Consider the following 269,416-nt stretch of genomic DNA (forward strand, 5'->3'; position numbering starts at 1 on the left):
AACAGAACACAAAGGATAGCAGAGAGAACATTTACAAATGGATCAAGAACAAACATAAATATGGAAGTAGAAATCACTTCAAGGTGGTATCTACCTTCACACTGTGACCCCACCACTGGCTACACACTATTCCTGTCCCCAGACCAATTTGCTTAGGCTCTTTTTCCTATCATAATGTTCTACACATGATTTTAACGCACAGACTTTCTCACCATGGTGTCCTTAGAAGAAACATCACTGAGCATGGTCAAGAGACCTAGACTGTAATCATGGTCATCACAGTCACACCTATGTCACATCACATCATGGTCAATTTATAAGAATCAGTTTCTCCACAATGAAAGGGTATTGTGCTGTGGATAGAATGAGGTGGGTGAAAATACCAGCTAGCGTGACGAGGGGCACACAAGAAGAGCTCATTGAAAGAGGAACCTGAGTTCTTTCTCGAGTTCTCACCTGTCCAAAAACAGAGAACAGAGGTGAAGGCTCCCAGCTCTGGGTGCTGCAGATTCTATCGTGGGGCAGATATGCATGTGGGTGGAGGTAGCCACCCCACGTGGCTACAGGAGAGAGAAGAGAGGGGGGAAGTTGGGACTGGACTTCTCTAACCATTGGGGTTTACACTTGCTCACTGGAGCAATATCAAAGAATTACTGTTCTAACCCCTTACAAGTCAGATGGTCTATTGGGCAGAATTATTGTGGGAATAGCAAGCAAATACAGGTGCCTTGAACCCAGCTAGTAAGGTGAAGCTTGGATTCAATTTCTGGCCTCTCTTACCCATGATGCCACGCATTTGCACACACATGGATATGCCTGATAGTGTCCCTGGTTTATAAGAGACACTCAGTGAATTCCAATATCTGAGTCTGAATCTGACCTGCTTTGCAAGTATCTTCCACTGAATCCACACAGAACTGAAACTGGGGACTACGGACAATCTCAGTCACAAAGCCACCATGTTCCTCTGCACCCACTGAGCTGAGTGTTGCCCTGGGTAGGGGTGGTAGCTGGGTCCTGGGAAATAAATCCGCTTAGGTGGGAGACCTAGAGCACCAGCTCTTCTCTCTACCTTCCCCAGCTGTCTGACCCATAAGGCACAGGGGACAGTGCAGGATGGTGTTTCCGTCTGCTTGAGCTGTCAGAACACTACACACAGTGGCTTAAACAACAAACTTACTTTCTCACAGTTCTGGAGACTGGAAGTCCAAGATCAAGGTGCCATCAGGGTTGGTTTCTGGTGAGGCTTCTCTTCCTGGCTTAGACAGGGCCACTTTCTCACTGGGTCCTCACGCGGCTTTTGTTCTGCATGTGCACAAAGACAAGAGAGAGTGAGCTCTGGGGTTTCATCCTCTTCTTAGGAAGCTACGCTCCTATCGGATTAAGGCCCCACCTTTATGATCTCATTTAACCTTTATTGCCTCCTATAAGCCCTATCTCCAAATACAGTCATATTGCGGGGAGAGTTTTAACAAACGAATTTTGGGAGGGGGCAAAATTCAATCCATAAAGAGATGGGAAAGTCAGAGCCATGAAATGAAGAGAAGAGGGTCCGAGGGGGCCAGAAAGCAACAGAAAGACCACAGTGAACCATGGGCTCTGTGAACGTGGCTGCCTGACATGGGCCCAGCTCTCCTGGTGCTGGGCCAGTCAGTTCAGAAACCCTACGTATTTGGTTTGTTCCAAGATGCCGGCTATTTATGCTTACTGGAGATCAAACCAGGACTCTCTGTGGACAAGAGGGTGCCCATAAGCCTGTGTTTTCATAGGCAAGGAAAAAAAACTACAGGGAGCTCAGATCATCGTAAGGATCCCCCAAAATACACAAATAGGGGTAATGACCAAGTTCCATAGGGTCTTGACAATAAACTCTGCAGGGCTGAGGACACATCTGAAAGCTCTGGAGGATGTGCACGGGCACAGGACAAATCTCATCTAGCTTCTGAAAATCCAGAATTAAAAATGGAAGGATAACTAAGGGGGTGATTCTCTCTCTCCAGTCAGACTCTCCATAGGGTTCCCTCAGGCAGTGCGTTCCCCTACTGCCACTAAAATATTATTTGATTTACAAACTGTAATTATAGCTAACTTTTTCCAGGACACATCTCTGGTGAACCTAGCTACCCCGGTTTGACATAGATTCCTTTCCTCACGTTCATTCGAGCATTTCTCGTCAGGCCCTGTGCGAGGCACTGTGCTAGGCTCAAGGAAATGGTGGTGAGTAAGACTCAGTGCCTGACCTCCCAGAGATTGGCATTTATTGGAGGAAGAGCTGTGTGTGCCACCAGCCAGCATGCTATGATAAAAATGTCCACGGAGTGCTCTGAGGGCATAGAGAATGGAGCGGTGGCGTCTGTGGTGGCCACAGTGAGGACACATATCCCAGGAGCCTCAGCAGAGGAGGCCACAGGTGAACCTTAATTCCACTCAACCATTCAGGTCACAAATATTTGGTGAACACCTACTATGTGTCAGACCCTGTGTTCAGGTCAGCAGTACCACAGGGATGACAGGCAAGGTTCCCGCTTTCAGGGAGCTTCCAGCCTAGCCACAGAGATAGCGAACAAGATAATTATAGATTGTGAAATGTGCAATAGAAGAAGTAAAGAGGGGAGTGTGATTGTCCTTACCTGAGGGAGGCCTATTTTAAATCCTGTGGGTGGGGAAATGTTCCAGAAGGGGGCATTTGGGCTGACACTTAAAGGATGATAGTTAAGTCTCTTACAGAAAGAGCTGGTGGAAACTCCAGATGGAGGAGTCAGCAAGTGCAAAGGTCCTGGGGCAGGGAAGAGATCAGGTGTGCTGGGCAGGGCAGAGGCAGAGGTGCATGGTAAAGAGCTGTCTTGCTGCATCTGGGAGCAGGGTGGAGGGTTTAAATGGGAGAAGGAAACTCAACTGGGTTTAATGGTTAGAAAGACAGCGTGTGTCCTGTGGACCACCCTCAGCACTTCCTGTCTAGTTTGGGGCAATTCTCACTACCTGACTGATCCTGTCTTTATTTAAAATTTTCACCTTTTCCTCATCATGAATGTTTGCATTTATTTTGATATTTCTCTAATATTGATTAAAATATGATTTATCTTGATTACTGAATTCTTGGCACTGCCTTTTGCGCCTGAGGTCCATACCTCACTCTTTCCATGCTAGTTGTATCACTGGCCCCTGGGCCCCTTACCTTCTTCCTTCAATTTTTGAGATGTGGCTCAAAGGGTAGGGAGTTGGAGATGGCTCAGCTTTTCTTTTCCTGCCAAGAATTTCAACCTCCCTCCCCAGGCCTGGGCACTTTTCTCCGCGCGTTACCACGTGTGCACAGATACAGGGCTCTTCTCCACCATCTGATCTCTCTTGCATGCACAGGAACCAGATGACCACAGTCATCCCCAGAAACCGGCAAGCAAGGACAGCTACAAGACAGAGCAGGAAGCCAGACCCTCGGACACCTGACGGCAGAGGGTCCCTCTGTGGCCCCACGGATCCGGCTGAGACGCCCCTTGTCCCACAGAGGGCACGGCCGTCTTAGGGGGAGGTTTTGCTTTCTACCAGGAAGAGAGAAGGGAACTGACAAAGTCTGGGGAAGGGCAGAGAAGAAGAAGAACTTTAAATAAGGGGCCTTTGGTAAACTCTACTCCCAGCAAGGTAGCATGCTAGACAGACATGGATTTTGATGTCTATACCTGGCTTCCTCTGAAACTGTGGCACATTTCCTGATAAGTAAGATGCCCATGTGAAATACAAACCTCTGTTGGAGAGCCTGGGTGAGGCAGCAGCATCCTGAGAGGGAGCCTGGCTAGGTCAGGGGACTGGGGCTCAGCTCTGTCTAACCTTCTCAGCCACACCATCTCACACCTTCGTGTGTCTGTGATAAAATCCCCGCACAGGCTTCCAAATTCCCTACTGAACACTGGCTCCTTAATGGCTAGGATTTGTCTTAACCTTTTTTTTTTTCTTTTTAATCTTCAGCATGGGATATGTGCATGGCACCTAGCGCACCCTTAATACATTTTGGTTAAATGAAATGTTGAACGATGTGTAGGAAAAAACAAAAATTGGCAATGGGGCTGTGAAGTCCTATACTAAGGCTGAAGGGGCTGAAGGTACCCGGGGGCCCCTTTGAATTGTCCTTAACTCATCAATCCTTGTCTTCGACACTCTACCTCCTCAGCTGGATTTATTCGTACTAATAAACTCTTCATCCCCTCTGAGGCTAAATTGGAAAATTCTTCATTGTTCCTGAAGAACCTTGAATAACGTCTCAGGTGTATTTAATATACTGGAGGGAAGGTTGGATTTAGAAAGAGTATGGATTTCATACACAGCAGACCTGGGCTTGGAAATTGCTTTTACTTTTTTCTAATGGTTTTTTTAAGTATTATGTAACTTTTGAGTGCCAGGGAGATGCATTCACACAAATTCCTCTCCCTCTTGCCACGGCCGATGGTGACCTCTTTGTGGGAAATCCAGCGCACAAATTTTGTGTGAAATCTTGCGCGGACCTCATTTTATGAGTCTTCTCTGCAGGATGTGGCATCATTATACTCTTTGTCCAGAATTCTCTCCTCTCCTGGCTGCCACAGCTGATTAGAGCTCTTGACTCTCTTTCTTCCACTTGAAGTGCTCCTTTGATTTTCTCTCTCAGCCTGCTGTCTCTGTTCCCTCCTCCCGCTCTGTGAACACTGGAATGCCCTGGGACCCTCTCCCTGGCTGACCAGCCTCCCTGTCCTCGCGCACTGGGCTGTCACTGATCTGCCTACCCCTTCCACGCCTTTCCTTCCTGCTCTCCCTTCATCCCGAGGCTCCAGGTTCATATTCATATTCCCAACCTCCTCGGACATCTCCATCTGGGTTCTTATTGTGCCTGAAATTAAATGTGATGGAGAAAAAAAAAATTGCTTTTCCTCTCCACCCCCTAACCTTCTCCCCGACCTGGATTTTTTGTCTCAAGTGATGATTTCACCACCAATTTAGGCATGCTGGAGCAATCTTTGATGCTTCCTGCCTGTTCATCTCTCCCAGATGGGCTATGGCTTGTTTTTGAGAGTATTTCCAATCTGTCTTCCTCCTCTCCATAGACATTAGCTCTGCTCTATTCAAACCCTCACATTTTTTTTCTCTTGCAAAAACTTTGCGAACCCCCCAAAATGGGTCTTCCTCCCCTCAGCTTCCTACTTTTCCAATCTGTCCTCCAAGCCGGACCCATTTCATTGCTGTTTTACCATTTGAAACCTGTTGCTAGGATCGTCGTTCTTGCCTGGCCAAATGAATGGACCCATGGAGCCACGGGACCAGCAGGTGGCTGCGACCATGCTGTCCCCACGCCCCTGCACACCTCACGGTGTGGCCCCCTTACCCTGTCTGGGAAGGTGGGAGGAGGGCAGAGCCCCCGTCCACACTGGTATCGGCATGGCAGGAGCCGACAGGAAAACTTCCTTTCTTATTCTCCTTCCCACTGTAAGCTCCCACTCGAGTGGAAGCAAAAGGCCAGCTCTTAGAACCAGCTTCAGAGCTTGGACTGAAAATTTCAAACACATCTGGAAGTAAAAAAGTATCATAAACCCCAATGAGCCATTACACAGCTTCAACAATTCTTCACTTGTGGCTCATCTTGTTGTTTCTCTACTCCATGCGATCCCCCTCCCCCCACCCTGGGTTGTTTTAAAGCAAACTCAAAATGAAGACATTGGGTTTTAATAGAGTGAAAGCACCAGGGATGAAAGCCCTTTGGTGACTGACAGCCCTGGTGCCCATGTTTGTCCTCAGCACTTCTCTGGGTGGTAGCTCTTGGGGGCAGGGCTCTGCAAGGGACTGTGGGACTTGGCCGTGTCTAATCGTGGCTCACGAACCTCTGCTCTACTCTCATCCTTGGGTGATATCACTCCCTCTTCACTGGAGCTGAGGGCTGGCTGGGGCCACATGCCTGGTGTCTCTGCCTGGGGTTCCCCACCCAAGCCCTACACCTGCGCTCTGCTGGAGGGATCTGGGGCAGCCAGCAAAGCACTACCCACCACTTCCCCAAGTGAGTGTCTCACCAACTGGGGGCTCCTCAGATTTTCCAGCCAAAGTTAGAATCCATCCTTGAGCTTAATGGGAGGCTGAGGGAGAAGGAGTAGCAGCATAACAAAGGGAAGGAACCCGGACTCTGAAGAGTTAAAGTGAAAATACGGTCTCCGGGTTTCTAAGAACTCCTTGGAGGGACCCGACAGTGCCGTCTGGGGCAGGAGCAAGGGTGACCACGCCACAGGTGGCAGAGTGAGGGGATATTGTGCTCAGGCAGCTGGAATACAGGGGTGTCAGGCCAGAAACTGCAGTGGTTCATTTCCCGAGGGCCTCAGCGCGGCCTTTTTTGTAATCAAAAACATTTGCCGGGCTCTGGGCTCAAGATACAAATTTGCATGTTGCTTTACATAAGTCAGCATATGGAGTTCGCTCACCCCTCACACCAAGAAAGGGAAATTAAATTCAATTAGATTAATTAGTACAACTGATTGCAAATTGTTTTCAGACCTAATATTAAGGGTGCTGCAGGCAGGAAATACAGAATAGATGTTTTAATTGGAAGTGGGGGGGAGGCTAGGAGGGAGGCAGCCTGGGGAGCCCAGCCAGGTTCGCCAGGGAAGAGAGAGAAACACGAGCTGGGAGGAGGCTGCCTGTACTTCTCTGGGACATCCTAGCCCCCCACCCCAAACCCCACTCCACCCCACCTTGTCTCTACAATTGCTCCAGACTGGGCAGAGGCTGACTTCCCGAGGGAGGATTAAGCTTAGGCTCAGGCCACCCACTGGCATGATCGCTGGCAAGGCTCAAAACCCAATGCTGCATTTGTCATGTTTTAAGAGTCCACCAAATTGAATACACGTTTTAGGTCCTGAGAACCTGCCCCTGTTACTCTTCTACCATTCCCCCCCTCCTCTTGGCCGGTTTGATTCTCTCCCTTCCTGCTTTGTTTCTTGGAATTCAGGGTGGGAGAAGAGGGCTCAAGGGAAGAAAGGTCACGGGGGTGGGTGCTGGGGGCAATCGCACCTTCGCCAGCCCCCCAGATCTGCAGTAAGCCTGGCTCCATCAGAGCTCAACCAGTCCTCACTCCCAGCCGGGCACACAGCATCAGCCACTAGCTGATCCCCCGGGGTCAGGAGTTAACCCGCCCACTCTTACCGGGCATCTGCCTGCGCTCAGAGCAGATCCTTTGCCTGGGACTGGTCTGCTGGGGCCTGCCCCTCCCCAGTCTGCTGCAGTTGCTCAGTTTATGAGAAGGAGGAGCAGCTGTGCTGAGAGAACCCCCATCAAGAGTCCCGGCTCGACCTGGCTGGGGGCCCCCCCCCGACATCCCGCAAACCATTTCCTTGCCTCCTGCACTACCAGCTCCACCTGGCTTTCTCCTGCCCCCTGGGGCAGACGACAGACACAGACCCTGAGGCTTTCTCCTGCCCGCCCCCCCCCCGGGGCAGACCACAGGAACCGTGAGGCTGCTATGCCTGGCCTCATCCCCACCTGCTCCTGGCTCTCTCCCCTCCCCCAGTGGCTTATGTAACTGAAGTCCCCGCATGCCTAGGACTAAGTCGGTCTGTTTTAAAAAAAAGGGACTCACGGTGATTAACATAACATAATAAAATAAAATTTAAAAAAATAAAAATAAATAAAAAGGGACTCACCCACTTCCTTTATTTTTGCTTTCCATTCCAGGCCCCTTTGATGGGATAGCAGAAGGCCAGGGTATTCCCCACAGAGCTAGAGGGCCTGGCCCCCCAAACCTCTGCCCTCCTTCCTCCCCACATACTTCCTCCGTAAAACACTGAGGATGGGCTTTCTGCACCATGAGACACAGTGGGTGGCCCAGGGATTCCTGGGTGGGTCATCAGTGTCTTGGAGAATCTTGCACTTGATCAGGTGGGAAGGATTCCTTCATTTCTGTATTCCTTCATTCAATCACATATCATCTCTTGTGTGCTAGGCCTTGGGAGATGATTCAGAGGTGGACCCATACAGCCTACCGAAGAGCCTAAGACAAGTCCAGAAATAACCAGGTGACACAGAACAGGAGAAGCCTACAGAGAGACACAAGCAGGTTCTAGGTTATTTAGAGGTAGGGAGAGCACATCTGAGTTGGCAATCAAGAAAGACTTCCAAACGGGGACCATGCCAGCTGGCCTTCCGGGCGGGGTAGGATGGCAGCAAGTGGGGACCGAGAGAAGGGCCCGCTGGGGAGGGACCAGCGGCAGGCCCGGGAAGAAGTGGCGGGAGTCTCACCAGGCCCTCCACCCTGGAACAGCAACATTCAGCTTGGCTTTAGAGTCAGGGTAAAGAAGAAGCTGACCCATTTGGAGAGCTTTGCGGGCCAAAGACAGCCTGAGGGTACGTGAGAAGAAGGAGAGGCACAGGAAGGAGTGGGGGAAGGGCAGGAGCAGGGGTGCGGGGAGGGGGGTGCGTGGGAGGTGTTCAAGGCCTATTGTTCCTTTTCGGAAATTCCCAGCCTTTCCTGCTCCTCCCAGCTCACGGCCAAGAGAGAACTTAGTGGGCTCCCACTCACTGCCCTCAAAGCCAGGCTCCACTCAGATGCGGAAGCTTCCCCGCATGGCTCAGGCTTGATCCCCCTTCCCCCCCCCCCCCCCCGAGTCCCTGCTGGCAGCCAGAGTCCCTCATTCGGGCCTCACACTTTGTGAAAACGCCACCTTGGGCATCGGGGCATGACAAGCACGCTCCTGACATTGCTAAATGGCCGTCTACTTCCCATAAACCCCATGCTGGTGGGTGCAGCGAGGTACTAATGGCTCTTCCCAGCTCCCTCAAACCCCAGTCAGGATTACAAAGGCGCATGAATCAGAGATGGCAGCCTGTAACAAAAGCTTTACCTCCAGCTGTTTTGTTCATTTTCTAAACAACAACAGAACATTCCCTCCTTCACTCCTCCCGCTTGTTTCTTTGTGTTTGGGATCCTTTATCAGCCAAATGCATTCATCTAAACCTCCAGGCTAATGCAACTTGAGGGAGGGAGGCCAGAAATGCCCCACATCACAGGAAGCTCCGTGTCCCCCGTGGTTACGCACTTCTGCTCTCCTTGCTGGGGGTAACCGCCCACCTGGAAGGGGATCCCAGGTTCTTCCCTGCCCAGCTGGGCATAGTCCATCTCCCCTGCTGGCTATGCCCCCGACCCGACCCTCTTCCAGGGCTACACCTGGTCAGGAGCCCTGGCCCTATACCCTGGGCTTCTGCCTGGTGTCAAAGACTTGGCCCCCATCGTTTATACCTCTGTTCAAGTACCTGGCAACCTGTCTTGGTCCCTGCCTGGTGCCATGGTTATTCTAGGGGCCTAAACTACTCTTTTTTTTTTTTTTTTTATTGAGGTGAAATTCACATCATATAAAATTCATCATTTTCAAGTGAGCAATTCAGCAGTATTTAGTACATCCATAATGTTGTATAACCACTACTATCTTGTTCCAAAACATTTTCATCACTCCAAAAGGAAACTCCATACCCATTAAGCAGTTACTTTTCATTTTCTTCTCCCCCCATTGCCTGGCAACCACCAATCTGCTGCCTCTATGGATTTACCTATTCTGGATATTTCATATAAATGGAATCACACAATATAAGAACTTTTGCGTCTGGCTTTTTTTCACTTAGCATCATGTTTTCGAGCTTCATCCTCATTGTAGCAGGTACTGGTGCTATATTTCTTCTTATGTGGAATAACATCTTATTGTACACAAGTAATGCAATTTGTGTGTCCATTCATCCACTGCCGAACATTCCTATCATTCCCATTCTGGGCTGTGGTGAATAGGGCTGCCATGAATACGCGTGTGCGTGTATTTGTTTGAGTAGCTCTTTGCATCTCTTTGGGGTATATATCCAGGAGCAGAATGCCTGGGTCCTGTGATAAACTCTATGCTTAAATTTTGAGGAACCACCAAACTGTTTTCTGCAGCAGCTGAGTGTTTACATTCTCACCAGCAAGGTACAAGGGTTCCAGTTTCTCCACATCCTTGTCCAAACTTGTTTTCTGTTTTTTTGATGATAGCCATCCCAGTGGGTGTGAAGGGCTATCTCCTCGTGCTTTTGATTTGTAGTTTCCAATGACTAGTGATGTGGAACATCTTTTCATGTGCTCGTTAGCCATCTGTAGACCTTCTTTGGAGAAATGTTGATGTAATTCCTTCCTCTATTTTAAAATTGGATTGTTTGCCCCTTTGTTGTTGAGTTATAAGAGTTCTTTCTTTTAATTTTATTTTTATTTATTTATTTATTTATTTTAAAGATTTTTTATTTGAGAGAGAGAGAATGAGAGAGAGAGAGCACGAGACGGAAGAGGATCAGAGGGAGAAGCAGACTCCCTGCTGAGCAGGGAGCCCGATGTGGGACTCGATCCCGGGACTCCAGGATCATGACCTGAGCCGAAGGCAGTCGCTTAACCAACTAAGCCACCCAGGCGCCCGAGTTGTAAGAGTTCTTTATATATTCTGGATACCAGGCTCTTACTAGATATGTGATTTGCAAATATTTTCTCCCATTCTCTAGGGTGTCTTTTCACCTTCTTTTTTTTCTTTTTTTAAAGATTTCATTTATTCATGAGAGACAGAGAGAGACAGAGAGAGAGAGAGAGAGAGAGAGGCAGAGGGAGAAGCAGGCTCCCAAGGAGCAGGGAGCCCGATGCAGGACTCGACCCCAGGACCCTGGGATCATGACCTGAGCCAAAGGCAGACGCCTAACCGACTGAGCCACCCAGGGGCCCTCCTTTCACCTTCTTGACGGTACCCTTTGATGCACAAAAGCTTTGAATTTTGATGTAGTCCAATTTATCTATGTTCTTGTGTTACCTGTGCTTTTGGTGTCCTATCCAAGAAATCATTACCAAAACTGAGGCCATGAATATTTACCCTGTTTTCTTCTAGGAGTTTCATGGTTTCAGCCCTTATATTTATGTCATTGGTTCATGTTGAGTTCATTTTCGTATATGAGGTGAGGCAGAGATTCCGAACTCACTCTTCGCTCCTGCGCTCAAGCCCACCTCAGCTTGGGGTCCGACCTGGGTCCCGTGGTCTGCTCGCAGTGGTCCCTGACGGCTGCACAGCCTGGTGGCACTTGCCCTAGATTATCTGTCTGTCTGGGACACCCTTCCTTCTATTCAGCCTCCGTGATGTGGGTTGCTTGTTTGCGCTGCTCCCTCTTGCCCTGGATTGGATGCCATTAGACAGGATTTCCTCTCGGCCGACCAGGGAGGTCTGTTCCTCGAGCTCCAGTCTCATTCCTGTCACAGGTCTAACCCAGGTCCCCTCTCTCCCCTGAGATGGAGCTCTCTTGTTATTGCCAACAGGCCACTCCAGAAATATCTTATGACAAAATCAATTTTCACCAGTAAAGTGCAATTGCTAAGGGTATGGACTCTGGAACTGGTCGACCAAATCCCAGTTCTGCCATTCACTACAAGGGCAACTACAGAGAGCTCTGGAACCTTTCTGTGCCTCAGCTCCCCCATCTGTGTCCGGGAATAATAATTAAAACCACCTCACAGGGTTGATATGGCATTTCAGTGAGTTAATATATAAAAAGGGTTAGGAAGGGTGCCCGGCACAAGCTGAAACCTCCACGAGTGTTAGCTCTTCTCAAGAATGTCTCAAAATACCCCTGGTCCCTGGGAAGGGTATGACAACTGACCCGATCAACATTTTTGCATGGATGAGTTCATTGTTGTCCTAGGTCCGAGGTCAGGAGGTTACCTCCCAGCCCCGGGAGAACAACGAACCTACTCCTGTCAGTGGCCACACGGAGTCACATGAGGAAGCAAAGGAGGAGGAAGTGCAGGGCCCCAAACCAATTTTGCTGGTTGCGAAATTCTGTGGGTGCCTCCAGCTTAGATAAATCTACAACAAATTCAGATGCATGATACCTGTGATCTAATAAAAGCAGCAGAAAGCAGGAACTGATTTTGCTGAGTTGTCCTGGGTTTTTCTATTTTTTCCCCCTGATCTGCCTGCTATTGAGCTCTGGTAGGGAATCTTGTTATCCCTGATGTAATCCAGGGGCAGGTGTGTATCCTGGAGCCAGAATCCCAAAGGTCCCTCAGAGTCACCTGTAAAGGAGCCGGGGAGGAGAATCCTTCCTTTGCTTATCACCAGCCTCTTGGCTGTGTCCTTTACATGGAGTTGCAGACGATTCATCCCCAGGAGGGAGGCTGGCCACCCGGATTTATTGTCCGTCTGAACAGGCTCTGTGCGGCATGACCAAAATAAAAGGGGGAAAAATAGAGCTGGCTCAGCAAAATCTGCTGAATCAGAATTAACAAGAAAATCTTGTAACTAATGATCAGAAATTAAAATGTACTCAGGAGCTTTACTTTTAACTGAATAGCAGGGTGGCAGGGTGATACTGTGCAGGATAATGGAATGGCTCATATTTTGCTGGTGGCTAAGGGCAGACTGTGCGTGGCTTATCTAGATGGGAGGCTGGTTCCCCAACCACCCGGGGTACCACTTCCAGACCAGAACTTCCTCTGCCTCCGGCCGGCCAGCCTCCCCACCAGCCCCCATGCCAGCCTCACAGCACAGGTGAGACACCCTCATCCGACATCTCTCCATTTTACAGACACGAACACTGAGGTGCAGAGAGGTTCTGCCAGCAAGTGGTGGGGCCTGATGAAGGATTCAGGTCTTCGAACAGTGGGAATTCCTGTACAGAGGCATTTTTGTCAAGAGTTAAATAATCTCCTGTAGTTTAACTTTTCCAGAAACCTAGATTTTCATGTACTGCACCCTTGAAAGGCTGTGTACCCCAGCATGCTGGCAAATCCTAGAGTCTGATGTGCAAATGTATGGTTATTTTCTGTACCTTAAACGTTAACAATGGCTTTCAGTAGAACAAAAGTCAAATATTTTCTTGCTTGCCTAACTCTAAAAGCACTTAATTTTTACAAAGTAATTCCAATCTGGGGCTGCATCGAACCATGAACGTTTTCCGCTTCTGAGCAAATGCCTCAGACAGCCGTGGGGGACAAAAAGAAAGGGTGTCGAGTGAAACGGGCCTGCAGCCTTTCCATGCCACCTCGCCTTTCACACCACTCTCCTGGCCACCCCATTATCACTATCACGATTAGCCACACTTCACCTACCGGGATAATGGACACCCGCAAGGGAGGAGCCTGCGGTCGACATGCTGAGGGGGAGACACAGAGTGATTTGATTTGAGTTTTATTTGCAGATGTCTCCCTGGGAAGAGAGAGGGGAGGCTGCTTTTCTCAGAGGGAGGAGCTGATGCTTTAATTACAGGGAAACGGCAGGAGCCCATGGCAAGGGGGAAAGAAACCAGTCAGGAGATTGGGCCGTCAGGCTTCCTTTGAGCACTTACTAGCCTTGAGAGAACAATTCTCTGTGCCTCATTGCTCACATCTCAAAAATGGGGATAACCATGCCTTGCAGGGTTGTTGAAAAATCCCTAGTAATATATGTAAATATATACACAGGTATACATGTATACACACATACATGTATGCAGGGCTTGTCTTAGAGGAGGGTTCAGTAACATACATGATTATCAGTAGGAACAGTAATTACAGTTGTACCTGTACTGTGATAGCAGGAGGCATTCGGCAAGTATTTTCTAGATTTGACTTTGCTCTCATCTCTGAATATACAAAAAGCCTGGCCGAGGTCCTGTTTCAGTGTGACGACCCCTGCAATGCCAACCGGAAGCCGTGTCTTCCTCCTTAGCGTTCTCTGTCTGCATCTCTCATTAGACTGAATATTGAAACACCCAATAGCATCCTTTCTATTTATGGGACCAGTGGCATGGGCAGATCCGGACGGGCCAGACCGAGTGGGGCAAGATGCCAGGATGTGGGTGTGTGGGTAGTTGGGGGGTAGTGGGGGGAGGGGGAGGGAGGACGTGAGTCTTGGTGAGGACAAGTGAGTCCACAAAGCCAACCTGAGACCAGGGGCCGGGGTCAGGACAGAAAAGAGTCAGGGTAGGAGGACCATAGTTGAGGTGGTGATGCAAAGTTTAGGGTCGGGCATTTAGGCTCTGTCCAGCCAGGGCAGCGGATTGGCAGAGGTTCAAGTGGGCAGGTATGTGGGGTAGGGACATGTGGCGTAGGTCATCAGAACTCCAAACTCAGGCATTAGTCATGACAGGCAAGAGTACACAGATCCCTGTCAACTAGGGGGACACCAGAATCACTTAGCGGATTTTCTCAAATCCCGGTTCCCAGACCCCAGCCACTGAGATTCGGATAGAGTAAGTCAGATGCACTGCTGGAAGAGATTATGGACTCCCCCGCTCTGCGAGCTCATGTGCAGGTGATGACTAAGGAAGTGACCTTGAAACTTAAGACTTAGTGAAGTTTTAACAAGAGGCAGGAGGTCTGCAAGGAGCTCAGAAAGTAGAGTGTGAGGAGCTCCCAAACACTTTGTGAAGAAAGATTTTTTTAAAAAGGGGCAAACGCCACCTTGAGGATCAAGAGACCAAGGTCAAATGACATAAAAAGAAAAAGGAAAAGCAGTCATTTTCTTCAGAAAGCTCCAGGCAGAATTGTTTCCACCAGGACCTCGGGATGTCTCTTGAGAATGTCCTGCACAGGATACTCCCCCCAGACTGACCCATGAAGACTGGCAAATGCCTGTGTGAGAGAGCACAGTTAGCGTCAGTCGTATTTGAATCATACAACCTGCTGATTAGATCAATTCCTCGCAAATTTCCTCTACACCATAATAAGAGTCTCAAGCTCTAAGCTAAGGTCCACCCCCTGAGACAGTGGGGACAGGGGTAGGACTACTGTGAGGACACAAGGATTACGGGGAGTTGGTTTATCGCACATACTTCTTTCTTTCCCTTCATAAAAATATGCTTACTGAAATGTGGTAGCCTCAGCTCTCTTCCCCTGACTTACATCCAGAAATCCAAGCCTGACGTTAGACTGTTCTTTAGAGAAACCAGAGGAACCAAGAGGAAACACACCTACTGTTACCGACCATGGGAATCCCCCCACAATGAAAAGACCAGATCACTTTTGATCACCCTGTGGTTCAGCTCACTAGGTGGCATGTCCTGTCCATGCACACAGGATGTCAGGCTGTTTTAGTGTCTCATTCTTAAATATACCCTTACATCCACAGTGGGGAGGAAATTTGAGGAAACCCTCCAAACTACAAGACAGAGAACAAAGCAAACAAATCTGAAGAAAACTAGGGAATTCCATGAGGGAGTACAAGGGAGAAAGAAACCATCTAATAACCAAAGAAATAGTATTAGAAAAATCTCCAGAAGTGTAGGATATAGGAATCTCCAAATTGATATTTGGAAGTATCAGAAGACCGGGTATAAGGAGATGGTCCAAAATCTTCCAGGGAGGGGGGAAAAAAGGCAAGAAACTAAAGGAAATGACTGCACCGATATCAGTGGAAACTCAGGAGAGCAGCGGAAGCTAGAAGGCAAGGAAACAAGTTTCGGCAGAGATTTACCTTGTGTCTCCTGCACTTCTGAATGTCTCGTGAGGGAGGCACTGACTTCTCCTTGTTTTGGGCTATCTTTTGAAGCATGTTTGTGGAGTGAACAGCTTTGGAAGATGGCAATAGCGTTTCCCTCCAGAGCCAAAGGCAGACATGCCCATTAAAAAAGATTTAGGTTCCCTAAGATCAGGGTTCCTCTGCTGTAATCCAACCCCCCACCCTTGTGTGGACAGGTGTCACTTGGCCCTATTTCTGTCCCCTGTGAGAACTGGGGTTAGGGGAACCAGGGCAAAAACTGCTGATATTCTGGCTTCTCCCGTCACTGTGAGTAATAAACTATCCTTTAGCTCTGACCCAGGGGTCTTGTGCCTCCTGTCAGCCTCCCTGAAACTGTGGCAGGCCGGCTTGTCAGCTCGGAAGTAGGGCAAAGCCTCAGACAGTTCTTAACAGCAGTGCCTTCAGAATGCTGAAGAAAAATGACTTTCACCTGACAATTTTATACACAACCAAAGTATGGAATACATGTGAAGTAGAATAAAGACATTCTTACAATTCAAGAATTTTACCTTTACCAATTCACGTTCGGAAAGTTAACCTCCCATTCTCAGGAATGTACTCTAGGAGGTTGTCTAGGGAGAGAAAAGAAAAAAAGAAAGGAAGGAAGAAAGGAAGGAAGGAAGGAAGGAAGGAAGGAAGGAAGGAAGGAAGGAAGGAAGGAAGGAAGGAAGGAAGGAAGGAAGGAAGGAAGGAAGGAAGGAAGGAAATCAAGAAATAAGATCTATGATCCCGGAAAGAGGGGAACCAAAATTAGAGATTAGAGAAGAGAATCCTCAGGATGTCATGCAACCTGTAGAGAGCGCAACCAGAAACATTGGGACCCTTGAACAGAGAGCCTCTTGAGTGATAATTCTTAAGGAAAGAAGAAGGAAATAAAAGGGAATGAGGATTTGCTTGAAATCATAGCAAGTATTATTATATTGGAAGATTTGGAGAAAAGTGTGAGAGGTTCACAGAAAACCAGGGAAATAAAAAAGATGAAGCAATTATTAATTCTAGGAAAAACAAAAGATTGTATAAGAAAGGAGCTTGGTCGTAACTTACCATTTGGCTCAGTGTATAAGTGCTGATTATTGATTTTACCAAAATTTATTTTATAAATATGTCACTGGGATAAAAGGAGAGAAAAGTGAGCAGTGGTGTGGAAAAACGAAGTCCTTATCTCCCATGGCACAAAGTCAATAGATAATGTCTATAATTGATATTTCAAGAAACAGCTGTATAATATTCAATTATAGAGGTAAATGCCAGGGGAAAACCCTACAAGTGTGAAAGATGGATGCCTCTGGGGAAAGGGAGTGCATGTGGGATAGGAGATCTCTGTATGTAAACATTACTTCAAACTGGTATTCCTCTGATAAAAAAATAATTAAATGTAAAAAAAAAATTAAATGTTTTAGCAAGACAAAGATAGCTGGTATAGCCCTGGGCGACTTCTCTTTTCTCTTGCAATCTGGCGGGCTCAGCCATTATCAGTTCAAAACCTCAGCTCTTCTCATCATGAACAGAAAAGATAACTTACACAGTGTGTGACATTTTGAACTTCTAACACTATATAGAACACTGTTCTGTTTTTCTTGACTAGATTTTCCAAAAGGTAAACTTTCTTGGGAAAAAAGGGAACCAGCACAGGGGCCTGGGATCTGGAACCGAAAGAAGTGGGTCTCAGCCCTGCTGGGCCCGCTGTCGGCGCTTAACTGGGCGTCCTCGGACCGGCTACAGCACTGCTCGGAAACGCGGAGTCCGGCTCTGCAGGCGAGGACAGAAAGCAACACCTTCCTTGCAGGGCCGTCCCTGGCAGCGCGGGGACATTTTATTCCACTGCAGCCTCAGAAGACCTGGCTACCTGCACGAAGTAGGCACCTGCTAAGTACTGGTTTGAGCGCAATTTCTAAAGACATTTCAAAATGAAAGTGGCTGTGATGATTTGGGTACAGGTTTGCCAAGAAGGTGGAGTTGGACTGGAAACACTCTTTCCAAGTTCTGTTCATGCTCAGGAGTCTGGACTTTTCTTCCATTCTACTATAGAAATACAGAATTCAAGGCCATGCAGTTGGGCTGTTGCAGTGAGAAAGAACAGCTAGAGAAGAGGCACAGGTAATCAAACTCCTTTTCCAAGGAATGACTTTGTATTATAACGGAGAATTCCCGACTGGCCGCACGGGATCGCCAGCAGGTGCAGGGACCTGATCTTCAAGAAGTGTTCCCGCTAGGGAGCTTCTGGTTCTGGAGGGCGGACTATGTCTTGTGGTTGGAATGTGTGTGCCAGTGCCCTCCTTGCCTTCTTAAAAGTTCCCCTCCCACGGCCCCACTTCACAGATAGGCTGTTACCCCGAAACCCACTTGGTCAGGATGTCCCAAAGCCACCTGTCGAAGGGGAGGGCGGTCAGCGGTCATCCCTCCGGACTCTGGGCCTACTACCCTGCCATTCTCAGATGGGCCAGTCCTGCTCAGGGGGGCCGTATAACCCCGAAGGCAGCCGGGAATTCCCTCAAGGCAGCTTCTGAAAGCTCTAGATTCCTAAGTTTGTAGCATCAATTCCCCAGGGCAGCAGGACAGAAGGGCCAACTTTCCATCAGCAGAGACTAGATTTGAGAGTTTTTAATTTGCTTCATGATCCAACAGAGAGAATTCTTGGTGCTTAGAATGAACAATGGCCTCTTTGTGCCATCCAAGTTGCCAAAGGCCTGTTCTGGAAAGAAAGATGCATCCGATCCCCGCTAGCTACTAGACACGGGGAGCAAACAAAGGAGTGGCTTCATCCCGAAAATCTGGTTCAGGCCACTCAGGGTGGTTCAGAAGGTTCAGCAAGCCTGCTCTGAGAGCCAGATCCTGCCAGATGCAGTGCAGGCCCCATCCTTCAAGGGTCTTACAAAGAAATGGCAGTGGGAGGGCAGAAACATCAACGGGAGTGCAGCTCATGTGGGAAGGCTGCATCAGCTTTGCAGAGGGCGCCGTGGGAACGCGGGAGCATAGGCGGACCCGAGGTTTTCCGTGAGGGCACAAGCGTACCATGGGGACACAAGGGACAGCTAGCCTCCCCACGCCCCTCGTGCTGGGGAGCCTGGAAGGGATTTCCTAGGGGCTGACTCTGTCTTCCTTTAGTTCCACGTTCTCCTCCAACTTCCAAATTGTCAAAAGTTCATAAAGATGATGAGTCCATTTTTTTAAAAAGAGTGTATTTATTTGAGAGAGAGAGTGTGTGTGAGAAAGAGATCATGAGCAGGGGGCAGAGGGAGAGGGAGAAGCAGACTCCCCGCCGAGCAGGGAGCCCGATGTGGGGCTTGATCCCGGGACCCTGGGATCATGACCTGAGCTGAAGGCAGACGCTTAACCGACGGAGCCACCCAGGCGCCCAATAATGAGTCCATTTTATTACAGCCAAGGTTGAAGCAGGTACTGAAAGACAGTGTGGGGAAGCCAAAGTGGGCTCCTGGGGCCGGGACTGCACCCTCTCTTCCTCTGGTCCTCTTGGGCCATCCCAGCCCCTACGAAGCTTTCTCATTCCCTCCTTGGTGCCTCTTGCACCCCGGTGGCCTCTGTTACAACTGGGAGCATATCGTCCCCCTGTCCCAGCTCTCCTGAAAATGAAACCTGTTTCTCTCCTCCGTTTGCTGTTCTTGAAGGCAAGGCCTGGTGGCCAGCTCCGGGCATAGTGCCGGCCATATAACAGGTGCCTAGTAAGTACTTATTGCTTGGTGATCTCCATATACATTTGGGGGGCTGACCTGCCATGTACTTTGCAAGGCAGCATGGCCACTGAGAAGAGGCAGGCGCTCTGCCACTTATAAAAGTTGGGCAACCTTGACCCATTATTTAACTTCTCTGAGACTTACGTTCCTCATCTGTGAAATCATGAGGATAATACCTATCTCAGCGGACTGCTGTTAGCATCCAGGGACTGCAGAGCACATAGGCATACAGTTGGCCATAATAACAGCTCACTAAATGCTAATTCCTTTCTCCCTTCTTTACCTAACAAATAGTTGGTGGGTGAATGAATCTGAGGTCAGTGTGGCTCACCAGTTGTTCAACGTGCAGAACTACTAAATTTAAAGCTCCCCCCACTATCTTCTTTCTGGCAGGAACACAAGTATTTGTGATTTTATCCTTAATGTGAGGAGCAGCAGAGCCTAGTTGTTAGGAGCCCAGAACTCTGGGGCGGACTCCTTAGACCCAAATCTCACGTCTACTACCAGTTGTATGACTTTGGGTAAATGACTTAACCTTCTCGGCCCCCAAGGTACTCATTCCTAAGACAGAGAGGTCATAGTAGTACTGTTATCACGTAGCTATTACTTTCACGAGGATTGACTCAGTTAAAATCTTTAAAGCTCTTAGAACAATGCCGAGGCCAGAGTTAAGTGCTGTGTAAGTGGTTTGCTATGCCACTGTTCTTCTTTTGTGTGTCTAAAATGTTTTTTATAATTAACTAATTAAGCCTTGTTATCAGATACTCAAATAGAACAGTTAAATATGGGACTCTGAGGGCATTTGTTCAGCAGGCAGAACGGGATTCCCTTGGCATGGAGGCCATTCTCCCCCCCTTGCTCCCCTCACTTTCTGCTCTCCTCCCATGGCCGCCACCACAGTCGCTCAGAATCACGGTCTACCTTCCACTCTGACGGTGACATGGTTTAGGCCTCATAATCTGTCTCGGACTATTTCTGGAGTCTCTAATAGACCCTTCTTCACAGAATCTCACCTCCAAAGCTCCTTACTTCCTGCTACTTAATCCATCTTCCTCCTCGTCCACTCTGGTCAATATTACTCTCTTGCTCTACCACCTTCAGTGGCTCACAGCTACCTGCCCAATCAAGTTCAGAATCTTCTGCCTGGCATTTGAGTCCCCCTCTCTGACCCACACTCTCTTCTGTGTCTTCTACACCACGGGCTGGTTGACCTTCTCCATACTCCCTGAAAAAGGCCCGTCTTGTCTTGCTTCTCTGTGTCTTTCCTCAGCTGTTTTTATCACCGAGCATGCATCCCCCTCTCCATCATTTTTGAAATCTCACGTATGCTTCAAGTTCATCTCACATGGGGTCTTCTCATCCTTTGAACCTCAGAGTTCTTTCTTTGAACTTCTTTTCTGACACAACATTCTGTCTGCACTGCTTTGGGTCCTTAACATCCCACCTCCTTGTTCAAGACTGAGGGTCCTATGAAACCATTAGTAGCTCTAGAACACCTGCACCCCCAGTTAGTGAGAGATCAGTCCCCACTCCCTGAGCAGGGGACCCCACCCAAAGGCAGGTGGAAGCCCAGGGCATGGGGTGCTGGATGCAGTATTCTGACAGCTTCTGGGAGAACCTCCCAAACTGAAAATCGTGCAGATGCCAGGCTGGCGAACGAAGAGAGGCAGAATTCAGGTCATTATGAGAGCCGAGGGTAGGAAGCAGGGCTGAGCTATTTTCCAGGTGTTGGGGTGTGATGTGACCATCTCTGAGAACGAGGGGGAGCCTCTGGGGGCGTGGGCCAGGCCGGACATGCTCGGTCAGCCTCTGTGATTCGCATGCTTGTCTTCTGTTCTCCTGAATCAGGACACTGTTGGCAGCACAGCTTCCCCACGGGGCTCAGCGCGGACTGTGGCACACATGGGCTGGCACACAGGGGACAGAGTGGAGCAGTGGGTACAGGCGGGAACGAACACAGAGGCCGACGAAACACCTGGTGAGGGGAACAGCAAAGAGCTGCAGGGAGCAAAGGGCCAAGACTGGCGAGAGGGACCGCATTTCCCACACTGCTCTCTGCTTCCTTCCCCTCCTGGGCTCATCACCAATTCCAAACCCAAGAGCCGTGCTGCCAGGGGTCGGGTCCTCCGTGACCCTGGGCAATCCCACAGGCAAGTCTCAGGTCCAGCCTGCCCTCAATGTGACCTCTGAGGATTGAGCTCAGCCTTCAACACTCTGCTCTCTGCTCTGCACATGGATGTTCAAACCTCACAATAAAACTATAATGACAACAAAAATTTATATGCTATGTTCCTGGCTCTGTGCTGAGAACTCCACATTTCACTTCATCTCACACTAAAATGATGAGATAGGTAGGACTATTGCCCAATTGACAGAAGAGGAAATTGAGCTCAGAGAAGTTAAGTAATTTGTCCCTAGTCACACAGCCAGGAACTGGAGGAGCGAGGATCTGAACCTACTTTATCTGACCCCAGTCCGTGGGGCTAACTGCGGTACTTTAGAGAAGCATGTTGATCAAAGGAAAGGGGGAGATCAGGCTCAAGGGGAGGCTTTTTCTTCTACGTCAGGGTAGGAGAAATTAGGGTACTATGCAGTGAATGCGGAAGGGTTGGCTGAAGGGGCGGCATTACCTGCAGGAGCAAGAGGGCTGGCGGGGGCCCAAGGCACAGGTGAGGGGTTGGCTTCAAAGGAGGCTACCGGCCGGAAGGCAGCAGCTCATTCCACACGGCTCAAATGCCTGCATTCACAGAGGAGAAAAGTTATTTTCAGTAAAGGGCAGGAGAGGACCTGGGTGTGGGTGGAGTGAAGGGGTTCAGTCTCTCCATGTGGGGACAGGCCCAGGGCATCTCCTCAAGTTGAAGGACAGGCCTGCCAGAAAGAATAAAAGGCCCAGCTGAGCCGGCTGCCTCCCTTGATCTTACACCCCCGCCTGTGATGAATGAGAACACTCTTGGAGCCGAGCTTGCTCTGTCTGTCTTCTGCTTAGCCTCTGGCTGTCAGCTCACCTTGTCACACCCAAGCACCCTGCAGAGAAGGATGGCGGCGGGGACTCCTTTTCTTTCCTCTGGTTCTGGGGATGCTGTCTCCCAGTGGGTGTGGGGAGGTACCGGGCACACAGTGCACCCCCGCAGCCCGCCAGCTTGCCCTGCCGTCACCGAAGGCCCCTCACCCTGGCGCCGTGGCTGGCCCAGGGCGGGAAGTGCCCTCGGAAGCTGGAGCCTCTCTCAAGGCCAAGCAATGAGCCTTCTGCAGGGGTGCCGAGCGCTCCTGGCTGGACGCTGAGTTATTGCAGCCTGTTATCTTCAGCAGCAGGTGAAGGCATCCTGGGCTGCTCCTTCCTGCCGAGGGAAGCCAGATAATATTTCCTGGCGCAAATGAATAAGGTAACCAGCCCTGTCGCAGCACGGAGGATGCGTCTCTCACCCAAGGTTTTGGTTGTGGGTTTTTTTTCCCCCCTCCTTTCTTTCTTCATTATGTTTGTAATTTTGTTTTATTATTTCCCACTGGAAGGCCGTGAAATGAAAATGATGCAATCTACTGCTGTGAAATAATGTTGTGCTCCAGTCCTTTTCCAATAAGCCCTGAGGTGTGCGCTGTGACGGCTTCATTAAATTAGTCGACTCCATGGCAAATGGAAAAGCGCTTGGAGCTTCGGATGGTGCTAATCCGAGTCGGGCTGCCCGACACCTCACACCACCAGGGAGCCTGGGAGGTTTGGCTCTGCGTGTTGGAGAGAAGAGGCTCCCGCCCACCACCTGCCCGGCCCCAGAGGCCTCCGTGTCCCCGCAGCTGCTAGATATTTCCTGGAACCCTTAAACCTTCCCTGTCTCCTCTGGGTGCCCAATGCTGCCCAGGTGTGGTCACATGCTAAGGGAACGAACAGGTTAGGGCACTGGCTCTCGGGGTGGGGGAGGGCATGGTGGGCAGCAGCTCAGCGTGTGGAGCGGGGGGGGGGGGGGGAAGGGAGGGGCCTTAAATCTGTACAGTAAACCACACGGACCAGAGGTAAAAGGCGAGCCTGTCCGTGAAGGCCAGCCACGACTCACGCAGCAAAATGCCCGGGATTCTTGCAGATGAAATGCAAGCGCTGCCCGTCTACTCTTCTGTCACCATCCCTCAGAGTTTATGAGAACAGATTCTCTCTTGCTGGGCTCTATGGCAGTATTAAAGATTTCCATTACTGATAGTTCTTTCCAGTTAGTACTTTCAGTATTAAATTCTGTCATTAGGAAGTAAAATATGCATGATCCCTAAATCTATGGGTATTATAACAGGATTTCATTGTTATAAATTTGTCTTCTTGGTCCTCCATTTCTGTCTTTGCTGTCTTTTTAAAACCCTAATGTCTGATAGCTATAGCCAGGAGATAATTAGGAAGTGGTACTAAAGAATCACAGGCTTATTCTCTCACTCATTCACAGAAATTTATTGAGTGTCTACACTAAGACATGGTGTCCTGAAGCCAGTGGGAAAGACAGTGGTGACAACTAATTACAACACTAAGGGATTCTGGTCTGAGCTGATATAGGCAGCCCCCTCCCACACACATATGTATATACCCACACATTGTATAAAATAAAATAAAATAATTGGAAATCACAGCTACACTTGAAAGGAATGGGGAATCCCAGATTTCAAAGACGAGTGCAAATTCAAAGCCAGGGTGAAGGGGAATCGAATCCAGATGGCTGGAGTCCCAAGCCCCAAGAAGAGGCAAGATGTGAAGGCCATGGACTCCTGGGTGGCTGGGACCAGAAACAAGACCCTACCTACAGTTGGTGGCTTAAAAGGGCTAACAGTCCCCACCCACCAGCTGGGCGAATGGTGACGGCATGACAGCAGGATAATAATTTGGGTAGAGAAAAGATAATTTGCAAAAGATCGAAAACCAAGCTGGTGCAACATATTTTAAGAAAAAAGAAAAAGAAGAAGATAACAGGAGAGGAAGAAAAGGGGAGTATGTCAGAGGGGGAGACGAACCATGAGAGATGATGGACTCTGAAAAACAAACTGAGGGTTCTAGAGGGGAGGGGGGTAGGGGGATGGGTTAGCCTGGTGATGGGTATTGAGGAGGGCACGTTCTGCATGGAGCACTGGGTGTTATGAACAAACAATGAATCATGGAACACTGCACCAAAAACTAATGATGTAATATATGGTGATTAACATAACAATAAAAAATTAAAAAAAAAAAAAAAAGAAAACCAAGCTGGTGCCAAGTGAATATGTGGGGTCCAAATTCCCATCGCTTTCACAGAGTGGAAACCACAATCAGAGAAATCAATGTATAAACTGGTTTAACATCAATGGGAACCAACAGAGGCAGACTCGAACCTTCCCTGAGATACGCCTCCACAACCCGGGCACTTGGGATGCCCAGAGAAAATGATTCCTACTGAAGATGAGCTCACACAAAGGAATTACATGGCACCTAAGGAAACAAACTGGCAAGAGAGCGAGGCTCAGATTCGATATGGCACCCAGCTTGGCTACCTATGCTGCTCCTAGAATTACCCAAAAGCTCCCATTGCTTCCCACTTGATATCATCATCATCCTTCCAACTCTAATCCAGACACTTGAGCGTGCCCAGAGCCCCTGCCTCTCTTCTTTCCAGTATATATAAAAAACATATGTATAAAATCCCTCCCACTTAATTTGCACACAACACCATTAAGATACTTAGCCACCCTTACTCTTTTTAAAAAGGCTTTATTCATTTATTTATTTGACAGAGAAAGAGTACAAGCAGGGGGAGCAGAAGGGAGAGGGGGAGGGAGAAGCAGGCTCCCCGCTGAGCAGGGAGCCCGATGCGGGGCTCGATCCCAGGACCCTGGGATCATGACCTGAGCCGAAGGCAGACGCTTAACCAAGTGAGCCACCCAGGCGCTCCCTTACTTAGTAGCCCGTATTGTTTGTATCTGAGCCCACTAGCCAGATGTGATCCCAGGTGAGGGGGCTTCTGCCACACCTGGTCACCTCTTCACCTGGCAGTGTGGTGAGACTGCTCCAGGGTAGTGACCCCAAGCTTGGTTTGGGGGTCTCAATTATGTGAACCCTTTGAATATGAAGAGTGTAGGTCCCTTCTGTTTTCATCGGTTGATGTCATTTGCCAACTACTGGTGGCTTTCTGAGTGAGCTCTTCCTGGTTCCTAAAATTTGGCATTGAACTCAGTGATCAAGTTGCCTGAGGGCTCCGATTCAGCGTCCACCCAAGGACCTGACCCCCAGGCAAAGCTTGGCCACAGTGTGATTGTAGGCCGAGGTGTCCCAGAGCAGGTCGAGGTCCCGTCAGGGCATCGTCAGCATTGTCCTGAGCTGGGGGAGGTTTGGAACTACTGCTATTTCTGCTTTCAAATCATAAATTATTCTTGCTTTGGCTTCACCACCATCAGCTTAGTGAACAGAGGATGGATCGTTCTACATGGTTGTCGTGATTCATTTGCCTCATCAGAGCTATAATCCCTACAACCTGCTAGAGAAGCCTTAAGACACATGCCCTGTAGTTCACATGTGAACCATCCATGTCTCCATTAGCGGATTACTGTCCACATGCTTCCTTATTATCCAAGGCCTTTCACTAGTAAGAGGGAGGTCGGTAGGATCGCTGAAGTCAATGGCATTGCTAAGTGCTAGCTCTTTGGCCACATCAAAGCAGATAAAGATAAAAAATGTTCGTCCTCCTGGGACAATGCTTCCCCATGTCCTTGGGTGTTCAAGAAGGGACTTCGAGCCACCTACACTCTGTGAATTTATAAGGTTAGTAAAATATGAGTAAAGTTACTTCATCTTGGACAAGGAATAGTTTTTCCAATCATCCATTTAGGAAAACATTCACGGAGAGCTCGGTGTGCCCAGCCCAGTGGTGGGGATCAGGCAGAGACAACCTTGCTGCCCCCAGGGGCCTCAAGGACAGGCAGAGCCACAGAGGGAGACCAAGAACAGGTGAGGACATCAGCTCCTTGAGTTCCCTTAGTGTGCTGCCTGTTTCCCTGACTCCGGGGAGAGGGTGCTGCTGAACCTATCTGGTCTTTCCTTCTCCGCAAGGCCAGCTTAAACCCTGTGGACACAGCTCAAGGAGCCATCAGATTCTCTTCTTCAACAGACATCTTTATCTATCCCATGGCCTACTCTCCTTTTCACAGCAGGGAATGAAATAGCCTCACAAAAGAGCCAAATCATAACTAAAGAAAGTAATAGGAAGACTGTATACACAAATACAACCTGCAGAGAAGATTCTGGGTGTGCACACTCAGCCCTTGACTTCCTACCCCTGCAGTGGTCCTCAGTAATGATGGGCTTGACCAATGGCCTTCACTGAAGTCTTTCTGGATGAAGGGGAGACAGACACCTGTTTAGGGCATAATAGTTACTGTGACAGTCAGAATCCAAGATGGCTCCCAATGATCCCACCTCCTGGCATCAGCTTTCTTGTGTAATTCCCTCCCCTTAAGTGTGGGCTGAGCCTAGGGATTTGCTTCTATCACATAGAAGGTGGTAAAAGTGATGGATGGTAACTTCTGAGATTACGTTCTAGAAGACTATAACTTCCATCTTGCTGGCACCCTCAGCTCCCGGGGCTTGCTTGCTCTAGTCAAGTGAGCTGTTATGTTGGAGAGGCCTGTATAGCAAGGAACCGGGGGCGGCTTCTGGACAACAGGCTGTGAGAACCAAATCCTTGCCAACAGCCACTGAGTGAGCCTGAGACAGATCCTCCTGGTTGAACCTTGAGATGACTAGAGCCCCTGACAACACCTTGACTGCAGCCTTTTCAGTCCTTCTGAAGCCAGGGACCCTGCGAATCCATGCCTAGATTCTTGGCCTATAGATACCATTTGATAACAAATGTGTGTTGTTTTAAGGGGGTAATTTGTCACTCAGCAGTAGATAAGTAAGACCGTTACCAAACAGCTCGCAGAGAATGTCCCTCAGCAGAGAATGTATGGGCCTATTTTGGGAATTTTCAAAACAATATGGATTGGTTCTTTTTTCTTTTTTTTTTTTAAGACTTTTATTTATTTATTTGAAAGAGAGAGAGAGAGAAAATGAGCATGAGCAGGGGGAGGGGCAGAGGGAGAAGCAGACTCCCCGCTGAGGAGGGAGCCTGACATGGGACTCGATCCCAGGACCCCGGGATCATGACCTGAGCCGAAGGCAGATGTTTAACCGACTGAGCCACCTAGACGCCCCTGGCTTGGTTCTTTTCTTAAACCTTAGTTAATAAGCATGGACAAACACAGTACCCAATTCCCAGGGCTTACTGGGGATTTGTTAAAGAAACTCCCAGCTAGTGGCCACAGACATAAAGCCACAAGGACCCAGACAGACATCTAGGGCAGTCGTTCCAGCCAGGGAGGGGCACCAGAATCAGCTGAGGAGCCTGGGCCCCACCGGGATCCCCTGAAGCTGGAACCTGGAGCCCAGAGCAGACATGATTTCTCCGGGTGAGAGGCTGTAATCCTGGGTAAGAACCATGGATCTGCTCCTGCTCCCCAACGTGATGTACTGGGAGATGAAGGGCCAGAGAAGTTGTGTGTCTTTTTAAGGTCACACAGCCTGTTGTGGCAGCCAGCGTCCCCTCTGAATGGAGAACACAGCTCAGTGCTGTGCTAACAGTAGAAACAAATAAAGAGATACGCAGAGAAAACTTCTAAGGTTCCTTTATTTGTTTTGGAAAACAACCTCCACTCTTTCTCAATTTAGTCCAGGCCTCGTGACAAAAAAAACGCTTTTCTCTCTGGCCTCCTCTGCAAGAAAGGAAACAACATAAACACTCCCCGTGAGAGCTCTCTCCCCAGATTCCAGGGAGGGGCAGACCGGGCCAGGACTGGAACGGAACAGCATGGAGAACGCGTGGGATCTGTCTCCGAGCCCCACTTGGTTTACACTCCCTTCCTCCATCCTCCCTGAGACATCTGCTCCTGTCCGGGGGGTTCTCCCTCCACCTCCCAGTTCAGAGCATCTGTAGTAGCTGTGGGCTGCTCGTAGCCTGATTTCCAGTCTGCTTGTCATCCGGGGAAACGTCACCCACAGTCCCGCTGGTTCTGGCTCGGGTCCTTACGAGCTCACCAGGTCCCAGTGCTGGCTCATAAGTGATGATTCACATGGGTTGACCACGACTTCCCTGCCATTCTCAGAGCCATCACCAAACATGTCCGTGTCTAGGCAGAGGTGGGAGGCTATGTGCTCGATGCGGGAACCAGTCTTGGTCCATTGCTGAGAAGACGGAGAGGAGAGAGCATGAACCGGAATTCTCTGGCTAAGGGCCCAGGTTCTATCAATAATACCAGGAGTTCCAGAATAATCAGACATGTTTACACCACATGGCTAGGGTCACCCAGAGACTTGACTTCATGGTCTCACGGAGGAATAAAACTGCAACTAATTGCTTTGCCAGGTATTACTGTTGGTTTTTGTTCTTTTTGTTTTTTGTTTGTTTGTTTTTTGTTTTGGATAAAAAAGTAAAAGCAAAATCAGTATGTTTACTAGGAGAACTCATTAGAAGGCAATAACTTTCCAAGCACTAGGCCAGAGAACGTGAAGCACGTGAGTCACGGGAGCAACCAAAGAAAAGACGAGCACTCAGCGTCTGCACATCAGGAAGATGTGGGAGCGAGCGGGAGGATGGGGCACAGGGGGGCAGAGAGGCTTCTGGGCAGCACCCAATGCCAGCAGGCTCTGCTCCTCCAAAGCCCTTCAGCTCAAGAAGGGCCCAAGCAGAGAAGGGGGTCTCGTGCCGCTGCTCCCCAGACTTTACCTCACATGACAAGGAAGGGGGGTGATGAACGCGTTTTGGGGAACTGCCACGGCGCAGGCACCAGGGCGCACTTCCGTGACTCCCTTGTGTGGTGGGCATCTTCACTTCCATTTCAGAGAGGAAGGAACCAAAGTCCAGTGAGCTGCCGTGGATCCCACGGCTAGTGAACCATACAAAGGGCATCTGGATGTCCATCTCTCTAATGCCAACACCCAATCGGCAGGAGACTGCGTGGGGTCAGCAGCGTGGGCCCGACGGGGCACGTGGTGCATCCAGAGGGCACGTCCTGCCAGAGCCCGAGTCCCCCCGCAGGCCAAGATTCCAGTGCCGCTCATCCTGCGGCCCTGAAGGCTTTGTCCCAGTGCTCTCGTGCTCTGGGATGCCAGGTGGGCATTGGAGCTAGACGGGCGAGCACAAGATGCATGTGCCCACTGGGGCCTGGCCAGGTCCGCCGGCATTCAGGGACAAGCTGACCGCTGCAGCTGGTGCCCCTGTTCTCCTCTCCTGACCAGAAGGACGTCTTTCTGATCAGCCCCTCCACTTCTAGAGGTTCTCCCTGGTCTTGCACACGAGACTCGGACCCACACAGGCAGTCCCGTCACTGAAGGTGGCCATGCCCCAGTGCACCCACCGAGCACTCACCTGTTTGTCATCTCCGTTCTTGCAGAGGACGAGAACCACCGGGGCACCCGGGAACATGGTGATGACAGACAGGCACAGCTCCTCCTGGAGGATCTGCTGGGTGTATGTGAAGGCCCATATCTGGAGGGGAAGAGGCCAGAAGGTTCATATCAGGATCCTTGGAAGCGTGCTGGGACACGTCTGGGGCATGTCTGGGGCCGTGTGAGAATTAGCACAGCTTGGTAAAAAGCACTGGAGGTCCGAGCAGGAACAGACCATCAACAAAGTCACCTTGGAAAATGGGATCCACTAGTCAGAGACGCCCAGGTACTGCCCCCACTGAAGTCTCCATCTCCACACCTGGGAAGGGGACTGGCCCGGGCACGCAGGCCACCTCTGGGAGGTGCTGAACAATTCTGGGCTCGAGGTGGGGAAGCCTCAACCACACCCCAGCCCAGCCGTGTGGTCTCTAGTTTCTCCGTTGGGATCTGTATCTAGTCCCCACACTTGACACTGCAGCTACCTGGCAGATCATCCCCAGCTGGCTCTAGAATGTCCCTTCTTTGAAAAGGACAGACGGTGGGATGAAGGGAACAGGGAGTGTGCCGAGGGAGGGAGTGGAAGAAAAGCAGAAGGACAGCAGGTCACGAGACAGAAAATGGTCCCCACAGGCGTGTGCACTCCAGCACTCTAGGGGAACAGATCGTTGGGCCCCAGAGCCCCCGCTGGGAGGGAAACTGAGAAAGCGAGCAGACAAGGAGGGTGGGGAGAGGAAAGGGTCATTCCATTTGAGGGTCATCACAAGGAATGTTTCTCGGTTATTACACAAAATGCCGGAGATCAGAGAGCAAGGAGCTGCTGAAGGAGCTCAAACCACTTCGAGTTCTTAGGTCAGAGGGATGAAAATGTGAGCCTACATGAGGTCCTTCCCAGGCTGTGAAGTAGGGGCCTCATCACTGGGCAAAGAAGGTGACTGGTGAATTGGATGCCCTGGGGGGAGCTGCAGAGAGGACCCGTCAAGGGCTGAACCCCTTCTCCACTCCATGCCTGCTGACCAGCTGACCCCCAGCCTCTGGACCAGGCTGCTCGTCAGCTACTTCTCCTTGGCCTGAGAATGAATCAAGGATCCGTTAGCTGGCCAGTCCCCTGCTCTAGGACCACGTGTCCCGTAAGCTGAGCCGGAGTTCATGTGCTCCTTTTTCTGCACCCTCCTTAGCTCACGGCAGCCCCCTCCTGGCCCTGGCACCCCTCCTGACTTTTGCCATCTGGTGACATCTTCGGTGTCTTTCTGTGCCCTGGCTTGTTCCCCTCCTTGCCCAAAGGCTTGGGTCCTTCTGCTGCCTCACCAGGCCACCCTGCCTCTCCTGATCTGGGACTTTCCCTGTCCCTGATACCTGGATGAGGCCACCAGCCCAGGGGGAGCCACTGTCCCCCTAGGGTCCTGCGTGTGGATTCTCATGTCCCTTTTCAAATTGCCGGTGTTGGGAGAAGACCTAGACCAGAAGGCACTCCCTGGGGCAGGGGCGGAGCGGGGGGGGGGTGGGGGGCGGCGATGGAAATACAGATGGATAAAAGACAGGCTGTGCGTTAAGAATTCTTGAAGCCTGGGGCGCCTGGGTGGCTCAGTCATTAAGCGGCTGCCTTCCGCTCAGGTCATGATCCCACGGTCCTGGGATCGAGCCCCACATCGGGCTCCCTGCTCAGAGGGAAGCCTGCTTCACCCTCTCCCACTCCCCCTGCTTGTGTTCCTGCTCTCACTGTGTCTCTCTGTCAAATAAATTAAAAAAAAAAAAAAAAATTCTTGAAGCCTGGGAATAAAATCTTAAAAAAAAAAAAAATAGGACGCCTGGGTGGCTCAGTCGGTTAAGTGACTGCCTTCGGCTCAGGTCATGATCCCGGAGTCCCGGGATGGAGTCCCGCATCGGGCTCCCGGCTCAGCGGGGGTCCTGCTTCTCCCTCTGACCCTCTCCCCTCTCATGCTGTTTCTCTCTCTCTCTCTCAAATAAATCAATAAAGTCTTTAAAAAAAAATTCTTGAAGCCTGGGGATGGCTACAGGGGCTCTTTATACTCTCCCATCTATTTCTAGATCTATATACATTTAAAATTTTTAATACTAAATGTAATGAAATGTACTCCTTGGGACGTATCAAGAAGTTCTCCCCTGGCCTTGAACATCACCATACTATGCATGCCATTTGCTTCCCTCCAGGATTAGCTGAAAGGGAAAGACGTCTGTATGCACAGGGGTGATGCAGTAATCATGACCCTGTTACTGACGGCCAACATTTCCTGAGGACTTACTATGTGCTAGGCACTGTCCTGGGGCCTTGGCACAGAGGACGTTCGTCTTCATAAGAATCCTACTAGATAGCTATTATTATTATTGTCCCCATTCTACATGACGAAAGCCTCGCAGAAGTTATGCAACTCTCCCTGACCGACTCCCTGTAGCTCCTTTGTTGTTGCCGCTGCCAGGGTCCCGGCTCCCTCGACCCCGGTTTAATCACAGGTAATGTCTGTCACTGAGATCCCTCTTCCACGTTGTAAATATGAAAACTCTAGATCACCCCCACTTCGACAGCAGAGAGCTGGCCAGTGTTCCCACTGGCAGCCCCTATGAGAAGGGGAACGAAGGTCACAGCCCGTGTAGGGGACTAGGGAGGGGGCAGCTGAGAGAGCGGGCCCCTCCCAGATGCGGACAGACACTGGGGAAGAGTACGAATGGAGGCCCACGTTCTACGGACTCCACATCAGAGCGGGGCACACACGGAGCTGGCTTCCTGGGCCTGCTCCCCTCTTCTTCCCGCCCGGGGTCTGCCATCCCCCATCATCCACTCCACTGTCTGCATATCCATGCTCACTCGGTCACTCCCCTTTACAGGGCCCCCCTTGGGCCCAGGTGTGTGCTAGGGACACAGTCTACTCTCGGGAGATCCGTGCAGGTCCTGACGTCAGGTTAGGGCCATCTGGATGGGGGTCCTGGGGCTCCGGACCTCTGGAGTGTGATCTAGAAGGTGGGAGCTGGTCTTGGGTACGTGTCCAAAGAACTCCACGTGGGGAAGGGAGAGAAAGGCCTGAAGCCCAGGCCCAAGCCCAAGGGCAGGGCTGCCAGGGAACCGCTGCCCAGGCCCGCCATACAACTGGCCTCAGCTTTAGATTTCTGCCATTGTCGAGAAATGAGGCTAAACGGACTCAGCGATGTGGAAAGAAGATAAGGTCCACCCCTCTGGCCCACTGCCCGCCCACACTAGCTGCTGTGAACCGTGAATTAGCATTCAAAAAATAAATCCTGTAATTATTTTGATTACTACAACACACTTTGTATTTTTTATGTTAAAAGCATTAACTAATTAAACGTAAAAACTTGAGTTATACCACAATTTCCGAAAAGCTCATTTTGGCATTGCTTCTTTTATAATATCCTAGGGGCTTTAAAAACTGGACGTCCTGAGGGTGGTGTGGGGGTGGGAGAGGAGTGGTACTTCTTTTGACATCTGAGATGCCCCATCCGCTCATGCCTTTCCGGAACAAACGCAGATGGCACCCGGCTGGGGCTGGGCTCGGAGGAAATCACCTTAAGATCCCCAGGGGGAGAATGCGCACATGCACAGACAGGGGATCGAAGCCTTTACACTAAGTGGACTTTCCGTTAGCTGGTGCTTTACTGGCACTGAAATAATTCAGCCTCACAATTTCTCAGAGGAACACAGCTCTCTGGCCACATCTGCGAGAGAGGAGAGAGAGAAGCAGAACACCGAAGCAGGTGGGGCAGGAAGTGAGGAGAGGTTTTCCGATTCCCATTCTGCAGCCTGTCAGGCTTCCAGAATGGCCAGTGATGAATGGGTTTATTAAACGAATCCCGGAGTCAGAAATGGATTCGGGAAGGTAGCAGTGGTTGCTCAGGCTGGCCTGGCTGAGATCGGTGCATGCTGGGCCATGTGCTGACAGCTCTATTGGGGGTGTCTGGCCAAGTCGCAGCCCCCACCCCCAGGGCACACAGACATGGTCATACCCACAGGAGGTAACCCAGAGACGGTGTGGGCGGCCTCACCCCCTCACAGATAGACCAGTAAGGGGCCGAGGAGGAGGAGGTCCACCCCTGGCCCTCTAGCCCCTTTGCTCCTGCCCTGGAAGAGGGGAACTGGTGATGGGGGCGGGGGGGTCCAGGCTGGACAGCCTCACGGCCTTCTGTGCTTAGCGGGAGTTTCTGGAGGACAGCCCCTGCGTGCAGAGAAGGGAGCAGCCTGGCAGGTGGGGGCAGTAGAATTCTCTCTGGGCAATGCCCATCTGGGGGCAGCCTTGAGGCCTGGGATGAAATAGGCCGCAGCACCCAGCCCAGGGTTCACGGTCTAGTACTGGATGGAGCAGCAGAGAGGAAAGATGGTCTTAAGAGGACACGTCTAAAGGACCCAAGTTCTGAAAGAGGCAGGCATGAGAGGAGTCAGGGCCCAGGCACAGAGCTGACCTAGGAATGGCCCAGGACCACCACTAGTAGGCAAGAAGCAACCAGCCTGGGGTAGCAGCTCTCTACTGGGCTGATCTTGCTCCTATCTATCTATCTATCATCTATCTATCTATCTATCTAATCTATCCATCCATCCATCCATCCAACCACCCACCCGCCCACCATGTGGCAGTGTCTGGAAGCACTTTTTGATGACTATGACTGGGAGGGGGGGTTGTTACTGGTACCCAGTGGGTGGGGCCAGGGATGTGGGCAAACACCTACAGGGCACAGGACAGTCCCCCCAACAGAGAATTATCTGGTATTAATGCTAACAGTGCTGGGGTTGAGACACCCTCGCCTAGTGTGAAGGGCCTGGCCCCTGGAAGCAGCCAGCCCGCCAGTACTCGTGTATGACCGGGGTAGCACTGGCCTCTCTCAGCCTCGCTCACCCCATCTGTGAGACAGCGGGGTAACAGGACATGGCTCATGGGGCCTTGGGATGACTAACCCAGACGAGGCCTGTGGAATCTGCAGGCCGGTGGCTGGCTCCGACGCAGTTTCTGGGGACAGGATTTTGGCGACACATAGGAGGAGCAATGGTCGGGTGAGGAGACAAACACTCCCACGTGGAGAGAAGGCAGGGGCTGTGTTTTCATGAGCACAGAAGCCCGAGTCAGTTACTGATGGTGGTGAGCTCCCCATCCACGCACTCTTCTGCGTGGGGGAACTACACACAATGGGGAAGAGACTGCAAATGCTGAGCGGCACTGCAGGTTATGTTGTGGTTAGGTGGGCAAACTAGCTCATTTCTAAGGGCTTCTGATTCTTGAAGCTTCACAGTCATAGTCTATTCATCCTCAAGGTGATCCTTGGAGGCAGGTACAACTCTATGGAAGGGAACAGAGATCAGGAGTCACTCTGGGCAACGCCAGGAGCAGACCACAGGGTTGACTATGAACGCGGGGCCTCTTTGGTGAGACTGGATCTGAGCTGAGAGCATCCAGGGCCACACTGAAGGCCACACACACCCCCGAAGCCCTCTTCAGACACAGTGTCTGGAACGAACAAGTGGGCGCAAGCCACACTTCAGTTCAGCCAGCCTCTCAGTGCACACGGATGCCGAAGGATCATGCAAAGGCACCGACTGGCTGTGCTGGGGACAGAGCGGGCCACACGGACACAGACTTCTGCCTCTCCCTGGTGACCAGGCGGCAGCAGGGTGATCTGGTGGGCTCAGAGACACGCTCCCCACCTTTGACTGGGATCTTCGCTGGACTCACTGTTGGGGTCTTTTATTTTCGGTCCCTCCTGTCACTTCACCCCAAGCTGTCAGGATACACTTCATATGCATGTGATTAAAAACCTACACCCAGGACATTTGTTGTTGGGACCTGCTGCCGAGCCCTGGAGTCCTGGCCCACCCGCCAAGGGCAGCGCAGGTGTGGGGAAGAGCGCTCACCTTCTCTCGCCCACCTGAGTGTCCAGCTGCGTATGTGCATCCTTCACAAGCCAGTGGCCCAAACTGCCCGGAACACAGGTAGATGGACACACTGAAAAGTTTTTCTGTTTTTCTCCCTTTCTTTAAATTGGGACAGCAGTGCGATTAGTGCATCTGTCTTCCTTCCATCTTTCACACAAGTATTTTTCTAGAGAATCCAATAAAGCTAAGAGGAAACTCATTAACCTGGAGGCTTCTTGGGCTTTGCACGTTTGCAAACGGATGATGTATTTCTCTTGTACTTCACCCAAGGCATCAGCCTGCCGACATCTTCAGTACACATCAAGATTAAACATTTTGTTCCCAAGGTTGACAAGCTGGCCAAGAAAGAGAAGGCAGGCAGGGGGAGGGATAGATGGGCTGGGGGTGGGGCAGAGATATGAGCCCTCATCCAAGGCAGAGAGCAACCATGCTCTGATTGTCTCCTTTCAACAATGAGGGCACCCACGGGCTGGGGGATAACACTGCTGGAGAGTGTGTGACCAGCTGGAAGCACAAATCTGAACTCTTGGTTCGAACCCGCTGGTTTTCTTTTACTCCAGATATGTGGAACCCTGGAATCCTCCACCCAAATGGCCTGAACCTGATTTCAGGATCTGTGTAGATTTTACCCTGGGTCAGTCCTCCCAAGGGTAGACTGAGTCCCTACTGCACAGAGCTGGGCCCAAAGGGGAACGTTTAGAGGGGAGTGACCGAGGTGGATATGCAGCCTGGGAGTGGGGGGGCGGGGAACAGAGCCAGGGCAGGAAGTAAAGGGGAGGAGGTCCAGGCTGGAAGCCGGTGCTGTGTGTGCCCCTGGGTCTGGCATGGAGCCCAGAATGTGGGCCTCCATTCACACTCTTTCCCAGTCCCCATCCATGTCGAGGAGGGGCCTACTGTCTAGGACCTTGGATAATCTCTCCAGGCCCTGGTTTCATCTGTAAAATGAGGATAATAGTAACACCTCCTCAACAGGGCTCTTGCGTCCCTTCCTTGATACGGCCTCCCCCAGGCAGAAGAGGAGGTGGCTGGAGAGAGGGCGGAATGAGTCACGGGAAGGGGCGGGAGGGGCAGACGTGACCCCATCTGGACAGGCCAAGAGGCAGCGCAAGAGGAGAAATGACATGTAGGAGAGGCGAAGGAGCAGAGCAGGGTTGGAGGAGAGAACCCCTGAATGCCCTAATGCATTAGCAGAAAGGGTTGGCGAGCAGGACAGAACTGTCTTTCTTACACAGGAAGGAGGGAAAGTTACCGAAAGGACGAGAAGGGTAACATAGGTCAGTCCTACAAGGGTGTATGGCCCACATACATGCGCATGCGCACGCGCACACGCACACTTGGGGATTATTCCAGCTGAAATAGTTATGTAGACTTCTATCTGTCTAAAGTGGGTTTACACCTTCAGAAAACTTGGACGTTTTCTGCTGTTGGCCATGGACCCCTCTAGAAGGGGGCTGAGTCTAATCCAGCCCAGCCCCGCCCTGTCCCCGGCATGCAGCCTGGGGCCAGGAGCACTGCGGGCACTCACTGTCCTCTGTGGAAGCAGGCGGAACATGGATCTCAGGGTCTTCCTCCATTTTCCCCGAATTCACACTGCTGCTACACAAACCCAACTGTTCTCTCCAAAGCAAGAAGGAGTGATAGCTTGGCACTAGCTTCTAGAAAGAACTCTTGGCTCACTTGAAGACTGTTACTATGATCACCCTTAGTTTCCCACAGATGACTGCTTTTCCACCCCTTTCTCGTGCCATTGGAAGGTCAGCTGGAAAGGTACTATTATTCTCCAGGCAAATAAAGCCCTGGAAATCTTTTGGAGATTGGGGAGCCCCGCCTCAAGACCCAGAGATCCTATGGCCCCCCTCCTCCCACTTCCTTATGCAGCCAAAGACATTAAGTACCAGAAAAGCCGCTGCTTCGCTGAAGATAGATCGAGCAAGCTCCCGTTCCAGGGAAAGGGGCGTGACAACATTCTGGCCATTGGGATCCCCTATGAACAGCGCCCACACACAAATTCAGAATAGAGGGATGCGCCTCACCTATTCACATCATTTTACAAAATGCCGCTTGAACAAACTATGTCATTCCCAGCCGGGCTGCTGTACCTAAAGCAAAATCGACACTTCTGCTTGCTTTCCCTTTTCCTGTGTAACTCAGGCTACCCTTCCCGTGTCCTGTTGGAGCAGAGAGACGGGTCTGGGAAAGCTCACTGCAAGCTGGAGGCCAGTGTTGCGATGCCTCAAACCCCAGGCTGTGGGTGCGGGTTTCTGCGGCAGGCAGCGGGGAGCACTGAAGGCTGTATTGAGGTGGAGAACGATGGTCTGATGGTGACATGTCGGCAGGGGGACGAGGGGCAGGGACTGGAGGCTGTGGCTCTAACCTAACACCGTGGTTCCCAGTCTGGGTAGTTTTATGCCCCAGGGGTGTTCGGGATAGCCTGGAGACAGTTCCATTGTCACGACTGGCGTGTGTGGGGTGCTCCTGGCAGGCAGAGGCCGGGGATGCTGCTGGGCAGGCCTCGGAGCACAGGACAGCCCCCCACACAGAGAACCATCTAGCGTAAAACATCAACGGTGCCACGGCTGAGGAAGGCTGATCGGGCATGGAGGAGAGAAAGCAGGGTCCAAGAAGAGCTATTTGAGGGGAGAAGGCATAGGGACTTGCATAAATGGGGACCAGGAGAATGCGGAGCCAGGGCAGACAGGTGGCATTGGAGCCGTGGAGCCGCTTGAACAAACTATGTCATTTTGGGAGAGGGCAGTGACACGGAGAGAAGGAGTGGGGCAGGGACGTACGTGGCTGTGGTGCCTGGCAGCTGCTTGTACCTGTCTGTCTACTAGAACCACAGACAACTCTGTGGTGGCTGTGGGCTCACACCGGTCACCCAGCCACAGCCCAGACCTTCCCGCGTGCTCTACTTCCTGGGCTGCTCCTTCTCCCCTTCTTCACATGGTCTATTTCTACTCCTCTCTCAGGATGCAGCTCATTTTCGAGTCCTCTGGCAAGACATCCCTGACTCTCATGCATATGGCGGATACTGTCCCTCGGTGCTACCATCCAGGACAGAGATTATAACAGAACAGCTGCTTACTTGCTTCTTCTTGCATTAGATCCCTCGAGGGACCACAGAGACCTGCAACCTAGCCATTCATCTCAGTGTCTTTGCAGTTAGCAGAGAAGAGAGATGTTTATGGAGTGAATGGATGAGTTCTGGGAGGGATGAAAACTAGAATTTGTGCATCAGTGAAACAGAGGATGGGGCCAAAGCTGGAAGCTTGGATAAAATCTCCAAGACACCGTTTCCAGAGACAAGAACAATGACCTAAGAACCTTTGTGAATACTCACCAGGAGCACACGAAAGTGGAGCAGGGGAGCCAGCAAAGAAAAGAGACAGAAAGAACAGGAATGCAGGAGAATCCGGATCAGGCAGTGCCATGGGAGCCAGGAGAAGCCACGAGCTGGATGTGCTGTAACGTATCCAGCACACAAGTGTGACAGAGGGAGAGACAGGCTGCGGATTTGCCAGTGACCTTTAAAAGAGTTCCATCCTCAGAGGGAAGAACACTGACCCACAGAACATGGGCGTGCTACGTTGATGAATGGACTAAGGCACGAGGCAACCTTTGTGAGAACGGATTCCCAGGCTTCCTGCAGACCTGGGCAAGGCAGGAGAGAGCAGAGGTGGAGTGCAGGCCTGCTGAGGACAGGCCGGGGCGGGGGCGGGGGTGCCGACAATGGTGATGGTTTTGCCAGATGGGACGTGCCCACCTGGAAGTCCGGGTTAGAGCCGCGGGGAGACTCAGGGCGGGCCTGCCACCCTGGAGCAGCATCACCCAGAGGCACGCCTTTCTCCGTCTGCCCTTCACGTTTTCCAGGTAGCAGCTGCACCTGAGCTGCCTGACCCAGCCCCCACTACCTGCAAGCAGGCTGGACGCCACGGACGTACTCATTAAATCCTGCTAATTTAACAGCGATTTCCTAGAGGCATGACGTCGCCTGCTAAACTGCCTTTCAGAGAAACCGGACCCATTTGGAAACCCAGTGGAGTGACCCCGGTCTCAGAGTGAGGGGAAATCATACTTCTCCTGCTCTGTTGCTAGGCTCTGGGTATAACTGGACACCGGGTGTCCTACAAAAGCAGGGGTTAGAGGCTGAGGCCCATACATGTTCTCACATCCCCAGCCAGTTACGTACCTGGGATTTTACATCCTCGCCTTTGTTCTTGACACAGGGGCTTAGCCTGAGGTTGTACGTGTCTGTGTTTTTCTGCCTTTGAGACTCTAGGCACTTCTGCCTCTGTCGGATACTGCCCTTCTGGATGGAGGAATCGCTGGGGATTCTGGAGGAAAGCCACAGAGAGATGAGAACCAGCTGCTCCTTGGCTGAGTGACACCAGCCGCTGGAGAGGTGGAGACAGGGTTTTGAGGATGACAGGGGCATTCCGTCCATGGTGGGGGGCTGCCACCAGGAACAAGGCAGCGAGGAGAGACCCAGGAGCCACCATGGCAGACGGAGCCGGGCGTGGAGACAGCAGCAGCCTCAGGTCGCGCCCAGGACTCAAGCCCCAGCAGCTGCGCTACGCTGCTCCCCGAGAACTGCCATCCCTCACGCCACTGATTAACTTAATTCCTCTTCTGGTTTCAGGAATAAGGGGAGCCACCTGGTCCCCTCAGACCTCCCTATGCTTAACGACCTTTATCCAGTTGGCCACAGGATGTCCCTTTTCCAGACCGAGTCCGCGGAGGGCCTTTCCTGACAAGCCAGCAAAGGCTCAGAAGATAGGGCAGGTACCTGAGCTCTGGATAGACGTTCTCCAGGTACCACTTGAAGCTCTGGCACTGCAAATTCTTCCTCAGGTCCAGCCTGCTCTCGATGCTGGGGGGACGCGGGGCAGGGGGAGACACAAAGACAAAAGCACAGCCGAGGGTCAGAGACAGGGACAAGGCTGAGAGACAAAAGCACACGCTGTGCCCACGTCTCTCCCGAGGGTGCTGGAGAAATTAACCAAGGGAGATTTCTAGAGCTCCAGACAGAGCTATGGAAAACGGAGCAATAGCTCACAGTGGTGTGGTAACGACACGGACGATTTGTGTTTTTACTTGAAAATGGAATTTAGGGGTGTTTTTAGTTTTCATTAAAAACAAGGCTACATGAACACGCAGTCTGTTGCTAATAATTCACCACTGGGGCTCTGAGTCTACTTACCCACAAATCTCTCTTTGGATTCTGCAGTCAAAATACCACTCCTGACCACCCCACTCTCAAAGAATCATCTGGTTCTGGGGCCTGGTCACGCCTTTATTCATCAGATATTTATTGAGCACCTACTCTGTGCCAGGCATTGTGCCCAATGTGGGGAATGATGGATGGTGAGCTTCTGAACAACAGAGGAAGGTAATGAAACAAGCCATCGCAGCCCTGTGTGGACGTGGTGGGGGGGGCATGCGGGGGCTGCGGGATCATCTCAGAGGTGTGTGCCCTCGCTAGTCAGGTCAGTGGTCTCCAAGGTGGTCACGCAGAAGCTGGTATCTGGAAGGAAAGGTGGAGGCTATCTAGACAAACCAGAGAGTGGGTGGGGTCGGGGCCCCCCGGCACAGGCCGGGGAAGAGCGAGGGGAGACTGTCCGTGGCAGGAGCGGCACTGTGGAAGGCCGAGCCGTACGCACGCACGAACGAATGTACGCGGGGATGGCAGAGGGGAAGTGAGCGGGAGCAGAGAGGAAGGAACAGACCACAGAGGGTTTTGGGGGCCGCTGTGGAGGAGGTCGGACTTTGAGGCAATGGGATGCAACGGATGGGTTCTGAGCAAAGCGTGACGTGGCGACATCTGCACTTTGAGAGCATCTCACTGGTGGCAAACGGGTCTGGCAGAGCAAGGCTGGAGACAGGGAGCAGTGGGAGGGGACTGCAGACAGCCCCCTGTGGTGCTGATGGTGCTCTCAGGCAGGGGGTGGGGGGCGGAATGGAGAGAAGGCACAGTCCAAGGCCCTCCATTTCTCTCCAGCGCCACCGCCACCACCCTCCTTGGCTCCATTTGCCCCTTGTCCTTCCTTCCCGGGTGGCCCTGCTCGGCCAGCCTCACCTCCTTCCACGCCGCGCTGGACTTCTTAGTTAGCGCTAACCACATTTCCTCCCCAGAGGAAGGGGGCAGCCTGAGCAGAGAAATAACATCAATTTTTTTTCTAAGCTGAACGTTCAGCGTTTAGCAAAGACCTGGGTGCTGCGTGCATGAAGGAGGCGGCAGCACCGGGACTTGGGAGCTGTTTGACTTGGGAAGGTTGGGGGAGGAAAGAACAAGGCTGACACCCAGACCTGTGACTTGGGCCACAGGACACAAGGAAGAGTGTTTGCGGGGATGTGGGAGACGGGCTGCGGGGCACGTTTAGAAGCAAAGTGGCTGAGTTCCCTTTAGGAGTGCAGTTGGAGCAGCCGGGGAGGTGTCCAGGTGGAGATGTCCAGTTTGTCGTGGGAGGGAAGGGACTGTGGCTCAGAACGGGAGGTCCAGGTCAGGGACAGAGACACAAGAGTCAGCAGCACGGAAGCGGTGGCTGACGCCAGGGGGGAATGCACAGTACGGAGCCGGTGAGGACAGACCCTTGGGGAGGACCAGAAACATGGCAGGAAAGAGAAAGTGAGGCAGCAATGGGGCCAGGGAGGTGGAGCCTGAGACGCAGCACAAGGGAGATGGCAGGCACGGACTCGGTGGTCAGAGGGGCGCCCGATGGGCTGGCTGGGGGAGGACGATGGGTAATGAGCCCAATGCGGTGGGGGGGGGGGTGAGCCAGGAGGGGGCGGTCGGGGACAGGGGCGGGTCTCCGAGCACACTCAGGAGAGGCGGGCAAGAGCTGCCCACAAGGCACGCAGGCAGGGTTTCAGGATGCTGCGCCCCGAAGGAGCGGCAAGGGGTGCAAGAGACCAACGACGTTGGATGGAAGGAAAGTTTTTGGAGTTTCTTTCCTTTCCTCCTCTTCCTTTTTAAATCATTTAAGTTTTAAGACCCTGAATCGGTTTAAATGCTGATGGGGACCATGCATTAGGAGAGACAGATCAGGGATGAGGAAGCGGAGGGCAGGGTCCCCTAGAACGATGGTTCCCACACTGGCTGCACATTAGAATCCTGGCGGTGAGGGTAGGGGGCTGTGTTTCAAAAATTCTCCAGCCCAGGCCATAGCCCAGGCCCCATCAGCTCTCTGGGAGTGGCATCCGTAGCTCCTGAAGCTCCCTGGGGGATGGCAATGTGCAGGCTAGTTTGGGAAGCACCACCCTGGAGCTCTGCTCTGCCCGGACAGGCCCTCAGACCCGCAGCCTTGCACCACCTGGGAGCTTACTGAAATGCAACGCTACGGAATCAGCAACCACATTTTAACAAGAGCCCCAAGAGATCCATGTGCATTAAGGTTTAAGAAGCCCTGAGCCAGGAGGCAGGAGAGGATGAATCCAGGCCAAGGGAGCTCGATAAATGTTGATTTACAAATGAATGCAGATGAAAGGTGGATCCCAAGCACAGGTGGAGGGCTGGTCTAACACAGCAGGGGGCACACCTGTCTTTGGAGAAGAGTGGGGCAGAGAGAGCGAAGTTGCCAAGTCGGTTTGTCTTGGGAAGTCAATGGCATCTATTTCAGCTATAAAACAGAAGGTGTCATCTGCCTTGAGTGACGGGTGGACTCGGGAGGTGGGGAGACAGGAGAGGTTTAAACGGGGACCGCGGAGAATGATGGCCAGGAAAGGCAGTAGGACTGGGAGGCCTACTAACGGCCTGCCTGAGGCTGATGGCCACGGTGCGTTAGCAGCACTGGCTGATGCTTTCCAGAACCTTCAGCAGCCTGTGCACGGGGGAGGGAAAGGCACAAAGTCGGGTTCATCCAGGGTTGAGAAAACTTTGCCTGAGGTGCTGACAGATGCACAACAGGGTGAAAGATCCGAGGACAAGGCCTTTTAAGCCCTCTCTCTAAGCAAGAGAGCAGAACCCAAGCTGGGGAGGGAGGGAGGCGAAGAAAGAGGGGTGCATGGCCATGGTCAGGGGGCCAGGAGTTTGATGAGGACTCAGGACAAAAGCCTTGTGAGGTTCTGAGTGATTGAACTGGGGGAGACAGCACAGGTTTATAATTTCAGAGACGCAGGCCACTTTGGCTGAGTCTATTTAATCCTCCTGAGCAGGGATGGGCCCCACCTATGAGGGGTAGGCTGCAGAAACCCATCTGCTCACCAGCCTTAGTTTGACTGAGGGACATTAGCATGACAAAAAGCCATTGGTTGCTCCTCAAAACAATCAGATGCTAACACAGACGCAGTTTCCATTTTTCTCTTATCAGCTCTGAGTTGGAGAAGGCAACATATGGTTTTGGGATCAGACAGGTGTGGTTTGAGCCTCATGCCCCTGGTACCGTGATGTGATAAGGGCAAGTACCTTAACCTGCAGAAGCCTGTCTCCTGTCCTGTAAAATAGAGGCAATTAAACCCATTTCTCAGAGTTTGGGGAGCACTCCCAGGACAGCCTTTACGGCCCCTGGCACAGAATTCCTTCCCTGTCCTCGTCTACCCCGACGAAGCTGGAGCACCAGCTACGTGCCCCTACGAAGGGGACACCCGTAGGATACTGCTCCTCCGAGGAAGGAGGGTGGTTTGGGCTTGGGTGACTCAGAACTAGGAGGAGGAGCTCTGGAGGTGCTAAGGCCATCGTGTCCCGCACCCCACTTTTCTGTAAAAAGCTAGAAACATTCGCTCCGTGGTGCAAGGCACAGCTCACCCCCTAGGGCGGTGGTCCAGGTTGCCAGGCCGTCATTTTGCAAGAGCTGCGGAAAGCCCCGCACACCCAGGACAGGGCAGGAGCAAGAAGGGATATAAGGGACAGTGGCCATGGCTTGGGTGACCAGCTAAGCGGACAGGCTGTGAGGGGCTGGAGCTCCTCTTGACCCTCTGCACAAAGCAGGCGGAAGGGACACTTACTTCCCAAAGGGCCTCTCCAGAGCAAACGGCCGGGCAGCATAATAGTATTGCTTGTATTCATCCATCCACACCTCAGCTGTCCGCTTGGTGTTCCTGGGGATACAGGGGGTGTCCCAGAGTGGTTAACATGCACACGCAGGCAGCATTACCCAGCTGGGGGCCCCCATGATCCAGTAACAGCATTCTTCCATGGGTGCTGAGCCCAGCCAAGTCCCACCCAATCTCCAAAAGGGCCTTTTTACTCCAAGACACAGAACTTTAGTAGTGAGGACAAACTTTTCTCCAACAGGTACACACCAGAAAAACTGTGCCCGAAATGGAACTTACGTGGCTCCAAAAGGGGGGGGGGGCGGGCGGGAGAGGCGAGCCTCCACATCCCCACGTGTGGGGACCAAGACGAGAGAGGCAGGGCCTGCAGTGGCCACCTCTCCCGCTGCCCACAAACTCCCACTCCAGGTGCTCCCCCCTTTATGCACGGCGAGTGCTGGGGTCCCCGCTCTGGGCAGGACAGCCAATCACGCACAGCGGCCCAGACCATGGGGTGGGCGTCAAGAATCAAGTAATCAAGCCGGCTGTCAGCTTGATTTTGCCAGCACGCTAGTCTTTTCTATCAGGAGTTTGCTCTGGCGCTGACCTCAGAGGTCACAGAAAATGAGAGAGACTGACATGGAGGACGTATGTCCACCATTCAGCAGGCAGGGAGGCAGTGAAACCAGGAAGAGCCCCAGGGCAGGAGAGAGGTCATCAGAAAACAGATGCCAGGGGGTGGTGTGGGAGCAAGCCTCGCCAGGGCCCACGTCGGTGAACCCGGGGCCTCACCGAACAGGGCATGCGCCTGCAGACTTCTGGTTCCGTCTGAAGCAGAGAGATTCCAAGCTGGTGGACCCGACGCACAGCCTGTTCTTGGTGCAGGGAAGGCAGTTACCAGCACCTTGCTGGCTCCTTGCCCCGGCCTAACCATCAGCAACCTGGACGCTGCTTAGGAGACACCTGTGCTGCCTTTCAAAACCACCGACTGACCCACTGGCCAGGGCCCAGACTCAAAGACAGTGAATGTTCTGGAGCCCAGGACTGCTGCCCCCTCGCTTTCCTACACCAGGTGTCCCCTGCTCACCTTTTCTTCCCGGAAACCCAAGGGTCGAGGCAGCCCTGCCTTTGGTGCCTGCTGGGTTTCTCCCAGCACCAGCCTTGCCCACCCAGTTTCTGCAAAAGGTGTTAAATTTTCCCCTGCTCAGGGTCATGCCAGCCCCGAGATGCTCGTGTCAGGATGTGACCCATATCTGCTCATATGTGTGAAAACCGAGGACGGAAGAACACTGATGAGGAAAACGACGTCCCAAATGAAGAAATGCTTAGCTCCCCGCCCCTCCCCCCCCCGCAAATGGACCAGACAGAAAAGAAAAAAGGGAGAAAGAGAATGAATGGATACATGAAGCTGTCAGATGATGAGCGACAAGGGGATAAGGGAAAAGGTGAGAAGAAGCTGGAGGAAAGAGGGATATACATGAAATGTTTCTAAAACAGAAGAGAAGATTGAAGGAGAAGAAATCACAGGAGAAGGTGTATGAAGGGACGGAGCAGGAATAAGCAAGTGGGCACCCCTGGCTCACTGAGACCCCGGGATCTTCCACCTTCATCCAGCAGGAGGTGCCAACACCTTAGGGAAGGAGCCCAGGGTCGTGGGGCTGGCCTCAGCCCGGACCCTGTCTGTGCACCTGCAGGGCCTGGGGCAGGCCTGTGAGCTGTGGCCACTTGTGCATCCCCATCCACAGATCCTTCCAATGACCTCTCCCCTGGTGACCTGGCCTGAAAGTGGGAGCACTGGATCTTCTAGAACTCAGAGGCAAAAACGGCATCTCCTCCCGCCATCCCAAACCACCCCAAACACCCAGAGCCCTGCAGGACAGTGCCGCCCGGTGTCTTGTGGGCCTTGTCAAGCTGCGGGGACGTCAGTGGTGAAGAGCGTCAGGCCTCCTCCTAATGCTGGGCGGGCCAGTCCGACCTCCCCTGCTTAGGCAGAGTCCCAGGGAGCACGACTGTGGCTCCTGAGCACCCAGAACACCCAGGCAACCTACCAGAGAACCAGGGACAGACACAACCCGTCACCAGGAAAGCACTCGGCTTTCTGTTGCCCCCACAGAGCCCCTGGGACTCGAACTTACTTTATATATGTGTTGGCGTTTCCATCTGGGAAAACATAGGGGTGTTTCTTGCGGAAGACATGGCCCACTCGGCTGCAGGGGACGATCTCGAGGCTGCCGCCGCACATCCACACTCTGAAGGAGATCTCTGCAGGAGAGTCGTGCCCCCTCAGCATGGCTTGTGCCCTCCGGAGGGGGGCGGGGACACAGGATGGCAGCATCGGGCACCAGGTCCAAGGGAGTGGTCAGGGCCTTCTCCCCCTTTTGCTGCATCCCGCCCGGGGCTGGGGGTGGGGTGAAGTCAGACTGTGTGCCCTGCTGGCTGGGGAACCTCAGTTTCCCCTTCTGCAAATGGGGCTGATGATAACTCACAGCTGGGAGGGTGATGCGAGTGCATATGGAAAGAAACGGGGGGCTGGCTTGGAGGAGCACATTCATGAGGGGCCACATTCGGGGACCAGCCTGGCACAGGGCCCTGCTACAACATTGGGGCAACCTAGAATGCTGCTTCCGGACACATGGCAGATGGATTAGACGTGCTCGTATGACCCCGGAGGGCTAGAGTCAGGACCGAGGAGAAAGAATTTCCCATTCAAGAATAAAGAATTTCCCGATAGTCAAGGCCCAGGTAGAAGGGGCTGTCATGGAGGTGGTGAGGCCCACACTCTGACCGGCTAGCAACACCCATGGGCAGGATTCCCAGCAAGCACCTGGGCAAGGCGTCCAGCAGAGCACCTCCCAACACCCGGACCACAATTCTGCCACTCTGTAAGGGCACCTGAATTGGAGCTCAGGAGGAGACATCTGGGCAGTAACCGAGAACAGGGACAGAAAATGTTGGAAGCCTCTAAGCTGTTGCTGGGGTCGCTCCCCAGGGCGGGGATTTTGCACACATGCCCACTTCTCCCCTTCGTTGGCTGCTGTAGCTGCAGGAGGAGAAGAGTCCACAGAGGCAGCCGGGATTAGGCTGGGGTGTGCAGATCTCTCCTGGGGCGGTGTCCTAGCCGGCTTGCGGCAGTGCTTCTGCCCCAGAAGGAAGCAGCGGCATACCAAGGTGGTGGAGGGGAGTATCTTGTCACTGCTGATGTTTAGGACTGCTGAATGACTGTTAGGCAGTGTTGTGATGGCTTTTAACTTCTCGACGGCCAGTGCACCTCCTTATTGACTGCACCCCGGGCACCCCGCTGGGTATGCCCCTGGTAGGAAATGTCAAGCTTCCCATTTGGGAATTCCTGCCTGGTTCGTGCTTCTGTAGTCAGGCTCAAATACGAGGGTAGGCTGGCCCAGGGGAAATCCTTGCCTCTGGGTAACTGCTCCTGCTATGGAGATGGGGGGGTGGCATGTGGAAGCAGGCTGGGGTCCAGGAGCAGGGGAGGAGGATGTGAGTATTCTGGTGCCTTCCTACCACATACATGCACCGCACCCTCCAGCACGCCGGGCCCCACCTCCCTGGGTTCCTTCACCTGGGTCCTCTTTCTGTCCCTCCACTTCTGGCTCTCGGTCTCCCTCCTTTCCAGCTCTCCAAGCAGGTGCCCGGACACTGTCTTCATCGCGATCCTCACCAGCTCTCACTCAGCTGTCCTCAGCCAGACTTTCCCTATCCCCTACTGCGCCCTGCCCCGTGTCCTTGAGCGGCAGGCAAGGCTCCCTGGATGCCAACCCCGCTGCTGCCACATTCTCTACACCTGCCCTTCTGCGTGCCCAGGTGCTGCCCCGAGGGGGCTCATTCCCAGGAAGCTCCGGGACAGGGTGGGGACAATGTGTGTGTTAGGATAAGGAAAGGACATTTCAAGACTGCTTCCAAACGATGGCAAGAACATGGAGGGAGGAAGGAGCTTGGCTTTGGGGTCTGCAGCCCTGAGTCTGCAACAGCCCCCGAGTCGTGTCCCTGGGGACACCTGCTTCACCTCACTGAGGCTGTACGCCACAGGATAGCCATCCAGGTCGAATGAAACAGAATTCTGAGAATATGGGGAACACTTAAGTAGGGTGGAAAGATGAGCCATAGCTATGATCAGACACCCCTGAAGCCAGTCTCTGGGACATGGACCCTATTAGCACTGCCCTCCTGTGCCCACTTCCAGCTTCCTTCTTCAGCCACCAAAGTCACTTGAAATTTGTGGACCTAACATTCGCGATTTTGACATTCCATCAAGCCCCCGATACATAGCAGTGTGACGTTTGGCTGGGACACTGTTGGGATCATGTGTCCCAGCCTGGTGTTTGGGGGGGGCGGGGACACGGAGCAGTGAGTGAACGCAACTGACTGCCAGCATCCGTCGCTTTGCCTCGCAGTGAGTGCACTGAGGGGCTGGCCGCAGGGGTCAGCCCGTGGGACTATTAGTGCATGTGTGACCTTAGTCTCAGGACGTCTTCCTTAACAGTGTGCTCCAAAAGTCTACTGTGCTCCAATCATTTCCCCCCCAGGATCTCAAAATACGGTCTGCTCCAGTTCCCAAAAAGGAAAACCATCTCATCTTTCAAAACTAGAGACGGAGATCTGGTTTACTAGATATAACCTACAAATTTTGTGCCAGCCCTCTTCCCAAAATACGCATACGTTTTGGCTATGGTCTCTTCCTTTCCATGTATTCAAATAAGACATATGTCCCTCCTCATTTGCAAAGCGAATCCCTCCAAACTATGCCCCAGTTCCCTCCCCTACCCCCTCCTACCCCAGCAACCTCTTTCTTTCTCTGTGCTTCCCTCTGCATCTCCGAGTCCCGCCTTCTGCCACAGGTCCCCACCTTGGAAAGGAGTCATCTGACCCTGGTCCTTCACCTTCCTTCTGGTCCCCTGGCAGTCTTCCACCCCGAGGCTCTGTCTTTACAGGGTCTCCCTGACACTGTTTCTTCAGCTGACCCCACGGTTCACTTGAAGCTGAGGACTCCCCTTCATCCCCCCCAGCTCCAGCTCTGTCCCAGCTCCAGCACCGGCTTCCAGGGGCCATGTGATGCTCTGCCGAGGAATGCTGGACACCAGCAGATGGGGGTGCATCTTCTGTCCCCGGCCACCCATCCACAGCCTGCTGCAGCCTGCCTCCTCTCCCCCGCCTGTCAAACCAGCCCTCCTCCTCTTCATTTCCCCGCATCTGGTGCTTTAGCCAAAAACCACCACATATCTCAATTCTGCAAACGTGAGCCATGGGAGGAAAATGAGCTCTTCTTCTACCCCTGGGCTGCGCTCTGTTCGGCCCTCCTCGCTCAGGTGGTAGCTTATTAGTCATCCTAACAACCCTGCTCACGGTCAAGGACGTCCTTATTTGATGACGCAGAAGCGGTTCTGACCTGACCCCTGCCAGCGGGTGCCTGGGGGCTGACGCACATCTCCCCACTCCAGAACTCCGCCCTCGTCCTGTCCTCAGCGCTCAACAGCCTCCTTGGGCCAACGCTGCTCCGGGAGCAAAGACACGGACTTCGGGTCTTTTAGTGGCCAACAAGAGTGGCTCCTCTATGACCAGCCACCACCCTGCACCTCCATCCAATCCTGGCAAATGTCCGCCTTTGCACCCATTTAGTACAGCTGATGCCTCCCCAAGGCTCCTGCAGCCCGAGATGAGGTCACAGCTTCTGGGCAGCAGGGTCCTGAGTGTTGTAACTGGGGTGATCGGAGGCCTGGGCCTGACCTGGGCGGCCTGGAGGTGCAGCCGGGAGTGTGCAGTTAGCGTGAAGGTTCACAGGTGTATCGTGTGGCATATTTAACACCCAGGCACGGAGTCGCCCTGCCCTCGTCTACACCACTGACGTCAGGATAACTGTCCTGGCGGGGATGTGCTGACTCCTGGGAAAGTCTCGTAATCCAGAGGCGCCGTGCAGCGGGGGCTCATGCAACAGAAGCGCGGCGCAGGGAGGCGTGGGGCAGCCGGCCTTCCAGGCACTGCCTGGACCCTCCGCTTTCCACGTCTGCGGCTCCTGCCAAGTCATCACTTTCTTAAGTGAGGGGGACGGAGCAAAAAGACGATGTAGGGAATCTGTAGGGGGTTCTCGCTGAGTCAGCGCCAGCACAATCTCCCCGGGGGATGAATGTCACACAGGCCCTAATCCACTTTGAATTCCAGGCAGGGAGACGGGTAATTATTCCACCCTCACTGGGGGCACCGCTATCTTATTTTCTTTAGACATCGGACTCCTACTTGAGGCAAACTGCCCTCCCCACCTTCCATCCTCACTTCTTTCCTCCTGTGTCCTCACCAACCCACTGGTAGTCTTACCAGGGCCCCGTGGGTCCCCCGCCCCTGCCCTCCACCAGCCCAGTGTCTACCTGCCAAGCCAACGACTGCTGGACGGGAAAGGGGATGCTCTCTCCCCAGAAGCCAAACCACAGCTATTCATACACCATTGCTCAGCCAGACCCACCCAGGTTCCAATTTCATTGCATAGTCTGGTTTCTGAACAAAGATGGAGGAAGCTTGGGACACAGGCTCTGCCGAATGCGATGATTCTAGCTTGCATGGAGCCACACATACTGTGTACCAACACACATTGTACCCACAGCAGCAGAACCACTGTACCTTCGACCAACTCAGGACAGGGGAAGTGGAGTGGGCAGCGGTGAGCCCTTGGGTGGCTACTGTTATCCCTAAGTCCACATATATAAATGCACCAACAGAGACCCTTTCTTTGAATGATCTTTAAGTTCGCAGGACCTCCTGGGCTCTGTTATTATTTTTCCATGAACTCGTGGACTTGAGTAGAGAGCCTCTTATTTGTCTGCAACACTGTACTTCATGCCATCTGGGGCAATCAGGCTGCATCCAGCCCCCCAGCTGCTGAACAAGGACTAGCCACAGGCCCACCATGGTCACCCAAGGCCATACAACTGCAGATGCCAAGCTGGTGTTCTTAACTTCCCATACTCCCTATGGAATAGGACAAGCAGCAACCACGTGTCTGCCTGGTCTGGGAAGTGGGAGAGAACCTGCATTTCAGACAGTGCTCTCTGGCCCAGTGGGAGGTTGGCTTTGAGGGGAGCAGAGTAGTCCTGGGGATGGAGAGAGGGGTGGACGTGAACGATGCTGGGGATGTGGCTCTCAGGACGTGGTGAGCTGGGCGATGGGGAGGGCCCCCTGCCACCCCCTGGAGCAAGAATTCCTTCCCTCAGTATCATCTTTCCTCTGAAAGTGAAGCAGTGCCCCCCAACCCCACCAAACCCCTGATCATCACCCCATCCTGACGGGCTCTTCCAAATCTCCACCTTCATGCCCTCAGGTCCCTACCTATGCTCGCCCGCAGAGCTGGACTGCCCCACATGATCTATGTACCATTGGAAAGCACTGCATCTTCTGGCATAGAAAATGCTAAAAAAAAAAAAAAAATCCAGAAACGGCTTTCAAAGTGCCGGGAGCCAACTATAACACAACGGAATGTCGGGAGGGGAGAAAACAGTGTCTCCTGGGATAGCTGTCTGCAGTGCTTTTCTGTGGTTTAAAAAATTTTGCAATGGACTGTAAAATGCCTCTCCCACACCTCCTCAGAAGCCCCTCCCTCCTTCCCCATTCAAATCAGCACTGGTGAGTGTCCAACGACTGGGTAGCAACTAGCTGAGACTGCCACTCGGTAGGAGCAGATGCGTGTCAACACTGCCGTAAACAGCAAGGACTGTAGGTTGGACCAGAACGTGCCATCATTAAAAATAACGTGCTGCCTGAATCCCAATGTGACTGCCACAAGGAGGAAGGATCGCACTCCCTTTGTAAGGGTGACAGGGGGTGGGGGGGGTAGCATAAGCCCCGACAGACAGAGGCTAGAGCGAGATGGGCTTCAACCTAGAAGAAATTTCTAACAATTCAACGCAAAAATTCGCAGCAACAGAATGAGCCCAACTGTGAAGCAGTGAACGCAATTGTCATAAACGGCATTGGAACAGAGATGAGATGACTTCTGTCTATCCAAAGGACTGCAGAAAGGATTCGCTTGGTGATGGGAGGACAGGCCAGAGCACATCACTACGGATCACGAGAGGCGCCGTGCGCCGCAGGATGTCCCACTGGCTCTGCCCAGAAAGAGAGCGGTCTTGTCCCCACTGGGAATGACAAGGTCCCAAGTGCTCCTGGGCCCGTGCAGGCAGTGCTGATCTCAAACCTGTACCAGATTTCCCCATTCTGTTCCAGGACTGGGTACCAGCAAGGAGAATCAGTTTGGTTTGGGGGCTTGGGGTTTTCTGCTTGTTTGCTGAGCTTCCAATCCAGCCCCCGAATGGCAAGAGTTCTACTTATCTGATGGATTTCTCTACACTGCCCATTTTGGGAGAACAGATGCTGTGGGTCAGGCCAGCAGCCATAAATTTCTGGAAAATAACTCTTAGCGACTGAGGAAGAAAGCCATAAAACACTCTGGAGGCAGAGACAGGAGAAAACAATGGCAGAGGACAATGCATGGAGTTACTGCTGAATGCCCAGACGAGCCCCACAGATCATCCATTCTCGGGGCCGCACCACCGCTCGGGGACCCATGCTGAACGCTCCCCGGTGACATGCCGGCCTCTTGCTCTTCTCCGGTGCTTCATTCAACAAGTAGTTACGGAAGCCTCCTTCATGGGGGCACTATTCGAAGCACCGGAGACAGCTGGAACAAAACAGAGCTGCATCCCTGCCCGAGGCAGGCTTGAGCTGGGAGCACCGAACTTGGGGATTTATTTGGAGGTAGAAGGAGCCTGGGATGAAGACGATTGACAGCGACCCCCGTAACATTTGGTAAACATCTGCTGGTGGCTCTGTGCACACAGTACTCAGCAGTGGGTTAATGACGGGGGTCTGGGGGTAGTTGCCACGGAAGCCTGGGAGTGTCTGGCCCTTATCTTTTAGTGAGAGAGAAAGGGGTGAGGGTGGAAGGGGTCACAGGTTCCCAAACTGCAAACACGTCTGGCCGCAGTTGCGTCGAGTTGCATTCTGCAGCCCTAGGAGAGAGCAGTCCAGGACCCACCCGTGGAGCTCATAACACTGAGCGACCCTATAGTTGCCTTGAGTGTGAAAGTGTGACACGGGGGCGCTTCTAGGGGTTTTTGTGAAAATCCATGGAGCTGAGTCTGTCAAACTCGAAACCCCATCCGGGCCCAGCCAATGTTCATTTCCTTTCCCGGCTCCCAGCCGGCGGGCCCCTGGGTGGGGCGGGGACTAGAACACGGGCTCCTTCGCCTTCCTGGCTTTTGCTGTCAACTCGCTCCTGAGGGTCTTCCTAGGGGAGGCTTTCCCCACGGAGAAATGCCCTGTTACCTCCAGCCTCCCAGCAACTACTCCTCTCGTGCCCCACCTGCCCTTGCCCCCAAGGAGTGACCTACTGCCCCCTTCCCAGGCCCTCATCCCGGGTACATGCGGCCCTAGGACGCAGAGACAGTGACTCACCGAAATTCTCTCCACCCCAGATGTCCATGTCTGTATCATACTTCCCCAGGTAATCGAACCAGGATTTGTCCATCACGAAGAGCCCCCCAGCTATGATGGGAGTCCTGTGCATTTGGAAGGGACAGAGGAAGTTATGGGAGAGAGAGGAGTGACCACCAGCCCATTCATCTGTCCTGGCCGTGCAGAACCCCATGCTCTTTTCTCCCCATTGCTTTTCCTCTTTACGAGGGCCAATGCATTACCTAAAACAAGAACATGCTCCAGGGTTCTGCCTTTTGATTTTAAATCTCTAGACTTCACAGACAGGCTAATTTACTTATCAGCATGCTTTCTGTGGGCGCCCAGGACTCGCTCAGAAGCCCGCTGTTCTGACGGCCTGGGGATCCTCCGCTGGCCTCTCCCACAGGCCCTGCCCAGCGTGGCTCTCTTGGGGCTCCACTGCTGGGAGCCCAGGCAGCGGGCCGCTGACCAGGCAGCGAAGGAGGACTAAGGCAGCACCCATTAATGGTACCTCCGTTTCTTTGAGATTGGGCTCTCTCCCTTTACTTCCCTCTGTACCCCTCTGTGAGGGGTTACATCATCCTAAAATAATATATTGGGGTCCTAATCCCCAGTACCTCGGATTGTGACCTTATTTGGGGAGAGCGTCTCTAGAGAGCTAATCAAGTTAAAATGAGCTCATTAGGGTGGACCCCAATCCCATGTGACTAGTGTCCTTATAAAAAGGAAACGCTGAGCCAGAGAGACAGACATGCACAGAGAGCCCATAAAGGGAAGAGACACAGAGAAGACGATCATTGGAAAGCCAAGGAGAGGGGCACCAGGCTGCCTCAGTTGGCTAAGCATCCGACTCTTGGTTTCGGCTCAGGTTATGATCGCAGGGTCCTGAGATCGAGTCCTGCTTCAGGCTCCCTGCTCATCAGGGAACCCGCTTCCCTTCTCTCTTGCCCTCTGCTCCTCCCCCACACTCCTGCACTCTCTCTAAAATAAATAAATAATTCTTTTAAAAAAAGGAAAAAGAAAGAAAGCCAAGGCGAGAGGCCGGCAGCACCCTCAGAAGGAAACAACACTGCTGACACCTTGATTCTGGACTTTTAGCCTCCAGACCTGCGAGACCACGCATTTCTGTCCATAAGCTGCTCTGTGTGTGGCACGTTGCTGCAGCAGCCCCAGCAAACTAACACACCCTCAACTTCGTCTTCTTCCTTGGGCTCCCACCCCCACCTCCCCCGCCTCTGACTGCTGAGACGGATGCCAGAAAAGCCACTTGGAAAGCAAAGGGCTGCAGAGGAAGGCAGGCAAGCACAGAAGAGTCCAATCGGATAATCCAGTGAGCATAGAGACTTGTATCCAGAAGGATCGACAGCAGGGAGAGGTGGGCGAGCCCACAGGGACCTGGCCCCTCATCCAGCGGGTCCGGAGGCCAAAGGGAGTTTTCTCCCATGTCAGGTAGTTGACGGACAGCAGGTCAAGAAACCAGGTCTCCCAATGCCATGACCCCAGGCCGTTCCCTGAGAACTGACCTAATCCTGGGAAACGCTCATTCTCTGATGAGGGGGCTATTCCCACAAAAACAGACCCTGCCCTGAGAACCCCACCACTGGGCCAGAGAAGCTAAAAACCCAGAGTCAGCTGCACCAGCACCACCGGCCTTATCCTTGACTCGGTCCCTTGCCACATCAGAGGCCGCCCGCCCGAGGGGAGTAACGGAAGCTGCTGTGCACTGCATGGCGCTTGGTGTGGTAAGACGGTTCAGAAGTAAAGGGCATTAGCCGGCATGCATCTGGCTCCAAGCTCCCTCTTGGCACCACTCCAGCTCATGAAGGCTGGCGAGGGGATAGGGGCCGGCAGGTGGGTGAGGCATTGGTCCCCGGCAGAGTTCTCCTAACCACACACATCTGTCGGAAGCATCAGCATTCGGTTCTTCCTAGCTCCTTGCTTCTCTATCTGACTTAAGTTAATTCAGTGCAAATGATCCAACGTTTACTATACGGCAGGTCCAGAGATACAGAGATGCCCACAAAGAATCCGGGGTATCCCTGTCACTGGCCAGAGAAACTGCACCCCAGTGGCCTTTTTTGTACTTCTCCAAGCACTTCTGACCCTCCTGATACCCCACCTGAGGCCGACAAGTGTCAGCGTGGAGATCCCAAACAGGTCTGGGACAGGTGCACCGGTCTTAGGTAGGAATATCCAGACCATATGCCCTCCAAGCTGAGAACACAGGCCCCCCCACTGGGCGGACACCATGCTCTAGTCTACCCCCAGCCCTCAGAGAAGCCCTGCACCCCAGGCGGCCATCTTGCCACCACGTGCTGGGAGTGTCCCACGTGAAGGGAGAATACAGACCAGGAAAAAGCATCTGCAGCTCTGCAAAAGAGCCCAGAGTTGATGCGACCATCGCGTGGTCACACAGGATGGAGCAGACATGTTTGTTATTAAGCAGCAGTGGCCAGGCCTCGAGCTCAGCCTCCACTTACAGCAATGCTGACCTGACCTTCCTGGGCTGAGTCCTGACATCTAAGACCTAGTGGTTCTGCTCTGGCCTGAAAGGGCCCTCTTTCTCCCTGTCAGAGGCTCAAGCAGGACCATCTGGGACCCTCCAACGTTTAATGGGAAGTGTAACTACACGGTGGCACGTGTGTGGGAGGACGACACCGGGCAACTTCTCAGTATAGGTCTTACCAGGCCTCCGTCCCCTTAGGAGAAGTCTCTCTGAAGACAGAAACTCCTAAAGGGCGAAGTGGGGCTAGCTTGGCAAAGGGTTCTCTTGGTCTCTGCCCAATCTTTTGAGCGTTTAATGTGGAATGCCTCCTATACCATGTGGCAGTGAGAGGGACCCAGTGGTGACGGATCTGCCTACCCACCCCTGCCCCCTGCCCCCTGCCCTGACTCACCTAATGGGCTCAGCAGGGTCCAGACGCCGAGCCTTCTGCTCTGGGGAGAGTTGCTCCCATTGGAAGTGGAGGCTCCAGTCAAACCCTAGAACACAGCACCCACTCAGTTGATTTGCATGACACATCCCTTTTCTAGAAGCTCATGCACACATCCAAGGAAGCTGGGCCTAGAGACAGCAGGTCTCACCCAGGCTGATCAGCACGAAGGCCGTTAGATTTCCCTCTCACAGTTTCTTTCTATTGCCTCTCTGAGCCTTCCCTGCTGGGCACGGTTAGGGGATAAAAGGCAGAAGACAGAGTCAGGCTCAACAGAGCCCAAGGGGGACAAGACGGACAGTTATGGGTGTGGCCCTTGACCAGGAGCCCTGGGAAGGTGCAAGCAGGTTTTTATGGGGCTGAATCACCTCAAGTCAGTCTTGGGGGATCAGCACTAGGCCCTAAGCCGAACCGTGGTGGGCCTCCGAGAGCACGTGGTGCCCAATGCTGCGGTGCCAGAACAGGTCAGGCCCCACCTAGCCAGGAGGTCCTTGGCTTCCCTTCATTCCCAGAGTGAGCCCATACTGGAGCCAGAGCTCGGGGTCTGGATGCATCCTGCACACCCCCCTGGTCATTCCATTCACAGTCTCGGTGGTAAGACCACACTGGAGCTACTGACATTATAGGACGCAGGGCTGGGTGCTCCAGTCTCCCCACTCTCCCCCTAGAAAATGCCGACCGGGGGGAGAGCAGTGAGTCCTCGCTGGGGAGAAGGTGTTGGTCCCACTCACCCCCTCGGAGCTCCGTGGCGGACTCGATGTAGTTGAAGTTGTCTAAGCTGATGATGTCAATCACAGGGCACACCACCCGTGTGTAGTCCTGTAAGAAAGCAGACTCCGGGCTCAGTCTGTGGCGTCAAGGGGCCAGGCCAGCAATCAGCGGGCATGGGAGGGCCTTGCCCTGGTAATGCCAGGCTGGTTTTGTGGCCCTGACCCAGCACTGCCATCTCTGGATCTCAATTTTCTCATCTATAAAATAGAGCACTGGACGCTGTGGCCTCTCCCGTTTCAAGGTCTAAAACGCTAACAAGACTTTCTCTGACTCCTGGGGGCGTTCTCAGCCCCAAGAGCCATCTGAGCATGGCGGGGACACAGCAGGGGTGGCCGGAGAGTGAGGATGCTGAGGAAGCGGGAGGGAGGAAGAAGACCTTCACCACCAGTGGGTTTGCGGGAGGCAGAGGCCACAGGCAGCCAGGAAGGTGACCTCAGCCTTCAGCTGCATGAAGCAAAGCCACACACCCACAGGAAGAACACCTTGGAATTTCCAAATATTTTCATTTGATGCGTTTGTTTCTAGGCAAGTTGATGAATAGCATCTCCAGAGACTCCTACCTTCAGATGTCACCTGCGGTCCTCACAGATCTGTGCCTCCAGCCCTGACTTACCCCCTTGCTCCCAGCCTCGGATCCACTAGGCCACTGGCCCCTTCCATGTGAATTTCACACAAGCGTTCAGTGATGGCTTCGTCGTCTTCTCTCCAAATGTGCTCCTTTCCCTCACTTGCCCATTTCTGCTAACAGAACCATCAGGTAGCCCTCTGCCTCCCCAGCACAAAGAAGCTTCGCCTCTGCCCATTGCCCTGATCAGTCCTGCTCATTCTAACTCCGGAACTGCCCTTCTGAGCATGCCGTGCCTCTCCTCTTCCCTCACGCCTGGCGTACCACGGTAGACTCCTAATCTTATCTCACCCTCTTCCCTTTGGTGGCCGGGGAAGCTGTCATTCCAATGGGAAAATCTCACTCGGCAGCTCAGCCGCTAAAATCCTGAACTGCCTGGAAGATAAAGTTCACTTAGCCTGGCATTCAAGACCATCCACAAAAGGCATGTAGCTCACTCTCTGGCTTCCTCACTTGCTGCATCCTGCAGGCCACACTGTCCACAGGCATCAAAGCCACTCGGGAAACGTTTTCAGAATATGCAAGACATATTCACCAGTGCTTGGCGGCTGTCAAGGTATCGCGTAGATTTTTAAAGCCTTCCCTGCTCCGGGTGAACACCCTGTACCTGGCTCACAGAAGGGGGGACTGGGGGCAGCGGGGAGGCCACTCCACAGGCAAGCGGGGCTCAGGCAGCCCGAGAGCACCGGCAGGTGTGGGCACACCAAGCAAGGACACTTCTGTAGTCCTCCTCACCTCTCCCCCTCCCCCACCAGCCTGCAGGGGCAGGAGCCTCTGCTGCTCCTTGCAGCCATTTCATTTCCTGGTTCAATCTCTCTCCCAAACAAGGCTGTCTTCTTATTTTAAGCTCAGACTCACCGGGTGTCAGCTTTTATGTTCACAGACTTCATCTGGCCCTCAGCTTCCACACGTGACTCATCCTGACAGTGACAAGGTACCTCAGAAGCCGAGTGGCCCGTGTGGAAAGAAATGCTCATTTTCAGTGCATTGCTTCTACCACTGGGACGTGCACAGATGCTTCTTCCACAGTCAACACGGCACCTGCCCAGCTGCCTCCGCTCTCCAGGCTCTTCTCAGGCATTGTCATCCTGCGCGCGCGCACGCACACACCCAGCCACCCACACCGATACCTACCCATGGACACAACCCCGAAGATATTCCTGTGACTTGAATTCTGATGTGTTCTCACAAGGTCAGAGACTGAACTTCTTCTGTGAGTCTGACAAAGTTCTCATTTCGCCTTTGCCGGTTGAGTTTTGGGGTCTCTGTAGCTTCACTAAGTCCTTACATAGACGCTTGTGCGGTCAAGGATTCACCTTGCCCACAGATATGTTTGGCCCTTGCCTGGCTTCTGGGCAGTAACTTCTAAGCCCTCAGGATGTCCTGCCTCTGTTTACCTGGGAGCCTTGGGATAAACCAGATAGTCTATGCTAACAGTGTGACTTATGCTAAGGGCCTTGGGCTGTGTGGTACCAGCTCAAACTGACCTCTGGAGGGGCATGGGGACCATGGCGGGTCAGCCATGTCTATGTTACTGATGCCCAACAGAAAGCCCAGACACCAAGGCTTGGGTGGGTTTCCCTGTTTCTCAACGCTCTGCACGTGTTGTTCTACGTTGTTGCTGGGAGAAGGAAGTGCTGTCTGTGTAACCGCACTGGGGGCAGTCCACTGGAAGCTCATGTCTGGAACTCTCTCTGTGCACCTTTTCCCACTGCAGAGTCTCACCTGTATCCATTGGCTATACTAAACAGCAATGATGAATATAACAGCTAAGTTCCAAGTCCTTCTAGTGAATTATTGAACCTGAGGGTGGTCTCAGGGGCCCCCAAACGGCAATCCTGGTTTTTTAATTTCTCCTCAATATTTGGAAACTGAAATACGAAATAAAATGCTGGTTGCTTACCTCAGCCACAGCCTTCCCCAGAAGTCACCCAGGGACTCTGCCTCCAGGGTGCACCAGCTCTGATAACCTCTCCCTATAAGTTCTGAGGGCTTCTGCCCTTCTCTTATTCCTGCCAAAGCTCATGTGTGGTGTCTGCTTGAGTCATGGAGAACAGATAGGTGATCAGGGACATTTGGGAATAAGTACTGTGTGGAGCCATGACCTTTAAAAGAAGCTACATGAGACTTTATACATGAACCTCGAAGCCAGGACACAAACCTCTCTGAGTGACCTAGGGGGTCAGTAACTGCTCCACCTGTGTAGCCCTCAGCATCAGCCCACAGCCTGCTGGGCAGCGGGTAATCCACTGGTGTTGGCTAAAGAGGCTGTCTATTAACCCCCTCTGAGGACACTATGTCAATGGCCGGCAGCAAAGCAGGTGGGTCAGTTACCACTGAGAAAGATGGCCTCTCCTCCTACGGGTTCAGGGACAGAGGGACTCTCCATAAAGATACCCAGACCCACTACAGGTCCCTGCTGTGTGCTCCAGGAGGATGGCCTTTAAGGCTAGGCCCACAGGTAGGCTTAATCAGGCAGCTGGACGAACCCCTGACAGACCCAGGACTACACCCCCTTCTTCCCCACTCCCCAACATGAATCTGAGCCTGGGCCCTGCCCCATGGACAGGAGCCCAGCAATGACAGGAGCTGAATACACCAGCAATGGCCATCAATAATCCCTGCAGTACACCTCTCCTTTCTCCACCCATTCAAATAACTAAAACCACATTAGGAACGGGCCCTCAAAAAACTCCAAGAGATGGCCACTTGGGTGTCTCTGTTGGTTATGCGTCCAACTCTTGATTTCAGCTCAGGTCATGATCTCAGGGTTGTGAGATCAAGCTCCGTATCGGGCTCTGCACTGAGCGTGGAGCCTGCTTAAGATTCTCTCTCTCCCTCTCCCTCTGCCCACCCCTCTAAAAAAAAACAAAAAAAAAACAAAAAAAAAACCTCCTAGAGAGATCATTCACTCATTTGGTCAGCCAGCTTTACGGAGTACCTCTTATAGTTTAGGAGTTGTGGCAGGTACCAAGACGAATAAGGCCTCACAGTCTAGGGAAGGCAGGGACAGGTGGCAGAGGATTACAATGGGGCTTCTAGGGCAGCCTGGAGGTAGGGGTGCAGGAGAAGGAGCGGTCCTCGAGGTGACAGGAGACCTGGGTTCTCGTTCTGGTTCATCTAGCATACATGTCACCTTAAACACACCAGCACACACTGAGGAGCTGTCTCTTCATCTATAAAGCGAAGACAAATTATTATTTGCAAAACCATCTCGCCTTCCTAACAGGGCTTTTGGACAGAACATGGGAGGGAGGCGTGTGAAAGGCTTTATAGCATATGTAAGCCATTATTTATATGAATTTACCAAATGCTACAGGGATTGAAATTTCTCAAAATCTTTTTTCCAACTAAAGAAATATGTAGATAAGGAGCGGGGGGAAAAGAGTCCTCTGTTCAAAAAATTAAAACCAACCTGGTGCTTGTTTCAAGTATCTTCGAGTAACTGAAGGAAAGAAACGGGACATCGAGAGGGTTCCATGTGGACGAGACCAGCTGAGGACGGCTTCTGACAGCCCAAACCCAGCTCTTTCTTATCTCTTTCTATTTTTGAAAATCCCCAACTCCAATTACAGCTTAAAATTTCCACTTCCACTCACAAGACAAATCACGTTTTACTCTGAGACAAGACACAAAGACACGTGTTAACACAGCCTGACACACACCCACATCCCTGTCCTGAAGGGGATGTCTCAGGAGAATGTTCCATCAACAGGAGTCAGGGTCTGGTAGAAACCTCTGCAGACCATGGAGGCTGCTGTGGCCCCGGCAAGGAGCAGAGTCGGACCACAGCCCTGGGTCTGTCCGACCAGTTCTCTGCTACCAAAGCTTTAGGTCAGACAGTGGTGGGCACTGGAAGCTCAGCCTGGGAGGGTGAGCTCTATTGTGGAGCCCAATGCCTCCCACAGGAGCCTGGGATGCAAGGAGCACTCACAAGGAGGAAGGAGGAAATGAAGGCTTCTCTGATCTGCAGGTGAGCCTGGCCAGGGATGTAGCAATGACAGCATTTTTCAGAGAGCTTCTGTGAAGGTCCCTGAGGCCCTGGGGTGGAAAGGGTTCATTAAAGCTGTCTAAGGAAAGCAAGGCCCCCTAACATACCCTACAGGGCCACATCAGCCTGGGGTGGGGTCCTATAGGTCAAACACTGAACTGCCATGTGACCCCACCATTCCACTCATTGGTATGGACCCCAAACAATTGGAAGCAGGTACTCAAACTTACATACTAATGTTCATAGCAGTGCTATTCACAATAGTAAAAAGGTGGAAACAACCCAACATGTCTATTAGCAGAGGAATGGATAAACAAACTGTAGTATTCAGGCAGTAATTTCTCCGACGTCGGACACAGCAATTTTTTTCTAAATATGTCTCCTGAGGCAAGGGAAACAAAAGCCAAAATAAACTATTGGGACTACATCAAGATAAAGTGCTTCTGCACAGTGAAGGAAACAATCAACAGAACAAAAAGACAAGCTACTGAATGAGAGAATACATTTGCAAATGACCTATCTGATAAAGGGTTAGTCTCCAAAATATATAAAGAACTTATAAAACTCAACACCAAAAAAGGATAAAAAACAAAACAAAAAAAACAATTAAAAAATGGGCAGAGGACCTGAGCAGACATTTCTCCAAAAAAGACATACAGATGGCCAACAGACACATGAAAAGATCCTCAACATCACTCATCATGAGGCAAATGCAAATCAAAACCACAAGGAGATACAATCTCACAGCTGTGAGAATGGCTAAAATCAACAACACAAGAAACAACAATTGTTGGAGAGGATGTGGAGAAATAGGAACCCTCGTGCACTGTTGGTGGGAATGCAAGCTGGGGCAGCCACTCTGGGAAACAGTATGGAGGTTCCTTGAAAAGTTAAAAATAGAACTACCCTACGATCCAGTCATTGCACTACGAGGTATTTACCCAAAAAATACCAAAACAACTATTCAAAGGGATATATGCGCCCCTGTGTTGATTGCAGCATTATTTACAAGAGCCAAACTATGGAAGCTGCCCAAGTGTCCATCGACTGATGAACGGATAAAGAAGATGTGGTGTAGATACACAGTGGAATATTACTCAGCCATAAAAAAGATGAAATCTTGCCATTTGCAACAACATGGATGGATCCAGAGAGTATAATGCTAAGTGAAATAAGTCAGTCAGAGAAAGACAAATGCCATATGATTTCACTCACATGTGGAATTTAAAAAACAAAACAAAGGAGCAAAGGAGAATAAAAGGAGAGAGACAAACCAAGAAACAGACCTCTAACTGCAGGGAACAAACTGACGGTCACCAGAGGAGAGGTGGGTGGGGGATGGGGCATGGGGGAAACGCGTGATGGGGATTCAGACGACACTTGTCGTGATGAACGCTGAGCAATATACAGACTCGCTGAATCACTATCTTGTACACCTGAAACTAAACACTGTATGTTAACTACACTCGAGTTAAAATAAAAAACTTCACTAAAAATGTGGTATATACTGTGATGTTGTGATATAAGAAGAAATCTACCCCTGGTCTTTGTTCCTGGTTCATTGCACAAGAGCTTCTGAAACCCCTGGGATTTCCTGAGTGATGGGGTGACAGGGGCCTCTTCGTGATTCACAGCGATCCTCTCTCATCAAACCTGAGTTTACGCTAATGAGATGACTGTTCCCGGGGTGGGGGGTGGACCATGCACATGACAGAGGGTTGGCACTTTCAGCCCTACCCCCCAGGGCCCCTCTCCTCTGGGACACAGCGAGGGGAAGATTTGGAAGGGCCTCTAGGGCCAGGCAAAGCCCTTCAACTAAACGGTCTGTTCATAGTCTACTATTTCTCAATGCAGACCTCTTCACTCGGATTGTGCCAGAAAGAGGGGAGAGAGGATTTTCCTAACTGGTGCTGGGTGTCCGCCCCAATCTCAGGGCAGGCAATTACAGGATGGGGATTCACATCTGGGCCCACGTGTGAGAGCTCTCATCAGAATGACCAGAGTCAGGAAGGGCTTCCTACTTCTCTGAGCAGTTGACACGTACGGGTTCTTCCGTCCTCAACGCTGTCGTTTTGCGGGGAGGGGCAAGGTAGCCGCCCCAAAGAGCAAGAAGGAAATCACCACGGCACAGGGGAGATGGTGTGGGGGCTCTGGTGCACGTGATGCCAGCTAGGGAGAATCAGCCCAAGTCACGCCGCTCCCCCGACACCGTGGCCTCATCCGTGAAATGGGTATATGAAAAATACCCGGCCTTGTACTTCACGGAGCAGCTGTGGGAGTCAGTAGCTCAGGGAGGACAGGAACGGCCCAAATGCTAAGCTCCTACAATATAGCACTTTCTGTACATCAGGACGGGGGTGGATGGTCTTTGTGGAATATATAATACCAATGGGAACATTAAGGAAATGTTTTTTCACTTTCAAAAGGAGTAACAGACATGGAGAGAGGAAGCACACAGAATCCCTGAGCAATTTAAGGGCAGGCAAAGGCCAGGAACTCAGGTTTCTCAGCATCCTGCCACCTGCCTCAGCCTCTGGGCAAGGGTGATGCATGGGTGCAGGGAAGACAGAAGCCTCAGGAATTGGGTGACGAGGCCCGGTTAACTCTGCTGCCTCCTTGTCACAAAAGGCACTCAACAGGGTTCCCTTTCTGGAACCTTCTATCATCTGGGAGAAATAGTTCTGGATGGTTCTCTCACCCAGGAAGCTGCCAGCGTCAGGTTATCAGCGGGGGGCCGGCAGCCCCACTCACAGGCCCACTGTAGGTTGACAGTGGGATACAAAGAACAGATCCCTGGCTTTGCCCCCTCACCGCCTGCTGTGTGACCGTGGGCAGGGTGCTCTAGCTCAGTGTCTCCATCTACAACATGGGGACAGCAATCAGTCCCACCCCCCTCCCAGAGGGCCCGGCGGGGGGCATATGTGAAGTACTGGCTTGAGAGCCTAGAGAAGGTGGGGATGCAGCACCCTGACCCTGTCTGCCCCACTCACCTCTTTGACTCTGTGCAGCAGGGGCTGGAGCCAGTCCCTGTTCACCTCGCAGTGGCTGTCCAGGAAAGTCAGAGTGGTGCCCTTGGCAATGTTAGCGCCCCGGATCCGGGACCGGACCAGACCTGCGGTAGGGACAAATGGGCAAGTGGGGGCTCCTGTCCTTCCATCTTCCAGAGAGCTCACGGAGGAGCCACACGACATCCCCTCCACACTGAACACACAGCCAGATGCACACACATCCCCCAGCCCCTACACTCACACTCCAAGGTCTTACCCAGCTGCACAGACCTACCTTGCCGCTCGCTATTGCGTATGCACTTCACCTTGGGCAACTTGATGAGCTGCAAGCAGTCCTCAGCTGCGAAGACAAAAGGTTATGTGGTGTGAGCACCCTGGGATGGACGTGAACCCGAAGAGTAGGTAAGGCAGCCCAGCCTGTCCCCAACCGCAGAGCCCTGTCCCAACTCCAGGGTGACTGTGGGTTTTGGATGAGGCTGACTGACCACTTTTATCGATATGCAATGTGGCCCAGTCCATGCAAAGTGGCCCAAAGGGACCTTTTTGGAGCGGGTCAGTCGCACAGAAGCACCTGTGTTCTTATCAGGAAGCACTTCCAGATGGGAATTCTTGGTATGGTCACCTGGAGACTCTTCTCCTTTTCTATAGACCATTAAAAACATGAGACAAGAGTCCTGCTCACTCTAGTGGGGTCTAGCAAAAACTGCTGGGAGACCCCACAATAGATGAGATGAATTTTGGATTTTCCTTTCTGATCACAGACTTTTGATACTGGAGACCTTATCTGTTAAGTGATCTGTCCACTGTACCCCATCACACAGAGCTGGCTGAACTCTCCCCCATTCGGGGGAGTGTGCAGAATGCGCAGGAAGAAATCCCGTCTTCAGCATCACCCCGGACTTGTCTCTGGCTTGCCTGCTTACCTCATCACTTGCTCGATTTACCAATCCTCTGAACTCCACATTGGGACCCCGCCATGTTGGTTTTGCTTCACTGGTTTACTAACCTTAGCCTCTCTCCCGCAGAGCCCACCCAGCCCTCCCGCGAGAGTGAAAGGAGGGGGTGTTTCAGCCTGCACTCAGGCTAGCAGATTACCACAGGTAAGTCAGGAACCTCTAGTGATATAAATTGCTCTGGTTCCCCGGGCCAATCCTCCAAAGGTTTCCATGTCCAGTGTAAGTAGGGGACAGTGACACACATGTGTGCACACACATGCACATACACACACCAACCCAACCAAGGATCTACTAAATTTACTACGTAGGTCCTCAAAGATTCGCAGCAGAGAATCTAAGGCATTATTTTTAAAATGTAAGGTTCATCTCCCTCTTGAGCCCCTCATAGACCCTCAAAGTCTTCCACACCTGCCACAAACCCAGGCTGTTCTCCATCCCCGGAGAACCAATGGACTGGCCTCTGCCTGTTATGCAGGGGCTGGGAACAGAAACTTGTACCTACAGGGCAAGGGGGTGAAGATACTTACGATCATTGCTGAAGTCATCCACTAATATGATCTCCTGGATCAGATTCATCGGCGTACGGTTTAACACGCTGCAAGGTGGAAGGAGGGGAGATAATTATGACGTCTAGTGGCAAACCCTCGTATTAACCCACGCTCTAAATAGACACCATCGCATTTGAGGAATGAAAACTCGGGGCAACCCAAGGGCTTGTGTAGTCACACTGCTCACCTGTGAGCCCCTGGGATGGGACCCTGCCTTCTCCTAGTGAATGCCGCCGCATGCACTCCACACCGAGACGGGAACCCAGGAGTCATCCACAGAGACTGCCTTCCCCCGCTGCCGCCCCAAACCCCATACCAAATCAGTGACCAACACCTGCTGGTTCTACGAGAGAAGGTCACTCAAACCACGTCCACCTCTTACACCTCTGTCCCGGTTCAACTTTTGAACTGATATTTTGTAGCAGCCTTGACCTGACCGGCCGTCCTTCCAGGGCCTCCAGAGTGAGCTCTCTGAAGGTTCAGTTTGATCTCTCATTGTGTGACTTTCCTCACTAATGCAGACAAATAAGTTGACAAAGCCTCCACCGTGGCTCGTCACCATCTCCCCCCAAACCCTCAGCACGCTCGCTCTTCACGATCTGGTCATGGCCCCTGCTTGCAGCCTCCTCATGCCCAGGGCCCTCAACTGGTGGCATCCTGCTTGTTCGTAAGGGAGAGCCCGGTCACCCTCGATGCCGTGGCCTGACATCCCTCCTCTGCCACAAGGACCTGTTCACCGCACCTCCTAACAGCTTCCCGCTCCTTCGTGAGCACTACTTGTTTCCGCTTCCTGCGGCCTTCATCATGCCTGACTCTGAGGACTGGTCTGCTGGCCCCACTGGACGGTCCTGTCAGGGGCAGGGGCCCCGTCAGTACTCTCTGTGTTGCCAGAGGCCAGCCCAGAGCCGTGGCCTGTCATTCCCTCCAGGGATGTGTACTGCCCACCCCCTATGAGCTCAGCACTGGGTCCACGAGGAACAAGGGGGACGTCCACTCTGCCAGAAGCTCGCAGTCTAGGAGCTCCTTCCCACAAGCTGTGTGATCTAGGGCAAGTTACTTTACTGCTCTGTGTAGTAAGAGGCCCCATCTATAAAATGGGGATAAGAACAACAGCACCTACTTCACCGGGCCATTGGGAGAATTGGAGAGAAAATGTTTCTAGAGGACTTAGCAACATGTCTGGCTCGAAGTGGCAATTACTGCTATTTTTGTGTGGCAGGAATGATCTTAAGATTGACTTCATGTGCCGGCCTGGGCTGCGGATCTGGACTCAACAGGGTGAGGCTGGGTTTCCACGTTCCTTTGGGGTCTCAGGCCTTATTCCACTTCTGAACGCCCCAGACCACCTTCCAGGGCCACATCGCCCACCGTGGGGTGCCCGTGGCCCTGCGTGGGTCAGGGAGGGGTTCACACAGTGCTGGTGGAGGCGCTGTGAGTTCTCTCAGGAGGGCCGATCTGAGCCCTGCTTCTGGTGAGGTGCCCTGCCTAAGCAGGATGCAGAAACTCTCCAGGAGGAGAACTTTGCCCGGAGCTACTTTTATTTATGAAGCCTTAATTCTCACCATGGCAACTAGTATAAGGTGGGAGAGGAACCCTGACTCCAAGCCCTGAGCTCGCTGTTGGGAGGTGGGGACAGGGAGGGGCGGGCGGTGGTGGGAGGAGACCTCACCACATGGGATCAATTGAGAGTCCCAAAGAAAACACACACCAACCCAATAACCAGTCCTCTAATCAGAGAAGGGAGGGAGGGAGGCAGCGCGAGAGGGAAAACCTGCTTTAAGAATACCCTCTAATGAGGTTTGATTAAGGCGGCAGCTTCTGCATGCGGTTCCCCCTAAATCCCTGACGACTCTTTGAAATTCAAGAGTTCTCTTCTGTGAACATCAAAAGGTAAATCGCATGCAGCTCTGTGCTGGTTGAACTGAGAGATGATTAGCGAATAAAAAATGTCCAGGATTTAAAAAAGAAAAAAAAAAAACCCAGAAATCGTCAGCACTCAGTGCTAATTCGACCATTTCCTGGTAACACCTGGCTTGCTTTTGCTCTTCTAATCAGAGCAATTGGAGGGATCGCAGGGGCGCCAGGAACGTGGCTCTGGATTGGGAGGGCCTGCGACGGGGCAGGTGCTCTGGGCTCCTGGGGTGGCCGGAGGAGAAAGGTCAAGTCTAGCCCAGGGGAGCTGGCCTGGCCCCAGATGGTTCCCCTCAGGGCCCTCCTTCGGCACATCCACTGCCACTCCCACCACCCCGGCCCTGGTTGCTCTGTTCCCCACCCCCACTTTTCTGTCCCCAGTTTGTCCGCCAGGACGCTTCCCCAGCCCCTCTGCCACAAAGCCAACCCTCCCTTTCCTCCAGCTTAGGATAAGCCTCTCTCTCCCATGGCGGTTCCATGTCCTCTCCCTACAGCCTCAGCATGGGAGTGAGTGCTCACCTCACTGGCATACCCGTGTCCCACTCTGCCTGGGAAGTATTCTAGAACGGAGTCTCCTTCTACACAGCTCACTTCTCTGCCAGAGGGTAGCTGTGCAGCCAGCGTCCACCCACACCTTCTGCTTTTCTGCTGCTGGGCCCGCACGGGGGGCGCACGCGGAGCATCCTGGGAGGCGGCGGGCACGGCCATGTGAACAGCGTGGGAGGCCAGGCGGCTCCGCCATCCTGAACAAGACGCCAGGCCGCTCCCAGCCTTCGTTTTCATCTGTAATTACATTTTCCTTGTAAAGGCGGGCGATATTAATACTTAACCTACTTCACAGGCTTTTGTGCGTACAGAATGAGGAAACGTATCTGAGATTGCTTTGTGAACTCCACGGTGCTATATGCAGGCAGGGTTTATGAAATGCTCCATAAATACCAGCTGAATGAAGACCTGAGGGCGGCTGACAGTCAAATTTGGTCGCTCTGGAGCCAGGCTGACTTGGAGTCAAGTACTCGATCCACGCGGGCTTGAAAGAGCTTCAGTACTGAGGTGCTTACGTACTTAGCTATTCAACCTGCAGCACCCCAACTTCCTCAGCTGCACGAAAGGTGCTTAGCACGGAGCTTGGCCCCGTGGCTGCTTTCAGAATCTGGGTGTGGATAGTAAGGATGATACTGGTTCTCAAAGTGTCGTCCCCGGGCCAGCAGCATCTACGTCACCCGGGGACTCGTGAGAAAGGCAAATGCTTGGGCCCCACTCTGGACTTACTGAGTTAGAATACCTGGGGATGGGAAGCTCCGGGGCTTCTAATGTGGGCTCAGGTCTGAGAGCCACACAACACGGCGGCCTCCCCGGGCTGGAGAGCCATTATGACACCTGCTGTCACGTACACAGGTTCCTCCCGTGCCGCGCATCAAGGCCTTAGCTACCTAAACTCACTCTCCCTCATAATCGTGTGAGGTAGTTATCAGTAGCTCTTGTTTTACAGAAAAGGAAACTGAGGCAGAGAGGTCAAGGAGCTTGTCCAGGGTCATAGAGTTGGTAGCAGAACAGGCAAATCTGGCCCCGGGGTCCCATTTCTTATCCACCTTAACCTAAGAAATCACTCCTCGAAATCCAGGATTTTACAAAAAGCAACAGTAAGGAGATTCAGGATATAAACAGATCAACTGCACATACTCTAGAGCCCCCATGGGAGGTGGAGGGTTGAAGGATGCCCCAAAAGGAAGGGGATGGCCCTGAGTCTCACATATACACAGGGACCCACTGCAGTAGCAGACAAGATAAACCATTCCTCAGGGCTTGTCTTCTCTCTCTGTAAGTGACAGAAGTCCCCTCATTGATCTGGGTTGTGACTCTTTCCCTCCCCCCCCCATCACCCACCCCTACTAGGCCTCTGCCTGACTCTGAGTGCCGCCAGGTGTGCCCTTCCAGCCCCCCGCCCCCTAGCTAACTCAGGAGTTCAGGGGGCCAGAGGGCTTGGGCAGGGACGGGCAGAGGGATGACGGCTCGGCCAAGTGCTGGGGGAAGAGACGGGAGGAGGGCGTACAATCCTCCCCTGGAGCGTCTTTTTGTGAGGGCCTGGCAGCAAAGCCATCAGATTTCTGGAACATGAAAGATGAAAGACACCTTACAGAAGACCCTTCCATTGATGACACAGTGGGAGAGGAAGTGCTCCTCATTCAGTCCCATCTTTGTCCTGGTGATTTATTTGTGCATCGGGATAGGGACCGTGAGGAAGGTGAAGAATCCCAAGGCAAATTATACCTGCCGTGGGAATTTCTAGAAATAATCTTCCTTGCTTCCACCCTTTAAAATTTCCCTTCACCTTGCCTCTGGTAGAGAAGCCTGTCTGTTCACACACAGTTCTCCCCTCATTCTGCTGTCTTCGCGTGTCACACTTGGGTTGGAGCCAGGGGGCCTGGCTTATATCAAAAGTTCCTCAGAGGCAGGAAATAGGTCCATGGGCTCTCCTGGCAAAGCACCCAGCAGTTTGGTGTATGGTCTGGCACTTTCTGGGGGCCTTCTGAAAAGTATGGTGTTGATGGGCCTCAACCCCCTTTTGGAGCACAGTACACCAGGGCCTCAGGGCAGCCCTCATCAGGCTGGTGGACCGAGGTGCTGGGGCTGTGCCCAGAGCTGCCCCCCAAGCTGCCCCCCACGTCCCCCCAGGAAGTCAGAAACCTGAGTCTTGGCCCCTGTGCTTCCTAGCCTGGTGGCCTTGGGCCTCCATTCACCTCGTGCACCCCTGACTTCACAGGTCCCAGCTGACGTGAGATGTAACGTGTTCTGGAGACCATAAAGCTCAGCAGACAATTAAAATATTAATAATATTATTATAAAGTATCATTATTACGATTCTAAAGAGATGGACGAGCGGCGGGAAGAGAAGGGAAAATATGTCTTAGAGCTGAAAGGGATGAGTCTACAGGTAGCAGCTGACATGACCCTGTATGAGAAATATGGGGGGGCCTGGGAGCCCCATGGGATATTAGAACACCCCCAAATGTCCCAAGGTAATGTCTTCTTGTGGGAAATGTGATAGAACTGGGAGCACTGGAAACATGACAGATATTTTTATCCCCGTCCTTACGGATGCAATCAGTGACCTACACAAGGTCACACGGCTAGGAAGTGGTTAGGGAAGGTCTTGACCCCAGGTACCCACTGCCTCTTTTCTTTTGAGAGCCCAGTCGCTGTGCAGATAAGGACATAGCTAATGTTGCTCAAGCACGTACCCTCTGCTGGTCACAGTGGTCAGTCCCTTACCTGACTGAACCCAAAGCAACTCCATGCGGTAGCTATGGTCATGATTCCCATTTCCTTGATCAGGCAACTGGGTCACAGGGAACTTAGAGATGAATAAGACGTAGTCCTTGCCCTAAACAAGCTTATTGAAGGTGACATCTGGGAAAAATGCATTAAGGGCTAGAGTTGAGATGTGCAGTAAGGAGCCCAGAAGAAGGCCCTAATGTGTGTGTGTGTGTGTGTGTGTGTGTGTGTGTGTGTGTGTGTGTGTGTGTGTGTGTGTGTGTGTGTGTGTGTGTGTGTTGAGGGGATGGAGGTGTATGGCGTCAGAGGACTCCTACAAGGAAAAAGAAAGGCCAGCGCCTCTCTCTGATCCTATAGTGTCCTCATGGAAACGTCTGGCAGACATGCCCAGACACGACCTTGTGGAAGAGCCGCCATGCGTGGTGAAAGGCAGAGACTGCCCTAAGTTTGTTCCAGAAACCCCACCTGGTGCCCAAGCAGACCCTGACGGTAGCGGGGCTGTGGTCTGGCATTCTCAAGGTAGCCACCTCTGCTCCACGGTGCACTTGCTCAGCCCACACGGCGCAGGAACAACGTTCTCCCCTCGCCAGAAAAGACCCAGGTGAACCGGATCACCCTGTACCCCTGGCCCCTACACATACCCGCTTGGGTTTACAAATCGGAAAGTTACTGTATTAGTCTACTGTGAGACTCACAGTGACTCCTGACTGATTCAGGATGTTTTGCGTGTTAAGAACTGAAGCGTCTTTGGGAAACCAAATGTGATAGTGGTGACCTGTGGGGTGAATGCGACAGGCAGGGCAAGCAGCTGGCAGAAGGAACAAGCCGGTCGGCTGCCAGGGACATCTGGGCCACAGACAGAGCTGCCCCTGCGGACGGCGGAAACAAAGCACATTTGGGCAGGTCCGTCCCTGCTTTTCCATGGGATGCAGGGACCCTGCACAGCAGACATTCATTGGACGTCCCTGCAAGACTTGGTACCCGCCATGAGGGTGAGCCTATTGCTGACCCCCTCCCATCACCTGGAGCTTCCCTGTCTGCCCGCCGCCAGGCATAGGAAGGTGTGGCTTCGTGATGGAAACGACGAGAGATTTTGCCATGCTGGGCTGTCTTCTCCTAGGCCCTCCCTCTCTGTGGGATCAGACGACCATGTGCTGTGCTGCCTACCAGACAGGGATGGGCTCAGGCAGGCCACATGTCCTAGGGGCATGGAGGTATGCAGGCACTTTGTCGCAGGGCCGGCCCCAACACCAGGGCTGCTGAACACCACCCGGAGACTAGCCTGGCCTATGGACGCTGCTGAGAAGAACTGAGGTCAGAGTGCAAGCGTTGGAACCCAGCTTCACCACCATTGGCTGAGCAACAGGAGGCTTTGATTTAGTATCTCCCAGCCTCAGTTCCCTCAGCTGTAGAGTGGGTACAGCAGCAGCCCCCCACCTCCCCAGCTGAGAGCATGAGCCGAGGCATGTCTGCACACCAGGGGGGGGCCTCACGATTGATGGTTGTCACTGCCACCATCGGAGAAGTCAATGCTACCGAGACCTGAAAGAGGTAGGGGGGCTAGATGGGGGGAGGATGGGCATGGGGGCTCCAGAGTTGCCGAAGGACATGGCATGGGGAAGGGGAAGCTGAAGCAACCAGGGCCAAGTCCCCGGGGCCCCGCCTGTGTTTTGAGGGGAGTTCTGCCGGGAGCTGGTGCTGGGACTTCTGCACGCCCCAGATTCATGCAGGTCACGGGCCAGACAAAGGAAGGATGCACGTGTTAGAGCAAGAGCAGGGCCCAGACTTGGAGCTGAGGGTGGGTGGAGAGGAGGAGCGGGGTCGGGGCTGGAACAGAAGGGAGATGGCCGGGAAAGCAAAGGTCAGCCACTGCCTTTGGGCTGCTCTGATTTGCACCGCGGCTCCTGGCCCCGTGGGAGGCTGTGGAGAGGCAGGTGCTGGGAGAGGTAACACTTGGCAGACCCAGGTTCTAATCCCAGCCTGATGCTGGGGTGGGGTGTGTATTCAGCCTCACGGGGCCTCAGCAACCTTGGCAGCTGTGGTAGTTAGAACCCGTTCCAGAGGCAGTCTAGCACGATGGTTAAGGGCGAGAGCTCCAGGTTCTCTGTGGCTGCTGGTGACGGACAAGCTACTGACCACCTTGGGCCTCTGTCTACCCCCCCCCCACCCATAAAACAGAGTACGAGCTGCCCTCACAGGAGGGCGAGGAGTGATTGAATGGATGCGTGAAGTGTGTCAGACAACGCGGGCATGGAGTCAGAAATGCCTGACATTTTTACCTCAGGGCCAGTCCCCTCCGTCAGCAGACCCTCTCTTCCCAGCAGGGCCGACCCATGAGGAAGGCTGTCTTACCTGCGGATGGTTCTGAGCAGGGTGGAGCGGGCCTCGTTGTGGAAGGTGATGATGATGCTGGTGGGGGGGAGGTCGGTGCAGTACACCAGCAGGGTGCATCTGGGGAAGGAAAGGCAGGAGGACACATAAGGCCTTGGGGGGGGGGGGCAAAGGAGATCTTAAGAGCTGGAACCAGGGGCACTGTGGCCGTCACCAGTATGGACAGAGGCTTGGTGTCTGGGAAGGACTGCCCCAGCTGCACAGCACAGGTGAAGACCCCAGGGCAGGGAGTGCCCAGAATGAAGCTAAGTTTCCCACCCCCATAGGGGAACCTGCGCTTGGATTCAAATTATGTTAGTGTGCAAGACATCAATATGGGATTTCTCACATGCCCGAGTTAATGCACAGAGGGTCCTAGCAGTCACACCAAGCCACCCCCAAGTCTTGGGCTCTGCTCCCGGGTCTGTGTCGATCCGGGTCAGCAGAGGCCTCACCGTGTCCTGGGCCAGCAGCTCCAGCCCTCCCCCCCCGCCGCCCCGCCCATGTTGACTCCTGAACTCCTGCCATACAGGCAGAAATTTGGCATGTTTAACCAGGCAGAGCCCTAAAACCCTGGCATAGACAATAAAATCCCATCTTGAAAAAGCATTCATTCCACGTGTCCAGGATCATTTTGTATGACAATTACATCTGGGGTAATTTCAATTTAATACCTCTCTGCAAGGGAAAATTGTAGCCCGTAGCCCGAAAATTACCATTAATGAAAATAAAGCCGCCAAGTGATGCTGGTGCCACCAGGGACTATCCCCGGGTAAGTGCTTCCTCCTGTTTCCAGGTCTTTCAGGGGCTGCCCAGTTACGGGGAGTGGTATTAACCAAGGAAGTAAATAACAGACATTTGGGGAGTCAAACGTTTCTTCTCTTCATTTTCCAATTTCGTCCTTAGCTCGGGGCTTTGCATGTGGAGTCCAGAGATCCAAGGATGGACTTCCAGGGGACCGTGAGCCCACTGAAACTCTTTGCGAAGCAGTGTATACAAATGTGTGGGTTGTTGTGGTTTGGTTTGGTTTTTCTCTGGGAATATGATTCATAGTTTTCACTAGATTCTCAAAGAAGTCTGGCGGAAAACACTTCATTTCAATCCTTGCCCAATGAGCCTGACGTCCCTTTGGCCTACCTGAGACTTGAACACATTCCTCCAGAAGCAAACGCTGAACAGGAGAATTTACACAGAGAAAGAGGGGCCCTTGTGCTCAGGGCCTGAGCAGAGCTGAGCTTGGGTCAACCCACCAGGAGCCAAGAATTAGGAAAGGAAGGCCCCAGGTGAAGGGACAGTAGAAAGGTGAGTCATGACCTTCAGGCCTTCCCCGTGGTCACCCTCAGAGATGATGCCTCACCACATCATGTCAGCGCCACCTACTAAGAGAACCCTCCAGAGTCCACTCCTCTTCACTTGTCCCCATGGGCCAGGCTCCCAGAGTCCTCACTCCTCTTGGGGATCCCTGCGGCAGCCTCCTGACCAGTCTTCCTGCCTCCACCCTCTGCCCCGGCCACTCATGTCCTGTCCACCACACAGCTCTGCCCAGGCCTTCCTCTGGCCTGAAGCCCTCAGTGGCTCCTGATGCAGAATATGTCCAAACTCCCTACCATAGCCCTCGAGACCTCCCACAGTGGCAGCGCTGTATGTGGCCAGACTTCTCCGCCACTGCTCACACGAGGACTTCAGTATGGAGCAGTGTCCTTCCTCCTTTCTCCACCCAATGAGCTCCTACTCATCCACTATTATAAAACGGGAAGGAAAATGCCTTGACTTGGCCCCCAGGGAGAAGAGGCCTCGAACTTGCCTACCTTTATATACAGAGCTGAGTTCAAATTGGGAGCAATGAGGTAGGAGGGTGGGTGGCTGGTTGAGATGGACTTGCTGGGGGTGGGGGGAGGCCCTCAGTGGCTGTCCTGCAGGGTCCGTGAGGGCATGGAGGGGCTTGGGGAGACCCAGGCAGAGGGGGAGGCAGCAGTGAGCACGGTGAGCACCAAAAGGAAGGAGATGGATGTCAGAGAGCGGAGGGATGATGATCTGTCTTTTCCAGGAAGGTAATAAAGCTGAGAGCTTAGCGGGACCTCCTTATCTCTGTCAGAGAGAGGAGACAAAAAGAACGACCAACCTGAGTGACTCACAAGACGATGACTGGCAGGGCTGCGCCAAGGGTCAGGCGCTGGGCACTGCCCTGGGGATGGCAAAGGGACCCCAAACCTTAGCCTTGGTGATGGAAGTTCTTTAGGGCAAGTTGGTGTGGGAGGCTGGTAGTGGGAGCTGCCGCTCAGAGAGCTTCTGGGGACAGAGGCCATTTCTCCTGTCTCGGCCACATGCAGCTGGGAGGTTGGGCGTGTGCATATAGGATGCCCCAGCAGCACGTGCACACACGGGGCTCGCAGAGCAGAGAGGCCCGCACGACTCCACCCGAGCTGCTGACGTCTTCGCGGATGAGGAGGTGCTGGATGAGGTAGGGATGGACGGAGAGAAATGGGGTACAGCGTCCCAGTCCCGGCATGGTTCCGGACTCACAGGCTGAGTATCCTGAGAATATCCGTCGCGGGGGGGGGGGGGGTCATACCCCCTGGAGCAGCTGTGGGACTATGGGCCAACCACCTCCTCTCCAGCCTGCTGTCTGCTCATCTGCAGGACGGGGGCTGGCTCTGCTGCTCAAGGTTCCCACGGCATAGTAATCAGAAGCTCTGATTATAGCAGACACTGAATAAAAATGGTTGATTTGACAGAACGCCACAAAGACCGTTCTGCAGCTTGGGCTTGACTGTGTGGCTGGACATCAAATGGACTTTTCTGAGCCTCCGTTTCTCTATCTGGAAAGTGCAGACAGTAATTTTTAACTTGCAGATGTTCCCCCCTAGATTATTACTATGTTGTTAGGTAATAGTCTATGCTTGACAAACCCGGCAGGACCATTATCTTCCAACAGCAAGTTCAAATGTGCAGAGTACTGCTCCCATTGGGTGGTTCTGTCCTGTCTGGACAGAGGTCGAGGGGCCCTGAGAAGCCCTGAGAGATGGGGGTGGGGGGGGAGAAGAGCAAAGCACCCAGCATCAGTGTTAGAGAAAGGAAGCCAGGCTATGACGTCAGTTTGAATCCTGAATCTGCCGAAAACTGTGCTGTGTGCCCTTGGGCACATCATTTGCCTTCTCAGAGCCTTGATGTGTCACCTATAAAATGCAGACAGATACCTCCCTTACAGGCTTGTTGTGAAGACCACAGACTGCAGGCAAAGCACCAGGTGTTTAACAGCGGCCAAGTAAATGATAGCTAGAATTATTATTAGCACGGCTATAGGGCCTGAACCAGCCTCCATGCAATGCTCTGCGCTTATGGACTAGAACCATGAACTCATGATTCTGAAAAAGAAGGGGCCTTGGAGATGACCCAGTCAACCTTCTAAACTGGGCAGAACTTGGTGGCGTGACAGGCATTGGCGGGAGCCTAGGAGATAGTGCTCTTGGACCTCACTCCCCTCCACCCTCCTGCAGGATAAAGGACAGGGGGCTCTTCTCCAGGCAGGGCAGGGATCCCCCAAGAGCTTCAGCGTGCACTGGCCCAGGGAGTGCAGGCAGCAGGGCAGTGTTCACACCTTGATGGCCTGGGCAGCCTGGCTCCTGGGACTTCACGGATTCTTCCTTCTGCCCCTGGTCACGCTGTCTCATCAGACCCTCGCAACAGCTTCTGAGAACCTCCATTCCCCAGAAGAGCAGACCCAGGGCTCAGAATCTCGCTCAGGGTCACATCCCTACGGAGTGACTCAGGCAAGCTGAACCCAGGTCCCGTGACTTCTAACTGCCACCTGTCCCCAGCATCCAACAGCCCTGCTTGGGGATGAGCAGGTGGCACTGGAGGCAACCAGGCCGAGAGCTGGAGAAAAATCCTTCAAACTGGATGCTGTGAGGAGAGTCGGCTCAGATGGTGGGCTCTCTGGGAGAAGGCTCTAAAAGATTAATCAAATGGCAAGATCTATTAGGGATACCAGGGGAATGTCAAAAGCCGCCAATGCTGAGATCTGGCGCCCGCAGACGGACGGGAAAGCATGTTTATAATTTATTAAAGATTCAGGGTTTTTACTGGCAAGAAAAGCGCGTGAGCAGGAAGGATCGCGGTGGGGGTCGAGCCAGGAGGACGGGTGGACTACACGGTGTGGGTGTGGTGAGACTGACGCCAGCCTGCCCGCCGGGGCCGCCCCAGCACCTCCTGAAGAGCATATGCTCCGCTGAGCTCATTCCCCACGTGCAGCCTTTTTCTGTTCTGGGCTTCTCTTTTTGCTTTCTGAAAAATTCAGCTGAGGTTCTTGATTTCCCCAAGTGCAGGTGTGTCTCAAAGTGCTTCCTGAACCCTCAACTTCTTGAGCGTTTAGTGCCACTTACCGGCCGAGGATGCTTCCAAAGAGATTCTGAGATGCTAGCTAGCCCCAGGGTACAGGCAGGAGCTTCTTCCTCTTCCGTCTCTTTCCATCTCTCCATCATCAATTCCTGCTCCCCTACCCCCCCACCCCTGCACCCCAACAGGTGCCAAGGCCGGTATGTCAGAAACATTCTAAGTGAGGGTCGTTGTCAGTTCCCACAGAAATGTAATGTGCACATGCTTTTTTAAAGATTTTGTTTATTTGAGAGAGAGTGAGAGAGAGAAAGAGAGCTCACAAGGCGGGGAGGAGGGGCAGAGGGAGAGGGAGCAGACTCACCCGCGGAGCTTAGAGCCCAACGCAGGACTCAATCCCAGGATCCTGGGATCACACCCCGAGCTGAAGGCAGACGCTTAACTGACTGAGCCACCAGGGTGTCCCATGCACATGCCTTTTATTTTGTTGCATGAGCTCATGAGACAGACAACTGCCTCTAAGCAGCTGTTATGATAGCATCATCATCCTCATTTTATCAGTGGGCAACAGAGGCTCTTCATGGTCCCAAGGGTCCCTGCTAAGGCTGGCACCCAGGTCCTCTGACTCCTGGACATACGTCTTCCTCCTACAGCATGCCAGGCTTATGGAAGAAAAGACGTGGTCATAAATTATAAACATCTGGGGTTTGATTCTGGAGTGTCAAAACAGGAGGGAGTGATGGAGAGGCAGACCCAGGAACCGTGAGGCAGAGGACAGCATAATTATTATCACCAAAACGATGGTGGAAAGGAAGATCATTGGACTCCCCCACAACTGACAAGGGCAACAAGTGTGAGAAGACAGACTCCTGAAGGGGGGCTCTGGCGTCGCAGAGGGGAGACTGAGGGCAGTTAGAGAAAGGGGAAAGGTCACACAGACATATGGCAGAATGTAACAGAGATCACACAGGCCTGGGGTGGGACACCCCGGGTGTGTCACCCCTCGGGAGCTTGGCAGTGACTTCACTTCTCGAAGCTTCGGCTCCTGGTCTACAGTGATGAAAATATCCACGTCATAATGTTTTTAAACTACTAGTTCGGGGGCACCTGGGTGGCTCAGTCAGTTAACCAACTCTTGGTTTCGACTCAGCTCATGATCTCAGGGTAGAGAGATCAGCGCGGAGCCTGCTTGGGATTCTGACTCTCCCTCTGAACCCCCGCCCCCCGCCCCCCCCACCCCGCGTGCACACACTCGCCCTCTCTCTCTCGCTCAAAAACAAAGGAAAACCCTACTACTTAGTGACTCCTGCTGGCAGGCACTGGGCGGAGCACCTTGCATATTTAATGCTCACAATAACCTTATGAGGGGCCACTGAGGACTCACTCAGGAGGAGACTGAGGCACAGGGAGGTTAAGTAACTCGCCACAGCCAGTGCAGAGATTTCAACCCAGGCCTGCCAGACGTCCTTGTCACCATGCCACAACCTTTCCACGCCAGCACTGTTCCAAGCACTAGGCTACCCATAAGCCTCCAGCTGCTGCTCAGGTCCCCGTCTGTGCCCTGTGCACCGTCGACCCGTGTGGCCCCACTCAAGTCACCAACCCAAGAAGCAGTTTGTCCTGAGCTCTGGAACCCAGCTGTTGCAGCGACCTGCCTGGAGGGAAGGGACAGCTTGAGCCGCCACTGGGGGACCCCAACAGGGGCTCCCACTTCCTGCCCAGATGGAGCCAGCAGAGGTGTGATTTCAATGAAGCCCTGGGAGGGGAATTCGAGAACACCTGTTCCTAAACAGAAAGCTAGTGCCCGTCCCTCTGGCTCCTACAGTCCCGCACACGTGGCAGAGCACAGACTCAGGCAGAGAAAGCAAATGGGTTGCCTTCTCTGTGTGCTCCATTTCCCGAACTCTATGGCCACAAGGGCCAAGGGAAACATAGGCATGAAGTGGGGGTGGGAGGTAGGACCCGTTTCCTGGGAGAACACTGTCTGTCCCCAAGGGAGTGACAATCCGTGGATTTCCAGGTGCAGGGGCATGGGGGCCCATCCTCTGTCCCTCCCACACCTTTGTCTCCTCTCACCGTGTCATGGCTCCAGCCCTGATGAGGCCTCAGGGAGAACAGCATCTCCCCCCCTCATTCTCCAAGGACACCAACGCCCGCCCCAAAGCTGCTGTGTGTGCGGAAGGATGAGGGGGGGCAAAGCTCTTGGCCCAGGGACCTTTCCAGAATGTCAGCAGCCTTGGGACAGGGACAGTGAACATGCCACCAGCGTTGAGAATCACAGGTTTTGTATTTAGAGCTGAGAACATCTAATACATTCCCGGATCAGTTCTCTGTAAGGACACCTGCTCCCAGCCAAGCAGAGAAGGTAGATGGCCAAAAGGTATAAAATGCCAAACCTGTGCCTGGCTCCTAGGTCCAAACTCAAGTCTTTAGAAGAGAAAAATGCAAGCAGTATGAAAAGTATGACAACTGTAGAATCAGAAATTCCTTTTAATCTCATTTCCTGGGCAACACGGACACACTGTAAGGCATGAAATTTTTATTTCGTGTCAATTTCACTGGGATTTCACATGCAGATTAATTTGTTCATCCACATAAACGTATAGTGCTCCTAGGTCTTGCCTCAACAGCTGTCCTCATTTAGGATTACAGAAATCCTGCATCTCATAAAAGATACTTAGAATAACAGGGAGATCTGCTACTCCATTATGCTGCCACGTTTTAATTGCTGAACGCGTTATTAAATTCCTTCATGCTGGGAAGGGGGTTCGTGGGCCAGGGGCCTCACAGCCTGGCCGGGTACTGTGGTGGGCAGCAGATGGCCTCCAACCCCCAAGGCCTTGTGTCGTCCCCTCCCCTGGAGTGTGGGCAGACCCAGGTGAGTGGCTTCTCGGGAACAGAATATAGCTTAAGTGACGGGGATGCCACTTCTGTGACTAGGTTAGGAAAGACTGGGACATCCATCCTTTCGGCTTGCACAATTTGGTGAACCAAGCTGCCATGCTGGGGACCCCCATGGCAAGGAACTGAGTGAGCCTGGCTTCGGGTCAGTAGCTTGTGAGAATTGACCCTTGGATTCCTGCCTGGGAGAGCCTCCAGTCGGAGACCCACCTGAGCCATGCCCAAATGCCTGACCCACAGAAACTGAGATGATAAACGTCCTGTTAAGCCTAACTAAATCGTGGGTAATTTGTTATGCATCAACAGACAATGAATACAGGCACCCTTAGCTACCTGAAGAAACAAGGTCAGCGGCGTTTCTCACTCCCCTGGGGTTGATGGTAAATCCTCTTGAGCAGTTGGTAGCTGTCCCCACAGAGTGCTCCCAGAGCCCCTACAGGACCCGCTGGTGGCCTCCATTCCCCTAGATGATGCTAGGTATGGATGCCTGGGGGCCCTACACACAGAGAGAAGTTCTCCAGTAGTACCTTTTGGGGTTGTCCCGATCTTTATAGATTCAACTCCCTCAGGGGTTCTTAATATGAATCATACAATACATAGGAAATTGTCTGACTCTCTGCTCACTTCTCCCATAGATGGTACACAGTAGTACTCTTCCACATGGGTAAAGGAGAAGTTAATTCATTTCATTACAATGGATGTCCCAGAGCTTTAAGCCTTAATTCTCCTGCAGAAAAGCTAACCTAGATGGTATCATGGACACCCTTCCATGAACCCAAGGCCATTTAACAGAGGACTTGATCTCAGGGTGAGCCTACTTGGCCAACAAATGCCTTCCCATGCACCAACCACCACCATATTCCTGGTTGACTCTGTCAGTCCAGGTCAGGACCTGCAGTTCATTTCTTCCTCCTCAGAGTATCCTCCTGGATTTCTCAGCCACCAACTGCGAGTGGCATCAGATTTCTCAGAAAATCTATGTGTTGACCATTCGAGGGAACTTCCGCCATCAGATTAATTGCAGCCCATAGAACAGAACAGTGTTCCCAGAAAACAGCTCTGTAAGCCCATCTTCCTGGCAAAGTAAGAAGGCCCCACAGGGGTCTTTGCTGACAAACTGGGAAGCTAACTGGGGAACAGGGCACTATGATCTAAGAGGCCATGATATCGGGGCACCTGGGTGGCTCTTGGTTTTGGGCTCAGGTCATGATCTTGTGGTTGTGGGATCAAGCCCTGCATCAGGCTCCACACTCAGCCTGGAGTCTGCTTCGGATTCTCTCTCCCTCTCCCTCCTGCTCATTCTCTCTCTCAAATAAATAAATAAGTAAAATCTTAAAAAAAAAAAAAAGAGGCCATGATATTTGGACTCCCCTAAAGGCTCAGTCTCAGCTTCTACTTTTATTTTGCAGCCCTCGGCAGCTGGAAGACCCTTCTCTCTTTGACTCCAGACAAACCCTTGAGTTGCTGCAATACTAGAAAGCACCGCAGAGAGCATCTGGCTGGGCACCCCCTACACCACCAGCTGGTGGACAGTGTCTCCAGGAGAAGCCTATGCATGCTCTGTGAAGACAGTGGACACAAATCAGCTAGGCAAATGAGAAATGCTGGAAAAATACGAGATCACCTTTCTGGTGATCACCAGTACACATGAACATGTTACAGGTTCTGAGACCTGCTAGCCTATTGTTTACCCAGCTTTGACCTCAAAACCTGCCCCTTCCCCATCCTTGCATTTTTTCTTTTTTCCTTAGCACACAATCCCTTACACATAGTGAGAACTCACATATTTATCGGATATACAGTGAGTAAAGCATAGCATTTACCAAAGAGAATTCTGTGGGACACAGGTTTAGAAGATGTTACTTCTACTCCATCTTTATTCACTGATGAGGAAACTGAGGCCCAGAACAGTGAACCGACCTGCCCAAGGCCACCCTACTAGTTAGTAGTCTGGCTAGGATCTTCTGGGTCTTACCACTGAACTTGCCGCTTCCTTCAAGGAACCAAGCTTGGGACCCCTGTCAGATGATACAGAGAGGTCCCTGCTCCAGTCCACAGAGCGTTCCTGTCCAACTCTGCCTTCCAGTGCCCTTTCACGTCCTCTCCCCACCAAATCCTACCACCAACATCCCTACTACTCCTCAATGTTGCTAAACTAACAGAAACTTTTCAGTCTTTATTTTACTTGTTATCTCTGTAGCACCTGACATGGAGGGTCACTTATTTCATTAAATACTTGGTTCTTTGCACTTGGCTTTGGTGAAATCACCTTAGCGTTGCTATCCTCTCTTTAGGCTGTCTCTTCCGGGTTTTCCTTTTCTTTCCCTCAGCTGAAATTCTAGTGTCTGCCCCCAAATTCTCTTAAACCATCTTCTTCTCAGTCTTCCTTCTCCTTGGATTACTCAACCTTTTTCCAAGGCTTCAATTTCCTATCTGTTTGCTAATGACCCCAACCCTACCCCTAATCCTGATGAGCACCTGCCCTTGGATGGCCCCATGAGGTGACCTCTTCACCCACCCTGTGCCTCCAGCACCTTGACCAAGCCTGCTGTGCTTTCTGTGTCCCCCAGCTCACCATCTACCGTGTGCCCCAACCCAAAAGACATTCTTTTTTATTTATCTTTAAGTTTTTTTATTGTTCTGTTAATCACCATACATTACAACATTAGTTTTTGATGTAGCGTTCCATGATTCACTGTTTGTGTATAACACCCAGTGCTCCACGCAGAATGTGCCCTCTTTAATACCCATCACCAGGCTAACCCATCCCACCACCCCCTTCCCCTCTAGAACCCTCAGTTTGTTTTTCAGAGTCCATCGTCTCTCATGGTTCGTCTCCCCCTCCGATTTACCCCCCTTCATTCTTCCCCTCCTGCTATCTTCTTCTTTTTTTTCTTAACATATATTGCATTATTTGTTTCAGAGGTACAGATCTGTGATTCAACAGTCTTGCACAATTCACAGCGCTCACCATAGCACATACCCTCCCCAATGTCTATCACTCAGCCACCCCATCCCTCCCACCCCACCCCACTCCAGCAACCCTTAGTTTGTTTCCTGAGATTAAGAATTCCTCATATCAGTGAGGTCATATGATACATGTCTTTCTCTGATTGACTTAGTTCGCTCAGCATAACACCCTCCAGTTCCATCCACGTCGTTGCAAATGGCAAAATCTCATTCCTTTTGATGGCTGCATCATATTCCACTGTATATATATACCACATCTTCTTTATCCATTCATCTGTCGATGGACATCTTGGCTCTTTCCACAGTTTGGCTATTGTGGACATTGCTGCTATAAACATCGGGGTGCATGTACCCCTTCGGGTCCCTACATTTGTATCTATGGGGTAAATACCCAGTAGTGCAATTGCTGGATCGAATGGTAGCTCTATTTTCCACTTTTTGAGGAACCTCCATACTGTTTTCCAGAGTGGTTGCACCAGCTTGCATTCCCACCAACAGTGTAGGAGGGTTCCACTTTCTCCGCATCCCCGCCAACATCTGTCGTTTCCTGACTTGTTAATTTTAGCCATTCTGACGGGTGTGAGGTGGTATCTCATTGAGGTTTTGATTTGGATTTCCCTGATGCCGAGTGATGTTGAGCACTTTTTCATGTGTCTGTTGGCCATTTGGATGTCTTCTTTGGAAAAATGCTTCTGCCCATTTCTTGATTGGATTATTTGTTCTTTGGGTGTTGAGTTTGATAAGTTCTTTATGGATTTTGGATACTAGTCCCTTATCTGATATGTCATTTGCAAATATCTTCTCCCATTCTGTTGGTTGCCTTTTGGTTTTGTGAACTGTTTCTTTTGCTATGCAAAAGCTTTTTATCTTGATGAAATCCCAATAGTTCATTTTTGCCCTTGCTTCCCTTGCCTTTGGCGATGTTTCTAGGAAGAAGTTGCTGCGGCTGAGGTCGAAGAGGTTGCTGCCTCTGTTCTCCTTTAGGATTTTGATGGACTCCTATCTCACGTTTAGGTCTTTCAACCATTTGGAGTCTATTTTTGTGTGTGGTGTAAGGAAATGGTCCAGTTTCATTCTTCTGCATGTGGCTGTCCAATTTTCCCAACACCATTTGTTGAAGAGACTGTCTTTTTTCCATTGGACATTCTTTGCTGCTTTGTCAAAGATGAGTTGACCATAGAGTTGAGGGTGCATTTCTGGGCTCTCGATTCTGTTCCATTGATTTTTGTGTCTGTTTTTGTGCCAGTACCACACTGTCTTGATGATGACAGCTTTGTAATAGAGCTGGAAGTCCGGAATTGTGATGCCACCGGCTTTGCTTTTCTTTTTCAACATTCCTCTGGCTATTCGGGGTCTTTTCTGGTTCCATACAAATTTTAGGACTATTTGTTCCATTTCTTTGAAAAAAGTGGATGGTATTTTGATGGGGATTGCATTGAATGTGTAGATTGCTCTAGGTAGCACTGACATCTTCACAATGTTTGCTCTTCCAATCCATGAGCATGGAACGTTTTTCCATTTCTTTGTGTCTTCCTCAATTTCTTTCATGGGTATTTTATAGTTTTCTGAGTACAGATCCTTTGCCTCTTTGGTTAGATTTATTCCTAGGTATCTTATGGTTTTCAGTGCAATTGTAAATGGGATCAACTCCTTAATTTCTCTCTCTTCTGTCTTGTTGGTGTAGAGGAATGTCACTGATTTCTGTGCATTGATTTTATATCCTGCCACTTGACTGAATTCCTGTATGAGTTCTAGAAGTTTTGGGGTGGAGTCTCTCCAAAGATATACTTGAATCCTGCCTCTCCCCAGCCCCCTAACATAATTAAAGCCTTAGTCCTGTCAATCCTTCCTATCTCTCGACCTGGCTGTTTCTTCACATTCCCATCATGTCCTCTCCGTATTACTGCAGCAACTTCCAAGCTGGCTTTATCCCCTTCCAATCTCTCCAGCGCACTGCAGTGAGAATGATCTTTCCAAACTGCACATTTTTAACATGTCTCAACGCTGCCTAACTGCTCACAAAATGAAGTTGAAACCCCTGATCACGGCTTCCTATCCTAGTGACCTGGCCCCACTTCTGAGTCCTCCCCCGCACGCTCCCAAGTTTTGGCCACTTTCTGCCTGACCCACTCTTTTCTCTCTGAACTTCTGCAGGCACGGCCTCCCTCCCACGTGTCTGAAATGCACTCTCCTCTCTTCCAAGGTCAGGCAATTTTCTCTTCTAATCTTGGCTTGGATGCTACTTTCCTTGGAAAGCATTTCTTGATCTCCCCAGGCTTTTCCAAGGTGCTCTCCTAGGACATCTCCGTAATCGATTCCCAAACATTATGAACTTACTTTTCTGTCCTCTCTATTATTGGCTGCAGCGAAGGCAAGGACCCATTTGTAGTTGAGGCCTCAGAACCTAGCACAGAAGACATACAACACATGTCTGAAGCATGAGTGGATGCATGCATGAGGGAAAAAGCAGGTGAGCTCCCACAGGGGTGAAGTCAGAGGGGACAGTGTCCCTTGCCAAGTTATGAGTGACACCAGCTCAAGGGAACTGCTGACCTATAAGCTGAGCAATGTGCCAAGGTCAATCATACACAGAAGAGAGACCAAACAAGTCACTAAGACTGAAGTTGGAATATGGAGCCACAGTGGCAAAAACAGGGAGCCTTGGGTGAAGGCTGTCCTGGGAGACAGCCGGGACAGTCATTTGGTGGCTGTGGAGAGCTCTGCCATGTTGGAATTGGGAATACCCATCTGTATTTAAAGGGCCGAGATGTTCTCCTTGTTTACCAAAGTCCCAGGGATGATGAACACTGTTCACTGAGGTGTCCATTGGACACTGTTCAAGGACGATGAACACTTGTTCTCTCAAGTGAGAGGAGACAGATTGAATCCTACCTGGACGGGGTTGCCAGACATGGCTCAGACACCCTCTTCGTCCAGACCCCATGCTGTCCAATGCGGTAGCCACTGGGCATTGGAGTGTAAAATACGCACAAGATCTTAAAGACTTAGTATGAAAAAGAATGTTAAATAGCTCATCACACTCACCATATGTCAAAATGGTCATATTTAGGTATACAGAATTAAATAAAATATATTATTAAAATTAATTTCACTTGTTTATTTTGCTTTTCAATTGTGACTACTAGAAGATTTCACGTTACCTACACGGCTTACATCTATTTCCATTGGACATTGTTGTCCTCGATATTCCTCAACCTTAGCTTATATACAATCCAATTTCAAATTGCAGCATTAGTGCCAGACAATGGTTTCTAGATGTTGGGTTCTTTTGTATGAGTAAAATAAAACTTAAAAAATTATAAAGACCATTATTAGGTTTGCAACATTTTATTTTGCATGACAGAACACATTTTAAAACTCCCATCATCTAACATCATCCTTTCATAAAAGGGTGTTTAAATCCTAAAAAAGGCTGCAATTTCAGAACCATTAAAACCCCTTTAAATTGTAAAATTAAGCTTTAAGGACATCTCTCTCATGGTATCCCCTCTTCCCCCAACACCAAGGATCATATTTGCACTAATTCACACATGAAAGTGCAGCTCAAAGGTCCGTCCACTAAATTATGATGCGCCTGTGTTTGACCGCCCCCTGAGCCATGGACACCAAACATGGAAGACGGGACATCTCCACTCTTTGCTCCGGAACCAGCAGCCCCAGGTCTGTTCTTGGTGTTGCTGATCCTCACACATCGGGACAGTTTTTCTGATCTCTGATTCCAATTCCTCACGTCCTTCTGCTGCCCATGCAAGCTGGCTCAGAACACACGCCCGGCTGGGGAATGCAGACACCTCTGGCTGAGCTTAGGCCCCCTGGAGCCTGCCACTGCTCCCCTCTGCACAGAGCCCCCGTTTGCCGAGACAACTGATTTTGCTCCGTTATGTGGACCAGCTCCTCTGAGATGAGTGGGACCCTGCAGTTTGGGGGACACCACAGGTAGGCAGCAGTACCTTCTGTCTAGGAAGAGCAACTGCTCTCGAGAGGCAGCGAAGAGGCTTCTTTTGGGACGCAGCCAGGATCTGTGTTCGCTGGTACTGAACGCCACCCAGATGGCAGCCATGTGCGGCGTGTGTGCATGTGCGTACATGTGCATGCACACACACAGGGGAGAATGTTCTCAAAAGGCAAATGCAGAGTGTAGCTGGGACCAGGAAGTGTGGAGGTGGGCCAAGGCCTATATTTGCAATGTTTCTGAAAAAGATTCCTCAGTGTCTGGGACAAGGGCTCCTTCAAGTCTTATTTTAGCCCTGCTTGAATCACATTACACAATAGTAATAACACCTACTGACCCCTGGCTCTGTCTCAGGTCTTCTTCCAAGAGCTTTAGATTTGCACAATGATTCTCTGAGGTAGGTGCTGGGACTCCTCCCCTCTCGTTGTGGAGGGGACTATGAGGGCAAGTCAGGAAGCAGCAGAGCCTCGAGATAAAACCAGATGGGCTGGCTCCCGACTCTCTGCTCTCACACGGTGCCCCAGATGGTCATCCGACTCACTGGCTCTCAGCCTTTGTTTCACACTGGCCTTTCTCTCTGCCTTTGGTCTTGAAGGGCAATATGCTGGAAGGTTCTGGAAAGATGGAAGATCACAAGTCTGGGCTGCCCCTCACCTGCTAAAGAATGGTGTCTCCCTTTGATGCTCCCTGAGCCATTTCCTGATATTTCTCAGACTTTCCAGCTCAAGGATCAGAGAATAGTCTTTCCTTTTACCTTTTGCCTTCAATCCTCAGATTGAAGCAGCTAAGACCTGTAGCCGTAGTGCATCCAGGGATGCGGCCAGGCCCAGCCCACTGAGTTCAGGAACGGTCTGCTTGAGGGCCAAGTTTCCCCCACTTCTTCTCCCACGGACTCACAACGGCATGCCCCTCTGGAAGGTCTGAGACAGGGAGGTAAAAAGCAAAGCCTTCTCGCACCTTCCCGTGCCCTCCTCCTAGCCAGTTCATCCGTCCATCCTGAGTCAGTCCTGCCCCACATTCTGCCTCCACCCCTCCTTTATTCTCACTTCTACCTGCCCAAGCCAGGTCTGCACCCCTGCAAAGCCCCCTGACTATTCTTCCCGCCTGCAGAGCTGCCCCTCCATCTCCTTCCTCCCTGCTCTCCACACATGCTTCACACACCACTCTCCCTAGCCTCACCTGGTGCCTTGAAGCCAAGCCCTGACCGCATCCCAAGGCCTCCCCCTCACACTCACCCCCAGCCCTGCCCCACAGTTCCCCTGCCTGAGCCTTCTAGCCCTGCCAACCAGGTCCACTCACTTCCCTCTGGCATGACCTCCACACACCTCCCCATCCCCCACCCCCCATCTTCCTGTCCAGGGCTGCCTAAATTACAGCCCTGTGACACCCACATCAGTGTCTGCCACCAAGCTTCTCATGGGACTTAATCCCCTGTCTGCAAAGCTGTGCTGTCTTCTCGGTGGGCAGGGCCCACTTTTCTACTTCTTTATGTTCTTAAGGGCAAGTGAGTCAACCGACTGGAGTCCATGTCCTCATCTCTAAACCGGAATCACAGCAAGGCTGCTGGGAGGCTGAGCTTGGAGAACATATACAAGGTGCCTACCACGTGTCAGGGGACTAGTTTGATCGATAAACATTGGCTGATTATGGTCCCAGATTTATGGGCTAACACAGAGAATCCTTTGTTGAGTGAAGGTGGTTTTAAATTTCCCATGATTTTATTTTCTCCCTCTGTTTCGAGGATTCTTTCCCACACCTGCACTCCCAAACCCTCATGTTTTCAGTAGACAGTTTGACAGTGAAGCCAGTGAGGTGCCCTTTGGGTCCCCTCAGCGGGGACCGATGAGAGGCTGAGTGTCAGGCACGATGCTGGCACACCTGCCCCAGGTGGCTCCAGGTCTCAGGGGGGGAGATTGATGTGTACCCCTCGGGGTAATGAGGGCTCACAAGGGAGCACAGGAGTGAGGAGGAGCCGCTTAACTCAGCCTGAGGGGTGAGGTGACTTCCTGGAGAACACCCCTCACCCTGCCCTAGGTTCCTGAAAGATGAAGGAGTTCCCTGAGCAGCAAAGATGAAGACGCAGGAAGCCTTGAGCACAGTCAGGCAGCCAAAGCCCCAACAGGCTGGGGTGGACCTGCCTTCTGGAAGTAGTGAGCCAACGACATTTGAAAGATTTTAGATGGGAAGCAAAGTGTCTGCATTTGGAAAGCTCTCCACGGAGGAAGAGCGGAGGATGGCCTGGTAAGGGGCCAGAGCCGTGTTGGAGGGTGGTGGGGGCTGCTACAGTCACCCCGGCGAAAGGGGACAGCCGCTGAGGATGGCAAGCAAGGCCAGGGTGCAAGGGCTATCTAGGAGGCAGACTCAACGGAATGAAGGTGGGACAAGTTGGACTCCAGTGGTTTGGGTGTGGGCCCAAGGTCCACAGTGGGAGCTGTCCTGAGATGGCGCAGGTGAGCGCAAAGTGGGTGTCTCCTGTCTCGAGAGGTGGAACAGGCAGGCTCAGTGAAGCTTGGGGTAAGGAATAAACGATGTGTCCAGGGGCGCCTGGGTGGCCCAGTCGGTTGAATGCCCGACTCTTAATTTTGGCTCAGGTCACGAGCTCAGGGTCGTGGGATGGAGCCCTGCATCGGGCTTTGTGCTCAACACAGAATCTGCTGGAGATTCTCCTCTCCTTCTGCCCTCCCCCCCTCCTTTCTCTCTATTAATAAAATCTTTAAAAAAAAAATGATGTGTCCATAGGATGAATCAGGGGAGATGTGGCAGAGCAGGGAAGCAGGAGAGCAGATGGAACGATGCCTGCTCTGGCTGGTGTCAGGGTCATGGTGAGAATCAGGTGGGGGCAGAAGGTGAGAGCCATCCGGACACCCAAGCTTCAGTCAAATATCAGGGTTCCTCCTGCTGCATCAGGAACACCAAGGACAACCACAGAGGCATTAGCCGATCTTGCCCTTGCTAGCCCAGACGGAACCCCGGCTGCTACGTGACTCCACGGGACCCCCTTCTTCTGTCACATCATGCCTACTTCAGCTGCTTTTCCAGCCACCCCCAGGCCCACCGCTCGCGTCACTCCATCCCACTGTCTGTCACCCAGGCCAGCACCGGCTTTCCACAGCCACCCGCCCACAGCTGTCACCTCCTCTGCTCTTTTCATCTGCTGTCAGACGCAGTTCTGCTTCCTGGCCCCCGGCCCTGAAATCAGTCCCTCTGCTGGCCTTGGCTTCTCTCCCCACTATTTTAAAAGTACACATTTCACCAGACGCGGCATCGCGATTGCCTCATTGCTTATTTTGCGCTCCGGTTTTTAAAGTTAAGTTTGACATTCAGGCAAGTTAAGTGTTTTGGCGCCAGGAGCCAAGGCTGAGGCAGGAAGCGCTGTGCAGAACTTCTCTGCCCGCACCCTCCCCGCCCCCGCACCACCCTGTTCTTGGAGCGCACCCCAACTCAGAGGTGGGGGACCAGGCACAGAGCCAGGGCCTCTCCAAACTCACTCACGTAGCTCCTTGCTCCTTCAGGGCTGGCCCCCTCTCTGCCCTGCCTCCCAGACCTGCTGTGGAGCTGAGGAAAGAGCACAGAGCCCGGGTGCTCCAGGTGATCCCGGGACTCAGGCCCATCCGAGGGCTCAGTGCCACAGCTAACAGACAGCGCTGACTGGAGGCTCAAGACTGTGCTCAGCCTCCTGCACGGATTACCTCGCCTCCCCCTGATGGCAACCCCGGCTACCATTATTATTCCCATTTCAAGATGAGGCCCTGAGGCTCGGGGAGTTTGAGTGACTCGCCCAAGAAGTAGCTGCTAAGTGAGAGACATGCCCGATCTCCAAGCTCACAGGGTAAGGAGGCCTAGCCCTGCCACTCACCCAACCAGCTACAGTGCTGGGGCTCCGTTTGCCCCCCAGCCGGATGGCGGTGACGGCGGTGACCCCTTCACCCCAACTGCTGCTAAGAAGGGGATGTGAGAACGCTCCGTGAAGTCTCCTAGAGCTACAAGTTGTGGTTACTCTTATTCTGAGCATGGCCAAGGTTCGGATTTTACTTGGGAATTGCGCCAGGTGCCCAAGCCTCTCAGGAGGTCCTGGGGCCCGTTCTGCCAGCCCTGTTTCTTTCTGGCACGAGAGGCGCAGGGGAGGGGCACGTCATACCGGCCGATGGTTCTTCAAAGCGCTGTGGGTAACAGGAAGCCAACATGACAGCACTCTGCGTTATAAAGGGGAAAAGTTCACATGTTCCAACTCCTTATTCTACACTGAAAACCGTGGGCAGGTCACCAGTTTTCAGTCAAGCTGCCATCAGTATGATGTGCCGACTCCAGGAGCAAAGAGCTCTGCTGTTCAAGTGCACAGATGGTATGGAAGCAGCTTATGTTGTCATCTGAAGCCGGACTGGGAGGTGGGGTGGTCCGGTGACCTCCACCCAGGAGAAGGCATGAGGGCCCAAAGAAACGGACGAGGTGGCAATAAAGGACAGCTCTCCAGGTCCTGCAGGCCCTCGAGTCTCCTTAAGAAGAGAAGTGTGTGAGGGGAAGGATTCATCCAGGGCCATGGGGGAGGGGAGGTGCGGCAGAGCTGGAGGGAGTCGTGCTTCTGGAAATAGCCTCCAATCAGATTCAGTCCCTAAGTCAGTTCCTGCACACTCTTACCAGCACAAGTATTTTCAACCGGCAGACAGGGCTGGAAGTGACCTTAATAAGCATCTCTGAGCTACTTCTGTCTTCTTACCTGTGAGGAAACAGACACCTGGAGAGCTGAAGGGTTGGGCACTATCTTAGGACCCACAGCTTCTCATGCTCCGTCCAGTAGCTTCCCCCCATTTTACCATGCACCACCACGATGTGGGAGAAAATGTCAAAAACACTCTGAAGAGAAGCAGGTTATTGAGGACAGACTAAGAGTCAGGCATTGTGCTTGGTTCTTGGGCAAAGGGCCTAGAAATGTGAAGACAGCTGGTGTAAAATACTTGATTGGGGATGGGAGTGGCCCTTGAACTCCTGAAAGGTGCTCTACCTGACTGATCAGCGGGGAACGGCAAACCTCAACCATAGGAAGATACCACGACTCAGCCTCTCAAAGGCTCAGGTGAAACAGACAACAGCCAGAGACTGACCACAAAGATGTGGAGCCACTGGGGCGCCTGGGTGGCTCAGTCGTTAAGCGTCTGCCTTCGGCTCAGGTCATGATCCCAGGGTCCTGGGATCGAGTCCCGCATCGGGCTCTCTGCTTGGTGGGAAGCCTGCTTCTCCCTCTCCCACTCTCCCTGCTTGTGTTCCCTCTCTCGCTGTGTCTCTCTCTCTCAAATAAATAAATAAAATCTTAAAAAAAAAAAAGATGTGGAGCCACTGGTTATTCTCAGACACGTACACGGCCGGTGGGAACGTGTGTTCACCGAAAGACAAGTAAAGATTAGTCAAAGGAGCACCGTTCATAAGAGCCCCACACTGGAAAAACCCCAAATAAGCATTAACAGTAGAACAGATATACAACTTGCAATAGACTCATACGAAAGAATACGATAGAGCGTGAGAATAAACATACCACGTCTTGGAAAACGTGGCTGGATTTCACACACATAATTTTGAGGGAAGCCAGACACACAAGAGCACATACTGTGTAAGTCCATTTATATAGACTTCAAAAACAAGCAAGGCTAGTCTATGGCATTTGAAGTCGGGACAGTGTTACCTACGGTGGGGAGTAAGGGCAGGGACATCGGGTGGTTCTGGCAAACTGAGAGTCGTCTTTCCCTTGATGGAGGTGCTTGATGTGGGAATGTGGGTGCGTTCTCTCTGGAAATTTCTTCAAGTGGTATATGAATGAAGTGTCCACTTTTCTGTATGTATGTGGGACTCTGATTCAAAGTTTACTTAGGATGAAGAGAGGTTCTGGGTCTTTAGAAATATTTTGGTCTTGCAGGGATATTTCCAAAGCCATCGAAGTCGAAGGATTCAATACAGCCCAGGACTAGAGGCGAGAGCCACAGTCAAACTCAGCAATGCTTTCTCTTTCCCTGAGCACACCAGTTGTCTAGCACTGAAGAGAACATTCCAGAATGCAGAGTGCAAGTCCAGGGTCTCCTCTTCAGCCTTCTGCTTTCTTAAAAGTGTATACCCCACGACAGTGGGGAGAAAAAGGATAATTTAGAGGAGAGAGCAATGATGCCACCTTCCCCTTCATGGTACTGGTCCCGACTGCATGGGTCAGGGCTTGTTTTCAAGGCTAAGGGAACATTCTTCCCAGGGGGAGTGGCCCTCTGGTGAGAAGGGACCGGTGGCCTGTGGAGGGCAGTAAGGAGTCCCCAGTCACCGAGCTGGCAGGTTTGCCTCCTTGCGGAATCTAAGCTCCACAAGAGCAAGTGTTTGGACTGCTTGTTTACTGATCTTTGCCGAAGTGAAAATGAATAAAGGAAACCTCATTCAAAATACACAGTCTGGCAGGAAGAAGGAAGATTTCCTCTCAGCTGGGCAACAGCAAGCTGCCCTCACCTACAGCCAATAAGAAGCCACCACCACCTCAAACTCTCATTCTCCTCCAATGAACGTTTGTTCAGAACGACCCCTTCGACTTCCTCCTTTCTCCTACAGACGGATGTTCTCCCCTTTGGTCTCCAAACCCAGGGGGAGGGAGGGCAATGTGCCTCCAGAGCTAAAGCCATTTAATGCCTTTCAAAGGCACACAGGTTCTCCTTGGTCTTGGCGACAGAACACAAGAAACTATGGACTCTGTTAGCTAACTGAAATATATTATATCCACACCTCCAAACAAAACTCAAATAGAAGTATCAAACTGCCTTAATTGGGAAACTGAATCTTCACATATCATCTCTTCTCCTTGCCCTACAAGTACCAACACACACACACACACACACACACACACACACATGCTCAGTGAACTTAGACATAATACAGGCTTCATGTTTGGGATTCTCTCTCTAAACATATTTACATACATATAGACCTAGAATCTGAAAACTTGATTTTGAGTTTCGGCCTCCTTTGTTACACGTTGCCCGAGGAAGGAGACGATGGAAAGAAATGTGGAAAGACACAGAGAAGTGTGTTCAGTGCCCAGGACTGGGAAACTGATTTGGAATTAAATATTTCCCCTGCAAAATTTATCCTGCAAATTATTGAGTCTTAGGTTATTAGATGTTAACCTTAAAAATTGAACAATAAAGGTTGTCGAGCAGCAAGTGAGCTTATTCAGAAAGAGCAGAGAAATTGCAGTTCGGGATATACAAACTCTGGGGGACCCCAGGCAAGTCTAGAGACCAAAGGGGAGAACATCCTTCTGTAGGAGAAAGGAGGAAGTTGGAGGGGTTGTTCTGAACAAAAGTTCACTGGAGGAGAATGAGAGTTTGAGGTGGTGGTGGCTTCTTATTGGCTGTAGGTGAGGGCAGCTTGCTGTTGCCCAGCACTGACTAGGTGTGTGATCTCGGACATGTCCCTTAACCCCTCTGAGCCTGGATCTCTTTACCTGGGTATGTGCTCAATCTGCTAGTCTTGCTCTTCTGCCCAAGTCTTCATAGCCAGTATTGGTGCTCAATCCCAAACCCACCAGTCAGATGGGGCAGACTCCTTTTACTGATCCCCACCAGCTCCTTTTCCCTCTGAACCAGTTCTTGCTTCTCATCTCTCCCACCTCACCCCAGAGCAAACTCCCCAGTGTAAGACCCAGCACCCCCACCGTGAGGATGCCAGTGCCTTAAAGCCAAGACCCCACATCGCACTCTACTCCCTTGGGATGGTTTTGGGGGTGGGGAGTGCATCACTGCTGCCTGGCACAGTTCTGCTCGGACCTACCTTGGTACTCCCCACTCCCCCCCCCCCCCGCCCGCCTCGGCAGGAGCTCCGCTGACCCAGGACTGGCCAGGGATGTGTTCCTTAGGACATCTCCTGGGGTCGCTGAGATGATGAGGCCATGACAGGGTGAATGTCCAAGCATTCCAACCTTGACTGACCTGACTCTAAGCTCCTTATCTTGAATTCAAGACTTGGCTACAACATGACCCCAAGTTTCCCATCCAGAATTATTCTCCCCTCCATCACCCACACTCCAAGGAAAATTGAACTGACTCTTACAAAACAATGTGGCTCTCCCACCTCCTTGTCTTTGCTTATGCTGTTCCCTCAATCTGGGATGCCTGCCACCAGCTAAAATCCTACCTGTCGCCCCCAATTCCAGCTCAAATGCCATTTCCTTCAAAAAGCCTCTGCCTCCCATCCAAGCATAAATGCCTTCTCCTGGGTAGGCCAGCTTAATGCTGTTTTGACTTTTTTTTTTTTTTTTTTTTTTACAGGAAAGCTCCTAACTCGTTTGGTATGCTCCACGGCCAAGACAGAAATAGTGACACCAAAACCAGGACAGGGCGGGAGATGAGTACTTGGGAATCGAGGACAGGAAGTCCATGCATTAGCTCCAGAATCAACAATAGGGCCTCAGAGCAAACCACAGTTGAACATCAAGAATCAGTCCCATGAGCATTTTCTCCATAGACCATTAGCTCCCAGGGAGCGGGGACCAATTTCCAGCATAGAGCCTGGCATGTGGTTAGTGCTCAATAAACGTCTCAAGTGCATGAGTGAGTGAAAGAACAGGAAAATGAACGAATGAATGCAACGCACAATGTCAAAGCTGGTGGGAATGAGCTCAAACAAGGTGTGAGAAGACATTAGTCAAGCAGGTTCGTTCAGATGAATTCTCATCAGCAATTTTCTTGACTGGTCCCCTTTCAAAGGCTGAGATGCCGCCTCTTTGGGAAATCTGCCTGAAACTCACAGAGTGCGCCAGGGTGGAGGGAATGGGGTAGCATGCAAGGACCCAGGGGCCCAGGAGGGGAAGGAATCCTGGCCCAGAGGCACCTTCCATCTTAGTCTCTGTGGTTTCTCTTCCCCTCCTGCCCCGGGTGAGAACCCACTCCTGTGCCCTGCATCAGGTACTCAGATAGCCCCGAGGCAGAGGATGCCATTCTTCCACAGAGCCACTTCTAGGATGTGCAGAAACTCATTCTGCTGCCCCCTTCCTAGGCTCCCTGGGGCTCTGGGATGCTCTGGAGTGAAGCGCACTCACAGCTCCTATCAACAGGCTCACAAACCCCTGTATTGAAAAATGGTGCACAGGAGGGACCAGAACGTAGCAGATGGGGCGAGCTTGTTTGCAAAAGCTAAGTGTCTGTGATGGGTTTCCTCTCTCCTCCCCTCCGCCTTGATGTGGCATCACCAACTCTGTGCTAAGCTAGTGGAATAGCCTCGCCTCTGAGGGAATATGAACATTTTTTATGCTTAGCTGTTCCAGCCGTAAAGATTTTTATCCTATTACTGCTAAGTGACGAGTACAAGGAGAGAAATGATGATGATCTTTGGCAGCCATTCCAACTGAGTAAATACAAGGAGGGAGACAGGCAATCCCAGACTGGGCCGCTGCCCCTTCATTTCCCAGGATGAAAAGGAGCAAAGGAAAAATGTCTTCCTGGTGAGACGTATCGAAGTGTGGAATTTTCCCTCCAGGCAAGCGATGGGTATCCCACTGTTGGAACCATTTAGCACCGCCCTGGACAGAGGCTAGGAGAGTTGGCTGAGGGGAACAATGAGACCCAGCCGGCCAGGGGAGGTGACCTAATGAGGCTTCCCAGCTGCAACGCCCTCCTGCTCGTGGCTCCTGGGTGCAGTCTACCCTCACACCTGCTTCCCTGCGCTCAAAGCCACCCCCTAAGTATTGCTAGGCAACCGCAGAAATAGACATTTGCTTTATCAAAATATTGCCCTCCGTTCTCCAGTGGTGCGTCTCCGTTGAATGACTTCTCGTCTGCCAGATGTTTTCCGTGCTCCTCCGATGATGGCAAACCCAGCTGCTGTCACCCAAATGTGGTGACAGTGGTGGGGGCAGGACAGCCGGAAATCAAGGACTATTTGTTGGACCAGTTAGTGCTTGATAAACAGGAGAACTCCACTGGGAAACGTGCTCAGACTCACCCCACAGACGCTGTCCCTTCCGTACACTGACATAGTTATTTACGGCACACTTACCCCGATACCGACAGCCAGGTCTTCGTCCTCGCCACCCCAGCAGACCTCGGCGGGGCCCCGGGAGTTAAGGCTCTTGTCCATGTTAACAGGATTGTGGGTCTCAGGGGACAACGTGGCACTAGGTGGGCCCGACGCCAGTGCAACCATGAGATTCCCACGGAGGCGGGCGGGAGAGCTGCGTGCGTGGACGTGGATACATCTGGAAGGGAAGACCGACCACGAAGAGTGCGCGGGCGTGGAGGCTGCAGCGACTCCGCACTGACAGAGCTTCGAGGCCATCTAGTCCGAAGCGATGAGAGAACGAAGCCGAGAGAGGACATGCCGAGGGACGTGCGGAAGGCCACTGCTGGGCACCCGGTCCCCATGCCTCCCACGGGCCCTGGATCAGGAATGAGGAAACTGAGCCACGGCCAAGATGTGTCGAAAGGCCGATGATAGCATTCTTCCCATCTCAAGACTGGAAATGTCACATGTTAGGTCAGGGGTGGTGGGTGCGTATGGGAAGGCTCCGTTGTCAACCCCAAAGGGTGAATGTGCAGGGGATCCATTTGAAACCACAGGTACTCACTTTCTAAACTAGCCTGGGTGTGGACATCACTCACTGCACCTCCACCACCATAAAGCCTGGGAATGGGGAGTTCCAAGCCTGCCTCCTCGCCTTGGTCACCCTACTCTCCAGGTCAACCCAGCCACCTCCACAAAATGCCTCGGGCTCCCTGGCACAGAGGACCGAGATAACAATGTGACAGTTCCATTCCACATGGGGAAATGAAGCCCCCGGCCTCTGTGGGGCTGCTTTCCCTCGGTGCCGGGCCACGACATGCTTGGGAAGGCTTCTGTAACTGCCAATGCACCTGGCTTTTCCATCGGCCCAGCTGCCTGTTGGGTGAAAACTTCCACAGCCTTGTCCCCTTCCCCTGACCCGCTGCCTCCTCCAGCCTCACGGCATCTTTGGATTCCTGAGCGATGCCCCCCAACACCCGCCTCCCAGCAGCGCGTGCTCTAATGCTCAGCTAATAGTTCTGTCTCAGGCGCTTGTCCACACGCGTCCTATAAATCAGAATCCAATTACGGTGGTAAGAAAATTGGAAGCAAATTTAATAAGCTCAGGCCACTCCCCCATGCTATTTCTTCACTCTTATCTTCCCAGTAATGAGAACTCCTTTCATAGACTCCGTTCTCCTGGCTCCTCGTCTAAAGCGCCCTAGGATGGAGGGAGTGGAGGAAGGCGGCTGCTTCTCCGCCCTCTTTGCCTCTTTGTATGAAAGGCAGATGGGGGAAAGTAGTCAAGAGTCTTTGCAGATTTGCTCTCCCTCTCCTTTGTTCAACAAATGTTTCTTGAAATTCTGTCACACATCAGATGCTGTACTAGGTGCCAGAAAAGATGTCCACCCCCCCCCCCCTCCGCCAGAGGGCGGAAGGCCTCGTCCCGTTGCTGGGGCTCATAATGCACTTTGATGTTTCAGTCTTGAGAACTCAGGTAACAGGCGGGGCTGGCTCTACAGCAGGGGCTCGCTCTCACTGCAACTCGCCCCTCCGGAGACGTCGGCAGTGTCACAACATGGGCAGCGCCACTAGCATTTAGTGGGTGGAAGCCAGAGAGGCTGCCCAGTAACCTACAATGCGCAGGACAGCCCTCACAGCAAACTGTGATCCCCAAATGCCAGCCACTGACTGAATCCCTGGGCGACAGGAGATAGGTCACCAGCAGCCGCAGCTGGTTGGAGCTGGGGTCGGCAGGGCCCAAGAAGGGCCCCAGGGCTCCGTCAGCCCAGGCCGGCTGGCCCCAGGCATTACATTGGGAGGAAGTCAGGATACAGGGAGGCTGGAATCACAGGATGAAGGGACTTAGCTGTTCGTTTTAACCTCATGGACACCGATTCCCTGAGAGGCAAGGGCTGGAAGGAGGAGATCCTGCAAACAGAAGGTCAACCCCCAGTGGGGCCCATGGGAGGGAACCACACTGGGCTTCGCTGGCAGTCTCTGGAACTCTCGTTAGCGCAACAGTGATCTGTGCACAGGGTCAGCCCCATACCACACTCAGCCTGGACATGGCTGATCCGATTGTTAGCCTCTGCTGGTGCTAGCCTGGGGCTCTGCACACGGTCGGTGCTCAACAGCCCTGCCACGGCTGCCTGGTCCCGTGCGCCTGCCCTCATTCCCAATCCCCTGTCCTCTCCTCTTCCTGCTCTTTCGGATCAGGAGCCACAGATCTGAAATTCTCTAAGTCACACAATCCCAGCTCCCACAGGGCAAGGTTAGTGCCCGGAGGCAGACATATGGCTGATGGACTTTTCCTTTTTGTCTTCCCAAAGGGGGCCTTAGATTGCATCTAAATCCTCTCTGCCCCTCTTGCCTCCCTGGCAGCAGATCACACTTACCTGATAGATACAACACACTCGGAGAGGGCCCCGAACAGGACCTGGTAAACTCCGATCCTTGGGGACAGTCTCGGTTCCGCCCCCACAACCCACACATATGTCCAGCCCTCGTAAACCACTTTCATTTCGGCCTCTCAGATCACAGACGAGGGTGAACGCAGAAATCCGTCCTGCTCAGGGTGCCCCCTCGAAGCGGCCTGCTCAGTGAATCCCCCACTCCATGCCTCCCTTCTGCGGGCGGGAGCAGAACTCACACCCAGATGCACTGGTCTCTTTCCTGGCCGGGAGGCGGCCCTTCGTCCTTTTGGAGGGTCTCACCATCTGGACTCAGGACAAGGGCGGGACCACCACCTGAGACCAGGGGGCGCTTCTCAGCCTTCCTCCCTGTTCCGCCTGTCGTCTCTGCTCAGGGAAATAAAATTACCTAATTCCTTTTTAAAGATTTTATTTATTTATTTGAGAGAAAGAGCACGAGTGGGAGGGGAGAGGGCCAGAGGGAGAGGGAGAAGCAGATTCTCCGCTGAGCAGGGAGCCCGACACGGGGCTTGATCCCAGGACCCCAAGATCATGACCTGAGCCGAAGTCCGATGCTTAACCGAGAGAGCCACCCAGGCGCCCCCAAATTACCCAATTTTTAACGAAAATTCTATCAGATGCCAAGGACCAGGATAAGTGCAGGGGAATTTTGATAGCAATATTACAAGACTCTGACTTGAAGAGGCTTTCAGGCCAGCAGCAGGGAGTGTTCGAGGTATAGCCAGTGCCCCGGATCTCTGGCTGTGGGGGATTTCCTGCTGCTCAGAAGTGTTCAGTTTGCAGACTCTTGCAGTCTTCTTCTGAAGACTTCTTCTGAAGCCACAGATGCCTTATAGCTCATGGCCCTGGCATCACTTCTATAGGGAAACCGGCTCCTTTTACAAACGATGGTGATTAACATGAGCTCCTCCATGGGATGCGTGCTATGTAAGTCAAGGTTTCTGAGTTTGTACATACAGCCTAGGTGAGGAAACTGAGTCCACCCCCCTTTACAGACTGACAACTTAAGCACCACCAAGTTGACCAACATCATAAGTCATGAGAATTCTTACCGCCCTGCTCATAAACCCCAGTGTCCACAAACGGGTACCCACGGACCCAAAGATAGAATGCTAAGAAGCTAACACCAGTCCCCCAGCCTCTCAATTTAACAATGCCTTCAAGCCCCTCCACCCCAAACATGCCAGTCTGCTATTTGGAGCTGGTGCCAAGTGAATTTCCTGCAGCAGACAGAAACACACCCCAGTGCGCCTTTGGTGCAGCTGGGCCTCCCAGTTGTAGGCAGGGAGGCCAGCACGGAGGAGCTGGGGTTGAGACAGACCTGCTTACTCAGGCCTCACGAGGACGCAAAGGCCTGCTCTGACTCTAGGAAGGATTGGTAATGAGGCAACGTGCCTTGGCTGTCTGAGGAAATGAGCCCTCCCACCAACCTGACTTCCCAGGGGTCTGCCCATCCTGCCCTCCCTCCGTTTGAAAGCCACGCCAGGCCTGGCCGTGGGAATCTGCCAGGGAAACCAGGCCCAGGCTATAGGGTCTTTAGTGCTCCATGATTTCAGGGTGACCACCAGGTGAGGGGGCCAGGTGCAGGCGGAGGGGCCTCCCACATTCTCCCTGGAGGTGCCTGGGGATGGCTCACAGCAGTGAGCGGTGCAGACAGCGTCAGCTACCATCCGGCCGGCAGCAGACAGTGCGTGCCTGCCCCAATCCATGGCCTGGGCCCTGCCCGAATCAAGCCTGCCCTTGCTCTGTCATGACCACAGGGAATGGGAGAGAGTAACAAGTGGGAGCGGTCACACATACCTCAGATGGCGGGTGTCGGGGACCGCCCGGCTGCTGGAGATCCGCTCGCTCTCCCGCTGGTTGAAAGCATACAGCTTATAGGGATCGTCACCGACGCGCCACTTTTTGGCATTCAGATACTGCCGCTCATCAAACTGGTCCCACGGGTCTTCCCAGTCGGCATCCAAAGTCTGCGGAGCACAGATGGGAAGTCAGGGAGAACAGCTCCCGGCCCTCCCCAGCCTTCTCTGTCTGTCGCTGCCCAACTGCAGAGAATAGGTTTGTCCTGGCAAAGTTTTTGCCCAAGGATGGGGCCAGAGGGAAGAGGTTAATAAAACCACCAGCAGCAACAATAACACACGGAATGACACAATGAGGGTAGCTGCCTTTTATGGAGTGCTATGTACAAGGCGCTGTGCGGAGAACCTCTACTCCCTTCCCCGGGAGTCCCAGGAGGCGGGCAGTGCTCATGGTCTGAGGATGAACACAAGAAAACAGCCTCCACAGGCCAAGGACCTTGCTCAGGATCCCACCTTTAGGAAGCTGGCAGGCCTGGAACTTGGGTTCTAGGATCCTGAGCCCACAGGCCTCCTCGCCAAGGCACTCTGACAACACCTGGCTGAAAAGGGCCAGCACTGAAGCTGGAACGTAGCAGGTAGAACGACTGTATGACTGTCACTGCGCCCTCTGCCATAGGAAGAGCTGGGAGGTAGGCGATCCATCTGTAATAGTGTGCTCCCCACCGGATAGACGCCTGTGTGTTCCCTTCTTCCTTCAACCCAGGAATCTGTGATTATTTTTTTTTTAAGATTATTTATTTATTTGAGAGAGAAAGAGCATGTGGAGGGGGTGGGGGAGAGGGAGAGAGAGAGAATCTCGAGCAGACTCTGTACTGGGTGTGGAGCCTGATGAGGGGCTCCATCCCTGAGATCATGACCTGAGCCAAAACCAAGAGTCGGACACTTAACTGACTGAGCCACGGAGGCACCCCTAAATCTGTGATTATTTTTAAGAAGCATCAATGCAGGAACAAGTAATATCCTCACCATACGTGGAGACAGCACTTTCGAATGTGTAAGGTAGCTTCTGTATTCATGATCTTGTTTCCTTCTCCCCAGACTCTCTGTGCTGAGCTGGGAAGACAAGCTCTCACCCAAGTTCTGGGCTTGTCTGCACGGGTGCGACAGTGGCCGAGCCCAAAGCAGAGCTCAGGCTCCTGGGCCGTCCGGTGCCTTCGCACAGCAGAGAAGGCGAGGGTATTTATATAGGGAGGGCATGGCTCATGCTCAGAGCCAGGCTGCCTCCTCTGCCCTGCCCACACCAGCTCAGCGGCCAGGCAGAGGCTCTCCGCACAGCCGGCCGGAGCTGTGGGCTTCAGAGCCTCCGCACGCTGGATGCTTCCCTCGATGGCCCCTACCCAGCAGATGCGGGCACTTTCGCCCCGAGGGGAGAGCCACTCCCCTTTGATGAACTTGCAGCTTCATCAAAGCAAAAAGAACTCTGTATCTCTGGGAAAAACCTATTGACCAGGCTCTGCCCTAGAATGTGAGGGCCGGGGCCCTGGGGCTAGCAACGTCCCCAAGGATGAGATGCTCACTCATGTGTTACTGACCCCTAGTTACTGTGCAAATATGAAAAGCTGCCCGGACACCACCCCTCCCGCTGCTGACCAGGATACCCTCCTGGACATGGGGAACATGATAGGAAGGCCCAGGGCAGGCCCCGCAGATGGCAGGACGGGTGCTCCACCCACAGAGGACTCCAAGGGGTGGTTCACCAGTGTGCACATTTATCTCACGCACCACTCGATCTTATCTGGTAATTGATCTCCCTCTCTCTCTCTCTGTTATCTCCTTTTGAAACAGCATTCTCTTGCTAATAGCACAAAATGAACCTTTGGAAATCAGCGATTTTTATCCAATAATTGATTTTATGAATGTCCGGGGATACTGCTGCTACACAGGGGGCGGTGTGTAACCCCCCGCCTCCGCCACCAGCCTGTGCTGTGCAATGTCACAGCCTGACAGCTGTCACCCATGCTTGGAACATCACCACAGGGTGACCCTGACATCAAGGGGCCTTGTGCCATCTCCCACTGGCTCATTCCCAAATAGATTCATTGCAGTTCTCTCAGTCAGTGGTGAGCTCCCACAGTGCTCTGTGCTATGGAGGAGAGAGGCAGAGATGGAAGGTCCCAGCCCTCAAGGGGGTTGCAAGGTGGCAGAGAGACGTGCATGCAGACACCTAGAACACCTATACCAGAGGAGTGAGGGAAACGGGAAGGGCTACCTGGAAGAGGTGTCAGATCAGTTTGTGCTTGAAAGATGAGCAGGGAGTTTGCTTTGCTTAGGAGGAAATGGGAAGGGAAATACATGTATACGTGTGTAGTGAAAACCCAGATAAAAAGCAGGAAGACCCGGAGGAGGGAGAATCTGTTCAGGACGCAGCTAGCTCAGGAACGGGGCGGCCAGAGCGTGGGCTGCAAAGAGTGTGTGAGTGAAAGACGACTCTAGAACACAGCTGGGTCTGTACGAAGCCGCTCAAGTGGAAGGGTTGCTGGCCGCACGTGCAGGATGAAGTGGAGGGAAGAGGCTGCCGCAAGAAGCCCAGCTGGGAGGGGAGCGCAGGAATTGAACCTGGTGGGAAGGGAGGCCTGAATGGGGAGGTTCCATGAATCAGCTGGAGAAGCAGATGGAGGGGCAGGCCCTGGAGACAGGCTGGAGAAAGGGCAGGTAAAGACCTCTTGGCCTCATCCCTTACTCTCTATTCACACCAGACCAGGCCCAGGGCCAAGAGGGCATAAGGCCGGGTTGTTTGCTCAGCCTGGCAATCACCACCCTACGGGCAGCAAAGCATCCCTGGCAGAATCTGCCTCCTTCAGGACAGGGCCATGGGAACTCAGCTGGGATTCTGAGCCCCAGAAAGTCCAGAGCCTGAGTAACAGCCTGGCTGGTGAGAAAAACTGAACAGTCAAAGCCTCCTTGGAGGGGACCGCTCCCTCCGATGGTCACGTGCACAGAGCGGGTTCACACTTCGCTGCACTGAGATCCGCTGGGGGCAACCCCCTGTCCTGGGAGCTTGGTTTTCCTACAACAATATCTGGATGTATTGAATAATAGTGATGCTGTGTTTAAAATATAAACGCTACCATCTGAATAACAATTTCTATTTTACAAGGCTGCTCGCACATATTGCCACAGAATACACACATAACCCATCTGTACGGGGAGGAATCGGCAGAGAGGAGAGCTGGCTGGCTTGCCCAAGCTTGATGGCTAGAAAGTGAAGGGGCTACTGAGCGAATCCTTCCGAGAACCTCGCAACGCCTCTGTCTTACCACGGAAACCAGGAAACCAATCGGGGGCATGTCCTCTGCTGAGAGCGAGTGGACAAAGGAGCGAGGTGGGGGCCATGCCCACAGGAAGGACCAGCCACTCTTTCCCTGCCGGTCCCCGGATTAAAGTGGCTGTGGCCCTCCCAGGATTTCTGAAGGGCCCCAGACTCCCCCAGGTATTTCCAGTACTAATCTGGAGTTGGCTTCCAAGCTCTTCAATTCATGAGGCCCCATATTCAGGCTCCAAGAGCCCAGAGGGCGGCACATGGTCCCCATGCTTTGGATTCCTTGCTTCCTGGCTCCTGTGACCATCCGGGGCAGGGCCTGAACACGCACGTGCAGCTTCGCAGACTTTCCCGTTCCGGGAAGTGATGACACTGCTCTCCCAAATGAGAATGCACACCCAGGAACCCACACAAGGTCCCACCCCAGGCCTCGGCCCCCTCCTGTGTGGCGCCCCCCAACACCCACGGCCCCCAAGCAAGGTCTCACTTGACTCTCTGACCAGAATTTACTCAATCTAGAGTGTGTGCGTTTCCAACCGTAAGCACCACGCCACGCACAGAAAACCAAGACAATCTTTTCAACAGAATCTATCTGATTACATCTGCCAAAGCCCGGCTTAAATAATGGGGCGCCAAAAATGAATGCTCAGAAGCACATCTGAGCGGCTTCATTTCTTTCCTCCCACCGTGCTTTCAGGAGATGCCACAAGTCCCCTTTCCTCCGACCTTCCCTGGCCTGTTCCTCTCATTTCTCTTTCACGCTGACTATTGGGCTCTAATGCTATTAGAGCTCATTATGGGGCTCTCTATGATTTTAATGTGTTTGTCTCCCTCTCTTCTTTCCCCAGCTACTACTTCTCTCATTGCCTTAAGTCTCTTCTTCCCCCCCCCGCCCCCATTAGAATGAGAAAGTCTCTATCCCTTGAAGAAAGTTCTTTCCTACCCTGAACTCTGCTGATCCTTAATAACACTTCTCAAACTTACCCTATGATAAAACAACACTTTGTGAGTACCTACCACGTGTCATAAACATTTACATCTAATCCCCACAATCACAGATGTCAAGTTTGCCATTCCCATTTTACACCTGGAGAAACCAAGGCAGAGAGAGATCAGGTGACTTGCCCAATGTCACACAGGGAGTAAGCGCTCCAGCCAGGGTTTGAACCCATGGAGCCTGGCTCCACTCCCATGCTTCCGACCATGAGATGACACTGCCTTTCCAGAGCCTCCCTGCCATTTCCTTGAGCCACCTTCAAGGACTATCTATGTGTTTCCCATCATTTTTCTCAGCCAGCTTCTCTCTCTGCACAGCGATCTCCCTCCTCAGAGGATCTCTGTGTCCCCTTCACCATCACCCCACCGGTCCATCACTCTCCTTCCTGGGTACCCAGTCTTCCCCCAGCCAGGGCAGGAAGGGTACAACTCTGCAGGCAGATTTCTTTAGGAAGTTGGAAGATGCCAGGCTAACACACAGGAGGTCAGAATTATAAATAATGATAGAACTTATTATTTAAGGATGACAGAATTCAACTACCCATTCAATGTCTGACACTCCAGCATAACATTCCAGTGTCCAATGGACATCCCTCCTAGGTCCAGCCAGGGACACAGAGGTCCCAAGGAGCCCACCCCAAAATTCAAAGGCCTGCAACTTCTAGAAGTTTCCTTCTAATATTAAACCAGAATCTGTCTCCTCTCAGAAGCAAATGTAAATCCTATTTGGAGAAAAACATCTCCAATTTAGATCCTCAGGATTTCCACAAAGCTCACTGAAAGGTGAAATCACAATGAAAAAAAAAAAAAGGTCGGGGCACCTGGGGGGCTCAGTGTGTCGGGCGTCCAACTCTTGGTTTTGGCTCAGGTCTGATCTCAGTGTCCTGATCTCAGGGTTGTGAGATTGAGCCCCACATTGGGCTCCGTACCCAGCACGAGTCTGCTTGCGTTTCTCTCTCCCTCTCCCTCTGCCCCTCCCCACTGCACTCTCTCTCTCTCTCTAAAATAAGTGAAATAAACCTTTTTTTTTTTCATCGTGCTGTATGACCTTTAATTAAGTATATATAATGTCTTCCAATCACGTCACCTAGGGACCATTTTACCCGCTGCTCTGTTTGGCAGCCAGTCTCTTGTCTCTCTCTTCAGCGATGGTGAGGCGGATACCCTTTCCACGGGGAAGAGAAATCCACGGTTTGTTGCCTTTGCCAATAACAAAAATGTTGGAGAGTCGGGAGGCAAAGCCGTTGCCATTGGCATCTTTCACGTGAACCACATCAAACGAACCAGGATGTCTCTCTCTGTTGGTGATCACACCAGTTCTTCCCAGGTTGGCACCCCCAGTCACCATACACAGATTACCAGTATCAAACTTGATGAAATCAGTCATCTTTCCAGTCTCCAAATCGGTCTGAATGGTGTCCTTCACCTCGATGAGGGGATCAAGATGGCGGACGGTGTGAGCATCATGGGTCACCAGGTGAGGGATTCCTTTTGTCCCCACAAAGATCTTTCGCACTTTGCACAACTTATACTTGGCCTCCTCAAGTGTTACCCGATGAACAGCAGCGCGACCCTTGGTGTCATAGATCAGACGGAAATTCTCCCCAGTCTTGTCAGTGCTGATGACATCCATAAAAGCAGCAGGGTAGGTTATATCAGTTCGGACCTTGCCATCAGTCTTACTAAAACGCTGCAGACAGATCTTCTTGACTTCGTCTCCTGTTAGGGCATGCTTAAGTCTGTTCCTTAGGAAAGTGATGAGAGGGAGACATTCTCTCAGCTTATGGGGACCAGTAGATGGGCGAGGAGCAAACACACCAGTCGGTTTATCCAGCATCCAGTGCTTTGGAGCTGCTACACGCTTCAGATGCTTCTTGGGACCACGAGCCATGGCTGCGCTGGGAACGAAAACAGCCCCGCCTCCTTCCGGTACCCGAGAAAAGAGGCGAAATAAATCTTTTTTTAAAAAACGATCAGAGAAGGAATCTCTCACTAAGTGAGAGTTAGTGGAAACTATAAATAACAGATTTAGATCTTCCAAAGACTTCAGATGCAGGAATTACAGATACAAAAGAAAGCATAACTGGAGATAAAACGGTTAAAATATGGAATAAAAAATTAGCGAAGAACAAAAGTTCACTGAAAAAGAATTGAGCATCACTTTTAGAAATGAAAAAGTATAATAATGATTGACAGTCAGTATCAAACAGGCCAAACAGAAGAGTTTACTCTTATCTACAAAGCTTTTTCACTGGAATGCTGCATTTGTATTATCCCTGTGAGATAGGCAAGCCAGTTGTGTTGTTCCCATTTCACAGGTGAGAAAACTGAGGGTCAAGGAAGCAAAAGAGCCTGCTTAAGACTGCAGAGATAGTGAGTCCACTACTGAGACTCTAACCCAGGCCTTCTGGCTTCAAAGCTCGCGTTGCTTCAACGTCACCAGGAGCTTCATTCATCCGGGACCACTTTTTATCCCCTTGCTGGATGGTCATAAACAAGTAGAAGTATCTGTTCACCCCAGTATTATTCGAACGTCCACCCAGCTGGGGATGGGCCTTATTTTTCCAAGGGCCAGGCCAGGCAGTGAAGAGGACAGCACCATCTCTATGTAAGTCCTGCCCAGAGTGAACGGGCTGGGAAAAGAATGACCCTGAGAATGGACTCCTCACCGCCCCCCCCCCCCACGGCGTGTAAGACAAACTCCAACAAAGAAGGAAGGGCCAGCCAGCCCTTCCCTCGCTCACCTGGGCTCATGGCAAAGAAAAGAGCTGGAAAATCCTTTTCCCTCATCTAGGGACAGCACATCAATTACGGATTATTAGATAAGATCTTCATTTTAATATTTCCACCATGTATTATCACCTCTTCCTCTCACTGGAATTCTGTCTTGGGAGTTATTTAACTGATGTGCAGAAATCTAAATTTAATTTATTATGATCTAACTCACTTTAGAAGCCAAATTACCCTGCACTGGAGAAGGATCAAGTCAATATCCCACTTGGCTTTCTATTTATCTTCTGCGGGGTTTTCTCTCCTTCTCTTCAGTATTCATTTCATCTCGGGTGCTGGTAATAAATTTAAATTTTCCTCAGAATTAGGCAATTGCTCCTTTAATGCTGTGGTTTAATGGTTAGTATTAATTATATGAAAGTCACTCCTTAAAGAATTTAGGAGTGGAATGGGCATATAATGGAGGGGAAAGGCTATTTCCCGGACCAAATGAGGTAGCATGTAATCCGCAGGGTTGAGTTGACTCTTCTAGTCTAGCTCCTTCCATTTCTTCCCTACTTTCCTTTCACCCGCCGCCCCCACCCTCGAGCTAGGCGCCTACCAAATGGGTCTGGTGGGAGCTGTTTGCTATGGTTTCTCTGTGCCCCTGGAAGTTTTGTCAGCCCGGATGCCATGCCTAGAACCCTCTCTAGGGTTCTCCAGTTAGTGTCACTGAGGCTCTGACAGCAAGAGCCACCACCACCCAGCTCTCTCCTCCCTGCCACTGCCCCAACATACACACCCCACCTGTATCCCAACTGCACACCACACGCAGATACGGCTCTGGTGGAGGTTTCGAGCTTTCTGGAAGAGGAGAAGTTCTGATAATTATTATAATTGCCTAAAAACTCCAACTGTGAAATATAATATGATTAATGGAATGGACAGCAGCCCAGGTTTGTTTCTGGGAGAGAAAACAAAACAAAACAAAACAAACTCACACAATGTGGACCTTCTTTGGAGATTAATTTGCTTACTAATTAGCATGAGAGGGAGGTACCCAGGAAGTTTAAGTCTGCGTGAGTGGGAAGAGGGTCTGGCTCCCCCGCAGGTGCCAGGGTGCGTGAGCAAGGCCGGTATGTCTGCTCTCCTCCTACCCAAAGCCCTATAAATTCCACCACCAAAGAAAGACTAAACCCAGAGCTCCTGTACATGGACAGGCATCTCAAATAACTTGCAGCTTGCTTAAAGAATCCCTCCCAATTGCTGGTGGGCATGAGGACTGAGTGAGAGCTGGCCCTACCCATAGCATTCATCTCTGCATCCTCTTCTTTGTGTTCAAAGACTAGAGCAGAAGCCTCCTCCTTCCAGGTCTGGAATCCAGAGAGCAAGAGATCAGGAGGGGAGGGAGCCAGGTACTCCCACAGGGCTCAGGAGAGAGAGGATGTGGTGGATCGCACAGTGACACAGACAGATGGGTTTGCCCCCAACCAGGAGGCTGATGCTGGAAGAGAAAATGCACCAAGAGATGGAAGTGTGCCCAGGAGAGACTGAGCAGAGCCAGAAGTGGCTTGGGAAGGGAAGCCTCCAGCTGGACAGAACAAGACAAGCAACACTCTGTCTCCGGCGTGGATAGTGAGTCATCTTGGGTGCATGGTCACCTCATCAGCCTGAGGGCGGGCCTGCAAGGGGGACGCTGCAGCCATCTTTCAACATGGCCACGGTGGCCTCCCGCAGGACTGAGACGGGACCTCAAGGTCAGGGCTTCACCCCATGGGAAGCAAGTTCTAGAAAGAAAGAATAAAGCACTAAAAACAAGATTTGCATTTCTCAGTGACAGAAGCAATCTCTCCCCCAAAGTCAGACTCCTCTCCCCATTCCTTGCCCTAACAGGGCTGTGAAATATCTCCAAGCATCCTCAGAAAGCTCTTTTGCCTCAAGGAGTGGCTATGGAGCCAAGCAATTGTCAAGGGGCCCTACTGAACCAAGGTAATCAAGCAGGGGTCACAAATGAACAAGTCTTCAGGGTCACTGAGAACAGAAATGCCAGTGTACTACCTTGTACGTGCCGCACAAAACCTACCTACTTAACACTCTTTAAATCTCCCCTTTGGGTGAGATTTGGCCTGAAGGCCACCGAATTGTGGGGCAGTAATGGAATAACAGGAGAAAGGTAAAGAAAGGTAAAGGAGGGAAGGGTGACCAGAAGGGAAGGGTGCTTGCACCACAGGTTACACTTCTGGACTTCTTTTCTCCTTTAAGGGGCCCCTTGTATATTTCAACCCGATTTCCCGGACAGAATTGCAGCCGCCAGAGTGTTTGTGTGTGGGAAAGTGGAGGTGGGCAGAGAAGGGGGAGCACTGCACCAGGGATGACCCTATAATCCTTCTCTGCCGTTCCTTTGATGTCGTGAAGAGATCGCAAGTCAGGAAAAGCTGGGTCCGGAGCCTGGCTCTGCTCCACACGTCCTTTCAACTGCTTGTGGTCAGTTTCTCCCTCCATCCTGAGGGTAGGACTAATCTTCACCCCATGCAACTTTACAGGCAGAAATGAGATACGGCCTGAAAAACTGCTTGGCAAAACATAATGCGTATGTAACATATTATTATTGTCAACATTGCTCCAGTTACTATTATTTCTTTGGGGGACTGAATGCTAATGGAGAGAAAAAGCCATTTATAGTCAGCCAATTTATGTTTAGCTTCGTCCTTCCTTGTGGCAGAAATGGGGTCTCTGACAGCAACCACAGGCGACCGGCTGTATGCATCACCAGGCTGTCCGCTGGGATGAAAGCACTAGGTCATTACCAACGCCGATATGTCCTGGGACTCGGCAGGGTGGGTCTAGCCAAAAGTTCCATCTCAAACATGGGTTTGAGCTCAGGGCTATGCAAATGATAAGACAGAAAACTATTTTAAGAAGTGTAATAGCTAAGGGTTCCCTTTAGCTTAGAAGGGTATAAACGGGGCTTTGCAAGACCTCTGAGTTAACCCCCTTTCTACAGGTGTGGAAGTGGGAACTGGGGCCAGCACAGAACGATGTGGGCGATTCTGGGGAGAGACCTGGGGAATCTCGGGTGTAAGGTCAGAAGCCTGAGCCTGCTTGACACCCCAAGTCTCCCCTCAGGCCAAGGAACCTGGTCACCAGGGCTCTCTGCTCAACTGCGGGCCCATTTCCTCCACTGGACACATCAGCCCCAGAGGGTCTTCTCCAGGCCTCCTGGGACTTGGCTTCTGAGGGCTGGAATGGCCAGTCCTATAGCTATACGCCCAAGGAATGTGTTTAGAAAGGTTTGCAGCTTCCCCAAATCTCCTTCTAGGTTCTGCCCAGGCAAAGGTGACCTTGGAGAAATCAAGATGGAGACGGCTATGGGAAGCCAGGGAAAAGGGCTGACTTGAGAAGGGGATCAATTCTCACACCGGACGCAGCTCAGAAGACCCACAGCTAATAGTCTGTAATGTTTGCTGTGCACCAGGCTCTGTCCTAAAATCATCCCACACTCAGGACAAACCTGAAGCAGGTGCTATTACGAACCCTAGGTTACTAAAGGGGAAACTGAGGTTTGAGAGTCTAAAGGGACTTGGCCAAGTAAGTGGAGATGCTGGGACGAAGCCCAGACAGGTGGGCTCTGTTGGGTCCTTAAGTGGGACGTGTGATGGCAGGGGGTCACTGGCGGAGTGGCTGCTAACCTGGCACCTGCCTGGAGAGGGACAAGGGGGGAGGTGGGAAGAGGGATCCCACCCTATCACTCCTACACTTTCTGCCAGGTTAGCCTGGAAACACCTCTCCTAATCTGCACGCTAAACTGCATTCTGGCTAGAAAAGGAGTTTCAGGCTCAAGTATCCCCTAAGCCCTGTCATTCATTCCCCAAAGGTGACATTAGCAAGAAGCCTCAAGCTCTCGGCTAAGGAGAATTTGTTCCCTTCTCTTGCACGCCTCCGATATGTGCAGGCTAGATCTCCCCAGATACTGTGTGCAGCGAGGGCCCAGAGCTTAGTGCATCTTCTATCTGCTCTGTAAATAAGGTGACATCCAGATACCCTCTAGCTTCCTCAAAACTAGGTCAGCTGCTGAATATGTAGGTGTGGGATTGGAGCGAATGACTTTGAAATGACTTTATCTGGCAGGACCCCACAGGGGGCCGCTGGCTGGCTTTTATGAAAGGGGCTCTTTTTATGTCAAAAGCAGACCCAGAGTACCCAGACAGCTTGCCTGCTGAATCTGGGTGAGGGTGGGAGGCCTGCCTCAGCCAAGGGCAAACTGAGTGATGCAGGTGACACAGCAAGTGAGAATCGCAATGGGCTGAAAAACAGAACGTCCCGAGCCTGTCCTAAATCCTGGCCATCTTTACGACACAGTGGGAACGTGGTCCGCACCATGTCACAGGAACTATAAAAAGGGGGTTTAGGATGCACTTGCTTGTAAGCAAGACCCCCATTCCCCTCGCTTAGGAAGCACCAATAATTGCTCCCCCAGATGACATGCTTGTCACCAACCATTCTTGTCCATTCGTCAGAGTGCCTGGGGCCTGATCCCTTCTGCAGGTGAGCCCTGGACTGTGAGGGGGTGGAAAGTGCCAGAGCGCTATTTAAAACCCCTCCCACACGCTAACTCTACTTCTTTTAATCCCCCATGGCCCCCTCTTCGCTTTTTCAGAATTAGGCACCCTCTCGCTTTAATCACATCCGGGACTCTATGGGAAACCAGATTTGCAATTCAGATACATTGGAAGAGATTAATTACTTGCCAGGGCTGTTTTGGTTTATGTTTTACTTTATAAGAGCACTCATTCACTTTATTTTATAAGAGCACTCATATATAACATTCCTCTAAGTAATCCATTTTCTTCATGCATTAAAATTAGATTCTGGTGACAAAGAAAATTCAGTATCTGAAATTTCCCAGAGCACTCTTCTGGGAAACGAAGTTAAAACCCTCAAGGCTCTCTTGGCCCGGGCCTCTCTGCCCGGCCCACCTACGTCTCTTCCTGGACTCACGGCAGCAGGGATCCAGAAGCCTCAGGCCCACAGACCCTGGGCAGGACACTTTCCTCTTCTGTTGGGTTATGCTGTGAGTGTGACCACCACCTGTCTGGCTCCAGCTCTGCTCCCCAAGATGGCGAAGGGGAGGGGAGGTCCAAGCCAGGGCACGAAGCCACGTTTCAGATTTTTCAACACCATCTTCTTTCTTCAACTTCTCAAGGGCCGGCTTCTCTCTGAGGGTCCTTCCAGCGGGACCCTCGCTCCACCTGGGTGTGGCTTCCTCCGGTCTCATTTGCTAAGTGGCTCAGCACTGGGCTCCCCTGGCCTGGCTATCTTTGGCCCCATCGCAGAGCTACTCCCGACACATTAGACATCAGGGCCTTCCAGGCAGCCAAGACAGCAGACCGTACCTTCCGGTGTGCCTCCGAAAGCCAGGCTGCGCAAAGCGGCAGCCGAGTCGGGGTGGCGGGAGGGCGCGGTGTGTAGAGAAAGTAGGTCATTAGTGGTAAAGACTGCAATTTTCAAGGGGTTGTTAATGCTTTGTTTATATGGATTTCTCCAAATATGACATTTTAATGGCATCATAATTGTGTGATTACAGTGCTGTCGACACTGCTCGGGGGAGGAAAGGCGACAGGGACTCCAGCGACCTGCTGGGGGAGGCGATTCCCTGCACGGGCAGCCGAAGGGACTGGCTCAGTCCTGCTCAGGCCAGGACGCCTGGCAAGCATGAGACGTGGCTCCCCAGAGGGCCCTCTGCTGCACAGGTCCATGGGTTTCCAGCAAACTCGCACCCAGCCTAGCCCCTTGGACAGAATCAATGCCTGGGGCTGCAGGAGGGAGAGGAGGGTAGTTCCACGCCCCCCCACCCCCACCGAGGCCCACCCATAAGAGCTGCACTTGTTCCTTCGCTCTGTGCATGTGCACGTTCATTCATTCACTCATTATTTCTTGAGTTCTGTCACCTGAGGGAAAGGGCCAATAGCTACTCAGAAATAAGAGACAAAATTCAGTAAGAAGGAGAGAGCAGCAAGGAAAGAGATCCACAGTGACGGGGTCTCCTTGCTGAGCTCCACCTCTGCACTAAACAAAAGCCGACCTGACATGCCCGCTTGGGCATCTCACCCCGAGTAGGTTCCAAATGGAATGCTCCATCTTCCCGTCCCAACTGGCCCCTCCTCCTGTTCTTCCCACAGGAAGGAACGGTACCATTATCCATGCAGGGGCTCAAAGAGGAATCTGACAGTCTTTCTTTTTGATGCTTGTTTCTCTCTCACCTTTGCCTTCAGCCTGATCACCTGAACTGCCCCTTCCCCATATCTAACCCATCACCACGTCCTGAAATGGGTCTCCATCCATTCCCCTGCCCTCCCCTATCTCTACAGCCATGCCCAACCACCGCTGACTGCGAGAAGCCCCAACTCTGCACTTCTACTCGTGGCCCCAAACATCCATTTTACAGAGTCACCTTTTTAAAAATTACACCCGATCCTCTCTCTCTCCCATGCTAGCTCCAAACCTCTCCAGTGGCTCCCTCGGCACTCGGAATACTGTCCCCACTCTGCCGTTACCCGCCCCCACCCCTAGGCCTTCCCAAGTCTCCAGCCTCATCCCACCCTCCCTTCGCCTTTGGTTATTCTACTCCAGTCACACTGGCCTCTTCAGCTTCTAAAACAAGACCAGCTATTTCCCAACTGTTCTGGGCCGAGTTGTCTCTCCCCTGCAAGATTCATCTGTTGAGGTCTCCTGGACCTCAGAATATGACCATATCTGGAGATCGCACCTTTAAAGACGTAACGAGAGTTAAATGAGGTCATCTGGGGGGCCCTAATTCAAGTGACAATTTGGAGCTAGGGCCTTCAAAGAGGTGATTAGGTCAAAATAGCCATCAGAGTGGAGCCCTGATCCCCCATGATAGGTGTCCTTACAAAAAGAGGTACAGACCCCGGGGAGTCCTCACACAGAGAAAAGGCCATGTGAGGACACAGCGGGAAGGTGGCAAGCCAAGGAGAGAGGCCTCAAGGGGGAATGTCACTGCCAGCACTTTGATCTTGGACCCCAGGCCTCCAGAACTTCAAGAAGAGGAATTTCTGTTGTTTAAGCCTACCCACCCCCCGACCCCCAGTGCGTGGTATTTTGCTACAGCAGCCCTAGCCAACAGGCCCCCATGCCCATTGGACTCTGCCTGGAATAGTCTTCATCTGACCCACTCCTACTCTGACAGCCTCAAACAAAGTACTGCCTCTTTAAAGAGGCCTTCCCTGGACCTCAGATTGAATCAGTCTCTCCTTATACTCTCCTAGACCCTTGTACCTCTCCTCCAAGTCATCTGGACACCCCAGCCTGCACCAGCTACCTCTAAGTATCTCTTTCCTGTCTGCCTCTCTGACCAAGCCATCGCAGTCCTGAGAGCAGGAACCGTGTCTTCTCCCTCACCACCGGTATCACTTGCACAGTTCCTGGCACATGGGAGATCCTCAAATATTTGTTGAATAAATGACTCTGTGGACACGAATTATCTCATTAAGAGCCCCAGGATTTGGATACCACAATTCCCACGTCATACACAAGCAGAGGTTAGAGGAGAAGGAGGTATGCTCAAGGGCAGCAGCAAGGAGGGAGCGGGACTGGCTGGGGAGTCAGGGCCATCTGCCTACAAAGGACTTGTCACGGCCCCATCTGTCCAGAGGAGGGAAGGTAGCAAGGGCTGGGCTTGTCAGAACGCTTTGGGAAGCACGCAAATCCTGGCTTGGGGCTGCAGGGATGGGCCAGGCTGACAGGAGTCTAATACAGAAGGGGCGAGTGGGGAATGGGAAGAGTAGATGCCCAACAGGCCTGGCTTTGCCATCTCTCTCCTCCAGTTTCTATCTCTGTGACCCTGGGCAAGTGATTAAACCTCCCCTGGCAACGGAGAGCATCACAGCGGCCTACTCTGTGAAACCATGATGCTGGTTTATGAATGGAATAGAACACCGTAAGTAAAATATTGAGTGCGGTGCTGTGCGTACACCAAGCATTCAACAAATAGCAACCACATGTTTACGTGTTAGTAAAGTGAAGAAGACACTATGAGTGCTGGCCAGAAAACATTGGCTTCTATATCATTCTCTGCCACCACACCTAGTGTCCTTGGGCAAATCACTTCTGCTCTCTGGGTCTCTGGTTAGTTCCCCAGCCATCAGGTGCAGGGGTGAGAGAGAGAAAGTATTCTTAATTATTCTGACCAGACACGACCCCCTTTTCCAAGCGATGGAAGCCACGGGTCTTCTCCCCAGAGAAACGTCCTTGTATACAAAGGTGTAAATTTCTGCTCACAGTATCCAAGATCCTGTGCTACCCTGGAGCCCCAGGAGGCATCTGGCTGTCAGGTCCAGCGTGGAGGCGTGGGTACCTTCCTGAAAAGATGAGTTCACATGGGCAAACTTGAGAGATCAGTGATGCCCTCCTTCCCCCCTTCCCGGCTACCCTTTAGGGGGTGGAAGCCAGTTCCCCGGCTCTGCCAAATTCTGCCCATGTCATGCTGAGCACAGTCATGAGGTATGCTGTGCAGAGGGACCCCATCATTGGTCCCTGCCCTCTGCTGTAAGAAGACAACAACTTAGAGATACGTTATCCAGATGTGCAGCCCCAGCCCTGGCTGCCGTCTGGGCAGCCTTAGAAAACATCTCCAGAGGTCCACGAGGAAACAGCCCTGGGAGAGAAAGTGGGGTGTCTTTCAGCTGTTGCCCAGAAGGTGAGGGTGTGTGAAATGGGGTGAGGATAAGAAGGGTGGCGATGTCAACCAGTTTCAGGAACTTTTCTACTCCTTGGTGCCTCAGGTCCGAGCACAAAATATCTTTGCAGAGCTGTCCAAAAGATATGCTCCGGGGATTGAAGTCTTTAGATCTGCCATTTAATTTCTCACAGTGCTGCTGGAGTGACTCTTCTAAAATATAGTTGGGTCCCATCCCTCACCATGGGCTGCAAGTCCTTCGCTCGACTTCCGGCCTCATCTGGCTCGATCCTGGTCCCCAATACACTGGTATCCTTACTGGCATTTTTAATCTTAAATGGCCACCACCTGTGTTCAATGGAAGTGGAAAGAACCTGAGCCCAGCAACCTAAAAATGTCCCCCGCCTTGTGTCACGGCACTATAATTACTTGCTTACTGGGTCTTCCCGCCCCAAGCTGCACATGCTGTAGAGGGATGATCGTGGGTTTTCCCTGTGCATTCTGGCATCTGGCAGAGGAGGGGGGTGCCCTAATGAAGATGGCTCACAGCCCCAGACCAGCTCTGTGACTCCACCCTCCCCCAGCCAACACACTCAGGCTGCAGGAAGTAGAACACAGAGCTCCCGGCCCTCAAACTATGCCTTATAGAGGGAAGTGAACGGGCTCGGACATGCTAGGAAAGAGGTCAAGAAATGCCCTGCCCTAGAATGCAAGCTGGTGCAACCCCTCTGGAAAACAGTATGGAGGTTCCTCAAAAAGTGGAAAATAGAGCTACCATACGATCCAGCAATTGCACTACTGGGTATTTACCCCAAAGATACAAATGTAGGGATCCGAAGGGGTATGTGCACCCCGATGTTTATAGCAGCAATGTCCACAATAGCCAAACTGTGGAAAGAGCCAAGATGTCCATCGACAGATGAATGGATAAAGAAGATGTGGTATATATACACAATGGAATATTATGCAGCCATCAAAAGGAATGAGATCTTGCCATTTGCAATGACATGGATGGAACTGGAGGGTGTTATGCTGAGTGAAATAAGTCAATCAGAGAAAGACATGTATCGTATGACCTCACTGATATGAGGAATTCTTAATCTCAGGAAACAAACTGAGGGTTGCTGGAGAGGTGGGGGGTGGGAGGGATGGGGTGGCTGGGTGATAGACATTGGGGAGGGTATGTGCTATGGTGAGCGCTGTGAATTGTGCAAGACTGTTGAATCACAGATCTGTACCTCTGAAACAAATAATGCAAGATATGTTAAGAAAAAAAAAAAGAAGAAGAAGAAGATAGCAGGAGGGGAAGAATGAAGGGGAGTAAATCGGAGGGGGAGACAAACCATGAGAGACGATAGACTCTGAAAAACAAACTGAGGGTTCTAGAGGGGAGGGGGTAGGGGGATGGGTTAGCCTGGTGATGGGTGTTAAAGAGGGCACGTTCTGCGTGGAGCACTGGGTGTTATGCACAAACAATGAATCATGGAACACTACATCAAAAACTAATGATGTAATGTATGGTGATTAACATAACAATAAAAAATAAAAAAAATGCCCTGCTCTAAGTCAGGGTCAGGAGGTCAGGCAAGATGAAGATCAATGGCATGGCCATGATGTAGTCACGTTGCTGGGGAGGAGAAAACAAAACAAGGAAAGGGACCACAGCATGAATAAAATAATAATAACCCCCCCACACACACCAGAAACCCCAGTGTGAAAGAAAACATGACCTAAGGAACAGAAATTACTCAAACATGCTTCATGTTCTGGAACAACCTAAGAACACGAATTCACTAAGAGCTAAAAGATTAGATGATGAAACAAAGAAGTGACATGAAGGGTTATTTATACAGTTGAGAACCACAACATGCTTTTTCAGAGCCAATAAATAAATGTAGAAATTCCAAGAAGCAGAGCAGACACAGAGGAGAATCTAATTAATTATATCGATGAAAGGGTCCCAGTTCTGGTCTGCCACCTGCTAGCACTGGGTCCCCGGGTGAGTCTCTGTGACAGCACAGGAGAAAGGCTTCCGTTATTAAAGCGACCAGGGGAGAGAAAAGCCATGTAGAAACAGCAAAGGTGAGCTGACATCAGAAAGCTGGGGAACATGAAGCAGAGACACGGGTGGAACACACACAAGGTACTCGTCTTTTTCTTAAACGACACTCCTGAAACAAATCAAGCCCGAACACGCACAAGAAAAGAACATGCCACATGGTTCCACGAAATACCGATACAGACCAGCGGACACAGGCATGTCCCGGCTTAGGTACTGAACTCGGAAAATCAAGACAGAAGTCAGCAAGCATCCGGGCAGACCTACCAAGTCACCTACAAAAGGGAGAACGCCGGCTGACCTCAGACTTGCTCACCACCAGAGGACAACGGACAGATGCCGGGCAGATGCCACAGAGGCTAACTCCACGTGTGACCCGAGAGCATCTTACCCTGGTAGGGTGTTGTTCGGGTGTGAAAGCAAGAGGCTGATATTCTGGCCATCAGAGAGCTCAGGGATGACAGCACACGTGAGTCTGTTTTGAAGAACGTGCTAGATGGTAACTTCTGGCCAATGAAGAGATGGTTCAAAATGAAAAGGGAATGAAGGATAAGAACCAGTAGAACAGTCTATTTAACTATGAAAACAAACCCAAACTGCTGTGGGAGTGGTTATTAAACTTACATTTATGTGATCTGGAGGAAGCTACTTAACCTACTTGAGCCTCAGTTTCCCTCACCTGAAAAGCGGGAGAATCATGCCCATCTCACAGGGTTTAAGGATTAAATGAAAACACCATCTGCGAAAAGCAGTGACTAGCACATAACAATTCACTAAGAGCTGAAGGTAACCAAAGATGAGGATAAAAACTAGAATGGAAGTAGGCACCCCAACTCCCCCCCACCAGGAAAAGGCAAGAGGATGACCCACTGTTTGGGTCTAGAGAGCTCAGGGGATGCTCTCACGAAGGTCCCCATCCCAATGCTGTAAGTCAGAGCAGGGAGAAGCTTTCCCCACGGAGGGGTGTGGGGCCCCCAGTTTCCAACCAGGACAACAGCAGCCCCCTTTCATCAGGACAGAGGTCGAGAAGCTCAAGACTGAATGGGAAGACTTCACCTCCCACGAGGAGCTGGGTGACAGGGAGCAGCCACCTCCTGAGGGTCTAGAGGGAATCTCCATCTGACCAGTCCTGAGGAATGGAGAGCCATGGGGAACACGGCATGCACAGGTAGGGAAGCCGAATTCTAGACGTGGCACTGGGTCCTCCAGACCCACCTGCTCCTCTTTACGGATCGGGGTCTATTTCCTCATCAGGGAAATATGAGAATGGGGGCCACTGATCTCCCATGTTCTCTGGATCTACCACATGCCTATAGAGTGGGGACTTCTGAGCGGGCTGCATCCCTAGCATGAAGTCTTTGGACCACAAATAATTCAACAAGCAAATGAAGGGAAGAGGGAGACCAGCAAGGGAAATAGGAGACGGAGCGTAAATTAGCAGGTGAGGGGGTGAGAAAAGGACTCAGGAAGCAAAGGCTCTGCAGGGGTGTCAAGGCACTCTGTGCCAGTGAAAGCAGAGGTAGCTGCCTCCCCCTGCCTGGGGCACCCCAAATTCCTCTTTCAACAGGAGCATTGCAGAAAGAAGTCAATACCACCTTCTGAAAACGGTCCATAAAAACTGCATCCATCTATCTTAAAATAGGGGGGCTAAAGTTTGAGAAAAAACAGGATTTTTGCACAGTTCCAAAGCACATTCCTCCAAGACTTTCATTAACTACAAAGGGAACATAGGATAATTTTAAATGGAGAAACCTGGCGGGCATCACCTTAGCCAAGCGATCGAGGTGAACACCACAGTAGGTAAGACACCGGTATCACGTATCCCCTGAAATGATGCGCTCAGGAAGGCTCAGCATCATCTCCATAGCCTTCTTGCCAAAAGCGCAGAAGCTCAATCTAATCAGGAGAAAACATCAGACAAACCCAATTGAGAGACATTGTACCAAATAACCGACTAGTACTCTTCAAAGCATCAAGGTCAAGGAAGACAAGGAAAGACAGAGAAACTGTCACACACGGAAAGAGACTAAGGGGACATAACAAACGAAAGCAACGTGGGATCTGGAATCGGATCCCAGAAAAGACAAAGCGCATTAGTGGGAACACTGGTGAAGTTTTAGACTGGAGTCTCGTTAATAGCAGGGCTGTGTCTAGGGGTCAAAGCTAAAGATGCCATTCGAGGCAGCTCACAGGAAGTCTGACCTCTCAGCCGGAGTTCCCCACAACATGGTCTCCGACCAAGGGACCCATTTCACGTCAAAGAGGGGGAAAGCAGTAGGAGCAAGACTACAGATCCACTGGTCCTAAAATATACCATGCCATCCAGAATCTGCCAGCCCACTGGGAGTGTCACCGAGACACCAGCATGGAGATGATACCCCGAGAGGACAAGACACCGTCCCTCAGGGAGCTGCCAGGCACTGGTGGCCAGGATATGGGGCTTTATATAAGTCAGTGGGTGAGATTTACGGCCTGGGTACCAAGGAGTAAAGGTGAGAGTGGACAGATTCACCACTCCCGCACTCTGGGAGTTTGTGGTTTTTTCTTAGGGTCTAGAACCCCTGGGTCCCAGAGCGGGGACACGTCTACCTCTTGGTCCCACCTAGTGGGACAGAGTCCCCTTAGACTTAAAGCTATGGCTACCACCTCTTTAGTTTTGACTCTTCTTACCAGGAGACCAGCAGGCCCAGAAGACAGCTCCCAGAGAAGGCCTGGGGTGAGGTGAGGAGGTGGGGCCACTGTGTAATAGGGGCGGGAGGCACAGGCGTGGCATTCAGGTGACTCCCTGGAGCACCTCTTGGCTCAGCCATGATGGGTAATAAGCAGGTACTGCAAGCCCCGACTGCCAGAGGCACAGTAACCAGGGCCTCGGGGATGAGAGTCTGGGTCACCTTGCCAGGCAGGCCACCTAGCCCGGCCCTCCGAACAGGTGGACTGGGGGGAATCCTGGATGGAGACATGAGGATCAGGTCCAGCCCCTACCTCGAAGGTTTCCCTAGAAACTACCCAACCCGAATCCCAGAGATGGCTGAGGGCGCTGGCTGCCGACTCCCTCAGTGAACTGCGCCCCCCCACCGCCCCCTCCCCCGCCAAGCAGGATCTGCCTCTCCTGGAGCTTCCATCCCCAGGTCCATGGAGAAGCGAGTGCCCCAGTGGAGCGGACTGTGCTCCGGGCTCCCCGTGGGACCAGGCCCAAGCTCATCTGCAAGGCCCCAGCCTTGCACAGCAAGGGCAATTACCCTTCTTCTGCCCTACCACCTTGCCTCACACCCCTGCTCCTGGGAGAGCTCTGGGTTACCTCACTTTTACAAGGCTCTGCAGTGTGGATCCTGACCCAAAACACAAGGTAATACCCGTCCCGTTTAGAATCGTGCCTGGCATGCAGTAACTGCTCAGTGGATGTCAGCCATCAGCACCGCAATGTGCCAGGCTCCGCGCTAGGTGCACTATGCTCATTATTCCCTGACCCCTCCTACCAGCCCTGCAACGGGAGTAACTCCATGACCATTTCCTGGATGAGCAAAGGCCTCCCAGCTAACCATGGTGGACTCTTCATTTGCACCCCAGTCTCTCTGGCCCCCGTGGTCATCCTGCTAATGGCACTTCTGTCTCACATATCCCTTCAGCCTCCGCATTTTCAGGAAGTCCCTACGACTCTAAGCGCCCCCCATCCCTATGGCCTGAGCCCTGGAACCTCGAGAGCTGGGACTTCCTCTCCCGTGGCCCACAGGGCCTGCTCGGAGTCACAGTGGACCCTCAGCACCCCCCACCTTCCATCCCCGCCCACCGCAAAAGCATTTCCGACAGGCCCAGCAATACGAATTCTCTGGACTCCATTACAGCCTTAACGACATGTGAAGTTACTGCAAGTAATGCGCATAACACACTACCCATTTTTATAAGTATTTGAATTTCCTGCTGAGAAAACACAAGATTTTTATTTCTACCTGCAGGGGACCCAGGTTCTTGATGAAGCAAAGGTTTCAAGACTGGAATCTCCTGCCTCAGGAGTGAGCCAGAGGTGAGCGAGAGGGAAGCAGGACCGGTAACCCGTTCATGGCACCTGGCCTGGGGGCCCATTCTGCAGGGAGAGGGTCCTGTTTAGGCTCTGCCCTGGTGACCCTGCAGTCACGGAGAGCCTCCCACCCCCTGGGAAGATGCAGAGGACCCGGCCCCCTCACTTGGGAATAGGCTGGTGCTGCTGTGCCGAGCGGGAGACGGAATGGTTGAGAAAGAGGGCGCTTGATGAAATTAAAAAGCAACTAACTTAAAAGAGATTAAGCAGGGAAAAGGGGATTTAATGATCAGCTTTTGCCACTGTGAACTAGCTGAACCCACTGGCACAGAGACTAATGGTTTAATATGTTGTTAAACAAGGGCGAGCCGTCTGCGTGAGTAATAAGGGCATCCGTAGTTACAGCGACAAGGGTGAGGTGGCCCTGGGCCTCAGGGGCGGCATGGCTCTGGGCCCGCACCGGCCAGGGGCGGGGGGGGGGGGGGCAGCAGCCTTGGGAGCAGGGACGGGGTGGGGAGGCCACCAGCTCCAGCTCCAGCTCTGCCGGCCGAGGGCCGCCTGTCACCAGCACCAGAGAGCGCCAGCTCCGAAGGCCTCGGAAGGAATAATGGCCACATACAGTTCACTCTTGCTACAGAGTCCGCAGGGTTGGGAACCTGGCACGAACGACATCTGCAAGACTGAGGGCCTTGGGGACGGACGGAGGGGAGGAGAGGCAGAAGCTTCCATGCTTCCCTACAGCTGAAGCTCTAGGTCAACACAAAACAGCACAGTCTTAATTCAGAATGGGACTCAGGCTGAGAATGTGTTGGCCCCAGAGCTTATTTTGAGTGGGTTTTGCTTTCATTTTCATTGGTAAAGAGCCCTTCCTCCAGGACCAGCAGTGCTCAGGGTCTGACACCTAACACATGTCACCAGCTCCCAACGTTGTCGTCATTTGCGAGGACCCAGGGTCACTCGTCATTCACTCATTTAATGACCACTCACAGGGACTCTGTTTGCGCCCTGCAGGGCCTGGGCTAGGCAGGAGGCTGCGGGGTTCCCCACCCGAACACAGAGCCCAGTCCCACGTCGGGAGCCTGCCCTCAACAATGACACGTCATGACAGTCACGACCGGGTAGGTCCAGGGTTTCTCACCGAGGTTGGGTAGATATTGCTCCCTGTCCAGAGGCCCGCACCCCAGCCGGGAGCCCAGACCATCCTGACAACGGCAGCTTGGGACAGAGGCAAGAGTGCTGGAGTCCTAGTCCCATCTCTGCACCTGCTTCCTTTGGGACTCCAGATACTGAGCCTGCAGTCTCCATTCCCCACTCTGTAAAACAGAAAGCGTGATACCTGACCCGCTTAGGTCATTGAGTCATCAGGGGAGTGGAGTAGAGGGATGCATATAAAAGTGCCTTGACAACCTAGCAGCATCACACATGTACCAGAGACTCAGTACAGAGCCAGACTGGAGCTGGGCGGGAGAGGTGCTCGGGCAGTCCCCCCGATAAACAGCTTATCTGTTTATCTTATCTTATCGTTCTCTGCAGAACGAACGAGTGAAGCGGCCAGGGATTTGGGAACACACATGCCAGAGGGATGTGTTTTGCTACTATAACCCAGCAAAGCAGTGTTGGATCATTTCCCGGCACATGAAAACAGACTCAATCTACAGACCTGTACATTTTACTTGTGTTCATTAAAAGGGGATTGAACTGAAAGTGAAAGCTGATCTTTCTGTAACTGTTCTATCTAAAACCTGGCTACTGGTATTAATACCTCCATGTGGGTCAACAATACTGCAGGGAACAGAGAGGTTTGGAAAGAAGCAGGGGACCTCCAGCAGCCCCTGCTCTCCCTGCCTCGGAGACCATCAGAACACCACTCTGGGCAGCACAAAGCTGGAGGTTGGATAATTCCTACCTGTGCCTGGATTTCCAGGTGGTCTCGGCATCATATAAGGACGGTCTCATCTATAGATGCCAGACAGTGGCCCCTGTTGAATTCTCTACTCCTCAACAGTCGTGCTGGCTCTGAGACTGGCCCTCTGGAGATGCGCTTCTGCCCCCATCGGGGAGGGGAAGTGTGCTGCCGGCGGGATCAGCCTACATTCTCCGTCTTGTCCTTCTCTGCCTCTTGGCTCCCAAACATCATGCAGCTTAATAGTGATCATCTGGGACAAGGCAGCCCCACCTGCTGATGCAGAATTCATCTGGCTCATCCCTGCTCTGGGTGAGCCAGTCTCCACTGCTCTAAGGAGCTCATAGTGTGCAGGAGAAACAGGCTTTCCAGCAGCCTGAGCATTTCTGAAAAGCCAATTACATGCTTATTACTTCTCTCCAGGAATGAAACCCACGTCCCACATGGCCATCGCCTTCCCCAGCACACACTTGCTTATCTCAGCCACACGGTCCCTTCCAGCCAGCCACTGCTGTCAGAAATGTATAGCTGGGCTCTTAATCACCTGCCAAGGGGCCTGGAGGGAAGGCAGGAGCGTGAATGCCCATCCCAGAGCCAAAAGAGATTCACGCAAAAGCTGGAAAAGCACCCGGGCACAGCACAGATGAGCTGGTTTGCAGGCAAGGGAGGGATCCTCCGGGAGTCATGTGAAGCGGGGGTCACAAAAGGGCATCAAAGTGAGGGGCAGCTTTGGAGGCGGTCTGAGGTCCTCCCTCTCAGACCTGCGGACCAGATCCAGCCTGCCACCTGCTCTGACAAAGTTTTATGGAGACACGGCCACATCTACTCGTTAGCACGCTGTCCAGGGCTTTCTTGCTACAACAGCAGAGCTGAGACCATATGGCCTGCAAAGCCTAAAATATTTACTATCAGGCCCTTTGGAGAAAAAGCCTGCCAACCGCTGGTGTAGTCAGAAAGGCACCGGAGCCTGAGCCTGGAAGTGGAAGACTTGAGATAAAACGTGTACTCTGTCCTGCCCTTGCTGTGTGCACCTGGGAGCTGTCTTCACTTCTCTGCAGATCAGTAGCTGATTTTCTCAACTCTCAAATGGGGCTATAATATCTACTTTACAGGGTTGTTGCCATAATTAGTAAAAATTGGACAAGCTGTGTGTCCAGTGATGGCCTCAAAGGCAGGTGCATCGACAAGTAAGTAGGTGTTCTTCCTCTGTGGTTCTGAAATAAACTTTTGCATCCTATTCTTCATGGCTGGACTTTTCAGAGACCCAGCACGTGTTTTTGCAAATACGTGTATAAATGCGAGGTGTGGGTCAGAAAGGGGAGGAAAGGAGAGATGAAGGGAGAGCCATTCTTTGTCACCGACTTGAGTTGACCAAGAGAAATACTGATAAAGCAGGTGAATCAAAGCCTGCTTTCTTTTTTAATGTGGATGCTGCCAGACCCAAAATATGGCCACTGAGCCCCCCCCAGGGGCCCCCTCAGTGAGGGGGGGGATGGGATGCTGGGTCCCCAGCCCTGTGTACTACCTGGCTTGGGGTCAGTTTCCCCTTGGGCTGAGAATTATGGATCTTGAACACATACTCAGCTTGCAGTCTGCCCCCAACCCCGGTTCTCAAATGAGGCCACTTTTTAGCAACACCCCACCTTCCTGAAAGTCAGAATACATGGGCCTTCAGTTGCCATGTAATACTTGTACAAGACTCCACTTAGCCAATGAGTCCTGAAGGACTAAGGAAGTACCGAGTGTTCCCAAGACTGGTGGGACACAATGCCTGCTCAAGGCACTTCTGGCCTCCTCGGGGCAGAAGGGGAGCAAGCAGGGCCCAGTAAGCAAGGATCTTTAAGGATCTTTAGGACCTAAGCAGAGAAGAAATTACGGTGCTCCTCCTCATAGATAACTCTAAATAAAAACATGACACATCGACGCCCAAGGCTTACAAGTACACTGAAATGGACAGAGGTTCTCTGGAGCTTTTCTGATGTCGGAGTAAGTTCATGGGAGCTGACCTCTTCCGCTCGCGCCCCCCCAACCCCCCCAGCCCCCGGCGGCCCTGCTATGCAGCCATCCATGTAGCGGAGAACTCAACACTGATGCTAAGTGCTCTAGAGAGCCCCAGCAAAGGGCACAGACGGTCAAGAGGGACCACTTCTGGAAGGGGACTTGTGGATGCTTCAGCGGGGGCACATTTGCATCCGGCCTTGAAGAACAGGAACATTTCAACAGACTGAGATGTGGGAGACAGTTTTCTAGTTAAGGGTCTGGCCAAAGTATGGTGGGGGAAAAAAGACATCTTTGAAGGAACAGTAAAATTCTAAATATTGCCTGGAAAAGGTTCTGGTGGCTGAAAAATAACGTTAGTGAGAGGTAGAGTACGGGAGGTCTTCACCACCAACTGTATTACTTAGCTCTCCTCCCCCTCTTGGCTCCTCCAGGAATTCTTTCGTTGTCCTCTCCATCTTACATCATCGCATTTCCCCTCTCTGCTGGATCATTTGCATCCATCAGCACACAGCCCTAGAATAATACTTCCCACCTTTCAAAAACCCTCCTTTGCCATCAACAAAACAAAAGGCAACCTACGGAATGGGAAAAGATATTTGCAAATGATATATCCGATAAGGGGTTAATATCCAAAGTATGTAATGAACTTCTACAAATCAACACCAAAAAAAAAAAAAAAAAAAGACCAAATAATCTGGTTAAAAATGGGCAGGGGCCTGAATAGACATTTTTCCAAAGAAGACATACCAATGGCCAACAGACATGGAAAGATGCTCAACATCACTCATCATCAAGGAAATGCAAATCAAAACCACAAGGAGATATCACCTCACACCTGTCAGAATGACCAGTATCAAAAAGACAAGAAATAACATGTTGGTGAGGATGCGGAGTAAAGGGAACCCTCGTGCACTGTTGGTGGGAATATAAATTGGTGCAACCATTGTGGAAAACAGTATGGAGGTTCCTCAAAAAATTAAAAATAGAAATTCCATATGATCTAGTAATTGCACTACTGGATATTTACCCAAAGAGAATGAAAATACTAATCTGAAAAGGTCTATGCACCCCCATGTTTATTGCAGCATATTTACAATAGTCAAGATATCAAAGAAACCCAAGCATCCATCATAGATGAATGGATAAAGAAGATGTGGCGGAATGGAATGGAATAGTACTCAGCCATTAAAAAAAAAATGAGATCTTGCTGAAAACATGGAGGGACCCAGAGGGTATAATGCTAAGTGAAATAAGTCAGACAAAGAAAGACAAATACATATGATTTCACTTCTATGTGGAATCTAAAAAACAAAAATGAAGACAAAGACTCATAAATACAGAGAACAAACTGGCGGTTGCCAGAGGGGAGGTGGGTGGGAGGATGGACGAAATAGGTGAAGGGGATTAAGAGGTACAAATTCCCAGTTATAAAATAAGTCACAGAGAGATGAAAAAGTACAGCATAGGAAATACAGTCAATACTATAGTAATATGTTGTGTGGTGACAGATGGTAGTTACACTTACCATGGTGAACATCATATAATGTATAGAACTCTTGAACTGCCATGTTGTACACCTGGAATTAATGTAACATTGTATGTCAGCTATACTTAAGTGATAAAATTATTTTAAAAAACCCTCCTTCGACCCCAGATCCCTCTCCAACAAACACCACCTTTCTTGGCTTGCCCTTATATAGAAAGAGTCCTGCTTTCACTGTCTCTTCCTCTTCTCTGCTGAGCCCCAGCCCATCAGGCTCTCTCCCCATGCCTCCATCGAAATGGCCTTTATGTAGGTCCTCCATGATTTATGAATGATCCTTACGGAGGTCCTCCATGATTTATGAATGATCCTTACGGAGGTCCTCCATGATTTATGAATGATCCTTATGGAGGTCCTCCATGATTTATGAATGATCCTTATGGAGGTCCTCCATGACTTCCACATGGTTAAAGTCAATCCACAATTCTTATTCTCTCATTCTTGACCCATTGCATGGTAGCTCCAGCACTTCCACTGGGACACACTCCTCCTTTGCCTCTGGGACACTGCTCTGCCCTGGCTTCCCTCCCACCTCTCTGGCTGCCCTTTCTCAGTCTCCTCCCTGCTAAGCACTGAAGCCCTCTGCCATCTTCTCCTCTGTATCCACACACTCTCCTTTCATGATCTCCTCTGGTACCAAGGATTTCAACATAGAGAGGACTCCTAAATTTCTATCTTTACCTCCAACCTCTCAACCTCTTCATGTCCAACTACTCACCCAGCACCTCTACTGGAAGGTCTAAAATATTTCCTGACCTAAGTCCCTAACCCAGGTCTTGATTTCCTCCTCAAACCTGCTCCTCTGAGGCTTCTCCACTCAGTAAGAGGTGAATCCGTTTATCCCGCTTCTCCAGCCTTCAACATACAGGTCACTCTATTCTCCTGTCTCCCTCTTCACATCCTTTCTGTCGACAAACTTGCAATATAACCCACATGATTCAGTGCCTCTACCACTACACCTGTAACCCACACCAGCCTGTCTCACCTGAATTCTAACTGGTCTCCCTGTTTCTTCCCTTTCTACTTAGAGGTTATTCTCCACACAGCAACCAACAAGGGTCATCCTTTAAGCACATAAGGCAGATTACATTGCACTTCTGCCTAAAACTTTCTCCTGGCTGCACATCTCACTCACGGACAAAGCCCTAACAATGGTCCAAATATCCTCATGTTCTCTCCTCTCTCCTTATTCACTCTGCTCCAGTCATTTATCCTGGGCTCCTCGCTATTCCTTTCTGGTGCCCATCAAGGTCCCAGGAACCTCAGGACCTTTGCACCTGCTGTTCCTTCCAGCTGGATTGCCTTTCCCTCAGGTATCTGCCCTTCCTTTCCCTAGGTATCTGCCCAGCTCACTCCTTTCTGCTCAGATCTTATCTCACCTCTTTAGAAGACTCATCTGGACCACCCTTCCCCTTATTCTGTTCTGTTTTTCTACATATTCATTCATATAGATTATGTATCCCTTTGCTTTCTATCTTCTCTCACTAGAATGTGAGCCCCATAGGGAAGGAGCTTCACTGGATATCCCTGGCACCCAGCCCAGAGCCTGGTACATGATCCTATGCAATAAACACTCGCTGAGTAAGTTCTAGGCCCAAAAGTACAGATTTTATTTGGAGAAGCAGTGGGGAGACACCAAAAACCTCTGAGGAGAGTAATCCCACACAGCAGGCTCTGTGACCATCTTCCCAGCAGTGACAGCAAGCTCATGGAGCAGTACAGCAGTTCCTAGACGGGAAGTCAAAATATATAACGAGGGGCTCAGCTATCCCGCAGACACTCCATATGAGGCAGGCCACACACTTGATCCATTTGGGGCAACTTTTTTTTTTTTTTTTAATTCTGTGATAATGATGAAACTAGCTACCAGTGATTTAAGTACTTAGGTTAAATACATTTAATCCTTCTCATAACTCACTATTATACCTATTTCGGGGTGAAAAAACTGAGGCAGAAAGATTTATTATAATGCCAAGAAGTTGACAAGACTAGATCCTCCTGCAGGAGGTCTGATTCCAGAGCTTGCATCCCTCCCCACCTCATTCTGCTAGTCTGTGAGAGGGGCTGGCATCAGGATCAGCAAGGAGCCCTCCCATCACCAACATTTGGTAATACGGAGACAGAGATGGAGATTTTAAGGAATTGGCTCCACCAAGAGTTGATGCTGCCGTCTTGAGTCTGAAGACTGGAAACTCAGGCAGGGTTTCTATGCTCCCATCTTGAGGTTAAACCTCACTCTTTGTGCTTAAGGCTTTCAACTGATTGGATGAGGCCCAACCACACGATGGAGGGCAATCTGCTTGACTCAAAGTCTGCTGATTTAAATGTTTATCACATGTTTAAAATACCTTCATAGTAACATCTAGACTGGTGTTTCACAAACAATTGGGGCCCACAGCCTCCCCCAACTGGACACACAGATTTAACCATTGCTGTGAGCTTATCTTTAGATGTCCTGGGTGTGCAGAGCCAGCCAGAGATCCACGTGGAGTATCAGGCACTTTCAAGAGGGCACTTCTCTCCAGTAAAGGGCTGGGCCACTGGCTTTTCTGCAGGAGGTTTGCAAAGGTCAGAGTGTCCATCTTGATTTCCCTTCTCCTATTACTTTGCCAGGTCCCTGAGGCCTTGTAGAAGTGTTTTTCTTCCCACTCTTATGGCTGTCATTATTATCCTTCTTAATCTTGGCATGAGGATGCCTTGGCTGCCTTCCAAGACGGAGCGCTATGTTCTGTCTCCCGGACACCCTCCTGTTGCTTTTAATCGGGCGCAGAGTATCTTGTGTTCTTCTCCAGACGCTGGAGTGTGGCCTGTGATGGCTAAAGGGGCCATCCCGCCCTGGCTCAGAGATGAGTGGGACCTAGAACGGGGAGACACCAGCTCCAACCCTGGCTACCACATGAAGACGTTTGCTTCTAAGGAGATTCCCAAGGCTCCTGTGCCTATCTATCACTTATCAGAAGGGGGCCTGCCCCAAGAATCACAATGGGCTCCAGTCCTGCCTCTGTCACTAACCTGCCCGGTGACCATGGACCAGTCCTTCCCGATCTCCAGCCTTGAGTTCCCACGAAGACCTGGCTAAGTTCCAAGGTGTCATCCAGCTCTAGCATCCCACCATGCCATCATGGCTGGTCATTCCCACCGTGCTTATGTATAAAGAAAGGGGTAGGTCCCGAGGCGGGGTTTGCAAATATGTGCACAAGGACTTAAGGCCACAGCTAGGATTCGAACCCAGGACCCTCAGCTCTGAGTCTAGAACCCTTTCCTCTCCAGTCTTCCCCATGCTGCCCACTTTTTCGAGTGCAACCTAAGGTGAGAAATGCATTTCTCACCGTGACCAGGACATCCATACAGCACATACACCAATGAGTATAAGAGAGACTAACCTTTTATCAATGACACTCACCCTTTCTGCTTGTAATGTCTTCTCATTCTGTCCCACACCTTAAAATGTACAATTCACTGATGCGCCATCATCCATATTTTAAAAAAAGCACCTTGATCCACGTGACAACCTCTGGGCCCAATGGCAAATCGGACCTCCATGTAGTCTCCTGGGGGCTTAAAGACAGGCTCTGCTTTCAGTATTTTCTTACTCTGAGAAGTCATGGGGCCCAGTCAGAGATCAGATCTTCAACCTTGGGGGTCCTAGCACAGTACACACAGATCCCAGACAAATGGGGTGATGGGTGAGATCGGCCAATTCTTGGCAAATTTAGGAAGAAAGCTGGTACATGGATTCCAGTGGGTTAAGAGTATTCCCAAGCATCCCTTTTGGGACTGGGATATAGTATTCGATGCACATTATCTGTGTGTCTCCATTTATCACCACAGTCTCATGCGCCCTCCCTACATGGCTAAATGGGAGTCGGAACAAAATTCACATCCACCATTACGAACCCATGGAGACTATATGCCTCTGTACACAATAATCTTTGACTCTGGTAGGCTTTGGGCAACAAGTGCTGCCTGGGGGATATGATATGCTTTAAAGAGAGTCATGGTGTGTGTGCGCTGGGGGCAAGGTGGCTGCGTCAGTGGCCTCTTCCTCAGGTGAATGAGGCTTGCTGAGTCCACTGCTCATGTGCGTATGTAGTCAGGTGCATAATGCATATGAACCCCTCCTTTAATGTTAAATGTTCCTGTTACTGATCCTCACCATCTTCCTTGTTGCTAGCGTGAATATTTTCCTCATCTTCCTTTGGCTCCTCAGGGCCAGAAACCTGACTCCCTCACACAGGAGGCTGCCCAGAGAGACAGGCGTGAGGGTGCCTGGCCTCTCCGAGGGGGACACATTCCTAAATGTCCTTTCCTGACCACCCGTCTTGCCGACGGAGGCCTCCACCGTTGTACAGCCACTGCCCTCCTCCAAGATGACTGTCCTCTACCTCCACGACAGAGCAGGCTCAACCCGCCCTCTGCACCAGAGCTCCCCGCTCCTCACCTCGACTCGGAGACAGACTGGAACCCAGTCCATCTGGGACCAGCTCTGGGCTGAACACAACCGATTCAGAGCTTCGGGGCCATTGCCGGCGCCCAGGTTGTGAACAGGCCAGCTCCGTCCAGGTTAGAGCCGGCGGCTGTCTGTCCTTCTCTCCAGTGTCTCCCACACGTAATAGTCTGTGTCAGAAATACTGCTCCTGTATTATAAATATGCAAAGCCGGGGAGGCAGCAGGCGACTGGGATAAAACACCAGGGATTATTTACGAGTCTCCGACTCACACACTGGGGCTTTATTTGCTTAATGAATGGCCGGGGCCAGCCATCAGCTCAGGGATTTATTTGTCACTGGGAGCAGAAGACACTAGGACGTAGAGATGTAAAAATGACAAATGCCCCAATTCAGCCCAGGTGATATTTCATTGCCACGATCTCTGGCAGGGGAGAGGGAAGGACAGCTCGCGGGCTAAGCAGCCATGCTGGGAGGAGCCTAGAGCGGGGAGACTGGCCAGGTTAAAAACCGAAAAACAAAACCAAACCAGAAACGTTGCTTTCCAGAACGAAGGTGGAGGGGCTGTGCGCAGTTCTCACGTGCTCTTGCTCCCCTCAGCCCTCGTGGAGAGCCCCGACTTCTCAAACTGTCCCACCCAAGAAAAATGCTAAGGTGCATGCTGCGAAGACCATAGGTCCAGACGTGCGCAGAGTAGGATCTCAGCTTCTCTTCAGCAGCTCACTGGCAGGGGGACTCGGGCAAGTCACTTCAAGTCTCTGGGACTGTCTTGTCATTTGTCAAAAGGAAGGTCTGTGGCTCTTACATAGGCTGATGCCCCTACACCACCTTGGCCACCAACCTCGGCCTTCACCACCATCACCGGCCACGGGCCCTCCACCGAGCCGGCCTCGCAGAAGACAGGAGCAGGTCTTGTGTCCCCTCCCGGTGAAGCCCCCAGCCTTGAATCTTGCCCCACGTCGTCCATTTGGTAACAACCCCCTGAGTTCCAGCGAGGCATGGCCGCTCAGCCAGTGACTGTACTCCCCCATCGGCCCCACAGCCAGACGGAATCACATCACAAACGGAAGGTGAATGGAAGTTATGTGGGCCACATACGGGTCCTGGCCTTCAAAAGGGATATGGACAATCCCTCGCTCCTCCCCCACTCCACCCCTACCCCGGGACATGGATGTAACGACAAGGACGACCCTGTAAGGCACAGAGGAGCGAGAAGACAGAGCCTGGCTCTCCACGTGACCTCATATTGCAGAATGCCTCCAACCTGGCCCACCTGTGGCTTATACAGAGCGAAAAGAAGCTTCTTGGTGGAACCACTACGAGTTTTGGTATCTTTGTTACCGCAGCTTAGTCCATATCCTAACCAATACGCCTCCCACTGTCCTTCCAGGGAGAGGGAGTCCTCTGCTCTGTGCTGCCACAGCTCATCATCTCGAGGACACCACTCCATGAGAGCGTATCATACAAACGTCCTGAATGATTACATGTGTGTTTTCTGGATGGTGAGTAGCCGGAAAGCAGCTAAATGAATGAATAAAGTCCCCGTCAGACCACTTCAAGGGTCCTCATCGCTGCAGAAGCTTATCAGAAATCCAATGCGTATGGACGGGCCTGCCCATTCTGAGTTTTCAGAACAGCACAGGAGGAAGCAGTGGGGCCCCGAGCACCTAAATGATGTGCTGGGAATGGAGCCAACGAGACCCATGTAGGAGAGGCTCCCTGACATGACAGCATCTGCCCACTGCCCTCCTGGGGGGAGGCTGGGTACCAGGGGGGGTACAGAAGAAGAGAGAAACCAAGGGTCTGCATCAGAGACCACTCCAGGGATTGGAAGCAAAAGGGATTAGACAGAGCCATTTAGAAAGCTTATAAAATTGTTGAAAAGGCTGAGAAAGCAAAAGTTAAGGAAATCATAACTGGTGTTCAGAAAACCAGAAAATGCAGCAATTTTAGAAACTGCCACCGATGGTCTCTGCTGCCTGTGGTGCAGAGTGGGGGATATGTCTGTCACCATTAACAGGAGGACATCCAGAAATGCTGGCAAAAACCTCACACCCCAAGGCCGCGAGCTCAAATTATACGTATAATGCTTACACAAGAATGCAGTTTCCTATAACGGAGATCACTCTATATTTGGGGAATTTAATGTCATAACCTTTAAGGGACTGCAAGCCCTTTCTCAAAACTGCAGACATCCAAGTCCGGTCCTGACACCTGGAAATCACTTCCGGGGTGAATGCCTGGACGGCCGTAGGAGTCCCATCATGTGGCCCCGGGGCTGGGGAGCAAGTCCCGTTACTTCCTGCCTACCATTGCCTCGCACAGCTGACTGGAAATGCTCTTAAAAGAAAGCGCACACAAATAACAAATAAAGATATTTAAATAATAACAAAATAAAGCACATGACTTGGACACACTTTGGTTCTGAGGTCACCAGAGCATCATTTCCAAACAATTAGACTTAGGTATGATACCGTCATCACAACTGGTAATGAGGAAACTCTTTTTAGGCTCACTAAAGTAATTAATACTACTTTGACCCCATCTACCTTTGCATATGGCGCTGCACAGTCTTTGATTAGCCGCTCATCTACTGATGCCACGGCACCTCCCTCTACTGGGCTCACCCGTTCCCTCCTCCCCACTCAACTCACCAAGTTAAGGAAACCAAGTCCCCAGAAGTTACAGCTTGTTGGTACACATTCACAACACTGGTTTCCATCCAGACAACATTATATGGAGAAAAAGGAAGTCTTTGAATGCCCTGCCTATGCCTTGGGAATAGCCACCACCCTTAGAATCCCATAAGGAGATGTGGCTTTGGGTGCAGGATCTTGGTTATACCTTCCAACTTGTAGGGAGGGACAGAGGCCTTCTCCTCCCCCTCCACACCCTCATGGAGGAGCAGAGCAGGGGTCAGACACACAGTAAGTTCTCTCTCCAGTAAATGTCTTCCTGTCTGGGGCTCTGTCTCTGACACTGCTGAGCTGTGCCCTGCTCCCTCCTCCTGTACCTTTAGGAAGTCCTTGTAGCTGCCATACTAACCTTCCAGGGATCTTCCTTCATTTGGAACAAGGCATCTTTGTCCCTCAGGAAGGTCATGCAGAAACCAGGGTGGGATTTTGGGAGGAATACCCAGGGGCCAGATTCATGGATACGCAGGAGTCCCTGAGGCCCATCGCGATGAGGCCAGCTCCCCAAGATGGGTGACCCAGCAGGGGCTCAGGCCCAAAGCCCTCACCTGTATAAGAGTGATTTTTCTCAGAAAGTCTTCTGTGCTTGTGGTGCCCAGAGAACTGGTGGGGATGGCTGGTTGAGGATTCACCTACTCGAGATACCCCCAGTCAGACATCCCAGAAGGACCATCCACATCTGGGCTCGGGGCTGCAGATGAGAAAGTCAGGATGGGGTGCAGGGAGAACAAGAGGGACCACAGGCACAAGGACCGAAGCACCAGGCTCCAGAATATCCTGAATAACAACCAAAGGCAGGGCCATTTTCATCCCAGGCTGCAAGAAACCGATGGAGTCGGCAGTTCCGGGTAGCTGGGCTCGACTTTTCCTGCTTTTACTTTTCTGGTGCCTTCTGAGGTCAAGCACATTAAGAAGCATCTTGGGGCTGGGAAGTAAATGAAGCAGCCCAAGGTCTGTGCAAGCAAGTGCACAACTTGATTCTGCAATCTTCCTGCTGGGGTAGCTGCTGAGAATATTCCTGCTGCCGCCACCACCCCGAGATTCTCTCTCTTTCCCAGGCCAGGAAGCCCCTCCTCAGCACAGCTCAGCAGCACTGCTGAGCGATTAAGGCCATATCAGCCTCCCACAGATCTGCTGTCGAGAGCAGAAGATGTGTCCCACACTTGGCAGCCAGGAAGCCCTGCGCTGAGCGGCACTTAGCTCGTGCTGGAAACACAGCTGGGCTCTGTGGGAGAGGGTGCCAGGGAAGGCTGCATCCCATCCACTAAGGGACCCCTGGATCAGTCGGCCCCCAAAGCAGTCCTGAGCTGGGAGGGGCCCAGAGTCACACCTCACCCCAAGTTTAGTGCCACACGGTGATCAGTGGACATGCTTGGGTTGGGGACCAGACTGGGCGTCATCTAGCTGGTGCTGCACGTAAAGGGACAGATGGCAGTAAAGGAATCAGGTCTCTGAAATGAGCTCTGCTGGCTCGGGTGGGCTGCTTCTGCAGGTGCTCAGGCTGAGTCACGGAAAAGAGGATGAGCTCTTGAGACTCTGGAGTCTCTCTGACTTGCCAGGCACTTCCTTCCTGCCTTCATGGAGAGGGTTCCCATCTACCTATCATGTGTAGCACGGCTCCTACTTGCAAAACGCAACACACCAGAGGCAGGGACAAGAGGGGGTCCCCTGACACTTCCAACAGCAGAACCACAACAGAGTTTCTATTTCAAAATAAGAAACCATGCAATTTCAACGCAAGACTCTGTCCCAATTCTTTCTTCCAAAGCCAATCGTTTAGAATGAACAGGCAGGCTATCCTGCTGCCTTACTCACGATTCTCCAGTAAATTCTGACAATACTGTTTTGCCTGCTTGATGTTCTAAGGAAACTCCCGCGTACAGATCACAGACATCCGCTCATCCCAGACCCACTATCCTCTCTTTCATGCCTCAGGGGTAACGGCAAGCTGCAAGTGGGGGATCCCAGTACTTTCTTCCCGGCTCCACCCTGGCCTGCCTCTGCCCCTAACCATTTGGATTTCTCCACTGGCTGTGTGCTTGCCCATGCTACCCCCATCCCTCTCCCCTCCTTGAGATAGGCAGGTGATGCCCAAATGTTAGTTCTGGCACTAATTTCTCAGCAGAATGCCCTCCCACATTTCCAACCATCCGCACATTTCCACTGAGAAGTTCTCATTATTGACAATGCACATCAGAACCTGAACTCATTATATGATAATAGCAAACAAAACCCTCATACTTGTCAAGAGTTTGAGCATTCACAAGTGGCTTCTACACCTCTTTTATACCCATTATCCCATTTAAATCATACACAAAATCCTGAAATGTAGGCCAGGCAGGCATTGCTAGTCTTATTTCATAGATGAAAGGACCAGGGCTCTGAAGAACTGCCTAAGATCAAACAGCTAGTAAATTATGGAGCCAAGACTACACTCAGTTTTTCTCCTTTCCTATTTCTCAGATCAAAGACCCAAACAGCCATCAAATCCTATGAAGTCAGGACACCTGGCTGGCTCAGTCAGTAGAGCAGGCGACTCTTGATCTCGGGGTTGTGAGTTCGAGCCCCGCATTGGGTGCAGAGATTACTTAAAAATAAAATCTTAAAAAAAAAAAAAAGGAAGAAGAAGAAGAAAATCCTATGAAGTCTACTTTCCTCCCTAACCCTTTTATACTGAACCTGTCCTTCTTGGTGATGACTTTACTCTAGGCTTTTGTCTCTAGCTGCCTGGATTATCCCAGTGGCTGCTTGCTTCTTCACCTTGCCCCTCTCATTACTTAGCCCTTATAATGCACTGAACACCACCTCCAAGTAACGACCAGTGACACCAAATAATCCTTTAGAACACTTATTTCATGTTGTTACTCTTCGAGGAGGAAGTTTCAAGGACTCTTCCCAGCCCACATGTCAAAATACAGTGCTTTAGTCCAGTACCAGGGCCCTGCAAAATGGCCCCTCTGTCCTTCGCAGCTCTGCTTGGGGAGTTCCCCTGAGCTCCGGTAGCTCTCTCAGCCACTGACTTGATCTTTGTGATTGTTTCTGTATTCTGTATGTGATTAATTTCCGCTCTAATCTTTACTAATTTCCTTCCTTCTGTTTGTTTTGTTTTTTTTCTAATTTCTTAAGGTTTCTAATTTCTTATGTTATTACTTGAGATCTTTCTTCTTTTTAAATATAAGCACATACAGCCAGAAATTTCCTTCTAAGCAATGGTTTTTAGCAGCATCTCCTAAGTTTTCGTATGCTGTGTTTTCTTTTTCTTTTTTCTTTTTTTTAGGTGCGTTCACACATTCTTTTAAAGTTTTTATTTAAATTCCAGTTAGTGAACATACAGTGTTTTATTAGTTTCCAGTGCACAATGTAGGTATTCAACACTTCCATACATCACCTGGTGCTTCTCACAAGTGCACTCCTTCATCCCCGTCACCTGTTTAACCCATCGCCCCAGCCACCTCCCCTCTGGTAACCATCAGTTTGTTCTCTATAGTTAAGAGTCTGTTTCTTGGTTTGCCTCTCTCTCTTTTTCCCTTTGCTCATCTGTTTTGTTTTTTAAATTCCACATATGAGTGAAATCATACGGTATGTGTCTTTTTCTGACTTATTTGCTTAGCATAATACTCTCTAGATTGATCCATGTCATTGCACACTGGCAATATTTCATTCTTTTTATGGCTAATATTCCATTGCATATATATATATATACACACACACACACACACACACACACACATATATATATACACATATATATATATATGTATATATACCACCTCTTCTTTATCCACTCATCTGTCAATGGACATTTGGACTGTTGCCATAATTTGGCCATTGTAGATTATGTTGCTATAAACATCGGGGAGCATGTATCCCTTTGAATTCGGATTTTTGTATTCTTTGGGTAAATACCTAGTAGTGCAATTGCTGGATTGTAGGGTAGCTCTATTTTTAACTTCTTGAGGGACCTCCATACTATTCTCCAGAGTGGCTGCACCAGATATGTTGTGTTTTCATTTTCATGCTTCCCAAATATTTTCTACCTTCCCTGGGATTTCTTCTCTAATCCACTGGTTATGGAGGAGTATAATTTCCCAGATTCCTTTCTGTAATGGATTTCCAATTTCACTCCACTGTGGTTGAAGCAACTACTTTGTACGATTTCAATAGTTTAATATGCATTGAGGTTCCTTCATGGCCTGACATCTGGTCTGTCACGAAGAATGTCCCATGTGCATTTGAGAAGAATGTGTGTCCTGCTATTGTTGGGTGAAGCATTCTACAGATATGTTAGACCTAGCTGGCTTATAGTGTTCAAACCTTCTATCTCCTTTTTGGTCATATGCTGACTTTCTCTATCCATTATTGAAAGTGGAGTAGTGAATTCTCCACCTATTTTATCATCAAACTCTTTTTTTCTTTTAATTCTGTTAGTTATTGCTTCATGTATTTGGGGGGCTCTATTGTTAGGTGATTTATATGCTTACATCTGTTATGTCTTCCTGATAAATTGATGCTTTTCTCATTATAAAATGTTCTTCTTGGTCTCTATTTAAAAAATGCTGTTTTAAATATGCCTAATATTAGTATAGTTCCTTTTGGTTCTTGTTTGCATTTTATATTTTTAACCATCCTTTAACTTCCAACTTCTTTGTGTCTTTAAATCTAAAATGTGTCTTCCTGAACATAGCATATAGTTGGAAGATTTTTTAAAAATCCATCTTGCCATTTTATTGGAGCATTTAGTCCATTTAAATTTAATGTAATTAATAACAAGGTAGGATTTATGACTGCCATTTTGCTATTTTTTTCTATATGTCATGTCTTTATTCCTCTATTTTTGAAATTTTGCCTTCTTTTATGTTAAATGGATGTTTTCTAGTGCACCATTTTTATTCTCTGCTTCTTTCTTTCATTTTCGGGTTTTTTTTTTAAGTTATTTTCTTAGTGGGTTCCCTAGAGATTACAATTAACATCTTAATTTATAACAACCTCATTCAGATTAATACTAACTTATTTTCAATAGTATAGAAAATCTTTGCTCCAATATAGCTCCATCCTCCCCCACTACTTGCTGCTAGTTTTGCAGTACAATTTACATCTTAATGCATTATTAAGCCTATTGACATGGTTTTATAATTATTGCTTTGTACAGTTATCTTTTGAAGGAAATAGGAACATAAAAGGGTAACATAAAAATACACTTATACTATAGTAGCTTTTACTACTACTCTTTATTTTTTCACATGGATTTGAATTATATCAGGTGTGCTTTCATTTCAGCCTGAAAGACTCTTTAATATTTTTCATAGGGCAGGTGTTCTAGTAACCGACTCCCTCAGTTTTTGTCTATCTGAGAATATCCTAATTTCTCCTTTACTTTTGAATGATAGTTTTTCCTGGATGTAAAATGCTTGGGTGACAGTCTTTCTCTTTCAGCATTTTGAATATTTCATACCATGGATTTCTAACCTCCAAGATTCCTTATGAGAAGTCAGCTGTTAATCTTACTAGGATCTCTTCCATGTGACAAGTCTCCTCTCTTGCTGTCTTCAAGATGCTTGCTTCGTCTTTGTCTTTTGACAGTGTCATTATGATGTGTCTAGGCATGGATTTCTTTAAGTTTATTCTACTTGAATCTGTTGAGCGTCTTGGATGTGCAGATTAATGTTTTTCATAAATTTGGAATTTTTGGACATCACTTCTTGAAATATTCTTTCTGCCACATTCTTTTCTTCTGGGGGGTCCTATAATCCGTATATTGGTATTCTTTATGGTGTCCCACAGGTCTCTGATACTTTGTCAATTCTTCTTAATTCTTTTTCTACCCTGTTTCTCAAACATAGGGGTGTTTGCATGGAGGGCTCCCTGCGTCAGGTCAAATAAAGACAAGCTCCAAGAATGGGGCATTTCCAGGATAGTCTTGATTGGCTTATTTTTAAGTTTTATTTATTTTAAGTTTGCTGATTCTTTCTTCTGCCCACTCAAACCTACTGTTGACCTTCTCTAGTGATTTTATTTTTCAGTTATTACATTTTCCAACTCCAGAATGTCTATTCAGTTCTTAGATAATTTCTACCCTTTTATGATATTCTCTATTTAATGAACCAATGTTTGCATACTTTCCTTTAATTTTTTTAGACACAGTTTCCTTTAGTTCTTTAAACATATTTATAACTGCTGATTTAAAGTCTTTGGTAATCCAAAGTCTGTGGTCCCTCACAAGCAGTTTCTATTGATTCCTTCTGTGCCCCTGTGTATGAGCCATGTTTTCCTATGCACTTCTTACAATCTTTGGTGTTACTGAAAATTGGATATTTAAATAATACAATGTGGCAACCCTGGAAATCAGATAACTTCCCCTCCTCAGGGTTTGCTGTTGTGGCTGTTTGTGTGTTTAGTGACTTTCTTGGACTAAGTCTATAAAATCTGTATTTTTATCACTGCAGCCACTGAAGTCCCAGCCTTTCCTGAGAGACTGTGTGTGTGTGTGTGTGTGTGTGTGTGTGTGTGTGTGTGTGTGTGTGTGTGTGTGTGTTGGGGCATGCTTTCAACATTACAACTCTGCTTCATCCTTCACTTCCTGCCTGCATAAAGCCTCAAAATTAGCCAAGGGTGAGAAATTAAGGCCTCCTCAGATATTTCTTGGCCATGCACACAGCTTTGCATATGTGTGTGGCTTTATGGGTTAGCAAGAATATGTCACCCCCTATTGACATCTCACTCCCCAGATTTTTCTTTTAAGTATTTTGGTCAACTTCTTATTTTCCCCAACTGGTATCACTGTTTCATGCCACAATGATGCTAAACAATTGCCACTAATTGTTTTTTTGACAAATGCTCCAGTGATAGGGATGTTTGCATGGAGTGCTCCCTGGGTCAGGTCAAATAAAGACAAGCTCCAGGAATGGGGCATTTCCAGGAAGCTGCCAGACAGGTCACACAGTGATAACTCTCAGGAGATGGGGCTACAGTGGGTGGGGTTGGGGGGAGCTCCAACTCCATTCTGCCCTCTCCAGAGCTGCTAGTCTGCCGGTTTTCAGAGCTACTGTAGTTTCTAGGCTGTTGGTTTTTAAGAATACTGCAGAGCTGAAGCACATGGGAACAGGACAATTTAAAACGTCACAAAATTCATTGTTCTTACTAAGATTTAGCCATTTTTCTTGAAAAAATTTTCCTGAAATTGTTGTAAGCCTTCAGTTAATTTCAGAATTCTGGAAAAGTTGGTCTTGACAATTTTTGCCAGCATTCTCATTGTTTTTATGGCAGAACAGTTTTTTGGAGATAACTACTCTGCCATATTGAAAGTGCTACAATGGTTGGCTTTTTTTTTAATTGCTATTTTAATCATGATAAAGAGCATATACAATTTATCATCTTAACTATTTTAAGTGCACAGTTCAATAGTGTTAAGAATTTTTACCCTGTTGTGAAACAGAGCTCAAAATTTTTCACCTCACAGAACTGAAACTCTGTATCATAAACTCATTAAACAACTCTCCCCTCCCCCTCTACTTTCTGTTTCTAGGAATTTGACTAAATACCTCACATAAGTGGAATCGTAAGTTATTTGTCCTTTTCATGATGGCTTATTTCCCTTAGCATAATGTCCTCAAGGTTCAACCATATGGTAGCATGTGTCAGGATTTCTTTCCTTTTTAAGGCTGCACGGTACTCCAATTATATATTCCACTGTATACATTTTGCTTTTCTATTCATCTGTTGATGGACATTTGGACTGCTTCCACCTCTTGGCTATTGTGAATAGTGCCTGCCATGAACACGGGTGCACAAGTATCTCTTCAAGACCCTGCTTTCAATTCTTTTGGATATGTATCCAGAAGAGGGACTGCTGGATCACATTACCACATGATCTAGTTTTAATTTTTTAGGAACTACCATAGTGTTTTCCATAGTGACTGCACCATTTTACAATTCCACCAACAGTGCAACTTCTTCTTCCTCAACCATATTTGTTATTTTCTGGTTTTGTAAGAGTTTTTTTTTTTTTTCTTTTTTTAATGGTAGCCATCCCACTAGGTGTGAGATGATGTCTCACTGTGGTTTTTATTTTAATTTCTTTGATGATTAGTGATTTTGAGTATCTTTTCATATGCTTGTTGGCCATTTGCATATCATTTTGGAAGCAGTGTCTATCCAAGTCTTTTGCCTATTTTTAAATTAGGTTATTTGATCTTTTTGTTGTTAAGCTGTAAGAGTTCTTTGTATATGCTGGGTATTAAAACTTTATGAGATAAAAGATGTGCAAATATTTTCTCCCATTCTGTAGATTTTCTTTTCACTCTGTCGTGTCCTTTGATGCGCAAGATTTTAAGGCTGATGTAGTCTTATTCGTCTGTTTTTGTTTTTGTTGCCTGTTTTTTTCATTCCTATTCAAGAACTCACTGCCAAGTCCAATGTCATGAAGATTTCCCTGTTTTATTCTAGCAGTTTTATAGTTTAGGATGTTATGTTTATGTCTTTAACCCATTTTAAGTTAAATTTTATCTATGATGTAAGGTAAGAGTCCAAATGAATTCTTTTGTGGGCAGGTGTACAGTTTTCCCAGTACCATTGGTGGAAGAGATTGTCCTTTCTTTGTTGAGAGGTCTTGGCACTACTGCTGAAGATCGTATGACCAATACAGAAGGGTTTATTTCTGAACCCACTATTCTATTCTGTTGGCTCATATATGTCTTTTATGCCAGTATCACACTGTTTTGATTACTGTGATTTGTAATATGTTTTGAACTCAAGAACCATGAGTCATCCAATTCTGTTCTTCGTGAAAGATTTGAAAAAATTGTTTTGGCGATTCAGGGTCCCTTGACATTACATACGAATTTTAGGATGGGTTTTTCTGTTTCTGCAAACAATGTCATGGAGATTTTGATGAGAATTGTGTAGGATTTGACCCAACCGATTCATAGACCACTTTGGGTATTTTTGACATCTTAACAATATTAAGTTTTCCAGTCCATGAACATGAACATGGGATGTCTTTCCATTTACTTGTGCCTTCAATTTCTTGCAGCAACGTTTTGTAGTTCCCAGTGTACAAGTCTTTCACCCCAGTTAGGTTTAATCCTAAGTTTTTTATTCTTTTTGTTGCTATTATAAATAAAGTTGTCTTCTTAATTTCCTCTTCAAAGTGTTTATTGTTAATGTATAGAAACACAACTCATTTCTGTGTGTTGCTTTTGTATCCCGCAACTTTGCTGGATTCATTATTCTAACTAAATCACTGACTCTTGAATATATCATGTTCATTCTGGCCAGTGAGATTCCTCTCATACAATTTCTCTGCCTGAGATGCCTACCCCTCACTTACAACTGGTAACAACAAGGATAATAAGCAACATTCCCTTAGTAATTCTCAGTTTATAAGGATACTTTTTATTGCAGAGAAGAACCACTGAAATAGATAACACTCTCCTCATTTTACAGATGAGAAAATGAAATGATCTGACCAAGGTCTCACAGCAAGTAAAGATATATTCTAAGACTTGACTCAGGTTTCATGTTTTCTAATATCATGATTATTCCTTTATATACCACAGCTTCATGTTTTCTACCCAGCAGCCCACCAGTTTTCACTGTCCTCCCTGACAGTAATAATACGCTCTTCCTCCCATGTCCCCTAAGTCACTGATGGATCATTAAGCCTATTTCTTTAGTTCTGTCATGTATGAGGCGGGGAAGGGTCCACCTTGGAGGAACTCTTTTCTCATTTAGCTCCATATTATTCTTGAAATATAGGAGACTAACTTAAAATATCATGTTACAGATATTAAATAGAGGCAATAAACAAGCATATTAATTCAACAATGATTTATTTAACACCTGTGAAAATCAGGCACCATGCTTGGCATTGGCAATTCAGTGATGAATAGAAAGTCTTAGCCCCTTTGCTCAGAGATTTCAGCAGGAGAAAGAAATGACCAAAACCATTAACAAACCAAGGAAATATCAAGAGCAAAACCTACTTGATCACACCAATCATACTTCTTTTTTTTTTTTAAAGATTTTATTTATTTATTTGAGAGAGAGAGAATGAGAGATAGAGAACACGAGAGGGAAGAGGGTCAGAGGGAGAAGCAGACTCCCTGCTGAGCAAGGAGCCCAATGTGGGACTCGATCCCAGGACTCCAGGATCATGACCTGAGCCGAAGGCAGTCGCTTAACCAACTGAGCCACCCAGGCGCCCACACCAATCATACTTCTCTGTCACTTAGGTTATGATCTTTAGTAGATGTTTATTTCAATCTTTGTTCTGCTTAGGCTATGGTGCACTGGTGATGTCAGTAAAATCTGGTCATATTTAAAAGTCTGAACAGCACATAAAGGTAGCAAAAGTACAGATCAATGTGTGTGGTCAATGCTCCTATGTGCAGGCCCGCAGGCATACTTATCCTTGAGAGTGGTTATTGAGAGCTATAGGCTACAAGAGACAGAGGCCTGCATGCAATACCTCTGACTGATGATATTCCCTTTATAAAAGCTTCACATGAGAAATCTATTTTAGAACCAAGTAATATAAAAAGCTTTGCTTCTCTTGAGAAACTAACTGTTTTTCCCTTTCTGATAACAGTTATGAGACCAAATCTCCCTTTTCACTTTGGCAGCCAGGAAGCTTAAAGTCAAACGTGAAGCTTAGCTATAGCAATTATAGTTCATTTGAACTTTTTTATTTGAAACTTTGAATTCTTTCCCTGATCCAAATTCTTTCTCTTCTCTACTGTCATGGATTTATGATGTGTACTGAGCCTAAATCATTCTATTAAGATAGGAACATCATTCTATAATTAAATTTTTGACCATACTGAAAGAGGCTAAAAGGAATGGGAGATATCTTCCCTCTCTCATCTGGAGGAAGTTGAGAATGTCCTTTGAAACTGAGATGGGTCTGGTTTGTGAAGGTACAATGAGTGGTGGGCGTTGGAGCTTTTCTCCCTGCAGTGCCCTGGGACTGTGGGAGTGGCTCTCGGAAAAACACTGATGCTTCCAGCCTGGGCCCTTAAGCTCTCACTGGCCTGCAGACCACATGGGGTAGGATACGACCAGTATGGATCCCAAACAAAAGGGTCCTTGCCACAGCTCTTCAGAACTAGTGAGAACCCTAAGGCTTTTGTACAGTCCTCGGGGTGTGGTTGGGGGCAGGGGTCTCTCAAAAGACAGATTAAATTTCCTGCCAGCTCAGCAGGTGAAAGCTTGGCACCGATTAAATTTGATTTAGAGAAATAAAGAAATGTGACATTTCTTGCACCCTACTGTTGTGGTCTAAAATTTATACCTGCTACGTGAGATATAAATATATGAATAAATAAACAAACCAGAGGCCAGAGTACCTGGGATGAATTCCCAATTTGCTGTGTTTCCACCATTAGGATCATGCACCCTTGAAACACAAGGGCTAGTGGAGAATTTGGCACTTCGCACAATAAATGCCACTTGTGGGGACTGTATGGTAAGGGCTGAGGATAAAAAAAAAAAGCCAAAGACGGTTCCAGACTTCACAAGACTTACAACTGAATGTGGGCCTCCCATGTCAACCATAAAACACAGTAAGAACATGGACAGCCATAGTGTCATGCTATATATTTTTATCATGTGCTCACTACACATAAGGCATGAAAGAGAAAGGTGAGGATTAAGACAGCACCCAGCAGGCAGGCAGGATGCCAGAAGAGGGATACGCGTTACAAAAGTGACTTGCATAAAGTGATATGAAAGGAGGGGCCGTTTCTGTCTGAAGAGTGAGAAGGCATCAAAGAGGAAGGGGAGTTCAGGCTGGTCTTTGAAAATGGAAAGGATCTGAGAAGAATAAGGTGGCCGGAGGGGGGCACTGCAGGCCAGGGGTGGTGAAGGTGCGGGCCCCCGCCTGCTCATGCTCAGGGCTGTAGGGGTGTGGGAAATGCTTCTTCATGGATGCCCCTCATGGTATGTGAGGATGAATGGGACAAATGGTGGTGAGAAGACCAGAAAGGTGCATGCAGGTTGGTCACAGACAGGGTTTTGGAGGCCATGCTCAGGGGTTTAGACTGTAAGCTCCAGGCAAGGTGATGGGGAGGTTACAGATGTTTGAACAGAGAAGGGTCATGGTAAGAAGGATGCTTTGGGCAGTTGACTTGAATAGCTGAGTGTGGGATGATGCCTCCTTAGAGAACACAGATGAAGCAGTTACAGGGCAAAATGTTAAGAAGTCCATGAAAATGTCTTGGGCACTTGAACCGTAACAGAGGCAGAGGGTCCTGGAGAGAATGCAGGAGATGCAAGAGAGTTCACAAATGTGGAGAAGGTGAGCTGGAGGCAGGGGGAGAATGAAGAGAGCAGATGTCAAGAGATGACTCTGGGGCTTCAGGTCTGCATGAAACCGGGAGTACAAAAAGAATACGATTTAGGAGGAAAATGATGAGCTCAGGTAAGAGTACACTGAGCCTGCGGTCCCAAGAGGCCCTCGGATGAGATGCTTAGCAGGTACCTCATGTATAGAGACATATTATACAAGTGTGTGCTCAGTTTTATACATTTATACCCTGATCTTTCATAACTGATAAATTAGTGGAGACCCATAGTCATCTAACAAAAGGATTCTTCACCTTACAAAAGCATTAATAATAGGGTACTTTAAATAGTTAGCTCCCCTGGTGAATATAAAATAGGCTTTAATATTTTTTTGGAAAGGTGACTTACACCTCTCTTTTCAAAAACTCATCTACTGTGTTAAGTAAAGCATATCTATGTATGACTATGAAATGAACTGGGAGACTTCAGCCAGGTAAAATTAATCCAGGTAGATGTCGTGAAGGAGGTGATGGACCTTAAAGGGATTACTAAAAGGGTGGTGTTTGAATTGGTGAAGAAGAAAGATTGAGGGCTCAAAAAACTGGGGTGAACCATAGTCTCACTGGGACGGAGAGCCTCCCATACTCTCCTCGATCCTCTTCCACCCCAGACATGGAACCAGTGGGTGGAGGGGCTGGGAGGTGTGCAACTCCATCCACTCACCCATTGAAGTGAAAACTTTGAAATCTCCTTCACTCCCTTCCTCTTTCTTGCACCCTGTATCCAACCCATCAGGAAACCCTGCTGGCTCTTGACAAGCATATCAAGGATCTGTCCTTCTCTCCACTTCCACTGCTGCCGCCATCTTGAGCCAAGCCACCACCATTTTGGCCTGGATTATTTTAACAGCCTCGTAATAGGTCTCACTGCCTCTACCTTCCCCTCCTAAAGCCTATTTTAGTGCAAAAGCCAGGATGGTCCTTTTCCAGTACAAGTCAGGTCATCTCATTCCTTTCTTCCAAACCACCAGTGGCTCCTCATTTCCTCTGGATGGAAGCCAAAGTCCTTTTTCTGGCTTACAAGGCCCTACTTGACATGGTTCTGGTGACCTGTCTCATGTCGCCCCTGCCCCTGCTCCCCCTACCCTCACCTGGCCCATCTACTGCAGTGACGCCAGCCCCTTGCTGTTCTTCGAGCCCTCCTGCACACTCTTACACTGGAGCCATTGCTTTGGTTCTTTCCTCTGCCTGGAACACACTCCCCCAGGTATTGGCAAGACTGAATCCCTAACCTCCTTCAAGTCTTTGTTCAAACCCCAAACCTGTGTCACTCTCACCCCATGAAGTGCTGCAGCCTACCACTTGCCCCTCCTCAGTATTTCCAACCCCCCACTTTGCTCTCTTGTCTCTTTTTTACGCAGCACTTCTTTCCTTCTGATTCCTTCTGACATACCGTATACTTTCCTTCTTGAACATGCTTGTTATTTACTGGCTATCTTCCCTTGCTAAAATAAAAGCTCTGTTAGCGTTCTTTATCTATGTTGCTTTGTTCCTAGCTCAATGTAAGCTGTTCAAGAAATAAACGTACGAATGAGTCAATGAATGGATGAATGAAGAAGAAGAAGAAGAAAAAAAAAAACATGTAGACAAACAAGAGGAGAAAAACCCGCAGCTCAGTAACTTCAGCCCAAATCGCTGCCCTTGGAGACGGAAAGCAAAGGACCCAATGTCCGCAGAGCCACGTCTGCCCATGGGGGTCCAGACAAGGGCTTAAAACTTGCTGGGGTCCTCCACCTTACCAGGAAAGAAGGGACTATGTGATTTTATTCTTAGTGCTTTCCCAAAGTTATTTCATTCATTCCACAGATGCAGTGAGGACCTCCCGTGTGCATATAAAGATTCATAAGACATCACACCACACCAGTCCCTTCCCACAGTCCAGAGAGACCAACCTGTAGACAAAGAATGGTAACACAATACAGTATCACATGTCTCTACAAGGTGCCATGGAATCACAGACACAACAGTGATGAAATCAGTGGGGGGGTGGGCAAAGGTAAAGGATGACCAGGAATGGGCCTGTCAGGCTGTAGGGTGTCTAGCTGCATCCTGGAGAGTAGTACCAAGAGGACGCGCCCTCTGTCAAGTTTCCGGACTGCCGACTTCATATACTATCCTCTATTACAACAGAGCAAAGGACTAGCAACTTATCATAAGACCATTTAATCATTCGAAGATCAATTTTTCATGGAATTGTTTCTTCGTGTTCCCATTCGTAAACCCTTGAAAGCCACACAGTGTTGTGAAAAGACAAGCCTTTTGTCTTGACACATCGGAGTTTGCAGAAACACTTGCAAGGACTCAGCAATAAACAGCACAGGGCTCATTTCATCCAGCAACGGCGTTGTGCTTGCAAACTCAATACACCGCCCCCTTAAAATATGCACCCCTTGAAACTTGCATAGAGCTTGCATTCCCCTGAAAACCCAAGGTTCACATTCAAATCAAGTAACATTTTCTCTTTTGCATTCCCGATTATTATCATTTACTGACACCACCACCATTTTCATCAAGACATTGATTTATTAAGTGTCCTTCTGTGCCTAGGATATAATTCAGAGCAAGATAAACAGAGCCATGGTCTCTATATTCTAGAAGCTTTTAGTTCAATACTCTACATTAACAGTGACAAATCAGAAATGAGTCTTCTAGAAATGACATCCTGGCTACGCTCTATCTCAAGTGCATTTGAGTAGTTAGAAGTATGGGTTGTCTGATCCATCGAAGGCACTGGAAATTCAAACCAATATGGTCACAGAAAATCACCATCTAGAAAACCTTCAGGAAGGGCTTCAAGAAGGGAGGTGAGGAGGCAGATGTCAGGAGCTATTTGCATGTTGGGATGAGAAGAAGAACCAGGTTGTGCAGGGAGAGGTTTAGGTACAGGTACAAGGAAGGATGGGAAATCTATGACTCTATGAACATCACCCATGATCTAGGGCATGTGGGTGGAGGAGAAAACTGGCCCAAACTTTGAACTCTGAAGCTGTAGCCACAGGGGGCCGTTTCTACGTCCCAGCATCCAGGAACACGGGCACCACCATCATCTCTGGCCTGGATCGCCAGCCGGTCCAGCTGAGGTTCAACAACACTCGAGCTGCTGAGTGGGGCTCAGGTACACCAATGAGGAAACGCCAGTTAACAAAACCCCGTGTCCCTGAGTTTCCCAGGAACATGCACTGCCCGTGAATCAAGGATGAAAGTCTTTTCTACTTCTTGAACAAAATACAAGCCCGGATCCAGAAAGAACTTTCGTGATCCCTCCCCCGTTTTGATAAGAAGCTTCTAACTGGCTATTTCTCCCTGTTCTCTGTGGTTATCTGGAAACTGAAAGTAAAAGGTCACACTTTACGACAGGAACCCCTAAAGACCTCCATGGTGATCTCTGTCTGCTCTTAACTTCCTACTCTCTACCTCCATCTCTTATTCTGTATTATCATTGTGCTGCTCTTACTGCATACGGCCCTCCCATCCTTTGTGCAACAAAGCGGAGAATAATATTACAATACAAGAGCAATAATAATAATAATAATAATAATATACTTTTATTGGGCAGGTTAAGTTACAAGCAGTCATTGGGTTAAGCTTTTCATGGAGTATCTCATTTAATCCTTACTGATAATAGGTGCTATTACCATCTACATTTTACATGGAGAGAGAAAGAAAGCAGAGGAAGTTGAAATAATGTGCCCAAGCACCAGAGAGAGGTTTGGATCTCAGCAGGCTGACCCAGGAGCCCAGACTCTCAGAGCCCCTACACACATGCACATCCAGGCATAAACTACTTTATAGGGCATCGTTTGGAAAAGGTCGTAAGTGTGGTATGGAAATTCATGATGGCCACCTGGCTTTTGAATGATGCTTTACAGGAGGAGTTCGTTGTTGGCCTATAAGCCAATTTTGGCCCTTAAATTTGCATTATTTGGACGCTACGGTACCTATTTTTTCTAATTGAATCTAATTTTGCTCTCCAGTTCGCTGCTCCCACCATTCTTCACTGCCCAGCCCGCTCATGGATGGCCCGCCTTTCAAGTTCACAGGCCTAGCTTTAGAATTTTCAAGATCTTTCCCATCTCTCGGCTCAGTTTATTTATTTTGTTACTGTGTTATGTTAGTCACCATACAGTACACCATTAGTTCTTGAAGTAGTGTCCCAGCTCATTTTAAAATGTTTCTAGAAGGAAGGCAGGACAAACATCAAAATCCTCTTTTGCAAAAGGAGAAACTCAAGCTCACCTCACCTGGGCTCAGATGCAAGGAGGCGGCGCGGTGGGAAACAAGACTCCATTCAGGTCTTCCCCCTTGTGCAGGGCTAATCTCACTGGGCAGACCATCCCCCCAGTAGGGCTCTCAAGAACACAGGGGGTGCACCGTGCCAGCCATCAGCTGGGAGAATGAGCATGCCTCCAGAACAGGGCAGGGCCTGCCTGGCAGGAGGCTGAGCTGCAGACCTCAGGCTGCTGAGAGGAGCATGGGGGAGGCCCGCCTTGCCGCCCCACCTCCCGCACACCCCCACTGACACCCAGTGAGGCAAGGTGGGAAGGCACGAGGCAAACATCTGACATGAAGTCAGCATGTGGGCTGTTACAGGCTCTTCTGCAGCATGGCACCATCCCCTGGGGAAGGAGGTGAACCCGCTGTGGTAATCGTATGTCACTGCAACCCTAGAGCCCCTTACCTTCCTTATGCTGCTCCTTACCCTACCACTTTACGACAGGGAGTCCTGTTGGCGGGACTCCCATTTGCAGCCCCTCACTGGGCTCCAGCAGCTTTGGAATTGGCTCTTCCTGAGGCCCCTTACTCTGAGAGCTGGTGGGCACTACAGATAACAGGTCTTACCTCAGCATAACTCAAAACAAGGACCAGGAGCCCAAGGTATTCCCCAGCCTCCCTTCCATATCCAAATTCTTGAGAGCCTGGTCTAGTGACCTTGAAGGGTTCCCTTCTCGAGGAGAGGGGGCACCCGAGCCAGGGGTCCCAAATCTGGCTGCAGGACAGGACCACCCAGGAGAGTTTTTCCAGAATGCAGATTCCAGGGCCCCCAACAAATCATAAACTTGGCAAGCGGGCCCTGGAATCCGCGTGTTGACCATCTCCACAGATGAGGTTCACACCGTAAGGGGACAAAGTTGTGCCAGAAACTTCTTACTCACCGCAACTGGAAAGAGGGCACATCCAGCCAGAGACGAGCGTGGGAACCAGAGCTATGCCCACCCACCTCATCTCCAGGCTCGTTTCCAGTTCCAGTGCCCGACCTATTCTGGGAGCACAGGCTGACAGCCAAGCACCAGTCCCTCGGGGCTCCAGTCTTGGGGTCTATAATAGGTAGATTTAGAACATTTTAATCCAAAACTGCTGAGCATGTAGGATGCCTCCAAACATCCAAGAACCAGCTCCTGGCCCTCTGTGAGAAACCACCCAGCCCTGAGGGCCCTGAAACCACCTGGCCAGGGTCCAGAGGGGCATGCTCAGGGTCAGGGGTAACCTCATCACCACCCAAGGAGGACTTCTGGGCGTAGGTACTGCCCACACCAGGCAGGAGGGTGGGGGTCAGGAGACCCATGACGCTCTGCTTTTCCTGCTTTCATTAGGAACCACAGGCCCTGCTGGCTCTGTCTGTGGCTTTTGGCTAGGGGACGTAGGAATGCCCCATTGTGCCTCAAACCAGCCACTTCTCCCCTATGAGGACCCTGACAAAGGAAGATAGGGCTCTACCTCTCTGTTGGCTGATAACCCCTAATGGGAGCTAGACTGCAAAACCTGCTCTAAAAGCCCAAGGCTGAGGGAGGACCTCTCCCCGCCCCCATCCAATTCCAACACTGACTACTCACCTGCCTTCTGGAAACGAAAGCAGTGAGTGGCCAGATCCTCAGGAGCAGAAATAAAAGAGAGAGTCGGAGTGCCAGAGATGACCAGGCCGAGGAAAAGCCTCCCAGACTAGCTCCTGCCTCGTTTGTCTTCCCGCACCAACATCTATCTGCATCCTCCTGTGGAGCTCTGCCCTTGCTTCCCCAGGTGGAAATGCCCACTAGGAACCGCGGTCTCATCCTCTTCTTACTCGAGGTGCAAGAGCTCTGAGCTGACTCCTTCACTCTATGCTGCTGCTATTCCTCTCGGTCTTGGGCCAAGTCAATGCCCTGCCCCAGACCCCAGAGAAGCCCCTCCTGCCCTCGTGATCAGGACTGAACTCGACACCTACTACTCATCAGAAGTCAAGGCCCTTCCCCTGACCTGCTCATTCCCGCCAGGACCCCTTCACTAGACAAATGCTCCCTCCAGCCCACAGCTCCCCCCTTCCCCCTTTCCCTCCCCTCCCTTCCCCTGCCCAGCCAGCCCTCCCTCACAAATGAGAAGGGTGGAGCAGAGCCATTACAAATATCCTAGGCTATCCTTGCAAACCTGCGTTTTCTCATAAAGTGCATTTTATCCAGCTAGCTCTCTGCAGTGGAAAGCACATACCCACTTCCTTGCTTCCTTGACAGTCTTTGTCTGCCCTACTCCGGGCATCTGACTGTCCACTTAGGTGTCATCTGCCTCAGATCCCGCCATCTCAGGTTAGGGTCTGTGTCTTCAGCTCATCCAGGTATCACACACAAAACTTATGAAATGCTCAAAGTGGGAACGATTATCGAACCAAGAAAGATGACCCAAGATTCCTCAGAGATCTCCGAAGTCCAGTCAAATGCTCCTTAATGCTCCAGGCCAGGGCTGAGCTGGCTCCAGGCCCTGGCTCCCAGGTGACCAGGGGCCCGTGGGGCCAGCGTGGCGCTGAGTAGAGGCCTGGAACCATGCTGGCAGCTCAGTCTCTGGCCCCTGGTCACGGAGAACCCCTGAACTGTGGTGTGTATGTGGCAGGGGCTCGGGGGGTGAGCAGGGGGCATCGAGGGCGTGAGGGGGTACAGGGCAGAGGAAGTCTGCAGGCTGAGGGAGGCAGAGGAAGCCACAGGGCAAAGCAAGGAGGACCGAAGCAAATGGTGCCCCTCTCAGAATGGGGAACCAGGAGGAGAGCAAACTGCAGACCTGTGGGTCTGTAAAATCCATTTCCCCTCATTCGAGATTCTACTCAGAGCTCCTTCACTGATTCCCTTCTGACTTCACATTAAACTTTATTACAATGCACAGCTTGTAAATGGCATCAAAACAATTTACTACAGCCTTTATATGCCTTGGTTTAAATAATAAACATTTTTATCTCACTCTTCTGTGAAATGAAACTCTTGGGGGTCAAAGTATGAAAAAGTAGAAGCGGGACCGGGAGGTGGGGAGGGGCTCCAGGGAATAGGAAATGGATGATGCCACATGCGGCCCTGCGGGATGTGGGGCTTCCCACTGTCTTAGCCACCACCAGCGGCCCTGTTTCGCTCTGTCTCTGGGCCAAGTACTGAGTGCCACCCTCCTCCTTCCAGACGAGAAGGCCAGGTCCTGTGGGTGAGGGGTTGGATGGACGGGCCCAGCTCACCAGGGTTGCAGGAGGGCACAGGCATGACAGGCTCGGGATGGGGTCCACAGCCCCACAAGACACCTCCAAGGGGCACAGACCGAAGTCGAGCTGAGGAGGAAGAAGCCGAGGGGAGAACTACCTGGGTATGAGGTTTGCGGGGGGACATTCTGGGGACAGAGCCGAGCCAGAGCCCAGCAAGGTCTCTGGTGAGTTCAAGGTTGCAGGAGCCTGGCTCCCAATCCTGGCCCCTGGGGCTCTGGCAGCCAGGGCAGCGCCCAAGAAGCAGCAGAAACCAATCACTTCTGGGATATTCTAGCTGCAGGCCAACACTAAAACCCCTTAAGTGCAAATCATTCAGGCTCCCCGGCCTCTCACGAAACCTGAAGACTCAGCAACCAGCCAGCTTGTTACTTTCTTTAACTTATGCCTTTCTATTTTCTGCAGAGCCAACAACTCGATTCCATTAGATGTTGTAAAATATTTACCAGGTGGCCAGGATGGCTTCCCAGCATGCCAGAGGGAAGAAAGCTCTGGTCAGGCCTCTGAACGAAGATCCACAGACAGCACCACGAGCTTCCGGTCAGTGACCGCTCAACCAGGGACATGCGGGCTGGGGAGCAGAGGAGGGGAGAGCGGGGCCGGGCGTGGTGGGAAAGAGCGAGTGGCACGCAGACCACGCCTGCCCGAGCACTAAAGGCAATGTGGCATCCTGCCCCAGAGCCTGGAACTGAAAAACAAGTGAAAGCCAAATCAGGTCTGGAGTGAACAGTCCTGCACCCGTGTTGGTTTCCGAATTGTGGCAAATGTTCCCCGGAGTGTGAGATGATCACGTTAGGGGGGACTAGGTGAGGGGTGTGCAGGGACTCTCTGTACTAGCTTTGCAACTTTTCTGTGCGTCTAAGAGGATTCTAAACCAAAACGTTTAATTTTTTACAAAGGGAATGTGCAGCCCTTCTAGAGGTAAAGTGGTCTCCATATCATGGGCGGGTGGTGGTAGGTTCTGGGGGCAGCCCAAGGAACCAGGCAGGAAGATGGTGCAGAGAAACCATCTTCATCCCAAGGAAAGGCCCCTGAACGGAGGCTAAAATGAACTGGGTAGAAAGCCTTGAGTCACGTGGAATACTCTGGGCTCCCATCAGGCAGCCCATCGATGGAAGCCTTCTGAACCTGCCTCCAGGGGTTTCACAGAAACCCTCCACCCAGCTGGGCATGTTTGGAATTCTCATCACTGGCCCATGAAGGAACAGTAACAGCCCTGACCAGGGAGAGGAAGGCCAGCCAAGTGATTCCCAAACCCCCACGCCCCACCACCCCCACTGCTGAAAGCGGCTTTGGGCTTTTCCAATCTCTCCTACCTTGTGCCAACTTCTACTGGGCAGGGGCAGTGGATCAGGTGAATATGACCACTGAAGTATGTACCCTCCCCATCTCTCTAGCTCCTGGTCTGCTCCCACCATGCCAAATCTCTGCTCTGAATACACGTGGTCATACCCTTCTCATCCAAGGCAACAGCAGAGTTTCTCAACTGTCAGGATGAAGGTGTACAGTTAATTTTGTGTTTAAACTGGGCTAGGCTACAGTGCCCAGGTGGTCAAACACCAGCCTAGATGTTGCTGTGAAAGTACATTCTAGATGTGATTCACATTTACAATCAGTAGACGCTGTGTCAAGCAGATGACACTCTGTCATGTGGGTGGGCCTTGTCCAATCAGTTGAAGGCCTTAAGAGAACAAAGAGAAATCACTCCCAAGCAAAAAAAAAAAACAAAAAAACAAAAAAAAAGTGACATAGTAATAAGAAGAGAAGGGGAAATCAAGATGGACACTCTGACCTTTGCAAATTTCCTGTAGAAAAGCCCAGCCCCTTACTGGAGAGAAATGTTCGCCTGAAAGTGGCCAACATGCCCCCTGCATCTCTGGCTGGCTCTGCACTCAGCACATCTGGACAAGCTCACTGTGATGTATCTGCTCTGTGTCAGTTGGGCAAGGCTATGGCGCCCAGTCTTCGGGTCAACACCAACAGTCTAAATGTTGCTGAGAAGGTATCTTAAACATGTGATTAACATTTAAATTAGTGGGCTTTGAGTGAAGATTAACAGTTAGCTCAACAGATTTTGAGTCTAGCAGATTGCCCTCGCTAACATGGGTGGGCCTCACCCAATGAATTAAAGAACAAAGACCAAGGTTTTGAGGTTTCCCAAAGACGAAGGAATTCTCCTTAAGACAGCCACCCAGAAACCTTCCCTAAATTTCCACCCTGCCTGGCCTGCCCTATGAATTTCAAACCCTAGACCGCACGTCAGCTCACCCTGCATTTCAGCCCTGTAGGTTTCAGTCTCGCCAGTCCCACAATCATGTGAGACAAGGCCTTAAAATTAATCTCTCTCAGAGAGACAGACAGATGTAGATGTGGATCTACAGACACCCACAGATGCAGCTCTGCTTCTCTGGAAAGCCCTGACGAACACAAGGGAAGCAGAGAGTCCAGAACATCACAGGCAGGGCCAGAGGCCCCTGCTGCCTTCACCAGCCTGCTGATGTCCCTCTGGGGGTTTAGAGACTGTGACATTCCATCACGGGTGCTTCCACGCCGCCCTGCTCAGTCACTGAAATAAAGAGTTCCTATTGATTGTCTTAAGAGGATGTCTTTCCCTGAACTCAAAAGTGACAGTAAGTGACAAACATTTCAGAAAATAGCTCAGTGGACATTCCCCTCCCCCCGCCTTTTATTTTCAACTCAAATATAACAACACATCACTCAATGTCTTACTCCCCGCCACTCACATGTGCCCCGGGGCTGACAGAATTTCCTCAGTGAGAACAAATATGCCCCCTGCCCAAGGAGATGCGCTCATTGAGGTGCCGAGTTATCCAACAGCACGCCAGAGATCCACCTCCCGGGGGGGCAGGCCTCGGGTCCTTCTAAGTTGTCCTGCCCACAGTTCTCGCAGGGTTGAGGAAAGGAGTAGCATCTGTGAGGTGGCCCAGGGCCTGTGGGTGCTAAGCTGACCCAGGAGGCCACAGGCTTGGGCTGCGTCCCCAGCACCCCCACACAACCCCAAGCGTCTCAGCTTCCTGTGCTCCTGTGAGCTATGGGCACCCCCTCCCCCACTCTGTGAAGCAGAGAACCTTCACCCTACAGAAACGCTGACCCATACCACTGGGTGCATGACATCCTCGAGGTCACATCCTACATGCTGCCAGAGGACATACTCAAGGTCAAATAACAGGGTGGAAAGCTGAGCATTTTCACTTCACTCACTTGTTCAAGGATGGGCAGCAAAGCACAGCTTGCCTGCTCTCTGTAGAAGCCTGGTCCCCTGGGAAACACCAGGACACCCTTCCTCCACTTGGCCAAGACACCCCTTCCCTCTGCATCAGCGCAAGCCACTCAGGCCCTTCCCCCAGCTCAACTGCTGACTCAGAGGAACGTGTGCTCAGGAGGTAGAGGAGACACACCAACTCCAAGCACCTAGCCTGCGGTGGACGGCCGAGCAGCAGACACTTTAGAAATGTGGTCCTCTCTGGGGCTTCTGCCTTTTGCCTTCACATCAGGATTGCCACATTTACCAAATAAAAATTCGGGATGCCCAATTAAATTTTAATTTCAGATCAACTACAAATGCATCTCATGCAGTATTGGGGACACACTTAAATTTTAGAAAATTGTCATTTCTCTGAAATTCAGAGCATCTAACTGGTAATCGTCTTTTTTTTATTATGCTATGTTAGTCACCATACATCACATCATTAGATTTTGATGTAGTGTTCCATGATTCGTTGTTTGCATATAACACCCAGTGCTCCATGCAGTATGTGCCCTCTTTAATACCCATCACCAGGCTAACCCCTCCCCTCACCCCCTCTATCTTAGCCGGTAGAAGAGAGCCCTGAGAACTACAGCATCAGGCCCTATGTGGTCGGTCGCCAGCTTCTGGGCCTCGCCTTCCTGTTCCTCACAGCTGCGGGCCCAACCCAGAGCTGAGGGACTGAGTCTGATACACATACCAAAGCAGGGCCTCAGAAGTCCCGACCAGCCCTCTCTGGGCTCTAGGTTCTAGTCTTGCATTCCACTTCTTGTACCTGCCGGTCTGTGCTAGTGTTCTGCCCAGGACCTTTCTGGGACCCTTTGCCCATCCTCAGGTCCAGTGCCTAAACCCCAGCATAATGGGTGGAGAGCCCTAATTGCCGGCACAAGCAGCCACTTGACCTTGGGTACCACATCCTTTCCGGTGGATGTGTGACTGAAGACACCTCCAGCCCCCGAACCTTGTGCTGGCTGCAGGGGTAAACTCATCCACCAGCACCTACAGCTGGGTAAGCTCTCCACCAGGTGAGTGGGACTCTTCTCAGCCCACCTTTCCCCACCAGCTTTGTCAGGCCCTCCTGTCTGCTCACCTCCAATAGCCACAGGTCAGATCTTGGCCAGGTGTGGTTCCTGAGCAGGACACCCTTCAAAAAAGACCCACAAAAATGCATCGAAGGACCATCCCACCTGGGATAGTTCATCACTTCCCTCGAGGCACCTGTTCCATCTGTGGCCTGAATCCAAACACAATAATGCTTCGGATTACACAAGCTTCTTAGCTACCATGCTTCCGGAACAAGAGACACGGCAGGGCGTTCCTATTTTACAAAGGCCTAATCTTTGTCTTCTCATGCTGGTCTTCAGACCATAGTGTTCGAGTGACTAGCAAATCCAATCAAGGCTAGGAAGACCTCTCTTACTAGTTCCTGCCCACCTTTGAGTGCCTGTCAATGCTGAGTAAGAAGCCCACCACTTGAGTCTTTATGCAAAGTCCAAAGAGAGTGCAAATCAACACCATTCATTCCTCCGTCCTTCATCCACCTGCCGAATTTAGTGCAGGCCCCCTCTGAGCCAGGTACTACATTAGGCTCTGTGCATGAGGAGAGCTAGTCAGTGTCCCGCCTGATTTAGGGAGAGAGACAAGTAAACTAGCCACTTCAAGGAAGTATGACAAATGCTTGGATTCCCTGGGGTGAGCTGTCAACTTAATAGCTGCTCTGATTTCTTTTTTTAGTCGTTTGCGATATGACGGAAGTCCCATTTACATATGTATGGACTTACTCTGGCCATTCTGTCTACGTGACCAAAGACAACCTTGGCATGGCTGGCTCCTTCTTGTCATTCCTGTCTCAGAGGTGCCCTCCTCCGAGAGGCTCTCCCAACTGCCTGATCTGAAGCAGTCCCTGCCACTCTGCATCCCATCACCCCATTTTATTGCTATTAGGGCATTTCTCGCTGCCTGGCCTCTCCATCCTTGTTCTCTGTCTGGCTCACTCAATGCTACATCCTCAGCACCTAGCGCCTTGTCTGTGCCATGGAAGTGTACTGCATCAATGAATAAACGAATGAATGAACAGAGAGAACCTCCACCCAGGGGTTCCCAACCTCCAGGGGCCCCTGAATGTAATAACAGGGCATTGCCAGCTGTCTGCATATATTCCAAAGCCTGGCAGACTTCATCTGCTTGATAAAGCCCCACAGGAGAAATAAGATGTCACACTTCTTTGCCTTTGACTGGAATGATATTGACGCAGTTAGTATTACTGGCTCCCATGCCAATGGGAAACTCTAATTAGTAAATATCTTTTGGTTCCTGAAAGTGGGAAAACAAAAGCATTGTAACATCAGAGCCGCTTATTTAGTGGATAACATCCTTCAAGACAGGAAACCACAGAGCAAAATGAAAAGCACTAGCGGGTCCTCGGGGTGGAGAGACAGGGAATATCCACCTATTTTCTGGGTGGCAAGTCTGAGGCTCAAGCCCCTTACAGAACCACAAGCAGGAAACTTCAAGCCAGAGTTCTGTCCACCAAACTATCTGAGCAAAGGAGGATTCAACCATGAAGACACTGCTCATAAAAGAAATCATGCTCTGGAAAAGGAGTAATTTAAATGAAAGCTGAAATTATTATTCACAGCACAGACGTGACGTATCTTCAGGCTCAATGCTATCAAATGGATCATCCATGTAACACCGGCAATCTTCAGAAGGGCTAATGAAAATCTGGAAAGCATACACCCATTAGCAAGGTGCCTGCATACTGCTTTTCACTTATTCTAGTATTTCAAAAAGCGTCAATGACACAGGCAGTTATCCCTTGAAAGCTGACCTTTGGGCAGCACTTGAAACACCAGGACTAAAGGTGCTGGATAAGCCACAGCCTTGTCATTTCCCCTGATCAACAGACTGGCCTTTGCAGAGCAAAACTTCGGGGTCAGAACAGAAGAGCCTAGGTCGGCTGATATTCCAGCTGCTGGAGGCCAAAGGGGCCATTATGCCATTTTCTGCTCTTGGAGCCCTGGCGCGTGTCCTGCCACTCGAGTGTTTGTGCCACTGCAGAGCACTGGGCCATGGGCAGGGGAGGCTCCCCGTGCCACAGGAGGACTTTGAGCAGGCTCATTGCCAAGGGCCAGGCTCCCCACTGGCCAGCCCCTGGCCACCACTGGTCTCCTGAAGGACTGGACAATGGATCTGTGACTTCTCCTACCTTCTAGCCTGGCCTGACCAGAAGACCTCTAACGATGCTGGACGGGACCCAGGAGAGACGTGTACGTATGGTACAAAAAGCCATGATTCTCCTCGCTTGCGTGCTTTTATCCAAACAGAGTGTAGCTTGGTTTAAAAGTTGGCTGTGTTCTTGAAAATTCAATTTACAATTCTGAACTTTGGGTCGAAGTAAAAGCCCCAGGGCACAAGCCATCCAGAGCAGTGGTTCTGGGTCTCAAACAGCAATGCGCCCCCAAGTCACCTAAGAAACACATCAAATGCAGGTTGCTAGGCCCTGCTCCCCCAATTCCGAATCCGTAGGGCTGAGGTGGGGTCTTGGAAGTTTATATTTTAATAAGCTCCCCCAGTAGTTCTGAGGTAGGCAGGGGATGAACAGATCACACTCTGAGGAAGCACTTGTCTCAGAAGTATGATTCTCAGAAAGGATCAGTGTTAAGGTCAGTGAATCCAGAGACAGAAAACACCAGAACAACCCCAAAGCTTGTCCAGGGGTCTCGACCTTGGGTCTTGGGGAGTCACTGGTCAGGTCCTATGACTGAGACCTTCGAGGTATCACTGACCACAACCTGGTACCTCCAAAGGCAGCAATGTACGTAGGGTCACGCACGACCATCAGCCCGGGACCTCTGGAACTTTTCATGTGTCTGCGTGCCATCGGAAGCCCCTCTCAAAATAATGCTTATAAATGCACAAAATAAAGGGCATAGCAGTACAAAGGAAACAAATCATATTCAAATGTGGTTTTTCAAAATGCTTTTTAAAACTTAATACAGTAATACTTGTATTTCTTTATTAATGCTTTCAACAACAAGATCCTACAGTAGCCTAATAACTGCTGTGATTTCAAGGTAGTAACAAAGATGGAAAAAACATTTCAAAACACCTGTAGCAGCTGCACTGTGTACGTGTAAAGTTGGGGCCAGCTAGGAGAGCCAACTCAGCCAAAGGGGTACCGGGCCTGGCTCTCGGGAACCACAGGAGAAGCAAAAGCCCTCTTTTTTTTTTTTCTTTCTAAGATTTTATTTATTTGAGAGAGAGAGAAAGAGAGCATGGGCGGCGGGGGGAGGGCAGAGGGAGAGGGAGAAGCAGACTCCATGCTGAGCAGGGAGCTGACACGGGACCCTGAGATCATGACCTGAGCCGAAGGCAGACGCTTCACCAACTGAGCCACCCAGCTGCCCCCCCCTCTCTTTTTTTTTTAACTTTTCAATTTTATTCATTTTTTTAAGTAAACTCTACCCCCAATGCGGGGCTCAAACTCAAGAGCCAGCCAGGTGGCCGCAACAGCCCTCTTTGTAATGCCAGGAAGGATCACCAGGTGCTTCCCTTTTCTGTCATGGAGGCTCAGGACATCACATGACAACTGCACCCCACCTGGGAGTGGGAAATACTGGTCAGCTTAGTGAAATGGAATGGGCCCTGATTTTGACGTCAGAGTCTGGGGTTTGCATCCTGGCTATTCTCCATTTGTGCCCCCAGATATATTGTCTCCGATACTTTCCATCCCGCTCTGCCCACCACCCCTCCCCTGCTGCTCCAGCCCTAGGGGGTAACTGCTTCCTGCTGTTCCTGGTCCCTGAGGGCTGCTCTGTCCTCTGCTGGCTCCCTTTGCCCCGCCCACAGATCTGATGATCTAATGAAGAAGCCCCTTCATTAAGGTCCCCTCAGCCGTAGTCCATGTGTGCCGGCTGTGGCTTGCCAGAGCCTCACTGCTAAAACCCCTCCTAGCTATATGACCTTGAGCAAGATGCCCTGCCAATCTGAGCCTGCTGGTCCCAAAACACCTGCCTCATCATAGGGGGCCGTGAGGGTTCAAGTGGGACAACGTGTATCACGGATGTAGCAGGATGCCCAGCCGGGGGAAGCCAGGGGAGTCACCTTCCATTTTAGACCCAGCAATGAACTCCAGGGTCAGGTGACTTGCAGCTTGTCCTTGGTGAACAGATCAAGAACAGCCCTCGTCCAGGATGGCAGAACCACTCTGGGTGGGAGGGGGGCGGGTTTGTGGCACAGAGGGCTCAGAGGCCAAGCACCAACAGCCAGAGGGCCACTCCTCGAGGGACGAAGAAGGAGGTCCGGCTGACCCCAGAGGAGTCACCTGGTTGGGGCATGACCCCCTCCAGATGTCCTCTTCATTTCCCTCATCTTTCCCCTTGGTAAGAAATCCCCACAGCTGAGAGCACACACAGATCTTTCACAGAGGATGCCCCATTTGATCTGTCCATCATGACGTGGGCCTTCCGACATGACTTATTTTTTGGATGAGACTGATTTCACAGATATTAAGAGACTTGTCCAAAGTCATACATTCACTAAGCGCCAGAGCCAGACCTAGTTCTCACATTTTTTAACATCTCAATTTCTTTCCCAATAGAAAGACCTAAGATAGCAGGTATGAATGACTCAATAACTGCCCGCCCCACCCCCACCCTGCAATCCTCTGGAAAGACAGGCCCTTCACGGAAGAACAGAAATGGCACGGAAGTCATCCATCTACTGGTCATTGAGCATTTCTGGTTTAATTGTGTAATTGAGAGAAAATAATTCCAGGAACAACAGAAAGATCAAAGAAACATCTTAGTTGACGTGAAAGTGGAAGGGCTGAAAAGCGTAACCTCTTTATCTCTCAAAAGACACCACTTTTTTAAAACCTTTGTTTTAAGGGGGAGGTGAGCCAGCCTGGTGGTCCAGCATCCATGAGAAAAGCGTTCCTCTCCTTCAAATTAAAGACAGAAACCACAACCCACTTCTAGCCTGACCAGAAACAGCTCAACGCTTTACGTACTTACCCTAGAATGTTACTTGTTCTGAATAAATACCCTCAGAAGTTCAATTTAATGTCTGATTTCTTGGGAACATCAAATTATACTCCCCCCCCACCCCCACCCCCCGTCAGCAGGAATTCCCGACTCTCCTTGAATGCTTAGTATGGACACCATCGGGAGCCTTTCCTCTCCCCAACACTTGAAATGCTTCATGGCCATTAATTCCTACAATACACTTGAGAGGAAGAGAGGTGTTATTAGCTGCACTTCACAGATGAAGAGACCAGAGGCAGAAAGGTTAAATGGCTTGCCCAGGACTGACAGGGAAGCCAGTATTCCAGCCAGCACCGGAACCAAGGAGGTCACGATCTTTTCTACCAGCGCTGGGAAGAATCTATTATGACCACAGAGCGTACACCAGTCACTCGGGGCCCCACTTTGCCAGGAAAGCACACAAGTCCCCCAGACGCACACGCCTACCCCCCCAGGGCTCCCCATTTAACTTAAACAGGTCCCACTCCTGCCCGAGAGAAAGCCCTTCAGTGGAGGGAAGAAGCTGATTATACACTCTTGAGCTTTAATAGGGGAAAGCAAATCCATCCGAATAAATTGAATCCGCCTTCACAGAGCACGTGGAACCTGTTCATAAAACATTTGCTAACCATTAACTACAGTCCTGCTATTAAATGCGGCTAATAGCAGCTCCTCGCAACTGTGCCTCACCCACGGAGCTGCACCTCTAATGGGCCAGTGGCTGTCAGCGTGCCACCCAGGGCCCAGCCACGGCACAGTGGGGGTGACGTGTTTAAGTTAAACAGCTCTCTCCATTAGTTTCAGTGCTCTGGGCCCAGCGGGTCACCTATTTTCAAGGGAAGCCAGTGTGGCCCGGAAGATAGCCAATCCTGCAGGGTCTCCTGGCTCTGCTCTGGCCGGGGTCCTGACTCGATGCCACAGTCAGGACGTTTCCACGGAAGCCCCAGTCCACCCCGGGGGTGACGGGCTGCTCCCAGGGCGGGTCTCTGAGAAACACAGGAGGCCCCTACTCTGGCTCTTCCTTCTGCATTTCTTCTCAGCCTCGTCTCCCTTTCCGTTTTAAGTGTTGGTGTTTCTCTTCCCATCCTTCAAGTGCTCCCTGATGGCTCATCCGCACCCAGTCAGCCTTCACCCCTATGCCAAGGGTCCCAGAGCCCACCAGACCCCCTCCAGGGCACCCCACGGGGATGTCCCCCATACCCCACAAACTCTGGCTTCCTCACGGCCACCTCCCACTCCCACAGCACTCTTTCTGCACCTGACTCCAGTCAACACCAAGTTCCTTCCTCTGCCCAGTTTCTCAGGCCAAACATTTGGCCTCTTTCTTAATTTGTCTTCTCCGCCCTCACGTCCATTGATGGGTGTATTTTTTATTTTTTATTTTTTTCCAACTTCTCCATAATTATTTTTTATTTATTTATTTTTACTTTTAAAATTTCTATTGTTATGTTAATCACCATACATTACATCATTAGTTTGTGATGTAGTGTTCCATGATTCATTGTTTGTGCATAACACCCAGTGCTCCATGCAGCATGTGCCCTCTTTAATACCCATCACCAGGCTAACCCATCCCCCCACCCCCCTCCCCTCTAGAACCCTCAGTTTGTTTTTCAGAGTCCGTCGTCTCTCATGGTTCGTCTCCCCCTCCGATTTCCCCCCCTTCATTCTTCCCCTCCTGCTATCTTCTTCTTTTTTTTTTTTTCTTAACATATATTCATTGATGAGTGTATTAATTCCACTTCCAGATATCTCCAGCATCCATCCCCTTCCTCTCTCTTATTTGAGAGGAAAGCATCCCGTGTTAGTCTGGGCTCCCATCGACACTCCCAAGGACAAGGGAGTCCCCCTTTCTCCCCACTCCAATATGCCTCCTCTAAAATACCAGAGTAATCTTCCTAAAACAGTGATGACCATAAATTCCTCCTCCTGGAAACAAGCTCTTCATCCTGTAACACATATGGCCTTTTTCCACTTGGGACCCAAACCCTCTGGCCAGGCTCACCTCCAGGAACTCACCTCTAGCAGACCTGATGTTCCATTGACCCCGGAGCACCACGCTACCCTAAAAGAACAGGCGTGGAGGGATTGCTCATGCTATTCCCCTTGCCTAGAATGTTCTTTCCTTTACCCCTTATATTTTGAGCCTGGTTCCCAGGCCATTCAGAGTAAAACCTTGCAACTTACTCTATACCTGCCTCTTTTCTGAGCACTGATCACTACATCTCTAACCCTGCCATCTGCCCTGAGATGCCTCCTATCACCACCCACACTGAACAGTCCTGAGAACAGGATCATAGCTGAAGTTTATTCATAACCCCAACATTTAATGCAGTGCCTGAACCAAATGATTCCAATAAAATCTTGAGAATGAACTCAATCGCTGCCTGATAGCACTTATGAGTAATTTTGCCTGGATGGAAAAGATTTGAAAAGATAATTCTATAGGAGGAACATGTAGGATGAGGGTTTTATTCTCATTTTCTCCGCATCGGGCCAAGAGTCCTCTCTTGCAGATGGCAGCGGGAGGAATGGTAAGGCTCAGACCAGCTCCTCTAGAACTCAGAACAATGTCACATCCACACTGGGGTCGGGGGAGCAGCTCTTTCCCCCAGAAGCCCTGCTTGCTGCAAACACTTGATGCGAGGGAGAATGGAGACTGAAACTCAGCTGGGTACAAATCTGCTTTGACGTTCCTACTGTGTGTGAGGACACACAACAAATGCAAGACAGAGTCTCTGCCACCGCAGCTTCCCTGGGCTCTCTCTAGACACAGGCACAAACCTGAGAGGAGAATAACATGAGATCGTCAATTTCTACAACATCAGAACTGGGAAAAAAACCTCCAGATCCAACTCCTCCAATGCTTCCCTGACCTCCCTCAGAGCCCCAGGTCCTATGGTGGCAAGAGAGGAGACAGACAGGGGCAGTAGCGTCTACCCAAACCCTGGTCCCCCCAAACCAGAGCCCCCCTATATCCAGTTCACATTTGCAGCCTGGCACAGACTTCTGTCAAACTAAAAGGATTCTACCAGGGAAAACAGTTCCAAGTTAACGTCTATTCCAATTCTCCAGATCATTCAACCACCTTACAGAACAGCCGAGACTATGTTTACATATCAAAATATATGATACAGAGGATACTAATTCCTGTTGGATTGGTACACTTTAGATCGTCCTTTGGATCTTGCCAGACAACCCCACACCTTGAGATCTGAAGCTAGAACACCTCCCCACCAGGGGGTCCTCTGCCTCACCCACCAGGGGGGTCTTCTGCCCCACCCACCAGGGGGTCTCCTTTCCTACCCACCAGGGGGTCCTCTGCCTCCCAGAAGGCAGCCCTCTCCAGGTTCTGGCTCAGAAAGCAAACACCCCTGTCTAAAGGAAAGAGAGGAGCGCCTTGTGTCAGATATCCATGCCATCTGGGCATCCGGGTCCTCCACTAGCCCAGCCACAGGTCCTCCACTAGCCCAGCCATGGACCAGGCTGCAGCAATGACAGCTTTCAGTTCAACATTACTACTTGGTATCACTTGTCAGAAACGGCTCCTCTCTAAATAAATGCAATGGGGGAAAGGCAAGGAGCCTGGGTAAGAAGGACTAAGGATACTTTTTTAAAACCATGAAGCCAGGTCCTCCCAGGGAACAACTTCCCTTTGTCTGTATTGATCTCCAGAATAAACAGAGACGAGGAGAGAGAAAGTCGTGAAAAACTGTTAGCACAGTTAAAGACATTCATCTCCTCCTTCATTGCCGGCACATTAAGCGCTCACACTTCCAGGCTGGCTATGCTTCAACTCGAGGGATGAAAACTGGCGGCAAGGAAGGAGGCTGGAAGCAAGCCCCACACCAACCTCTCCCTTCCAGATCAGCCCTGACGACCGCCTCGCTCTGGACTCCCACAAAATTTGCAGTCTGTGCATCCCTCCTGGTCCTTTATCATCCTCTCTTTTGTTTTATTATTTTAACTCTTATTACGTGGATGCTCTAAGTCCCCAGGCCCTTAAAGGCAGAGAGGATGTCTGATGTTCTACACTCTGTCTTCAAGCCTCCCCCATCCTCTCTCCTCCCTCCACGAGAGCCTAAGATGATCGCGGGAAAAGGACCGCTGTGAATCAGTCCAGATCCCTTCCTTCTATTTAATAGCTGTGTGAACTTAGACGAGTCTTTGACTCTCTCTGAGCTCCGTCTTCTGCATCGGAGAAATAGGGAGAATACTTTGCAGCAGAGTGGTAAGAATTTAGGCAAAGCTGATACCATAGGTAAAACACTCAGCTCAGTGCCTGGCAAACCCCAAGGAGCAAGACGTGGGTGCCATCGGCAGAGTGCCGGGTGGACTTAGCCAGAACCAGTCAGGGGCCAGGAGGAAGGCCCTGGAGGAGCAAATGTTGCTGCACCTGTGCCAGCCCTGCCAACTTAGTAATGGGCCCTCCCGGGTCTCAGATTTACAGATCCTGCTCGCCATATTGGATTTTAAAAATTATGTGGATTGAAGCCTCGAGAAGTGAATCACCCTTCCAAGTGCACTGGGGAGCTTCCTGCTCCATTTCAGAATGACTACAACAAACCTCCTGCATATCCTCCCTAGGTGCCCAATAAATCCTGGGTGTCCATCAAACCTTTTCTGGGGACCTAGGAAAAGCAGAACAGCCGGGCCGAAGGCCAGAAGCTGACCCGGGTTGGAGCTCCAGCTTTGACACATTTGTGCCTTATCACTTACCTAAATACCCCCCCAAACTGCTGAAAACACAACCTATGGGAAGGGAGTAGAGCACACTGACCAGAGGCTTTTAACTCAAGATTCGAACCCCTGCGCCAGCATCTCCCTAGCTGTGTGACCTAGGACAAGTGGCTCAACCTCTCTGGGCCCTCCTTCCTTATCTTGCTCACACGGTGGATATGCAGGAGAGATGGACTAATAGCTGTCAGCTGCCTAGCTGACAGAGTCGGATACCACACAGGCAGGTTCCCCCTCTGCATGACCCTGTTTCCCCTTTCCAGCAGTCCGTGGAAGTTCCATTCTGTGTGTGCCCAGTGTTAGCTGCTTTCCATCCGCTCCTCAGCTGAGCTGTTTTTAGGGCCCCCCCAGGGGCCAGAGCAGCACTGGCAGAGGAAGACGGGGGAAGAATTCACAGCACCCACCCCCGCTGTAAAGTACCCAGGAGCCTGTCAGAAGCTGGAGAAGCGAGGCTGTGGCCTGGACCGTGGCCATTACTCACCTGAGCTGCCCAAGGACTCCGGCTGGCTGCCAGGGGCCGGCTGGGGCGGGCCGGGGGCGGGGGGGGGGGGGGCAGCCAGCCCTCCTTTGGGTCTCGGTTTGCTTGTGAAAGAGAAACAAGGGGCTTATTTATGTCACTCCAGCTGAGCGTGCAGGGAGGGGGCCATGCGGGGAAGCCTTTAATTAGAGCTCTTCACCTCAGAAATGCTGACACGGGTTGGACAGCAGCTACATCTTGGCCAAAACGTCATTGTCCCAACCATCCCGCCAGAAAGACAAAATTGGCTGCAAATAGGGGTCTCTGCGCAGACCTGGAGCGCAGAGCGGCCAGCAGGCTAGGCTGCAGCTGGGCTCCCCGCTGCTGCCTGACACCCTGCGCCAGCTGCCTGGCCCTCCAAAGGCCGGCCTACCCCCCGCGCCGCACCACACCAGCCCCCCAGGCTGGGCCACGCTCCAGAAACAGAAGAGAGAAACAAAGTCAGAGTGGGAAGCCGCGGGGCTGTGGAAATCCAACGCCCAGGTCCAGTCAGGCTGAGAAGGGTGTAGGCTGGGAGGGGCACTGGCCGCCCCTCACCTTGCCCATGGCCTCGCTGAGGTGCTGGGACACCAGCCCTAACCCACTCGGGGCAGGGACACCCACCCCAGCAACAACAGTGATGCAGCGGGACCGTGCAGACCCAGGAAGGCCTAGGCTTCCTGCACCACATCCTAAGCACAGACAGCCCGTCTTCCGGGGGCTTTTGTGAAGGACAGACACCACATTCACTCAGGAAGGCAGCGTGTCCGCAGGTCACTGGATCAGTTGTGAAACCAGGCATTGTCTCCAGCTTGTCCCCCGTGGCTCTGAGACTGAGGTTGCTTTCCATGCCTCAGTTTACCAGCTTTAAAGACAGAAGAGCCTATCCCTATTGCAAAGGGAGGCCTTAGGAGTCCACACCTACTCATGCAATAAAAATGACCTTTCATGTTGACGCCATGCTCTGCTTCCGGTATCACCAGCTCCCTTAATTTTCATTAACATTTTATGAAGTGGGCATGCCTCACCCCATTTCTCAGACAAGGATTGGGGCTCAGATGTGCTCAGTGACCTGCTCAATGTCACCCTGTGGCTGAGCCAAATCCAGCAGTCCGGACGTGTACAGTATTACTATTTGCATGAGCCACCATTGGGGGGAGGTGCAGGCAGAAGGGCTGGGGACGCCCCACCCCAAGTCTGCTCTTCCCTTCTGTGGGTGTGGATTCTCCCCATCTGCACCAGCAATAAAGCTCAGGAGCCTCTACTTCCCATCCTGCCCCCTCCCCACCCAGACAGGGACTCCAAGTCATTCCCCAAACCGGAACCTCTGGTCATTACCAGGGGCGCAGCCCTGTAGGCACTTATATTATGGTTGCTTCTGAAGGAAGAGAAAGGGCTGCAGCCCAAGAAAGGTCCATGACTGATGGCAAACTTGCTTTAAATAGTAACAAGAAGTGCAGAGTTACCCCTGTTCCCCTCCCAACCCCCAAGGATCCAAACCAGAAGCAAGACCACAGCAGCTCACCACCAGCCCCTGGCAGCCCAGGACAGCAATGGGGCCCTGGGGCGTTGAAGCTGAGGATGGGTTATTCATAATGAAGTGGAAACAACCCAAACGTCCACCAGCTAATGAATGGGTGAACAAAATGTACATCCATACAAGGAAATACTATTTGCCAACTAAAAAGAATGAAGTACTAAATCATGCTACAACATGGATGGACCTTGAAGACATGATGCTCAGTGAAAGAAGTCTGTCGCAAAAGGCCACATATTGTAGGATTCCATTTATATGAACTGTCCAAAAGAGACAAATCCATAGAGACAGTAAGTAGACTAGTGGTTGCTGGGGGCTGGGAGGGGGCCATGGAGAGTGAATGCTAATAGGTACAGGGCTTCCTCTCTGGGGAGGAAGAGGCGTCGTACAACCCTGTGAATACACTAAAACCACTGAGCTGTACACATTATAGGGGTGCATCTTATGGTACGTAAATTACATCTCAATAGAGCTCTTTTTAAAAAAAATAGTAAGATGCTAGAAGGACTCCCCACTGAATCTTCCCTTTTGGTAAAGGGCAGGAGGAAGGTCAGTATCTCAGAAAGAGCGTTAAGCCTTCTCCTTGTTATTTACCTAGCCCAAGGGCCACACAGGGAAGGCGAGGAGGTCAGTGTTTCTCGGCCGGCCGGCCCGAATCGGCCCTATCCACACCATACGTCTCACCTGCTGCACCCGAGCTGTGTCCCAAGCTCTTTGCCGGCAGTCTCTCACTAATTCTTCACATAGTCCTAGGACATAAGTGCTTCTACTACTATTCCCACTTACAAAGGAGGAGACAGACTCTCTGAGCAGCTAAATGTAACGCCTCGCCCAAGGACAGGTGGCCCTGGAGCGCTGGTCCTAGATTCTGAACCCACGCAGCATCCAGAGCCTTCCCTCTTTCCTCTGACCCTGGGGAGAGTGCACTGGAAGCCGTCCAGGGTCGTGCCTACCTGCAGGAGCAGGGCCTGGGCTCCCCGGAGGCTGACCCCCGGCTGTAATAACTGAACTCGCAGTAGGAAGATGTCTTTTTCTTCCCAAGAGGCCTCGGGCAACATCGAGATGGATTTCCTTTTAAATGACTGTCCACCGTTGTGTGTGATAGCTCTTTGGTTTTATCTAATCCTCCCCAGTTCATATCACTGCTGTCATTTGTCTCCCCCACCCCAATGGGGTGATGAACTGCCTTGCTCAGTGAGAAGCAGGCGCTGTGACAGGGAGGAGAGAAATCCATCAATGCTGGCCCAAACCCGGGTGAAGAAAAGAAGCTGGCTTAATCAGTCAATCAACAGCAAAGCCACAATCTTCCCTCCATCCACCCATACCTCCCCTCCAAGCTCCGAAAAGCATTCTCCAAGAACCTCTGGGAGGAAAGACACAAACTGTAAGCCACAGCCTGAGTGAAGTCCAGGCAGGCCCTGACCCCATCCGGCAGGACACACACTCTGACCCACGTTCAAGGCCTTCTTTCCCAGGTTAACTGGGGACTGCTCCGCACACGCGCTCCTTCACCAAGCACCTGTCACAAATCCGGTATGGGCTCAGCACTTGTCCCTGGTCTTGAAAGGAGCTCATAAACAAACCTAGGAGGTCAGTTTGGGTGTTAGGTCCCGTGTTCCTCTGATGACAGAAGGAACGTAGAAACAGCAACACCCTGCTGGCCTAGCCCAGGCTGGCCTGTCTTCAGGAACAGAGATGCTTATAGCTCTCCCCCCTGCCCCGGGGGGCCCCTATTCAAAGGTCATCTTCTTCCACCTGCCCATTTTACAATGACCTTGAACAAGCTTGCAGTTAGGCTCCCCAAGCCCTGTGATTCATCCATTTTCTACCAACCCGAGGAAACGCTCAGCAGCGATTTATCAAGTGTGCTCTAGGGGAGGTGGCTGACAGCCATGAGCCAGCACAGCCAAAACAGCAGTGCTGTGAACCACACTTCTAATTTTAATTTGAAATCCTATATCCTGAATTCTGAATGTTTTTTCTCAGGTGCATCCGAATTCCAGCGTGGAGGCGAATGCCCAAAGCACTGAGTTGATCGGGCAATCCAAAATCCTTCAACCAATTGCAACAATGCAGATTTGCAAGTTGGGGTAATTTGCTGTTCGAGGGATGGAGAAAGGCAGGTTCCCCTCGGGCCTGGACCCTGGGCTTGCAGGAGAGGTGAGGGCTGTCTTTATTAGCAAAAAGATCTCATGATCCCCTTGGACTTGGAAAAAAACAGACACAGACTCAACCAAGGATGACCATCCTGAGTCTGAGTTCTCCCTGCACTTGACCTTCTGCAGCTATTTCTTGAACAAAGTCCAGAGGACAGCAGAGCCCAATGGAGAGCCCACAGCTCTGAGGGCAGCCACCTTGGAGGTGACACAAAGGGTGGACAGAGCAGCTTGGTTCAGAAACTGGTGTCAAGTGACATCGCTTCCCTCATCACAGCCTTTCCAGCTCCCTTCCTTGCCCACCCAGCCAAACCCAAAGTGGTGCTGCTGCCTCAGGGGTCGAGGCCCCGTAGGCTCTGACTCTGGGGCCCCTAGCCGGCCTCTCCTACCTTACAGGACTTCCTGGCTCCCCAGGGCCCAGGAATCTGCCCCCAGCTTCCCAGCGGCTCCTTGGCTGCTTTCTCCTCACTTGACCGGGTATGTCCGGGCCTCCCTTCCTCTTACCTCTGGATTCTGGGTACTTCTCTGTCTCTTCAGGCCCCGCAGGGGGGTTCTGGGCTCTGACGCAGGGCTGGCTACAAAACTGGTAGGGCCTACTGCAAAATGAAAATGTGAGCTCCTGGTTCAAATCTCATGACGAATGTCGAGATGGCAATAGCAGAGCATGAAAGCAAGCACGGCACCCTGTGCACCCTCCTGTCATGCCCCAGGAGGCCAGCTGTGTTCCGGGGGCTGCCCCGACACAGGGGTCCAGCCTGGAGGGGCTGACCAGCAACTCCAGCAGAGAGATCACCGGGGGACAGCCAGGGCTGCGGGGGGGGGGGGGGGCGCACCACCCTTGTGTGGGAGAAAGGAGAGGGAATCGGGAGGGGCCAGAAAGGGAGGTAGGAGAGAGACACATGGAAGAACAGGTGAAGCCGGGCAGACAGGGCATTTTGGGATGGAAGGACTGAGGCCTGGTCTTGAACCTGTGTTGAGCAGAGAGCATGGGCATGCCGGGAGGAGAGGCGGGTGGCGGGCTCAGGCTGGAAGGAGCTTGCTCCCCTCCCTTTTCCCAGGCTCCTTCCTCCACCGCGTCTCTTTGTCTGTCTCTCACACATATACGCACATGCACGCACACACACATGCGGCAAATACACATCTCCTGCCCCTTCCTTATTTGTGGGTGGCTCAGTCAGTTAAGCATCTGACTCTTGATTTCGGCTCAGGTCATGATCTCAGGGTCCTGGGATGGAGCTCGGCATCGAGCTCTGCGCTCAGTGGGGAGTCTGCTAGAGAGTCTCTCTCCCTCTCCCTCTGCCCCTCCTTCCTGTGCACAGGCTCTCTCTCTCTCTCTCTCTCTCAAATAAATAATCTTTAAACACATATATTTGTTGCACACTGGCTGTGTGCAGGTGTTGGTTTAGGCACAGGGGATACAGTGGTGAAGAAAAACCAACAAAGACTTCGCCCTCTTGGAGCCTGCGTTCTAGCCAGGAGACTGACAAATCGATAAACTGTCTTTGCTATGAAAAAAATAAAGCAAATTCGGAGACTGAAAAGGAAGTTCCAGAAGAGCAACATCTGGGGTGGAACCTTCTCTTTTTATTGCCACATGGGGCCCTCTGCCTTACCCCAGACTACCTGTCTTCCTGCGTATTATATGAGCCCTGCGTTCTCTGCACATAATAATAATCAGTTGGGGTTTACACTGCAAGCAGAGCTAATGAAGACAGGTCTAATGGGGATGTTCAGTTCACAGTATGCTGAGCAGAGAACACAGCAGAGCTGGATCTGCATCCAAATCTCAGCTCTGTAACCTTGGAGAAGTCACTTGACCTCCCAAGTCTTAGCTTCCTCACCTGAGAAATGAAGCTAACGAGGGACAGCTGCTGTGAGCACTAGGGAGAGTATCACTGGGGCTTGGCACATAATAGGGGTTCCACCGTCCCCACACATCTGTCACATGCAAATGTGCCTCACGCATCTTTGAGCCTCCACCTTCCACCAGCCCAGAAGCTGCACCATCCGAAAAGGCTTGTTGACTGATCTGGAAAAATCAGATACAATCTCTGGGGCCTGGAGACATAGGTCTGAAAAGTGCTTCTTGACGGATGCAGAATATGTGTCACTGTGAGCTCTCACAGCGCTTCTGAGAAACAGAGATGCACGGCAGAGAGAGGTTCGGCTGGACCGGGCCCAACCCCAAGAGTGACAGCATGTTTACAAGAGCTATTAGGGGTTGCTGCTCCTCATATGCTTACGGGATGATTTACTCAGCCAGGACTGGCAAGCTGCTCCTTTCCTTTCCACTGTTGAATTGATTATTGAATCACAAATATCCCATTTGAATAACATGATTTAACTTCCAGGCAGGCAAGAAGTTCAAAGCCTATGGTAGGAAAACTTCTCCCAGAGGGCTGGGCTCTGTGACTCTGGAAAGTTCTACACATTCACGAGTTAGGGAAAGCAACCTTTCTGAAGCACCCTACAAAGAACTCCGACAGTCATGAGCTCTGTACCACAAGAGTCTGCATCTGGCAGTTCACCAGAGAATTCCCCATGCCCAGGACGGCGCCCACATGCACCTTCCATAAACACTGCATGAATGAACTGACCCATCCATCTACCTGTTCAGAAGCTGCCCAAACTCGAGCATACTCAGGTCACCCACGGACCTGGAAACTGCGGTGTGTAACGATCAGCTGGAAGAACAGGAGAAAGGAGCTGAACGGGAGCAGGCAGGGATGCGAGGCTACCCATATACACTCAGAGGGCTGTCCTGCTCAAGGTTCCCATCTGTGGGGCACCCAGTCGGGTGTCATGCAATGTTGACTTGCTAACAAGCCTGCAAGGTCTCATTTGTGCCCCTCATTTTCTTTATGAATAAACAGAACCTCCAAGAAGTTCACTGACTGCCCAGGAGCCTGTAGCTCTGAGGTGGTAGGGAAGGAAGCAAACCGTGGTCTGCCCATGGCTCCACACTTTAGATCCAACTCTGTGCCTACGAACACCCTCTCTCCACCTCTTCTCTTAGCCCACCATCCTCTGATGACCGCTTTCTGTGAGAGGCCCATGGAGCAGTGAAAAGGGGTCCTGCAGAGATGACTTCTGAAGGATGAGGTCACCAACATCACCATGGGATTCGCACTATAGAAGCACCAATGCAGATGCAAAAGAAGTACTAGGTGTGTCTGTGTGTGTGTGTGTGTGTGTGTGTGTGCGCGCGCACATTCCCAGATTCATATATGTATGTATACACACACACACACACGTATATAGTGGCCTCAAGAAACTCAAAATCTCTTTGAGAAAATAGGAAACAATGAATAATGCAATACTGTCTTACCAATTTAGACAGTAAGAGCCATACATAGAGTAACTATATGACTTATCCAATTGGAACACTTAAGAATGAAAGGGGGGGGTGCCTGGGTGGCTCAGTCAGTTCAGCATCTACCTTCGGATCAGGTCATGATCTCAGGGTCCTGGGACTGAGCTCTGCATCGTGCCCCCTGCTCAGCGGGGAGTCTGCTTCTCCCTCTGACTCTGTGCTCTCTCTCTCTCTCTCTCAAATAAAAAAAACCTTAAAAAAAAAAAAAAAGAATGAAAGGAGGCATTGCTAACAAGTATGCTGGAACAATACAAATCAATGGGACTGGCCAAGTGAGCCAGGACATAAGGTCACCTAGGGTAGCTGGATGGTTGCGAACTCCAGCAAACTTACAAAGACCCAGCTTTCAAGGGTCCAATGCAAAAGTGAATTCTGCACAATGACACCCTATCCCTTATGACAAAAGCATTAATGATTAGTTATTTGTATTATTATAGCAATGGCCCTTATAATAACTGTAGCTTCGATTGCTTAGATATACCAGATACTGTGCTGGGCCATCACAAACATCAGCTCATTTGATTCTTACAATGATGGGGGCGGGGTGGGCACTATGAGACCCATTTTACACACTGTAAAAGCAGGTGCAGAGTTTAGGTTACATGACATGCCAACGGCCACAAACGTGAGTCCTCAAGAACTGTCTGCATTTAAAGGGCCTCATCTTAAGCACAAGCCAATACAAGTTACTCCTGTATTCCTCAAGGAGGCTCTGAAATCCAAAATCCACGCCCATCTCTTACCATCCACAGCTCAGCTCCTGCCATCTCGAGTGGCTTCCTTCTCTCCATTTTAATATCTGCTTCCCTCTGCAACATCTGTCTCTCTTCTCCCCTATTATCTCAGGATAGACTTTTCCCTTCTCCTTAAATATTTTTCCCCATTTCCATTCCTGTTACAAACCTCCAAAGACACCAGCTAATCTCATTTGCTGTCTAAGAGTTCCTCTATGAAGGCAAATGAAAGCCTAAGTTGTAAAATAAACTTAAAAATAATAAAGTTCTGTCATCCAATAATGACATCAAAAGTGCCCAGACGTCTCCATCCACGATCCCCAGAAATCCTTATTTACCTCCTGATCTGCCTTTAATTAAACCGGCTTTTCCCTAAGTACCAGCAAAACCCACACACACACGTCTCACTCCATTTCCTCACCTCTGGGTTTCTGCCCATAATTGGCAGGGCCGCCGCACCCACAGCCTCCCATCCACTGCACACATGGTCCAAGGACAGCCCGGGGGCAGAGGCTGCAGTGCCCTGGCCGAGGAACCCGACTAGGAGTGATCACAACAGGCCCATGGGGGCCCTGGGTCTGGGACAGACCAGCACACACCCAGAGGCTGGGGCAGCCCGCAAGATGCTAGGGATGTTGCTCCGTCCCAGCCGAAGTGACAAGAAGGGAAACGGGAAGGGCCAGGGGTAATGTGGAGGAGCCTGGCTCCAGGGGAGACGGGGTTGGGTTGGGGATGCAGAGGTTGGACAAAGGCCAGGACCAATTACGTGCTGCAGTCAACAGGGGCAACAGGCGGAACGCGCCAGGCGCAGGGCTCTGGCAGGGAAAGCGCGGGCTCGGGCAGAGAAAACTCACATAGTAATGATCCTACTCGACAACGTTCCGAGGTTCAGCAAGGCTTTGAAAATAGTAATTAGGTTTGATAACATTAGTCAGTCAGGAGCTCACTGGGTCTGCCCCCTAACTCCGGTCTCAATCAGCCCTTCTCTCATTAAAGGAATGCAGATTGGTAAAAACAAAACAAAACAAAACAAAACAAAAACCTATCATTTTAAAGGTTCCCCCAAAATTGTGTCCAGAATCAAAGCCAACTCGATGACTTTAGAATTAAAAGCCTACACCTGAAGTTCTCATCGAAGCCATCTGGAAGGATCTGACCTCCCCGGGCCCCCATCAAATCAGTCCCACATACCCAGCACCGCCCTGGTTGCCGTGAGCTTCCCTGGGCCCAGCCCTGCAGTGTGCCCCAGCCAGGGAGGTCACAGGCCCCAGCTCCTGGGGGCTACACTGCCCACTCAGGGCAGGCTTTTCACACATGGCAAAGGTCCAGAAGCTGGACAGCACAGTGAGACCACCAAGATAAGCAGCAGGGAGTGACACTGGCACATAAAATAAGACCAGGGACCACGTTCAGGCCTGCAAGAACTGGGCCGTGGAGAGAGAACAGGGCACTCGCAGACGAGAGGAGAACAGGGCTGCAAACTCAGGCCCCCTTGGGTGCCCTGCTGCACCAGCCCATCTCGGGGCCTCAGAAGGAGAGCAGGGGAGCTACACCAGGGGGGCTGGGGTGACTTCCGGGTGAGATGGTCGGGCCCAGCTCTCAGGTGCAGAGCATTTTCAATTCGAGGAAACAGAGAAGAAATGGAAATGCATACCAGGATCTATGGCTGAGGTGACCACACCTTTGGGAAAACAACTTCTCTGAACCCGGAGCCCCAGCCCAGGCCCCCACCTCAGGAGGGAAGACAGACAGACAAGAGGTGCTCCTCCAATGAGAAAACTACACATCTCACGATAATCAGCTTCCTGGTGAGGTTCCCATCCACTGGCCAAGGGAGTGTGTCACCATGAGCTTTGCGCACAGGCTTCCTGAGTCACAGGGGTCTCGATCTCCCATTCTGGGCACAGTGAGGTTCAGGTCACTCAGCCCCCATCTCACCTCCCTCCGGTGGTCACCCTGATGCCGAACCTCCTGCTGCACCCAGGAAGACCAGGCTGTATGCTCAGGGTACCACTCCAGCCCCCAGCAGTCCTGCACCCTCCAGTCCGCTCCAACCTGGGGCCACTCAGGCTGCTTTAGGCAGGAGATGGGCTCTGAAAGCATCAGGATCCCTTCTCAAAGGGATGCAGGGGTGCACATGCATGAAAATGTCACAGGGGGCAAAACCAGAGCAGACCAAAGTGTTTTGTTTTTGTTTTTAATGAAACAACAGAAGAGTAGAGTATATGGTGAAAATATAACTCAAACATGTCTAGCCACCTGTGAGGTGGATTATGTATGTTACCTGACACCTTACACACATCACGGGAAACCAAACAAAACACATTACCCTAAATAACAGGGAGAATAGGATCACAAGATAAAATACAGGATGCCCAGTTCAGTTTTTAGTGTAAGTATGTCCCATGTGATATTTGGGACATACTTATCCTAAAAAAGTACTCATTGTTTAGCTGTAATTCAAATATAACTGGTGTCCTCTATTCCTATTTGCTAAGTCTGGCGTCCCTACTAAGAAACCATTCCACACTTAGCCTCGGCGCGTGGCTCTATCAAAGTCCAGCGAAGGACAGCTGTAAAGGAATAAAAGTTTGATGTTGGTCTACGGAGAATAGTTTTAAAAAATCATTTCTTTCCAGAAGAGGAAGACTATGAGGAGAAATCATCCAAGTCAGGCATGATTTGTTACAGGAATCACCCTCTCCTGGGAGACTCAGAGGACACGGTTTTCCATCCCAGGCCTGTCACCTGTGTAAGACACTGAATTTTTACATTAAAGAGTTAGTTTGAAGAAGGGACTAGGAAATCACTGCGTCTTTCCAACTCTAAAATATGATGATTCTATTCAATTAGGACTATATGAAAAGGGTAAACACAACGCATTTATATTCCAAGTCCTAAAAAAAAAAAAAACCCAAACAAAAAAAAACTACAGAGCTTGGAAAATACAGGTCCTTTTTTTCTTTTTTTAACATAATATACCATCACGCCACATAGTTACCTTTGTCCCCCCCCCCCCCCCCCGGTGAGAACAATTAAGATCTACTCTTAACAAATTCCAAGCATATAATAAAGCATTATTAAGTACAGTCATCATGCCCTACATTACATGCCCAGAATTCATCCACCCTTCATATCTGGAACTTTGTATCCTTTGGCAAGCATGTCCCCATTTCCCTCTCCCCGGCCCCTGGCAGCCACCATTCTACTCTCTGCTTCTGTGAGTTTGACTATTTCAGATTCCAAGTATAAGTAAGATCGCATAGATTTCTTTTCCTGTGTCTGGCTTATTTCACTGAGCATAACGTCCTCCACGTTCATTCATACTATCACGAATGACAGGATTTCCTTTTTTATGGCCAAATAATGTTCCACTGTATATTTAATACCACATTTTCTTTATCCATTCATGTAACAACAAACACTTGACTTTCCAGCCAGCAGAGAATACATATGGCCGAGTTCTAAGAGATAATGCCAGAAACAGGATCAGAAAAGACAGAGGTAAACTCATAAACCCAAGTACATTATCTGGGCCTCTAAAGCTGTATGCATCCCAAACATTCTGATGATGATAGAAGAGAAATAGCCCTTCCGAAGACAGCTCTTTCTAAGACTGTGTCTGACTCCAAATGTGTACCTTAAAAATGATTTGTTACTGCGAAAATACTTTCTTAAAATAAAATCCACTGATGCTCGTAAAGAGAACTTGTTTCAGATAGGGTAAATCTCAATTAATCACAAAAGATCTGGTCAGGCTTCCGGAAGGCCATGCCAATGGCTGGCAGAAGTCAAGCACATGGATTCTCAACAATGATGAAGAGGAATATCAATCAAGTTCATGTGATCACAACTATTTCTTCTCTACACATCCAAGAATGTCTTCCAAAGAAGACAAATTCATTCTAAATTTAAAAATCATTTGGGGGCTCCTAGGTGGCTTAGTTGGTTAAGCATCTGCCTCCGGCTCAGGTCATGATCTCAGGGTCCTGGAATTGAGCCCCATGTCAGGCTTCCTGCTCAGTGGGGAGTCTGCTTCTCCCTCTCCCTCTGCCCTTTCCTCCTGCTTGTGTGCACTCTCTCTCACAAATAAGTAAATAAAATCTTTTAAAAAATAAATAAAAATAAAAATAATCTGGGAACTATGAAAGCTCACCTTTCTCTTCTAATATGTAAATAAGCAAAAAGGAAAGGTAAAGACTGAGTTAACTCCAAAATAGATAAGTATTTTGGGTTGGATCTGCCTCAAACAGTCTAATTTATCTCAGCAAAGACACATTTTTACATTTACAACAAAAAACAGTTAAAACATTCAAAAGTGCACATGCTTATTTTGTTGGGAAAATTATACACATTTGTTTGATTAGCTTTGGTAAATAAAATAACCAAGTCATCACTCAAGACTCAGAAGTGGCTGCAAAATTGATTCAACGAAATGTCAAAATAAATCACAGCTTAAAAATGCATGGTATGTAACTTCTAAAAATGAAAACCACATCTATCTCTGTCAGAGTTGTGAAGACTACGCATTAAAATTATATCAAAAGTGAATGCATTTTTGAAGGGAAAATATTGATTTAATCGACTCTTCCTGACTAGTGATTCAAATCATGATTTGAATCAATTCGATTTTAATCGAGCCCACCCTACCCAAAAGTCATTTATACGCGCCTCCGGAATGCATGATGTTATTTTCAGTGGTCTACTGGCCTAGTTACATGATGCTGAAGCTGATATGAAAAGGACGTGTTCCCCGTGCCATGCAAACAGGACAAGGAGCAGATAATCCTGGGAAGGCCAACCAAGCAGCAACTACAGACAGTCCCTGATTTACGATGGTTTAACTTGCACCTCTTTGACTTTGCCATGGCGCAAAGCAATATGCATTCAGCAGAAAACATACTTTACGATTTGAAATCTGATCTTTTCTCGGGCTAGTAATATGCAGTACAATACTCTCGTGATGCTGGGCAGTGGCAGCGAGCACAGCTCCCGGTCAGCCTCGTGACCACGAGGGTGAACCACCTATAGACTTACAACCCCCCCGCCCCCCGCCCCCAGACAACCGTTCTGTTTTTCACTTTCAGGTCAATATTCCATAAATTACACGAGATGTCAATGAGCAGGCACAGGTGAAGACAGCCATGTGGGATCCAGAGTGCAGGTGTCAAGGCCAAGGATAGGGACTGAAGTTCATGTGTGACACTCAAGGCTCTTGTAGAATTCTGGGATGGAAGTCAGGAACAAGGCTGACCTCGGTCACAGGGGACTGTAGTACTCACTGGACCTCAGCCATAGGAGAGGCTGATGGCCACAGACCAGGACAAGGCAGAAGCTAGGAGGAAACCAGTTTTTAGAACAAGAAGATTAGAGGCGCCCCACACGAGTTGACCAGATGCTCAACACACGAGCTAGGGGTTCAGGGAAATGGTAGTTAGTCAGATAAATGAGCTGCAACTTCTGTCTCAGCTTCCTAAAAAGGAGTATCGATCGGCCTCCCAAAGATTTAGAACGTGTGGCACAGGTCAGCTGGGTTCATGGAAAGTGCTCGGTATTAATTATTGCTGCTGAGGGTGGTGGTGAATTATTTCCCTGCTAGTGTAACCAACTGTCCAGCTTGCCCAGGACTGATGGGTTTCCTAAGATGCAGGGCATCTGGTGCCAAAGCCAGAAAGAGCCAGACAAACCGGGATGGTGGGTCCTTCTCTCCCTGAGACTGATCACAGAGCCTGGGGGTGGGCCAGAAGCTGCAGGTGGTCCCAAAAGCCTTTAGCTGTGGGGATCAATGGCCAGTTGAGTCAGGGAGCCAGGTACACACATCTTCTCAAAGGCAAAGCAGGATTTTCTTGTTTGAGGACCACGTCTAGCTTATCCCTTCACGGCACCTGGTGAAGGGAACGTACTGAATCGATAACTGTTAACGAGCTGCCCGGTCTAATCATTTCCTCCTGACGGTTCCAGTTAAAGAGAACAGAACAGGAGGCAGGAGGGGATGGTGAGGACGTGGGGTCTGGCTGTGCCTGGGGTCACGGACTTTCAGCCGGTCTCCCTACCCTTCCCCGAGTGTTCACCTCTGCCCCGTGCCTCACCACGGGAGCTGGCAGGTGACGGGCCCCCTGCCCATGCCCGCCACATAAGCAAGCCCAGTGCTGGGGCTGGGATGCCCACCTGCTGCCTCCTTGGATGTGCCTCTGGGAAAAGGCCTGGGCGCCTGGCTGCGAACAAGCTCAGGATGCTGTGGTTCTGCGGGCAGCCCTGCACCCCCGTGTCAGGCAGCTGTGAGACAAGGCCCTCCCCACGACCCTGTCACCGAGCCCTCTGTGTGACCCAAGGGTAGGGCAGTCACCCAGCTGTGGGTCCCTACTTCCTCTCTTGTTACTGGTGAATCTTCAGACAGGGGGAACACGGAAGGCCTGGAAAACCCTGGGGATAGGCTGGTGCCGGGGAAGCGGCCAGGGACCCCCTTAGTGCCCCGAGGGGCTTGGGGGATGGACTGAGGCACACCGTTTCTGCAGGCTGCCGGCACACCGCACAGCAGAGGGGAAAGTGCACTGGGTTCACTGTCCAAACCTCCAATTCAGCCTCAGCTCACCCTCCATCCTCTATCCTCAACACAAAACTCCAAAATAAGCATAACTATACTCCCTCCTTTTCTTGGTGAGAGAGTCTCAGAGAAGTGGAAGATGAGGCTAAGAGAAGAGTTGTTCAAGACAAGGAAACTGCTAGGTGGTTTGGTGTGTTGGCTGAAGCTCAAACAGTTGATTCTGGAACCCTGAAGGTGTGGCTCTGGACGGGGACCAGGAACGTGCACCAAACTAATGATGGCTGATGCAAGAAAGCAGAAACCTCGGGGCCAGAAGGAGCGTCCCCTTTGGGCCATCCGTCCAGTGTGGCATTTGAAGCCCCTCAGGAGGTATGTACAGCTCCTCCACATTTATTAAGGGCTTCAATGTTCTGACCTGAAGCTCAGCTTGCCTGGGTCACAGAGGTGGGGGGGTGACCTCCTTGGGAACATTGCTCAGGCGGGCTGGTGAAAGAGCAGCATGGGTGTGGACGCCCTACCCATCAGGACAGGAATAACAGCTCTGCTCCTTGAAAACTTAGTGCCTGAAGCAAGTCACTCAACCTCGCGGAACCTCCACCACTTCGTCTATAAGCCGGCTCAGCCACTGCTGGTGTGAGCATTCAAGACAGCGTGTGTCACCCTTAGCACTGCATGGGGTGCAGTGCGGCCCTCCACATGTGGGGACCGTCACTTCAAGCAGACATCTGCTGACCTGCCAGGGTGCCAGGCCCACAAGACAAACAGAAGAGAGCCCACTCCCCCACTGATGGCATTTGACCAGACTGACTTGTCGGACCAGGAGCCTGACTCGGAGTCTCCATTCCTTGCTCCTCATCTTCTGGGCACCCAGAAAGGCGGTCCAGGATCAAGACAAGGACTTCTAGAGAAAGGACGGAGCCAGTGCTCAAGCATGACCTTCAGAGCTTCGGAAAGATGCTCCCGAGAACAGCTACAGATGAGTTCAAATCCAAGCCAAAAGACGAGGGAGGCTTATCCACCGGACAGCAACACGATGGAGCAGGATGTACAGCAGGTGAGGCAGGGAAGTCGGTCCCCGCCGCACCCTGGCCTGGGCACCCATGGGCTCACCACGGAACCCCAAGGCCCACACGAGACTCTGCCACCTCTGCCCGACCCTCCCCCTTGGCCACGCCATCACTGCCCCTCGCCTTTCCCTGTGCTCACTAGCAGCCACTTCTTTTCCTCTCCGTGCATTACCGTGAGCCTTCAGCTCTCTCCTCCTTTCTGATGCTCCTCTAATTGAAGCGCTCAGTTCTGGCCCACATGTGACACCGGCTCTGCCACCACCACAGCCGACCCTGGCCATCCGGCCTTCACTGGACTGGGACCACACTCTACTCCAGGCTAGCCCTTGGTTTTCAGGACACAGAGTCGCTAGCTCTTCGCCCCAACACCTGCTACTACCCTCCCAGGCCCATCCTTTCAACCACACAGACCAGCTCAGGCCCCTGGGCATGGGACCGCCCTGCCAAAGCAGGGACCTTCAGAGTATCTGCCTCAAAGCCGTGCTCTTAATCACCAGGCTCTACAGCTCCCCAGCCCCTTGACCTTTCCTTTCCAACCCCCTCCAGGCCTTTCTACTACAGAAGAATGTGACCTTGAGTAAGTACCTTCATCCTTTGCAGCTGTGGTTACAGTTATAAAGATAGAAGTTATACAAGTTATGTTCACAGGTGAGATAAAATAGCCCTATGAATTTAGGAATACCTTCAAACGAATCTGTACTTTATTCATGATAATGCCATCATTTGAGAAACCGTAATCCACCTATGAGTGAGATTTATTACTTAGTTATCCAACAGCAAAGGAGTGACTGGTGTACTATGGATCCTCAGACCCAGGGTCATATTTCCACAGCCCTATGGGGGTCCACAGCCTGCAGGCTGGCAGACAATAAACTCGACAGTCTCCAAGGGCCTTTCGAATTCATTAATTCAACAAATATTTACTGAGTGCCTGCTAAGTTAGAAGTGTACGTCCTACTTAGGGAGACAGAAAACATCCAAGAGAACAAGTAAAAGAATGACCAATTATGCTAACTGGTAGGACACATACAAAAATGAGGCAGCATGTGGGGGACTGAATGGAGAAGGAGGGCTTCTCCAGGGTAGTGACATGTGTCTTCAGGACCTGGACGGTGACCAGACACCAGTCACGGGCAGGGGAGCAAGGATCGGGAGAAGAGCCAAAGGCATCGCAGGCATAAAGGCTCTGAGGCAGGTGCCAACATGGTCTGTTTAGCTGAGGGTGAGGACATCGAGGGGCAAATTAGAGGGGAAAACAATTCCACGTGGAGGTGTTAAGTTTGGGGGTGACCATGACATCCAAATGTCAATGTCAAGGTGGCTGAATAGGAGAGGAGGCTAAAAATCAGATCCCTGTGTTACAAACACACATTCAGGAGTCACCGACAGAGAGAAGGTATTCAAACTCAGTGAACAGCGATGGGGTTTAGAGAAAACAGGGAAGAGAAGAGGAGCTTTGGACCAAGTTATTAGAAATGCCGCCACGGAGCTGGGGGCAGACGAGGAGTCAGGGAGGGAGGAGGAAAACCAGGAGCTGCTCCAGTCACGAAACCCAAAAGAGAAAGGAAGAGGGAGTGACCCACTAGGTGGAGGCAGTTAAGACAAAGATGGAACCACATCCACTGGCCTTTTCAGTATGGACGATGCTGCTGACCTTGAGAAGATGGGCCCAGATGAGGTGGTTGTGGCGGATCCACTGGAGTGAGACGAAGAGAAAAAGGGACGGGAGGAACTGGGGCATTGTGCGTGAGCAACCCCTTTTAAATGTTCGGCTATCCAGAGAGCCAGAACAAAGGCACTGAAGAGGAAAGACCACGGTCTGTTATTGTTCAGCAAGTACTCGCTCCCCTTCTCAGTCTCCATGAGAGGAGGGTGTTCCCCAGCCCACTGATGTTGGGCATGGCCATCTGACGTGACTTGGCCAACGAGACGTGCAGATATACCCTCAACAAGGGCTTGAGATGTGCTTGCCTGACTGGGCCTGCTCTTTTTGGCTCCTGTCTTCTTCCACGAGAAGAACATACTTTGGGGAGCTTCTGGATGATGGAGGATGAATGACAAGTGGCACAGACTAGAATGCAACCCACAACTCGGGAGCCCAGCCTAGATCTGCAGAGCCCTAGCCAGCCCACAGGCCTAGAAGCGAAAACCCAAATACTTCTTGTATGCCTGCGATACCATGGTTCTTTATTACGCAGCACTATGGAGGACAGAGCTGACTGACAGCAGGGGGAAATGTGTAGTCAGATAGGGTTATTTTTAAAATATGTGTTGCCAGATATATTTATAGGCCAATGGGAAAACGATCTATTGAAATGAAAGAGAATTTGGGTGCCTGGGAGAGGTGAGCTAGCTTTGGAAGGGCAACATCAATGAGAAGAGCAGGAGGGAATGAGATCCTCAGGACAGGTGGAGGAGCCGGCCTTAGATCAGCAGGAGCATGTACCTCCACTGGTGTCAGAGGGGGAAAGGCAGATGCAGATGCCAAAAGGTCTAAAAGCCTGGGAGGGGAAAGATGAACTCAGATTGAATGGACTCAATCTTCTCAAGGAATGATGAGGCAAGGTCAAGTGTGGGGAGTGTGGTTGGGAGGGGTGAAGGGGGCACCTTGTCATCCCATTTGCTCTTCTTTAAATGTCCTTTTAATTTTCTCCACTGATGTAAATTCTATGAAGTCCCACCTTCTCCTTGAAAGTATCTGCTAAGGACTCTAGCCTACCGTGACCCTTCCCTTTTCCTACCGCATCTGTAATCTCTACCCCGGCCCAACACTTGATTAGCCTTCTCATTGTCTGATGCAGGACTTATTCACCCCGTCCCTCTCCTGGACACGAGCTTGATGAGCCATGTGGGTCATGCCGTCTGCTTCTTCTGAACCCCCCACGATACAAATGGCACACTGATGTCATGCCAAGGAGGCTTAATTACTTGTTAACTGGCTCAAGAAGAAAAGGTATTTGTTACTGTCTGCTAGGACAGCCCGCTTGGACCAAAACAAATCAAGCAAGATCAGCTGGTTAAGAGTTAGCCACCAGAACTATTGTTTTTGAAGACAGACATGTTTTCTGGTTTGGTTTTTTTTTTTCCTCCCCTCACTTCTTATGCCAACTTCCCTGAAGCCTGATCCATTTTCTTTTCTTGACTGCTTCAAAAATTCTTTCATCAATCCTGCCCTGGATGTACTGACATCTTCCCTGGGAAAGCAGAGGGTTATTTTCCAGATGTTCTTTAATGCCATTGCTTAGAGGGCTTTCTGTTTTATTTTTAATGAAACAAAATCTGCCAGATCTGACAGGCGATGCTAGGGAGCTGTATTTCATGCAAGGGGTCCCAGAAATAACAAGCAGCCGGCATGCTCCCTCCATCCCAGCTACGCGGATTTTATTTCTATCTGAAGGAGAACAGAGGGAGCTCACTCTCAAGGGCCTTCCCAGGCTCAGCCCCATGGCTTAGTGAACCTTGAAGCCCTGGTTCAAGGAACCTGTCAGTTTCAGAAGGTCCCACACTGCCGTCTTTAACAACCACCAGTTATGTGTGGAGAAAACAGGTTTGGTCCAGAGAACACCTGCTTGGCAACAGAGCCACCACAGGTAAACTCGTGAGGCATGTAAGGGTGCTCACCTTCTGCCTTCTCAAGACCTCCAACCTATCCTCCCAAGTTTCCATCATTTCCAGAATCGCAAGCCTGCCCACCCCTCCTTCTCTGTTGGAGCAAAGTGTCCCTCAAGAAGTGCTCCAGTCCACAGCCAGGCTAGGGGAGGGTCCCCTTTTCTGAGCTTCCAGGAGCACCTGACTCTTAGCTTCTAACCAAGGGCTGAACTGTCATCAGATATTTCCCCCACGAGGCTCTGAGCTCTCTGGGTTTGGGGTTGTATCTTACCCATCTGTATTTCCTTCTCTAGCAGTGTGCCAGGCACAAGTGGGTGCGCAAGAAATGGTTTGTTATACACTAACACAGGTAGGAAGAGAACGTGACCCAACCCCCCACTCTGCCTGAACTATGGAGCCCAAGATAGTCACTTAATCTTTAAAGGACTTTCTCCTCATCTGTGAAGGTAGATATGAAAGTATCTACTTCACAGGTGCTGTGAGGACAGAATCAAATAATGCATGTTTTAGAAACTGGCAAGTGTTTTTACAAAGGGAAGTCATTAGGGCTAATTCATACTAAAGTTGTAAAGACTATATTACCTGTCCCTCTGACCTCCCTTCTCCTTTTCCGCAGAGGGCAATGTTTTCCTCCTTGAGCAGTGGTGATATTTTAAGCTTGGGTGAAAGCAACTGTCTTTGCTTTGACTGAGGGACCTTACTGACAGAACATAGACTAGAGGTCAGCAAAATGTGGCCCACCACCCAGATCTAACCTACCACCTGTTTTTGTATGACAGATGAGCTAAGAGCGATTTTTACATTTTTAAGTGGATGGGGGAAAAAAAAGGGCAAAAGAAGAGTATTTCGTGACACATGAAAGTTACATGAAATTCAAATTAGAACATCCATAAATAAAGACTGAAACACAGCCACGTTCACTTGTTTACACACTGTCTAAGGCTGCTTTCATGCTACACCAGAAAGCTATTGGAGAGTAGCTGCAACGAAGACCGTATGGCCTGTAAAGCCAAATTCTTTACTAACTGGCCCTTTAGTTAAAAAGTCCGCCAACTCCTGATATAGACCATCTCTCTACCTGCCCCAAGGCTACTCCTAGAAAAAGATCTAGAATGAGCTGGGGTTGATGCTGGACTGGGAATTCCACTTTAAGAGAGATTACAGACAAAACGGATCATATTCAGGAAGGCAAACAGGAATATGCCGGGGTTCGGACGTGTATGTATCAGAGGAAGAACAGTTAGAGAGCTAATTAAGGGGGTGCCTCCAACTGTCCAAGACCTGTCAACGAGGAAAGAAGATAAGGATCCTGCTCTGGCTGCAAGGAGTAAACGCAGGGTCGGAGACCCATTTCAGCCCCGTACAAAGAAGTATCCGGGCTGTCTGAGCTGTCTTAAGCTATCAGTTCCCTATCACTACATATATTCGAGGTAGTGAATGTACAATGTCAAGAGAATGAAATGTAGTGATCAGTGACCAGTATCTGGTCATCTTTTAGAAGATTACTCATCTCACCAAGACCTCCTTAACTACCCCATGAGCATCCACAGGGCAGGACATCCTGGGATGCCGTGTTTGCGCAACATGCCTTGGCCAGGGCTTAGGGGACTAGGAATGACTCCTGTCTGGGGCTGGGCCCACTGAGGTCTTTTTCCTTAGAACTTGAGAGCAGCTCAGGGAGGAGAGAGAGGACTAGGGGGCTCTGTGTGGCTGGCAGGGTAACCCTTCTGCACCCCATGTGAGCTGAGGAGCCGAGAAGGTTGGTCTGCCGGGAAAGAGGAATACAGCAGATACACAGAGGACAGGGAGGAGACAGAGGAGGAACGATTTCGGGGGCTCCTCAAAGACTTTGGGTCCTGGGCTCCCAACTCCTCAGGAGGCCCGGGTTCAGAGTCTCATTTTGCAGGAGCTAGCTTGGGGTGGATTCTCTGACTTACAGCTCGAACAACCGTAAGGGGAGACTCAGGGAGGGCCTGGCCAGGCTCTGTCAGAACGGGGGACTTCAGATTCTATTAGCCAGTCTAGAGGAGCGGCCAATGCCACCTCTCTAGGCAGTGTCTGAGGGGGTCTGGAACCGCACATTCCACGCAGGGAGCAAAGACATGATATGTGATTCCCACACACCCAGCTTGTGTCTCTCCTCTTCAAGAAGAGATAACATGAGTCTATCACACCCTGCTGCTGCAAAGAATAATGAATAGCACTGTTAACAAATGACAAGTGGTACATCTCTTATTATTATCTATCATGTATACATCATCTTATTTCCGTAACATCCAGCAGGTGTTGAATGCAAATGGCTCGAGAAACTTCTGCAGGCTTGCAGCCTCTCAGAAAGAAAAACATCCGTGAGCACAGAACAGTAAAGCTGCCAGGTTAGTCCATGGCCTGGGCTCAACTACCCTGAGCAGGACTTGAGAAACCCCTTTTAAGCACGTTGATTGACTAGAAACCCACAGAACGCAGGTAATTCACATTTGTTTTGGTACAGTAAGATCCACTCAGCTGCGGGCTTTGACCTGGCTCCATTTGTAGGCCAAAGCTCTTTGTGTGATCAGAAAGCCATAGAAACTGGACATTTGGCACCATGTGGCCAGGTGCCCTCAATCCCTCTCTGCCCTTGGGGGTCTCCCTTGATCCATTTTATTCCACATGCCAGACAGACTTCACCATCTCCCAGATGTCTCAGCTTCTTCTCTGCTCTCAGCATTTAGCATAGAGAGAACAGAAATTCATGATCAGTTTCCCCAAAGGACATGAGGCTGGCTTGAAGACTGGAAGGCCATGTCCGGTCCAGCAGTGATGTTCCTACACAGACTGGCCGTAGGGGATGTGCTGGGTGGGGGCAAGGAAGGGCGTCGGAGAAACTGGGCTCTGGCCACATTGCTGCCCTGGAGATACTGGGCCCCATGCAGGCCGTTTCTCCTTTCTGGCCTTAGTGGTTTGTCTTTCAGTGAGCAGACTGGACTGGGAGCAAGGTCAGAGCCACGGGGTAGGACTATCAAGATCAAAATGAGGAAGAGGCCAAGAGCTGATACAAAAGAACCACCAGGCAAATGTCAAGTCTGGAGTGGGATCAATGAGCATACTCTAGCTGAGTCACTAAGGGTACAAATAACGTGCTGAGTTAAAGAGGTATAAATGGAAGAGTCGAGACAACACAGAGGTGACTAAATTTTGGTAGAGATGTGGGGGCGCCTGGGTGGCTCAGTCGTTAAGCATCTGCCTTCGGCTCGGGTCATGATCCCAGGGTCCTGGGATTGAGCCCCGCATCGGGCTCCCTGCTCAGCGGGAGGCCTGCTTCTCCCTCTCCCACTCCCCCTCTCGCTGGCTCTCTCTCTGTCAGATAAACAAATGAAATCTTTAAAAAAAATTTCAGTAGAGATGTGTCACCTTAATAGCTTAATGCCACCAACACAAATACCACTAGGTACGGTGACCACCAGGATCCCACCCAGCATTCAGTGTCTATGAATTGCAACCTTGCTCCAGATGTGCTCACAAATATGCGTCAGCCCCAACAACAGAACAACAGCAAGCAAAGTATCTGCACAGCATGGGCTCTGCATTAAGCTACTCCTTCCTACCCAGTGCTAACTGGGCACAGGGGAAATCATCCTTAAAAAGGATGTACACCAAAGTCTCCATTTCCAATTATACAAAAAATGGTTTCTGCTCCAACTTCCTACTCTCTACCCTCCCATTAAAATGTTCTCCGGTCCGAAAAAAAAAAAAAAAAAAGTCAACCTGCCTACTCATAAGGACAAGTAATGATTACACCAGGTCACTGAAAAATAATAGATTTTAAAACTCTTGACCCTCCATGGGTAGAATGCCGGCTGGCTAGAAAGAGAGGAAGATTTCTTTCCAAGACCATCTATTTAATATCCTAGTCTCTTCCAGGCTATCTCTCAGAGCCGTTATTAAATATAAATATACTCAACACATCAACTCCTTTCTCTAGAAAAATTTCCCAAAGCAGCTGAGATTTATGACTTAGGAGAAGTCTCTACCTTTCTCTGCCTAGTTTTCTCATTTGTAAAATAGGAGAAATGGTACCTGTATTCATTTCCTAGGGCTGCTATAACAAATTACCACAAGCTTAGTAGCATAAGACAATGCCAATGTATATACCTACAGTTCTGTAGGTTAGAAGTCTCACGAGTCTCAGTGAAGCTGAAATCAAGGTGTCAGCAAGGGTGTGTTCCTTCCGGAGGCTCTACGGGAGAACTGGTTTCCTTCCCCCATCCAGCTTCTAGAAGCTGCCTGTATTCCTTGGCCTCTTTCCTTCCTCTCCACCTTCAAAGCCAGCAACAGAGGGTGCAGTCCTCACATTGAATCACTCTGACCCCCTCTTCTGCCTCCTTCTTCCACTTTTTTTTAAGATTTTATTTTTTGAGTAATCTCTACACCCAGTATGGGGCTCAAACTTACAACCCTGAGATCAAGAGTCCCCTGCTCTACCGACTGAGCCAGCCAAGGGCCCCATCCTTCTTCCACTTTAAAGACTCTTGTGATTACACCAGACTCACCTGGGTAATCCAGGATCCTCTCCTTATTTTTAGGGTCAACTGATTAGCAACTCAACTCCCCTTTGTCATGTAATGGACATGTACAATTTCTGGGAATTAGCAGAGGACATCTTTTAAGGGTGAGAGCGTGGGGGAGAGAGGGAATTATATTACCTACCACAGTACTATCTCAGGCTGAGAAACAGTTTCCTGTACTAGCTAAGCACAGGACCCTGGCCAAACCGCCTGTCATTTTGGTTCCTTCTTCTAAAACCAAGGGCTTTAGTCTAAGAAGATCTTTAAGATCTATTACTTCGGGGGGATAAAACAAGACCATTACCAAACAAACAGACCTAAGAAGACACTTTTCAAGAGTGTTACAGTCTATGAGAAAATAAAATAGGGTTTTTGTTACAGAGAGACACCAAGGGTGCTGCTAACTGGACTTTTCTGCTTTGCTAGCTAATTCCTCCTCCATGTAAGCCCATTTGGATCAGGTTTCCTGTTGGCCACAGCCAAGCCTCCTAACACAAGTGGTGTTCACCCCCCGGCCCATGAGCCTTTCCCATACTGCGTTGTCCACACGGCCACACCTCACGGACCAAGCCAACACCTCTGCAATCACAGGAAATGGGCAGACGGGAAAGAACCCAGAACTGGCAGGTTCCAGCTCAGAACCACAGGTTCTAGCTCTGGCTCACCACTGACTAGCTGAGTACCTTCTACCTGGGCTGGAGTGTTTCCTCACCAGTGAACCGGGGGAGTTTCATGAGTCAATCTCTATGACCCATTCACTCCATCATGTTATGTCCTATGCTCCCATTTGTAGGAGCTGCTCAGACGTACATCACAATAGGAGCTGAGTAATCTCAAGCCGGCATCAATCACCGTCCTACATTTCTATTAAAAAGCTGCAAAACAAGCATCTCACACTCAATCCAGATCCATACCAAATCGTCAAGGGAGATGCAAACTGCACACTCAGCAAACGCACTCCATTCAACAAACAAACACTCTAGTGCCTAGTAAAAGTTAGTGATTCTAGATGGTCCTGATTTTACCCGAAAAACTCATGGCGGACTCTGAGGAGCTCTGCCTCTACCCTTCATGGCTTACTAGGGAGGAGAAAGGATTCAAGCAAATTACATGTAGTTAAAGTCGAAGCATTCGTACCCTTTTCTGTACGTGCAGACAAGGGGGCATGCATATCTTGTGACAAATATATCAGTGAATATGTCCAACTCCTGTTAGTGTAATAATCCTCTTTTTAAAAAATGCATTTACATGGTTTAAAAAAAAAAGGCATGCAATGAAAAGTTTCCCTTCTACCCTGGTCTATCCCTAGTTCACATCACCACCCCCACAGGCAAACCATTCTTAGTTTGTTGTATATGCCTCCAGAACTTCTTATGCATACAGATGCAAATATAAATACATTCTAATTCTGCCCCATTCCCACTCCACCACCTTTCATATAAAATTATATTGTATGCACGTTGTTCTACATCTTATTTTTCATCTGGCAATCCGATAGGTGAAGTATGGTATTTAGATATAGATTTAATTAGATTTTTTATGAGGTAAGGTTGAGCATTATCTCTTAACAGATTTAGGACACTTTATATTTCTTTTTCCATGAATTATCTGGTTATATACTTTGCCTATTTTTTTTCTATTAGATTGAAATGCTTTATCTTATTGACTCTTTGGAGCTCTTTATTAAGTTGATTAGTCCTTTGTCATTTGTCTTTTCAGTTTACTTTATGTAGATTATTTTTGCCAGTCAGATGATTTTGTTGGGGTTTTTTTCTTTCCATTTTTATCTAGTCATATATCTATCAGATTTTTCTTTTGTGGATTCTGGATTTAAATCTTGGTTAGAAAGGCCTCCTCTGGGCTATCTTCTGGTACTTTCATAGTTTTAACATTTAGATCTTATTTTTGTTTTTAATTTTATCCTGGTGTATATACGGTGTGAGGTATGGATCCAATTTCGTTTCTCCCCCATAGGACAACCAGTTACCCTAATAGCACATATTTAAACTTTTCCTCCAGTGATTTGAGATGCCACCTTTACCAAACACTAAATGATCATATGCAATTGGATCTATTTATAGATTTTTCACCCTGTTCCTTTTTAACTATTTGTGTATGTGCCTATAACATTCTGCTTCAATAAATAAGGCACTATAATAACGTCTAGTATCCAGGCGCCTGGGTGGCTCAGTTGGTTAAGTGTCCACCTCTTGATTTCAGCTCAGGTCATGATCTCAGGGTCATGGGAATGAGCCCTGCATTGGGCTCCACACTCAGCAGGGAGTCTGCTTGAGATTCTCTCTCTCCCTCTACCCCTCCCCCACGTGTGCACTCTCTCTCTCTCTCTAAAATAATAAATAAATCTTAAAAAAAAGAAATGTGAATTTAAAAAATAAGTTATAGTATCCAGAAGGGTCAGTCCTCCCACATTGTTTTTCTTTTTCAGAATTTTTTTGAGTATTCTTATTTGTGTGTGTGTGTGTGTGTGTGTGTATGTGTGAATTTTAAAACTTACCTGATTAAAGAAAAAAGGGACATCTGGTACTTTCATTTAGATTGCATTATATTTACCAATTAAAGAGAATGACATCTACTGTTTTTCTATCCACGAACATGATACATCGTTCCATTTGCTCAAGGCTCCTTTTGTATCTTTCAGTGCTGCTTTTAAATACTCTTACATGGGGGCACCTGGGTGGCTCAGTCCTTCAGTTCGGGTCATGATCCCAGGGTCCTGGGATCGAGCCCTGTGTCGGGCTCCCTGCTCAGTGGGAAGCCTGCTTCTTCCTCTTCCACTCCCCCTGCTTGTGTTCCCTCTCTCACTGTGTCTCTCTCTGTCAAATAAATAAATAAAATCTTTAATAAATAAATAAATACTCTTACATGTCCGACATCTGCCAAGCTCATCAGTTTTACGTTTTTTGATGTTATTGTAACTGAGAGCTTTTCCTCCTATGTATATTGTTTGATGTCTGTATATATGAAAGGTATTAATTTGTTACTTTATGGGATTCTTTCATTGTCTGGAATAATTTTCCAGAGATTTGTCTTATGTTCTCCAACCATACAACCACAATACCTCTACATAGAGTGACGCTCACCTCCTCTGCACTTCTCTCTTCAAATTGATTTCTCCTGTCTAGTGCATTGGCAAGCATCACCAATGCAAAAGGAATCATCATACTAACAGCGTAAATCCCTGTTCTTTACTTTAGTGAGAATTCCTTTGTTGTTTCCCCATGAAGCCTGATGCTGGCTTTTTGTCTGCGGTGGATGTATTTTTAGCATGGTAAGAAAGTATCCAGCTGTCCTGTTGTCTTGGGTGTATTTTTTATTAAAACATGATCATTGAACTTTCTCAAAGCCCTTTTCAGAATCTATGAAGATAACCATGAATATTTTTTCTGCTAATGTTCACTAGTGTAGAACTGTATCTGCATTCTAGGAATAAAACCCTCTTGATTATGACATATGTATTCAAATGTATTGCTGAAGTTGTCTTGCTGAAATTTTTTTTTTTAGAATTCTGAATTGATATTCATAATGGGATTAGTCTTTGGTTTTTCTCTTTGTGACTTCTTTGTCAGACTTGTAACTGTTTCTCTTTCTTTGTCTATGCTCTGGAACATACATATTGGAATTGTCTTTCCTTGATAGAATTTTCCCTGTAAAACCTTTTGGACTGGTGATTTCTTCTTTGGGGTAGGGTATACGTTGTTTGAAAGTTTGGGGGTGTTTTTGCTTTTTAATTTCCACTTCGAATACTTTGGATTCCTTTCTGGGGTCAGTTAAGTAAATTTTATTTTCTTGGAAGAAAATCTAGTTCACTTAGGCTTTCAAATGTATTTGCATATGGCACCTGGGTGGCTCAGCTGGTCAAACTACTGCCTTCAGCTCAGGTATTAACCCTGGGATCAGCCCCACATCAGGCTCCCTGCTCAGATGGGAGCCTGCTTCTCCTTCTCCCTCTGCCTGCCACTCTCCCTGATTGTACTCTCTGGCTCTCTCTCTCTCTCTGTCAAATAAATAAAATCTTTTTAAAAATGTATTTGCATAGAGCTGAGTCAAGCAGTCTCTTGTGACTCCTTTAATTTCCTATTTATGTGATTATTTCCCACATATCATTTCTTATTTTATGTATCTGTACTTGCTCCCACATTCTCTCAATTAGATTAACTAGTAGTTTATGTTGCTTTTCCCCAAAACCAGCTTTGAAATTTATTTCAACTGCTTTCTTTTCTAACTCGCTAATTTTACTTTTATCTATGTCTTCCTTCTGCTTTCCCTCTGCTATAATCTGTTTTATTTTGTTGTAATTCCTTGACTCAGATGATTTATTTATATGTTTTCATTCTTTTGTGTAAATATTTAAGACCATCATTTTTCCTCTGAGTACTGCTTTAGCTATAGCACATCTGTTCTGATAGTGTTTTCATTAATCATTGTTTTCCAGAAAATCTGCAACTTCAGTTTTTATTTTCCTCTTTAAGTCATGCACTAAATGTTTTGTTTTGATTTGATTTGATTTTACATTCAGTGTAATGGTCTTTTGCTTTTCTGATTTAGTATTAATTTCTAGCTTAATTGTATCAGAGAATACTGCTTCTATTTTTTTCCTACCTTTTGGGATTTTCTGAAGTTATCTTTGTCCCCTAATAGATGGTTAATATTTGTGAATGTGTCATGGGCCCCTGAAAGATGTATTCTCTTCACTTAGTCTACAGGGTTTGCTATTTATCCATGGGGTCTTCTTTATTACGTTAATTAGGTCTTCAGTATTGATTTTTATTCTTTGTCTAGTTACCTGGAGATTGAAACATGTGAATTAAAGTGATCTGTTACTAGTGTGCTTTCGTCTATTGCTCCATGCATCTCCTGAAATTCGTCCTTTCAGTATTACTGCTATGCTTTTTTTTTCCTTGTGAAATGTACACTTTAGCATTATAAAGTTCCTTTATTTCATTAAATGCATTTTAACCTGAATTCTACTTCATTTGATGCAAGCTCATCATTCCTACTCTTTATTTCTGTATTTCCCTCACATTCCTTTACTTATCCTTCCTGTATTTCCAACGTTCCTGCATCACTTTACTTTTGGGGCATCTCTACAGATAATATACAATTGGGTTGTGATTTGTGATCCAATCTGAAAATCTTTTTAAAGGTGAGTTAAACGCATTTATATTTAGCAACATGACAAATAGGTTTGTTCCTGGCTCTGATTTTATACCATCTTTTCTGGTTTCTCGGCATTATTTTTAGTCTTTCTATGATTGTTTCCCCCTGTGTGGTTCTTCTGGGAGGGTTCATGGTTTTATTGTAGTGGTTGCATTCAAAACTGCAACGTTACATAACAATCTTAACCTATGTCTTTAGACATGATTGATTAATCCTATACTACAAGCAAAGATAAAATTGGTCTATTTTCTCTTCTTCCCCCTCACTTCTTTCTGCAGAGGCAAAGCAAAGGCATCACTGGAGTGGGAACAGAGAGACACACACGCCCCTGGATGGCAGTTAGGAAAGAGCATGGAGAGGTTAACACAGGGGCAGCTGCACGTGGGGAGGGAGACAATAAACACACGACGGAGCCCCTGGATACCACTGACTCTGGCTATGCTGCCCCTCTCTTCCACCGCCTGATTTTAGGCAATAATATTATCTTTCTTAATGTTTGTCATTTATTGTTAAAAATAATTATGCTTATGTTACTTCTTTTGTCAGCTCTAAATTATATCCTTTGAGTCCCTGGCATTCAGAGAATTTACTCTCCCTCCCCCAGCCTTCCCAAATGTGTTGGTTGTGTCATTTCGTCATCATCAGGGCACAGAACATTCTCCTCTGTTGCTCTAGTGCTTATATTTGTTTTTGTCTTCGTTTTAGTGTAGACTGACAGTTGGAAATACTCAGCATTCACCCTCAGTCTTCTCTTTGCTGGCTGAAGTTCATCCTCTACTAGTTTGCTCAGGAACGGCTCATGGGAACAATATTCCCTGAGTTATCACAGGCTCAAAACTCTTTATACTTAAAAGACGGCTAGGATGGATAAAAATTTTGGCTCACATTTTCTTTCTTTGCTTATCTTTCAGATGTTTCACTGTCTCTGGGGCATTGGATGTTGCTGCTAAGAAAACTGGGACCAACCTGATATTTTTCTCCTCACAAATAACTTGATTTCTTTGCCCAAATTCCCAATGAATTCCTTCTTTTTATTTACTATTCTTTTTCACGGTCTTTTTGTTAATTTTGAAGTAATTCCAAACATAAAAAAAATTTTTTTTGCGAGAACAATACAAATGCTTACACTCCCTCACGCCATCTCTAGGATGATGACCTTTACGTCTACTCTCCCCATTTTTGGAGAGAGAGTGATTTTTCTTTTGGCAGGATGCCTATCAACTCTAAATCCTCCAACATATGCCTCCCAAAGACAGGAACCCTTCTCCCATATGACCACCACACAGCCCTCTGAGTCAAAATACCAACACTAGTCCAGCACAGCCCCATCCACAGACCCATTCAAATTCCTCCAACAGCTTGAACAATACCTCTCTTCCCTTCCTGGTCCAGGATCCTATCCACCAACACACATCCCAGTTAGCTGCCATGTTCCATCAGTGTGCTCCAGTCTGGAACACTTCCTCAGTCCTTCTCTGCTACGCAAGTCCTTGAAGGTCTCCAACAAATTACAGATGTTTCATTCTGTAGGGTCCGGGCCCATCTTACATTTCTTCATGACCAGACAGAAGGCATGCATTCTTGGTAGAAATACAACAGAAATGATGCTGTGTTAGTATATCCCATCCAGGGCACCCCAGGTCAAACCATCCTACCACCAGTGACATTAATTTGGACCAGTGGTGTCTGCCAGGTTTCACCACTGACAATTCACCATCTTTCCATTGTGTTTCATTACAATTTTGTGGGAGGCTATCCCAATATTTTACCAATAGACTGATCCTTCTAAGACACCTCCACCCACATGACTTAGCATCCATTGACAACTCCTGTCTGTTTCAACTACCATTATGATAGTTGTCAAGATATTTCCACTGTTCCTTCTACATTTATCAGAATGTATTCCCACTCTACTCTTAGAGAAGAGTTTTCTCTTCTCCCCTACTTATTTGTTTATTAACTTATCTATCTATCTATATAGTCATTCATTCATTCACTCATTCATTGATAACAGTATGAACTCATGGATCCCTAGTCAGTAGGTTGTAATCTGACACTCGTGCTCTTATGCCTCAATTTGGCCTACGGAAACTCCAAGCTGGCATCTGTGTCCTTTGGATATGTTCTAATCTTTTCCTGACTTTCGGCAAAACAGAACATTGCAGGTTCATTTCATACTTTCTCTGCCCCACCCCATAAGTCAGCCACCTCTCTGAGGAGCCCCAGTAAGTTTTAGTGGAGGACATTATTTAAAAACTCAGATCTAAGTACTTAGTGTGCACTCAGGGTTACTGCAGTTCCACTGCTTCTAGACCATTTCAATGCAATGAGTTAGGAAATGTATGTATGTATATTCACACACACCGATGCTTCTAATTCTAGTCCAGCACCCCAGGTTCTTGCCAGCCTTCCTTCTTCACATGTTTATAACTCTCTTCTCAAACAGTGAAAAACATGGGTCCTCCTATCTTCTCTGTATTTATCTACTTGCTCAATAAATTAATCTATTTGCCCCCATAACTAATCTTCCAGTCATTCTGGCCACTTTCTACGCATGCCACCTCCACACTCACCCTTTACCCTGATGGGAAAGGAAGGGGGGTGGGAAAGGAAGGAAGATGAGAGTGAGGAAGGAAGGGAGGGAGGGAGGGGGGAAGAGGGGGAGGGAGAGAATGATTCCCTATCAAAACTTTGCAAGGCTATATCCTGGTGTTAACTGTTCTGGGTAATTTTCCCCAACACCCAAATTTGCGTTCTTTAACATTTAGATTTAAGTCTTCTTTTACATCCTGAAAGCTTTCCCAATTTATATTTTAAATATTTGTTCTATTTAATTATTTTGTGTTTTCCTTCAGGGACTAAAATTACATGTATGCTGAATTTCCACTGCTTGTCTTCTATATCTATTACTTTCTTTCTAATCTTCATGAATGCTTTCCTTATTTCAATTCCATTTATTCACCTTTCTCATTTCTATTGTCTATGTCCCACACTGTATTTTCCAGTCTATTTTTCCTTGAGACCCTTCAGATTTGATCTTCATTTCTGAGATAGATTTGCCTTTTTCTTTCTCTTTCCTCCTTTAGTACTGACAGTTCACGTTCCCCTACCTCTTACCATCCTGTCATCTCTCCCAGAATTCTTGTTTCTGCTTTGTAGTTTTTCTTCATAGAAATGATTGCTTCATTGAGGTCTTTAAATTCATTATGAAATCCTTGACTGCAATTTTCATCTGCTCCTTAAGAACATTTTCCTGGGAATGTTCCTTATTTGTGAGTTCCTTAATTTTTGTGGCTACTGTTGACATTTTCACTATAATATCTTTGCTTCTATTTTACCAATGCTCTCAATTTCTCTTCTTACTTTGCAAGGTGGACTTTGTTGGGTCAGTTTTTTTGCAGGAAGTTCCTGTGGGATAAGAGGAAGGACCACGGCAGCCTTTCATTATTAAAAGAAAATTCTCTAATGACTGGGAGGAAGCCCAGGGAGACTTCTGGGGTGCCGAAAAGGCTCTAGATCTTGATCTTGATGGTAGTTACACAAGGACACACATGTGTAAATTCTGGCAAGCTAAACAATATTTGTATACTTTATGTATATATGTTATACCTCAAGAAAAATATTAAGGAAAGAAGGCAGGGAGGGAGGGAGGGAGGGACGGAGGGAGGGAGGGAGGGAGGGAGGGAGAGATGACTTTTTTCCTACTGCCACAGACATCACTTCCTGCAAATAGGCCTCTCTGGAGGATTCTTTGTATTAACCTACCTCCTCTGCTTCTCTGAAGCAAAAGAGGGGAGGTACCTTTCTTCAATTGTGCTCACACCAATCCCTGCCCAGTGTCTGCAAATAAGGGATACGGCTGGGGTTCATCAGGATGCCCTTGCACCTCCAGGTCACACACTCCACTGGCACTCGACCGTCTGCTGCCCGGAGGCCCTCCTGCCACTATTCTCCTCTTCACACCATGTATCACCGCCCACCCCCCTGCCGTGGTCCCTCCCAAACAGCCCTCGTACCTACTTCAGATTCCATAGATTTTTTTCTACTCTCTAGTTCCACTGAAAATGACATTTGGGTTTTTTTTTTTTTTTAATGGTTCTTCTTGTTTTTCTTGTATGATATGATATCCAAGAGCCGAAAGCAAAAGAGGCTGTCCTGCACAAACCGTATCATGCTGCAAGTCCTGTGTGCCGTTCTACCGGCTTACCACAACATCTCAAACCAGTCGTCCCTTAAGCCTCAATCTCCCATTAGCAGAACTGACAGAAGAAACAGCTGTCCCCCCCCCCCTTCTGAAGATGATCAACACAGCGAATGGAAGGTGCGAACAGACAGCAAGTCTCCCTGCTGACCTAGGAAGGCGAGAAGCACGGCGCTTTCCATGGTGCTGATCATTTCACCTCTCATCCAATTTCTCCTTTAGCATCTGTTCTTTCCTAACCATTAGCCAGGAAACAGCTGGTTCTTTAGGACTAGACTCGTACCCCGCCTCAGACTCTCACCGCCTCCCCACCAACACCCCCACTCACACCCAAAGACACAACGGATTCTTCAAAATACCAATTTGCTGGCTGCCCTGTCTCATTTCTCTTGCTGGCTGCAAAAGTAACAGTAGGAATGTGCCACTACTTGGCACCATCCGCCTGGCTGTGAGCAAACACAGGCTCTCTCAGCCAGCCAGTGTTTCAGGAAATACCAAACCTAGACTCCTGCCTCTGACCCCACATGAACCCCAAAGTTTCAGACTGCGGATGGGCAACATTCAATCACTGGGGCCTCAGGACTCCACCATCACCACATCAGTCACAAATACCACCCTTACTAATAGAAGTGGCAGATGGGAACATAAATTCTTCAAAAGCAATTCACTTGGCCAAGGACTAAGGAACATATGAATGAAGTGTGAACAGTAAATTTTTCCAAGTTTTGGAGGCTGGACATGTCACCCCCTCAACTATACAAACAGGCTCTGGAAGACCCAACCTAGTTTTCCATCTGGCTGAAAACACTTCAGGCTGACTTAAAGGCAAACACAAAGGCTAGCTCTCTTTTCCCTCTGCTACCTCCTCAAAGAAGGCCCAGAACTACAAGAGCAAAACTCAAGAAAGGCAACAATGGTAGGAACATTGGGCATTCAGTTTTTCCAAAAGAGTGAGAATAAGAACAATCCTTTGATAAAATAATCCTTTGAAATCACATGTCCTTCTTCAGAAAGCTCTTTGGAAGGGAAAGTGTTTCCCAAGGGAATAAGCACCAGACAAGTGTTAATCACTTGCATGCTCTGTGATGGTTTTCACAGCTGGAGGGTCCAGCAGGCACCCAGAATCCCTGTCGGCAGCTCCCAGCTCCATACTAAGCTTTGCATTTTATGACACAAAAGCAGCCAGCTTAGGAACAGACAGAATGCAAAGAATTTGGAGCAGGGGCCCAGAGGCCAGGTGCCAGGTGAGTTCTGCCATGAACCAGCTGGGTACTCCTGAGAAGTCCCTTCCTTTCCCCAGGGTCCACATCCTCAGACCCAGGGAGCATGCAGGTCTGATACACTCAAGGGCTCCCTGCCTCAACAAATGAAGACTCTGGTCTGTCCCCTGAGCCTGACTGTGATCTCATTCCCAGAACCCACACCTTCACATCATAAGGGAAGGTCTTGTGCTTTTGTGAACCAGCTGCCACCCCACCCAGGCCCAGAATGCCGCTATCACTATGGCAAAACGCTGTCATTACTCCAAGACCAACAGCAATGGTCAATGGCAGAGAAAATAAAACCCAGCGGACTCGCCCTGCACAACCAAGCCAGCAGAGGAAAGAGGGGAGGAAGTGACTGTCTAAGTAACATTTCTCGAAATTGCCCACCTCTGGCCTCTCCACGAGAAACAGATAACAGAAAGAAGCCACCCATTGAGTCTGAAAATGCATCACTCCTTGTTCTGAGATGAATTCAGGCTGCTAATAGCATTGATAGCTTTAGAAAACCAAAGACGAGGAATCTGAGGCTTCAAAGGGAGCCTGTCAGAATGTGAAATGATGCCCTTTCTCCTTCCTTGAAAGTGTAAACCGGTTTGGCTCGAATTATGTCTAATTAGGACGCACTGAAAATGCAATGCTCATAAGCACACATACACAGAGATGCGCACACACAGGACCCGGCCCCTCTGTCCTACGGCAGTGCGGACAGATTGTCATGGACGCGATGTAGTACAATCATTAAACATCTCTCCAGCTTATTTGCGTGCAGTGTGTCTCAATAATGTGTTATGAGGTGTGTTTGTAATTGGCTACTGCTGATAGTGGTCCTTGAAGGGGAAATGGAGTGTGTCTAAATGCAGACAAAGCTACTTCGCGCGCCAGGACAAGATGAGATGCTCCTTGCAAGGTCTAAATGGGATACTCAGGGCTTCTTCCACCCATAGCTTGGGAGAGAGAAAAAGGAATAATCTGTCTCAATTTTCTCAGCTCCAGAAACAATATTTATAAAATAGAAGGTGATTTCAGAGCTCATTTATTTTCCTGGTTCACAGTCCCCACTCTCTGCTGACATCATTTTCTAACCAATTTTATTTCCAACAATTGCAGGAACAGCCTCAATTCGACTTGAAATCGTTAAAAACAAATCCATTCTTTCCTTGTCTTTGAGTCCCATCTTTCAAAAAAAAAAAAAAGGTTTAATTTCTGTATTGTCTTTCTTTGAAACAATATTCCAGGTCTCTGAAGAGCCAGACGAGACCCTTCTTTCTCCCCTTCTTACCTCCTAAATGCCTGTGTTCCCTACAAATGCAAGAAGCACACAGATTCGTCCCGGTTCCATTTCTAGGCACCCCGCTCCCTGGCTCGTCAAGTCAAAGGTTATCCTACGAGTAGTGATTGCAGGGGACAGGTCTCTCAAACACTAGGCATCTTGGAGATGGAATAGACCAGGGATTTTAAAAGTCACAAAAGGAACCCTGTTTCTTACCCAGAAGGCAATCTTCCACAAGCAAAATCGCAGCATAGCAGGAGATGCCAGGCATGTGCTGGCTTCCATGAAAACTGGACATATGCTGGCATGGGACAGTTTGGAGTGGTCTCCTCGGACGGCCAGGGGAGGGCGCGACAGCCCCTGGGCTAGGTGTTGGTCATCTCTTGCTCTGTCCTTTCCCTGACCTCCCAGGGGAACCCCCACAAGGAAGAAAGCATGCTATGTTCTTGCGGGAGGCAGGCGAGCCCTGGCAATCACTCCATTTTTTCCTAAGTGCTCAGAAAACCATCTGTTCTCAAATTCAGGGGAATTAATGTCAAGCTGATTGGTCTTTTTCTCTGAGTGGGAAAAACTGAATTGGCGAGACTTATAGCAACTTGCACAGGCACTAGCTTCACGCAGAAAAACATTCTTAGTCAGATTTCCAAAGATAGGACTCAACTTGAGTCAGGTGGATTAAGGGAAAAGGTGGGAGCCTGGACCAGAACGCCACATCCCTGACCGACTGAGAGGGGTGCACCCCATGTGTAAGACAGAGTTAGCCAAACTACCCCTCACCCCTGTAGTCTTCCAGCAGAGCCAGAGAATTTTAAATGGCACCCACTCCAGAGCCTCAAAGACGGCAAACCAGAGCGAGGCAGAGAACACAACGCTGCCTCTCACTTCAGCTCTGAAGCCCCAGGGAAGCTTCTGGATTGTGGCTGGGGAAATGCCACGACTGAGCCACCCAGCATGCAGACCCAGGGATTCCACATTAGCAAGCTCCAAGGACACTAGCACAAGGCCTCCCAGGGTGGCCACCCTGCAAGACGCCACAGGACTCCAGGGCAAAGGGCCTGCTTATAATTTTATTCCCACTTTTATTCCCAGTTCAGCACTGGTCACACCATAGAGATTGAGATTCACTAATCAGGGGCAGAATTCAATTTGTTCACTGAATCCACAGCAGGAAAGCCAAAGGCGGGGGGGGGGCGGGGCAAGGAGGACTGTCTGCTTGTTCCCAGACTGACGTGTCTGGGATATCTTTCGTGTGAACCCCATGTGTGGCTTTTATCCAGGACTTCAAACTCCATCCCATCAAACAGCAAGTAAACTGTAATGAAATACCACAGGCTGCACAAAGCTCACCCGTGGGCCCAGCCCTCCGGAGAATCCTGGCTGCATCACCGTGAGTATGAGTACACCACGAGCGCCCTTCACCTTCTCACATGAAGCAAGAGGATACAGGTCAACAGGGACCTGTTTACAACCTTGCTCCAAATGGAAGTCCCCACCCGGTTTTAGTCACATTTTCTAGGCAAGATGAGTTTCCATTTGATCCTTTCCTCCTCCCCCTCCCCCCCCATCTATTTTACTTCTTCCTCCTAGCTTCTTTATCTTTCATTAGGTCAAAAGGGCCACCAGAAGCACCATGAGCAAGGGGACAGTCCCACAGAAGGTAGCTCCTCCAACCACGGGGCTGGGTGCCTCCTCACCCTAGAGCTCTATGTATTTGCTTCTTTTCCTTCTTTGTATCCCTCCCTATTCCACAGGGGACCTGAGCTTCCATTCTGGTCTCAAATGCCCTAAGAGACTGCCCTTTAGAGAAGGCCAACAGTCTCACTCCTGCCCACTCAGCAGAAGTGTTCCCTGAAATGTTCCTCCCAAGAGCAGTGAGCAGGAGCACAAACACACCGCCCTTGCTTTCTTACTCTGAGCACTGTTTGAACAAATCCTGGACCAAAACCTACGCTTTTCTTTTTTTCTTTTAAAGATTTTATTCATTTATTTATTTGAGAGTGAGAGCTAGCACAAGCCGGGGGAGGTGCTGAGGGAAAGAGAGAAACAGGCTCCCCGCTGAGCAGGACGCCCGATGCGGGGCTCGATCCCGGAACCCTGGGATCATGACCTAAGGCGAAGGCAGATGCTTAACTGACTGAGCCACCCAGGCGCCCCCAAAACCTATGCTTTTCAACAACACTGTCCCATCCAAGTCAGGCCCCCTGATCACTCACAAAGCCATGCCACAGGCATCTATTTACACATGACCTTGAATAAGTCACTCACTTCTCAGTCTCATTCTTCACGTAAACTGGGAAAACACGGCTTCACATAGAGGATTGGGTGGAGATCAAGTGAGATGTATGGGGCAGTACTGGGCACACTATTTTGTATGTAAGAAGTGTTTAATACATTTTTAAAAGGGTGAGGATCTCTTGAATTCTTCATGAGCTAACCTTTGTAATACTCCAGTCTTCAAAGAAAAATGGCCAACATTCATGACCTATTCATGGCCATTCATTCCAGTTCTCCTCACTTGAAAGGACATCTGATAACATCTTGGCCAACTGATTTCCCAGCAATGCAGGGTCCACCTGGCACTCTGTCCACTCTATGGATCTGATACCATGCTCATCAGCCCACAACGCCATGGAGTTTATCCCCGATTTTACTTCAAATCTTCTCATTTTTGCCATCCCCTGATTCTTCACTTTGATGCCCATACTACACCAAATCCTCCTTTCTCTGGTTATAGAATCTCATCACCATATCCTCCTGGAACTCTTACTTTGCGATGGATTAACTATTAAGTTCCCAAATGGCCCCATAAGGAAGCCATTTCAGTCAAGATGAGTTAGGCCTATCCAGTGTGTTCTTATACGCAGCTGCTACAAAATCACAGTAACATTTCCCAATGAAAACTAAAGCAAAACCCCTTTCCCAGAATGTAGTGGAATACGAAAGTTAATGGAAAGACTCCACCTCCTCACTTTCCTACCAGAACTTAATTACATTCAAAGAAACCTAAATCTTAGAACAGAATTTGCTTGGAAATTTCTGAAAATTCACTGTTGAAAATTCAGAAACTGATGAAGCAGTTCAGTGCTGTCTTGAACGTGTGCTCTCTGACATATGGAGCTGTCTCTCTCAACTCCAATCCAACTGGAAGGAGCTTTCATGAGCCTACAGGCCCTGAGGCCAGCACGCAGGTATGGTGGGGAGTCTGTGAGAAGGACCGAGGGTCCTGCAGAGCTGGATGGAGAAAGCTGAGGCAGGACTGAAAGAGAGCAGAGAGAACAAGAGCACAGAGGTTCAGAGCAAGAGCAGAGCTCCCAAATCCCATGGACAGCTCAGCCAAGAGTGAGATGGAGCCCAGGGAGGAAGGCAGCTCTCCCTGGCATGAGCACTTGGAGAGGACCTTCCATCTCCCTGGCCCAGAGGAGGGGCTGGAAGCTGAACAGGCTGCCAAGTCCTCCCTAGCCTGGAGCGAGAGCGATTCAGCTTCCTTCTGTTGTCTCAGGGAACTGACACCAACCAAGTGGAACCACCCCAAAGAACAGAAGTCAAGACGACAACACCATCACCACTCTCTGCTTCTCTTACCTGAAGACAGCCAAACCGCTGGTCCTAAGCCTCATCCAGTAGACAAAGGGAATGAACCACCCACAGAGGGGACCAGAAGCCAGAGGGAAGAAGGAGCAAAACACTTAGAAGGGGAGGCTGTTGATGAAACAGACCAGCTGGAGGAGCCAAAGAACACCACAAACAAAAAAAAAAATCACAGCACTTACTGATATTCAATCACAACGCACACATACAAAAAGACTCTCTGGCACAAAAATTATGATTTCCATATTAAAAAGCTCATCAGATGAGTTGACAAAAGGGATCATTGCTGTAAAGACCTGAATTAGTGGCCTGGAAGATCAAATGGAAAAAAAATATCACAAGAGCAAAAACACAAAGACCTAAAAATCAGGGACAAAAAGATTTTAGAACAGATCCATCCCAAAGATCTAATTTGTGGATAACAGTAATCCCAGAAGGAGAAAAAGGAATGCATAAAGAATAGACCAGAATTAAATTAATAAAAGCAGAGAATTTCCCTTGAAGAAAGACCCAAGTCTACAAATGGTACTGAGCTCACTGGAGTCATGGAAAAGGACATATCCCGAGGTGTGTTCCTAAGTTCCAAGGAGAAGGAGAAAATCTCCCCAGGCCCCAATCAGAAAAAACAGGTAACTTACAAAGGAAAAGTAATCAGGCTTCAAGTATACCTGTTATTTGCAAAACCAGAATCAGGACGACAGAAGCCATCCACAGACTGGCAGGTAGCCAAGCCAGATGTCACCCACCTGTCCAATCTGCAGAATATTCGTGGGTATGCAAGGGATCACAGAAAAGATAAGCCACACACCCTATCTGAGGAAAATGCTCAGGTCAAAAAATGAATGAATTCAAACAGAAATCTCAAGGTAGGCGAAATCTTGTGGTGAACCTCGTGAGTTGTTACATCTAAGTAGTAATAAAGTGCTTGGAACATGTAATGTAAGTCACAAATAAGAGTACTTGAAAAAGAGGCATTCTGCAAAGAAAACCTGACATTTAGTTCTAGAAGTGTTAAATTATCTCAGCAAAACCTGGAAATTAGGGTGGTAGAAGATGAAGGGAGTAAAAACCTTCTGAAGTTCCACCTGCTTTCGTGGAAGCAAGCTTAAAGAAGTAAAAATTGTCCTAAAAGGCTCAACTCATCAGGTTGATAATGAATGGGTGAGGAAAACATGTTGGCAGGGAAAATTCGCTGATACCTTGTTTTCATAGCAATAGGTATTTGAATGCCCTGAAAAGGAAGGTAACAGTAGGTATTGAAGGCACAGTAAGATGTCCAAATGGAAAAAGGACAGAGGAGTTGAAATGGTCACTGGCCAAACTAGTGAAAATAATATAAAGGAGAAAGATAAAAATAAAATAGTAAATATTCAATATGTCAATTATTCCATGAATTATGATATGCTGAATATTCCTATTAAAATACAAACATTACCAGACTGGTTTGAAAAATAAAAATAGGTATGCAAGGGTGGGGGGGCGCCTGGGTGGCTCAGTTGGTTAAGTGTCTGCCTTTGGCTCAGATCGTGATCTCAGGGTCCTGGGATCAAGCCCTGCATTGTGGGCTCCCTGCTCAGTGGGGAGTCTGCTTCTACCTCTACCCTTCCCCCCCACTTGTGCGTGCTCTCTCTCTTTTGCTCACTTTCTCTCAAATAAATAAAATCTTAAGAAAAATAGGTATGTAAGGTAGTCAAGGGATACCACTGGAGAAGTCAACAGGACCAGATCATTTCAGAACTGAGTTTCATGTGTCCATTAAAGAACAGATACATCCAAATTATTTAACTATCCCCACAATTAAAAAAAATCTTCTGGGCACCTGGGTGGCTCAGGCATTAAGCGTCTGCCTTCGGCTCAGTTCATGATCCCAGGGTCCTGGGACTGAGTCCCACATCGGGCTCCCTGCTCAGCAGGAAGCCTGCTTCTCCCTCTCCCACTCCCCCTGCTTGTGTTCCTGCTCTCGCTATCTCTCTCTCTGTCAAATAAAAATATAAAATCTTGAAAAAAAAATCTTCCTAATTCATTTTAGGGAAGCAGTATAGTCTTAAATATAGACTCTGATAGAGTACCAAAAAACCACAAATCAATCTAATTCATGAATACAAATGTTAAAATTCCAAATAAACACCAACAAATAAAATCCAGCAGTATAAATAAAAATAAACCATTACTATATAGAGTTTATTCCAGGAATGCAAGAATGGTTTAAAAAAGGAAATCAAAATAATTCACTGCATCAAAAAAGAAAAATTATATAATTCAATCAAAATATGAAAAATTTAAAAAATAATTTCTAATTAAAAAATGAAGTAAAATAGGAAAAGGAAACGACTAAAATACAATAAATAAAGTAAATAATGAAACACTACAGCCATTTGCATCAAAATCAAGAAAAAGTCCTATATTAGCATAGGATGGCATTGTGAATGTTCTCATGAATGCAAAACAAGATAAAGAAATAACCAAGAAATATTCAAAAAGAGATAAATTTAACTCATTTTGATAATGATATGATTTTATACTTAAGAAACCCAATGGATTATTCAAGTAACCACTGGATTTAATTTAAAAATTCCAATAAAAGTATGATATCGGCATAGTAAGAGACATACAGGTCAATAGAACAGAATGGGTTTACCAGAACTAAAACTCAATAGTTACGGGAAACAAATATATGACAAAAGTAGTATGTCAGTCACTGGAAGAAATAATGTTTTCTTTAATTAGTGATATTGACACAAATGACTACCCTTTTAGAAGAAAACAGAGTTGAATCCCTACCTCAAACTAGAAATAAAAATTAATTCCAGATGGGCTTAAGATCTAAAAATGTTTTAAGTCATGTAGAAGAGGAAATTAAGGATGTTCAACCAAGGCATCACAAAGATCTTTTTAATAAGACAGAATGCTCATTAGCTACTATTAAAAAAGCATATTTAAATATATGAAAACAAGCAAAAAAAATTATATGGCAATATATACCATAAGCAAAATCAACAGTATAACAATTGATTAGAAAAAAAAATCTTTAATACATATGACCAATAAAAAGTTGTCTACAACATACAAAGAGCTCTTATAACTGACAAGGAAAAGATAAACAGCCCACTGGAAAATGGGCCGAGGATATGAAAGGATACATCACAGAAGAGCAGATCCTTAAGGGCAATGAACATACAAGAACATATCCAACTCCTCTGGTGGTCAGAGGGATGTAACATTAAAATAGGATCCTGTTTCCCAACCTTTCAATCGGCAAAAGGAAAAGAACAACATTTATGCTAAAGGAGATACTGGGAAAAGAGTACTCACACTTTGCTGGTGGAAATGTGGATGAGCACACCATTTCTAAAAGCAATCTTAATATACCCATTAACATAAAAATCAGACTCCCTTTGATTCAGAATTCCCATTCCTCAAAATCCATCCCATAAAAGCAAAAGCCCCAATGTGTGAGAATACGTGTACACAGATAGTTACTGCAACACCGTGTTCGGTGACAGAGCTAAGAGACAAGGTGGATACTCACCAAATAGAAACAAGGCAATGAAATAAAGCACATGATACCACAGAATATTAGACAGTCATTAAAAACAAGCAGGCTCTTTTTGGAGCAAGATGGCGGAGGAGTAGGAGACCTGGATTTCATCTGGTCTCAGGAATTCAGCTGGATAGGGATCAAACCATTCTGAACACCTACGAACTCAACAGGAAATCGAAGAGAAGAATACCAACAATTCTCTGAATGGAAAAGCGACCACTTTCTGGAAGGTAGGACGTGCGGAGAAGTGAATCCGAGGCGATATTCGGGAGGATAGACGGCGGGGGAGGGGGTCTCTGCCGGACACTTCTGGCAAGTGCTAGAGCCTCGGAGCACAAAATCGGACCTTTTAGAAGTTGGCTCCGCTGAGGGACTCGCTGCAGTGGCTAAGCGGGGGTGGAACCCTCGCGGGACAGTGTGGTCTCAGGACCCTCAGGGTCACAGAAAGACTGGGGGTGCCTGAATGCGGCAGAGCTCCCAGGTGTCGGAGTGGGGAAGCCGGCTGCAGAGATGGAGCCGAGGCACGGGCTCTCAGCTCGGGGTTGCCATAAACTGATCCGCAGCACAGTCGGGTCACTGCTCCTCCAGCAGGGACCCAACAAGCGGCAGAGCCGGAGAGACTCCCCTTCCTCCCCCGGGAGGAGCGGCGCGAGAGTGTACGGCAGGGATCTGCTGGGTTTGGAGACTCCACACGGGGACGGGTGGCAGAGATAGAACCGCTCCGTCACAGGCCGGGTGAGTACGGAGTGCCGCCGGAGACCGGGGAGACGGGAATGACTGCTTTTCTCTGGGGGTGCACTGAGGAGCGGTGCCCCGAGTTCTCGGCTCCTCCAGGCGGAGATTGGAAGGCCACCATTTTCACCCTGGTCCTCCAAAGCTGTACCGAAAGCTTGCAGGGAACAAAAGCTCCTGAGAGCAAACCCTAGCAGAGTACTTAGCCTGGACCGACAAGGGCAGGGCAATTCCACCTCCGGCAAAGGCATTTGAGAACCACGGCAACAGGCCCCCTCCCCCCCAAAGATCAGCAAGAACGGCCAGCCAAGACCAAGTTTACTGCTCAATGAGAACGGGAGAACTCCAGCGCTAGGGGAATACTGCACATAGAATTCATGGCTTTTTTACCATGATTCTTTCAAAGTTAATTTTTTTAACTGTATTTATTTTTTATTTTTCTTTTTCCCTTTTTCAACCAACATTTTATCAATCCCTTTTTTAAAAAAACATTTTTATTTTTCATTTTTAGAGTCATATTTTATCCCTTCATAGTAGTTACCCTTATTTTTGGCATATATATATATATATATATAAGTTGTTCTCTCTTTAAAATTTTGAGATACAGTTTCTTTTAACAGATCAAAATATACCCTAAATCTCTAGTGTATGGCTTTGTTCTAGTCTCCTGCCTGATCACATTCTCTCCTCTTTTTTTTTTCTTTCTTTTTGTTTTGAATCCTCTTCTATCTTTTTTCAAACAACTTATCAATTCCTTTTATAACATTTTTTATAATTTTCATCTTTACATTCATATTCCATCTGTTCATATCAACCCTTATTTTGTACATATATGTCTTTCTTCCTTTAAAATTTGGGGAGGCACTCTTCTTCTAACAGACAAAAATACACCCAAAATCTAGTGTGTGGCACTAATCTATGCACCAGCCTGATCATATTTGATCATATTCTGTTTTTTTTGTTTTGTTCTGTTTTTGTTTGTTTCTATCTTTTTCTTCTTCTTTTTTTTTTCTCTTTTTTCTTTCTTTCCCTTTCTTTTCCCCTGGTTTCAGGTCTTTTCTGATTTGTTTAGAGTATATTTTCTGGGGACGTTGTTACCCTGTTAGCATTTTGCTCTCTCATTCATCTATTATCCTCTGGACAAAATGACAGGACGGAAAAAATCACCTCAACCAAAAGAACAAGAGGTAGTACCGTCTGCCAGGGACCTACTCAATACGGACATTAGCACGATGTCGGACCTAGAGTTCAGAATCATGATTTTAAAGATACTAGCTGGGCTTGAAAAAAGCATGGAAGTTATTACAGAAACCCTTTCTGGAGAAATAAAAGAACTAAAATCTAAGTTGAAATCAAAAAGGCTATTAATGAGGTGCAATCAAAAATGGGGGCACTAACTGCTAGGATAAATGAGTCAGAAGAGAGAATCAGCGATATAGAAGACAAATGATGGAAAATAAAGAAGCTGAGAAAAAGAGAGATAAACAACTACAGGATCACGAGGGCAGAATTCGAGAGAGAAGCGATACCATAACATGAAACAACATTAGAATAATTGGGATCCCAGAAGAAGAAGAGAGAGGGGCAGAAGGTATATTGGAGGAAATTATAGCAGAGAACTTCCCTAATGTGGGGAAGGAAACAGGCGTCAAAATCCAGGAGGCACAGAGAACCCCTCTCAAAATCAATAAAAATTGGTCAACACCCCGACATCTAATAGTAAAACTTACGAGTCTCAGACACAAAGAGAAAATCCTGAAAGCAGCTCGGGAGAAGAGATCTATAACTTATAATGGTAGAAACATTAGATTGGCAACAGACCTATCCACAGAGACCTGGCAGGCCAGAAAGGAGTGGCGTGATATGTTCAGAGCACTAAAGGAGAAAAATATGCAGCCAAGAATACTATATCCAGCTAGGCTATCATTTAAAACAGGAGAGATAAAAAGCTTCCAGGACAAAGAAAAACTAAAGGAATTTGCAAACACGAAACCAGCCCTCCAAGAAATATTGAAAGGGGTCCTCTAAGCGAAGAGAGAGCCTAAAAGCAGCATAGATCAGAAAGGAACACAGACAATATACAGTCACAGTCACCTTACAGGCAATACAATGGCACTAAATTCATATCTTTCAATAGTTACCCTGAATGTAAATGGGCTAAATGCCCCAATCAAAAGACACAGGCTATCAGATGGGATTAAAAAAGAAGACCCATCGATATGCTGTCTGCAAGAGACTCTTTTTAGACCCAAAGACACCCCCAGATTGAAAGTGAGGGGGTGGAAAACCATTTACCATGCTAATGGACACCAAAAGAAAGCTGGGGTGGCAATCCTTATATCAGACAAACTAGATTTTAAACCAGAGACTGTAATAAGAGATGAGGAAGGACACTATATCCTACTTAAAGGGTCTATCCAACAAGAAGATCTAACAATTGTAAATATCTATGCCCCTAACATGGGAGCAGCCAATTATATAAGGCAATTAATAACAAAAGCAAAGAAACACATTGACAACAATACAATAACAGTGGGGGACTTTAACAGCCCCCTCACTGAAATGGACAGATCGTCTAAGCAAAAGATCAACAAGGAAATAAAGACTTTAAATGACACACTGGACCAAATGGACTTCACAGACATATTCAGAACATTCCATCCCAAAGCAACGGAATACACATTCTTCTCTAGTGCCCATGGAACATTCTCCAGAATAGATCACATCCTAGGTCACAAATCAGGTCTCAACCGGTACCAAAAGATTGGGATTATTCCCTGCATATTTTCAGACCACAGTGCTTTGAAACTAGAACTCAATCACAAGAGGAAAATTGGAAAGAACTCAAATACATGGAGGCTAAAGAGCATCCTACTAAAGAATGAATGGGTCAACCAGGAAATTAAAGAAGAATTAAAAAAATTCATGGAAACAAATGAAAATGAAAACAGAACTGTTCAAAATCTTCGGGATGCAGCAAAGGCAGTCCTAAGAGGAAAGTATAGAGCAATACAAGCCTTTCTCAAGAAACAAGAAAGGTCTCAGATAAACAACCTAACCCTACACCTAAAGGAGCTAGAGAAAAAACAGCAAATAAAGCCTCAAACCAGCAGGAGAAGAGAAATAATAAAGATCAGAGCAGAAATCAATGAAATAGAAACCAAAAGAACAGTAGAACAGATCAACGAAACTAGGAGCTGGTTCTTTGAAAGAATTAACAAGATTGATAAACCCCTGGCCAGACTGATCAAAAAGAAAAGAGAAAGGACCCAAATCAACAAAATCATGAATGAAAGAGGAGTGATCACAACCAACACCAAAGAAATACAAACAATTATAAGAACATATTATGAGCAACTCTGTGCCAGCAAATTAGATAACCTGGAAGAAATGGATGCATTCCTAGAGATGTATCAACTACCAAAACTGAACCATGAAGAAATAGAAAACCTGAACAGACCTATAACCACTAAGGAAATTGAAGCAGTCATCAAAAATCTCCCAACAAACAGAAGCCCAGGGCCAGATGGCTTCCCAGGGGAATTCTACCAAACATTTAAAGGAGAATTAATACCTATTCTTCTGAAACTGTTCCAAAAAAACAGAAATTGAAGGAAAACTTCCAAACTCCTTTTATGAGGCCACCATTACCTTGATCCCCAAACCAGACAAAGACCCCATCTAAAAGGAGAATTACAGACCAATATCCTTGATGAACATGGATGCAAAAATTCTCACCAAAATACTAGTCAATAGGATCCAACAGTACATTAAAAGGATTATTCACCATGACCAAGTGGGATTTATCCCTGGGCTGCAAGGTTGGTTCAACACCCGCAAATCAATAAATGTGATACAATACACTAACAAAAAAAAGAACAAGAACCATATGATCCTCTCAATAGATGCAGAAAAAACATTTTACAAAGTACAGCATACTTTCTTGATCAAAACTCTTCAGAGTATAGGGATAGAGGGTACATACCTCAATATCATAAAAGCCATCTATGAAAAACTTACAGTGAATATCATTCTTAATGGAAAAACTGAGAGCTTTCCCCATAAGGTCAGGAACGCGGCAGGGATGTCCACTATCACCATTGCTATTCAAGTATTAGAAGTCCTAGCCACAGCAATCAGACAACAAAAAGAAATAAAAGGCATCCAAATCGGCAAAGAAAAAGTCAAACTCTCACTGTTTGCAGATGATATGATACTTTATGTGGAAAACCCAAAAGACTCCACCCCAAAACCGCTAGAACTCATACAGGAATTCAGTCAAGTGGCAGGATATAAAATCAATGCACAGAAATCAGTGACATTCCTATACACCAACAACAAGACAGAAGAGAGAGAAATTAAGGAGTTGATCCCATTTACAATTGCACCCAAAACCATAAGATACCTAGGAATAAATCTAATCAAAGAGGCAAAGGATCTGTACTCAGAAAACTATAAAATACTCATGAAAGAAACTGAGGAAGACACAAAGAAATGGAAAAAACGTTCCATGCTTATGGATTGGAAGAACAAATATTGTGAAGATATCAATGCTATCTAGAGCAATCTACACACTCAATGCAATCCCCATCAAAATACCATCCACTTTTTTCAAAGAAATGGAATAGTCCTAAAATTTGTATAGAACCAGAAAAGACCCTGAATAGCCAGAGGAATGTTGAAAAAGAAAAGCAAAGCTGGCGGCATCACAATTCTGGACTTCCAGCTCTATTACAAAGCTGTCATCATCAAGACAGTGTGGTACTGGCACAAAAACAGACACAAAAATCAATGGAACAGAATAGAGAGCCCAGAAATGCACCCTCAACTCTATGGTCAACTCATCTTTGACAAAGCAGCAAAGAATGTCCAATGGAAAAAAGACAGTCTCTTCAACAAATGGTGTTGGGAAAATTGGACAGCCACATGCAGAAGAAACTGGACCATTTCCTTACACCACACACAAAAATAGACTCCAAATGGCTGAAAGACCTAAACGTGAGATAGGAGTCGATCAAAATCCTAAAGGAGAACACAGGCAGCAACCTCTTTGACCTCAGCTGCAGCAACTTCTTCCTAGAAACATTGCCAAAGGCAAGGGAGGCAAGGGCAAAAATGAACTATTGGAATTTCATCAAGATAAAAAGCTTTTGCACAGCAAAAGAAACAGTCAACAAAACCAAAAGACGACAGAATGGGAGAAGATATTTGCAAATGACATATCAGATAAAGAGCTAGTATCCAAAATCTATAAAGAACTTATCAAACTCAACATCCAAAGAACAAATAATCCAATCAAGAAATGGGCAGAAGACAGGAACAGACATTTTTCCAAAGAAGACATCCAAATGGCCAAAAGACACATGAAAAAGTCCTCAACATTGCTCGGCATCAGGGAAATCCAAATCAAAACCTCAATGAGATACCACCTCACGCCAGTCAGAATGGCTAAAATTAACAAGTCAGGAAATGACAGATGTTGGCGGGGATGCGGAGAAAGGGGAGCCCTCCTACACTGTTGGTGGGAATGCAAGCTGGTGCAACCACTCTGGAAAACAGTATGAATGTTCCTCAAAAAGTTGAAAATAGAGCTACCATACAATCCAGCAATTGCACTACTGGGTATTTACCCCAAAGATACAAATGTAGGCATCTGAAGGGGTATGTGCACCCCGATGTTTATAGCAGCAATGTCCACAATAGCCAAACTGTGGAAAGAGCCAAGATGTTCATTGACAGATGAATGGATAAAGAAGAGGTGGTATATATATACAATGGAATATTATGCAGCCATCAAAAGGAATAAGATCTTGCCATTTATAACAACGTGGATGGAACTAGAGGGTGTTATGCTGAGTGAAATAAGTCAATCAGAGAAAGACATGTATCATATGACCTCACTGATATGAGGAATTCTTAATCTCAGGAAACAAACTGAGTGTTGCTGGAGTGGTGGGGGGTGGGAGGGATGGGGTGGCTGGGTGATGGACATTGGGGAGGGTATGTGCTATGGTGAGCGCTGTGAATTGTGCAAGACTGTTGAATCACAGATCTTACCTCTGAAACAAATAATGCACTATATGTTAAGAAAAAAAAAGAAGAAGAAGATACCAGGAGGGGAAGAATGAAGAGGGGTAAATCGGAGGGGGAGACGAACCATGAGAGATGATGGACTCTGAAAAACAAACTGAGGGTTCTAGAGGGGAGGGGGTGGGGGGATGGGTTAGCCTGGTGATGGGTATTAAAGAGGGCACGTACTGCGTGGAGCACTGGGTGTTATACACAAACAATGAGTCATGGAACACTACATCAAAAACTAATGATATAATGTATGGTGATTAACATAACAATAAAAAACAAAAAAATAAAAAAATAAAAAATAAAATGATTCTTTTAAAAAAAAAAGGCTGGCTGACTTGAGGATTTCTAGGCTATGTGATTAAATGATGAGTAAAATGCAAAGACATATATACAACACGTTCAATTTCTCCTCTCCTTTGTAATAATGACCGTAACAGATCTGTAAATGCTTATCTACATTTCTGTACTGATGTCAGGTGCACAGAGAACGATATTGAAGTTTACATATCCAGGTTGCTACATTGCTTCTGTAAAAGGGGGGAGGAGGGAGTGGAAGGAGATAGGGAGCAGATAAGCCAAAATCAATCAATCAAATAATTAATTAATAAGGAGCAATAAGAAATACAGCCTAGACAATATCCCATTTAGGTAAATCACCCATTTTGATGTTCTAAGTTTTTTGTTTTCAATATACGTCTTGTGTTAAAATAAGGTCCTACTAGGGACACAATTTTGAATCCTACTTTTTTCTTGTTTAACTTAGTACATGATGAGCCTATTTCCATGTCCACTGCATTAGGTCCTTTCCTAATCTAGCTTCCCACGAAGGTAATATGGAGAGAAGCACAGTGGATCGGCCACATATCACAATTAATGCAAAAAGGCCATCAGTCTTGGGCTACCTGGTATATATAAGCAGGGAAGCTTCTAGAACCTGATTGTGATCCATCCTCCCAGTAACACCATTCCAGGATGTAGTCACTTCTCCATTCTTCCAACTAATGTGCATGGACTAAGTTCTTCAGGACTCAGGACCCCAGGCATAGCCTTCAGAGGACATGACTGTTCTAGGTAACTTTTGGCCACAGCCCTGCCAAGGCCTCATTCAAGGGAATGTAGACAGGTGAGATGGATTTTCCAGGGAGCATTTCTTTAAGAGCAGCCACATGAATTAAAGATGAAAACAGTTGGTCAGGAAAAACCAGAATCAACTCTGGTGAGAAAGGCAGAACATACACAGTGACTCTCATTTAGGCCAAAAGTGTAAAAGAAAGGGAACGTTAAGTTCAAATTTCACAGAATTGCTACTTTCAGAGCAATGAGCATACTCTGAGCAGCTAAAACCCTTAAACCCAAAACATTTACTGAACCAAGTCCTCAGTGAGTAGGGTATAATATTCCCAACTGGGGATATCTGTTTACTTTCAGACATACATGCATCTTAGAACAAAAATAAGCAAATGACTTTATTTTCAAACTCTTCCACACCTGGCCTGCTCCCGGTTTCCACTGACCTCTGGTCACTCTTGTTGGAGTCCTAGCACCTCAGAAGACCTCCCTTGCCCCTGCCACCCACACAGTCTCCCTCTAAATTCCTGAAGGAGTTGCCTCTTTTTCTACAGGAAGACAGTCTACATTTGCTACTGTCCTCGATACATGGGTTGTCCCATCAACTGCATCCTAATATACTGCAGGTGTGGTAGGATAATTTACTGAGACATTCGTTATATTTCTTCTCCACTGCATTCTACCCACTCACTCCTACCCCAGCCCTAACCTAACCCCTCATTTCAGCACATAACCAGGACTTGATGCTCCCTTGCTTCTGGGGAGGTGGTATGCAAAAGCCAGTGTCCTTGAAAGAAGAAGTAGCCCAGAGGATAATGGAAAAAGGGAATTCCTCCAACTTGGAAAGAAAATGGAGGCAGCCAGTCCTAAGGGGGGAGGGGGGCTGCCCAGAGGGTAACAGGATCCAAAAGAAATGGCTTGCTGCTGCCCCTAGGGAGGCAAGACCCTGAGTGTGGGGGCCCCTGGCATCACAAGGAACCCACCAGCCCGGGAGCAGCACAATGATGAGGGCTTGCTTAATGATGTTCCTGCCGTGACCACAACGCTGGAAGATTCAAGGCTCCTCTTCTGTTCCAGGGCAGGGAGGAAACCTCCTGCATCTTTGTGCAGTTAGAAGTAGAAGAATTCCCAGTCCAACCAGGGGGATGGGAGTTTAGTCTTGAATAATCCAATCCAATGGAATTCACAATAAATAGGAAAATAATGGCACTGACTCAAGACCTCATTTTGTCCTACACAAGCTTTTTGGAAGAGTTAGCTGACATCTAACCCAGCATTTCACAAACTTGAATTGCACAGACACCACGTAGGGGTTCTGCTTAGATGCAGATATAAAATCAGTACGGGTGGCCTGAGATTTGGCATTTCTAACGAACTTCCAGGTGAACCGACATCCCTGCCCAGAAATCATACTTTGAGAAGCAAAGGTCTGGGGCAGGGATTAGCGAATTTTTCTCTCAAGGGCCCCGTAAAATACTGGCTTTGTAACCCACCCCGTCTCCCTCACCATTCAGCTCCACCACTGCCGTTGAAGGCTGCCACAAAGAATACATAAAGGAACCAGCGTGACTGTTCTCATAAAACTTTATTTATGGACACTGAAATTTGAATCTCATATCGTTTTCATGTGTCACAAAATATTATTTTTCTTCTGAGTTTTTTTCCAACCATTAAAAAATATTTAAAAAAAAAAAAAGCCATTCTCAGTTCCCAGGCCATACATAAAGAGCAGGAAGAAGGAACTGGATGTGGCCAATGGGCAGACCCCAGTCTTGGGTGCCCCAAAAAGTACAGAACCCCAACAGGCATCCCTGACAAATTTAATCAAAGCGGGTTGCTCAGTCACCCCATTTTCTATCCTGAAGTTGGTGTTCCTTTCCTGTCCTCCTGACATTAGTGCTATGCTTTCCAAACAGCAAACACTTTGGGGATGAGTAGATCCAAGCAAATGTAGTTCTTCAAAAATCACTGAAAGGACTTTAAAAGACTGCCCCCTAAATGCTTCTTCTTCTAATAAGGGGCCTTGAGGAATAACAGGCTCATCCTGAAACAGCTTTTCAGGATGAGATTGACCTTCAACTAGAGTTTTCTGAGCTAACAGAAGAGTGACATGATCAGGGGAAGAAAGTCAACCTTGCAAAAACAACTAGTAAATTCCAAAGCAATCTTCTCAAACCTTTATCCCATGAACCGAATAAAGACTCTCTCCGCTTGGCCTCACGTTCCACTTTGACTCAAAAGAGAGAAAAGATTCCTGTTCAGCTCGCAGTCCCTTTCAGTGTGAAAAAGCTACCCTAGAGACACAGTTGTAGCCTTCCAGTAATACACAACACAATGTAAAATCCAGGAGGGAGACAGTTCTAGAAGAGTGGCCAGGGGCCAGCAGACAGCCACAGCTCCATACTCCACCACTGCCCCAAATCTGCCCTGAGCAAGGAGGGCAGAACCTGGCTGGGACAGGGTCTTGCAGGATGAACGGATGCGTGTGACCCAGGCACAGGGTAATTTGCCCACTCTGTCACTCCACACTGGCAAGGCACTCAGAAGGAGAAACTCCTTCAAGGAGCTCACTGCCCCCTTGTGCACCATCCTGATGGCACTCCAACATGGGCTCCAGAATCACCCAGACCTGTCTTTGCTCTGCCACTTACTAGCTCTAATGATTTGGGCAAGTTATTGGAACTTGAACCTCAAGTTCCTCATCAGTAAAATAAGGCTAATCAATGTCATCCAGAGATACTATTTATAAGAGAACATGTGAACAACCTGTATGGTTCAGGCACCGTGGAATCGGAAGGGCAAAAGCATGACTGTGCTGACGAGCACCAGCTAAATCTCAGCCTGCTGACCTCATAGGGTGGTTATAAAGAATGAAGGACTTAACTCAGATAAAGCACCTAGCATCTCTCCCAACAGGCAGTCACGTACCCCTTTCCCCTCAGAAAACTTTCCTTTCTGCAAAGACTCCTGGCATAATAGTGGTCACAAACCAGTTCCATCTCTAGCATTTTGTGTAGGACACCTGACAGTCACTTGAACCACTTACCAAGGTCATGGCCAGAGCTGCCCCTTGGCTCTTGCCAGAGTGGGCATCTCTCTCCAGGCAACCCAGGAAGCTCCCGAGGGCTCTTTCAGATGGTCCTACCCACGGAACTCATAGCCACCCTGGGTGGGAAGACAGCCAGAATCTCACACTGCTGGGCACCCACCATCAACCTACTTGTAGAAATATGGCCGACTCAGTGGGGAGGGGAGGGGGGTGCTGGTGCCTGAAACATCCACATGTCCGTCCCATCCTCTGTGAACCCAGGATAACAAGGACCAAATCTTAAAATGCCACAAAAAAAGCAACCGGGTCATTTATTTGGCAATTAACCCCAGCACTGATCTCACAGGGAAAACCCTACCATCACTTATCCCTCACAATGATGCTGTGCCTGTGGGAAAGATCTGGATGCTGCTCTAGAATTGCCCCACTTTTTCCCTGGAAGAATCTAACACACTTCAGGGCCTGACGTGTGGCACTCAATACATACCAGCTCTCACGACCCCCCTTTGAGACTGGAAGAAAACAAGAAGATGACCAGATTATAGCTCAATAAACAAATATGCTTAGTATGACTAGGGAAAACTGGAAGTCTTGGCCCCAAAAGAGAAGAAAGGAAATCGCACATCATAAAAAGGAATATGCACTTACAGTAGAAAATATCATAAATGTGGCTTATTTATGGTATTAATAGCAGGTATTTGTTTTTGGTGCTAATAATCTAATTAGCAGTCAATCCAATGCATCCTTCATCATCAGCTGATCCGTAATTACTGCTCCATGCTGAGTACTTTCCCGGCACACGATAGCTTTCAACTCCTCAGCACAACCAACCAAATAATTGGTGCTATTATGCTGGATAAGGGACTCCTCTCCGAGGGACGATGTTGGGAGTGGTTAGCCAACCACTACGGCCTCTGCATTTTCCCATCTGTTGATCGATTCTCACTGTCCCCTCTCTGATCAGTCCTGAAGCACGCCTTAATGCTCGCAAGAAAGTGATACCTTGCAGACTTCCTTTTTTCAAGTCCATCCTTGGGACCAGAAACATTCCCAGTCATCCGCAGGAGCGAAGTGTTCATAAGGATGTCAAATGGTGCCGAAAGCACAATATATTTCTCTTTGAAAAGGTTGTAAAGTTTTCTCCTTGAGTATTGTTATAAAATGACTTGTCCTGGAAAAGCTGGCTTCTGACATAAAAATACTGCATCCAATAGCTTCTGGTCGAAACAAGATGTGTCTAAGTCCTGGAAGCAGTATGGGATTCACTTTGGGACAGCAACACCAGCCAACATCCTACTCACGATTCCCACCGTCCTGAAGGCCTTCCGACCATACCCATTCTCCTAGAAGCTTCCACATCTTCCTGTGATCCAGTGATGAAGGGGTTAACACTCAGCACATACTTTGCTTTTTTTTAAAAGGAATATAAAACTACTTATTGACCACTGTTTACCAGTATTTACAAGAGTGTACACAATATACAGCTAAATAACATTCTGACTACTGTTTTTCCTGGTTCCTGCTGAACCAGTAACTCAAATACTGAGAAGATTGAGCCTACATGTCAGGAATGAGTTGGGCTAAAGGAAAACTGTGGTTGGCTGGAGCCCCCACCACACCAGTTGTTAAACGTCTCCCTGATTATAAAGGGAAATAAGATTTGGGAAACTGGAAAGACATATCAAGACCTTTCTCCAGAGACAGTCTTATCCAGGAAACAGGAACCAATAGCTATCAAAAGAACAAAAATGACTATGCTCTGACCCCAAATGAGGTGCTAAAATCTGAGTCAGAAGCCACACACGCAGTTCAGATTTTTTTTAACTTTTTATTGAAGTGAAATACACACACAGAAAAGAGGTGCATTCAATGAATTTTCACAAAGTAAACACACCTGAGTACCCAGCAACCAGATCAAGAAACTGAACAGAACCAGTTCTCCCCAATTATCTCCTGCCTTCTTATTTTTTTTAGGATTTTATTTATTTGAGAGAGAGAGAGAGAGAGCACGTGCATGAGCAGGGGGAGCAGCAGAAGGAGAAGCAGACTCTCCACTGAGCAGGGAGCCTGACCCGGGGCTTGATCCCAGGACCCTGAGATCATGACCTGAACTGAAGGCAGACGCTTCACCAACTGAGCCACCCAGGCACGCCTGCTCTGCCTCCTTCTTGTCACGGACTCCAACCAAGGGTCCCCATGAAACTGACTTCTAACACCATAGATTAGCTTTGCTGGTTTCCGTACTGACTATAAATAGAATCCCATTGTCAAATCTGGCGGCCCGCCACCTGTTTTAACATATCCTGCAAACTAAGAAAGCAGTTCACATGTATAAATATTTGAAAATACGTAATCCTAAAAGGAGAATACTTCATGAGATGTGACAGATCTATGGAATTCAAATTTCAGTGTCCATAAATAAAGTTTTATTGGGACACAGCCACACTCATTTGTTTATATACTGTCTATCACTCTACAATAGCACTGTTGAGTAGATAGAGCAGAAAGTGTATAACCTAAAAAACCAAAAATACTTACTATCTGGCTCTTTCCAGAAAAAGTTTGCCAACTCCTATCCAGGTACATGACGTTCAATGAAATACAAATTCACTTTTCTTGGGCTTACAGCTAGCAGTGAAACTGCAGGGGCAGAGGTATATACATATGCTCAGCTTTCGCAGACGCTACCAAGAAGCTTTCCAAAAATATACCCTCAGTTCTAAGGGAAAAGCTAAAACCTGGAGCAGAAACCATAACGTCAGTTTTAAGAGAGGCAGGGAGAATTTAATTACAGGGAGTTATCTCATCCAGAATTGAGCAAATATGATTAGAAAATCATGAGGGCCTCCGAGTGGAGAGGGAAAATATTAGTTACTAGGTTTATACTTTTTTTGTTCTTACTCCATGCACTGGCTTTAAAAATACAGTTCCCTTTAATGTTGCCACACTCCGTGGAAATTGACAGGAGAAAAAAAGTCATGTTTCTGCTTGGGATCTTGGAGTAGACACTCACTTTGTCATTCAGGCCAACATAAGAAAAGCATCACCAGGAGCCCTCCAGTAGGTCATCGGAAGTGCAAACAGAATATCCAGGAAGACATTAGCAGCTCCTGATTTTATGCTTTCATACTGAACCATGCACACAGGGCAGCAAGTATAACTCACGCCCATCCTCCCAAGTAGCCACAAAGCAGCTGAGCCCTGTGCTGGGTCTAGCCAGGGGCCCAACTCCAGGGCTGAAGTGAGTCGTCAGTCATCAACGGTTCTCAAGGTTAAACAGCACGACACAGGCAGGGAGCCCTCTGTCTGGCTCAGGTGATGCGTCCTATCTCCTAAAGGCACTTCCCTGGAGTCATCCCCCCCCCACCCCCGCCCCCCACCGTGCATTTCAAACAGGACCTATTAGGTTCTTTCAAATGACATTTTTCCTCTTAGAGGGGAATTGCTTCTGATTGTTTAAGGACCACATTCATCATGAAAGGGATTCAAATCAACGGTGTCTATCTTAATTGCACAATCCTGTTGACTTGTGAGAGGAGCAGCCTCCTGAATGACAGCAGAGCCTCATTTCCTGCTGTCAGCCCCCCTGCCAACCCAGAAGGGACCTGGCTGGTAAGCGTGGGCTCACCCTCACCAGGACGGAGCCACCCTGGTCCAGCATCTTCCCACAGCAGAAGGACCGTGGAACGGTCCCGTAGGGCCCGTAGGCAAGTTACACTTGGCCCATCCTGGAAGAACACCCAAAGTTCTCTTGGCCCTCCAGTGGCCCTTCTGAGATGGGCTCTCTGGTGACCCTAAAATCCACTTCTCAGTTCCTTTCTGCATGCAGAAAAGCAACGCTGGTGTTTTAGAGGTCCGGAGTCGTTTCCCAGCACGAGCATTAACTTTTCATCCATAAGAAATATACATACAATATACACATACATAAAATAGAGTTCATTTCCCCCTGGAAAAGGAAGCTAACCAGAAGCTGAGCATGGCTACGAAGGAAAGAGCATGAGCTTTAAAGTCAAAAGAGTGAGTTCAAGGCCACTTACTGGTTGGGGGTGCTTGCCAGAATGTCCTCCCCCTTACAACCTCGGCTTCATCACACTTCAGAAAGTGAGAGTAATAATAACGTCTACCTCACGTGGGGACAGGAAAGAGCAAATGAGGCATCTGGGAATACAAACGCCGTGTAAACCATAAAACATCACAGGACGTGGTGGAGGAAAGGAGCTACCACTTAAAGTCCTGTTCCTGATTCACCGTTAATTAAGCAAGTCTTTGAGCCAGTTCCTCTGCCCATGAAGACCCCAGGCCCACCATGAGGATGTCAGTCTTTTCAGCACCCAGCTGGCAGCCATCAATTGGCCATCTATTAACAGCCAATTATCTGGGCAGCTTAATTAATCTGTGCACCACGTGCTCTGATCTCCCCGAGATCCTAGAAAACAATGAGCCTGATATATAGGCGCCAGCTAATTTTTCGATGGCCACCAAGGAATTTGGTGTGCACAGTGCCTGTGTGTGGCAGCTGGGAAGGATGGGCCCATAAATATTGATTAGACCAGTCTCTCTGTGGCTTGGGGCTCGGGTGGGGGGGGGGCGCGAAGGTTAGGGAAGTAATGAATGACTACAGTGTTCTCCGAGGAACAAGAGAAGCTACATAAATCTCCAGTCCCGACCACGGGGAAGAAAACCCAATTTCTAAACCTCAGTGAGACATGGAAAAGAGACAGTGAGCTTCTTTTGGGGAGGGCTTGTCAGGATGGGGTGGTCATACCCGTTCCGTACATGCTTCCCTCTCTCTCCTGGCCCGGAATGAGATGCAAATTAGGTTTAAACAGCCAGGATCATTAGGAAGGAGGCAGCTGGGTGGCTGTTCTCTTCATCTGGGAATTCAAATCCAATGGCAGGAACATGTGAGTGTGCCACTCTCCCCTGCATTTCCTTGAAAGATCGCCGTAGTGCTTACAGTTAAGAAGACAAGTGACATGAGGAGAATTTAATTATTTTTTAAGTGCCTAATCTTGTCTCTGGGAATGGTATGCAGAAGAGACGTGATACTTGGAAGCTGCAGCATCCAGGAGGCCGTGGGTCGGCCAGCTCCTCAGTTCCTGCAGGAAGGGCTCAGGGCATCTGAGCAGAATGGTCCAGGGCGGCCCAGGGCAAGGGCAGCCACTCCCCTCCTTCATGAAGAATATCCAGAACAGCAGGGACGCAGGCTGCTCCTGACCTTGGCTGGAGCCTGCAAGGGATGTCCCGGGCTCCCGTCCCTCCAGACTTGTTCCTGGGGCTCCTGGCCGAGTACCCGGGCCTCTGTGCTCTGGACCCCACCAGCTCTCCAGGAGACACAAATAAGAAGAGGGAGAACGTGGTGGAGGGAAGAGAAGCAGGACTGCCGACCCCCGGCTCACACCACAGAGACCTCTTCCCCTCCACCCCGCCCCCCTGCCCCTCCACTTCCTCGCATTCATTAGGTCCCCTGATGGCAGCAGCTGCTGCCAAATGCAAAGGTTGCTGCCCTAGAAGGTCACATCAGGCCATTTATTCTCAAATACCAAAATACCAGAGCCAGCAGATTTCCAGAGCTTCTGCAGAATTCCCCAGGGCAGCCGAGTACGCGTGTGTGTTCTTGCATATCCCAAAGGGGTTCTTTCTTAACCAGCTCAACATCAGAGGACTCGGAGACTGATTTATTTTTTTGGTTAATCTAGTGTTTCTGGTAAAATAATTAAAAGATAAGTAATAGACACGGAGTATCTGTGGCATAATTATTTATAGCCATGAGGTCTCACTTCGGAGTTATTTGCAAGTCACCCGGATCCAAGGAGACTGCTGGTGGAGCAAGTGGGGGACAGGCCCCGGGCCACAGCACGCCACCCTCATTTCACAGCTGGGGAGACTGTGCCCGGGAGAAAGGACCTGAGTCACCCCTGGCACCTGCCAACAGGCTGCCACACGTACAAGAAAAGCCAGAAGGTGAAGTGGCACGTGATTACAGGACAGGCGCTCCCAAGAGAGGGTGGGGGCTCTGTCTTCTGACTCCAGCAAGCAGGGCGTGCAAGGCTCCGAGGCTGCTGAGGAGCAGGGGGGGGTGACTACCCGCTCGGGGCGCTGCAGCCGTGGGAAGGGTCAGCAGCTAGCCGCGCGGGCAGCAGGCTCAGCCACGCTCACTTCCCCAGAAGATGGTGGGTCTAGGATGTTGGTCTCTGGGGTGGAATGTGCAAAAGCCATGGCAGGGTTCACAGACTGCCCCGAAGAGAGGAGCAGGGAGGATGGGGCCCTGCTCTCTAATTTAGATGCTTTTCCAGAAATGCAACGGGGACTTTGAGATGCTCTGGAAGAGTGTCAAAACTGTACACGTTAGACCCTAAACAAGGGCACGGCAACACATTTCTTCAAATGTGCCTGGTAATGGCTAAGACTGTTTTGGAAATTTGGGATGGAAAGCTGTGGGAGAGGATGCAAGCAAAGGAGGTAGACGAGATGGCTGAGAACCAGGCTGTGTGGAAACCCTGGGCTTCAGGCGTCAGCCCCGGCAGCCTCATTCTGTCCCTGTTTAGTTTACAGATGGCCTCTGATGGGTGGAAATTAACACTTTTAAATGATACAAACACACAAAAGCAACCTGGAAAAAGGGTAGTCTCTAGACAGGCTGGGGAGGCTGGTGACGGGGACATTAATTTCTCTTTCCTTCTTGGTTTTGCCCCTTTGCCTTCTCTGATTTGAGCAGGCATCATTCTACACCTCCAGGAACATTTGAGACAGGGATTCCTGGTCTTTGTTTCCAAAAGCACGAGACCACTCAGGGGAACAAGGGTTTAGGGAAATAGAGAGCTCCCCAGACTGATTCAAAGAGAGTCCCTCAGAACAGATCCATCAGTCCCTAGGACAGGGCCTCCCACGGGGCCCTGGAGGGGAGGGCTCACTGGGAAAGCAAGCTGGGACGTGGGTACAACCCAGGGCAGGCCAAAAATAACCCCAAGTGGAAAGATTCCCACCAGCCTAATGGCCTGGAATTTGGGGGCTGGGGGAGATCTCAGGGTTTTTTGTTTTGTTTTGTTTTTAAAGCAGCTTATTGATATCTACAAAGCAAAGATATGCCATTTCTTGGACACCTGACATTCCAACCTGCTACTTTTCATATTTCCCATCCTCTTATAGCAACACCTGCTGGACCACAAGGCAACACTACCCTCCATCTGCTCTAGGAACCTCCGCAGAGGGGAAGACAGCCCAGCACAGGGCACAGCACCAGCACACAGGAGTGAATGAAAGGATGAACATTCATCTGACAGTGGGCTACTTCTGGTCATGCCAGAGTCAAAATTCCCTGGACAGAGTCCAATATACATGCACTGAGTATCAGCAGATTAATAGGGTCTCTCTCTCTAAAATTCATAATTTTTTTAATGGGAGAAATGATCTACTAAATGGGGAATAAAATAGCAGTGTCATATACTCAAAGCATTTGTGGTATGCAAATATTACAGAAAGACAAGCTCTTTTCTAATAGTGTTTGCTATATTTCTAGTAGAGCACAAATATATCTCCATGGGCCCGAGGCACTTTATTCAAAGACTTTACATTTCCAGTACCTTCCTCAAAAAGTACCTCAGGCCTCAAATTCTTTTGCTTTTACTAAGCCCTAAGCCCCTGGACTAAATTTAGTTTCTTGGAAGTCAGAGACAAATTTGCTGTTTTTTTTTTCTTTTAATTCTGTCAGTTACTGTATAATTCTCCAAATGGCAAACAAATGATAGGGGAGAGAAGAAATAAAAACAGTTTTTCAGTATTTTTAATGGTACAGTATTTATCACTGAAATACAGTTTGAATTAAGACATCCAACTTGTTATATGATTTTCAATTAGGAATTAGAGTTCTGCAGAATTTGGGGGTGGGGGACCCGGCAAAAGATTCAAATCAACATTAAAAAGTCAAACTTAAAGAAATCTTTACCTGAGCTATTAATAGAACCAGCCCTTCTTGGAACTAAAAAAAAGAAAGAAAGAAAGAAAGAAATCCAATTAATTTCCTTAAACTAGGAGTGCAGCATGCCTTCTCCACATCAGCTGGCTTGTGACAAGGCATAGGTTTTCTTTTATTATCAGGCCCACTTTGGAGACCCCATCACTAGGTGAATGAGGATGCTTCCCAACTCTGGGAGGGGAGACAAGGAAGGGCCTGGGAACTAGAGCTTGTCCCAGACCCCAGGGAAGGCAACTTGCTACACGGAATCTACACAGAGGGGTCCCCGGCCCAGAAGCCCCGGCCACAGTCTCCGGTCCCTCCACCAATCCCCTGACATCTCCAAATAGTTTTAAGGGAAGGGAGTCCACAGCCTGTGCTTTGGAAAATAAGCTGACATCCTCTCCCACGGCAGGAAGGTGCCCAGGTAGGATGAAAACTTCCCGAAAGGCTTCCACATGCCCAAGGCAAGAGCTCTCCCCAGGACGATGAATGAACATTTCCTAGGAAAAGCCAGGGTACTACACTCACTCAAAACTGAGTTTTTTCCCTACAATAGACAAATGTCCCAGCCGAATCCCTACTATTGAGGAAACGATCTCGATCCTGGCCATGATTCCTAAACCAGTGGTGCTCCAACCATTGGATGCAACCTCCCATGGGACCCTCCCCACCAGGGTGCACTCTGTCCCGTCAAGGGAGCCTCCTCTGCCCCAGCTGGCCTCCTCCAAGGGCAGAGCAGGATTTCCCTTCCACGGTGGTTCCCCCACAAATTACACCAGTCCCCTCTGCCCTCCCTGGAGCTCTCCAAAGGCAAGCGCCTAGGGTTGAGCCGTGGAAATGTTGGAAAGTAGGTTGGGAAACACAGGCTATAAATATCCCTAACCTCCCCCCATCACCCACAAGTGTAGACCCGGGCAGTGCACACAGCATAGCGCCATAGAAGGAGTCTGTGCGGGGGCAGTTCCCAAAGTGATCCCCATTCCATTCTTAACCCTGACGCTGCCACTTAATAATAACCTCATTATCTTGGTCCAGTTGTATAACTTCATCAACCAGTCTTGTCTGCATAAAAGTATTACCTGCCCCATGCGGTTGTTGTGGAGATTAAATGAGCTAATATGCATGAAATAGAGTTTGTGAATTTGTAAAGCACTACACAAATACTAGCTACTGTTATTTTACATGAGTGCACATGCTCACACAAGCTCGGTCCTTGAGGAACTCAAGAAGAATGAAATCATTCGGCCATATTTACATGGGGCTAAGCAAACTACAAAAAAATCAACACACTCAGTATTCTTCATCTAGCTCCAAACGTTATCCATCAATAGGCTGCTTCCGACTCACATGGAACACTTGTAAAGACAGTGATTCTAGGACCTTCTCCCAAACCCCCAGAATCATAATCACTGCAATAAACCCCAAAGCTTGTACGTGAAACGAGCTCACCGGGGGATTCTGACACGCAGTCAGGTTTGGGAACCAACTGCACTCCTCCTGGACAGGACGTGCACATTTCCTAAATAGATCAGTCACCGCAATAAAATTGTTCTGGCGCTAAGGACTCTTTGTCTCTCCATCTCCTTCCTCAGATACAAACACCAGACACAAATACACTCACAAACACAACACATGTAGGTGGACACGCGAAGTCATACAAGCAGGTGAAAAAACACAAAGGAGTAATATACTAAGAAGGGTGCCTAATAATAAAAGGCATCAAGATTTTTAAAGTCTATAGAATTTGTGTTTCTAAAGAATACAGAAAATGGGAGTAAGAGGAAATACGTTATTGAGACAGAAAGCAAGGGGTCAAAACTAGAAGACGCCCTCTTCTATGCTTGGACAGCACTATGCCCAGAATTCCAATATTAGACCACTCCCCCCACCCCACCCACTACTCATTTGTTTGTAATTCTGCCTCAGCCAGGAATTTGTGAAAGCCTCCCCACCTCCCTGCAAAGGGGCAGGGACACGGTATCCTCCAAAGCCAGCACAGAGCCCAGCAGAGAGCTGCCTTCAATAATTGTGTGCCCAGCACACACCAGAATGAGAGGAGGCAGGTAAGGACGAAAGACAAAGTGCACAAAAGAGAGATAGAGATTTCTTGTCCCAGCTCCTTGGTGTAAACTAAGAATATGTAAGCTTAAGGTAATGAGGTCCAACGCAAAACAGAGAGAGTTCATGTCCCTGCAGGCATCATTAACTGCAGACCCACCCCAGGGGAAAAAGAGGAAAAGCTCTTCAGATCTACCGGCAGGTTTGAGGTGAGAAAATTGATCCAGTGCTCCAAAGGCTGCTTGAAATCACCAGTCTGATCTCAACACTCTCCTGCTTACTGCCCCTCCAAGGGTTCCTAGCACCCACAAGGTCCTACCCAATCTGACCCTTATACACCTGCCCTCAGCCTCATTCGTGCCTTCAGCCACACAGTTTATGCTCAAATTATGCCAAACTCACACAACCTGCTGTGTCATTCCTCTGAGCCTGTTTGGTACAGTTAACCTCTACCTGGAACGCCCTCCCAACCTCCTGGCAAACCTATTGTTCATCCTTCTCAACTCAGTTCTGTTCTATCTTCCTCCTCCAGGAAGTCCCCAGGCTCCCATGACACCCAGTGCACTGAGCTCTGTTGGCCCTCAGTGAACAATACGGTCCTGGCCCCTTCCTGAGGGAATCCCCTATGTCCAGAGAGCAAGTTCTGCACCTCTGTACCCATAGTCCCTAGCACACAGCCTGGCACACAACGCACCACCAATAAACGCTTGTGGAACTCAACTGGGCGTTAGCAACATTCCAGTACATAAGTGCCAGAAGACTTAGCTAAAAGGGGATCTGAGAGACACTTTGATATAGTGGAAAGATTCTGAATATCTGAGGCTAAGTTCAAATCAAAGTGACCTAAGGCAAGGTACAAAAACTGAACCTGCTTAATCTTTGAAATTAGGATACCACCAACTTATACAATTACTTATGAAGAAGCACCCACTGTGTACCTGGCACAAGGTGGGTCCTCTGTACTGTACTTACTGGGGAGACTCCCCTCTTTCCCCCTCCCCCCCGTTTTTTTAGCCCCCTGCTTCAGACCATAACCTCCTCCAAGGGCTTTTTCCCAGTCCCTGAAGGACTGCTCTGGACCCCGTTCATAAATGGTGCCTGGCTGGCCAGGAACCTCCAGAGGCCTCCTTCTGTGTCCCGCGACCAGGTGTGTGGAAGAGGACACAGAGGAATGGGGGTTCTGAATGACAGGTAAGAGTGTGCCCGAAGGGAGAACCTTCTGGCTGCGCTTGGAAGAACCGACTGGGCAGGAGTTAAAAAAGCCACTTCGATTATTCTCATTTCCCCAACTCCCCACCAACACCAAGGCGTCTGCTTTTACAGGCTCCTCAGTGGCGTTCAGGGCACATTCAACTTCCCACGCAGCTGGAGAGCTCGGGGACAATCAGAAAACAGGGGTGACGACAGGCCGGCGGGCCCCAGCAGCAGGCGTGCGGGAGGCTGCACGGCGCTCGCCCGCGATGCACACGCGCGCGCGGCGCACCCCGGGCCTCCGGCCTCCCCTGGTCGGGCCTGGCAGCTGCGGGAAGGAAGGAGGTCAGCGCGGCGGCCAGACTTCTCGCGGGCGCCAGCACCCGCCGGCCCTGCCACCCGACCCCACCGCCCGCGACTCGCCCGCGGCGTCCACGGGCCGCCACCCCTGGGCGGCTCGTCTGCAGCGCCCCCTCCGCCCCGGGACCCCCGCGCGCTGCCCAAGTTCAGCGCCCCGCTCTGTCCGCGAGCGCGCGCCCGCCACCCACACCCACTCCCACACTCCGCGGGTCCCGACGTGCCCCGAGCTTCTCTAAATCCAGAAATATCACCCTGTGGCCGCATCCGGCGCCCCCGTTACCTCCTCGCGGCACCCAGACCCCCGCCCCGGCTTCCCGGGAGCCCGCAAGCCCGGCGCGCGGGCTGCGCGCACTCCTGCAAACCAGTGCCCCGCGCCCACCACGCCGCCCAAGCCCGTACCTTGGGGGTCGGCACTTCAGGTCCCGGCGGCACCTCCAACTTCTTCTTGGTTACCCAGAAGAACAGGAGCACGGTGATCCAGAGCACCCCGAAGATCGGCAGCGCCAGGCGGCGGGTCAGGCGCCGCATGGTCCCGTTTGCCTCGTCTTCTCCGCGACGCTACGCCCCTGGGGCACCCCCTGGCGGTGAGGGTCGGAGGGGCAGGAGTCCGGGAGAGCGGCGGCCCCGGGATCGGAGTGCAGAGGCCGCGGGAAGCTGCTAGGCGCCCCGCCCGCCTCGGAGAGAAGCGAGCAGAGGCGGGGGTCTCGGGGCGCAGAGCGGCAGGGAAGGACCGAAGGGCAGCCAAGCTGGACACCCGCTCCCGCCGGAGAAGCTCAGTGGCAGCCGAGATGCTCCCCGCGCCGCCGCCGCCGCCGCCGCCTAGCCCGCCGCCGCCGCCGCGAGGGAAACGGACTCGAGCTGCGGGGAGGGAGGAATCCGCGGCTGTGCCCGGCACCCCGGGGGGAACACGAAGGAGGAGGGAGGGGAGGGAGCGAAGCTAGAGCGTGGGCCCGACAGACCGACTCCGAGGGAGCCCGGGCGGGAGCGAGCGGGGTTCTGCGAGGGGGCGCTACCGCCGCCCGCCGACCGAGGCGCACCGCGCTGCTCTGGGGCCGCCCGAGCCGAGCCCTGGACGCACGCAGCTCCCGGGCCGGCCTGGGTTGGGGCGGGACCCGGCAGGAACCGTGCCCCCGCAGCGCCGTCACCCCAGCTGCCCGCTGGGACCTCGGGCCGGCCCGCGCCCGGCCGAGCCGGGCAAGGCAGGACTTTCCCGCTCGCCGCGGGGGCTGCACGTGGTGCTCACTCCCGGGGCCCGCCGCCAATGCACCCGCCTTCCGGGAGCCGGCGCTGGGACCGCGGCACGGGGGCGCTGGGGCCTTGGCACGCGGGCGCTGGCGGGGCTCTTGCCCCAAGCGTGATTTACTCTCCTGGCCGGTGAGGCCCAAGGCCGAGTTCAGCCAACTCCCCAGGGTGTTTCTATGCCTGCCTGCAGGTGCCTGGCAACTTTTTCTGCTTAATAGAACGCTGAGCTGGTGGAAGTCTTTTTAAAAATTAAGGCGCGATTGTCTCCCTTAAGAGTTTGCTCTCCCCGTAAGCACCAGGGCTCTGTGCTTGTAAGGAAGCAGGGGTCCAAAGTCGCGCCAACCACATGGGGTACTTGGAAAATGACCCTGGGAAAGCCCCTTTTTCCAAACGCCCTTGGAAAGTGCATTCTCCTCCTTTTTGCAAATTTCAAACTATTTGGGTCGAGAGGCAGAGCAAATTATGGATTGGATTCCCATGTAGGCCTCCGCTAGGCTGGAATCATGGTGCTATGGACTAGGGGTTCCTAGCCTGGGTCAGATTTACTGGCTGTGCGAATATTGGGCAAGTCCTTTACCTTTCTCCAGCCTTAGATTCTTCATCTGTACAATGGTGGGGATGGTAATACCTCCTTTGACAATGAGTTAATAGTTGTGAGAATTGAATTCGAAGTGCTGGTGTTATTCTGATCATTTGATCCCTCTAAGAGGGCTATGAAAAATACTGTCCTGCCTGGGGGGACAGTGGCTGCCAGACTGTGCCATTTTAATGTCCGCAGCCTTAGCTGGAGGGGTGCTTATGTCATCAAATTGCTGGGGAAGGTGAGGATGACGTACTTGCCACTGTATAGCGGCCATCCACCTGCCTCTCCCCACAGAGCTCGGCAGAGGGGAAGCCACCGCACCCTGTCTGGAGGTGGGACAGGTGTGGAGCAGGGAGGGCTTTGGAATTCATTCTCCAGTAAAGTGGAGCCCCCAAGAGGTGGAGTCAGATAGGGAGGAATCTGCCGAAAGCCCCCTGTGCTTGGTGCCTTGTCATTCAGCCACAGGGCAGTCCTGCCTCACGGCCCCAGGGAGTCCTTGACCAGGCTGTGGATAACAAGTTTCCGGTTGGGAACAGAGGTGGCAATCAAACAGCCCAGAAAATGCTGAGCACTCTTGGCAGCCCATTTTAAGATTCAGCTGAACTCTCAGACCATCACATAGAACCTGGGGTGGGAGGGTGTCCAGGACTCGCCTTTATTAGAACTCTGTACACGGAAAGGCCAGGGTAGGCTCCCCAGCCGCCGCTTTGGCTGGGCAAAAATCCAGGTAGATCACTGTAATGGGAGGGGTGAGGGGAGCAGAAAGAGAACCCATCCCTGCAGTATCTTGAGCTCCCTGGATCTCTTCCAGGGGACTCATCCTGGACCTGCAGACTCGGGCCCGCACAGCGTGCTGTGGCAGGTTCTGCAGGGGACCCCCAGGCAAGCCGCTGAGATGCTGTCACCACGGCGTAGTCCATTGCTCAGCGCTTTGTGATGCTGCTTCTGAGTAACAGATGGCCGACAGTTACACAACCGCCGAGCTTTAGAGATGGTGGGGCACCACACTGCCTGCTGCCCAGGGACTGAGGGGCTTCGTTCCATTGGGCATCTGGGGAAACTGAGGCCCTGGGTTTCCCAGGGCAGCTCCACGCAGAGCCTGCAATGCCTGGGAGAGCAGGGATTGCCTTCCCAGGTGTTTGCTTCTTGAATCACTATTTTGTCCTCTACTCAAGTGGAGAAGATCAGGATTGAAATCCACTTCAGATGGGACTTCGAACACCTGGAAGCCAGGTGAGTCCCCACACAGGACCCAGCCCCGTAGGTCTCTCCCAGGACCCAGCACGGGGTCCCCCCCCCCCCGCTCTGGCGGATATTTAAAACCTTAATAACCAGCTTAAGTAATGCAGAACAGAGTTGATCCCAGTGGGGGATTAGATATCATTGGTGATTAATCCAAGTTACTTTTTTCTCATCACAGCTTATATGGGAAGGAAAAGCTCCTAGCAAAAGATTTAACATGGCAGGAAATAAGAGGAATTAAACAAGTACACTCATTAGGAATAAGGAATTAGGAATATCCCAGTGCCCTAAAATGGATCTACCTCCCTGGTCTTGATATTCCTGAGCAAGTTCCTCATTCCTCTGGGTCTCAGTTTCCCCACCAGTAACGTCATGACTTCTCAAAGGCCCTTCCGGCTCACGCACAGAGGGTCCTAACCTTCCTCGGCCCTGGATCAGGACTCTTCTCTGCTACACCTTGTCGTTGGCAAGTTCTGTGTAAGCTGTTCTGTCCTCACAGCCGAAGACATTACAGGGGAAATTGGGTATTGGAGCAGATGTGAGTCATTCATGTTAGTATAAAAACTATGGAATGAAACCCATTATGGCCCCGGAAAGCTGTGTAAAGCAGCATATGGAGCAAATGTAAGCTGGAAGCCAGAGGAAGCTGGGAAGTCCAAGGCACATGCTCTCCAGCAGCTTTGGCCTGGGGCTTTCCCACTTTCCTTCTGGTTTCCTTGAGCCGTCCTCCTGCCGTTCTTACTGAGCTCAGCGCAGAGCCGGCAGCCTTTTGCTCCTTTCGGATCGTATTCTCTGCATCCTTCCTCTCTGCCCACTGTGTGACTTAAAGGAAAGAGTGTGCGTGCATGCGGGTCTTCCATCTGCATGCTTATTAGACCTGTCACCACCAGCGAGATGCCCTCTGTGCCAACGCAGTGAGATTTCTACCCACAGAGGCCCAGGCGGCTTTCTGTTGAGGTCTTTACCCCTTCCAGGCCCCGGGGAGAGGTAACGGGTAGCAGGGCAGATTGCCACAGGGCAGAGAGAGGAGACGCACGCCGGCCCTGCCCTGGCAGGGGGCCCTGGCAGCAGAAGGAGCACACCAAGAATTCAGAGATGTCTTTATTCCACAGTCGTACAGACACAGGTCTTTGGGCCGACCCCTGCTGTCTGCTCTGTTCAAGTTCTCCAGCTGTAAATAATACATCAGCCCCTTTTCCTCTGTGTTCTTCTCCCTTTTCCCTGCCGCTGTAGATTCTGTCACAACCATACGCCCCAAGTCTCCCGCAAGGCCTCTTGATAAAGAGAGATAGGACTCTTTCGGCCGCATGGGAAGTGAGCATGAGCCATTACCAACCTTCCTACCTCCTCCCTCTGCCACGTTGGCGCATCTTTGTCAGAAGAATAAAGCCAACTGGCTTTTCCTCTCATCTTTAATGAGTAGATGGGTGGCTTTATGTAAGAGATCTGAGGATCACCTTTCTGGATCTTTTTCTATCCATTAAACAACTCCTTCCACCATCCTACTACCCTCTACCCCTCCTCCCTTTTTTCCTGAGGTATAATTTGCTTCCTAGAAAGGGATTTATATCTTTGTATTTCAAAAGCCTGCTGCTTCTTTCATTATTTGAAATGCCCCCAAACTTTCATTGTTCCCTCTCCAAATACCAAGTGGAGAACTTACTATTGCCCCAGTGATATGTCTTCCACTGGTTGTAGAAAGTGATTCGGTCTTCAGTGGTAGTGTCCTGCCGTGACCTGAGCCATGAGTCACCACCCCGCCCCAGAAAGTGCAAAGTTCTAATTGCATAAAGGGGTAACCCAATCAGCTTAAAGAAAAGGAGAGGCAAATTCTTTAACCTGAATTACCTAGAAGGGTCTCTGAAAGAGGAGAACACAAGCAGAAGAAATGGAGGGATTCAAAGACAGCTGTCATTTACTCCCCAGGTCCCCAGAATTTCAGACGGCCAGGTCTGACAGCTACCTGCATCATCTCTGACTATTAAAGATGGTCCTTGGGAGGCTTACGCTTAGAGGCACCTGTGAAAGGTAGAAGGGAGCAAGAGAGCTGGAGTCCCAGAAGGAACAGAACCGTGTGGGTTCTTTGCAGTCTGGCAGGAACATTAACATGAGAGGAACCAAGCATGCCCCAGGGGTAGAAATGGGACAAACCTCCTTCCCAGGACAACTTCCAGGGGCCAATGGCAGATTCTGTGATCAGGTCATTAGTGGATGTGGCATACTGAGCAGGGTGACCACAGTTCCAGGTCGTGTAAGAAAGTTCTGGTTTATTCCTATTTTCCCAGCATAATTATTGATAGTGCCCCCTTTGTTAAGAAATTGCTATTTTAGACAATACATTAGATGACTACTCTAATGGACAGGAGCCAAACACAAGATTGACTAAACATGCGGGTCTTTGCTGTTAAAAGTTCTTTTGCGTGTGTGCTGAGCTCAGGATAATCTAAGAGTTCATGTGGGGCACTTTTCTGAGTAAATGATATTCAAGACTTTTGTCCAAAGATGAGGCCATGTGGACAAATTGAGCGAGCTTTAAATGGAGAAGAATTTTGTTGCCCACATTAGTGTCTGATCCCATTTACTGACTGAAAGCATTTTACCCACCTAGCCACTCACTCATCCCAGAAAGCAGCCAGGTTCCTGGCACAGATGTCTTTTCAGAGGGTAGGGGTTCCTGACATCAGACCCTGATGATCCCTCCAACCATCTCTTCCTTTCACCCCTGTACCTACACAGGCCATGAAAGAAACGTGAACAAGTCCAACAGGATAGAGTCAGGGAGACAACAGCATAAGTGCAGTGGGAACAAGGGAACTGACATTCAACCTTCATTCTGAGGACACAGTTGGGGGAGGGGGCACAAGACCCACAGGGAAGCAGTTCTAACTGATCATGGCCAGTGAAGATCATTGCCAGAGTTTTCCAACTTCTCAACAGAAACAGAAATCCAGACAACAATGTCACATCCCCTGGATTTTAACTATTGGTAACTAATTTGATTCCCATCCTTGGGGAAAAAAAAAAATCAGGGGGGCTAAACTAAACAGGCGTCCAGCCTGGTGCTGGCCGGTTTACAACCCATCCTTGAGCCATAAATGTTTTAATAAGCACTGATATTTCCCATGCATCATCATTCCATTGACTTAGAACAGATATACCTGATTCAGGCAAAGGGGAAATAATAGATGGCACTATGTTAGGGTCATAAGGGGCCCTCGAGAACATCTAGTTCAATGCTCCTTATTTTGTAATTAAGAAAAGTGGAGCCCCAAGAAGCTACATGATCTAGCTACAGCGAGAAAATAAGTTCATTACTAAAGTTTGGGTTATCATGTATCTAGTCAGACCCCCAATTCTCCAAGCGATGTCCTTCGAGTGAAACAGGGAACTAAGGCACTTGGGTGGTGGGGGCGCTACTAAGCCCAGAGGTTTCCAGGTAATCAGCAGAGCAATCAACAAACACTTCATGAGCACAGATTCTGGGCAATTTGCTGTGAGGAATACAAATACAAGGCCTATGTCCAGCTCTTCAAGAAAGTGGAAGCTGGCCATTAGGGAGCAGGCTTGAGTGTTCAAAGACCTGGTTCCTCCTCTCTGTTGAGTTTCCAGTGAGTAATAACAGGAGTCCCAGGTACAGGCTCTTAGGCCCACCAGAGAAATAGCTACATTGCAACAGGAAAATTATTTTTGTAACCGTACTCTGCACCTGTATTCAGTTTCTCTCTCTAAGTGCTGTACAAATATTAATTAAACATAGACTATTTGAAAAGTGCTTTTAGCATTTGAACTCAACTGGGCTGTGTCAGAGGATGGTATTAATATCATCCCCCTGTTGGCAAAATGCTATTTTTTTAAAAGAAAAACTCCTTCCCTTTTGCAGTTTTCCTCCACACAGACAATTTATTTTGCCCATCCTCTGGCTATTTCACCTTTTGTGTCATCATTTTCATGAGACAAGTGAAAATAACATTTCTCTTGTGCTCCAAAGAGCCAAATCCCTTTTTCTAGCTTGATACGAAGAAGGCGGGTTTGCACGGTAATGGAAAGAAACCTGATGTACAGTCCAAGCACAAATCCTCAGGGAGAAATAATGCATCTCTTTGAAAAAAAAATAGCTTATACTTATGAGGTAGGACATTTTCAATTTATAAAGGTTTCCTTTTTCCTTCAATTGCCAGGATAACTGCATTCCAGAAAGGTTAGGCTTCTAGTCCATAAGGCAGACCTGCCTCTTGGATCTGGAATGCAAATCTAAAGTGATGAGTGCTGATAAGCATTCCTCTCTGTCCCTGCACCACTGCCCCAGGGATTCTGAGGCAATGCGGATCCAAGGGTTAAAATCCATTACCCCGAGGGATGGCCAAGTTCCTTTCAGCGATTTCTTCCCCCATCACGGCTCTCAGGCCTAACTTCCAAATTGATTTCCTTAATAACTATTAAAGATCTTTTTAATTAAACCAGGCATCCTCTTCCTTGGCAAACTTTTCTTGATGACATCTCTGGTTAATTATAGGTTTAAGCTGCAAAGACGTCTTACGTAAGAACACGGAAAGCTGCTGTTGTGCCGAAGGAACCAGGGCTCCACTGAAGGGCTGCTCCCATCTTCCTACATGGCAGCCTGAGGAGCCCCAGCAAGTGTTCACCATAAAGATGGTTGGGGGGAGGGGGGAAGTGGTTAATTTTTCTGTCTCCTGAGGTTCAATTTCTCCTTTCAGACTTGCTGGGTAACTTTTTATCAGGTGTTTTTCATTAAAAGCCTCATTCATTTTGATTACAATTCACTGATCCTGACAAAACATTTTTACCTTTTCATCCAAAATCCCTGAAGTAGTTGATACATGGGGTAATCTGAGAATGACAAATAAAGGTCTCTTTTCACCCCATCAATGAAATGCAGCCATCTCTACAACAGAATGTAGCAGGTCCTCAGAAGAAGGGGGGAAATAGTATATGTATTTGCAACAGTAAATAAAAATATCCTTCTTATCCTTCTTTATTAACTTTTTTTTCATTTCTTCCACCAAAACCTTCATTTAAAAATGGTAGAGCAAGGTAAGGTGTGCAGGATGTCATTAAGGAACGGCACTTTTCTTCATGCAAAGTTCAATAGCTCTTAAGTTGGAAATCAAACCTGCGACCTTGGCTTTGTGCTCATTATCTAAAATATGGGTCTCAAACCTAGATGTAAATTATTAGAATTACCTCTGAACGCTGTTAAATCAGATAGCTGTGTCTCACCCTAAGCCTGCTGAAATTCCATGGGTGCTGTTTCTAGGCACCCAAGTTTGGGAACCACTGGTCTAGTCCATAAAATCCAATTGAGTTCATTACACTTTTAGACCTGCCTGGAAATGAGAAAGATGGCCTATTAGATCAATATTTTGGCTCTGCAGATGACTCAGACAGGCAAAACAAAGTAAAAGGAAATAAAACCTTGCTAGTATTGCTAGGGGAAAGTGGCTCCAATTCTAATGAGACACCAAGGAGGCAATTAAAAAGACTTTTCCACTCACACATACACTGTCATTGCTAAGTGCAGCTCCATAATGGTTCTCGAACCAGTAGAGAGAATCAGAATCACCTGGAGAATGTTTTACCAGTCATTTTATTATAGAAGTTCTCAAACATACAGAAAGACTATATCTACTCAACTGCCACACCTGTAACATACCCACCACCTAGATTCAAAAGTAGTTAACGTTTTGCCATATATATGTGGGCACGCACATGCATGCACCCACAGTTCCTGAACCCTTAAAAAATAAATTACAGACATCATGATACATAACACCAAAACAATAACCCTGAATAACCCACAAATACTTCAGCTCACATTTCTGAAAATTAACGACATCCTGGGCATAACCACAACACCATTATCACACCTAAGGTAATTAAAAATAATTTCCTAAGATCACTGGACACTCAGTCCCTAACCAAATTTTCTGGGGGAACTTAAAAAGATAAACCAAAACAAAAAAGCAAATTTTCCTGTCCAGGTTCCCAAAAATGTTTATCCAGGTGGGCGACAATCGTGCTCTGAGAAACGCTGTTGTAGGTGACTAATTAAGAATGCTTGCCTTTCTAATCACGGAGCTGCGGTTCACTTTTTGCACTGGGAAATTGCTTGGCGATTCGTATGGCACTGAACAGTCGTTGTTTCATCTGATATTCTTTGTAAGGCTACTCTAAGGTAGATAGAAGTGATGAAGCACATGGGGCCCAGAATCACTGTGACTTGCCAGGTCCTGTGGGTAGATCATAGTGGTGGCGAGGATTCCTAGTCTGGTGTAGTGGACAGAGAGAGCACTGAGCAGTGGGTCTGACACTGGGAATCCTGGTTCTCACTCTGTCTATGGGACACAGGGCATCGGACCCCACTTCTCTGGCGTCTTCACCTGTAAATTGAAGAACTAAACTGACGGTCTCTAAGATTCTTTCTCCTTCTATCTTTCTTCAATTCAATGCATCTCTGAGTCCTCTTTCAAAACCTTTGATTCATCTCCATTGGGATCCGCAGCAAATGTATACGAGGGTTTTTTGAGTCCTCAGGAAACACCCACTAATAGAATGCCGTGGAGAAAGAGATGGATGTGACAAAAATTTTCCCACTTGTGATGGCCAAATAGAGCCAGGTCCCTTAAGCTCAAGGAGGGTGTGAGCCAATACTGAGAAACCCCTTCAGTGAATTAGATGGGACAGGGTGCGTTAGGGAAAATTCTCTTTCTTCTGCCTGGGCTGGGAAGGCAGCCCCCTGGAGCAGAATGAAGCAGGCCAGGATGCTGGGCATTTTCTTGTGGTGCTGGCTGCCCTAAGTTCACAGATACAAGAGAAAGGGGCACATCTCTGTGGAGTCCGAGCCTCCTTTTCTTCGTTCCTTTAAAAGCAAACTACAAAAATCTGAGCGTGTATTGCTGGCAAAGTCAACAGCTTCTAAACAGAAAGGATCCATTCAGCTTGAGACCCCCATTTCACTTTACGAGGGACCCCAGTGTCCTCACCCATGCCTGTATAACACGGGCTCCATGTTTCTTTAAACCTCCTCTGGGCTCGCCAACATTCCCCGGAGCTGGTCCACGGCAGCCTGCTGTCTGACAGGTGAAGACCAGAACTATTTAAAATTCTTCACTTGAGGGAGACTTTAATTTTATATGTATTGTGTGAATTTTTTACAAGTAGAACATATTCATGCATTGCTTGTGTAATTAAAAATAAATAATTAAAAGCTTTGATGGCTGATGGGTTTTCTTTTCAGACTCTCAAAGACAAAGCAATCTCCAGGGTGCAGCAATGGCCCCGAGGTTTTTATTGGTAGGATGTGGGGTGGGGGGTGGGGAGCAGGGGTGGTGTGTATGTGTGTGTGGGTGTGTGTGTGTGTGTGTGTGTATGGTGGGGGTGGAGGTGTGATGTGGGAGGGTGCTGTGTATGTGGGGTGTATGTGATATATGGTTGGGGGGTGTGGTATGTGTGGTGTGGTGTGTGTGTGTATATGGTGGGGGTGGGGGTGTGATGTGGGAGGGTGCTATGTATGTGGGGTGTGTGTGTGTGTGTATGTATGTGTGATATGTGGTTGGGGGTGTGGTATGTGTGGTGTGGTGTGGTGTGTGTGTGTGTGTATGGGGGTAGGGGTGTGATGTGGGAGGGTGGTGTGTATGTGGGGGGTGTGTGTGTGTGATATGTGGTTGAGGGGTGTGGTATGTGTGGTGTGGTGTGTGTATATGGTGGGGGTGGGGTGTGATGTGGGAGGGTGGTGTGTATGTGGGGTGTGTGTGTGTGTGTGTGATATGGGTGTGGTATGTGTGTGGTGTGTGTGTGTGTGTGTGTATGGTGGGGGTGGGGGTGTGATGTGGGAGGGTGCTGTGTATGTGGGGTGTGTGTGTGTGTGTATGTGTGATATGTGGTTGGGGGTGTGGCATGTGTGGTGTGTCTGTGTGTGTGTGTATGGTGGGGGTGGGGGTGTGATGTGGGAGGGTGCTGTGTATGTGGGGTGTGTGTGTGTGTATGTGTGATATGTGGCTGGGGGTGTGGCATGTGTGGTGTGGTGTGGTGTGTGTGTGTATATGGTGGGGGTGGGGGTGTGATGTGGGAGGGTGGTGTGTATGTGGGGTGTGTGTGTGTGTGTGATACGTGGTTGGGGGGTGTGGTATGTGTGGTGTGGTGTGTGTGTGTATATGGTGGGGGTGGGGTGTGATGTGGGAGGGTGGTGTATCTGTGGGGTGTGTGTGTGCAGTATGTGCAGTGGGGAGTATGCTGTGTGTGGTGTGGTGAGTGGTATGTGTGTGGTGTTGGGGGATATGGTATGTGTGGTATGATGTATGTATGTGGTGTGGTGGCTGATGTGTTTGTGGTGTGTGTGCATGTGGTGGGGAGATCTGGGGAGGTGATGTGTGTGGTGGTATGCATGTGGTGTGGGGGGTGTGCATGGGGGTGTAGTGGGGGGTGTGTGGGGGGATGTAGGGCAGTGTGGTGTGGTGATGTGGTGTGGTATATGTGTGGTATGGGAGTGTGTGTAGAGGATGTGGTGTGGTGTGTGTGTGCACCTGTGTGTGTACGTTGGAGGTGAGGAGGTGGTATGGGCTCCCATTTACAGGAACTGAATGGAAATGGCCTAATGATGCTAACGGGACAACAGAAATGCTTGAGCACAGATATACAGACCACGTTAGTGCACGTGAAGAGCAACAGGAAAGCTAAGGCTGGATAACTATGTTGCAAGATGGGAGAAAGACATGGAATTAAGGACCAATTCCCCTGATTCTCTGTGTCTCTGTCTCTCTCAGCCTCTCATGACCTCTCTCAGAATATCCGCTCTTCTTACCCTCAGCACTGCCAGACCTGTCCACTTGGGAGTCATGCCCTCATAATGTCACTCTCGACACCCCCACCAGAGGCACTGAGCATGTTCTTTCTTCAAAGGTCCTTTTCCGTCATTACGAACTTAATCACCACTAGCAGCCTGTCCTCAGCCTTTAGGAAAGGAACTCGCCAGCAGTCAGGGTGGCTGGCCTGAGATCAGAAAGCCCCACAGTCTCACAGAGGAGAGTTAAAATCTAGAGCTTTCTGTCCTAAAGGAGTCACACACTTCAGGAATGAGCCCTCTTCATGGAGAGTCAGATGGGGAAGTGACCTTCAAGGTCAGCTGGACGGTGCCCTGATTCTTTCTAGCCTGCCTTCGGAGGGTCTTTGGGTGGTCTGGCTTAGGGACACGCCCCTGTCCTAGAATCAGCTGGTGGTCACCATCCCTCAAAGACATGGAACTGCAAAGGACAAGTTTTATAACCTCAAGACTGAATAAAAGGCATCCAGACCAATGAAGGCAAAGGGGCAAAACAGCCTATACACGCTGTAGTGAGTGTGGCTCATGTGGAGTCAGTTTCACTTGGTGGTTTAGCTTTTGGGGTTCGAGTCAGAGGCCTGTGTTTGAATCCCAGCTCAGGCAGCAGCTGTAGCCACTGATCCTTCTGTCCCCCAGTGTCCCCAGGTTGGAGTTGGTCAGACAGAACCTCTGGTTCTCATCTGGGACTTGCTGCTTCTTATTTGTGTGATGTGGGCATGTTATGTAGCCTCGCTGAACGTTGGTGTCACCATGTGAAAAACAAAATGGTGTTAAGAATGTCTCCTGGCAGGTTGTTGTCAGGATTTAGGGACAGTGGATATGAAGCACCTGGTACAGAAAGTAATCAATATGTTTGTCATCCATCATTGCTGCTCATGACCATGTGATGCTGGCTAGATAGGCTGGCACCTTGAGGGCAAGGACCATCTCTTCTGCACCTTTGCAACCCTCACCACTTAGTGACGTGATGAAAATACTCAGCACCACGTTTGTTCAATACAGTTTTTAAAGCGAGCCTCTCCTTCTACTCCATCGACAGCCCTAGGGTATGGAAACGTGCTGGGATCCGGAAATGGAGCACCAAGTCCACCCCTCCCTGGATATGCCATATTGACAGCTCTGGTGGGCATGTGACCTGTGTCTGGCTGCCTACATCTGAACCACTTTCAATTTTAGACAAATTCCCCCACCTCCATGACGGACTGAACCGGTCTGTCTTGGGAGTTGAAGAGACCAGCCACTTCCCTTCCCAGCCTCTCTTACAGCAAGAGCTCAGAAGCCACTTGGCAAAGTTTTACATGGGAGCTGATAAGACAGGAGAGCGGTGGGAGTCATGAGAGCAGGAAGGTTGACTTTCAGGGGGCAAAAGAGGCATGGTGGTGGCTACAGTGGCTGGAGCAGTGGAGCCACATACCTGCCCGGACATGGCCGTCAGGTGAACACTGGCATCCGGTCCTTGGCCGACCGGCTCTGCAGTGCGATGCTCCACTTACCCCTGGAAGCTACACCCAAATTCCTCTCAATATTCTGCTTCTGCTCTATCAGTCACAGTAATCTTCTGTAGCTTCCAAACTTGACAGATCCAGCAAGGCACTTAATCTCTGCAGCTCAGTTTCCTCATCTTTAGAATGAGGTTAATTCCTAAGGGACAGAAGGAGTTAATCTATGCCAAGCATCTGGCATCAGAGGACTCAATAAATATTATTTTCCTACAGCCTAAGTCCAGTGGCAGCCACAGCCTCCAGGCACAGCATTGCGTTGTTACCTTATGTTCCTTTTTTGACTTTGGAGTATTGGTGTGCCTTGGGGGTCCACACAGTTCTAGAGTGATCCCATCTTATTGGTTGGTTCTCTAGCTAGAGTGAGGTCACGAGGCCAGGAATAAACCGTACCCCATACACATTTATACGTCAGATAAACCGTACACATTTATATGTCTAATACCTCAGAGCCATCAACGGTGATCTATATGAGATGAATCCAGGTTGGGGACCAACAGTGGCCCTCATTTAAAAAAAAAACCCACAGCTAATGTAAGTTTCCCCAGATCCCCCAGATGAAATGGAATGATCTTGGCACAAATACTCTTTTAATGCTTTCAAGATTGATGCTTTCTTGCATTTCCAAGATGGATGCTTTCTTGCATTTTCAAGATTGATGCTCTCTTGTATTTTCAAGATTTGCTGAACTGGAATAAGAAACAGTTGCAGAGTTATTACTTCTTGACATCTCTTTTACTCACTGACTGGTTGGTTTCTGCCCCGTTGTTAAGGCCCCTGCCCTTTAGGGCTATCATCAGGTAATGAGAAAGAGCCACGTGCTCCAACCAGGGAGCCTTAACAGAAATTCTAGAGAGCTTATCACTGCTTTAGACTCACCTTGTAGATTTGTAGATGACTTTGAAACTTGTTAACTGCAAGAAAGGAAAACCACAGAAACTGGCTTAAGAAAAAAGGGGAATTCTTTGGATGTGTAGCCAAGTGTCTACCAGAACCCAAGGACGGTAAGGACGGTAAGGACAGCCAGACCTCAGAAGAATTTCTCTCTCCATTTCTCTAGGACCACATGAAGCTTTGCCGTGGATCCTCTCAGTGGCTCGCTTCATTATATCCCCCTGGAGAGCCACAGGGATGGTTCCCTTGTTCTACCTCTCCTTCTTCCTTGTCAAAAATAGCAGCCTCACAACCATCAATATCAATCTGGCCTTAGGGGTTTTCTTTTCCTTCATAGCACTTTTGATGGCCTGAGCATATAGGCCATGTTTATTTATTCTATATCTCTCCCTTGCCCCACTAGAATGTAGACTCTATGAGGAAAGGGACTTTGGTTTAGGCAATGTTGCATCATCTGTGCCCTGAAGAGAGTATGATGCATAGAAGTTGCTCATCGAATAGTTTTAAATGAATAAAGAATGAGTGAGTGAGGGAATTCTCCTTCTCTTCCCAGTCTTGTTCTCTGCTTCTGGGTGCTCATAGAACAAAATGGCTGCCTAACACCCATCTCTGTGACCTCCCGTGAGCCCCCCATTCAAGATCCTAATTATTGACTAATTTTGTTTCTTAGTGAAATCCTGGAAGAGAGAAAGAATCTGATTGGGTCAGTTCATCCTACAGATGAGTTCCTTTGGAGTCCACTCTATGTCCCCACCCCCCTTTAGTTGCAAAATGGAGCTCAAAGCACAAAAAAGCAGCTAGAACTGTGGGAAGAAAAAATTTGCATCTATAGTAAAAAACCATCATGTGCACAGCCTTTGTTTTATTTAATTTTGTGCTCCCATTGGGGAAGTTGGACAATCACTAATTGGTTTTTGTTATTACACACACACATATGATATTAAACAAAACAAAACAAAAATACACAAAACACACGTGTATGGGTCTTTCTTCCATGAGAGCCCTTTTAAAGGATCTTCTCAGGAACCCTGATCAGAAGGCTAGCCTTTACATGGAAGCCTTTACAACTCAGCAATTGAGCTTCTCTCCTGATAGATGCTTCAGTGATGGTTTCCTTCTCTCCCAAAAAGGCCTTCAGCTATTTTTCTGCTGGTCATCCATTTGGTTATGAGCTGAACTATTTTCATCCACAACTTCTTCCCACCCCCGCTCATGCCACTTCTTTCAGGGTCTTTCCCCAGCTAGCTTTAAAATGAGACAAAACCCCTACTATGCTGTAAAACTCCGTGTTTCTCTTTCATCCATCCCTCACATGGAAGAAAATCATCCCAACCAGCTTCTTCTTCTCTTTAGCTAGAGTTGGGTGCAATCACTGTCATATTAATTAATTAAGAGACTCTTGGTCTGGTTGCCCTGGCAATGCTCACCAAAGCGTCAGAACCCTTCCAACAGAATAGCACATCCAGTAGTCAATTAACTGTTTTCTTCACACATATAAGCCAAGTGCACGGAGCACCTGGTGCAGAGATGGGCACCCAGGGGGTGCTCAGTAAACACTTGCTGACTAGCTGACAACACCAAGGCCAATGAGGAGGGTGCTTAATCTGCTGCCTTGAACATCTGAAGCATTTAGAGCTAGGGGCTGAGACACCGTCCAAAGGGAATAGCAACCAGTGTGATTTTACAAGAGCATCAGCACGGTGCTAAGACCTTAGAAATAATATAGAAGAGCAGGGAAGGGACTACAAGCACTTTGGTAGGCCAGGCGGTGATTAGAGGAGAAGAGGCAAAAGCTAAAGCAATTCTTTCTGCCTGTCATTCCCACTACCATCTCCCAAGGCAACAAAGAAGACTCTCCACTTTGGACCTCAGGCTCAGGGGTTTCTCCATAGCAGCCCTTTAGCCCAACTCAGGCTAGGTCAGATGTCCAGGCAGGAAAATCCCCCTCACTCAAGTATAACAGAGACTGCCAAATGTATGCATAAACACAAGAACTAGCTTCCAGCTTAGTTACGAGCGTGAATTTTCCAGCTTGTTTCTTCTGAGGCTGTGTTTGTGGCTCTACTCTTTAGGAAAGTTGAGTCCTGCCAGGTACTTCTCAAATTCGAGTGGAAACTGTTTACTCCATCACGTGCTCAATCACTGATGGCTTCTCACATTTCTTTTGAAAATAAAGAATAGAGAGACCCATTTAAGCCAGCCCACGTAAAGGAGAGTTTATTGAAAAGATACAGAACTTGCAGTCACCTGACCCACCTGGGCTTCTTTGAAAGAGGATCTAAGTAATTGAAAGGCACAGGGCCCAAGTGGCGACCCTCTCTTGTTCTCTCTGACACAAAGAGTCTTGCATCTCAGCCTCTCTCCGACTTGTTCTATCTTCTCTCTGCTTTGTCACGCACAGTTTCTGCGCTCATAATTTCAGCTTTGGCCTGCACTGGAGCTGACTCTGACCCCATCTTTATCTACACGTTGGGCCCAAGTTATGACAAAGAACTCTCTTAGTCCCTTCACTATTCCACTTCCAAATTTTGGGAGAGGGATCTTATTGACTCAGCTCTCCTCAGGAACCTCCTCTAGACCAAACAATTATATGAGGAGTAAGGGGCAAGAGCAGTCGCATGCTACGGTCATGATTGCCTTGGGCAACATCCTCAATCTGGGCTGGGAGCAACTGGCCAAGGAGGAAGCTTTGGCGGGGCAGGAACTCCAAGCCATGTTGACTGCAGCTTCTGGGATAGGGAGTCTCCTGAACCTTTTTATTTCCTGAAGTCTCTGTGCGCTCCTGCCTGTCATTCAATACTTCTTTTTGTTCTTCCACATTTTCTTTATACCTTTTGAGCATCCTTTGTCTGACCATGACTTTTATGGTCCCATCACCTACCCTCAACTATAGTTACTCTTTTAAAGAAAAAATTATTTATTTATTTTAGAGAGAGAGCATAAGCAGGAGGAGGAGCAGAGGGAGAGGGAGACAAGCAGACTGGCCTTTGAGCGGGAAGCCCGATGCAGGGCTCAATCCCAGGACCCTGGGATCATGACCTGAGCCAAAATCAAGAATCAGACGCTTAACCAACTGAGCCACCCAGGCGCCCCTCAAACACAGTTACTCTCGCATGATAGTCTGAGATTCATGTTTGGATGGAAGGTACCATATACAATATGGTGTATGGTGGTATGGGATCTCCATCCAGACATTCCACATCTCCCACCTCCGTGCGCACCTGCCCATACACCACTTACCTGAGCATACAGCCTCCTTCCTGCTCACTGGAAAACATTTGTCTCCAAAACTCATGTTGACACAGTACTCTATAGCCATCTGTCTACCCAAGTCTATTCTGTAAGTCATTTAGTCAGCAAAATCTACTTCCTTTGAGAATTAGAGGACTTAAACTTAATGAAGATAGTCATAACACATCGATCACTATGGTCCCTGAGTCCAGGTTAGGCCATAAACCAGTTTTCACAAATTTTTTAATTCAAACTTATTTTCTAGAGACCAAGGGCTTAATTCTGATTCCTAGAACTTAAGAAAACCAGGTGCTTTTTGAGTGAGTTCAAAACAATAGCCCTCATTCAAAGTAAAAGCTGCACATTAACTCCTTCCTTTATTTACCAACTATTCATCTGGTATATGTTAAGTCTGACCTTCTAGGCAAAGGAGACCCAGGTGAACAAAAGCAGACAAGTCCCTGCTCTCCTGGAGACATACATTAATCAAGTATCTATACTACTGACATGGTTATAAAGTAAGATGAGGATAATGAGGGAAGGAACACAATTTGAGGAGATCATAGGACATAGGAATTGTATCGAGACTGGGGAGGGGGCTGAACCGAAGGCTTTCCTGAGGATGTGAGATTTGCATTCAGTGCTGAAAACAAAGTTAACTAGGCCAGGGGACAAGGATGAGAGGAGTACTCCAGGAGGAGGAGGGGGACTGGTATGTGCAAAGGCCATGTAGCCAAAGGCAGCGTGTCGCATTTAAGGAAGCACAAGACACCCGGAGTGAAGGGATGATAATTCCCAGTGAGACTAGAGAGGCAAGGGGCAGCTCAACTCCACAGAACTTTTGAGGTCCTGTTCAGATCTGTGGACTTTATCCCAATAGCACAAGGAAGAAGGGCCATGGGAAGATTTTAAGTGGCAGGTGGGTGAGGAAGGGTTGCAGAGGGCTGATATTATCAGACTCCTGTGTTCCAAGACTCCCTTTGGCTGCAAAGAGAAAAACAATGTGGAAGGGGAAAGAATGATTTAGATAGATCAAAGAAGCAATGTGGTAAATACGAGCAAGACGATGGAGCTGGAACTGGGCCAGTTATGCCCAGATGGGAGAAACACGTGGATTTGAGAGATGTTCAGCCGGGGGGGGGGGGGGGGGAGGACCATCAAAAGCTGTGCAATCTGCTGAGAGAGCTAATATACATGCATACCCTGTGGGAATTAACCTATTTTATTTTTTCGAGTTAACCTATTTTAAATGACAGAGAGAAACTGGTTGAAGTAGGGGAGGGTAGTGCTAGCTCTAACCAGGAAAGGCATCATGGAGAAAGAACATAGCTCGGAACTGAGGCTTATTGAACATAAAGGTTAGATATGGACACGCTGGAATGGGGGAGACTGGGGACCCCAGATGTTCCCCACGAACATGTCTCAGAGTTCATGCTGTTGTACTAGGGTTCTTGCACTAGTATACTTTATACATAGCCTTCTAATTGCCCAGTGAAGAGTAAAACTTGAAAAAGTCAATCAGGTTATCTTGAAAGAGCACAGAGGTATTCATTTAACATTGGCCAGTGTGTGTTGGATGTCTCCCCCGTGACAGGCATTGTGATGATACACAAATTGACATCACAGAGGCGCTACCCTTAGGATGCTTATGGTCCAAGCTCACCATCTTCACAGCCCACGGCACAGTGTCTGAGGCAGTCTGCACACCACCTGCATCCATGTCACGTGGTCAGCTTGCTCAAAGTGCAGACTCCCAGGCCTCTCCCAAGACCAACCAAATCTGACTCTCTGGTCTGAGGCCACAGAACCTTCCTTTAAAGCCACCTCACCAGAGGGTGTGTAGGCACCTCAAGTGTGAAAGTGGGGTGAGGGGGCAGAGGAGGAAACAAGCATTCTCCAAACGACTGTGCTCTGTGCATGACAAGCATTTTACATATTAATTTAACCCTCCCCGTGAATTTAACCCTATTATTGTTACCTCCATTATGCAGATAAGGAAACACAGCTGCAGAGAGGCTAAGGAATTTACCTAACGATACGACTGACGTTGTAAAATGGAGGTTTCCAAAGGTGAGATCTCTTGTCTCACAAACGACATTTTTTAAAGCTCAGTGTAACAGTCAAAAATCGAGACAGGCCACCACCTTTTCTCTCAGCAACAGAATGGCATTGGTCCATTTGATGAAAATGCCCCATGAAGATCTATGATCTTCCCAACAGAGACAAACAGGCAGAGTTCCTATGGGCATTGCTCACACAGGGGGAACAGTCAGGGAGAAAGGAACAGAAGGAAGAGAGGGGGGCCAGGGAAGAACAAAACTGACTCACGGGTTGGTAAACCAAGTCGGGGGGCCTGAAAATCACCGGAACGGCCACTTGGGGAGTGCACATGCTATAACTTGACAAAGTCATTTACTTGCAGATAAAATGGCCTCTGGAGCACCGGAACTCCCGGCAGAGCCATTTCTACAGGGAGAAACAGCAAGCAAAAACACCAACACCCTCTCCTCCCCCTCCACTGCCATTTAAATATAACCACCTGGGTCAGGCACTCCCCGGCCCCTCCTGGATTGCAGATCATACCCAGCAAAGCAGACACAAACCCAGAGGACCAAACCTGCAATTAAGCCACCGGGAGTTAGGAGGAGAGAACTGTTAGGTAGAATAAACAGGCACCGAGCCTGCTGATGAGGGTGGAGGTTTAATTCTGTCGAGCAGGGAAGATTGGCAAGCATGTCCCAACTGGAGCAGATTATTGCAGTGGAGGTGAAATATTTCATAGGATATTTTCAGAGGGAGATGCAAGCAGAGGAAACTGTTCCAAATATATATATATTTTTTAAATATCTTTGCAGTAACAAGCTAGGTAGGAGCATGTGGGTAATTGATGCATATGCATGAGAGCATAATTAAGAACTATAAGACCTGGAAGATTTTCAAGCTCTATGGCAATTATAAACTATGAAAAAATACCCTTCCTTGGGGTGTAGGGCTATTATTCAAGCATCTCTCCCCATTATGGTAGCTGGAACTTACAGAAGCACCGCACAGAAATGCAATAAACAAGGGCGAGCCGTCATAAACTAATAATGATTCCCGGCTTTCTGTTTTTCCAAGAGTCTTCCCACACATTATCTTATTTGATCCCTACGTGTATTAGTTTCCTATTGCTGCTGTAACAAATTACTATAAATTGAGAGGCTTAAAATAACACAATTTTTTTGCTCTTACAGTTCCGGAAGTCAGAAATCCAAAATGAGCCTGCCAGAGCTAAATCATGTGTCAGCAGGTGGGAGCCCCTTCTGAAGGCTCCAGGGGAGAATCTGTTTCTTGCCCTTTCTAACTTGCAGTCCTTGGCCTGCGGCCCCTTCCTCCGTCTTCAGGGCCAGCCACATAACACCCTCAAGTCTCTCCCTACTCTGTTACCCCATCACCTGTCCTGCCGATCTCCTGCCTGCCTCTTGCAAGCACTCCTGTGATTACATCAGACCCATCTGGATAGTCCAGGATAATCTCCCCATCTGAAAATCCTTAATTTGATCATATCTGCAAGGCCCCTTTTGCCTTATCAGGTAACATATTCTCAGTTTCCAGGGATGTGAAAGTGTCTGGGGGACGTTACTCAGCCAACCACACTGCAGAAACCCTAGAAAGTAGGTCCGTAAATCCCATTTTGCAGATGAAGAAACTTGACTTGCCTTTGTTGGGTAGGGTCACGCATGTGTTCCACCAATATTTATTGAGAGTCCTCTGTGTCACAGACACTATTGTATACACAGCGGAGATAAGTCTACCTTGAGGAGCTTACAGGCTAGTGGAGAAAATAGATGATTATTTAAAGATTCACATAGAGGGCGCCCGGGTGGCTCAGTCGGTTAAGTGTCTGCCTTTGGCTCAGGTCCTGATCCCAGGGTCCTGGGATCCAGCCCCGCATCGGGCTCCCTGCTCAGCGGGGAGCCTGCTTCTCCCTCTGACCCTCCCCTCTGCTCATGCTCTCCGGAAATAAATAAATAAATAAATAAATAAAATCTTTTAAAAATATTTACATAGACACAAATACATTTGTGTTCTAAGAGAAAGGAATAGAATAGTAGAAAAGAAAAACAACAAAGGAATCATCATGTAGGTTTGGGAGGTTTACCCAGGGAAGCCTCTCTGAGACAGTGGTGTTTGTGCCAAGAATTGAAGATGTACGGGAGTAGACAGTCAAAATGAGAGGGAACAGCATATGATGCTGAGGGAACAGTAAACGAAGGTGCCCTGGAGTGGGGAGGAACCTGTAACTGCAAGAAAACCAGCGTGGCTCCAGCATGGTGAGTAGATGTCCCCTCTGCCTGGAAGTCTTCCCTGATCCTGGATTATGAGCCCTCCTTGGTCTTGCATAACCCCTTGCACTCACCCCTTCTCAGAGCTCCACAGTGATCCTAACAAACCTGAGTATTTGGCTCTCTTTAACTAGAATGTGAATCAAGGAGAACCAGACCAGGTCTGTTCATCTCTATTCCCACAGTTCTGGACATGGAGTAGGTGCTCAATAAACACTCATGGAATAAAGGTATGAATGAGTAAGGTACAAATCGCTTCCTCTGTAAACTCCGTGTGACATGTGCAGGGGCCACAGAGTTACTGACATTGTAACTACTGCGCAGAAAACTGTTACTGCTTTATTTTTCCATAGCTGATCTGATTTTCTCACAAGCCTCCCCTTCTCTTCTCAATTGCCCTCCACCTGCCAGATAGTGAGGGGAAAATCCTGTATTTGGTTGATCTGGTTGGATTTTTAGTTGTATGCGTCAGCAGCCTCTTTGCAGAACTTACACTCTTTAGCACACTGAATCTTTGAGATTTCTGATCTGTTCCCACCAAGAGAGCATCCAGGGAAACAAAGAGGGCTTTTCTGCATGTGGTCCTGGAGGTCTTCTATGCCTCTGCTCAATAGAAACTCAGTGTTTCCCTGTTGGAATGGAAGCTGTTTGAAGACAAGAACTGTACTCTACCAGACACTCTTGGCAGTATTGAAAGTATGGAATGAATTTCCTATGACATCAGTACCGTTATTAACTATAACTAAGGGGGACAGATCACATCCCAGGAGTCAACACTCTGTGGCTAACTAGGAAAGCAAGCCCAAATGGCTAGTGATGCACTTTTTCTCGGTCTCATTTTCCTTATCCGTGAAATACTGAATATAAAAAAATATATATATGGGTAACATTCTTTGGGTTCAATTTACAAAACCAAGGTAAAAAAGATATTTGGGGAGGGAAGTCAAGAGATCCAGAAAAGAAAGCGAGATCATTGTCCCTGCTCTTCTACCACCCCTCTACTCTGATTTGTCCCCCCAACATTCTTGTTGTTTCACTGAACGTCAAGATCCCAGAGAGTCATGTTCTAGGATCTCTCCCTGGGGTTCTAGAACTTCCGCAGTCCTCTGCTCCTGCCTTCTTTTCCAACCTTGTCCTTTCCTGGCTTTGTAACCTCAGGCAACCTGCCTTAACTTCTCCCTGCTTCAGCTTCCCTATCTGGAGCTACCCCTCCCTGCCTCACCACTGTTAGAAACTCAGTGAATCTGATGAGACTCGGGCCAGAGAGCAGTCATTCAGTACACGTCTGTTCCTTCCGGGCTGGAAGGTCCCCCTAGACAGGCCCCCCCATGTTATGTTAGCTCCTTCCTCCAGCCTCAGCTTGGGGCCTGGGACGCCTTCCCACCTGAGGCCCCTCCAGGAACTCTTCCTGTCTTCTAAAGCCCAGGGCGAGTTCCCCTCCAGGAAGCCAGGTCAGGATCTCTTCTTTGTTGATACTTACTGCATCGATCCTAGGTAGAATCCTACATCTCAGGCCTTATTCTCTTCCATTTGTTCCATGTGACTTCCTTCTTCAACTAGCTATAAAACCCCTGAGGAACGTGTCCTAGACATATTGCACAGAGAAGCCAAAAGGGGGCCTCATTTCCACTCATTGGTTGAATGTATCTGGATCCTCCTCGGCCCCAGGACCTGCAAACTAAGACCACAGGCTCGCAGAGGCGGAGCCCGTCAGCTGGGCCAGACCCACAGGCTCCGGGAGCAGCTGGACGGTTCTCTCAAATGGAGAAGGTGGTAAGAAAGCCGATTTACCCATAAGTAAATAACTGTTGTAATTATGGAATATTATTCTCAACAGATCAGCGGATGGAAACCAATTTGCATAACAGACGTGGTTATTCATGGAAATGTTTGTGATTTATCTACCAAAGCAGATGAAGACCCTAAAATTAATGTGTGTATACCAGCTCCAGTAAGCCAAACACTCATTTCCTCACCCTCTCCTCGATGAAGCAAACAAGTTGCCGAAGGGTCAGATTCAGTGTCTTCAGGTGTCCTTGGCACTGGGGAGCTCTGGACTAAGCGCACGTCTGAGAGCACGGCACATGAGCCGGGGGGGGGGGGGGGGGGTGGTGGTAGGAAATGCACAAACCAACGTTTTCCATTATGCCAGGAGGTGAGAGTTGCCAGGGCCCATCTGGCAGGGGTCTGGTATGTCCTGGAAACCTCTGACCGGAGCCTCTCTTGGAGGAGGATGGAACATATGGAAGCTAACAGAGAAAAGTGGGTAGGTTCTGAAACACAGGTCTCTGCATACATCAGAACCATTTTAGTGATTTTTCATGAAAATGGAGCTTTCGTGAAAAACCTGGATTTTCACATCTTTGCCCAGAATTTCAGATGTAAGTGGTGAATGAAGGTGCCTCCCTGCACACCCAGGGAAGGCAGCCCCCCTAAGACAAAACAATACAGAGTCATCTGTAAACTTGAAGAACGTAACATGCCATGAAAGTGCCATGTGTAGGGGTGCCTGGGGGGCTCAGTCAGTTAAGCGTCTGCCTTCAGCTCAGGACATGATCCCGGGGTCCTGGGATCGAGCCCCACATTGGGCTCTCTGCTCAGCAGAGAATCTGTTCCTCCCTTTGTCTGCTGCTCCCCCTGCTTGTGCGCGCGTGCTCTCTCTCTCTGACAAATAAATAAATAAAAATCTTAAAAGAGAAGAAAGTGCCATGTGCTACAGTGAAGAACCCTGGAATGTGTGTTTCAAACCTCCCCATGGGGTTCTGATTTAAGGCCCCACCGGTCGGCATGCTAGGGAGGTGTCCAGGCACCCCACATCATGTAAATCCCGCATGCCCCTGGGGTTCATGGTTTGAAACCAAGGAAGTCACGAAGAGCCTTAGTTTTGAAGCAAACGGACTGCTTTCCAGACCCCTTTCCTTACAGGGCCGTCATAGTGAGAGTTCGTACAACCAGCAAGGAGACCAAGCCACAGGGAACAAATGGGCAATCCCCAAATGAAACCTCAGAAATCTGGGGCTCCGAGGAGGGATTCACACTTGAAGATACAGACCTGGGGCTTAAGTTACTTGTTTCTCCTAAAGATTAGCTTTTAAATGCTTATTAATGACAACTGTTTGCTTACCTTTTTTTTTCTTTAATTCTTTGTAAGGGAGAAAAACCTTTCAGTTTCAAAATCCCAAACTTAATGTCAAAGGTTGGCTCTGCTTAAGACCCCTGCACACTTTCTATAACTCTTGGCTTAAAGGGTATTTGTATAAGCTCCCATGAGCTCCTAGCAATGTTCAAGGCTGCGGTCATTAGTGAGATAAACCCACCCATGTGGTGCTTTACCTAAAGGCAGCTCGCAGGCCAGGTCACAGAGTCTGAGGGCCTAAGGGGGACCCACGCTCCTGAGGGGGATGCCCTGCCTACAGGGGCCTGGGAGGGCACCCACGGGTGCCAGAGGGCCCGCCCTGCACACTCAGCGACGCAAACCAACACAAAATCACCTGGAAAGTTGGACAGCGTGGATGGCCGCGAAAGCTCTGTGTGCTCACCTCACATGAGGACGGCGGTGTCACACACACGCAAGCAGATGGATGACAGTAACTGACAGCTGATGGCACGCAGTCAGGGAGCAGAGCTCACCGCTGGGGCAGGGGCCGTCCGGGGGGACAGGGGAGTGCGCGGCTGGCAGCACAAATACTTAATCACTAGCAAGACCTCCGCTGCAGCGGCTCCGGCTCGTCTCACTGTTTAGCCATGTCATGATTTGTTTGCTTTTCCAGGTGCCCAGAGGCGGCCCTTTTTGGAGGGCGGGTGTCTCCACCTGGTCACTCCAAAGGAACATCCTCTGTTGACAGTGGATAGATTGAATTCCCAGGACACGTTACAAGTATGTGAGCATGACGGGTGGGGACATGGGTTCCCAGAGACTGGTCACTTCTGGGTGCCCTGACCTGGGGGTTTCCAACCCGCTGAACCTTGAGCTGGGAAGGTCCCACAGGCCATGAGAGACCCAGCTAGAGACTAGCCCACTTCTCCTCTCCAGCCTCCCACTGCATCTCTTTAAGGGGACTCCTGACATGCTGCATCTGTCTAAAAAGCATCTGATTGTTCTTAGTGTATGATGTAGAACGTTGAAAGTCATACCCAAGAAATGACGAGAAATCCTGGCAACTGGCTACATGGAGACTGTCTTCACCCGGATGGAATGAGGACACAGCCGTGGCGTGGAGGGAAGACATCCCAGCTGTGGAATGGGAAGGCTGTAAGTGTCTGAGAATCCTGTCCTAAGGCTGGGTTTCTCCCCTCTCTTAGGAAAGTCAAGACTTGGGAATAACTGACCACTCTCAGCTCAGCTAGGCCCTCTCCCTCCTGGGCGGGAGCAGTTGCAGACTGCCTGTGTGTCTTGCCCTGTCTCTCTGACGCAGTGCTCCCCACACCCTCCCCACCCTGCACGAACACATGGCCGGTGCCACATGGCTGAGTGCACTTGCTGTTAGCAAGCCCACCTGGTTCCCAGACCTGATGCTACGTCCCCCAACCTGGCCTCTACCAGTAATAAAAATGACACTCAGACTCGAGTTTTTTTTTTTTTTTTTTAATCTCTTAACTTACTGAGAATCTGGACAAGGAAGAGGTATGCTGTTTACTGGGGGCTCTCAACAGCTTTGGTGGAAAGAGCGTAGGGTTTGAAGCCAGGAGCCCAATGTCTGAATCCTGACTCTACTTACTGGTTGTAACTTGGGCAAGTTGTTGAACCCTGCAGATCTCCAAGGGTGGTTTGTGGACCCTTCCAGGGCCCAGGGGAGTCAAACTATTTGAGTAATAGTGCTAAGCTGTTCTTGTCCTTGTGCCTTGTGTCGGCATGTACACCAATGGTGCAGAAGCAGTGTGGGTAAACAGCAGGTGCCCTGGGGCCAATCTTTCCAGTTGTCACTGAACCACATACTCTTATCATGTTCTTCCCCAGCCCACACTCGCAGTAAAAAAGGGGACAAAATATGCCAATTTCATTTAAGAATGTCTTTGATGAAGCAATAAAAATGACGAATTTGATTAAGTCTCAACCCTTGAACTCATGCCTTTTCAATATTTTGTGTGAGGGAAGTACACTTAAAGGGAGTTGAGCAGCAGAGTACCCCTGGTGAGACACCCCACCTGAACAGCTTTCCGCGGCACACTAGAGGGCAGATTCCAGCAAGTCCCCGGGTTCCGATTTCCACAGGTTCTGCCATATGGCATCACAGGGACTTCTCTGGCATTCATGAGCCACAGATGTGCCCTCTTCATCAAAGTCTGCATCAGCTCTGAGAGGGGAAGGGGGCTCTCCCTTGCCCACCCTATCTCAGCCCTAGGGGGGTAGCACGTGACCTTATTCCTGCTGATGTTGCATTGTTTAGCGCTCTCATTATGCTTTCTCACCCAATCTCTCCTCACTCCAATCCCCTGTTACAAAGTCTTTATAGGAAAGCTTTCCTGTTTGCCGTACTGTGCATTTCTCTCTCCTGATTGGGCCCAGATGGCTCCTTTGATAAGATGGTTTCCTCCAAAAGCCCATCCCCTGGAAAGGAAGTCTTGTGTTCAATAGCCCCCCAGTGTTCAGTAAGATTCCATAGTAGTAAAAAGTGATTTTAAAAGCTCCTGTCCAGAAAGCCTGGTCTTATTGGTGCGAGTCTAGGTGGAAAATGCCTTGTCTTATTCACTGAATGCCCTGTTTGCTTCTTGGGCTGTGTCTATTACACATCTCACAGGATGGATGGAACATAGGGGCACCCGGGTGGCTCAGTCAGTTGAGCATCTGGCTCTTGGTTTCAGCTCATCATGATCTCAATGTCGTGAGAGATGAGCCCCGAGTTGGGCTGCACACTCAGCAGGGAGTCTGCTTAAGGTTCTCTCTCTCTCCTCTCCCTATGCCCTTACCCCCATTCACGCGCACGCTCTCTTTCTCTCTCTCTAAAATAAATAAGTAAATCTTAAAGGTAGATTAGACAGAAATACCTTTCTGGTTGAGTGGGGAAAACCAAAGCTGAGAAGCATCTGTGAAATCATGTGTTAGCCTCTTCTTCCTCCCCTTTCTTCCCGACGTCCCTCGGGACCCTCCTGACAGAGTATGGCCTGGGCAGGACAGCAGGGCTTGGGGAGGCCCCCTTATATACTCTGTCCCACAGCTGCCCTGTCCCCATCACGCTTTCAGCCTGGCCTTTGTCTGGGTCTCTGAGACATGAGGTGGGATGGGGCAGCCTCCTCGCCCCACCTCCCTTCCCAAGAGGGGCTCATTCCTCAGCTATGAGGGTGGAGGATGGCAGCAGACCTGACTGGAAAGGCACCTGTCAGGACCTTCGGGGCTCTAAGAACTAGGGCAGAGGGTCCAGAAAGAGATAAGTCATGAGAACCTCCTACTTCCTGTAGACCTTGGGTAGGCCACTTAGGTTCTCTGAACTTCCCATTTCTACCTCTGCCAATCTGTCCTCTGCTAAGCTACTAGAACAGTTTCTCCAGAACATGCTATATCCTGCTACAGCCACTTGTCTTGACAGCCAGTGTCCCTCTCCTGAGGAGTCTGCTTTCTCATGCTTGGTCCTGTCCCATGCTCTTCCTCCTCCCTAGATCATCCTTCTCTCCCTGGGTACGTCTCTGAGCATTCACGCTAAGTACATGTCCTCCAGGAATGCTTCCAACGCTCCCAGGCTAGTCTGTTCCCCAATGTGTTCCTTATAACCTGCTCTGGGCTGACTTTCTTGCATTTTCCTCCAACCACACCACAACCTCCTTAAGAACAGGAACTGAGTTTTCATTTCTGTGCCCTAGGATCTAAGCTTTATCTACCTCTAACGTGTCTCTCAAGCCGTCTGCTTCTGCACTTGTATGAGCCACCCTCATCTGTTGGTTTCTCTTATTTTCTAGAGCTGAGTCAAATATTCTCAAATAATCCAGGCAGTGCACATGATGCCAGGTCTGATCCTAGAGCTCCTACCTGCAGCTGTGTGCAAAACCTCCACTGTATGGTGTGCAAAGCTCTCTCACACTCAGAATCTTATTTATTCTTTGCCACCACCGTCCCGTGAGGCAGGAGTTCCCACCAAATCGAAAGGCGAGCACACCAGCACCGGGAAAGTTAAACAACGTTCCTGAGGCCACACAATCACAGAGCCCATTGGTGGCAGAGGGGAAATACGCTCAAGCCATCTGGTTTCTGGTCAAATGGGTTTCCGACGTCGCCAGTACCTCCTCCCAGGATCATTTCCACCCCCTGGGAGGGCCCACCTTTGCCAGCACAACTCACAGAATTCAGACCTCTCCTCCCAGCTCCCAAGCCTCAGAGCCCGGCCCCGCCTGACCTGCAGCCGCCATCACCTCCTGCAAGCCTGGGTGTGGGACACACACACCCACACTCACAGGACAAGGATATGGAGCAAAGAGCAGGCCTGAGCAAGCAGTCTCACAGGACCGCTTCCAGGCAATGCCTGCAAACCCAGCTGCTTGTTACAGACTCCTAGAGTCCACAGGAAGACTGCCTGCAGCCCACTCCTTCCAGAAGTTCCTCCACTCATGCAGAGAGGGTGGCAGTTTGAGGAGAGGAGTGTCCACACCCCGAGAACACCACGGTCCTCTCCACATTAAAGCCCAGGCCAAGGGCTCTCCAACAATCTCTCCTTTCTTCCTTCTCAAGAAAGCCAAAGACAAGGAAAAGAATGTTCTTGGTGAGTTAACCATCTGAGCTGCACCCAAGGAACCCCCAACCACACGCAATGGGAGTGAGGCTTAGCACAGAGGCCAGTCTTGCCGAGGGGCCCGAACCGGGCCCACTTCCCCTAGTGTGTGTGGGCCCAAGGGTGAAAGGTCAGAGGGAGCAACCTAGGGGCCCACGCCCAGCCGGGCCACTAGGCCTGAGCTGCTGTGTGCTGGGTGGTCTCCGCAGGGTTGCCTCCCACTGTTCCTATTGGTGAACAAATTGGTCTGAGAGCTATGTGAGTGCAATGTCAAGCTTGCTGAGGCTTCCTCTTGGGGGGATACTTGATGTGAGGCCAATGGGAAGTCAGAACAAAGACAACCATCATTTCGATCCTTTCATTCAGCCAAAACGAAAATGAATCTGGGAGCTGGATCTTTTGTATGAAAGTTTTCCAAGAGATGTTTTCCAAGCAGAATGGAAGCTTGGGTCTGAGGCTTCAGAGCCTTGTGGCCTCTGCTTTGCCCTGGTTCAGAAACCATTTAGCTTTTCCCCTAGTAGAGAGGGCACAGCAGAGGCCCGGCTCTGTGCCGAGCAGCTGAAGCGTGTGATCCCATGCAATCCACAGGGCATCTTCTGGACTGTAGATATGAACACTTGGTGACTCGTGAAGGTAACTTAGGCCAGGAAATAGTAGAGTTGGACTCAAACAGGCATCTTTCTTTAAGACCAGCCTGTGCCCTTGCAAATCTGTTATGTCCAGCCAGAGGCAGATTTAGAAGTTCTCCAATCCGATCTCCTCCAACGGCACACATAACTTCCTAAAATAGCTGAATTGAGAAGTTAGGGAACTCATCTATAGCCCCATGGACAGCTGGTCAGGGGAATAAAATACAGCCAGACTGCCTGACAAGGTGAGGCCTATGCCTTCCACCACCCCACCCTGCCTGCATTGGGTTATACCACTTCTGGCCTCTTTTGCTTGTGCAAGCGGGAGAGGCTGAGCAAGCTGAGGATGGAGATGAGTACTTACCCACCTGGCCTCCCCTCAGTCTGGGTCTGGCCTAGGACCAGCTACCTCCTACTGCTCACACAGCTTCCACAGAAAGTAAAAGGCTCTGGAACTTGACCCAGATGGTTAATGCTTCTAGGAGGATGAATTCTGAATATGTAAGAGAAAATGATGTCCAAGTCCCTGGAATGTCAAAATAAGAAGAATGTCTTCTGGGAGAGTCTGATGAGCTTTTGAACAGTGGTTTGAACTGCCCCTGGTATCAGCGCATGGCGCAGGGCAGCAGAGTAAGCTAGCTTGGGCCACATCAAAAGGACCCTTTTAGAGGAAAACCTATATGCTAACATCTTCGGTAAGCATCTTGAATGTGCACTGACTTTTTCCTGACAGGATTCACCTCAATTACTTCAAAAATTGTTCATTCATTCAGTAAACCCCAAACATGAACTCGGCATTAAGCTAGGTGCTAAGCTAGGTGCTGGGGCTCATGGGTGACTGGCCTGGGCATGGTTGTATCTCTCAAGGAGATGCATTTACAATAAGGGCTTAAAAACACAGTTTTGCTTTTTTCAGAAACAAAAAAGCTATACATTACTTACAGGACAGTGTTTATAAAACAAAGCACAGGGCATCCATTAAACACTGAGCAGAAACAAAGAAGTAAGAAAGGAAAGTGAGCCTGCATGGGGCTGACGCTGGCCTTTTGAGCTGAGTCAGGCGGGCAGGGCGCTAAAGCGCCCAGTTGCCCAGGCTAAGGGCTGAAGCTGTCCACCCCCCCAAGTCCGTTGTTGGGAGCCCTTGTGTGGGGACAGAGTGCCATCTAGTGCTGGAACAGCCTCAGCACATGCCACAAATGGGGGAATAAAGGCGCCCACCGCAGGCAAGGGGAAATCGGGTGGAGCTCACACCTCACATAGGCAAGGCCGAAAGCCAGAAAGGCCAAAAACGCTGCTTTGTTATCTTACGAGACTCACCTTGTGAGGTGAGTGTTGTTCTCGCCATTTTATCAGCGATGCTGTGGAGATTCAGAAGGGTGAACTAGGGCAGGGATTTGAACTCGGTTCTTCCGTCTGACTCCCAGGTCGTTGTCTACACTGCTGACTTCCTGGCTTTGCTGGTGGGGAGGAAGGGTCTGAACGTCTCAGGCCCAGGCTTGAGGTCCTTGGGGGATGCCTTGGCCCCGCAGGAGAGGACCCGGATGCTGTGATGTGACAGAGCTCAGAGGGCCCCGGCCACCTCCTGCCTGTGCCACCGGGGCCCACGCCGCACCCTCGAACAGAGCTAAGCTATGCTCCCCTGACCCACTGGATGCTTTCCAAACATACTGTTCCATCCCTCACTCCAGTCTTTTACACACACACACGCATGCCCATGCACACGCACACACACATACCCGTGCAATACCCTCCGTGGGGAACTTTGCTGTTCTCCCCTTAGTTTCTAGTATCTAGCCTTTTTACTAAGCATCATCTCCCAAGAAGCCCTGCCCCCCCCCCCCACCGAGTCACAGTGCTAGGCCACCTGCCAGTCGTCTGCCGCCCCGGAAGACTGTCACTCTGGTCCCCAGGGCCTAGCACAGTGCCTGACCCACTGCAGAAGGTGGCCAGGTGTCTTCCCACAGAACACTGAATGTTTGGCTGCGTGGCCAGATGGACAGAGGGATGAGAGGAAAGCTCACTGCCCGGCGGGCCTCCCCACCTGCTGACCAGCCGGGTTAGCCCGCGAGCCCATCGGGACAGAGGACAGAAGTCCACGAGCCAGGGGCCGCACTCGGGACCGCAGGGGTGCCACGCCTTCTCACGGTAAGGTCAGCTCCAGATCACAACTGAATTGCCCAGCGGAGCTTCTGGAGTCAGTGCTGGCCAGCCTGCCATCTCACAGAAGACTCTCCCAGAAGTTGCCTGGTCTGTGGTTCAGGAAACCGCCAGCTAGCAACCTGGACTCTGATGCGCCAACCCTCTCCTCTCCCGAGGCGCCAGGTGAGCAGAGCGCAGAGCTACCGTCTGCCTGACAGAAGAGGACCTTTCATAGCCAGACGGCCACTTTCTCAGAGGTCCCTGGAGCTGAGTCCCTGACACCGGAGACTGGGGCAGTCCTCCTGGGGCCACACCTCAAAGACATGGTGTGAAGTGTTCAGAGAGGGTACGTGGAGGAAGAGGAAAGTAGAAATGGACTATGAAATCCTGGATACTTACGAAGAGCCGTCACTATGAGGGACGATGTTCTTAGAAACAAAAATAAAAATAAATTATGATGGTTGTAAAAAATACTTTCACTGCCTAAGGGAAAAAAGACATGCTTTATTTATTGAGTGCCTACAGTATGCTGGCATTATTTATTGTCATAATGACCCAGTGATGTAGA

The 269,416-nt window shown here is 49.5% G+C and overlaps 2 protein-coding genes across 4 annotated transcripts; both read right to left on the reverse strand.

The window, feature by feature from the left end:
* Positions 1–27,826: 27,826 nt before the first annotated feature.
* Positions 27,827–237,335, reverse strand: GALNT14 (polypeptide N-acetylgalactosaminyltransferase 14). 3 transcript variants are annotated; one of them, XM_027622059.2, is made up of 15 exons: positions 236,931–237,335; positions 102,701–102,870; positions 74,276–74,374; positions 66,716–66,783; positions 65,507–65,572; positions 65,215–65,336; positions 57,569–57,656; positions 56,802–56,886; positions 53,905–54,008; positions 46,587–46,713; positions 44,425–44,517; positions 40,271–40,354; positions 39,674–39,818; positions 29,578–29,697; positions 27,827–28,394 (listed from the first exon to the last, which is right to left on the reverse strand). In XM_027622059.2, exons 1-15 carry the CDS (start codon positions 237,057–237,059, stop codon positions 28,236–28,238), a joined length of 1,659 nt encoding a protein of 552 aa, XP_027477860.2. In that variant the 5' UTR covers positions 237,060–237,335; the 3' UTR covers positions 27,827–28,235. The 3 variants fall into 3 exon arrangements, with proteins under 3 accessions (XP_027477860.2, XP_027477861.2, XP_027477862.2); XM_027622060.2 differs by lacking the exon at positions 44,425–44,517; XM_027622061.2 differs by lacking the exons at positions 39,674–39,818; positions 40,271–40,354 and having other exon boundaries at positions 28,358–28,394.
* On the reverse strand, positions 108,036–108,906 carry LOC113937576 (40S ribosomal protein S4-like). Its single transcript, XM_027622062.2, has one exon. The coding sequence runs from the start codon at positions 108,903–108,905 to the stop codon at positions 108,114–108,116; it is 792 nt and encodes a 263-aa protein (XP_027477863.1). The 5' UTR covers position 108,906; the 3' UTR covers positions 108,036–108,113.
* Positions 237,336–269,416: the final 32,081 nt, after the last annotated feature.

Source organism: Zalophus californianus, chromosome 8 (assembly GCF_009762305.2).
Source record: "Zalophus californianus isolate mZalCal1 chromosome 8, mZalCal1.pri.v2, whole genome shotgun sequence".
Taxonomy (NCBI): domain Eukaryota; kingdom Metazoa; phylum Chordata; class Mammalia; order Carnivora; family Otariidae; genus Zalophus; species Zalophus californianus.

Coding starts and splice junctions, on each gene's coding strand:
- LOC113937576 (XM_027622062.2), bottom strand. CDS start 108,905: ATGGCTCGTGGTCCCAAGAAGCATCTGAAGCGTGTAGCAGCTCCAAAG.
- GALNT14 (XM_027622059.2), bottom strand. CDS start 237,059: ATGCGGCGCCTGACCCGCCGCCTGGCGCTGCCGATCTTCGGGGTGCTC. Junction 66,784..74,275: donor CTGCTCAGAACCATCCGCAG/GTAAGACAGCCT, acceptor TCCACCTTGCAG/CGTGTTAAACCGTACGCCGA. Junction 65,573..66,715: donor GGATGACTTCAGCAATGATC/GTAAGTATCTTC, acceptor TTGTCTTCGCAG/CTGAGGACTGCTTGCAGCTC.